The sequence below is a fragment of the Podarcis bocagei genome (genome assembly GCF_964188305.1).
Source record: "Podarcis bocagei genome assembly, chromosome: Z".
Taxonomy (NCBI): domain Eukaryota; kingdom Metazoa; phylum Chordata; class Lepidosauria; order Squamata; family Lacertidae; genus Podarcis; species Podarcis bocagei.
The window spans coordinates 5,780,295-6,068,652 of record NC_138140.1 but is presented as its reverse complement, the minus strand read 5'-3'; the positions used below and the strand labels follow the sequence as shown (position 1 = coordinate 6,068,652).

Genomic DNA, 288,358 nt, shown 5'->3' with positions numbered 1-288,358 from the left:
AGTGGAATCTTTAAGAAATAATCATTTTACACTGTACAGTTCATCAATAAAGGCAATAACATCGGGTTACGTAATAAATTAAATATGATGTGGAGTTGAAAGTAATAGCACTCCCTGGCATCAGCTCCTTGTCACATTAAGGGTTCTGGCAAGGAGATTTAATATTTGCCGAATGGGCTGCATTATTGACAAGCCAAGGAGAGCCCAGGCAGCCAGCAAAATGTCATGTTAATTTTTCAGGAGCTGATATTGCTTTTCTTGCTGATAACGCTGCAAACTTCTGGAGGCCTAGTGTAATGGGTAGGGAGAGAAGAGAGATTGCTCCCATTGTTCTTTCTCCCACTGCTACTACCTTTTTGAGCTTACTTCTGTCAGTGCTCATCATATTACCAGCATGGTGCCTACCAGTACAGTCTGTATTTATTCTCTCTAAAATGGAATGCTTCTATTTGGGTTGAGGGAGGATGGGGCTGTGGTCACCCACATTTTGCAGATGGGATGGGGCAAATTGAGACCCATCCTCAATGAAGTGCCTGAAATCAATCTCTTATTTCCTCCCGTAGAATTAAATGGTTCCCATCCTTCTGTATGCAAGAATGCACTCGGTAGTATATAGTTATATAAAACATAAGAAGAGCAAAGGCCTATCTAGTCCAGCATCCTATTCTCCCAGTGGGAAATGGAATGCCCCAGTGGGAAGCCCCCAAACAGGACCTTAGCCACAACAGCGCTCTCCCTACTTGTGTTTTCCAGTAAGTGGATGGTGGAGGGCAGGAAGGTGGTGCAGGTCATGCACCATGGGTAGCCTTGACAGCTGACCAGTCTCCATGCTGGGTACTATCCTTGATATGGCAGTCCATGGCTGCCCCACGTTTCACCAGCTGTCTGCCAAAGAGAAAGAAGCTTTATTTATTTCTAAAACAGGATTTTCCTTGACACCATTCATGGACCATCCACAATGGTAAAAGAGAGAGAGAGAGAGAGAGAGAGAGAGAGAGAGAGAGAGAGAGAGAGACTGCAACTCCCCATCCCAGTTCCCAAGAGGCTATGCCAAAAATAATACAATGCAATTCATTGCCACTTGTGTGTCTGCATAGCACATGTTTATTTCCCCCCACATGTTCTGAGCAGAGGTTCTCATGGCAACAGGTGGAAATGAGAAAGTCGGATGGGGAGCGACTGATTTGCTTGTTGGGCTGCCCCAGGTGAGTATACACAGCCAACAGATTCATGCAGAACAGTTTCTGCTCTTCAGCAAATAGATTTATTTTGCTGTTCTTCTTCTCCAGCTGCTTCTCTCTCTCTCTCTCTCTCTCTCTCTCTCTCTCTCTCTCTCTCTCTCTCTCTCTCTGCTCACAGGGTTGTTGTGAGGATAAAATGGAAATGATAATCATAATCATTCATATTGCTTCAAGTTAATGGGAAAACAGATATGTATCCCACACAATTGCCACAAAATGGCTCTGGCTCTCATACTTGAGTAAAGGAATTTGACATTCACAAATGTAGGACATTGATCCAGAGCTAGTAAGGTTGGAAGGCACTGGCAGTGGAGACTAGAAAGATTATATCTTTCTCCCATGTACTCTGCAGAGACCAGAGCAGTCTACCAAAGAATCATTTGGCCCAGCACTCACATATATGGGATCTTACTCCAGATTGTGTATGACTGGATGACTTTGCTGATGGAGACTCAAAAATGTTCTCTTTCCCACCATCATGCACACAATAGTCTACTGAAGTATACCAAAGAATCAGTTGCCCTGGGATCTTTATGTACCTAGCATTGTGCAATGTGCTATTGACTATGTAAGGAGCATATATTTCCTGTTTGCCAAGACAGCAGAAGAATGCTTGAAGTCTGTTTCATAATGGCCTTGTGCACTTGCAAGTGTGTGTGGGTGTGTTTGTGTGTGTGCTCACTGATGTCAGGGCTGCCTTGTGGGCAACAGTCTGATGTGAGCAAGGAGCTGAGAATCAGGACAGGCCAGTAGTTTGGGGGACCGAAGGGTGAGTTAGAACCAAAGGACATACAAGATGCCAGGACCAAAAAATAACACATGATTCAAGCACATAACAGAGCTGATAAATGTCTATAGTGAGAGGAACTTCACATTCATAGTTGTGCATCTGAAGGCTTCCCTGGAATCTGCAACAAGTAGGGTTGCAAGATTCTAGGCAAGCCTTCATGCACTAGCATTACTTAACACACATGTAAGTTTAGTAGGAGACCCTGGGTCAGCAATATCAACTTGGAGCTATCCAAGCTACTGAAACCTGTCTCTACCTTTCATAGACAAAAATTATGAGATTACATCTGCAAGCTCCTTTAGTACCCTTGGATGCAGCTCATCAGGCCCTGGAGATTTGAATTCATTTAATGTAGCTAGGTGTTCCCTTACTACCTCTTTTCCTATCTTGGGCTGTAGCTCCCTCCTTACGTCATTTATTCTGTTATCACCAGGTTGGGCATCACTTTCCTTTTGGGTAAAGACAGAGGCAAAGTAGGTGTTGAGTAGTTCTGCCTTTTCCCTGTCACCCAACAACAGACAGTGGATCTACCACTTGCTTGTTCTTCCTCTTGCTTTGGAAATAGCTGAAGAAACATTTTAAAAAATATTTTTAACCTGAGCTTATTCTGAGCCTTGGTTAGCCTGATGTTCCCCCTGCAACTGTTGGCTACTCCTGTATACTCCTCCTTTGTAATTTCTGCTTTCTTCCATTTCTTATACACTCCCTTCTTAACTCTCAGCTCATCTGTAAGCTCCTTATGCAGCCACACTGGTTTCCTTAGATACCTCCCATTTTCCTTTCTTGTTGGAATTGTCTGCATTTGGGCCTTCAATATTTCTCCTTTTGGAAACTCCCATCCATCTTGGACTCCCTGCTCTTTGAGTATTTCTGACCATGGGATCTTACCCAGTAGCTTCCTAAGCCTTTTGAAATTGGCCTTCTTAGTGTCCAGAATACCTGCCCAACTTCACTCAGCTTTTCCTCACCTCTGTATCATGAAACCAGGAGGACATGTCAATCAGTTCCTCCCTGTTGGTGAGGTCCAAGATACATGATCCCCTTGTTGCTTCTTCTGCCATCTGGGAAATGAAAATGTGAGCAAGGCAAAAGAGGAATTTGCCAGACCTTGCATTCTTTTTAAAAGTACATCAATATCTTTTCCATTTTTTTAACCAAACCAAGACTTTTATGAAAACACAAAATGGAGGAAGGAAGGAAGAAAGAAAGAAAAAGAATAAACAGAAAAAGTAGAAAAGAGGTTAAAAGAGAAAGATAGAAAAATAGGATTCAGAAAATAAAGAACTTTGAATTCTTCATCTGCCTGCTATATAAAAACAATATTCACTTCATCCAACGGACCTTGCATTCTTGACAGAGTTTGAGTTCCAATAGATATTGGGGAAATTGAAGTCTCCCATTACTTCTGGATCTCTCCTTTTTGATGTTTGGTAATCTGATCTAGACCTTTCCTCCCGTCCTTCTGTGATACTCTCATCTCCATTGCCTAGGCAGATTTGTGGCATTCTTAAAAACCAGAAATTCTCCATTAAAATATTGAAGAGGGACATTAAATATTTATTTTATTCAGCTCCTTGTTAGGACAGAAGGGAATGAGGCAGCGGGTGGGGGTGGGGAATCTGACAGAATGGAACCTAATACAGTAGTCACATATTTTTTTGAAGAGGCTGTTTATGATTATGGTGCCTGGGGGATTTGCAAGGATACAAACTGAGAGGAGGTGACAAGAGCCTCCACTACTTCACCCCTGTCACTGTTATCTGGGGGCTTACACACATGCTCTCTTGCATACCTTTGCTCATGCATATTCCTTCTCTCTCTCTTAATTCTCAAATTGAACAATGCCAAGGCAGTTGACTGTGCAACCCAACAACATTTCACCAAGGAAAATAGTGCTTTTTTTCTAAGAGGTCTCTGAGGTTTTTTCTCTGAAATCTAAAATGATGAGGACCTTTTCCAGATGTTTTCATGTTTGCCTTCCACTGCTCAACAGACTCCCCCCCCCCCCTCACCAAGCCTGGTTCCTGCTACCTACTCCTTCCCCTAAGCTTCCACCCATTTATACTTTCCACCCACTTATCTTTCAGCAGCAGTGTTGAGGTGGTGGATATGGATTGTTTGGTCTTCCACCATCAGCAGACTCCAAAGCCTTACCAGCAAGAAGTTTGTAGGGCAAAACATATAACTGGGAGTTAAAAGTTTCCATGCTAAGATCTCAGAAACCTTGGCAAATGACAGCTTTGTTCAGATGTTCTGGTAACATTTTGACTAAGCATATGGGGGGAGGGATGTGTGTTCTAGTTCTAGCCTCTCATCTCTGTTTTCTTCATTCTCCATGAGCTGGAGTAAAACAACTGCAAAGTGAGGACTCCTGCTGCTGTAGAAGTTTTCCACACATTTTCACATCCTGGAGAACCAGGGGTTTAAAAAGCTGAAGGTATACACTAGGGATGGGGAAATCACAGGACTGGGAGGCAAATGTGGTCCTCTAGACCTTTCTATCTAGCCTTTGGGGATCTCCCTAGGCTACACCAGTGCTGCTTTGGATTCACTTCGAGTGTTTCTTTTTGGTTAGAATGGGTCCTCACTCTCTGATAATGTCTCTTGCTTGCTGGGATGGAAAACAGAGAGGGAGGGGTGTGTGAGTACGTGTAGAAACTACCCTACTGTACAAAGGTAGAATTCACATCTGTGGCTCTGCCATCTCTTTCACCTGCCCTTGGCCACCCCTGTTATGTAGCCCCTGGGAAGCTGTTCAAAAGGAGATATGGTCCTCAAAATTAAAAATGTTCCTCACCCTGACATACATGTACAGTCGTACCTTGGTTCTCAAACGCCTTGTGACTTGAACGTTTTGGCTCCCGAGCACTGCAAACTCAGAAACAAGTTTGCGGGGGGGGGGGGATTGGAAGCCAGACATCCAACGTGGCTTCTACGGCTTCCGATTGAGTGCAGGAAGCTCCTGCAGCCAATCGGAAGCTATGCCTTGGTTTTCGAACATTTTTGGAAGTCGAACAGACTTCTGGAATGGATTCCATTTGAGAACCAAGGTACAACTGTATAGACCAGACTTGCACTTCACAGAGTCACCCACCAGTTTGTGGAAAGTGACAAAAACAAGGATAGGGGAGAAGCATCTAGGAGGTTCATCCACACAGCTTCCCCTCAGATGTTAAGAAAATCCAGCATTGCAGTGCCTGAATAGGACTTATGACACTTAAATATCTTTCTGCTTGAACTTCCTGTTGGTTAAACTTTGGAGGATTCAAAAACAGCCTTTCCTTTCTGGTCCTCTTTCTTATATTTTGAGGGGAAAGATGGGGGAAGTTCAGGATGTGCCCAAGCTTATCTATGAGCCAATATGGAGCTTGGTTTGGATTTCTGAACTGATGTGGAGGCACTGATCAGTGGTAAGGCTAAACCCACTGATCCCCACCCAACAAATATAGCAGCAGCAACAAAAAACAAAGGATTCCTCATGCACTGATGCCACTTTAGAAACCATAATAGACAATTCAGAACTCCCAAATTGGAAGGAATGATCAGCATTTCAAATGCATCCCCAGCAGCCTATTGAGCATCAATATTATTATTTTTCTAGTGGCGCAAACATCGCAGGGCATTTAGCCTATTCTCAAGATGAGATTGAGCAGATGGAGGAAACGAAACAAAACCAATATTGCCTGCACAGAGAAGCACCTCCCCATTTCTCACCTCTTCAACCCACCCTTCAAGATTCCCCAAAGAGCTGTTAAAATGCTCACACGTGCATGAGCAAATGGCATTTTATAGCCCACTCTGTTTTATCACTAATTACCCAATCTCCTGATACCCCTCCTTATGCTCACAGCAGCTTAAAAATGATATTTCCTGTGAATAACAAGTGATTCTGGGGCTGCACAACCCACACCCACACCTCCCATCATTATGGTTAAGTCAACATTTTCACCTACTTAATGTAAATTTCTGTTATTATTTTAAGGGCTGGCTACCAGTGGCCTTGCGGGGAGGGAGGAGAAAAAGTAGATTAATGCTGTTTCTGCCATGTAGGAGCTGCTAGAGAATTGGCGCACTGCAATGGAATATTTGTGTGAGAGAGAAAGAAGGGGTCAAATTTGTCTTTTATCTTTGGTTTCCCTTTTCCAATGCTCATATATAATTTCCTGTGCTCATATAATCCAAGTGCCAAAAGAGATGGAACACTAGTGATGAGGGACAGGTGTGGAGGAATATTCCCTTCTGGGCAAGCTTTTAAGGGCCATGTGCCAGTGGTGAGTGGAGACAGAAGCAAAGGTACAGTAGGCTGGTTTCTGCACACATTCATGCACCTGTCTTTATTCTCTATCAAGACGAGCATTATAATAATTCATAGGCCCATCCCACCCAGGCAAAAAACACTTGTGGTGAGGAGTGGGAGAGAGAAACAGGGCCAGTGAGGGGTATGACCTGGGGATAAGGGTGGGTAGAAAGTCCAGGGAGCCAGATAGAGAGGCCTGGAGGGCTGCGTTGGGCCCATAAACCTGGGGCTCACCACCCCTAACATTTGGTAAAGGGTCATTGCTCTGTGGGAGAGCACAGGCTCTGCATGCAGAAAATGTCTCATGTTCAAACCTGGCACCTTCATTTTAAACAGACTGATGGGACATATCTTTGCCCCAGACCCTGAAGAGCTACTGTTAATCGCACTAGCTCAGACTGGGATAGAATGTATATGGTGATCAGTTATCCTGCATACTTGATTTTAAGACCAACTGCAGTGATCTCTGGAATTGGAATATAGCAGTAGTGCTATGGGAGCCACAGCTTTGTTTGTTTTTTATTCAAATTTCCCACCTAAAACCTTACTTGCCTTTTCAGAACTGCAGTAGGAGCAGTTTTTAGCAGAGCAACAACATACAAGGGAAAGGGTCAAAGTCATCGCTAGTACTGCTTCCCTAGTCCATCATATGTCATGTCATAGAAGTTAAAATTAAAACATCCAATAATGGATAGCCTGTTTTTCATCCAGTGATGGCTGGTGTGCATTGGGGCTGGTAAGGTAAAGGCAAGGGAGGACAGCAATAGGTGCAGCCAGAGCCACTGACCTGCAGAGCCAACTAATTCATATTTTGACCACATTCTCCTCCCTGCTGTGTTCTACAAGTGGGAAATTCAGAGAACTTACAAAAGGGTGAAAGGACTGTGACTGGAGAATAAAAGAACATAAGAAGAGCCTGCTGGCTCTGGCCAATGTACCATCTAATTCAGCATCCTTTTCTCTCAGTGGCTGACCAGATGTCTGTGGGAAACTAACAAGAAGGATTCAAGCTCTAGAGCCCTTTCCCCTCCTGTGTCTTCGAGCAACTGGTATTCAGAAGTGTTCCTGCATCCAATTGTGGAGGCAGAGCACAGCCATCATGGCTAGTATCCATTGATAGCCTTCACCTCCATGAATTCGTCCAATCCTATTTTAAACCCATCTGAGTTGGTGGCCATCATTGCCTCCTGTGGCAGTGAGTTCTGTAGTTAAACTATGTGCTGTGTGAAGAAGTACTTTCTTTTATTTAATAAAAAAATTCCTTCCAGTAGCACCTTAAAGACCAACTAAGTTAGTTCTTGGTATGAGCTTTCGTGTGCATGCACACTTCTTCAGATACACTGAAACAGAAGTTGCCAGATCCTTCTTTTATTTGTCCTGAATCTTCCAACATTCAGCTTCACTGGGTGTCCACCAGCTCTAGTGTTTTAGCCCTGGACTGGAAATTGGAGCTTCCAGCAAGCAAAGTCCGCTTCCCCTCTGTGCTTGGTTGACTTTACAGGATATTGTTTTGCATTTTTGCAACATTTTGGATACAATCTATCTGGTTTTCTTATACAATATTTTGAGTTCTGTGTCTACCTGGCTGTCAGAATCAATCCAGATCAATCTGATTTGGTTCAGGCTGATTCAGCACTGACTTAATCCAATTCAAATTAGATCCAAATCAGCCTCATTTGGTTGGAAATTCAAAATATGGCTGAATTGGTTGCACAGTCCTATTGCCACACAATGGCTCAGTGTGACCTAAGTTTCTTCTTTGCCATCTCTACCTTTCAGATAGTTTTACTGGACCTACTCAGTCACCCTGAGTCATGGAAGATTATGACAGCCATTAAGCAGAGAGAGAAAAGAGCAGAATGTAAAACTCACCCATCTCTCCCAAAATGAAGAAACCAAAAACTGGATAAGTATCAATGGCCCAGGGCTACTTACTACAAACACCCCTTAAATAAAAGAGGCAAGTGACGCTGACCTGAATTGCATTGTACTGCAGATGAAGAGTGTTCTCATCCAAAGGGCTGCCTTTATATCACCACTTGGCTTCCTTTGTGCCTTTTTGTTCTGGACTTAAAAAGACTGCAAAATGCAGCCAATTTGCAGTTAGGGTGGCGGCAGGATGTTTCAGGCAGGCAACTGAATGACCATTTCTGAAACTGAGACACAGAATTAACAGTCCAAAGTCACTCACAAGCAAATGAGAAAGAAATCTGTCTCCTTCCAGAAACATCCCACCGAAAAGGGTAGGCGCAGAAAGGCTCTGCAGTGACTTCTCAATCAAGCCGCTCTATAGTTTGGACTCATCTTATCTTCAGCCAAGATGTTAGCACAGCCTTTCCTTTCCTTTCCTTTCCTTTCCTTTCCTTTCCTTTCCTTTCCTTTCCTTTCCACCAATAGGTAACAAGTCTATTAATTCGTCATCAGGCAGATTTACAAAACACAAGCACACAGTTACCCTGGCAACCTTTCAAACCCCTGTCTCTGTTCACACCTCAGGGCCAGGGGGAGGGAGTTCTCTTGTATTGCAAATGGCCCTCTATTGTTCTTTGATGTCCCTAGCTCAGCCAGGTTGTTTTGCATAAGCTAGCCCAGGAGTTCCTCTTCAGCTTGCATTCTCCCTTCATATCTCAAATAATCAGAATCCTTGCATTTATTAATTTCTATGGTTTAGGGGGGTTCTCTTCCTTTAAATTTATAACACCATTAAGGAATTAGGTGCTCTGGGAAACTGCATTCCAGGTTACCTTCCATCTGAGATGCTGCCATCACAGCATTCAGTGAACTAAGGAGGGATGGATGAGAGAAGAATGAGAGAGAAGAATCAAGTCAGCCTTCCCCATTACTACTAGAAGACAGCTTTGTCATTGACTCCAGCTCCCCCTACTGTTGGCCTCCTTATCAGTTCCAATGGCCACCAGCCACCACTGAGTTCCATGAATGGCAACATCTCATGTTGTATTGTAAAAAAAGGGATGGCACTCCCCACCCGTCCTTGTGCTTTTTCAATGCCTGTTCTAGTTAATGTTTGGGGGTTGCATTGCCCTTTTGCTGAATTTGTTTCATCTGCCTTTGTCTTCTAGGAAAGTTTTCACAGCACCTGTTTCCTTTTGTTCTCTCCAGTTTTTAATTTGCAAAGCATGTTCTCATATTCTCTTGGCTTCCCTCTCAGCAAGAGGTTTAACACTAGGCAAATGATTTGTCTTGTTTCCCAAACCTCTTTGAAAATATCAATTTATTTGTAGCCTACTTTTTTAGGGAAGACTTCTGGCTTAGTATGCTAGGATGCTGGATCAGCTGTATGGGTCCCTCCTTCCAGCCTTGCCAACTTCCACCATAATCTGCCTGTGGAAAGACACCAATGTCATCCCACCAGTGTGGAGCTCCTCCTTCCACCCACTGAGTGCTCTGTTTCTAAACTGGGGTGTTTGGGAGATGGGCTCAGTGAGTCCAGGATCCACTGGTACATGTGATAGTACCAGGCCTGACCACTGCACCACAAGGCTGGCACAGCAATCTGCCTGTCCCCCACCTTCCAAGCTGGTGTGCTTGGTAGGACTGTGGATGTGGTGGTGGCAGCCCCCCTCCTCTGTTAAACCCACCTGGCAGTCCCTGTAGTTAGAATTTCACCTTTAGGATGATAAACCAGTTGCAACTTTAACTGGAGAAGTCAAATCTTGCTTGTCACATCCTGGCTGGACTACTGCAATGCACTCATCATGGATCTGCCTTTACAGATAGTTCAAAAATATCAGCTAGTACAGAATGGGTCCACCTCAGTCCTAGGAGGTCAGCTCTTGTGACACTATAACAAAACTGGTAAAACAAAAGATGTGTCAGGAAACAGTTCACTTATATACATATTAAATTCAGTGGCGCTTACGGGCTTCTAAACAAGATGATAAATGTGCATCTTTTATTTACTTCAGTTCCTTAAATTAATTGCAGCGAAATTAGTTTAGGTCTTAATATTTGGCTTCTGAGATAAGTTGGTACTTTCTGACAGTTTCCCAACCTTCCATAAATCTCACTCCTGAGGATCCTCTATTAGTATAGCAGACCAGGGGATCACCACACTCCTCCTAACTGATTTGGGGTTATAAATCTCTCCGTAGAAGTTTTGTTCCATTCTTAGAGACCCAAGTAGAGTGTTCCCTCACAACTCCACTTCTCCTGTCTTAGATTCAGCTGCCCAGTTCTCACTTGTCTGTATACTCTCAAAATATACTAATCACTGTCTTTCAGTCTAAGCCCAGAGACTTCTTTCTCTGGGTGTAGATTTTTCCCTCAGGCTGGATTTTATATGCACAGCACAGAGGCTATATTCATATCCAGTTGAATGCCAGGATCCCAGCTCTCAAATGATTTTTCTTTTCCCCTCACAAAGTACTGTCCCCACCCATCCCCTCTGGCTAGCTGTACACGCAGCCAATCAGAGCAGCAGCGTAGTTAGGAGTGTGTGCTGGGGGGGGGGTATCATCCTGGATGGCACTTACCTTTGAGGGTGGCACATGGGAGCCTAAGGTGGCACACAAGCCCAGGTGCCCCAGAGCCTAGCATGCCACTCTCAAAAGCAGCACAAGGTTGGGCTCGCAGCACACCTGAGCTGCTGCGTCCCCCCTGCGTCTGGTGGCCAAGAAGGATACAACAACTCCTCCTCCTCCTCCTCCTCCTCCTCCTCCTCCTCCTCCTCCTCCTCCTCCTTCTTCTTCTTTGGCGGTCACTCATAGCTGAGTAAGATTGTCTTCCATAAACATGGGTTTAACAATGAGCCCGTAAGTGACTGTGGAGGCCAATTCTGGATCCACATGTCCTTCCACAGTGGGGACATTGGTTCCTGGACGGGAGTTGATCACGGTGTGGATTCGCCAAGCATGCTTTCCTCTTAGCACATTTCTCCCTTGCGTCCTGAGTTCGAGTGTCTTCAAAGCCCATGACACCTTTGGTAAAGGCTGTTCTCCAATTGGAGCACTCACAGGCCAGTGTTTCCTAGTTGTCACTGTTTATACTCCTTTTTTTTTAGATTTGCCTTGAGACAGTCTTTAAACCTCTTTTGTTGTCCACCAGCATTACACTTTCCATTTTTAAGTTTGGAATAGAGTAGTTGCTTTGGAAGACGATCATCAGGCATTTGCACGACATGACCAGTCAAACGAAGTTGATGTTGAAGAATCATTGCTTCAACACTAGTGATATTTGCTTCTTCCAGTACACAGATATAAGTTTGCCTGTCTTCCCAAGTGATGAGTAAAATTTTTCGGAGACACTGTTGATGGAATCTTTCGAGGAGTTGGAGATGGCGTTAATAATTGGTCCATGTTTCACAAGCATATAGTAAGATTGGTAGTACAATACTACCAACAGGCATGCACCAGTCCTACGAGCAGTGCTGGGCTTGCAGGGTATCCAAGCTGCTGTGTCCACTCCCCCCCAGCAATGCAGGAATATGCAGCTGTCCCTTACAGGGATCAAACCTGCAACCATGGCATTATCAGCACCCATGAGTGTGAAGGTTCTTGAACTGCTGCCATCTCCAATGACACCAGATGCTTCCTGGATCCTGGTTGAGACTGACTTGGCTAATTCAGGGCTCTGTGGTTTGAGACAGAATCCCAATTATTTCCAATTACAAGCTTGGAGTGACAGCTGCTCCTCGTGGAAACTTTTTGTCTGCTGAGGAATGAGACTTTTCTCTCTTTTTTTTACAAAGCTAGCTTGAGAAATATAGGAGAGGTAGAAACTCACAATGGTTTCCTTCCATGTCCACCTTTTAATTGTAATACATAGGTCTATGTATAGTAGTTATCAGACTCTGCCTTATACTAGGTCAGACCATTGTTCCATCTAGTTCAGTATTGTCTACACTGAGTGGCAGCAGCTCTCCAGGGTTTCAGAGAGAAATACTAGGGATAGAACTTGGGACCTTCTGCATTCAAAGCAGATGTTCTACCACCAAACTGCACCTCCCCCATCCCACAGAGCTACAGCTCTCTACATATTTGTTCAATCAATCATTTCATCAGCCACCCAATAACAAAAGTTCCCTGGGCAACATACACAAATAATAAGAACACTAAAATACAAAGTAGAAGAAAACAAAATCAACATTGCAACAGGACAAATTAAACGGAAGCAAATGAGACAACAGCAAAATCAAAACAAAGATCAAAAGTCCCAAACCATGCAGTGTGAGGGAAAGTGCTTAGTTTTTGAAATAGATTCATACAATGAGAAAGAAGAAAAGTTTTTTTTTAATGCAGTTGAAAATTCTCTCATGCTTCTCAAGGGGGCTGAGGACAGAAATATCTGATAGTGACAATGAAGAATTCAATTGCATGGAATCTCCCTCCCCCCCTTTTTTTAAGCAAAGTGGAGTAGTTTTTAAACAGAAACTAGGTCTTTTCATTGTCAGCTTTAAAGTGAGGGGGCAGAAGTTAAGAGTACTTACTTTAAGAGAAACAACATTTTTAAAAATGTTATCTTGGTTTTTTATGTTTAGCATTCTGAAATGATTTTGAAGCAAAAACAACAGCAATGTTGCATTCTGAAAAGGTCTTGACAATGTTCTAAATCTGCTGCTTTTAGCAAAGTTACCTGCAGTAAATAATAAAGAAAGTTTCAATTGTCTTACTTTTCTTCCCCACTGAACTTTTTTTTTGGAAAAGCTTTCTTACTATACAATAAGATTGCAAGGCTGTTGTCACTGTGGTGTGTGTGACTGCCAATATGCAGCATGATGACAGAACAGCAGGCTGACAGCACAAGGTGGTGGGTGACTATCTGAGTGGGAGGCCCAGCTGAGCTGCAAAAGCACAGGCAGGAAAGAGGGGGACAGCAAATGCTACTTTGGCTTTATCATGTCAAATGCCAAGGAGGAGGGGAGTGGCAGCAAAGCAGGATGGTTACTGGGGAGCTGCCACAAACTGCCCTATATCTTCTCATATGGCTCGCCTATATTGCAGTTTGGTTAAGCTGTAAGGGGAAGGGGTGTGGCTTGGTCAACTGATTAAGTGAGCAGGTGGCCAAGGCCAGCTAGGATGCAAGGAAGAGGTTAAATGGAGGCAGGAAAAATGTGTGCATTCTGGTGGGTAAAAAGGTGAAGGCTTTGCAAGACTTCCTGTGCTCCTCCCTTTTGCTACCTCCAGTAACAGGAGTGTGGAAAGACAAATGAAGTGTGTGGGAGGTATTTCTCCCCTTCATCTCCCTTCCCACCCATTGCTGCATTCCACCCACAGCAGCAGCAGCAGTAGTAGTGGTGGTGGCATCGAGTGGGTCTGAATGAGAGAAAGAAAGCTTTGTGTTTGAAGTGTGGAAAGGGAGGGGATACAGTTTGTTAATCTATAAGGGGAAGGGGACGACAGAGGACGAGATGGTTGGACAGTGTTCTCGAAGCTACCAGCATGAGTTTGGTCAAACTGCGGGAGGCAGTGGAAGACAGGAGTGCCTGGCATGCTCTGGTCCAGGGGGTCACGAAGAGTCGGACATGATTAAGCGACTAAACAACAACAAACAAAGGGGAAGGGGCATGTAGTTTCAACATCTGTCATGGGAAGGAAGCACAGTTTTTGTTACCTGTGAGCCAAGCAAGTCTGAGTGATCTGTACTTTCGACATATGTAAAGGGATGGAAGGTGGTTTTGGTGATCTTTCAGGGGAAGGATTTGGGTGAGGGGTAAGGGGAGGGGTTAGGTGAGGTGAGGTGAGGTGTAAAGGGCAAGGGGCAGGGTTTTGGGTGGAAGTCAGGTAGGCAAGATTAGTGAGCAACATGAGCAGGGGCACAGCCCCTAGTATCAAGTACCGGTACTTTTTCACCTACCAAGGATGACTACTATGGTCAGCTAATTCTGGTCTAGGAAACCTGACTACTGATTTAGTGTTGAAATTTCTATGAACCTTTGAATCTTTTATTACTTTGGAAGTAAGCGCTCAGCTGAACGCCTGTGCCCTTGATTTGGAAAGGTAGGTGGCTAAAAAAGGGAGCAAATTATTCTATCTCTTTGAGTTGGGTCCCTTTTGCAGCCCAAAGGCTATGCTTTGAAATGTGCCCTTTTTTGTTTTATCTTTGAACTGCTTTTAAAGAGGGAGAAAGAGAGAGAGAGCTTATTGTTTTCCCAAGTACCTAAAGGTTTGAGGAACAGAAGCGTCTGATCAGGAATGCCAGCTTGTCTCTGCAACCATGGGTGCCATACAGTGTGCATGTCTCTGACACTGAAATTTGTGGGTGCCCAGCCCCTTATGGGGAATTTTATAAGTGCTTGGGCACCCAGAGCCCCAGGGAGCTGGCACCTATGCATCTGATAATGAAGGTGGAGGATATCAGTGTGTGATGGTATAAAGGTAATGGGAGCCCTGACCATTAGGTCCAGTCGTGGCCGACTCTGGGGTTGCGGTGCTCATCTCGCTTTATTGGACGAGGGAGCTGGTGTAAAGCTTCTAGGTCATGTGGCCAGCATGACTAAGCCGCTTCTGGCGAACCAGAGCAGCACATGGAAATGACGTTTACCTTCCCTCCGGAGTGGTACCTATTTATCTACTTGCACTTGGACGTACTTTCGAACTGCTAGGTTGGCAGGAGCAGGGACCGAGCAACAGGAGCTCACCCCGTCACAGGGATTCGAACCGCCGACCTTCTGATCGGCAAGTCCTAGGCTCTGTGGTTTAATCCACAGCACCATCCGCGTCCTGTGTGATGGTATAACCAGCACTAAATACTTTCAAATATAGGGATGGGCCAAGCAGTTAATTATGTTCCATTTCTATTTTACAATCCCATCCTTTGCATGAAATACATGGATTTTTTTTTGGGTGGTTTGTTCTTGTTGTACTCATGGGAACATAGGAAGTTGCCTTATACTAGTCAGACTATTGGTCTATTCAGTAATGCCTACAATAATTGGCAGGAGCACCCCAGCATTTCAGGTAGGGATACATTCCCAACCCTATCTGGAAATGATGGGGATTGAACTTGCTCCACCATGGAGCTATGTTTGACCTAACATTTTTGCATTCCAAAAATGTATTGCAGAATCCAAATCAGTGAGCAATCTGACTGAGTTTAATATTGGGAAAATGACTCTGTCAGGCTATCTGTTTATTTATTAAGATGGTGATTTCATTGAGATCTGCAAACAAGCTACAAAAGCAGCTAAAAAAAGAGCTTTCAGACAGCACATAGACAAGCAAAGATAGGTGTTCATTTCGTATTGTTTTTAAACTGACAGCGGTGAATTTTTTTATCCAGCTGGAAAAGCTTCTTTGAAGCAGAAACGTTTCCCACTTTTACAGGTCTAAAAGGCTCTGGATGTGTCTTAGAAATGATTCTCAACCTAAAACCACACTGAAATCTACTATAGAAAGAGAAATTATATGGTGTCCATATGGAACTGGGATTATGCCAGAAGAAATTTCTACCTTCACCCCCTGCTCTTTCCTGGCCAGGGTCATGCCAGGCAGAAGCTTCCTCTCTGAGGCAAGGGCTCTCGACCCATGATGTAAAATGTCTTCTATTGGTGGCTATTGGCAGGCAGCTGGTCCCCTGAGGCTGGGGAGTGGGACTAAGCAGCAGCATCTCATTCCAGCAGTGATGAAGGCCAGTCTTCCCTTGGTGGCAGTTGCCAAGCAACAACTTCCACTGAGGTCTTATGGGGCTGCATTCAGACATGGGGTTGTTGCATTAGTTTTATTAGTTATAATGTTAGTGCTTCCTTTCTGATTTCCAACATCCCTTTTACAATTCAGTACCTGTTGTTTTATGAATTTTTGGTTTTCAAAAATCAATATTCCGACATGTCACACTAAATTTTGAATAGCAGAAAACTGTATATTTCATCACCTGAAAATGCAACATAAAATGCCCATGATTTTCCAGGTAAATAGGGTTGCAAGTAGATTCCCCCCCCCATGAAGAATTAACATAGAAATGAGTTCTAAACTTCCACTAGGTTCCACTAGATTTCCAGGTGCGATTTGTACATCATGTGAAAGAGCACATAAAACACAGATATTATCAGAAAATGTCAGAGAAATGGAATCTGGGTTTCACACAGCTCATTGTGAAAGCAGACTTCCACTGGTGGCCATTGTCAGGCAGAAGGTCCTCTAAGGCAATGTGGTAGGGCTGAACAACTAAGCGAGTGTTTCCTTGGTGTCAGTTGCCAAGCAACAACATCCACTGAGATCTTCTGGGTCTCACTTAGCCCACGATGCAAGAAGTATTTCTTTTCTTGCTGTCATCTATCCCAGGAATGTCTATGATGCCTGGAAGTGTGATCAGTCCAGTGGAGACATTTTGGTGGATTGCTCAGAGAGGGGGATGGGGCTTGGGACGAGAATGTGAAACTGGAGGATTTGAATCCTAGGGAGGCGCCCAACTGGTTAGGAGGCACTAAACCAGATCCACAGGCTGGACCAGGTGGATTATCAGGGCACCAGATACCCCAAGCACCATGTCACAACAGACTGATATTGATTCAGTGATTCTTCCTGCTACTGAACAGCCTCTTCCCTCTGGGATGGTGTTTGGGGATAGAGCAGAGGTTGGCAACCTAAGGCCCATGGACCACAAGCGGCCCATGAGCCACCCCCGAACCGTGCCACCTGCTCATTGAGTCCCCATGCACTGCGCTTAAGTGGTGCAGCATGGCACGGGGACTCACTTCTACAGCGCTGGAAATTGCATCTGCACGTGTGCAGATGCTGGAAATCATGGAGGGGGCCCACGGAGGGATCTCTGCTGGAGTGAACCGGCTCAGGCGAGGTAAACCTTGCCGACCCCTGTTAGACACAGAGATCACTGCATTGGCTTGAACAGACTCCGAAAATCCATCCTACCTAGAGGATTGCCTGCTTGTTTATCCAGTCTCATACCTCAGAATGTCAAGTATGCAGTGACCACTTCACTCTTCAAGAGGAATCATAGAATCATAGAAGACCCTTTTAATTAAATATTAAAAAGAGACCCTTTTAATTAAATATTTTTTTCAGGTCATCATATTCCTTCAGCAATATCTGCATGGGAGAAAGCATCTGGCAAATCAAAATAATGCATTCAAGCTCCAAGCATCCATATGCCCCAGAACAGTGGGGTGTTTGTGGCTCTCATGCAGGAAATGGAAGCATATTGGCATAAAATCCAAAGAATGGTGCAAAGTGAGCAATGAGACATTATATTCCAGGTTGTATTCAACTAAATCCAACTTAGTCATGTCCATTAAAATTAATGGGTCTACTCTGACAAGGAGTACCATTTAATACTACCCTACTGTCTCCAGTCACTCATGTTTTATGTTTAAAAGTGATGTGTTTCCCTCCCACTCACCACTATTATACATTTCTTTTTGGAAATGATGTGAGGTAAATAAACTGTTGTTGTTACTTAACAACCTTAGCTTCATTTTGGGTGTGAAGCTGTTTATTCCTGTAATAAGTGTGATGCTTGGAAACCATGGTGATGAGGGTGGCAGACTGTCGGGGCAAGTTAGATAAAGTTGGAAGAGTTGACACCCCCCTCCCCATTAGAAAAGTAGGAAAGCACTCACACCACCAACCTGAGCTGACCTCCTGCATTGCAGGGCAGAATTCAAACTTGTGAGCTCTTCTTCTTCTTCTTCTTCTTCTTCTTCTTCTTCTTCTTCTTCTTCTTCTTCTTCTTCTTCTTCTTCTTCTTCTTCTTCTTCTTCTTCTTCTTCTTCCAACTCATCAGAGCAAGCTGCAAAATGTGTCCCAGGAAGCTAGACAAGCACTTTTAATATGTTGAGGGTGCCTTCCTCAAACTAGGCACTCTCTGTCAACAACACCAGAAATGAATTCACAGAACACTCAAAAATTCTCTCTTGGTGTTCCTTCTATGCTTTCTTCAACACAGAAGAAAATGATAATTTTTGTTGTTTCTCCTGTTATACATTTGGGAGCTAGAAACTGCAAATCACCTATAGATCTTTTAGCAAATCCAGTCTTCCAGTAGATCCTATCTTCTTCCCTGGAGAAAAGGATTTATATTACAGTTTCCAGGATGCTTTGGAGGAAGTCATCACTGTTTAAAGTACAGTGGTACCTCTGGTTACAAACTTAATTTGTTCTGGAGGTCCGTTCTTAACCTGAAACTGTTCTTAACCTGAAGCATCACTTTAGCTAATGGGGCCTCCTGCTGCCGCCATGCCGCCAGAGCACAATTTCTGTTCTCATCCTGAAGCAAAGTTCTTAACCTGAAGCACTATTTCTGGGTTAGCAGAGTCTGTAACCTGAAGCGTATGTAACCTGAAGCATATGTAACCCGAGGTACCACTGTAGTATAATACTGCTTTAACTGTATAGTGCAGCTGAGGCACTTTGTTATGTGGTTTTTGTTGGATAATGAAGATGCACCTCTTTACCCTGACCCTTGACACCTTAGCTATTAGGACCCACCCTATTCTCTTGATTGTAAGCTGTTTTAACTGTTCAGTATTTTATATTTAACGTGTGGTAGCCTGCCCTGAGACCTCATGGTGAAGGACAGGCAGGAAATCTAATAAATGAATAATAGGAGAAAGAAGAATAAAGGAAGAACCCTGATGGATCATGCCAATGGCCCACCTTGTTCAGCGTCCTGTTCTCCTAGTGGCCATCCAAATGCCTCTAGGAAGTCCTCAAGCAAGACTTGAGTGCAAGGGCACTCTCCTGTACCAGAGAGCATGCTTGAGAGCCAGCGGTGGTATAATGGTTAGAGTGTCAGACTAGGAAATGGAAGACCAGGGTTCAAATCCACATTCAGCCATGAAGCTTACTGGGTGACCTTAGGCCAACTTAGTCTGCCTTGGGTTATTGTGAAGATAATGTGGAGAGGAGTAGATACATCTATGTCAGTTTGAACTCTTTGCAGGAAAGATTGGATATCAATTTAATGAGGAAATGTATTTGACCCGCTCACATTTTACTTTTTTAGGTGTATCCTTTTTTAAGTGTATCTCAGGGGCACATCTTTTCGAAAAGTGTGAAGGGGCTCTCTCAGCATCATGGCCTTCAGCCATACAGTTTGAAGTTGTCAATGGCTATGAGTTATAACAGCTATTTGCTACTTCCAGGGTCAGAGGTATCCATCCTGAATTTCCACAGGAATTGTGTGGCAGCTGTGGGGAACTGGATGTTTGATTCCTACATTTCAGGGGTTTGGACTAGATGACACTTTGGACCCTGCCAACTTTACAAAACACAATTTTGTGATCCATCAGGGATTTTTTTTTTTATGATCTTACCCATTACTCTCAGACTGAGCTGTTATTTTCAGCCCTGCTTTTTTTGAGAGTAGATGGAAATTTATGGGAGAGGGCCACAAAATACGTATTTTGTAACATGGGCAAACATGACAAACTGGGCAAGGTAATATTCTGGACAAGGTAATGTATTTCGATGGGATCTCTGCTTTCTCATTAGAGGTGCACTCAATATGAATCTAATTTCTTCTCTTATCCCTACTTTAAATTGGTGGAACCTGCCCTTTAGGCCCCACCTGCAATATATGTTTAAAGCAGTACCACACCATTTTTTAGAGTTATTGTTGTTGTTTAGTCGTTTAGCCATGTCCACTCTTCGTGACCCCATGGAGCAGAGCACACCAGGCACTCCTGTCTTCCACTGCCTCCCGCAGTTTGGTCAAACTCATGCTGGTAGCTTCGAGAACATTGTCCAACCATCTCGTCCTCTGTCGTCCCCTTCTCCTTGTGCCCTCCATCTTTCCCAACATCAGGGTCTTTTCCAGGGAGTCTTCTCTTCTCATGAGGTGGCCAAAGTCTTGGAGCCTCAACTTCACGATCTGTCCTTCCAGTGAGCACTCAGGGCTGATTTCCTTAAGAATGGATGTGTTTGATCTTCTTGCAGTCCATGGGACTCTCAGGAGTCTCCTCCAGCACCATAATTCAAAAGCATCAATTCTTCAGCGATCAGCCTTCTTTATGGTCTAGCTCTCACTTCCATACATCACTACTGGGAAAACCATAGCTTTAACTTTACGGACCTTTGTTGGCCAGGTGATGTCTCTGCTTCTTAAGATGCTGTCTAGGTTTGTCATTGCTTTTCTCCCAAGAAGCAGGTGTCTTTTAATTTTGTGACTGCTGTCACCATCTGCAGTGATCACGGAGCCCAAGAAAGTAAAATCTCTCACTGCCTCCATTTCTTCCCCTTCTATTTGCCAGGAGGTGATGGGACCAGTGGCCATGATCTTCGGGTTTTTTGATGTTGAGCTTCAAACCATATTTTACGCTCTCCTCTTTCACCCTCATTAAAAGGTTCTTTAATTCCTCCTCACTTTCTGCCATCAAGGTTGTGTCATCTGCATATCTGAGGTTGTTGATATTTCTTCCGGCAATCTTAATTCCGGCTAGGGATTCACCCACCCAGCCTTTCGCATGATGAATTCTGCATATAAGTTAAACAAGCAGGGAGACAATATACAGCCTTGCCGTACTCCTTTCCCAATTTTGAACCAATCAATTGTTCCATATCCAGTTCTAACTGTAGCTTCTTGTCCCACATGGAGATTTCTCAGGAGACAGATGAGGTGATCAGGCACTCCCATTTCTTTAAGAACTTGCCATAGTTTGCTGTGGTCGACACAGTCAAAGGCTTTTGCATAGTCAATGAAGCAGAAGTAGATGTCTTTCTGGAACTCTCTAGCTTTCTCCATAATCCAGCGCAGGCTTGCAATTTGGTCTCTGGTTCTTCTAAATCCAGCTTGCACTTCTGGGAGTTCTCGGTCCACATACTGCTTGAGCCTAACTCAAGCAGTATTTTAAGCATAACCTTGCTAGCGTGTGAAATGAGTGCAATTGTGCAGTAGTTGGAGCATTCTTTGGCACTGCCCTTCTTTGGGATTGGGATGTAGACTGATCTTCTCCAATCCTCTGGCCACTGCTGAGTTTTCCAAACTTGCTGGCATATTGAGTGTAGCACCTTAACAGCATCATCTTTTAAAATTTTAAATAGTTCAGCTGGAATACCGTCACTTCCGCTGGCCTTGTTATTTGCAGTGCTTTCTAAGGCCATTTGACTTCACTCTCCAGGATGTCTAGCTCAAGGTCAGCAACCATACTACCTGGGGTGTACGAGCCATCCATATCTTTCTGGTATAATTCCTCTTTGTATTCTTGCCACCTCTTCTTGATGTCTAGCTCTTCCCAAAGAATCCTGGGGTACTGTAGTTAAGGATGCTGAGTGTTATTAAACTATCTATGGCCTCTTAAACTGGGGGGTATTATTTTGTTTGTCATTATGTTACATATATTTGTGTTTTATTTTGTAAGACACCCTATGATCCTCGGATGAAGGGCAGTACATACATTTTAAAAATATAAAATAAATAAAGGTATAGTGCAGATAGGCTCTTGGTCTACCCACTCAACAAACACCAGGCAATCATCTACAGCAGTGGCAATTAGATGTCCACTTAAAACTCATTCAAGGCGAGGTGGGTGATCAAGGTATGTTGATGTATTAAGCTGATTTGTAGTCTATTTTGTGCCTATTTTACAAATGTAATTTTATTGTTGATATTATGCTGCTTACCATATTTCTGCTTCTTATGTTCACTTTATGGAGGTTTTTACAAATTTTGGAAAAGAAATAAAGTTAAAAGATGATATAACATTGTTCCATTTGGGTATATGGATATAAGAATGTTTTCAGAATGCAGCTCTCTCTGCCTCTCTCCCCCCCTCCCCGCCATCCCACATCTCTTATTGCTGCAGCTTCAGATAGGTGTGGGGGGGGGGAATTTCTAGAAATAAATCCATTAAATGTGTTCAATAAACACATTGAGGGCGCTCTGCAGCTCTGTCTTTAGCAACAACAGCAGCTTTTTGCTTAAGAGCAATTTGGTTAGAGGACCTCTCCAGGGGCCTTGGCTGATGCGCATCTTGGAAGAAGGGAGGGAAGGGGACTGGAAGGAGATTGGCAAGTTTTAGTTGTGTCACCAGACAAAGGTTGCATCTCCTGGGAATCCCAATTACAGTGGAAGCTAGGAGGTGTAAATTTAATTCTTCAGATTCTACTCATCTCTACCAACGAACTCACTGGTGCCTGGGAGAAGAGTCCCTACAAGGAAGAGTACAAAACACAAGAGAGGTAAATAATAAACTTTCCTAGCATAGAAAATGTATCTCCTTTCTACTGACCTGCCTCTCCCCAGTTAACAATAACTGGGAATAGTTATGTATTGGACAAATTGGAGAGAGAAAATGGTAGCGTGGGATGAGAGGGTTGCAAATGTTAGCAAGATGCAAAAGTGGGATTGATGACATGTAAAGCAGAGTTCTCAAGCTGTGTTCAGGCGCCAAGTTCATCACTGAATTATTAGGTGTAAGTTAGACTGTGTCACAGGATGCACCCGTGGCACTTCTGCAGAGCAACGTGTGAGATCCATTTGGCAGCCAGCGGAAATTAGCATAACGTTGAGCATAGTATTAAAAATAACCCAAGAATCTGTCTATTTCTGGTCTATATCACTTCTGCATGATGTTTCATCCCATTTCCACCTTCTTTTGAGATGTTTTTAAAGACTGCTATTGAAATATGTATTTTATGTTAAAATATGTATTTTGAAACACATTTTCTCATAAGATATGCATCTTAAAGCAGATTTTGAGGGGCTGCTTTGAACCAAGAATCACACTGGAATAATCTGGAAGTGAAAATTTTGGTGGGTTATATATTCCAGTCCGTATATTAGTTCGTGAGGATCGAGTCAGTTCATATGGGTATTTGTGAATATTAGATTTTTCAAGCATCCCTACTTTGCTATTTTACACATCTGAGTTTACGTGCATAAAGGTCATGACTTAAAGCATGTGTGGCCCTCCAAATGTTGCTAGAATCAACTTTCATCCTCCCCAGCATGTGTGGCCAATGGCCAGGGATAGTGGGAGTTGTAGTTCAGCAAACTCCGGAGGGCCAAAGGTTCTTCACACAAGGCTTAAAGCATTCATTGTCAGCTAAGGTAGTGCATATGCTTGCTGTGGGTAACATTAAAGATTACATGAAAATTTGTTCACATTTGGCATTCAGTTCATATTTCAAAACTCAAACCAGAAATATCAAAACTTTAAGTGCTGGTTTAAATATACATATATATTCTAAGGGTATTTAAAAGGAGCGGAGTAGAGCTGAAATAGAATGGAGAACTTAGTATTTGTAGCAGCTGTAATCCACAAGGAAATGATCCCCAATTTCAGGGAAAGGCTGATAACATTCTCCCATTATGAGTAAGAGAACTTATTGCCGTCACTCTGACTTGGCTTTGTGATACCATCACTTATTTGATTCTATATGAGCGTCATATTGTCATCTCTAGCTATATAAGCCCTTTTTTGCTGGTTGCTGGCTTACATTTATCAGCTAGTGATAGAGAAATGACAAGTGAAGCTGCAATCTTAACCCTACTTATCTGGGAGGAAGCCAGATCTTGTTGGACTCCAGGTCTCATCAAGCCCAGCCAGTAAGGCCAAAAGTCAGTGGTGACTGAAATTGGAGTCGAACAACATCACAGGTGAGTGCAGGTTCCCCATTCCTGGTCTACAATGAGTGACAGCAGCCTGCCAGATTTCAGGCAGGAGTGTTCCCCAGTCATATCTGGAGATACCAGGTATTTAATCAGGTACCTGCTTTAGGCAAAGTATGTGCTCTGCTACTGAGTTCCTTCCCAGCTAACCTGCCACAATTCTCATACAGTATTCTTCTTTCCCTCCATTTCTGCCCTAGCCCTACAAGTGTCACGTTAACAAAACCAGCTAGTGACATCAAAGCATCAGCTGTCCTTGGTTCTCATTTTGTGAACGTTAACCATAAGGACAAGAAACTTAATTAGACTTTCAAATGAACAATTTGATTCTGAAACACAAGACAACCGTCCATGAGAGGGGGTGGGGGGTGGGATGCCCACAAACTCAATGGATTGCCATGAGACTGCTTAATCCAACACATTCAATGGCAGCTTTCCCCCTTCAAGATTAAAATTCCAAGCAACAAGAGGGGTTAATATGTTCCACAATGAATTTTGATTGATCAAACATGATTAGTGGCTTATGAATATGGATGAGGTTGTGAAAAACAAAAGGAAGTTCAGATTGCTCCCCTCCTTCTTTAAAAATTAATTTAAATCCAGGGAGCAGGAGCTGCAGCTGGCCTTATGGTAAGAAGATGCAGAGCTGGATGCAGTTGGTTATGTGAGCAAAGAGAAGGGGAGAGGACTGGAGAAGAAGCTAAGGTTATGTCCTTGGGAGGTCTTGCCTAGAAACTTCCTCAGCTTCGACTTACATGAACCTTACAATTCTTAAAATGTCATTAGGGATGGATGCATCTGTCAATTTCAGTTTCTACCTCCCCAGGCAGTCAGAGGCAGAAGTGCTTCTGAACTAGAAGGTGTTTATTTCCCAACAGAAGAGAAAACGGACATGGAACCAACTCTTTGGCAAGAAAACTATCATTCTGCTGTGAAAATTGTTGGTCATGGGATATCTATTTAATAGAATTGAAAGATATGGCCATCTGAATTAGAAGAGTGAGTAGAAAGGCAGCGGATCCCTGATTCTTTTAGTAGTTCTTGAGAATCCCTCCATCCTGAACCTCAGTGATACATGAAAGTTGCTCCCTTCAGTGACCATGAAAGTAAGCCCTCCTTTATGTATCCTCAGGGGCCAGATACCGGTAGATAAACTGGAGGGCTACATTTGGCCTCTGAGCTGAGGTTTTTCACCCTTGAATTAGCTCAAGGGTGGGAAATTTGTGGCCTTCCAAATGTTGTTGGGTTACATCTCCCATGATTCCCAGCCATTGTAGCCAATGGCAAGGGATGGTGGAAGTTGTAGTGCAGCAATTTATGGAAGTCTGCAGGTTTAAAACACATACCTTGATTGCATAAGATCCTAGGTCCAGAGGCCAATATCTCAAAGAATCTCAGGTAGAGGTCCTGCTGTAAGGTACCTGCTGGTCTTTCAAGTAGTCAGGAATGGTTTCAAAGCTGGATCCACAGCTGTAACTCAGCACAAAGCAGCTCTTTATGACCTGTGTATAATCCCCTCTGCTGTGTTCACAAACATTAGAATCAGATTTAATTTCACAAGAAAATATCACTTCTAATCTTGTTGAGTTAGTCATATTTTCCCTGCACTCGTCTCTCAGTGCTTTAGGTTTTGAACGCTTGGAAAGTCTTAATAGATCAATGACATTTGTAACGTGTTAATATTACAAAATGGCATTGGGACTCTGTTTGTTGAAATGAATACTGATATGAGGGGGAATGTTTTATTATCTTGCCGACTTTTATTATCAATTTGATCATCTCCCTTTTTGCCCCCTTTTCAAATAGGAGAAAGAAGGGAAGAAACCTCTGTCACTTTAGTGAGTTGCACAAAAACAACCTTGAGGTTATTTCATCAATAAAACCACACAGTGTTTTTTAAGTAAAGGAAGATTAGCAGCAGATGGGGTGTGCTCTGGAGGCATCCGCAAACCCTTCAGATTTATGAAGTCTGCTATCATTTTGGGATCTGATTATATGGAACAAAACCAGGTTTGTTTTTGTTTCACAGATTACCTGGGGACATTGGAGCAGCTTAAAGTAGCTTTGGACATGATGAAGTTGCAAAATGAATGAACAGCATTTTATATTCCTTCTTATCTCAGGATGGACTCAAGCTCTCCTGGCTTCACACCACCATCCTCAGGTTCTGTGGGCCTGAAACCATTAGCTTTGGGAGCTTGATCCAGTTCTCTAGCTGGTGGTGCCAGCAGCAGGAGAAGTATTCAGCTTCTCCTTCACCAGCTCTGGGTTTGAGGCCAGGGCTTTGAAACCATGTGAGATGGTCTTTCCAGTGGTGTCACCCTAGGTGTGGAATGCTCTTCCCAGAAAAGTTCACTTGGTGTGTTCTGTCTATGCTCTTTTTGGCACTTGGTGAATATTCTTTCACTAACCCTCACCTTCTACAGGATTGATTTTATTCTCTGCTGCTGGAGTTTTTATACTGCATTAGAGTTTTGATTTATTTTACAGACCTATAAACAGTCTGAAACCAGTGAAGCAATGTACAAGAAGATAAAATGAGACAAAGGAAAAGAAAATCTTTTAAAGAAAGTACAAACTCATTGTCGTTTATAATAGCATTTTAGAGGTTATATCCAATGTAGTGCTAACATAGCAGTGTACTTGCTCTCCTGGAGAAATGCTTTGCACCAGTGGAATGTTGCTGCACAAGAAAATGCAGAAGCAATTTGCAAATTTGTTGTGCAATAGATTACAAATCTGAGAGATACTGAGTTTCAGCTGGCACAGCTGTTGGATTTATTAAAACTAGCCTGCCCACTAGCAGCAGAATCATTGCACTAGTGGAATGAGGACTTTGGATACAACTGTTTTTTATTGTTGTTGCCCACAAAACCTAGTTAAGAAGCAAGCTGTGATAAAATCTTGTTCAACCAAGACCTGAGGATTGGACGAGTAGCATTTCACTGTTTTTAAAACTTTGAAAATTTGTGCTAAAATTTCCATTTCCACCTGAAATGTATCTTGTTAATGTCTGTGTGCATGTTGATACATATTAACTCAAGTTTGTTATTCAGGCTTTTCATTCTTTACAAATTTGACAATATTTTGACTGTTTCATCCTGAGTGAATTGCACACTGAAGGCTCAGTATGTTATACTTCCACGAAAGCTATTGGTGTGCAACCTGAAGTAGCTGGAGGGTGTGTGTGTGTGAAATGCAGTGGCTAAAGAGATGACTAATTCAATGTAGGGAGTGTGAAAAGTTAAAAAAAAATCAAAATGTTAACATTTTAAACTTGGCAACTGGGGTGGGGGCTGGGAGTGGGAGTGAAATCCCAGTTCCAAAATGCTATTGATGTTTCTGAACAATTTCATGTCTTCCAAAATGTCAAAATGCAACCTTTGAACATCTTTCTGTGTGCTTACTAGTAGAGTGGGCTGAGAATATCATTAAGCCTCGTGCCTTGTCACTGCCTCCCTTCCCTGCTTCTCTAATGTCTACTTGCTCTGCTTGTCTTCCTCTTTTCCTTCCCAATGAGTTACTAAAACTAATACATCTCATTCAGCTATTTCAATTTACTTTTGCCATCCAATAGGCCCTTTGATGTCACAATAGTTTTGTCACTTTTGCAAGGTGAGTTATTTACAAGCTAATATTTAATTAGTTGCTCTATGATGGCGTTGACTATGACATCATAAAAGAGGAATGGGTGGAAGGTAGGTAGTGACTCACCTCACTAGCATAATTTCTGATGGACCACCAAGTGCTGGGATTTGTGCAGAGAATGCTGTATTAGATTAGAATTCAGACGCTTATTAGTCATGAAACAAAAGTGTATATCTAGGATTCGCTTGAGTGTGGAACAGTTAGGTCAGAAGTTAAGATACCTTGTCAGAAGAAAGATACCTCTTTCTTTGTAAAAGTTGTCTATGCCATGGAATTCTGGCCAAATGTACATAGAGCAAATAGAAGCATCAGTGAGTGACACAGCGAGACTTGCAACACTTGAGCTGCTTCACCTGACTTTGAAGATTAAGAAGGCAACTGTTTCAGAGGGGATGTCAAGAAGATGGAGCAGAATTGTTTTCTTTGGCTGTAGTGAATGGGGCTAGACCTAGAAATGTATCAGAAGCAGATTCTGGCTAAATGCTAGTTTCTCCTAATGGTAAGAGCTGTCTAACAGTGGAGCAAGACTGCCAGAGGAGGTGGTGGACCATTCTTACTTGGAAATATTTAAATGGGATGGAATGCCCACCTGTCATGGATAGCATAGTTATATTCTGCATTATAGAACCTGCATTGAGAAATGGTTTGAACCTTCAAATTCAACTTCAGCTGAGAACGTAAGAACCCTGCCAGAGGATCAGATCAAAGGCTCATCTAGTCCAGCCAACCAAATGCCCACTGGAAGCCCACAAGTAGAACAGTAGTGGAACAGTGCTCTCCCCACATCTGACTTCCAGCAACCAGTACTCAGAGGCATACAGCCTCTGACATTGTAGGTGTCATGATGAGCAGCTGTTGATAGCTTTATCCTCTGTGAATTTTTCTAACCCTTTTTTAAAGCCAATTCATGTTTCCACTGGGATAAGAATCCTGTCTACTCTCTACTTCACAGCACATCACAGGAGTAGGATATCATCTATATTTTACATAGCATCTGTTTACATGTCCTACTGTTCAGGATCTGCAACAGACCAAGGGAGCAACAGATAAAGCAGGGAATGGTTTTTCAGTGAGGCAAAGGGGGGGCACTATAGTTTTTGTAGAGTGTTGTGCAGAAACAAACCACAAATGGCCCCGAGATCACTAGGGATCCTTGAGGAACCTATTATGAATTCCAGTGTGAAGTGATTTTATTATTGCCTCATAAGAGCCATCTAGTCTAGCACTCTGTTCTCACAGTGGCCAACCAGTTGCCTATGGGAAGCGCAAGCACCTCTTAGACTAATGTGCACATTGGAGCATAATTATCCTTCAGATTTTGCACTTTTCCAAATGTTGCCATTCTGGACCATATTCAGAGGCAGAACCATGTGAAGCACACTGCAGTAATCTTGTTTAATATTCATTGACAGACCTCTCCCTGATGAAGTGTCATGAGTGGGCCACATGAAGGTTGTGCGTAGGATAATGGTGGGTAAAGCATAGGTTCTCTCTCTCTCTCTCTCTCTCTCTCTCTCTCTCTCTATATATATATATATATATATCACACACACACACACACACACACACACACACCTTCGCCACACAATCATATGTACATAAACAGATACAGACACATGGGGCTGCATCTGATGTTCTCTGTTCACTAGTGCAATACTTCTTACACTAATGGACAAGTAAGTTTTAATGTTGCATGATAGAGAAGTCCAGTGAAACAATTGCACTAGCAGAAGCCCATTATGCAATAGATTTGCAATCTATTGTGCAACAAAGTCGTCAGTGGCCTGCTTATGCATTCTCTTGTTACGCTGGCACGAAACAGTGGAACAAGTGTACCATGAAGTGTGTCTGACTATGTTGGATACAGCCCACAGCCTTCACCCACCACAGACACACAGACAGACTTCTCACCAAACAATGGCTGATTATTTCCTTGTCTTGTGGGGGTGAGAAGATCCAACTGCACACCACCACATTCTCCACAAGATTAGCACTGGAGGCACGTCTCATCCATCCTGAGGACTAATCAGTTGACAGTGGGGGCGGGGGAGAACAACTGGGGAATAGGGAGCAGGTCTGTGGGCTTTTTAGTTTAGAGACAAGGCGAGTAAGAGGCAACATGATAGAAATTTATAAAATTATGCATAGCTCTGAGAAAATGGATAGGGGAAACAATTCTCTCTCCCATAATACTAGAACTCATGGACATTCGATGAAGCTGAATGTTTGAAAGATACAAGACAGAAGAAAGTCCTTCACATTGCACAGAATTAAACTATGGTGCTTTGCTCCCACAAGAGGCAGTGATGGCCACCAACCTGAATGGTTTGAATGCTCAGCCACCACAGCTGGAGGCATTAATGTTTCTGAATACTACTTGCTGGAAGCTACATTTCCATAGTCCCTTCCTTCCTTCCTTCCTTCCTTCCTTCCTTCCTTCCTTCCTTCCTTCCTTCCTTCCTTCCTATTATTATTATTAGGGGGATAAGTTCTAGCTTCCCAGCATCATCCTTCAAGACAACCAAGCTTTCTCCCCCCTCATTTCAAACTGCACACAGCTTTGCATTTTCTTTAAATCTCAATGTTGTGCCGTACACCAAACCATCCTCACTTGTATATCTTTAAATCCAAGTTTGCAGAGGGTTGCCAAATCATAAATGTAGGAACTTCCATAGTATAAAATATAGCAGAGAGCCCCCTTCTCCTCCATGCACCTCCAACACAGAATAGAGTCTTCTCTTGATTTCAAACCTCAGTTCTGTGAAGCTGGATAGTCCACAGTTATAATGTGTGCAGTTCCCCTGGCGTGTGCCTGTCGTCAATGCCAGTTAAAACCTAATTATTAGGAGAAGCTCTACGTTCAATAGAGATCTGGGGGAATTGCATCAGGCCCAGTGTTTAGCACCCAGCACCTCCATCCACCCCCAGCACAGGAGAAAGTCAAGGGTCCTCTGGTCCCTCCTGGGAGGTTTTAGGGCAGGCTTCCTCAACCTCGGCCCTCCAGATGTTTTGAGACTACAGTTCCCATCAACCCTGACCACTGGTCCTGCTAGCCAGGGATCATGGTAGTTGTAGGCCAAAACATCTGGAGGGCCAAGGTTGAGGAAGCCTGTTTTAGTGAATGATTAACCCCTTCCATTCCCCTTTCCTACACCTGTGCATCTCTCCAATGTTGAGAGAGCCTCTGCCATGGTGCGGGAACCAGAACCAGAAACCAGGGTGGTGCATATGTAGATCCAACTCTTTCTTTCTTCTCACTGCAACCTGTGCTCAAATACACACTCCATGACTGAGACCATCCTTTCTTATTCCATTCCATGGACTGGAAGCTGAAATTGCATTTTTCTTCAATGGGGATATTTGAGAAAATTGGAAAGTGCTGCAGGGCCACTCGGCTATGTTATTTGTGTTCTTTTAAAATTGATTAAAATTAATGGAAACAAACAGACAGAAAAATCATTAAAACCAAACCATTGTTTGTTATTGTTTTGGGGAAGCGGAGTGGGGGGCAGGATGTTAGGCTGTGCATAAGCTCCAGGAGATTGATGGCTTTCGTGTGTGTTTTTTCCCCCCTCCCTCTCTCTCTTCTCTTTCTCTTAGCAATTAGCTATTTTGTTAATTGTTTCTGTTTCTATTTAAAATATACCAGGCCTGCCTCACAGCAGGGGTAAGTATTATTCTCTGGGAAAAAGGGAAGCAGGAGGTTTCAGCAAAAACACATTTAACATTTGCAAGAGAATAATCAGAGGGTATATGGAATGTTTCATTTATAAAAAGCACCTAGCAGTCATTTCATTGCATGACGCAGGGCTTGTTCTGATGAACATTTAAAAGAGAGGCAATTAACCCTTTGCATGGAACTGCCTCTGCATCCATAATGAGGGCAATGAGGCTTTCAAACTTGGTAGCAATTTTTCAAAGTTCTCCATAAGCTTGCACATGCATAGGAAACTGTCTTCTACCAATTCAGAATACTGTTCAACCTAGTCCAGAAATGTGGGACCTCAGGCCTGAGAGCCAGTGTGTCCTTCCAGCCTCTCTATCTGCCCCTCCTACTCTCCCCAGGCCACACACCTGACCAGTTACACTCCACACACTCATTGTGTGTTTCTGGCTGGATGGAATGTGTTATTAAACTTGAAAGTTGTTTCCTGGTTGCCTGGATGAATAATTGAGGAGGAGGAGGAGGAGGATGTTGATGATTTTATTATTTGTACTCTGCCCATCTGACTGGGTTGCCCCAACCATTTTGGGTGGCTGGAATTGTCCTGGTTCCCATAACAAAAATAGAGAAGGGTGTGTGAGCGTGTGTGGTAACTAGCCTACTGTGCAAAGGTAAATTTGGCAATTGTTGCTCTGCCCACTTTTGCCTCTGCCCGCACACACCAGTGGTATGGGTATGTGGCCTCCCATATGTTTACGCAGAATGTAATCCGGTTCATTCAGCCCTGATTTAGTCCATCATTCCAATACCAGCCTGCCTTTGATTTAACACCTGGGGGGTGTTCATTCTTCTTCATGTCCGTTCTTAGAGGAAGTGCATTATGTGAAGATGTATGGTAGGGCATTCTCTGTTGAGGCACACTATCTGTTGAATGCCCTGCCCTCTGGGGACCAAAGGCTCCCCATGCTTTACCTAGACCATGCTCATTCCCTCTAGTCCCATATTTGGCCCTTATAACTCTCCCCAGCCCACACTCCCTCTGCCCAGGCAACACCCCTTCTCAGCCCTATTTCACACCCTCCTTTGGTGTTCCATTTTTCCTGCTTGGAATATGTCCTTGGACTCTTCCTTGTCTCTTGCTTGTCTGTATGATGGGTAAAGAGAGGTATGTGAGTGTGTGTGTGCAACTAACTCACTATGCAGAGATAAAATTTGCATTTGTTGCTCAACCCACCTTTGCCTCTGGCCCCACCCATGACAGGCATGTGGCCCCTCAGAAGGATGCCCAAAAGGAAATATGGTACTCAAGCTGAAACAAGTTCCCCCACCCCCACCCCTTGTCCTGAGACCGTCCCATCCAATTTCAGCTTCAGGAGTTCGCAACATCTAATACTGGAACCAGAATGTCCTCTTGAATTTCCTATCTGGAGACTGAAAGGCATACACAAGAGCAACCATCATTCAGTTCTGCTCACTGATAATCATCACTAGTTGCCGGCTAGAAGGCAGCCAGGAAACAGGGCCTGTGGAGAGCCCACCTGTTAAACTACTCTCTTTGCACCAGCATGTGGAGAGTGGAGAGGGCAATTACATTGGAAATGTTTGCTCTCTGTATCCTATGGTTTATCCCTTTATGCCTTCTGATGCATGCAGATGCTCCTGCCAATGTGCAGAATATAGAAAACCAAATGACTGTCTCTCAGTTATTTAAACTGCCCCCCTGGAGGTCAATGGAGAACCAGGAACTTTGGGAAATTGCTGACTCCTCCGTGAGTCAGCTGGGTCTCCTGGAACACTAACACGCCAAAGATCTTCCAACATCTCATGATCATTAGCCATCTGGCCCTCCTTTACAAGCATTGATGTGGGGGCGGGAGGGCTGAAATGCCAGTCTAGGGATGTTTCTTTCTTTCTTTCTGCTTCTCTCTCTCTGTCTCTCTCTTTAAAAAATGTATTTTATTGGTTTTCAACAGTAACATAAACATAAGATGAAAACAAAAACAACACATGGAACTAGGAAATTCTCTGGCCATATCTACCCAGACAAACTGGGTTAAAAATTAATTCACTTTCACTTGGGGGATCTTGACAGCTGTAAAGTTGTGAGGGACTGCTAAGAATAAGAACAGAAAGCAATGGTGGGGAACCTGTGGTCCTCCAAATATTGTTGGACCAGCCAGCATGGGCAATGGACCAGGATGATGGGAACTGGGAATCCAGCAACATTTGGAAAGTGACAGGAACATAGTAAGCTGGTTTGTACTGAGTCAAGCCCAAGCCATTGATACAGCTAGCTCAGTATTGTCTACATGGACTTAAAAGGACCCCTGACCATTAGGTCCAGTCATGGCCGACTCTGGGGTTGCGGCGCTCATCTCGCTTTATTGGCTGAGGGAGCCAGCGTACAGCTTCCAGGTCATGTGGCCAACATGACTAAGCCGCTTCTGGCGAACCAGAGCAGCGCACGGAAACACTGTTTACCTTCCCGTCAGAGTAGTACCTATTTATCTACTTGCACTCTGACGTGCTTTTGAACTGCTAGGTTGGCAGGAGCTGGGGCCGAGCAACGAGAGCTCACCCCATCACGGGGATAGGGTTTCAGGCAGGGAAACTCAGAAAGCACATGTTCTGTGATAGCTACATCTCTTCCTTATCCTTGACAAAAAGGGGAACGCTGCTAGATATATTCAAGTGTCCACCTATTCCATCATCCTATTTCATACAGCAATCAACTAGATGCCTTGGGAAGCCTGTCATGTATGACAAGCACACAACACTATCAAACCTATAGTTACGTAAATCCAACTAACAATAACACCCACAATGTAACTGGCTATGTTTAATGATATGAATTCTTTATACATCATATAAACATACCTCTTTTCATATTATCAAATCAAGTAGAAGCAATTAAAGACCAACATTTTGAACAGAAGATACAAATAGAGCAGTTCTTATATGCGCAATGTCCAAATAGAAGGGGTTTTTTTGTTCCACGTATGTCTTTGCGAATACAGGTGTCAGACGTGACAACTGTAAGAAGTAGTACTTGCAGAAAATGAACGTTTTCTTTGTAATGTTCCCCATATGCCTTTGCAAAGTATGTATACAACAACTATATTTTGCAAAGGCATATGTTAAGATCTTTCTTTAAAAAAAAATATTTATTACTTTTAAACCTTACAAAAAGGAGAAAAGAAAAGAAAAAAAAGAAAAAAGAAGAAAAAGAAAAAGAAAAAACAATACAGTACAATATATAAACAATACACAACACAACATTAACACATTAAACAAAATGAAAGCAAAAACAGTTCAAAAAACACACATCATACCATCTCAATATCCTCTCTTTCATTCCCTTGTTTCATCGACCTCCCCTCACCTCCCTTTTTGTATTCCATTTCTATTAATTATTTCAGCAAATCCTTTCCATCTTTCTCTATTTTCTGTCATATAATTATCTTAACATATTTTAACCTTATTTTCCATTAATACTATAATACTTATTTATGCTTAATTCCTTAAAACATTTCTACTAAAGCCGTATAATTCCCTTCCAACATTTTTCTAACACTCATTAATTTTACATTATTTCCATATATAGATTTAAAACTTTTTCCAGTATTCTTCCACCCTCTCTTCTCCCTGGTCTCGGATTCTGCCAGTCATTTCCGTCAATTCCATGTAGTCCATCAACCTGGTGATCTTCTGTCCGAGGCTCTTAACTCTTTTCCAAGTCCCTTCTGCAGGTCTTCTTCATATTTATACATGCACTTTACTTTGTCTTCTCCTGATCTTGTTCTTATTTTCCTTCCTTTGATGCTGAGAAGTAGATCTCGGGGAAATTCCCACCTAGCAATGTTTTTATTTCGTCTCGACAAGTCAGCCAAATCTCCATAGTTAAAACTAAAATTCAAAAGATATTTCCAGTCGTATTTCAAAGTTCCTCCAAGTCTGGCGGTCCCCACAACTCCAGTCTCCTCCTGACCCAAATCCAGGTCCCAAAGGTCAATAAATCCCTGCATGAAGGGATCTATCCAACTTTCCTTCTCCAGTCCAAGCGGGGCTCCAATCCTCAAAGTCTGACTTTCTCTAAATTCAGTCATAAAAGGCATCAACTTATAGTCATCAAATTGCATCTGTGAGGCTGGGGCTCTCTCCCTCTCCACTTGTACTACTTTAGGTTCCACAACAACAACTTTCTCCCCCGCCTTCTCCTCAACTTGCAATGTCAAAGTAGGTCCCTGTATCAATTCCTGAATAGCTTTTGTATTAATATTCACCTTTTGTCCCAAATTAGTCACTTTTTGTTCCAAGTTATCAATTTTTATAATCATCACATCCGTCTTCTTATGGAGCTGTTCCAGTGAGTCATTAATCTTACATAATGCAACCACTAAGGCTTCTTCTGTCAACATTCTTAACGGTCCAAGGTCAATCCCAGATTCTCACAGTCTTATTTTGCAGCTGGAAATTCCCCCAGCTCAGCTCATTTAACAATTTCAAAGGCTTCCTCTAGGGGGAAACAATTTCTATTTGTATCAGTCCTTTTAAGCACAGTTCAAGCAATAAAGTTAGTTTCAATTTTCAATTACTTTTACTCCTTTTTAAATGCAGAAGGAGACAATGGAAACAATGTATTTCTCTTCTTTAACTTACTGTCAACAAACGATCTATTCACAGTCAATGAGCATATCCAAAACTTCAGTCTTACTAGTAGCCCGTTTCCAGGTTCAGAGCGGTGGTAATTTGACTTTCTTCACTCTCTCCTGCAGGCTTACGCGGTCTAAAATTTCCCCCCTCTTCTCCTGCTTCCAAGTGGGGTTTGATGATTTTAGCCGATGGAAGTTTAATCCTTTATCAAAAGCTTTCCAAGACTTTAGCTTACAGCCTCTTTGCTTCAGTCTACTTACAAAAGGGGAAGGCGGACTTCCTGTTTGAAACCTCCCCGTTTCGGTGCCAAATTAAGACGTTTAAAAATCCAATTTTCCGTTCTACTCACGGGTAGTTGTTTTAAGATCAAATTGTCCACAGGAAAAAGTCAGCGCTCTCCGGCAACAGCAATGCGGCTTCACTCCGTGAAAGAAGCAGTCAATTCGAAGCACCGCGCCACTCACCTCATGTCGCTCCGGATCCCCGAAACCGGGTTTCCCCGCGAGTAGGGGAGGCGCAAAAGGTGCGAGCCTTTTCACAGGCTTCTCCCGCCTGTGATTTTTTGTGGGTCCCCGCCTTCGCCGTGGCGGCCAGACCCTAATTTCCACAAGGCAAATTCCTCCCGATCAGAGGAATTCAGCCATTACCATTTTACTGTATATCTGTTTTCTATGGAAGCCGCCCAGAGTGGCTGGGGAGGCCCAGCCAGATGGGCGGGGTATAAATAATAAATTATTATTATTATTATTATTATTATTATTATTATTATTATTATTATTATTATTATTATTACCGGAGGCGCTAACCCGGAAGTCATTCTGTTAAGATCTTTCGTATCTTTCATCTGATACCTGCATACAGCAACTGCATACAACAACTATACTCTGCATATCTGTTTGGGCATTACGTATGCTTTTGAGGCAAAGTTTATTAATTATGGTCCAATCTATATATTGATAGAGGATGTGTGAATTAGGTCAGTTCACTTAAAAACATATCAATGAAATTATCCTCCACCCCTAGAAAAGTAGTATGGAGTGAATCTGTGGAGGAGAGGGGGAGATAACTTGGACACACCTTTCTTGTGACAAAAGGTCGAACATGACAGCCGTGCAGTTCCTTACAATTCTGTGACATGAGGAGACTGAAAACAAAGATGAGTCTAGAAAAGTTGAAAGAGGGGAGAGAGAACAGAATGCAAAAGATGCCTAGAGATTGGGGATGAGGGTGGAGAGAGAATGGTGAAATCCTGGCCATTTGCAGGTGCGACTCAGCAGGTTGTCTCCGAGCCACTTTCTTTGGAGCGCAGTGTGCTACCTGGGCTAATTTATAACGGAAATGAAAAGGAAATGGACTTGGTATAATGAAGACCATTAATTCACCACTTCAAACTTCCCTGTTTGAACAGAGAGTATCAAATGACTCAATTGTCATGTTGCTGTGGCTTCCCTTCCTCTGTCACTTACTTCTCTCCACCCCCCCCCCTCTTGAAAACGGCCAGCAAGCAGATCTGTACTGAATGGCTGCGACACCACTAATTAGCATATATATTGTTTGTCCTGCTCTAAATTTATAGCAAACAGCAATATTTTACACTCCAGTAAAGTTAAAAAATGAAGCTTTGGGCTATAAAAATTTCATGTTCTTTTGTGCAAAGGTCAATTATAAATAGTTAAGCACATATTCATCCAGATGCTTTAGGCTCTGGCAGTGGGAGGATGAAATATATTCTAGTCAATTTACACTTCAACAGGGCAAGATTGTGGTTTATAGCTTTGGTGGCACCCAGTGCTTTTTCTTCTAGAAAAAAAAGATGCCAGTACTCACCATTAAGTTGTTACAGTAAGTGCCACATTTTAAACCAGTGCTTTTCTTCCAGAAAAGGGTACAGAGTACCCATGAGTACCCACAGGAAAAAAGCACTGGTGACACCTTTGCTAACCCATCTGCTAAAGCAGGGGTAGTCAATATGGTGACCTCCAGATGTTGGATCCCAAATCCCACCAGCCCTACCTGCATGGACCAATGGTGGGGAATGATGGGTGTTGGTAGTCCAGAATCATCTAGAGGACACTGCATTGTCTAGAGATTAGGCATGGGTAGGCAAACTAAGGCCCGGGGGCCAAATCCAGCCCAATTGCCTTCTAAATCCAGCTCGCAGACAGTCCAGGGATCAGTGTGTTTTCACATGAGTAGAATGTGTCCTTTTATTTAAAAGGAACCTTTGGGTTATTTGTGGGGCATAGAATTTGTTCATTCCCCCCCCCCAAAAAAATATATAGTCCGGCCCCCCATATGGTCTAAGGGATGGTTTGCTGACTCCTGGATTAGAGAGAAATAATATCAAAGAGGCAAGCTGAATGAATCTTCTCTGAGGGATAGTTTCTGTTAGTAGAATAGCTGACTTGTCCAGTAACCAGTGATCTACAGACTGGAAATAATTAGACCTAGGCCTGTGGACAAACAGTCTCTCAATAGTCTCCACCCTATTCATATTTCCTGCTTGGCAGTGGGTTGGACTCGATGGCCCTTGTGGTCTATTCCAACTCTATGACTCTATGATTCTATATATTTTTTAAATGAATGTATCACATTGATATCTCACCTTTCCTCCAAGGACCTAGAGTCAGAATACATTTCTGCTCAGTGGTGGGTCTGAAACCTGGTCTTCCAGGTCCCAGTCTAGCAGTCTAACTACTGCACTATGTTGGGGTAATTTTACTGAATTTCCTCATGGGGAGGAGAAAGTCTCCACTAGTTTCTTTGGATAAGGCACACCAGTAACAATGATGGTAGCACAGCTACTTCCTTTTTATTTATTTTTAATCCAGTGTCACTGCCTAGCCACCATTTTTGTATCTTACATAGGAACCTAGAAAGCTGCCTTATGCCAAGTCCATCTAGTTCAGTACTGTCTGCACTGGCAGGCAGTGGCTCTCCAGGGTTTCAGACAAGAGAGATTTCCAGCCATACCTGGAGATGCTGGGGTTTGAAACTGGGATGTTCTTCATGAAAAGCAGATGCTCTATATCACTGAGTTATGGTACTAAGTGTGATGGCCTGGGACTTGGGCTCGGAACCAGAGGAGACTCAGTCTGCACTGGATCCTTTGCCTCAGGCATCTCTGAACCAAGTCTGGGGCCTGATCCTGAAGAGTCCCAGTCTGCACAGGTTCCCCTGCAGCAAACACCAGCTGATCTGAGTCAAGTGCCTGAGCCTGCGCTGGCTCCAGATGCGGGGATGACCTTGTTGCCTCCAGCTGGGCCATCACTTACAGCTGCTCCACTACCAGTTTGGTCAGGGGAGGCTGAGGCAGCCCTTGGGTCTAGTAACCCACCGACATCTCCCAAGCTGTGGAGACTAAGGTCTGAGAGAAGGAAAGACCTGAGTACCCGCAGGAGGAGTGCTCTCCTTCTGGCAATACAGGGAACTGAGTTGCCGGGGGATCAGGACCGGTCGCTACCCCGACAAAGATAAAAGGCTGTCGGACCCCGCCCCAGGTTGCGGAAGCAACATTGCTGTATGCTAGATCCTGCCTGAGATCCTGTGCCTGTCCTTGCATGGCTTTCTGCCTTGTGTCCTGCCTTGGCCCTGTCAAACTGACTCCCAGAGGAACCTTCGGATTCTAGACCGGCCCTGGACTGTGTTTCACGGGTTACCCTCTGGCCCAGCACACTAAGGAGTCGTCACCTTGGGACTTTGTGGATTGGGAAAATGGCAGCTATCGCAAAAATAATGGCAGTTGTACAGAGAAAGTGTGGCATGAAAACATTCAAAATATTAGCTAAAGGGTTAATGCTCACAAGGGCTATAGAACTCTCTGCTGTCCTACATGTGAGGCAGTTATGTCCATTGGCACAGCAGTGGCAGTTATTAACAGTCTTTTGTGTGAGAGCAGCAAGTATTTTCTGTTGTGCTGCTGTCTGCCTCAGAGATAGTCAATCTGCAACAGTATTTGTCTTAGAGACAAGCCAATGTAAGATGTACCAGCAACAGAAATAACACCTGCCTTGTATATTTTTAATATAACAAGTGCAAGTACACTGAGTAAAAGTTTTTTTTTTTATTTAAACTTTAAACAGAGAACTTCTTGCGTAATTTTTATAAGAGAAAAGGGGAACTAATTAAAGGGTCTAACTGTGGTTGGCTTACAATGACCCAGGCTCTCTTCTGCATAACTCTGTAAATGGGAACTAAAGTTTAATTCCCAAAGAAAGTCCTGCATAGTGGACTCATTTTTAGGGGGGGGGGCAGGCTTCAACAGCATGACTAATGTCCAGGAGTGACATACATTGTAGTCCTGCTATGTATAGAGGACCACAGGCTGCCCAGAAAAGCAACAGTTTCATTGAGAGTGAATTACTAAAATAAAAGAATTTCTGCCCATGAGTCACCAAAACAGCCTGGTCATCCTGAATGTTTGCTATGCAGTAACAGAATCATTATTTTACTCCCAAAAAGCTAGCTCAAATGTACAAAAATGCATCAGACAAGTGCTGAAGATATAAGGTCAATGAGGGTTCATTCTATCTCATGTGGTGGACCTGCAGAAAGACAAAGGCCTTTGGGGCATGATATATAATGAAATTAAGGGGGGGGGAATAAAGTGATTTTTCCCAAGAGGCCAGAATCCTTCCTACTAGACAACGAATCCCAAAGAAAGCATCAGTGGTATTTATGTATGTGACTACAGTGGCAAAGATTCTCTATGCACAGAAATGGAAGGGGGAGAGAACACCCTCAAAGGCAGAATGGTTGATGAAAATCTTGGAATACACAGAGAGGCAAAATTGATGGCACTGATAAAAGATACAAATTTAGAATCTTTTTAAAAAAACTGGAAACCATTTCTAGTATATATAAAAATGTTATTTCCCATATGTGGAGACCACAGCAGGGTTTGAAGTGTAAGAAAATGGCAGAATATATTAAGAAACATGTTAGAGTGGATGAAATTAGATAAAATGCAATTGTATGTAATCTGGGTTATAAACATCAATGTTGGGTTAGCGGGAAGTCACTAATTTTGTTGAATTGGAATATAATTGTTGAATAACAGATGTAATTCAACAAAGAAAAGAATAAAATATTATATATAAAATGGTTCTTCCTACTGTTTAGTCGAAATCTCCTTTCTTGTAATATGAATCCATTGATTGGGCTCCTCCCCACCCCCACCCACAAGGGGAGCTATAGGGTTCCTGTCCCCCTGGAACCGGAGAAAACAATTTTGATCCATCTTCAATGTGATATCATTTTAGATATTTTAAGATAGCTATCATATCACCACTCGGTCTTCTTTTCTCCAGGCTATGCATACTCAGCTTCCTCTACTGTTCCTCATAAGACGTGGTTTCCAGACCCTTGATCATCTTGGTTATCCTTCTCTTGTCAATATCCTTCTTAAACATGTCAGACTAGAAAAAAATCATTACTCAAATCTGGTATCTATAAACATTCAGAATAACCCTACTTTTCAGCCCATAGTATGTAAATGATAAAGGGTCATGAAGTGTGGGAAAATTAGTACCAAATCTAATCTAGAATGAATGGCACTGTCTTGAACCTGATAGTATAATTTCTGTTAGTATTAAATGGTGTTTGCATAAAGCAAAGTTCGTTGTTTTACCACACCAAGTCATCTGCAGAATGAAATCATTTATTTCACTTAACGAATCCAATTCTATGGCATCGGAATCCAATTCTGTGGCATCAGAATAAATGTAGGACCTTGGGCAAGGAGCACACCATGAGCGCTTTGAACAGCTAAAGGGGCAGGAGGAAGGAAGCCATAGTAGAGGGGGAGAGAAAAACTAGAGGCCAGTGAGGAGGGAAAGGAAAATATAACATTTATGGAGCTTGGCAAAGCAGCTGGCCTGTCATCAAAAGTTTGTCATCCGTGCTAACCTGGTAACCAGGCAATTGAATGATTTGAAAAGATCTCACAGCATCATCTGAGGATGTGCTACAAGGTCATGTGGGGAAAGTAGGATAGTTCTGTGTTTCAGAGGATCTGCACCCCATGACTACGCAAGGGGAGCTATAGGGTTCCTGTCTCTGGAGAGAATGGCAAGCATTACCAGAGCAATCCTGGACATGGTCTAGTACACAAGAGCAAAATTTGAATGGCCTGGAGGGCTACTTTTGTGCAGGGTGTCAAGGAACAGGGTGGGCGGGGGAGGATCTTATCTACTAGTATTTCTTCCTCACACCACTGCTTTGCTTCTGATCCTCAACATAGTGGAGAATGATCCTCCATGCTGATTAGCAGAAGAGGGGAGGATAAATATAGCCCAAAAGAGGTGGAGCTGCTTATCTTAATTTGTCTGACAGTTTAAGATTCATATGCTAGCATTTACCTAATCAAGCAAAATATGTTCAAATACCAACAGAAGCTGGCAAAAGGCACTCCTAGCCACCAAGGATACCTGCACATCTAGCAACAGAGCTGGATGCAGGAGCATCCTGCAAATTATGCTTTTGCTCCATCAGAGAGTAAAGTTCCCAGACTTGAGAACTACTAACCAGTAGTCATGGTCCTTAATAATAAACTAATGATGGAGTCTCTGAGACTGTGCATAGTGCCCTCAACCCAGGCCCTGCATATATTAAAGAGTGCAACCTACAGGCTCACTTTAGTCTTATCATCTCTTCTAGTTTCAAAGATAATCAAACTTGGGCAGCAAATATTTCAGCTGACATCACTTCTTTTCTGCTCTCTACCCATCACCCCAGACACACACACATGTGTAAACCAATTTGTCTCTGGTGGTGCATAATACCAGGCTAGAAGTGTGTACTGTCCCTTTTCATTGCCAGAGGTCATGGAGTCTTGTGGCTCAAAGACATTCTGAGGGGAAACAAATGAGCACAAACATGATAAATTGCTGGGAAGACACTTTGTTGTGACAAGTAGAAAAGAGGAGATAATGAATTCTAGGTGAAGAGGAATCAAAGAGTGGTGCATGCTTTATCTGGTTTAACTTTTTTCAGCCGCATTTTAAGGGAGAGGAACACATTAAATGTTAGGTACATAGGAAGTTATCATATACTGAGTCATACCGTTTCTCCATCAGACTAGAAATTGCCTACACTGACTGGCAGTAGTTCCACAGGATTTCAGTCAGGAGTCTCTCTCAGCCCTGCTTGGAGACCCAGAGACTGAACCTGGAACTTTCTGCATATAAAGCAGATACTCTGCCCCTGAGCTGTAGTCCATCCCAAGTGTTACATGATGTGAGACCCATTATTGCTTTCTGAAATTAACTAACTCCCCAGTGTAAATAGAAATACTCAAGCAGTATCAGATTTGGGGGTGTTTGGTCCCCATTTTAAAAGATGTCAATCACCAAGTTCAAGAAATGAACACATTGATTCTGCAGCACTCATTTTGGAGCAACATCCTTGGATGAGGAAAACAGTGCCCAACCTGTTGATAACAGAATAAATGATGCAAAGAGGGAATTGCAGCCCAAGATAGGAAGAGAGGACATAAGGGAACACTTAGCTACTTTAAATTATTTCAAATCTCCAGGGGCTTTTGAGTTGCACCAAGGGTACTAAAGGAGCTTGTGAATGTAATTTCAGAGTCTCTGTCTATAGTCTTTGGGAATTCTTAGAGAAGGGGTAAAGTCACTGCAGATGAGGGGCAGACAAATGTTGTCCCAATCTTCAAAGGGGGGGGGGGGGAGACCAGGTAATTACCAACCGGTGAGTTTGAAGTTGATACCAGGAAAGATACTAGAATAGATAATTAAACAGTCGGTCTGTGAGCACTTAGAAAAGGGTGCTGTGATTACTAAGACCCAACAAAGGTTTCTCAAAAACAAGTCTGCCACTATCAGATAAGATATGTTTCACTACTGTTGGACCCAAAGTATCAGTTAGAATCTTGGGATGTGTGAAGACAGAAATGTATGTGTCCTTGACCATCTTACTGGGCCAAGCGAGCACCAACAGGATTTCAGTCATTTCCCTAGATGGATGGGTGACACAGCTGAGAAGCCCTGCTGTGGGAGACTGATAAGACCTGGGCAATTTGGGGGTATCACTCATTCTTCAAAGTCAAGAGGTCCCAGGTGTCAACTAACCTTGAAAAATAACTTGACAAGCAGTGCACACCTGTTCAGGACTTGCAAGTCCTACTGAGTTCAGTTGGGCACACTCCTGAGTAAGTTGGTGTGGGGTTTCAGCCTGAGACCCCCATCACAAAAAATAAAACCATGTATGACTCTCATGCACCTTGTTGAAGCTAAACAGGGCTGGGTCTAGTCAGAACCTGGAAGAGAGTCCACTTGGGAAGCCCATTTGTACCATCTTGAGCTCCATGAAGGAAGAAAGGCCAGGTGTACACTTTAAAACGCTGTACTCAATATAAATTATACTTTCAATTTCATTGAAATTGGTGAACTAAAATAGTTATGTTAATTTCTATATGTCTACTCTGAGTAGAACTTAATTGGATGCAACCTATAGATACATGCAGTGATTGTCTGCCTCTCAAAACAAATTCCACTTATGGACTCTCTGAGACTCCTGTGCCTTTAAAAAATAGGAGAATACAATATTGGTTAGGTTGATAGTCCATTAAATGCATAATGCTTCCCATGCCAATCTTCCTCCACTACGTGTCCTGTACACGTTGACAGGTCAGCCTGGGAACTGATAAGCATTCCAGAAATGCATTAAAGAGGTGGTCATGGATAAATGCCTGCTTTTTCACCAATGATTTGAGTTATCTGCATCGTACATACCAGAATCATAGAAATCTTGGTTCTACACACAGACACACACAAGGCACTAGGCCCTTTTGTACCTTAGCAGCCCTAACTTTCAAGGAATTTAACATTGATTCAAACAGAAATGCTCTTCAGTACCAGCAACTCCCTGATCATAGAAGGCTAACATGTCAGCCCTGCCTCTTCCCCAGGATATACCCAACTGACCTGCTATGTGTTCTCCTCAAGTAATTTTGCCTGGCTGAAAAGTGTTGGAGAAATGTGTAGTTGGAATATAGCCTCTTGTACATAGGAAAGAGTCACATCCAGTGTTCCACTCACTTTTTTTCTGTGGCCCTTCTCATCACTGGCACATGGCCCCTAAAAGGTTGCCCATGAGGCAATTCGGCTCTGGAGCTGGACAAGGATCCCCCTCCTGTAACATTGTTACAATGTACCGTTAACTTTTAAAATGCATTGAATGGAATAGCAGTACATAATAACAATAACTATGATGAAACGCTAATCAAAAGTGAAGGAAATCTCCTTCCATTAAGGGACTCTGAAGATGTACTTTGAAACAATGAAAGGAACCAATAAAAATAAGAAATGAAATTGAGGTCAGGGGCTCCTTGTAAATGAAAAGCAAATAAACGTCCTCGTAGATGTTGTCTCCATTCCAGACTTCATAGATTATTTCATTGTCATTGCTACCCCTTTGCAGAAAATGAAACACATTTAAGAGTAAAAGTCAGATGAATGGGATTACATTTGGCCTTGATTAAAGGTTCAGGGATTAATTAGTAATGTTTCAGAGTAGGATAGCAATTTAAAAAATGCTAGGATGAAAAATTAACTATTGGTCTTTGAAGGAAAATGTGCTTTTGTCAGCATGGTTGCTACCCCTGCCATCCCCCTGCCCCCCACCAGTTGGGAGTAGCTGGTTTAGAACCATTTTTCTTTTCTCTCTTCCCAGTTTCTGCTGCTTCTTCAACCCTAGCTGTAAACTGCAACCTTCATCATGTGTCATGCCTCAGGATTCAGATCTCCTGCGAGCAGAAAAAGCATCCAGTTTCATGGAAGATGGCAAAGAGGACAATTTCATGGATGCTGGTTTGGAAACCTTCCCAGGAGAAAGCCCCAAAGACTCCCACAAAAGAGGGGCCCCAGTGACTACTGATGTATCCATCCTCTGTACCTGAGGAATTGTTCTGCCTACCTTCTGTGACTCAGAGACAAAGCCCCTCAGAGCCACAGGCAGCATGGAAATAACAGGCTCCCACTGTTTTGACATGTTTAGGGGCAGCCCCCTATATGTCCAAGCTGTCCAAGCAGTGGAGCTTGAGTTATCTACCTTACTTCAAGAGTCTCTAAATCAGGAGTGAGCAGCCTGTTGCCTTCTAGATGTTGTTGGACTACAACTCCCATCATCCCATAGATCGTGCTAGCTGGGGATAATGGTAATCAGTGTCCAACACAGGTTCCATGCTAAGCCCACAGTTGGCTTCCAACTAATTACTGGAGCAATAATCCAAGCTCCCTTTTCTTTTATTTGGTTCATGCCCAGCCTGAACTTGTAACTAGTTCCACACATGATCTGTAACTAGTTCCACACATAACCACCCATGGTTATGATTGACTTTGACTCCTATTGAGGTTTGCCAGCACACTCTTGGGTGCCCACAACTGGGTCAGAGCATCATGATGCATGTTTCTCTTTCCTGAAATGTTTTATTGTGAAACCTCTGAGTGATATTTTGTCTTACTTGTTGCCTGCCATGAAAGAATGGTCCTTTGCACCGCCCCGCCCCCATAAAGAGAACCCAAAGTTTCATAAGGAAACTGTAATTACCATTATGCTTCTCTTTCACTTTAAAATATTGGATCATTGTGTATTCAGTGGAACTATTACTGCAGTAAAAATACTTGGTATTTTTGTTTTGTTTTAAGGAAAATGAAGTAGAAGTTAAACATAGGAATTTCATTCTCTCTTCCAGACCTCAGACCTAGGGCCAAATGCAGCCCTCTATGCCCTGCTATCTGTTCCTCAAGGCTCTTCCTAACCATGCCTCTCACCCTTACCATTACCACCCTTCATGTAAGGACCACAGAGTGGTTTACGATATAAAAACATAAAAATATGTAACGTTATGAAAAACAAAACAATGATCCCCTTCCCCAGTTTAAAAGGCCATAGATTATTTAATTAGACAAAGGCCTGGGAGAAGTATATTTTTCACCTGGTGCGTAACGAAATTCAATGAAGGTGCCAGGTGAGCTTCCCTGTGGAAAGCATTCCACAAATGGGGAGCCACCACAGAAAGGGCCTGTTTTCATATTGCCAACTTCTGGGCCTTTCATAGAGGAGGCACATGAAGAACAGCTTCAGAGGGTGATCTGCAGGGTCCATGTTCAATCATGTGGGGAGAGGCAGTCATTGAGTTATTGCAGTCCTGAGCTGTTTTAAGTTTTATGGGTCAAAACCAGCCCTTTGAAATGGCAGCCAGTGCAGTCTAGCAAGTATTGGTATTATATGCTCAAACTGTCTTGCTCAGGTGAGCCACCTGGATGCTGAATTCTGCCCCAGCTGGATTCCAAACTGTCTTCAGAGGCAGCACCATGAATAATGTGTTGCAGTAAACTAATTCTCACCAACCCTTCTCTTTTCCTCCTTGAATGTTTTTGCTTGAATGGAATGTGTCCTTGATCTGATGCCTCTTGCTCGTCATTGATGGAGGGGTGTGTGTGTGTGTGTGTGTGTGTGTGTGTGTGTGTGTGTGTATAAACCTTCAATTTATGCAGTACAAAAATAAGAGCCACATCAATTGATCACTTTGGTCTATGTCCCCTGCCATCACTGGCAATCCGGCCATGGGGGAATATGAACCTCAAGCTGAAACAGTTTTCCTGCCACTTACCCAAGAGGGGGGGGAAAATTGGATTAGGCATCACTGGAGACATACTGGACATTTTGTGTGGCATTTACATGGTATCCCATAAAGTCATAATGAGCCAGGGCATTGGACAGTGTTTGGGTCCACACATCATTTGGTGGTTGGTTTTTGCTGGATGTTCAGATTCACACCACATAGGCGGCTTTCCTTTCCTTTCCTTTTTCACCTTCAATTGGGTAATGAAAGCAGAGATCAAAAGCAAGAAAGGCATCTGATAGGTGAGGAACCTGAGTTGGGGGAACAATAACTTTGGAATAAAATAAATCCCAATAGCAATGCTCCCTTTAATGTTCAAATCTGGTCAAATCTGAAAAAAAGAATAATTATACATCCTGGTTGGTCATGACTTACTTAAAATCTATGGAGGTATATAGTTCTTTAGGAATTCTCCATGAGGCTTTGCAATATTCTGATTGGTTTTTTCTCTCTCTCCACCTTCTATTTTATTCTCGGAGTACTTGGTGCAACCTATGGTTCACCTCATTATAGAGTGTTATCAGCATAGCAGTTTCCTTCATCCCCCTCTGCAGCCATGTTCTGACCTCAAAGGCACAATCTCAATGAGGCATATTCAGAAAAGTACAAGTCACGGAGTTCTCTCTCTTTTTCTTCCTTTCCCAAATGTGCAGCTGATTTTTATCATGTGTTATCTTAATTACACAGTTTAAGGGCATGCACAGAAAAAATCATTTCTGGGATTCTCATATTTGCTAATAGAACACTGAGGTAATATCAGAAGTAAAACCTATTTCCAAGGCTTTTTTCGAATGTCACCCCCTCCACCTTCTGGTTCTAACCCATTCTGTGAAAATTAAAGAACAAGAGTGGTAGTGATCCCACCATTTTCTTTTCCCTGTTTACGTGCTAATGTCTTTTAAACCATTACTTAGCAATGGGGATTTCAAATAGAACTGCTATTAGTGAGGATGTAAAATGCATTATTTATGTTAGTGATCATACGCTCTTCACAGAATTCATTTCTTTAATATTCTTTAATATTCATCTAAAGCAGGGATGTTAAAAGTGTGAGATGTTTATGAACTACAGCTCCCATCATCCCTGACCACTGGGCATGTGCCTGAGGCTAATGGTACCTGGAGTTTAGCAATATCTGGTGGGTCCCAAGTTCCTTACGCCTACCTCACATGCTTCATGTGAGGATAAAATATGGAGGGGGAGAACTCTGTATGCCACTTGAACTCCTTGGAAGGAAAGTGGGGTAGAAAAATAATTAATTGAAGCTTACACCATTTTATAAAAGGGGGGAAAAATTAAACAAGTCAATCTCAAAGTACCATCAAACTCCTTTCTTTCCATTTCAAAACAAATATGTAGGTTACAAAAATAAAGTATGAAAAAACATGCCCAGCCTTGGTGTGTTGTTAGGTGGGGGCAAATGCCAGGACCTGAGGGCAACAGAAAGCTTGTAAATAGTCTGTCAGAGATCACGAAGCACCTTTTGCTAGGCAATTCCTTTTGGGATAGAAGCTGGGCTCCTGGGAAGGTGAGAGCAGGGAGTTTTGTAACTCCAAGCATCATACATTACATTTTGGCTTCTGGGAAAACAAAATTCAGTTTCACTCCCCGAATTTGGCAGCAAAGTGTGAATACATTAGAATCATGACTTCCAGACACCCAGAGGCTGGAGTTGCATTGTCTGCTTTTCTATTGTTGCGGCTTATCTCACTGTGTCATATGCCTGAAAATTGGAACCTTGCCTCCCCAGGATAACTTGCAGGAGGCAATGAACGCTTGTACCTCCGTTGCCTTCTTCAGATTTCTTTTAATGGGTGAATAAAACAGTTCTGCCTGGAATAGCAAATGTGTGTGTGTGTGCGTGAGAGAGAGAAAGAGAGAGAGAGAGAGATCCATTATCTAATTCTTAACTAACATGAGGCATTATAAAATGAGGAAACCAAACAAGTGTACAAAGCTATAAAATTCATAACCCTCAACAGTTCCTTCCCCTTTGAGCGCTGAGGCTTGTACCCCTAACCATCTATTCAACCATCAAACTAACTGCTTGGTATTGAATCTCCCTCCCAACACACTCAAAATAAATATTCCCATCTCAAATTCTGCATTCATGTATACATGAGTGTGGGAATGCATATGGAGTGTAGCAGGAAATGCACTTCAATGTCATAAAGAGGGTCCATTTTATTGTGAACCTGGGTTCACTTGTATGCTTTTATTCCAAACCTGATAAATTATTTTCTGTTTGAGATTTTTGCTACAGTGGAGCAGTTGCTGGCCAAACAAAGGTGCTCCTACTTAAAGTTTTGCCCCAATCTTCCTCCAAGGAACACATGGTAGTATACAAGGCATCCACTGGATTTCAACATCATAGCAACAATGCAAGGTGGTTGGGCTGAGAGCTAATGCTTGGTTGACTGTCACCCAGTCAACATTATGCCTGAGTGGTGCCCCCATTCCTGATCTCACTCTATCAACAATAAGGTTGGATAAATGTTTCCAAACTGTGGTCCATGTTTCTTCATGGCCACATGACAGCTAAGGGTGAAGGCAAAGGCAAAGTGAATGTAGCAATTAATATTAATTTTTACTTTGCGACATTAAGAGAGGCCTATTTCTTGACTTAACAGTGATTATAAAAATTTTGCAGCAATATTGGCAAGGAGACTTAAAGCAGTGCTGATAAATTTATTACATAAAGATCAAACAGGGATTTTATGCTTAAAACAACTGAGAGATAATGTAAGAACAGTGTTGAATTGTTATTGAATATTTTGAAAAATGTAGTGACAAACAGCCCTGGTTTTTCTAGATGTTGAAAAAGCATTTGATAATGTTTCTGGAGCATTATGAGGAAGCTTATGAATATAATGGGATTTTGGAATGTGTTTTCAAGAGGGATGAATGAGATATACACAAAGCAATATGCCAATATTATAGTAAATGGGATTTTGTCAGAAAATGTATTATATCAAAAGGAACAAGACAAGGTTGCCCACTGTCACCATTATTGTTCATCTTAGTGTTAGAAGTGTTACATCTCTACATATTCAGGGAAAGTAATGAGATACAAAGTATCGAAGTGGGACAACAAACTTATAAATTAAGGACATTTGCAGATGATGTAGTTTTATTTGTTGAAAACCCACTGGAAAATGTGGTGAATGTATTTGAGACAATAAAGCAGTTTGGCACTTTAGCAGGTTTTTATTTAATGATAAAACTAAAACGGTGGTAAGGGGGTGGGGGACGACAACGTACTGCCTAAGATGTTTTTGTTACAAACTATGCTGATAATATGTAATCCTGGGTATTTCAAATGATGGCAAAAAGAATTGTCAAAGTTTATTTGGTGAGGGAAGAAACCAAGGATTAAATTTAAAATATTAACAAATGCTAAAGAAAGAGGATTCTCACTTCCAAATCTAAAATTATATTATTAAGCAGCCTGCTTGACATGGATAAAGGAATGGATGATATTAAAAAATGCCAGATTGTTGGATCTGGAAGTTTATGGCAAAAGATATGGATGGCATGTGGGGCTTTTTTTGTTGGAACTAACAGTAACTCAGTTCTGGCACTTCTCAGGTGGGCACCATTGCCATAATAAGAAAACAAGGGAGGTGTTCATGGTGAGTTCCACCACCTCTTTTTATAGAAAAAGAGCACTGGGAAAGCTTACCTGTGGCATGAAAAAAGTAAAGGTCCATAAATGTTTTTCAAATCATTGTGTAATGAGAAGTTTGTTCGGAGTATGGGCCAGGTATAAAAACCTACTTGAATGAAAAATGCCATTGTGGTTTTCCCCCATAGAAGCTTGTGCTCAAAAAGAAATAAATATGAAGAAGTACTGGGAGACTTACAGAGATATATTAAGTTATACTGAAAGTGGATATAAACTTAGAAATAAAAATTATATATAAAATTAGAAAAAAACTAGATTGGAGTCAGGTTGGTTTCAGTATCATCAAGTAAATGAACTATTTAAATGGTTTTATGGAACAATGATCTGATTTTGAAATGGGGCTGCTTGAGAGTAATGAAAAATTGATTTCTAAAATGTATAAAATGTAAAGATGAATTGGTTCTGTTGGTTCTTTTTCTTTTCTCTTTTTCTTGTTTTCTCTTTGTATTTTTATTAATCTGTATTGGAAACATTTAGAAAAAGCTTTGGGGGCATGGGGAGGGAGAAGTCCTTTATCTTGGACTGAGGACACACACAGGAAGGGGACAGTTGGAAGAGAGGGGTCCTTGCATGAAAGGCAGGGTAAAAAGGGTCTCCCAGTGTGAGAAACTGGGAGAAGACGTAGGCTCCCAGGTGAGAGATGGGAATGTCTACATGTGGATAAAAGACAGGATAAATACGATATACAGTGGTACCTCGGGTTAAGTACTTAATTTGTTCTGGAGGTCTGTTCTTAACCTGAAACTGTTCTTAACCTGAAGCACCACTTTAGCTAATGCTTTGGCCACACCGCCGGAGCACGATTTCTGTTCTCATCCTGAAGCAAAGTTCTTAACCCGAGGTACTATTTCTGGGTTAGCGGAGTCTGTAACCTGAAGCGTATGTAACCCAAGGTACCACTGTAAATATGGTAAAGGGTCTTACAGGTATTTTCTTTCTCTTTCTTCTCTCTCTCTCTCTCTCTCTCTCTTTTATTATCCTTGTTCTGTAGACTGGTCTGATTCTTATGTCAAAAGAACTTTCTGATGGTAAGAGCTGTTCTACAGTGGAACAGACTCCTTTAGGAGATTGTGGACTCTCCTTCCTTGGAGGTTTTTAAGCAGAGGTTGGATGGTCATCTGTCATGGATACTTTACTCTACGATTCTATGATTCTATTATTCTAGGAGTGTGATGAATGTACTGTCATTCACCTTGTATTCTTCCTTTGGGTGTGGTATGGATTCAATCCAGAATGACAGGAAAAGAATGAGCAATGAAAGGTGATTGTCTTCCTCAAGAATTGAGCTCCCCTCCCTCCAAGGGCAAGTTGTCCAAAGGCTCCTTCAAATCACCAATGAGAATTAGGTTTCTAATATTAAGAATATAAGAAGAGTCCTGCCAGACCATGGCCAAAGGCTCATGCAGTTCAACATTTTATTTTCACGGTGGCCAGCCAGAATCCTATGGGAAGCCCACAAGTGGGACTTGAATGAAACATCACTATTTCCACTTCCGATACTCAGCAACTGGCTGTCAGGGGCATACTGTCTCTGGCTGAAGGGAGAAAAGTGTCATTGTGGCTATTAGCCATTGGTAAGGTAAAGGTAAAGGTACCCCTGCCCGAACGGGCCAGTCTTGACAGACTCTGGGGTTTGTGCGCCCATCTCACTCTATAGGCCGTGGGCCAGCGCTGTCCGGAGACACTTCCGGGTCACGTGGCCAGCGTGACAAAGCTGCATCTGGCGAGCCAGCGCAGCACACGGAACGCCGTTTACCTTCCCGCTGGTAAGCGGTACCTATTTATCTACTTGCACCCAGGGGTGCTTTCGAACTGCTAGGTTGGCAGGCGCTGGGACCGAGCAGTGGGAGCGCACCCCGCCGCGGGGATTCGAACCGCCGACCTTTCGATCGGCAAGCCATTGGTAGCCTTACTGAATTCTTTCATTACTGAAGTCTTATGTACTAAATGTTCTTATCTACACAACACAATTGTCCCTCTTTAGGTGTTTATGTTCACTATTCATCTTGCTTTTTCAGTTCTTTACTAGCTGGGAGTGGGTGACACCCAGTATGATTGACTCTTTTCTCCTTTTGACTTGAGCTTGCTTTCATTTCACCTCCACACAGGACTCACGACACACCTCTCTCTTACATTGCTGGTTCTTCTGGATTTTCTGGATAATGACAGTTCCTCCTCTTTGTACATCTCTCTCTCTCTCCCCGTTTGTCTGTCTGTCTGTCTGTCTGTCTGTCTGTCTGTTTGTTTGTTTGTTTGTTTGTGTGCGCACATGGCAATTGAAGATAACATGTTATGCATCAGGAGGGGAAAACAGGCTCTGACACAGGAAAGCACGTGCTATGCTTTCTGGTCTTTAAGGTTCCATCAGTCCCTTTTTACATTTGTACATCACTGACGTATTTCCACTTGAATACTTTGATCAGCCTTTTTCAAGACTGAGCCATGGACAGCAGTCTAGGGTAAGCCAGACGATGGGAACTCAATGTCATGTGTCATGCTATGACTCCTGAGAGTATCTATTGCATCTTAGTAATGATGATACAGAAGTTGTTGAGGCACCCAGCCGAAACAAGGCAAGGAGGTCTTTAAGCAGAGGCTTGACAACCAAATGTCAGGAGTGCTCTGATGGTGTTTCCTGCTTGGCAGGGGGTTGGACTCGATGGCCCTTGTGGTCTCTTCCAACTCTATGATTCTATGATTCTATGAAGTCTTTTTGTACGGGACAACTTGAAGCAGACAAAATACCCTAAACTGTACATAAGCCCATCTGAAGCTAAAAGTCCAACAAATTCCCCCACTGTGTCACCAACCATTTCATTTCCCAGAAGGCAAAAAAAGCAACCAGTGGATCTTCTATCTTGGACCTGGTCCTCACCAACAGAGAGGAACTGATGGACAAAGTGGAAGTACCCAGAAACAGGAGGAAGTGATCATGTCCTCCTGGGTTTCATGATACACAGGGAAGGGAAAGCTGAGAGTAGTCAGACAGACACTCTGGACTTTAAGAAGACCAGTTTCAAAAAGCTTAAGGAGCTACTGGGTGAGATCCTATGGTCAGAAATACTTAAAAAGAAGTGAGTCCAAGAAGGATGGGAGTTTTTAAAATGAGAAATATGGAAGGCCCAAATGCAGGCATTTCCAACAAGAAAGAAAAGTGGGAGGCATCTAGGGAAACTAGTGTGGCTGCATAAGGAGCTTACAGAAGAGCTGTGATTTTAGATTGCCATGTATAAGAAACTGAAGATTCCTGAATTGCAGGTGGTTGGACTAGATGACCCTTGGTGTGCCTTTCAACTCTACAACTCTATAATTCTATGATTTTCAGAGTATGTCCCTTGAAGGGAACATGCTGGCCAAGCAAACCCTGCTGAGGCTGCCTGCCTCTCCTCTTCCCCCACCCAACACCCATCTGCCCTGCCTTTTGGCAGCCCTTGATTGCTCTGTATGGGCACCTGAGGCAATCCATGGTTATCTCAACTTAATCCTGTAAAATCTTGGGTCGACCCAAACTGACCTAATTTGGTCATATTTTTATGCATGAATGGAAAAGAGTGATGGAAAGATCACAGTGGCATAAAAATTGTGTCGTTGTTGTTCAGAACATTAGTGAGCCAGCTAAGTTATATTCAGAAGAGTTCCATTAGAATTAATGGACCTGAGCTGGTCACGTGTATTAATTTCCATGGGTCTACTCTGAGAATGACTAACATTGAATATAACCTTTGTGTCTCTTTACTGTCTCTCCCCATGAAGTCCTGCATTCATTTAAACCAGTGGCACATGGGACCAGGAGGAGTCAGGGTCAAAAAAGAAATCAGAACCAAAGGGAAACTGAGAAGTAGAATATGATGTAGGAAATCAGATGAAGAGACCAAGTATTCTTCTTCATGACTAAGAACATTTACCACATCCAGGGAAACCCCAGGCTGTTTCAGCAGGTTGCATGTGGCACATTTGCCAGGGTTGGGTACATTTCCTTTGTCAAATTCCCAGATGGTTCTATCAGTTGTCTGTGCCCTGTGTTTCACTCTTTCCAATTTCTGGTTCAATTAGGCAAAAGAAATATGTATCAGTGTATGCCATTATGTCAAAACCTGTTGGGTCCCTTCACTCTATTTGCATCTATTTACCATTTCTTTATCATCATTGAGTTCACACACTTTCATAAAACACTGCAAAAAATAGCAACCTTGATGCCATTGCACACTTTTTTCCCATGATGTTATATTGGGGTGTGTGCCATGACTGTGGAGTCAGATTCCCAATCTTCAGGAAAATGAAGTCAAGGAATTCAAACCAGAAGTGGAATGGCATACAAACATCACCCTTCGGCTGTGTGCCTCAACAACTTCTGCACCATCATTACTAAGATGCAACAGATACTCTCAGGATATTGAAGACATTTCCAAAATGTCAATATGTCCTGACTCACCTATCACAGAGGCTCCAGTGAGACCAGAGTAGTTTCCTCTCTATCTGAGTGGAAGTGTGCTGGTCCCGGGGGGAAAAGGTACTAATACCGTATCCGAAGTTCAGTCCAGAGTCACTAGCAGGGTAGACGATCACTAGATGAGACGCAAGGTCCGAAACAGGGAGCTGGGCGGGGGAGCAGAAACGCTGGTAGGGCAGCAGCAGGAAGCCAGGCGGGAAACAGGAACACTGGTAGAGCAGAAGCAGGGAGCCAGGCGGGGAACAGGAACACTGGTGGGTCAGCAGCGGGCAGCCGGGCGAGGAACAGGAACACCGGAGAGTCAGGAGCAGGAAGCCGGGCGAGGAACAGGAACACCGGAGAGTCAGGAGCAGGAAGCCGGGCGAGGAACAGGCACACCGGGAGTGCAGATCTAGGTCTGGGTAAAGCAGGTACTCCACAACGACGTTGCTCCCGCAACCTGGGACCGGGCTGCCTGACCTTTATCTTCTTCTAAGGCCGGGGGCGGCCCCGGCCCCCAGGAGCCCCGCCTCTCCTGGCCTTAAGGCGAGCACTCCTCCTGGGAGAGACCAGTTCCCTTCGCCTCTCTGCCCTAAGCCTCTGCAGTTCAGGAGAGGCCGAAGGGTAACTGGGCCCCGGGGGAGGCTCACCTGTAGCCACTGAGTCCTCCAGCACCTCTGGGGCCAGAATGGTCTCACCTGGTGCCTGCCCCTGAGGATCTGGCACAGGTGCAGGCTCCTCAGCATCTAGGCCTTGCCCCAGTTCAGCCGGCCCTGGAGGCGGGGACTCCTGTGCCAGCTGGGATTCCTCCGGTTCACTCTCAGACTCTGAATCCCAGGCCATCACAGGAAGACTTATTGAGTAGACTGAGCTACTTTCACTGAAAAGGCACCTCCCTGTTGTGGGCGGGGTGAGCAACTGGGATGCAGCTGCTTGCTGCTTGATCTCAGTTTGATTGCTGCTGAGGCAAAATCAAAGCTCTGTTCTCCTGAGCTGTGCAACAGGCCCAGTCTGGTGTCATTGCTTTCATAATAATCTCTACATGGAGAAAACACCACATAGAATATTGATGCAATTGAATGAACACATCATTTGAGGGTAGCAATCATAGTATGCATGTGTGTGTGTGTGTGTGTGTGTGTGTGTGTGTGTGTGTGAATGTGTGCACGCCGCAGTGTTTATTCAGGTGGGTGGGCACACTGTTAATATAGAGAAGAGGAAAATGAAAAACCCACCAACAGTCTCTGTCCAGACTTCAGAACAGGACTCCTAATGCATTGGTTCCCCATCATAAACCAGAGCATGTAATTCATAACTACAACTTCTCTCCCTCTCTCTCCCCACCCCACCATATAACCTCCTGTCATCTAATGATGCATTTATTCTTGACCTCTTTATTGGACAACATGTTGAGTGCAGGAGAAAACTGGTAGATATTTTTTAATCTGTATGTGTATAAAACTCAAAATGCCAATCAAGTCAGTGAAATATGCAAGTCTCTGCATAACCACCACTTTCACCACCACTCTCCTCCAAAAAATAAGATGAATTAATTTTAGGTTCTGCATTTAAACCTCACTTTGCTAAACTCTTGCACTGATTGTTTTCTTATGCAACTTTCACCATCCCCTTTAGCTTTCCCCTTCTTCCCATCTGGGGACATAAAATAGTAATTACCACATAATTGCAAAAATTAAATTAAATCCCTAGCCTTCCCTTATTTGACCTTCAATGCACTGTGTCCTTCTGCTGATGTTCCAGTAGGCCAGTGATGCCTTCACACAAGCATAGTGGAGTGGGTGTTGTTGCTTTTTAATCAGAAATACCAAAGGCTGGATCTTATGTGGTCTTTGGCAGTGCAAGGGTTGTTTCAAACCTCACCTTTGCATGATACACCTGAAAAGAAAGATGTCTTCCCAAATATTCTACCACTTCTTGCAAAAACAAGAAAACAGGTATCAGTTCCCCCCTATTAGAGTATTGAGTGATGTGGTCACTTGTATAAGCTTCCACACCAAGGCATTTGTGGTGGAGAGGGGGACATCAGGCTTGGGCCCCAAATGTTGCCCTTAGGACTCTCCCTAGGCCACACCATTTTCCCTAGGCTTCACCTCCCACCAGGTCTTCTCTGATCCCTCCTTTTTTGCCTGGATGGAATATGTCAATAAACTGTATGATACCTCTTGCTTGCCTGAACAGAGAATGGAGAGTGTGTGCATAGAAACATCCGATTTTTTAATAGATAGAAAGTAGCAAACTCTACAAAAGTGAGAGTCTCATCAGTTGCTCCATCCGCACTTTGCCTCTGATCCCCACTGCTAATAGCAGGTGGTCCTTGGAAGCTTTTTCACAAAGTAATGTGGCCCTAAGCCTGAAAAATATTCTCCACCCTTGATTCTTGGAATGTTCTGCTGGCTGTTGGCTTTCTGCTCATTGTGTTCGGGTTTTTCTTTTTACTCAATCCACTGATGGAAAATTAAAATGAATTCCTCATGCAATCTTATTAAGGTCATACATATTGGAGAAGGAAAGCTCTTCTGCCTTGTGGCAATACTCATTCATGAGAAAGACTTTGGAAGTACCGTATTTTTTGCTCTATAAGACTCACTTTTTCCCTCCTAAAAAGTAAGGGGAAATGTGTGTGCGTCTTATGGAGCGAATGCTGGATGCACAGCTATCCCAGGAGCCAGAACAGCAAGAGGGATCGCTGCTTTCACTGTGCAGCGATCCCTCTTGCTGTTCTGGCTTCTGAGATTCAGAATATTTTTTTTCTTGTTTTCCTCCTCCAAAAACTAGGTGCGTCTTGTGGTCTGGTGCGTCTTATAGAGTGAAAAATACGGTAGATCCTGAGGGAAAATGCATATCTTCTGCCTTGTGGGACACCTTCAGGAGATGAAAAACCCTACACAAATCCAGGCTGGAGTCCCTAAGATGAATGGGGCCAAAAAGGAGGTTTTGTCTTCTGGGCAGCCCAAGACCTTCATGCCCAGACTTGCCCCTCCTCCCCCTGAAAGGTTACTCTGGCGCTCCTAATGCAGCAAAGACAAAGCAAGAAGCAGCAGTTATGAGTTACTGGTCTCTGCAGACACAGCAGGGGCTGTGATTCTCCAGCGGTTTGACTTCACCCAGGGGACTATGCTCCATTGTCTCTGAAAATGGTCAACAACATACATATATCCTCATACCACAGCTGCATTGACCTGGAAAATGAGGGAAAGGAAATAATCAAAAGGAAATACATTTCAGATTATTTCTTTCCTTCAGCTTCTCCAGTATATACAAGAACCATCTTCTTCACTGAACTTCTGGAGCTCATATTCATACAAGGCTATGAACCATTTTCAGGGAATAATGGAATATCTACTTTCTCCTAGAGAGAGGAGAAAACCAATCAGCACATCTCAAAGTATGAAGGAAATATCTTGGTCACTGGCATCTCCCAGTTAAAAGGAAAAGAAATGGCATAAATCAGGCCTTATTTCTTAGGCAGTGTCTGCTTTGGACAGCTGCAATTATTAACCACCAAAATTTCATTTACACGCAACTTTCATATTCTTACAGCAAGGGTCACTGACTAGCTACCACCCATTAGACACAGATGAAGTCTCTGCCTACTGTGAACTAGACGCAACTTCCTCCTTTTTTTAAAAAAAAAGTACAGAATATTTTAATAGAACATTTGATATTAATATGTATCTGGTTAAAGAAGAGATAAAACTTCAACTGTATTTAAAGATATTTACTATATTTATAGGTGGTTATGGGGGAGACCGTGGAAAGGAAGGTCTGTTGCTGACCTTTTTTTGCCCATTTATGTCAGGGATGAGGAACCTGTGGATCTCTATATATTGTTGTACTACAATTCCCATCAGTTCTAGCTGGCTCTGGTCAGTCATAAGGGATGATGATAGTTGTAATCCAACAGTTTCTGGAGGATCATGGGTTCCCTATTCCCAATACATATGTGGGCATGCATTACCTATAATGGATAGCTCAGTTGGTAAAGTATGAAACTTAATCTCAGGATCATGGGTTCAAGACCAACTGATAATTTTTTTTTAAAAAAAATCCTGGATTGCAGGAGGTTTAGGATCAGAGTTTTCCTTCTCCTAGATGGGCTACCTTCTCAGATACTACCCTTCCCCTAACACTCCATACACTCCTGGATGCTTTCAGTCAGAATTTATGGTAGTGATGTAAGCCAGAGGTCAGCTCCAGTATCACGAGCCCTGTAGCTCTATCAGGTTCAAGCATGGATTGGCGAGCTCAACTAGAAAAGGAGGGAATGGGGGTGGAGATTCTCCGCTATTGACTCCAGTTACAATGGAAGGGCTCAGAGCCAGAGGCTGACAGCACAACACTGGGATGAAGCAGGAAGTGACACCACCAGCTCATTCCAGGAGTGTAAGTATCTGCACTGAGGGGCAGGTATGGGAAGATAGAACAGAAGCATGCTCATTGCAACATTCCATCATAAAAGCATTCTTTGAGAAGGTAACAAAATATTATTGACACATGTAAATGTTTTTGCTCATTTATATATATATATATATATATATATATATATATATATATATATATATATATATATATATATATATATATGCTTTCGTAGATTTTCACGGGTACAGGAATGTAGGTTTTGGTGTCTTCGGGTGTCTTCCCGTGTAAGAGTTGGGGTGTCTAGGCGACGTTTCGACGAGGTCTCACTCGTCATCTTCAGGCTGGTGCTTTCGGCTTCTTGTTACTAGAACAGAGCAGGATCTCAGTGTTTGAGTTCCTATAAATACTGTTGAGGGGGTGTGGTGTATAGCCTCCAACGTTCTGGGCAGAGAGGAAGTTCCTAGGTTAATGTGCCTTTTCTTCTTTTGTTCATTAATTACTTGAGGGATATCTTGAGTGATTACTTGAGTGATATTCTGAGTACCACTTAGGAGGGTCATTAGGTGTGGATTAGTTGCTAAAGCTTTCGTGTCTTGACTTCTTGACCTTGTAAAGAGTTTTTCTGAGAAGATGGCTGTACTGCACTTAGTTGTGCTCTGGCTTGGCTTCGTGTATAGGGGCGAGCTGTGGTTTTGTGCCCTGTGCCAGCCAGATCTGTGTAGGGATTGCAGGGGGGTGCAGCATCCGGAGGTGCCACTATGGTTTGGCTACTGGATGGTGTCTGTAATTTATCTGTGGAGAGGGTCTGGGTTTGGGTCTGGTGTGGTTGATTGGAGATGGCGTTCTGTGTGCCTCTGGTTCTGGTGTCGGTTTTTGTGGGGAGGGCTAATTTCCAGATGTCTGGCAGGCGGGACGTGTCGTCACGCTTGTTCATGTTGTGAGGGTGTTTCTCTATCTCGATGGCTTCCATGATTATTCTCTTGTGGTGATGTTCCATGTTAAAGAGCAATTTGGAATCTGCAAAATTAATTTCGTGTCCTGTTTCTTTCATGTGTTGGTAAAGAGAGGAAGTTTTTTCTTCTTTTTTGACGGCATTCTTGTGTTCTGCGATACGTGCATTTATTCGTCTGTTTGTTTGTCCAATGTACGTGGCTGGGCAGACTTTGCAGGGTATTTCATAGACCCCTTGGTTTTCTAACTGGATTTTATCTTTTGGGTTTCTGAGGATATTGGCTATTTTTTGGTTGGTGCAAAAGGCTGTTTTGATATTGTGTTTATGGAGGATTTTGCTAATTTTATCTGTAGTGCCCTTGATATAAGGAAGGAGGGCCATGCCACAGACACAGAAGAAAACAATGGCATGGCCCTCCTTCCTTATATCAAGGGCACTACAGATAAAATTAGCAAAATCCTCCATAAACACAATATCAAAACAGCCTTTTGCACCAACCAAAAAATAGCCAATATCCTCAGAAACCCAAAAGATAAAATCCAGTTAGAAAACCAAGGGGTCTATGAAATACCCTGCAAAGTCTGCCCAGCCACGTACATTGGACAAACAAACAGACGAATAAATGCACGTATCGCAGAACACAAGAATGCCGTCAAAAAAGAAGAAAAAACTTCCTCTCTTTACCAACACATGAAAGAAACAGGACACGAAATTAATTTTGCAGATTCCAAATTGCTCTTTAACATGGAACATCACCACAAGAGAATAATCATGGAAGCCATCGAGATAGAGAAACACCCTCACAACATGAACAAGCGTGACGACACGTCCCGCCTGCCAGACATCTGGAAATTAGCCCTCCCCACAAAAACCGACACCAGAACCAGAGGCACACAGAACGCCATCTCCAATCAACCACACCAGACCCAAACCCAGACCCTCTCCACAGATAAATTACAGACACCATCCAGTAGCCAAACCATAGTGGCACCTCCGGATGCTGCACCCCCCTGCAATCCCTACACAGATCTGGCTGGCACAGGGCACAAAACCACAGCTCGCCCCTATACACGAAGCCAAGCCAGAGCACAACTAAGTGCAGTACAGCCATCTTCTCAGAAAAACTCTTTACAAGGTCAAGAGGTCAAGACACGAAAGCTTTAGCAACTAATCCACACCTAATGACCCTCCTAAGTGGTACTCAGAATATCACTCAAGTAATCACTCAAGATATCCCTCAAGTAATTAATGAACAAAAGAAGAAAAGGCACATTAACCTAGGAACTTCCTCTCTGCCCAGAACGTTGGAGGCTATACACCACACCCCCTCAACAGTATTTATAGGAACTCAAACACTGAGATCCTGCTCTGTTCTAGTAACAAGAAGCCGAAAGCACCAGCCTGAAGATGACGAGTGAGACCTCGTCGAAACGTCGCCTAGACACCCCAACTCTTACACGGGAAGACACCCGAAGACACCAAAACCTACATATATATATATATATATATATATATATATATATATATATATATATGTGTGTGTGTGTGTGTGTGTGTGTGTGTGTGTGTGTGTGTGTGTGTACCCCTGACAATTAAGTCCCATTGTGAACGCCTCTGGGGTTGCAGCGCTCATCTTGCTTTACTGGGCAAGGGATGACGTTTGTCCGCAGACAGTTTTTCCGGGTCATGTGGCCAGCATGACTAAGCTGCTTTTTACTCGATATAGTATATTTATAATTCTCTCCACTCTCTTTGCAGATTTTATACAGCTTCAAGAGGAAAATGGATTTTTTCTCTTGTTTATGAATGATTTGTTAAATTATATTCCAATTTCTCTGAAACCAGCATGTATGTGTGTAGATATATATGAATAAAGATGCAAAAATTGCTTACTTTTGCACATTTAGCTAATATTCAGTGCACAAAGAAAAGAAAAGGAATCACATTTTATGGGTATATCCCTCTAAACACACATACTTTATGTACCAAATTTGTTACTAAATCCTAGTGTTAATTTTTATTTTGAAGGCATTTCTGTTTGGCTATTACACTGGGATCTGTACAGTGGTATCTCGGGTTAAGTACTTAATTCGTTCCAGAGGTCCGTTCTTAACCTGAAACTGTTCATAACCTGAAGCACCACTTTAGCTAATGGGGCCTCCTGCTGCCACTGCACCGCCAGAGCACAATTTCTGTTCTCATCCTGAAGCAAAATTCTTAACCCGAGGAACTATTTCTGGGTAAGCAGAATCTGTAACCTGAAGTGTATGTAACCTGAAGTGTATGTAACCCGAGGTACCACTGTATCTGTATTGCATTTAACTGTGAAAAGAATCAAATAAACTGGAGTTGGAATGGGTGATATCCAATTAACTCGTACTCAGAGTAGACTCAATGAAATTAATGAAGGCTTATCCACACCTACCATTCCTCTGCTATTTCCAGGAACTGACCACTCTTTAAACCTGAACTGGAACAAACAGCAATTCATGGAAAGCATGAACTGATATTTGTTCTGACTGAACACTAAAGAGTGGGTTTTCACAAGGAAAGCTTGGGGCAAAGCAAACACCAAAACACAAACAAACAAACAAACAAACAAACAAACAACCCATGCTCAAACATGGAACTTTAAAGTGCAGACCTGTGCCTGGAAAAAAGTGAGGCAAATGGTATGTGTGGATAAGCCCTGGGTGTAAGCAAGTCCATACCCTCCAACTGTCCTTATTTTCCAGGGACAGTCCCAGAATGTCCCTCTTTACCCCACCAGTGCTGTCACCACTAAGCTCAGGGAGGAGAATGAGCTGGCGCTTGTCCTGGTGATGGTGGTGGCTGAGAAGGAGCATCCTGTTGTCTCTCCATGGCCACCACTGTGGGCCTCTTTGCTTGGGCAGCTTGTAGTGCCTGTGGGAGAGCAGGTGAGGAGGAAGAGAGGCGGCTGCCACTGAGGCTTGTGGGTGGCACCAGCCCTGACACGCAGGCCCTGGGGTGGAAGAAAAGGAGAGTGGAGCAAGCAAAAGGAATCTAGGTTTTTTGTTTTTAATGCTTTGTGCATCCACGTCTAATCTTGCGCCTTTCTAAAATTTATTTATTGGTGTGTGCTTTGCTTTTTGTAAATATACTATACAATAAAGTAAAATTGAGATTAAGGGGTTTTCTTAGGGCAATGGAGAGAGTGTGCTGTGTCCCATTGCTGTAGTGGTGGTCTGTGGGTGGTCTGTGGGTGGGGAGACCCAAAAATGGGGGAAGAGAGAAGAGTCAGTTGCGGGGAGTGAGGAATGTCCCTATTTTCATTCGTGGAATGTTGGAGGGTATGCAAGTCACACTTTTCCATTGAATTCATCATGTCTGCTCTGTGTATGACTAACACTGGGTAAGTTTAGCACCAGCTGGGCTGCAGGAGTTGCCAGAAGCAGGTGTACATGTTGCCATCCAACCATCTTATGGACTCCACTCTTGTTTTTTGTATGGTTTACTTCTTAGCCTTTTCTTCTCCTGAAAATATCCCACAAGGTAGTGGAAGTTTTGGGTCAGAGTTTTCCTTCTCCTAGATTGGCTACCTTCCAAGCTGATGAGACCAATCTGCTGCTTATATCCCTCTACAGCATGTGAAGAAACCACCTTCTTGACCATTGGACCCACTATTGTTCTCATCTGCCAGAGCCTGTCTAGGCACGCATGGGGAAGCCCCTAACCCACCAATGACCTGAGACCCATCAGCTACCTTCACATGGTTTGGCTGGCCAGTTGAAACTGTTTTTTTGTGGGTGGCCACTGTTGCATGCTGACAGCTCCCAGGAGCCACAGGTGAAAGATGAAGGCAGGGTGGGGACCAAAGGTAGACAAACTGCCCCAGAAGAAGCATTACATGTCCCCCACCAGAGGTACTACCTCTCCCCTAGCACCCCATACACCCCTTAATACAGGGGTCAGCAAACTTTTTCAGCAGGGGGCTGATCCACTTTCCCTCAGACCTTGTGGGGGGCCAGACTATATTTTGGGGGGAGGGGGGGAAATGAACGAATTCCTATGCCCTACAAATAACCCAGAGATGCCTTTTAAATAAAAGGACACATTCTGCTCATGTAAAAACATGCTGATTCCAGGACCATCTGTAGGCCGAACTGAGAAGGCGATTGGGCTGGATCTGGCCTCCAGGCCTTAGTTTGCCTACCCATGCCTTAATACAGGGGTAGGCAACCTAAGGCCTGTGGGCCGGATGCAGCCCAGTCACCTTCTAAATCCAGCCTGTGGATGGTCTGGTAATCCGTGTGTTTTTACATGAGTAGAATGTGTCATTTTATTAAAAATGCATCTCTGGGTTATTTGTGGGGCATAGGAATTCGTTCATTTTATTTTTCAAAATATAGTTGGGTCCACCACATGGTCTAAGGGACAGTGGACCAGCCCAAGGCTGGAAAAGGTTGCTGACCCCTGCCATAATACATCTCACAGTCAAGGCTGGCCAAAAATGGAAAGTGCTGCCTCCTCACACAGACACCCCGATTCCAACTCCAACTCCTCTTCCACCTCCTTCTGCTGCTACAGACCCAGTGGCGTAGCGTGGGGGGTGCGGGGGGGGGGCCGACCGCACCGGGCGCAACATCTGGGGGTTAGGGTTAGGGGGCGCAAATCCACGGGTTAGGGGGCGCAAATTACTTGCCTTGCCCCGGGTGCTGACAACCCACACTACGCCACTGTACAGACCTCCCCTATCCCAGTGACAATTCCCCCTGCCACCTCTGATGGTGAGGAAAGGGGGAGGAAAAGGAGGCCAAAAGTAGATCAACGGGGTGGTGGTGAGGTAAGAGGAGTCGGCATCAGTGAATGAGCTGGTGGGCATCAAGCAGGGACAGAAGAAGAGGCACCTGTCAGGAGGGGAAGTCGGTGATGGTGGAGGCAGGTGGCAAACAGTGTCCTCCTCATGGAGCTGTATCTGCTATCCTTTCCAATAGTCCAAAACCCAGCATGCTGAGGCAATGTTTAGGGATACTCTCATTTTCCTACTCAAATTGAAATACTGCCCCTCACTGAGGCCAAACTTAGATTCACAACTTTCATATTCTTACAGCAAGGGTCACTGACTAGCTACCACCCATTAGACACAGAAGAGGTCTCTGCCCACTGTGAACTAGATGCAACTTCTTCTCTCTCTTTTTTTTTTTTTAAAAAAGAGAAAAGAACAGAATTGTTTTAATAGAACAATTGATATTAATATGTATCTGGTTAAAGAAGAGATAAAACTTCAACTGTATTTAGAGATATTTACTATATTTGTAGGTGGTTATGGGGGCGACTGTGGAAAGGAAGGTCTGTTGCTGATCTTTTTTTGTCAATTTATGTCAGGGATGAGGAACCTGTAGATCTCTATATATTGTTGGACTACAATTCCCATCAGTTCTAGCTCGCTCTGGCCAGTCATAAGGGATGGTGATACAGTGGTACCTCTGGTTACGTACTTAATTCGTTCCGGAGGTCTGTTCTTAACCTGAAACTGTTCTTAACCTGAAGCACCACTTTAGCTAATGGGGCCTCCCACTGCTGCTGCGCCGCCGCCGCCACCACACAATTTCTGTTCTTATCCTGAAGCAAAGTTCTTAACCCGAGGTACTATTTCTGGGTTAGCGGAGTCTGTAACCTGAAGCGTATGTAACCTGAGGTACCACTGTAGTTGTAATCCAACAGTTTCTGGAGGATCATGGGTTCCCTATTCCCAACAAATATATGGGCATGCATTACCTATGACGGATAGTTCAGTTGGTAAAGTATGAGTCTTAATCTCAGGTTCATGGGTTCAATACCAACCAATAAAAAAATAATAATTCCTGCATTGCAGGAGATTGGACTAGATGATTATTGTAGTCTCTTCTAACTCTATAATTCTATGTCAGGCATAGGCAAACTTGGCCCTCCTGATGTTTTGGGACTACAACTCCCATTATTCCTGACCACTGGTCCTGTTAGCTAGGGATGATGGCAGTTGTACAGTACAGTGGTGCCCCGCAAGACGAATGCCTCGGAAGACGGAAAACTCACTAGACGAAAGAGTTTTCCGTTTTGGAGGTGCTTCACAAAACGAATTTCCAATGGGCTTGCTTCGCAAGACGACAATGTCTTGCGAGTTCCTGCTGGTTTTTCCCCTCCCCCCTTTTTCTAAGCCGTTAAGCCGCTTATCAGCTGATCCGATCAGCAGATAAGCCGCTAAAAGCCGCTAAAAGCCGCTAAAAGCCGCTAAAAGCGCTAATAGCGCTAATCCGCTAATCCGTCAATGGGCTTGCTTCGCAAGACGAAAAAACCGCTAGACGAAGAGAATCACAGAACGGATTCTTTTTGTCTTGCGAGGCACCACTGTAGTCTCAAAGCATCTGGAGGGCCAAGTTTGCCTGTGCCTGTTCTATGTGCTCTAGAATGTACATCCATCAGTCTTCTACTCAGAGATCTAAACTACTAAATCAGAGACGAGGAATCTGTGACCCTCTAGAAGTTATTGCAGATACTGCAAGTGTCCCTGTTTTCCATGGACTTGCTGCAGAGGGAAATAAGGGGCAGATTGGGCTCATCAGCTTGGAAGGTAGCCAATCTAGAAGGAAAACTCTGATCCTAAACTTCCGCTGCCTTGTGGGATATTGTACCTAGTGCTTTCCCCCCCCCCCCAAAAAAAAATGTTTAGCGGTACTCTCATTTTCCTACTCATATTGAAATACTGCCCCTCAATGAGGCCAAACTTAGATTCACAAAATGTTTAGGGGTATGCGTACCCCCAGAAAAAAGGCACTGGGTAAGCCAGTACTGGTTCCAGTAGTGATTCTTGAGGTACTCACTCTTATTTTTATTTTTGGCATGCCTTCAACATTCCCCAGGGGTGGACGTGGTCATAATTAGATGAGTGTGTCCCAGGGCTGCTGAGTATTTCCTGGATCCTCAACCTCATTGTCCCCACTCCCCCTGAGTCTGACAAGGTGATTTCCCTCTAATGAGTGTCAGATCCCATCTGTACCATCATTTAAACAGCACATTTCAACAGACTTTAAACAGTCACCATCCTCAGAGAGCTACAGTTCCCAAAGTAGTTTTATATTCAGTATCTCTTCCCAGGGATCTAACAACTCTCAGCATCCTTGACGAACTACAGTTCCAATGGTTGTCATTTGTTTTTGTTTTTTTAGGGAAGGTAGGACTGTTCAAAGTGGAATGCTACGGCTTTAAATGCAGTGGGAAGAATATAGGGGTGTCTCAATAGTGGGGGAGAAAAAAAAGGGAATTTAGAAAGAACAGCCTCCCAATTTCCTATGCAGACTGCAGTTCACTGTGCGACGAATTATTTTTCTTTCCCTCCACTCTCCTATTTCTCTCTTAAACACAGAGTACTCTGCTATTTCTATGCATCTTGAGCCACTTGGAGAACAGATAGGCTCTAAATGCAATACACAAAATGATGTGGTTTTGGCTTGTTTTCCAGCCTTGCATCAAAATATCAAAAGCCTTCTACAAAGTAACTCAGAGCAGGTTTTTGCAGTGTGACTATCCCTGTTATGTGGAACATCATACCTGCTGAGATACGACAGGCATCCAATATTTGAAGTTTCTGCAAACAATTGAAGACATGTTTGTTTCAAAGCTTTTCCAGCTGGATGAAAAGGCATTTGCCTTCGTTGTTTACTCTGTATTGTTTTTTTAAAAAAACTGTATTTAGCTGGGTTTTTTGGGAGGCAGGTACCATTTAAAAAACTGTCTTAGTTGTTTCTATGAACGATTGTGAAAAGTGGTGTATCAATTAATGAAGTGCATTAAAAATGAAAGCAAAAAATGAAAAAAAGAAAAACTTTGCTTGTGAGCCATTCTGGAACTTTTTAGGGCAGTTCATGTTTTCTTGTAAAAAATTAAATGGAAATGTTGAGTAGTAGCCAACTAAGTTCTAATCAGAGTAGACTTGCTCAAATTAATGGGCCAAAGTTAGGTATGTCCATTATTTTCAATACTGCCTCCCACTCATGGTTGTCATCATTAAAAAAAATGCCCAGAACATTTTCAGTTTGAGAACATAATCCTTTAAGTGATTCTTCCAGAATTTAATTTGCAAGTTTCAAAAATCTAGTTTTACCTGCAACAGATATATTCATGCTATTTTCGTCCTGAGATTTGGGAATGATGCTCGTAGTAATTTGACCTTTCTTAAAGAAAAACACTGTTATTTTCTGTGGCACCACATAACATTGCTGACTCATGCTTAGTTTGTTTCTTTCTATTTTGCTCTTTCTACATTGTTTAAGGTTGGAAGGGAGAACATCTTTTTTCAGGGGGGGAAAGCATAATAAATGCCTCCCTGACTCACGAGGTCACATTTACTCTATGTATTTAAAATAAAAATAAGTAAAGGTGTTCCATGTAGAAAAGAGAAGCATAAATTCAAGAAAAGAGGTGGGTACCAGCAAAGAAAACATCTTAACTGTCAGAGTTCAGCCTCTTCTTTCAAAGTATATCCTGGAACATGATGTCAATCACATTATGCCTTGCAAAAATGCACTACAGTGAAGGGAGTGCTCTCATGTTCAGGTCCTGCTGTCAGGCTTCTCACAGGCATCTGGTAGTCCACTGTGAGAGCAGAACACTGAACTAGACAGGCCTTTGATTTCACCCAACAAGGCTCTTCTTACATTCTTATAGAAGTACCTAATGAAAGCCCTTCTGGCTTAGACCAAAGGCCCGTCCTTCTCTGCATCTTGGTTTCAGGAGAGACCAGCAACATAATTCCAGGGAGCCCACAAGGAAGGCAGTAAGCAAAAGAAAACAAGAAGAGTCCATCCGTATCAGACCAAAGGTCTGCCTAGTTGTGCCTCCTGCACCTTACAATAGCCACTCGGATGTTTTTGAGAAGCCCACAAGCAGGCCATGAAAGCAATCGAAGAATCCCAGCCAGACACTCAGTGGGTACATATTTCTTTTTCCTTTTTCCTTGTAAGGAGGAAGAGCAGGAAAAGCACTAGGGGAGTGTGACCCTTGAAAGAACTTGTGGTCTGGAGTGGCAATTTCTGCTGCAAAAATACTGGCAAACAGTATTGTTTGGGGAATGTGGGAATTACTAGAAATTAGGCTAGTATGGAAGACATCAGGGAAATCAGTCAATGTGTGCTCACTTTACATCCTGTTGAAAATAAGTTGCACTCCCTCCCCAACTCTTAAAAAACAAGTCCCAATAAACTAAACCTTAAAAAACCAAAACAAAATCATTTCCTACCTAGTCTCTGCATTGGGAATGGTTCCTATTTATGCTGATAACACTCATCCTGGGTCAGTAATTAGTGGTCTCCCTGGAAAACCAACTTCAGAGTGAATTTTTGAATAAAGTAAAAATACTGTTGGTGTATGGCAATCTTCAGCAAAATCATTAGGTAGAAAGAGTTGGATGTGAGCTAGGTTAGCTGAAATTGGATCCCACTGAAATCAAGTGGAGCAAGTACATGGGGAAAGGCCATAGTTCAGTGGCACAGCCAGCATCTTCAGGTAGGGTTGGCGGTTGGCAATGTCCTTTGCCTGAAACCCTGGAGAGCCCTTCCAGTCAGTGTAAACAATATTGATGGACTTTAGATGGGCCAAAGGCCCGATGTGGTATAAAATAGCTTCCTTTGTTTCTACTGCTCCAATGAGCCATATATCATGCTAGAGTAGTTGTTTTGCATGCAGAACATTCTGAGTTCAGTACCTAGCATCTCCAGGTAGGTTGAAGAATTTCCCCTGCCCAAAACCCAAGCTAAGGGAAGAGCCACAGTGCAGTGACAGAGCACCTGCTTTGCATGCAGAAGGCCTGAAGCTCAACACTTGGGTTCTCCAGATAGGGATGGAAAAGATTACCTGCCTGAAACCCTGGAGAGCTGCTGCCAGCCAGTGTTGATAATATTAAGCTACATAGGCCAGAAGTCTGACTCGGTATAAGGCAACTGACCATCTTCCTATGTTAACTGGCACCTACTAAAGACATTCCTTTATCAACAGGCCTTTTAATATCTTTATCCTAGTCTGCGTCTGCATTGGTTTTGATTTTTTTAAAATAAATTTTAATTGTTGATGTTTTTATTAGGAGCCTAGGAAGCTGCCTTATAGCTCAGTATTGTCTGCACTGATGGACAGTGGCTCTCCAGGATTTCTGATGCAGGTCCCTCATAGCCTGGAGAAGCCATTTGGGATTGAACTGGGACCTTCTGCTTGTAAGCCAGATGCTCAGCCCTTCTCTTGCTTTATTGTTAATCATTCAGGGGCTTTCATGGGAAGCAGCTCAGAGAAAATGAAATGAATACATTTGTGGGTTCAGGTCTTCATATTTTTGGCCTTGTTATTTGGCAACGCTATAGTTGCTTTAGTCCCCTTTGCCCCTGCATGGGGCAGCGATGCCAAGAGAGCCTCTTCCCAATGATATTGTATGAGGGCTAATTAATGGCCTATCGTTTCCACAGCAACCTCATGCTTTGCTCTTAGGCTTCCTCCAAGTGGCAATTCAATTGCTTCCACTACCCTAGCATCCATGTATTTCTTAATAAAGCAAACTGATGAAACTTGCTTGCTCCCACATCAGACTGGCAAAGATAGTAATTGAATTAAGAAAATATTGATTGGAGGGTGGAGAGGAGGTTTAAGCAGGCTTGAAGCATGTCCTGTTTCCTCTTGGCTTAATGTGAGCCTTGCGTTCCCCTCCCCATCTCCTCCTTCCCACTGCCTGAAGCAGGAAAGAAGCAGGACATTTCATCTTCTGTTCCTCTGAAGAGTTTATTTTCCTCTGATTTTATCCCACTAGGGATATTTATGGTAATTATTCATTAAACAAGAAAAGACAGCACCAGAGAGCAATGTAAGGAGTGGTCTTGCCCAGGATATCAATGATGGGCTTAAAAGAAATATTGATAAGTTCTCTGGGACTGCAGAACAACTTTTTCAGAATGAAGGCCACATTCCCTTCTGAGCAACCTTCTAGGGGCCAGATGTCAGTGATGGTTGGGGACAGAGGCAAAACTAGTTGGGGCAACAAATGTAAATGTTACCTTTGTGTTAGGTTAGTTTGTACACATGTTCCTCAGGCAAGCAAGAAGCATTATGAGAGTTCAAGGGCACATTCCAGTCAGACAAAAACACCCAAGGCTTGAACAAAGCAGGGCCCGTAAGGGATGTGGCCAACAAGGGTATGTGGCCTCGGGAAGAGTTCCAAATGTTGCATTCGATGCTCAGGCCTGAGGTACCCCATCCTTGCTCTAAGGTGTGCTGACCAGACAAAATATGATTGGGCCAACTTCTTTAAAAACAACAACCAGCTACAGTGGTACCTTGGGTTAAGAACTTAATTCATTCTGGAGGTCCGTTCTTAACCTGAAACTGTTCTTAACCTGAGGAGGTACCACTTTAGCTATTGGGGCCTCCCGCTGCCACCGCACGATTTCTGTTCTCATCCTGAAGCAAAGTTCTTAACCTGACGTACTGTTTCTGAGTTAGCGGAGTCTGTAACCTGAAGCATTTGTAACCCAAGGTACCACTGTATATCCGTTCACCTCCCTCTATCATGTTAGTTGAAAATAGTTAGTTGAAAACTTGGCCACCCAGAGACCCCCTCAACCCAGCAGCACCAGGGATGCAGCACACGTTCGCTATCTGAAAGACTGTATTCCCTCATATGAACCTGCCTGGGTTTTGAGATCTTCAGGGAAGGCCCTTCTCTCAGTCCTTGTACCCTCACAGGCACACTTGGCGGGGAAGTGGGAGAGGGCCTTCTTGGTGGCTGCTCCTAGACTTTGTCACTCCCTACCTAAAGAAAACAGACTGGCTCCCTCCTTGCTGACCTTCTACCAGGAGGTGAAGACTAAGTCACATTGAGTCCTGTCAGGGAAAAAGGCAAGGTATAAATATATAAAAACAACAACAACAACAATCCCTTAGAGAGCTTTGCCAGCTACAAATTTGACAAGATCTTTGGCCTCCCATGCTCCCCTTTCTATATCAGTGGGCAGCTGTGAGCAGTCATTTAGAATTAAATGCCCTGGAACACTCATTGTAGCATTGATCTAGGGTAGCCTCCACCCTCCTTGTGTACTTCAGATGTTTTGGCTCCAACTCCCAGGACTATAATGGATGGGACTGAAATGAGTTTTTGTCCAAGAAACATGGAGGTCACCATGTTGGTGAAAGCTGAGATAGTGAAGAATATAAGGTGGCAGCTTGCAACTGCAAGGCATCTGGGCCAAGAATCCACATTAGATGGTGGACATTAGATAGGCCAGAGATGAGGAGCCTTCCTCAGTTCAAGGGCCACAAACCAAATGCACACCACTCTCCATTCAGGCAAGCAAGAGGTATTATCACAGTTCAAGGATACAGTCCAGCCAGGTAAGATTGCTATAGGGTGCAGATCAGGGACACTGAAGGGCATGGCTTGTACAGGGGATTGAGGGGTGCATTTGGTACCCAGGTCTAAGGTTTCCTGCCACTGAAGTATGTAGTGGGAATTTGCAGAGGCTGCTTCTGCAATTTTCACCTGTCCTTCAGCTGCCAGTTGTGTGGGATCTCTTATGATCCTCAGGCAGGAGTGGTCCTACTGCTGGGCATAGTGAAACTGCTGGGCAACAGCCAATCTGTTACTCTTGATTCCCCTAGTCACTCTCACTGTTGCCACATGATCTGCCTGATGTTGGTGCTATCCTACATCCTAGGCTCCCAAATTTGGCCTGATTCTTTGGGTCTGCTGCCATTTCTTAGACTGGTCCCATCTCAAGAGTTATGGGTGTGAATTATGTATGTGGGGAGGCTGAATAAAGACACAGATGGAATGACTTAAGGACCTTTCTCCTTTCCGAGTTGAAGCACAATGCCAACACCCCACCCCAAAGTCTTATCAAGGACCTACAAAGCCTTGTGTTGCTCTTCTGTTTCTGTACTTCAAAGTGTGGTCATTCTGCTGCACAGGGACTGTGCTAAGATGGCACCACTGACCCCCTAGAAGAATAATATAATCTCCCTCACTTGATAAGGGTACCAAAGTTTTGCATGCTCCCACACTCCCCAGCAGCCACACATTCAGTGTTAATGAGAAAATCTGTGTGGGTGTCCATGAATTCACTTTTCACGAGAAAGGGCTATGTGTACATACAACTGAATATGATACAGCTCTTTGAGAACATAGGAGACTTCCTTGTATAGCCGCAGACCATTGGTCCATCTAACTCAGTAATTACTTCCCGCACGGGCAGTGGCTCCTGAGTGTTTCAGAGACTGTTTTCTTCTAGATCTTCCTGGAGATTTCTGGGATTGAACCTGGGATGTTATGCAGGGTATATATATATTCCACTACTGAGTCATGTGGTTCTCATGAGCATAAACAATGGTCCATGATATACACAATCCCTCCGTCTCTCTCTCTCTCTCTCTCTCTCTCTCTCTCTCTCTCTCTCTCTCTCTCTCTCACACACACACACACACACACACACACACACACACACACTATGGGCATGTATATAATGATTTGTATATAGGATTCTTTTCCATTAAAGTGGTGAACATGCTCTCCTCAGTACACAGCTGGTATGTGTGTTGACGTGGAGGTTTTTTTTGGGGGGGGGACTAGCAGGAGAGATCCTGACCACCCCCCATAAATGTTAAGTGACTTTATTTGAACACCACTCCAGTCACTACTGTTCCTGCTAGCCAAAATTCTTCCAACCTCAAACTTGGTAAGTCCCCATTGCCACCACACATAAACACCTTACAACAGTATCTTTTGCGTAAGCTGGACCAAACTGATCTTCCTCTGGCAAATCATGAAGAGGGGAAAAAGTTCACATGAAGGGATTCTCTACAGATTAATCCTAGTGATGAACCAGTCCCCTCACCTCCACCAGCTCTGGCATGGTTCGGAATAGAGTCAGCAATTACAAGCGGTCACTGGGGAAACGTGAAAAAGAAAAGAAAGACAAAAACTTCATTTCCTCCCCTCTCCCAACAGTTTTAAATTAGTTTCCACACCTAGACAGAAGGAAAAAAGGTGGAAGAGAAAGAATCATAGAATTGCAGAATTGGAAGAGGTCCCTGGTGTCATCTAGGAAGGAAGGAAGGATTTAGGGCAGGATCACCACCTTTTGGGCACTTGAGGACATATGCAAACATGAAAAACTGTCACACACCCCATAACCTATTTTATTGGTCAGAACATTATGCTTCTTTCAAGCCTGCTTTCAGTGAGGGAGAGGTGGTGGCAGAAGCCATGTGGGCTCTACAGAAGGTCTTTGAGGGCACACGTGCAGCTGCTGGTGCCATGTCGCCAACCCATCATTACTGCTTGCTTACACCATCCCACTGACTTCAAATAAATCCCTCTAAACTCAATAGCCTTAATTCTAAGTAGATGTGCATATAACTGCACTACATGGTTGCCATCCTCCATGTACTTACATGGAAATAAATGTGCCAAGCACCATGAAACATCCATAGGATTTCTTCTTTTCTGGAACTGCCTTCCTCCGCCTATTTACTTCGGATAAAGTCCCCCCACCCACCCCCTGAAGATAGGGAGATTCACCTTAGAGTAAATATGCAGAGGACTCAGATGTTGAAGAAAAATGCATTCACGTTGAATTCCAGGCTGTAGAACAGTGGCAGGGAATGTGTGGCCTTCTCGATGAGGAAACTCTGGCCCGGCGATGGTGAAGACAGCCCCCCAAGCCCCTCTATCTGGCCCTTGGGACCCACCCCAGACCACACACCCTCTCTAGATTCATCCCTTACGATCTCTGCTTTGCACCCTATTTGGGTGTTTTTGTCTTACTGGGATGCTCTGTTGATGCCTGGCTTTCTTGAGGAGAGAGAGAGAGAGAAAAAGAGAGGGAGGGAGAGGGAGTGTGTATGTACTGTACACATACTAGCTTGCGGTACGAAGGCAAAAACTTCATTCTCATTGCTTTGCCTGCTTTTGTCTCTGGGCTCATCCACCACTATCATGTGGCTCTCAGAAGGTTGCCCCAAAGGCAGAGGAAGAGCTAGAAGCTCTGGCACCTGGAGCCACCCACATGATGTGCACCCAGGGACAGGGCTAGAGTCCCGGGGGGGGGGGGTGCCACCCGCAGTGAGTGGCAAGTGTCCTGGGGAGGGTGCCACCTGTGGCAAGTGGCGAGTGTCCCAGGGGGATGGCACGGCGATGTCACCCCCCTCAGGGATGAAACCCAGGGCGGACCGCACCCACTGCCACTGCCACTGCCACAAAGGGAATGTGACTCTTGGGGTGAAAAGGATTCTTCACCTCAGGACTACAACTCCTGTCATCCCTGATCACTGGCCATACTGGCTGGGACTGACAATAGTTGGAGTCTGACAACATCTGGAAGGCCAGAGGTCTCCCAATCCCTGATGCAAAATAACTTCTGAAAGATATTATCACTGTGGTTTGTAGCACATCTAGGCATTACTGGCTGGGTAAACCCTTAATTCCAAACCATAAAAATATACCCTTTGGCAATGCAAATCAAAGTAGTAGTCATGGTCGTCGTCAAACTCATCCTAGAGTAGTGGGGGAAATGACTGAGAATAAAGCTTCCGTAACACTTCACAAAAGAAATTTCTTTTATCTTTGGCCATTAGCTCCCATTAGGAGAAATGGCAACTCTTGGTACATTTACACAGAATTCTCTCTTTCTCACTCTGGTTTTCTTTCTTTTTGGCACCTGCATAGCTGAAATCTTTACAATTAAGTACAGGGAATCTCAAAAAAGCCGTTTCTGCATGTTCTGTAATTCCCTCCCCCATCCCATATTGTTTACTCCCAATCCCACCGAGCAACACCTCAGCAGATTTTCACGTTCTGACCCTTTTTAATGATTACAGGAATAACTAAACATGCCCGGCAGTTTTACATATTTGCTTGAATGGTTTTCTTTCAGTATTCCAATAAACAAAGACCTTTCCATCACTCTCTCTCTCTCTCTCTCTCTCGTATATTAATTACATTTTACATTTTTTTTTATTTGTTTAAATCTCTTTCTTTTAACTTCTTTTTTAATGTTGGGTCGGGGGTTTTGTGTTTGTTTTTTACAGCAAAAAGGTGAGTCTGGTAGTACCTAAGTACATAAAGTCTTGGTTAGCAGAGCTTGGCAGTCATCTGGTCAGATTGCTTGAGGATTTCGGTGTTGTACAGATCCAGTGCGTGATTCACACGGATGATCTCACTGTTGGTCAGTTTCAGACGGTGCTTGAGCATACAGGAGAACAGATCCAGCTGGGGCTTCCCTGGTGCTACAGGAGGTGCCAGTCTGTTGATTCGGTCCCGTATATCCAAAAGCAAGAGCATGACGGAGGAGGAGGAGTAGAACTGCCCGCCTTGTGTGTAAGACTGGTTGACCTGTTGCACTGCACTGCGCAAGAGGTCAGCATTGAAGCGCAAGCTGTATCCAAACACCTGAATGTCTGAGATCTTGATGTAGAACTGACGCTTGTTGGGATCAGAGAGGTCCACGGGCCCTTGGCCAGTCTCATTGCGCATCAGGGAGGGCAGCCGAGTCCGGCTGCGTAGGTAGATGTGGACAGTCTCAAAAAAGGTTTTCCACCTGTTCCCAAGCAGCAGGGTCCAGTTATAGCACTGGCTGTTTTGCAAGCGGATTTTCTCCCAGCGTGGGTAGCCAAATTCTCCAAAGGGCATGTTCCAGCCTTCGGAATGGCTTCCACTAAACGGGTTAACGTAGACAAAGAACATGGGGTCCAGGCTGCTGTTGCGCATTTGGCAGATGCGCATGGAGATCCCAATCACCATGTGAATGAAGTCCATCCTGTTCTTGTTGCTCTTCAAGGTGAGGGACATGCGCTTGCGCCACCTCGGGTCAAAGAAGGTGTCCAGGCGGATCTCATTGCTGATGAAGGTGGTGTGCACATACAGGCGAGAGTCCATCTTCTGCAGGAGGTACTTCAGCTCCAGGTCCTGGAAGTCCAAGTCCGTCTCAAAGCTGATGAACTGCTCACTGCGCTCTGAGTCCACATTCTGAGGCTCACATCGACCCCGTGAGAGACGGTAGCCCTTGTTGCATGAGCCACAGAGGGATATGTTGGCCAGGCTGCACATGGCACAGCTGTTGTTGCCTCCAATGATGCACGGGATCGGTCGCTGGCACAGGCTGGTGCTTCCATGGCAGACACAGCTCCTCTGACTTTCCAGGAAGGTTCCCCAGAACCCGTTCTCATTGCAGTAGAGCAGGGACTGAACCCGGGACAGCCATTGCTGTATTGTCCTATAAGGGAGAAAGACAGGGGCATGAACTCCAAATTTCTAATGACAGCTGTCTAGGGTATCATTTTAACTCAATGCCACAAAGTAGAGGTGAGGGAAATGAAGTAGATAAGTGGAAGTTGTTGATAGGCAAGGAGTTCCAAAGTGTAGATCCTGCCACATTAAAATGCTGATTTCTTAGAAGTGCAGAGTAACAACAACAACAATAATAATTTATTACTTATACCCCACCCATCTGGATGGGTTTCCCAAGCCACTCTGGGCAGCTTCCAACATGAGATTAAAAACATCAATTTTTTTTAAAAAAATGCCTAAACAGCACTGAGTATTATGTGACTGTTCTGCACTAGGTTTTGTTTAATCCGTCAAAGCTCTACTCAGAGTAGACCCATCAGAGTAAGTCATGCCATCAGTTTCAATGGCTATACCTTAAATAGGTATAATACTGGCAACCAACCCATTCACATTCTCTGTGCCCTGCATAATTTCACAAATATTAACACACACACACGCCATTCCCCTTTAAACCAGATAACCCATGAAAATGGATTATTGGGGAATGATTCTGCAACCACCACCACTACCCATAGTTTCCCTTGCTACAGTTAGAAGCAAGACACTGAGTGCAACCAACCTGTGCGCCAATAAAATCTATCAAGAACAATCATACATAAATGTGTGCATTTAGTCTACCACCCACCTCACAGATAAGTATATCTTATGCTGCCTATCTGACTGCCAGCCAGTGTGGTATAGTGTTCAGCATGACCATTGGGGAGACCCTCATTCATAGAATCACAGAACTGTAGAGCTGGCAGGGAGCTCTAGGGTCATTTAGTCCAGCCCTCTGCAATGCAAGAATAACAACTGAAGAACCCCTGACAGATGGCCATTCAACCTCTGTTTAAAAACCTCCAATGAAGGACACCATTTGGACATCATACTCATTGGCCTACATCTGGAGGGCCATGTCAAGTTTGCCACCCCCGCTTCTGAACTTCAACCTCCTGTCGTTGAATCCCAACCAGATTACAGCCAGCTAGCCCTCTTCTGATGGGACTAACTAGTGGACCACCGTGAACAGAGCAGTCACAGTTTTCCAGGACTTCTTAATTCTACCATCATTTCCTCCTGTCCAAAGAACTCTTTCCAACTCCCCCCCTTCCCTGGCTGTGCTAATGAATGCCTCATTGTTTCCCCAAAGGCTGAGAGTTCTCAGCAGCTCAGCAGCGACAAGACACTTACTAATGAGAAATTAGGATGCCATCCCTGCAGATTGGGAGGAGTGATTACAGACGGAGGTTCTGAGAGTCGGATTAGTAGGATTCACGGCACCTGCCTAGCTTGACCCCAGAATAATCATTAGGTTGTGTGCAGTATCAAAGGCAGATTTAAAAATGACACAATAGTGCAGAAGAGCAAGGCAAATTAAGGGAGGGAGATGGGAAGGGGGAGGAATCGGGGTGGTGAGACATGGAGTTGGCGTGGGAGGATGGGAAATGGATGGGCATGTATAATTTAAAGAAGACTGGAAACAAAAGGCGGAAAAATGCAGAGACACCAGAACCCCTCAAGATGATGAGGGAGAATGAGGGCTTGGAATGATAAGACTAGATATGTAATTAAAAGATCATTCAGCCCCACCTTCAATGCAGGAATCAGAGAATTGTAGAGTTTGAAGGGGTCCAATGGGTAATGTAGTCCAACCCCCTGAAATGTTTCCTCTCTCCCTCCTCTGCCTCTCATATCATCAGAAGCATAACAAGACTTGGATGTGGGTGTGAAGGGTGGTGTCTTGAAACCCCCACATGGGACCCTTCTTCTGGCTGACCCAGTGGAGAAGTAAGATAGGACTTATTTATTCATTTGCTGAAATTTATATGCCACCTTTCCACCACAAGGTGTTCAAGGCAGCTAGCAACCATTATACTCTATCTATCTATCTATCTATCTATCTATCTATCTATCTATCTATTATATACCAAGGAAAGTAAAAGTATCCCAGCACAATCTCCTCCTCACCTCCCAGCTTGCTAAATTATAGATTGCATTTAAATCCCACCTTTTTCTTCAAGGAGCTCAAGGTGGCATGCAGTGCCCCCCCCCATTTAATCCCCACAACGGCCCTGTGAGATAGGCTAGGCAGAGAGGCAGTGACAGGCCGAAGGGCACCAAGTGGGGAATGGCTGAGTGGGGAATTTGAACCCTGATCTTCCAGGTTCTAGTCTGACACTCTAACCACTGCACCACATTGGTTCTCAAGCTTGCTCTGGATATGTTGCTACTGCTGCCTGACTTCTCTCTTCATCTTCATATTCTCCCTTCATCTTCATATACATCTTACAAGCTCTTCCCCTGCCCTGCTTCCTCCAACACCTGCCCTATTTGCAAGGAAAGCTTTCGCTCATGAGGTGGGGAATCCCTCTTTTCTACTGGGGGCTGCATTGCTTAAGGCAAGAATGGGGACGTTTTCTGGGCTAGTGGGTCAGATTTTTATCTTCTTTCCACACCTTTGGCCAACTTTGATGGGTGAGCAGGTCCCTATGGGGAAAGCACTGGTGAAAATTTATTTATTGGTGTGTGCTTTGCTTTTTGTAAATATACCAAAAAATAAAGTAAAATTGAGATTAAGGGGTTTTCTGAGGGCAATGGAGAGTGTGTGCTGTGTCCCATTGCGGTAGTGGTGGTGGAAATGCTCTGCTGGTGGGGAGGACAAAAAATGGGGGAAGAGAGAAGAGTCAGTTGTGGGGGAGTGAGGAATGTCCCTATTTTCATTTGAGGAATGTTAATTACATTTTTTGGCAAAAAGATGTGTAATATAAATTATTATATAATAATGACATAATTTTAAGGTAGGATTGCACAGTAATGAATATTGGAAGAGAATGTATTGTTCTGAATATGGGGAAAAGGCTAGTCTTCATGATGCCCTGAGTCCTTTCCAGCTCTTTGGTCTCGGTATCTGTGGGGGGTAGAAGGTATGTTCTCCTGGAGACACCTAGTTCAGTTGTCCTAGGGGATTTAAACATCCATGCCAACACAACCTGTTGAGGAACTGCTTGGGATCTTGTGGAAAGTATGGTGCCCATGGGGCTGTCCCTGAATGAGTGAGCCTGACTCATAGCCATGGACATGCCTTCAGTCTGGTGTTTACTTCCATAGACGTGGGTGATCTGACACTAAGTTCCAGTGGAACAAAAGAAGTGCCATGGTCAGATCACCTCCTGATGCAGCTAGCCTTCTCCGCGACCCTTCCCCTACACAGGGAGGTGGGACCAATTTGAATGGTCCACCCCTGCCACTTAATGTATCCAAATGGCTTCCAGAGAGTAGCAGGGGATGTCTTATCCCATGTTGATGGCCTTTCATCTGATTTCCTGGTGGCCCACTGGAATGTGGAGTTAACCAGGGGTATTGATTGTCTGGCTACAAAGCACCCTCTGGAGTCTGGAAGGTCCTGTGGTTTACCCTGGAACTGAGGACAATGAAACAATTGCTGAGATGGCTAGAGCGCTGGTGGTGGAAAACTCATTCTGACTCAGACCGAACACAGGTTAGAACTAAACATTGAGTCTACCAAGTGGTGATAGCGATGGTGAAGAGGACCTTTGCACTGCCTCTATTGCATCTGTAGAAAACAGTATCAGGATACTCTTTCAAGTGGTTCAGAGTCTAACAGAACCACCTTCGCTATCGGGGTCTGGTAAGGACTCCAAGATCCCCTGTAATGACTTTGCAAAGTTTTTCACAGATAAAAGCGTTCAGATTTGGAAGGAGGTAGCCTCCACCATGCAGGTAGGGCTGGGGTGGACGAGTGCCAGAGCTCCATCTAGTCAAGTTGTATAGGATCAGTTCCAACCTGTTACCTCACAGCTGTCCATGGAGGTGCAGGTTAATTCTGTGTCTGGCTGTCTAACAGCTCCATCTGGTGTGATGGCTGAGACCATGCCTGTCTGCACACTGTCTTGCCCAGATTATCTCCTGCTTGGACTACTGCAGTGTGCTCTAATTGGAGCTACCTTTGAAGATCACTCAGGATCTACAACAAATCCAGAATATGGCAGCTAGACTGGTGACTGGGATCAGCTGCTGGGACCATGTAACTCCAGTCTTGAAAGACCTACATTGGATCCCAGTACATTTCCAAGCATAATTCAAAATGTTGGTGCTGATCTTTAAAGCCCTAAATGGCCTCAGCCATTCCACCCCCATCATCTAGCCTAGACACTGAGATTCAGCACCAAGGGCCTTCTGGCGGTTCTCTCACCATGAGAAGCAAGTTTACAAGGAACAAGCAGAGGGCCTTCTCGGTAGTGGTGCCCACCCTGTGGAACCCCTCCCATCAGTTGTCAAGGAGATAAGTAACTATACAACCTTTAGAAGACATCTGAAGGCAGCACTGTATAGGGAAGTTTTTAATGTTTAATGTTTTATTATGTTTTTGTATATGCTGGAAGTTGTCCAGAGTGGCTGGGGCAAGCCAGTTAGATGGGCAGGGTACAAATAATATTAATATTAATAGAGCAAACTTGCCAGAGTAGTCCCTTTGTCTAGGCAATAGCTGTGACAGGCTAATTAAGCACCTTGATTAGCATAACCAAAGAAGTTGATCTGTGCCATAGAATGAATGTGTTGGCCTTCCCCATCCCCACAATCACCAAGCTGCTTGGTGGAAGAACAATAGCTAGAGAGATAGTGTGTCTATGAGAGAGAGCTGGGCAGAAATCAGTATGGAAGCTGGAGGCTTCCATGCTTGATTTGTGTTGGATCCAAACCTGTGATGAATGAAGAAGCAAGATCTGTTTGGGTGTTAATGCACTAAGCCCCTCCATCTAACGCTCAGCTTCTGCATCTGTGTAAATAAAACCATATATTCCAAAGACACCACAGTCTGACTTTCATTCCAGGGAACCCAAACCTGGGAAGTTTCTGTAACCCTTGAATTCTCTCACCACTTGGGGATTTGGATAGTATAATGTGCTTTGTATAAACTGTGTTTGCTCACTTGTATGTATGGAAGTGAGAGCTGGACCATAAAGAAGGCTGATCGCCAAAGAATTGATGCTTTTGAATTATGGTGCTGGAGGAGACTCTGGAGAGTCCCATGGACTGCAAGAAGATCAAACCTATCCATTCTGAAGGAAATCAGCACTGAGTGCGCACTGGAAGGACAGATCCTAAAGCTGAGGCTCCAATACTTTGGCCACCTCATGAGAAGAGAAGACTCCCTGGAAAAGACCCTGATGTTGGGAAAGATGGAGGGCACAAGGAGAAGGGGACAACAGAGGACAAGATGGTGGGACAGTGTTCTCGAAGCTACAAACATGAGTCTGACCAAACTGCGGGAGGCAATGGAAGATAGGAGTGCCTGGCATGTTCTGGTCCATGGGGTCATGAAGAGTCGGACACAACTAAACGACTAAACAACAACATGTATGTATGTATGTATGTATGTATGTATGTATGTATGTATGTTATAATATGTTTTATTTATTTATTTGTGTATGTGTTTTTAAAAGAAATTAGACCACAAGCCAGATGTAGTCTTAGGGCTGAAGGTGGCCACCCTCTGCTCCTAGATAGGGGGAGTATTGCAAAGTCTAGTGGCTGTAGCCTGACACAGTCACTCACGGCCTCAACAGTCAGACTGTTGTTGCCTCAGCAGCTGACAAATGAGTCAGTTCTGCACCCACTAGCCTGGACCTAATTTTCTTTTTCCCATAGCTTCCTGCACAGTGGGCTACCCACTGGCATTTGCTCTTCCAGGCAGAACCAATTTGCACATTTCATCCTGTGCAGACATAATACATATTCAGCAACATGGGGGTGCACAGGGAATGTGAGCCACTTCCGTTCACTGCCCCTCCTGCCAGTGATACAGCCCAAAGCTGCCTGAAAAGGAAGACCAGAAGGAAGGAGAAAATGGAGAGAAAGAGAGTGGGGAGTAAGGAGAAAATGAATCAGCAGTTATGTGCTTCCAGAGGGTTTTGGAAGTGTGAAAGGACTTTTATCACATGTCTTGCTTGTGCTGAAGCTGCTAGAGTCTATCACCCCCTCTCCCTCTCTTGCGAGGTAGAAGGAAGCCAATGCACTGGATGGGGGGGGGGGGAGAGACACTGAAATCTATAAATATTGTTCTCACAGAACAAGCCCAGCAACAAAGCCACATCAACAATGGCTAACACTGCAGAACTCACCTTCTTAGTCTCTGCCAAGGACAGTTCCACATTTTTGCTGAAGGCAAGGATGCATTTCAGAAAACACAGAATCTTTTGGCATTTAAAAAGCTAACCTGACATAATGCATTCTGAGAATGCACCTCCGAAGATGGAAGATAGGGAATGGGATCCAATTTATACAGAGCCCCTTTATGGAATCAGAGAAGCTCAGCAAATGACAGGCAAAGCACAGGGGCTACACAATCTGTTAGCCTTTAAGGCGCTGAAATACTCCACCTCCCTGTATTTGATACAGTAGACCAAAGGTTTTTAGCCTTTTTGAGCTCACGGCTCCCTTGACCAACTGCATTCTTTCTGCAGCACCCTTGTGGGGCTCAGGAGCCCAGTTATGTCCCCCCTTGCCTGCAGAGCTGGCAGCCCCTCACTCTTTTTTGAACACCCTCCCTTTTGGAGTGCTCCCTCAGCCTCCTCTCCTCTTCCCTCTCTGAGCTGGTCTCTGAGCTGCCCTCACCCATCCTGCCCCAAAGAGAGGTGCCCCCTCACACTGCCCCACAGGGGCCTGGGACTTGTCTGTCCATTCCCAACAGCAAGAGCTGGTGGACTGGCTGGCTGGGCTCCCTTACCCACTTACTTGCTTGCTTTCTTGCTTACTCTGAGGCCGCCTCAGCTCCTGGCAACCAGCACCCCCTGGCCAGCCCCAGAGGCACCATTCAGCTGTAGAAGTCTTTGGGAGGCAGAGATGCGAGAAGGCATCAGAGGAAGGAGGGAAGGAAAGAGGAACAGATGCCAGTGCTGCCCACAGCACCCATGACCATCATTCAAGGTACCCCATGGTGCCATGACACACTGGTTGAAAACCAGTGCAACAGACCAACAGAATTACCCTCTGAGGATATTTCATGGAGGAGGAAGGGATTATCTCAGAGATTTTGATTGCTTTATATTTCTATGTCAAAATCAGCACAACTACACCCCAATCAGAAGAAGAAAGGCCACATACCACTGGAATGGCCAAAGGGAATATAATTGAGAGTTGTGTAGCAACACTGACAAAAAGGGGAGGGAGACTCACAGCTGTCTCCCTTAAAACAAAAACTTTCTTTCGCCAGTTAGGTGCACATTCATAGAGGTGCTTTCTGAATATATTCCACGAAGGCAGACTGGCAGATGAAACTACGGGACTACGCAAAGATGGCTAGATTGACTGGGAAAATTAGAAATCAGGAGGATCAAAACTTCAATAGAGAATGGGACAAATTTAGATTGTATTTAAAAGAGCCACGAGGCTCTTTTACTACAAATGTGAATAACCATTTTCAGCATGAGGGCCAAACGTAAGGGTGATCAGCTCTCTAATGACTACTTCCTAGCAATGGGTTGGGCCAAGGTGTCCAACACACACTCACTCATGTGTGTTAGAAGATACACACACACACACCACACACAGAGTGCAAATACACAGGCACACACACATTCAGATAGGCACGTACAGATGTACACATATTCAGGCACCCCATTCATCACCTACAAATCACCAGAGGTGTATGCATTTGGTGCAGGGGAGGGGGGAGGGAAGTCTTCCCCATCACAGCAATGGGCTAGGAGGAGAGGATGCTCCCCTCCGTCCCCCCCCCTCCCCTCCCCACATCACAGCATAGCCCACCACAGTGATGGGGTGAAAGAAAGCCCTGTGCTTTGTTTTCTGAGCCTCTATGGTTTTCTACTAATGGTTGTGTGCCAGGGTGAGAGGTACTTTTCCAATGTAATAAATGTGTGAGTTTAGCAGAGGGTTGGCAGGTCACTAGAAGGGGTTTCATGGGCTGGATAGATAACCCAAGAGGCCGATACAGTGGGTATTGATGTACCAGGTTCAGAACCAGCAGGGACCTACTTCTCTCAAGGTTATGAAGCAAAATGTACTCAGCTAAGCAATTTCTGTGAGATGAGCCAGCCTGGCTGTTCCAGTCTTTTAGCGTTTTTAGCCAGTAAGTGAAGCCAGAACTGTGATTGATGAATGAGCTGCTTTGACACTGGGCAAAAGGAATCCCTGGGGTCCTAAACAGCTGCTGTTTCCCCCTCCCCTTTTAGGTGCTTCTGTCTCATTTTCTACTCCTTGGAAATCGTTTCTTCTTTTCCCCATCTAGCAACCAGGACACATCCTTCCTGTGGTGTGTTTCCCTGAGATCACGTACTCCCTAGAAATTATTTTCTGCAAATACTACTGCATGATAAGTATGGGTGGATGTTAAAGAACACCCCCCAAAAAAGTAGCACATGGACTTTCATACTTTGCAAGTAGGTTGGAGGGCTCAATGCACATACAGTGTACTCGGCCAATAAAACCATTTTTGTACCCCTGGGGCTAGATCTGGACCTCAGACCACTGATTCACCACCCCTGTGCTACAGGCAGCATTCTCCAGAAATAGCTGTGTTAAAATTCGAAGTGTTCCAATATCTAGAACACTTACAACAGTGATCTCCACTTGGTCTGAAAAAAACCTAAGAAGAGTCCTGCTGGATCTGACCAAAGGTCCATGTAGACCAGCATCTTCGTTTCTCACAGCGGCAAACCAGATGCCTCTGGGAATCTCACTGCCCTGGCTCCCACCCAAAATGTGCAGACAGAAGCTCTTACTTGTATTTATTCAGCCAAGTAACAGTACAGACTTGGCAGCAGACACAGCACCCATGAGTCATGATTCAGGAGCAATGCAAGAAGTTCAGAAATGGATGGGAATGCCAAAGGTACCCCAACCATATTCCCTTCTGTACTCATCAAGCTTTCAATGACTGCTCACTTGCAAGACTCTTGAAGGAAAGCTGAGATTGCAAGTGCACACTCCGCTCAAGCAGAAGTTCTGCTCCCATCTGTGAAAGTGTTGCCTGGTGCATCTAAGCCACATTTTCACAGCACTTTGCTTTTTTTAAAAAATGAAAATTCATCAGAATTTTAGTGTAAATTTCTCCTGTAGTGCAAATTTTTCTGTATGTAAATTTTGATGGATTTACACATTTTTGCATGCAGTGAGCTTGAATATTGCACTCACTTTACTTATGCAATCACAACCTTTCATGGTGTGTGTGTGTGTGTGTGTGTGTGTGTGTGTGTGTGGGTAAAATAAAAAAATGGGGATGTGGGGAAACCCACCACCCACTTCTCTCAATTTATTTATTTTTTCCTCACCCATGCACCCAGCAGTTTCCCTCACTTAGTAGGCTTTAGGTGGTAGAGGAAGAAAAAGATGTAGGAAAGTGGTGCTTTGGTGGGGTGCCCAAATGCAGAGTCCCCCTGCCCAGCGCACCTAACTGCTGAGGGGTAAAATGAATGGACACAACTGTCTGGTATTTGTAATGGCCACAACTTTACTGATTTCAGATATAGGAAGCCTTGGCATATGCATTGGGTGTGTATTACCCCCAGCCCCTCCCCTGCTGGAGGACTGACACACAACAGGGTCTATGTAGGGGTGGATCCATCACAAAACGCAAGTTTATGTGGATGGCCCCCAAACGCTCAGGTAAGCTCTATGGCCCGCTAGCCCTAACAACTGGCTTTTTGGACAGAGACTTCCCTCCAGACCCCTCTAACGGGGCACCCCGTTAACGTCACCATTAAAAGGGGGTGGGTGAGTTACCACTTCACCACACCCCAATTGGATGAAAGACTATAGGATTCTGCCCAAGGCCTAAATCGCCAAAGTTGTGACTAATGCTATGGAGAAGGCAAAACCTGCAGAGCAGGGGAAATTCCTTCCTGGCTCTGAATACAGCACCCATCAAAAGACCACAGCAAAGTCTGGCTAGCTGAAAAGAAATGGTTAGAGCAGTAATCAACTATTAATGAAGGGAGGGGAAAGGTGGGTGACTCTCCCAGCCAACTGAATGCTGTGCTGAGTGGTTGGCCGAGCTAAGTAAATGGCCATGCCCCACCCCCGGACCACCACGGATTGGCTCATTTGAAGGACGGGTTTGACAGGAACCCATGAACCTCTGCGGTGGCCAGAGGGGATGGGGAAACATTCAAAAATCGCACTGTGCGTCATGCGATAGAGGAGGCATCACACTGGGCTGCAACCGACAAGATGGTAAACAGCCATTCTACATGCGATCCTAGCTGAATCCCACAAATATTTCAATATATCGTTTTGAATATCTGATCTGACTTTGCAGAAGCTCCTCTTCATCATCATATTGCCATTTGCCGTATTTCATCCGCCTGCATCAGCTACTCTCGCATTCTCACAAAACGAAAAAAGCAAAGCAAAACAAAACCCAAAGCACAACAGGCCCATAAATCTTCAGTCAAGCTCAGAGCTCTTAAATCTATTACTCCCCTCTACCCTGCAAAGTTAGCAGCCTTCCCTGAGGCAAACTATGCATCAGCCTGCCCATTCAGAAATCACACAAACAGGTCAGCAAAATAAAAAAATAAAAAATGAAGGAAATGAATTCAGCATTTGATTCAATTTCCATTTGAGTCACTTTTAATTTTATTTTTTTAATTAACTTCATTTGCTCTGCTTGTTTGGTAAACAAAATCTATAGATAAAAAAACAAAAAGTGAAACTGGGAGGGAGTATAGATTTTTAAAAATCTGGATTCACACCTTCCTGCACCATTAAAATTGGCTGAACACAACTTTCCCTTTCAGCATTCAGCTCTATTCTGCTTCATTTCCGGAAGGGCAGTTGAGTGTCAGCACGTTCCTTTAGGCTATAATTGAATATAGAACATGCTATTTCTATTAGACCTTTGTGAATGGGACAGAGAGTGTCACGCTGTTAATATAACCACTCCATCTTTTCAAAGTCAGCGGCACATATTAAATGCTGCTGTCTCGGTCGGGGCATTCACACAGTCAAAATTGCCCCAGTATGGGGCCATATTGGGTCTAATTTTGTGCAAGGTATATTCTAGTAAACTCATGTCAGATGTGTGTCAAAGACAGAGGCTGAACAGTGGACCGTGAAGCTGAGTCGGGATATCTGTTGAAGAAAACACACTAACTTTTTCCCCTAAGTTGCTGTCATAATCTGAAACCTATGCCACTTGAAAAACTGCCTCCTGTTCTAACTGGACTCAGCTTGCCTGCTTCCTAAAGATAGGGGAGAAAATTGGTTCACATTTTAATGTGAACCAAACTAATCATCACTCCCTGAAATCAATGTGTCAAGTGTTGTCAACTTTCTAGGCTTGTGGGCATATTTGGATTTCTGACGGAGTGCAATGGAACCACCATACTCTGGTCACTTGAAGGAAAACAAAGAGAGAGAAAGAGGGTCATGACACTTCCACTCACTTTCAACTTAGTTAACTTCGAACAACTTCCAAAATGAATAATAATGAAAATCCTATTAGATACACTAAGGAAGCACTGAGAGTTTGATAATCACGCTATTTTGTTGTGTTTCCTTTATTGCAGGGAGTTGGACTAGATGACCCTTTGGGTACAATTCTATGATTCTACAATTTTACGAGCAAGAGCCAGGTGGGAACCAGGACAGTGAGATTCCCAGAGGCCTCTGGTTGGGTACTCTGAAACATGGAAATGCTGGGCTAAATGGACCTTTGGTCTGATCCAGCAGGGCTCTTCTTAGGTTCTTATCACATCAAGCGGAGATGATTGCTGCTGTAAGTGCCCCAGATATTGCTGGCTTTGAATACAGTGGTACCTCGGGTTAAGTACTTAATTCATTCCGGAGGTCCGTTCTTAACCTGAAACTGTTCTCAACCTGAAGCACCACTTTAGCTAATGGGGCCTCCTGCTGCCCCTGTGCCGCCACTGCACGATTTCTGTTCTCATCCTGAAGCAAAGTTCTTAACCCGAGGTAATATTTCTGGGTTAGTGGAGTCTGTAACCTGAAGCGTATGTAACCCGAGATACCACTGTACAGCTATTTCTGGAGAACAGATTCTTCAGCTATGGCGTTCAGTTTTTTAAATACCAGTTACTGGGGATTTCTGGTGGGTTCATGCCCAGCTTACAGGCCACTGTGAGAATAGAACACTGGACTGGATGGGTCATTGGCCTGATCCAGAAGGTTCTTCTTATGTTTCTGCTTCCTGGACCAGATGCCTCCCTACCCCTGGCACAGAAAGATAAAGGACACACACACACACACACACACACACACACACACACACACACACACATGCACCACACACTTTGCTTTATCAAATGGTGTGGATAAAATTAAGAGCAAGTAGAATACCTCTGAGCACATAGAGCTAAAAGAGGAAGTGGGAAAGGGGCCATTTTTCTGTCTTCCTTTCCCAACTCTATTTACTTCTCCAGAGAGAAAGAGAAAGGAGGCACATGGGCACCAAGGGCAATCCAGGATTGATGACCTTTGTATGTGTCAAAATTTGCACATCTCCAAATTTGCAGTACAGTCCTCCTACCAACAAAATGGGACAAGGAGAAGCCACTCGTCTATAATGCTGACCAAATACCTAGGAGTCTCCTCCTGCATTCATGTACACAAGTAGAGGGTGGACAAAGCTGTCATTTATCCCCTATCCATTTTTAATTTTTCAAATCTTTTGTACTATTTGCCCCATTTATGAATCAGTTTGCAATTTTTCTTTAAAAATGCATTAAAATTCATAGGCACTTGCATACACATTGCTCCTGTTCCACACATTGTTGCAAACAATTCCCCCTAACATAATGCATTTTTGCAGTATTATTTCCAGTAATGTATACATATTGTGTGCAATTATCTCTAATCTGTGCAGTTTTGTACAGACTGATTTCTTGCCCTGTGGACAAGGATTCACAAATATCATTTTGGATTACTAGACAAACCACAATTTTCTCCTCAAAGGAAGATTAGGCAAATCTTACAATTTCAGTTTCTCTCCATTTCTCATTTTTAAGTTCATTTTACCACAAATCCACATCACTTTCTGAGTTGTTTTTTTTTTAAAGTCCTCATGAAAATGTATAATTTTGGTGTGAATTTCTCGTAATACATACATTTTTATACAATTTTGCATAATCTAAGCATTTTTGCAAAGCATTTTCCTTACATAAATCTTCTTTCTTTCTTTCTTATGTTAGTTTCACTAACAGATGCACACTTTAACCCAGTGTATGCATTTCTGTGTACAGGTAACTCTCATCTTACTCAAGCATTTGGTTCTGGGGGTCCAAACATACAAGAAAAAACACATAAAGCCAGGAGCCCAGGGAAGGCAGATCAAGAGCTCTGGCAGTTTCTCAGGGCCCTTCTGCCATAACCCCAAATCCCAGTAAGCACTTGCCCAACTTTGGGAAGGAGACAGGAGAGCTCTAGGACCCTGACAGAACCCTTGAGCCTCATTTCCAAAGCAGTGGGCATTGCTTATCAAGTTTTGGGAATGTGGCAAGAGGGCTCTGAGATGCTGCCAGAGTCCCAGCTTTGTGCAGGTGTATGGTGGAAATAAATGGAGAGTGGGTTACCACCGTTCTCCATCCATCCATCCATCCATCCATCCATCCATCCATCCATCCATCCACCCACCCATTTACTTACTTACTTACTTACTTACTTACTTACTTACTTACTTACTTTCCCTCCCACACTCCCTGCCTCCACATACCTGCACAAAGCTGTGGTCATGTAAGTAAAGTAAGTGTAAAATGAGAGTTACCCGTTCATTACTTGGCTGGAGAACAGTACTGCAAAATTTTGAGAACTGTGAATTTAAAAGCATGGCATTGTTTCAGTTCATGTACTGTTTTGCAAAGTGAGTATTACGTAGGTTCATGCTTAAATGGGAAGTGAATTGAATTTGTCTCCCTTATGCTCAAGTAAGCATAGAGGGCTATAGAGAGAGCTGGAGTCTTGCCAAATTTGCACCAATGCTCAGATGAGGAAAGAAAGAGCAGTTGCCTCTCCTGCTACTTTTGTTTACTGAAATCTCTGAGCAAATAAAAAAAAGATGTGCACCCTTCTTACACAGAAAGTGATATACAATAAGCATGTTGAACTCTTAATGCATGGATCAAGCATTCTCTAAATACAGTATATCAGCCCTTACATAAATAAGGATGACCAGTACCTTTCTCGCGGCAGCTGGTGGTTAGGGTTGTGCCGGCAACGGATACTGAGGCCAAAAAGCTTGCGGGCAGTGCGCTGGATCTTCTGGCGTTGGGTCTCCATGGAACTCTGCAGGAGTTTGTACTGGTTCTGAAGGTCCCAGTCATTCCCCCAGTGTTGGTGGATACTTCCAATGGTCAGGAAATGGTTGTTAGGTAGCCTCTTCATGAAAGATTTAAATTCGTCTGTGAAATACACAAAGACACATATAAAGCCAAGAACAGAGAAAGGGCGGAGTTGTTGTTGTTCTTGTTTTTTGGGGGGGCAGCATTATGCCCCCTTTAATTTTCTATTATTTTTTATAGTTTGGCAAACTTTGGGGAGAATATGAAATTATTGGTAGAGCCCATATATTGCATGCGTGAGGTCCCAGGTTCAGTTCCTGGCATTTCCAGTTAAAACAGGGGTGGGAAATCTACCACTTGGGACATTCCCCAGGCTACATCCCCTACTATCCTCACTTCATACTCTCCTTTAGTATTTTGACCTGCTAACTGCCCAAGAACTCTGATAATGCTTCTTGCTTGCCTGGATGGATAGATGGTGTGTGTGTGTGGGGGGGGGGGTATACGAAGGTAAACCTCACATTTTCCCCCAAGCCTGGATTTGCCAGTGGTGCTGCCTATCACTAGTAGTAGGTTTGCCCAGAATAGAATGTGGCCCTCAAGTTGAAAGCAAGGTCCCCCATCCATGAGTTAAAATGACCAGGAACCAGGTGATGGAAGATATCTCTGCCTGAAACCATAGAGAATGGGAAGCCAACATGACACCCTCCAGATGCCATTAGACTACAAATCCCATTACCCACATCCAATATTGCCAGTGGCCATGGCTGATGGGATTTGTCATCTAACAGCATCTGGAAGGCCATAGGTTCCTCATCTTTTCTTTAGTATGTGCAGAATACATTTCCTAGACCAGGATTGGGGACACTGTGACCATCCAGAAGTTGTTTGATTTCAACTCCTATCAACCCCTTACAGCATTGCAGGTCAGGGATGATAGGAGTTGTAGTTCAACAGCATTTGGAGGGCACCACGGTGGATACTCATAGTCTTGTTGACTATATCTGCCCTAGATAAGCTGCTGTCAGTTGGAGCAGATGATACACAGCCAGCTGGGCAAATATCTGGGCCTGGTATAGGGTAGTTTTAATATGAAATGCCTTTGAAAACCACCTTCTCCTTTCCTCTTCATTACCTGAATTCTCCAGGTCTTTGTAGGCTTCTGTCCAAGATTTTGCCATGTTGGCCAAGGTGTATTCCATGATCTGAATGTCGGTGATGGGACAGTTGCACTGTGGGAATTCTTCTGCACACTGACATCCACACTGGCTGTCTCGGCATATATATTCTCCCTCTCCGTTGCACATTATGTAGCTCAATGCTGACTGCACAAATTTCTCTTGTAAATACTGAGGAAAGATTAGCTGGAGGCCTATTGAAAATAATTGAGCGTAAGAAAAGAGACAGTAAAAATTCAAGGTCCAACTCAACCCTCAACATTCTGAATATCCTGGAAGCTGACAGGTCTTTGTCTTGTTTTATTCATTTGTTTCCTTTTTAATTGCAAACATGCATACTTCATTGTACCTATGGACACTCCTGCATATGTAGAACCTGCTACCTTCTTTTTAGGTGCTCCCACATTCTGCTTCCAAAATGATAGGCACTCAAGTCACTTGAGTTTGCTATTAGAAGGAGTGGCGTATGGGTTCTATTTGTGTTTTTATTTATTTATTTATTTTAATTTATTAGCAGTTCAGGGATTGTGGCTAGTGGCAGCAAAACCTTACTGTGAGATTACAGTATAAGCAAGGAATTTAGGGCACGGAAAACTGAGGGTAGTTCAGCTTGGATTCTGCTGAGTTGAAAATCTTATCACATCAGCCAGCTACTATAAGGTTATACTGTGACATATGAAGCTCTAGAAGGCACCATTTAGAATATCAAACACAAATGGATATAAAAGGAGAGTGTCCAGTTCAAATGCCTTTCTGTCCACTCTGTATAGCAATGCTAGCAATGGAAGACGTTAGGCTGCAAGGCCTGGCTCAAGGTCAAAAATCAAGGCATTTCCTAAGGCTGCTATACATTCGCCACATATTGTTTTGGAAAGTGTGAATTAGGAAGGTTCACTTCTGAATGGATCAGACTACAGTAAGCCCGCAATTGGCACTTGCTTTACTTACACGTTTGCGGCCTTATGTGGTTGGGGTAAAAAATAAGTAAATGCTCTTCATTTATTTCTCACCTGTACACCCAGCTGGTTTTCCTCCCTTACCAGGCTTTGGGAAGAGAGAAAGAGGGTCACACAGCATCCAAGAACCACCACACGACCTCCCCGGACCCCAGTAAGCAGCCCTCTGCCTTGCAGGCGTGTGTGAGTTTCAGGGGCTCCTGACTTTCCACATTTTCCCATGTGTGTGGAGCCCTAGAACAGAACCTTTGCAAAAATGCCTTGAGTTCCTTGGCAGAAGGGCAGGATGAAAAATGTTAAGAGGGGTAGGAACACCTCTTGCTTGGGGGGTGAATGTGGTATGCCTGCCCTCTCCCTCTGGCCCTCAGGAGTCTCCCCAGGCCACAACCCTCACTGGCCCCTTTTCACACTTCCTCAAGTATTTTGTTTTCCTGGCTGGAATATGCCCTCAGACCAGCTCAGACCACGCCCCTTGCTTGTCTGGATGGAGGACATAGAGTTGGGTGTGAGTGTGTGTAAAAAGTAGCTTACTGTACAAAGGCAACACTTAACATTTGTTGCTCCAGCCACTTTTCCCTCTGATGCCCTGGGATCCTAGCATGCTCCACAAAAGGGAATGTGGCCCTCAGGCTGAAAATGGTTCCCCGCTGCTGATGCAGAGGATGAAATACTAGCCTGCGACTATGAAGGGAAAATGCCACCTGCACTCATGGACTTTGCTTTCAACATTCACTGACATATGAATGAATGGAGAAGTGAAAGAAAATGCCCTGGTTTTGTCAGCATTGTTTCCATAGACTCACAGAATCATGGGCATGGGGCTGGGGCTAGGAGGGGACTAGCCCCAGGTGCACATTGAAAGGACACAAACAAGGCGCTCCCACACAGGGATCCCTGTTCCGCCCCACCTGGCCGGCATGTCCCCAGCCCCCACGTTGGCTGGCTGGGCTCCCTCCTACATGGGCAGGCAGGTGGTGCAGCACGACTCTGCTTAGCTCCGGTGGCGAGAAATGGGCTGGCGTGGCAGGCCCTGTGAACCCTACACACTCCACCCAGTGCATACCTGCTTGGTAGTGTCAGCGTTAAGGGGTGAACTGGCACAGCGGGTTCGATTTGCCCTTTGTGCCCTGCCCAGCACACACCCCAGGTGCCAGGAAATGCTGCAATGCCACTGCACATAATTGTAGAAGTGGAAGGGACCCCAAGAGTCATCTAGTCCAACCCCCTGAAATGCAGGAACCTCAACCAAAGCATCCATGACAAATGCCCATCCAACCTCTGCTTTAAAACTTTGAAGGAAGGAGAGTTCACCACCTCTTGTGGGTGTCTGTTCTACTCCCTAACAGCTCTTGCTGTTCTTCCTGATGTTCCACCGACATCTCCTTTTTTGTAACTTGAATCCATGGGTTCAAATACTACCCTCCAGGGCAGAAGAAAACAGGCATTCTCCCATGTGAGTCAAGGAATAAGAATACAAGGTGGTGCTTCCAAGGTCTCTGTGTGGAGCCAAAATCCCCCTGTCTGGCCCAAGGCTTGTGCAGGCCTACACACACAATACATATATTTCCATTAGCTCTCTTTAGATCATATTCTGCAGCTTTCTGTTTGTGAGCCAGATGCTCCAGGAGGATTCCCAGCTGTTTCCTCACACCTGATCAGTTCTGCTTGTCAGACTCACGTCAGTTTCTGGCAGCATGGGAAGCAGTACAGAAAGTGAATCCTTTATGATAATTCCCTTACCCAGTTTTGTCTGGCCTCATCGTCAAAGTCTGGGGTTTTCAGGCTGGCAGATTAAAAATGAGTCTGAGACACCAATAAGCCCCAGTGAACTACAGGCATACAGAAGGTGGGCTGGTCAGTCCCCCATCCTGTTTGTGCCATTGCGGTTCTGCATGGCACTTTTCTAAAGCTGCCAGCCCACCAGAGGCGAGGGGGAAAGAAGTCAGGATTCACATGGTGGAGCTGGTCAAAAAGGAGAGGACAGTTGTGGGTGTTGGTTTCTGCTTTCCTTCACTGTGCAGCGAAAGGTACAAGACTCTGCTTTAATCAACAGTGGGTGCATCCTAGAGTTTGAGTCCTGTCCCTGGGAGGCATTACTTTAGTGACCTAGAGAGGTTGGCAAAAACCTTAACTGGAAAAGGCTCAGCTGAAATCCACCCCACCCCTGGCCAGGCAAAATTCACAACCATGTTTGCTGTCTGTGAACAGCCCACTTCCCCTTTTGTTAATTTTCATGAGGGCAGGCAGGCTGTGAATGGGACTTATGTGTCTATCCCACTTACTGATTAATGTGCTGGACTGGGAAACCAGTATCAAATCCCCACTTGGCCAGAAAACTAACTGAGTGGCCTTGGGACAGTCGCCATCTCACCATCTCACCTGCTTTCACAGGGTCATTGCAATGATAAAATAGAGAGAGGGAGAACTGGGTAGTTTGAGTTTTCTAGAGGAAAGGTGGGATTTTAACTTAGTAAATAAATGTCCAACTCCTGCTCGGCACCCCATTATCTTACCCAGATGAAGAGCAGGCATGTTTGCCTTCAGTCTGATTTGGCTCCATTATGATTCTGTGTAGCTGCTAGTCATTATTTCTCAGTCTTGCAGAGTTGCTGCGAGGACAAAGTGGAGCAACTCGCTCCTCTGCATGCCAGCAATAATTTGGCCTCCATGCTGCCTGAAGCCAAATCAGAGTGAGGGCAATAGTTCATCCCCTCAATCTAGCATCTTGGGTGGGGGTGGGTGGGGAAAAGAAGAAGAAGACGAAAGTAGGCAAAAACTGAACAGAAAGGGCACCCAACAAGAATAGGGACCATGGCTATCGTAAGTGCAGCCAGGACACAAATAGCCAGTGAAGAAGAGGGTTAAAATGGATGAAAGGAGCACAATTTTAAAATAAATACATAAATAAAATGCCTTATATAGTACTCATTCCAATACAAAAAGAATTCTGGACTAAGTCTTACTAGCTGCTACAGAATCTGACAGATGCTCAGCAGTGTATGAGGTACGTAGAATTGAACAGAAATGCTACGTAGTGAGGATAAGAAAGGCTGAGGTTCAAATCCTGACTGCAAGGCAGTAGAGGCTGGGCCACATGGCAAATGGGGCACTGCTCTCTCAATCTCAGTCTGCCCTCAGCCAGCACTTCCCTCTCGCCTGCCTGCCTTCCTACCTAACAACCTGTGTAGGAGTGTCGCTCTGACTGACAGCCTCTTCTCCCTTAGTCTCATTGTTGTCCCCTATAGAATTCAGCAGGTAGGAATTCCAACCCTAGCGGTTCCAACCAACACCAGCCACCACTGCACCAGGGGTGATACTTTCTCACACAAACCTACCTTACAGGGTTGTTATGAGGATAAAAATGGGATGGCTCTATGAGCTCTTCAGACGGAGAGCCAGATGCAGATAATTATGATCTCTCCAATAGCAAGTTCTGGTGATGAGTGCCACCAGGAATGTGGGCACCAAAGAACAGGAGGGAGGTATCAGCACAGTTGGTTTAACTGTAGTGTTTGAAGAAGTTATAGACAACAACAAGATCTTCAGACTGGAGAATCTGTGGCTAGCTGGTTGGAACCCTGAACAGAAGCACTCTGATAAGGAGGTGAGAAAATGCTGCAACATTTTGTTGCATGACCTGCTTGTTCATATTGGTCATAATGATTCATAGAAAACAGGCCACTCTCTTCTGGGCTGCCTGTCCAGATTAGAACTCCTTGCCCAATGGCAGTGAATCACCCAGTTTTGTCTGACCCAATTTTCAAGCAAGAGGGGAGCAGTGGCAGCTGTCAGAGAGGATAAACATAGCACTGCAGTCAATAGGAATGATATATGGGACACAGCAGGAAAGGGGAGGGCCGTGGCAGCAGATTCAGGTCACGATCTTTTTCCTTTTTTCCTCACAAGAAAAGGACATGTCTAGCACCTGCAGATCATACTGAATTGAGCTGGGAGTTATAATCCTTAAGTAGCTTCCATCTCTTCTCTCCCCCCCCCATCTCCCTCCTTCCCTACTCCCCCCTAAACATTTTGAGGACTTATAGATTCAGCATCAGCAAAACAGCACTAGGCAAGTTAGCTTAGAAAGGCACCTCAAGGAAGCAGCATAACAGGGTGAGCCAGCATGCTATCCACCCAATGTCTCTGGACTCTAACTGACCATTTGCCATTCTGGCTGGGGCTGATGGGAGTTAGGGCTGATGGAAGACACTGGTACAATGGTTAGAGTGCTGGACTAAGACCTGGAAGAGCAGGGTTCAAATCTGCACTTAGCCATGAAGCTCCCTGGGTAACCTCAAACCAGTCACCATCTCTCAGCCTAACTTACCTCACAGGATTGTTACAAAGAATAAAATGGGGAGTGGGAGAACCATGTGTACAACCCTGATTTCCTTGGAGGAATGGCGGGATATAAATGTAATAATACTAATGCTTATTGTACAAGAACAATACCACTGCCTTTAAAACATGGACAAAATCTCTTCTTTGTAGCCAAGTTCAAGTTCAAGTTTTCAAGTTTTATTGCGGCCAAAGCCAGTGACACCAAACACCACAAGATCAGACAACAAGAAATCAGCAACAACCTCAGAAAAGAAAAAAGGTTACACAAGGGAACTTCGCAGTGTGCCATTCAACAGAAGAGATTTACACTTCCTAATTACTAAAGTGCAAAATTTAGCCACCTCATATGATATTGAGCTTGAGGAATCTTCCAGGAGGTATTTTCGAAGAATTTCAGGGGAGGATTCCAAATAATATTGAAGGGGTATAAATTTTGATAGAAGCGGTAAAATAAGTTGAACCTGTTCTTCACTATAAAATTTGCAAAATAGAAGAATGTGTGTGACAGATTCTACCTTATTAGACATACAAGAGCAGAGACGCGCATGCATTGGAACCCGCGTGAATTTGCCGTACAGCACTGCTGAGGGCATTGTCTCAAAGCGGGCTCTAGAGAAAGCCCATCTATAGGCTTCGTTAGTGATGTTAGTTAAGTAAGGGGCAGCTGCAAAATTAGGCCAAGCTTTTAAACATCTATACGTCTCCGGGAGTAGGGTGCCTTCTTGTTGTAATTCGATATCATAAAGTCTCCGAATGATAATAGCTTTTTGCCTTGTTCAGAGTTCCAATAAAAGGCTTCTCGGCCTTTTGGCTAAGATCAAGTGTAGTATCTTCTTTGTAGCATTTGGCATTATGCAACAGGAGCATAAAGGAAGAGGCAGTCCTCAAGCTGGTTAATGAAACCTGTAATATACTATAGAATGCCCAAAGAGTTTCTGTTATTCCAAATGTTCCCACAGATTCAGCTGAGACTTTGAGTCATGGGGGCAGGGTCTGGGACGTAGTAGATTAGGGTACATTAGGATCTTGGTTGTGTCAGGAAGGATTTCAGCAGCACCTAATAGGGGGAATTAAATAACCTTTTAACGTGGGTGAAAGAGGAGAGTGCAAAATATGGTCTGAAGCTCAACATAAAAAAATCCCTAAGATCATGGCCACTGGTCCCATCACCTCCTGCTAAATAGAAGGGGAAGAAATGGAGGCAGTGAGAGATTTTACTTTCTTGGGCTCCATAATCACTGCAGATGGTGACAGCAGTCACGAAATTAAAAGACACCTGCTTCTTGGGAGAAAAGCAATGACAAACCTAGACAACATCTTAAAAAGCAGAGACATCACCTTGCCGACAAAGGTCCATATAGTTAAAGCTATGGTTTCCCCAGTAGTGATGTATGGAAGTGAGAGCTGTACCATAAAGAAGGCTGATCGCTGAAGGATTGATGCTTTTGAATTATGGTGCTGGAGGAGACTCTTGAGAGTCCCATGGACTGCAAGAAGATCATACCTATACATTCTGAAGGAAATCAGCCCTGAGTGCTCACTGGAAGGACAGATCCTGAAGCTGAGGCTTCAATACTTTGGCCACCTCATGAGAAGAGAAGACTCCCTGAAAAAGACCCTGGTGTTAGGAAAGATGGAGGGCACAAGGAGAAGGGGATGACAGAGGATGAGATGGTTGGACAGTGTTTCCGAAGCTACCAACATGAGTTTGACCAAACTGCGGGAGGCAGTGGAAGACAGGAGTGCCTGGCATGCTCTGGTCCACGGGGTCACAAAGAGTCAGACACGACTAAATGACTAAACAACAACAATAGTGGCACCTGGGTGCCATGCACTCTAGTTTCAACCCCCCCCCCCCCAGGCTCAAAGAAGACTCAGAAGGAAAGGATGAATCATGTGGGGAGCTATTGTCTGCCCCCCCCCACTCCAGGAGCTTCCAGGCTAGAGGGCAAAACTTTGCCAAAATCCTACAATCCAGAAAGCATTTTAACAATCCAGACCTCAGCTATCAGAGGCAGCTGCTACAGAATCAGGCAATGACCCTTTGAGAAACAACAAGGGCAGGGTTAACATCAGGTCAAGACCAGCTAACCTTTATAAGGCCTAACTGTCCTTCGGCGAGTTCCTAGCCAGCATGTGCCAGTGATTTGTTCAGGATCCTGAAAGGCCAGGGTTTGGGGCCTTTTGTAATCCTGCCTAATCTATCTTGACTTTACCCTAAAAGAGGTGACTCTGCTCCTCAGGACAGAACATTGCCCTTCTAGCAAGTGCCATTGCTTCAACCCAATTTTGCTAGAATTTAAGCTGTGAGTTCCCCTTCATGGATCACTGCCTTGCCGTGGCGAAGGGGCTTGAATAACTCAGAGAAGCTATGAGCTATGCCGTGCAGGGCCACCCAAGATAGACAGGTCATAGTGGAGAGTTTTGACCAAACGTGCTCCACCTGGAGCAGGAACCGGCAATCCACTCTAGTATCCCTGCCAAGAAAACTCCATGGACAAAGACAACAGGCATATAAAAGTTATGACGCTGGAAGATGGGCCCCTCAGGTCAGAAGGCATCCAACATGCTACTGAGGAAGAGCGGAGGACAAGTACAAGTAGATTCAGAGCTGATGAAGCGGCTGGGCCAAAGCCGAAAGGACGCTCAGTTGCGGATATGCCTGGAAGCAAAAGGAAAGTCCAATGCTGTAAAGAAAAATACTGCATAGGAACCTGGAATGTAAGAACCATGAACCTTGGTAAGTTGGATGTGGTCAAAAATGAGATGGCAAGAATAAATATTGACATCCTGGGCATCAGTGAACTAAAATGGACGGGAATGGGCAAATTCAGTTCGGATGACCATCACATCTACTATTGTGGGCAAGAATCCCGTAAAAGAAATGGAGTGGCCTTCATAGTCAACAAAAGAGTGGCAAAAGCTGTACTGGGATACAATCTCAAAAATGATAGAATGATCTCGATACGAATCCAAGGCAGACCTTTTAACATCACAGTAATCCAAGTTTATGCACCAACCACTGGTGCTGAAGAAACGGAAATTGACCAATTCTATGAAGACTTACAACACCTTATAGAAATGACACCAAAGAAGGATGTTCTTCTCATTATAGGGGAATGGAATGCTGAAGTAGGGAGTCAAGAGGTAAAAGGAACAACTGGCAAGTTTGGCCTTGGAGTTCAAAACGAAGCAGGGCAAAGGCTAATAGAGTTCTGCCAAGAGAACAAGCTGGTCATCACAAACACTCTTTTCCAACAACACAAGAGACGACTCTACACATGGACATCACCAGATGGGCAGCATCGAAATCAGATTGATTATATTCTCTGCAGCCAAAGATGGAGAAGCTCTATACAGTCAGCAAAAACAAGAGCTGGAGCTGACTGTGGCTCACATCATCAGCTTCTTATAGCAAAATTCAAGCTTAAACTGAAGGAAGTAGGAAAAACCACTGGGCCGGTAAGATACAATCTAAGTCAAATCCCTTATGAATACACAGTGGAAGTGAGGAACAGGTTTAAGGATTTAGATTTGGTGGACAGAGTGCCTGAAGAACTATGGATGCTCATAACATTATACAAGAGGCAGCAACTAAAACCATCCCAATGAAAAGGAAATGCAAGAAAGCAAAGTGGCTGTCCAACGAGGCCTTACAAATAGCGGGAGAGAGAAGGCAAGCAAAATGTGAGGGAGATAGTGAAAGATACAGGAAATTGAATGCAGATTTCCAAAAAATAGCAAGGAAAGACAAGAAGGCCTTCTTAAACAAGCAATGCAAAGAAATAGAGGAAAACAATAGAATGGGAAAAACCAGAGATCTGTTCAAGAAAATTGGAGATATGAAAGGAACATTTCGTACAAAGATTACCATAATAAAAGACAAAAGTGGAAAGGACCTAACAGAAGCAGAAGACATCAAGAAGAGGTGGCAAGAATACACAGAGGAACTATACCAGAAAGAAATAGATGTCTCGTATACCCAAGGTAGTGTGGTTGCTGACCTTGAGCCAGACATCCTGGAGAGTGAAGTCAAATGGGCCTTAGAAAGCACTGCTAATAACAAGGCCAGTGGAAGTGATGATATTCCAGCTGAACTATTTAAAATTTTAAAAGATGATGCTGTTAAGGTGCTACACTGAATATGCCAGCAAATTTTGAAAACTCAGCAGTGGCCAGAGGATTGGAGAAGATCAGTCTACATCCCAATCCCAAAGAAGGGAAGTGCCAAAGAATGCTCCAACTACCGCATAATTGCACTCATTTCACACACTAGCAAGGTTATGCTTAAAATTCTACAAGGCAGGCTTAAGCAGTATGTGGACCGAGAACTCCCAGAAGTGCAAGCTGGATTTAGAAGAGGCAGAGGAACCAGAGATCAAATTGCAAACATGCGCTGGATTATGGAGAAAGCTAGAGAGTTCCAGAAAGACATCTACTTCTGCTTCATTGACTATGCAAAAGCCTTTGTCTGTGTCAACCACAGCAAACTATGGTAAATTCTTAAAGAAATGGGAGTGCCTGATCACCTCATCTGTCTCCTGAGAAATCTCTATGTGGGACAAGAAGCTACAGTTAGAAGTGGATATGGAACAACTGATTGGTTCAAAATTGGGAAAGAAGTATGACAAGGCTGTATATTGTCTCCCTGCTTATTTAACTTATATGCAGAATTCATTATGCGAAAGGCTGGGCTGGATGAATCCCAAGACGGAATTAAGATTGCCGGAAGAAATATCAACAACCTCAGATATGCAGATGACATAACCTTGATGGCAGAAAGTGAGGAGGAATTAAATAACCTTTTAATGAAGGTGAAAGAGGAGAGCGCAAAATATGGTCTGAAACTTAACATCAAAAAAACAAAGATCATGGCCACTGGGCCCATCACCTCCTGGCAAATAGAAGGGGAAGAAATGGAGGCAGTGAGAGATTTTACTTTCTTGGGCTCCATGATCACTGCAGATGGTGACACCAGTCACAAAATTAAAAGACACCTGCTCCTTGGGACAAGGCGATGGCAAACCTAGACAGGATCATTAAAAGCAGAGACATCACCTTACCAACAAAGGTCCGTGTAGTTAAAGCCATGGTTTTCCCAGTAGTGATGTATGGAAGTGAGAGCTGGACCATAAAGAAGGCTGATCGCCGAAGAATTGATGCTTTTGAATTATGGTGCTGGAGGAGACTCTTGAGAGTCCCATGGACTGCAAGAAGAACAAACGTATCCATTCTTAAGGAAATCAGCCCTGAGTGCTCACTGGAAGGACAGATCGTGAAGCTGAGGCTCCAATACTTTGGCCACCTCATGAGAAGAGAAGACTCCCTGGAAAAGACCCTGATGCTGGGAAATATGGAGGGCACAAGGAGAAGGGGACGACAGAGGACGAGATGGTTGGACAGTGTTCTTGAAGCTGCAAACATGAGTCTGACCAAACTGTGGGAGGTAGTGGAAGATAGGAGTGCCTGGCGTGCTCTGGTCCATGGGGTCATGAAGAGTCGGACACGACTAAACGACTAAACAACAACAACAACAAGCTGTGAGTTTGGTGTCTCTGGATGGACTGGAGGGTGTGAAGAATGGCAAATACTCCGAAGCCCAACAAAAACTGTCCCATTTGATTCAAACACATCATCACCATGAAATCTAACTGTTCCCCACTGAGACCCAGAGAAGGTCAAGCCTTCAGATCTAACCCTGAAACCTGACAACCCAATTGATGGTATCATACGACCACATTGCTCTTTAGTAGTAACAAAAGGAATCCAAACTGGCAGTCTTGATTCACAGTGTAATCCAAACAAGGGCTGAGTGGGTTGCTGCTGTAGTCATTCATACTATCATTCATCCTCTCTTTACTCTTAACATACTTGCTATGGCTAACTGCCATGATTGCAACCACTACAGTTATGATTTCAGATGCTAGTGGACAGCAACTCCAGCCAGACCAAGCTAATGGCTGGGATGAGTGAAAGTGTAGTCTAACAACATCTGGGGATACACAGTTTCTTCCTACTTGAAATTGGTCTGATTCCACAGGACTCTTTTTAACTTTTTCATCTTCATTTAAATTTTCCCTCAGTTTATAACCTACCTGCACATAGAAAACTAAGATATCACAAAGATGACTAAGCTACAATCCTTTCCCTTGATGAGCAAGATGGGAAGTTTTTGAGTTAAGAGAATTGCCCAAGAGTCTAATCTCCCTCCCTACATTCAAAAGTGGGAGGGCTAGCATCTCCAGCTAAGGATCTCAGGAGCAGAGATGGGTTGGGAAAGGCCATTGCCAAAGATCACCAAGGAGCCACTGCAACACAGAACAGAAAGGGAGCATAAGAAGACCTCTACAGGGTCAGAACAAAGGCCCATCTACTCCAACATTCTTTTATGATAACGGCCAAACAGATTCCTCCCGGAAGCATACAAACAGAACCCAAATGCAACAACCCCCCTCCCTCATTTGTGTTTCTCAGGAACTGTTACTCAGAGGCATGCTGCCTCCAACAGTGGAGGCAGAACATAAACCACCATGGCTAGTAGAAACTGATAGCCTTATCCTACATGAATTTGTTGAATCCTATTGGAGATTACTATGATTAAGTAGTATATAAATTGTTGAAATCATCATCAACAACAACATTGGTAGCCATCACTACGTCTTGAAGAAGTGAACTACACAGTTTAATTCAATGCTGTGCAAAGACACTAGCAGACAATGTTGGGAGTGAGGGGGGAAGAGTGTGCTTAACATGACAAAGATCCCATGTCAAACTCCAGGTTAAGGCATCAGGACTGAAAAAGGTTTCAGAATGTCATTGTTAGCAGCACTAGTCAAGACGGGCCAGTGGTGTAACTCAGTTATCAGATAGCGTCGTATGAGCAAGACTAGCAGAGGTTACTTAGCCAGGAGAATAGGATGGGTGCCTTACAATATATCTGTGACCTTTAAAACTACGCTTTAGCCTTACCCTCCTCTTCCCTCTCTCTCCCCCACTACAATCAAGGAGGTGGCTCTCAGAATAATTAGCTAAGATCTTTGACTTTCTTCTCCAGCTGCTTTGCAAGAGCTCATTAAGCATTATTTACAGGGCCACAGGTAATGTGTCTCCTCTGATCTGATTAGCAGCCAAGCACAAACCACTGTCACGAATCAGTAATCTGTTGTGGCTTGAAGGACAGTTTAAGGGAAAGAGCAACGTCTCCAAGATACCACTTACTGTCCTGAGTTGCAAGAGTCTGTAAGGAGGAGGCAAAGAAGAGAAAGGACCATCACAACCAGAATGACACCCCGTTGGTCAATCTAGCACAGCTGTAGGGACATAGGAAATTGCTAGCAAGGGTAGGATCTATCTAGACCAGTCCACACTTAGGGTAGCCCACATAGTATCCTCTATATGTTGTTGGGCTCCAGCTCCCATCATCCCCAGTCAACATAATAACAATAATAACAGTAATTTATTATTTGTATCTCACCCATCTAGCTGGGTTTCCCCAGCCACTCTGGGCGGCTTCCAACAAAGATTAAAAATACATTAAAATGTCACACATTAAAAACTTCCCTGAACAGGGCTGCCTTCAGATGTCTTCTAAATGTCAGGTAGTTGTTTATCTCTTTGACAACTGATGGCAGCGCGTTCCACAGGGCAGGCACCACTACCGAGAAGGCTCTCTGCCTGGTTCCCTGTAGCTTTGCTTCTCACAATGAGGGAACCGCCAGAAGGCCCTTGGTGCTGGTCCTCAGTGTCTGGGCAGAATGATGCGGGTGGAGACGCTCCTTCGGGTATACTGGGAGTTTAATGGCCAGAGATGATGGGAGTTGCCATGCAGTAGTACTACGGGGAGTCAGTCTTGTTTAGACTGACTGACAGTAGCTCTTCAGGACTGCAGGCAGGGATCTCTTCAAGCCCTACCTGTTCTTTCACCTGAAACATTCTGCATGTAAACCACTGAGCTGCATCCCTTTCTCCTGCTACTCTGAGGAGCAATAGTCTCCCAGGATCTCAAACAGAATGCCTTCTCAGCTCTAACATATGTGGAGGGGTGGCAACCATTGGCAAGGGATCTTTTATAGTAGATTCATTCAGGCTTTAGCCAATCTGTGCTTCAGTGTATCTGTGGTCACAATTGGAAGATGACATCAGAGTTGGGCTACAGTCCCCATAATCCTGAGCTTTTAGCTATGCTTGCTGGGGTTGAAAGGAGATGGAACCCAACAACAGCTGGAAGTCCACAGGAGCCCCACTCCTGACTTTAAATCACCACCATCCTCACTGAATGCTTCAGTGTTGTTTTTTCACACACCCTCCCCTTAATCTCATTGACTGAGTCAACCAGGCTCAGTTAATTTATTTTGCAGAGAGTACCCTCGGATATAAAACCCCACACTGGATATCACCAAACTTCAGATGCTTCTGGCTGGAACCTTTGGCTGGGAATGTTGTCATTATTATAGTCCAGGACAGAGAACCTGTACCCTCCAGGTTGTTGGATGCAAAATCCCATCATCCCTGACCATTGGCAATGCTGGCTTTGACTCCAGGGCAAAGCAGGGCAGGCAGATCACTGCACATAAAGGCCACCATCTTATGTCAATGGGGTTAGCTCAGAATCTAGTGGATCTTGAGTTTGTTCAACCCCTTGCCAGAATGCTCTGTTTCAAGAGTTTCCATGGACTCTTGCTGCTGGGGAACCAGCCAGTGGCCCTTCCATCGGCCTACATGTTAGGCAGGTGGAAGGAGGAGCTCCACATTAGTGAAGTGATGGTGGCATCATTTCAAAGACAGAGGTCAGCAGAAATGGATGGAAGGGCACCTTGGCCCAATCCACCACCACCAACCAAGCCCAGCACAAAGATAGTTTGGATTGCACCCTAAACCGAACATTTCAAACTAAGATCATGTTAGGTGTCAGTTGTCCCACTGCCTTTGCATTCATTGACCACCGAGGAGAGTGATTCCATCCATAACTTTCCTTATATTATCACAAGGACCAGAAACACGCATCAGCAAAAAAAAGAGAGAAGAAAAAACAGAATATGGCTGGGCTTAAAGGTTCCTAGTTCAGATTATTTGGGTTCACAGAATGCGTGGGCCACAATTCCCAGCACCCTTGGCAAATTACAGTTCTGGTGAACTTTTTTTTAAAGGGGTGCCTTAAATGTATAGGGTATATGCAGTCAAAGTTTTAAAAAAGAAACAAACAAACAAAATCACAGCTTTTCCACCTGAGGCCCCCCTGAAAAATGTGGTGAATACCTGCAAAAATATCACTGAAATTGCCCTTTTACTCCATGTGAACAGGGCAGTGAATTCAGGGTGGGGAATTTTCAATCAATGCTACAAAACTTCAGGAAAAGGTCATGGAACATCCCAGAGAGAGAATGGAATGGAGGTCAGAGGAACTGACGCCAGTAAGTCCAACTCCTTTCTTCCCTTACCTTGTAAGTGGAGTTTGCTCTCAGCGCTTTGCAGAAGGACAGAACTCACAGAGTCCAGATTGTCGTAACTGTTACAGCCCAATGGGCCTGTCCGTGTTTCGGTTACCTAAAGCAGCAGAGATTTTAAAAAGAAAGCAAGCAAAATCATTTCCTTTGCCAACAGTATGTAAAGACTAGGGAATGCTATGTAAGTAGAGCCTGTTGGATCAAAACAGAAGGCCCATACGGTCTACCACTCTGTTCTCATGATGGCCAAATGCATACCTAATGGAAGTCCTCATGCATTACTTGAGGGCAAGTGTTGTCTCCGCATTTGTGATTCTAAGAAACTGGCATTCAGAGGCATTTAGTGCCTCCAGTTGTGAAGGGAGAGCCTTGCCATGGTGGCTTGTACCCATCAATAATTTTTTTTTACTCAAATAATTTGCCTTATCTTCTTTTAAAGCCTTCCAAGTTGGTGGCTATCACTGCCACGTGTAGGAGAGGATGCCACAGTTTAACTCTGCCCTCTGTGAAGTTCTTTCATTTAAGAGTCCTAAATTTCACAAAATTCATTCAGCTCATGTTATATGGGAGGGAGGAAAACTTTTTTCCTGTCCACTTTCTACACACCATGAATTTCTCTATGAGGGGGTCATGTTTCCAGAATCCCCTGGGGAATTCCTCTTCCCCATTGCTTCCACACTTGAGGAGGAGCTTAAAGTGATGAGACTAGTCAGAACAGCTGTTGAGGAGGAACCCTCAAAGTGTGCCCTGGCAGCTAGCTAGCGGAGAATGTTGTATAGCACTTGCATGTTGGGAGCCAATGTAACTGAGTGCTTTGCCAGCAAAGAATTAAAACCCAGTCACTTGTCCTTGTTGGTCCAGGTCTGGGTTGGTCTGGGTGTGGGTTGGGATGCTCACAGGGTTGTTGTGGGGAATAAATGAGAAGGCAGAGAACCATGTGCACCACCTTGAACTTCTCAGAGAAAAGGTAGGATATAAATGCAATAAAATTGCAAAGTAACTTCCAGTGGTGGGGGTTTTTTTTGGGGGGAGGGGAGAATTGCAGCCTGTAATAGCTTAATTAGACCTTTGCTTGGGGAATGTGACTTATTTTCTCCCCGCCCCCCTGCTCCATTCATCCAGTATCAGTAGATTGCTTTCACAGATTGAAAAGGTCTTTGCCTGAAGGCCCATTTCTGCTTCTTTTGTCAGTGCCCCTCCGCTGCTACTCTCCCGTGCCTTGTTCTGCATCCCTGACCACCTGTATCTGGAAAAGTATTGTCCAGTCCTATTGTCAGCTCTTGTTGCTGATACACCTGAGAGCCTGTGAAAAGACTTCCAAGCTAAATTGTGCAGCATAAAAGACTGGACAGAAACAAGAGTTACCATTGTGTGAGCTCCTCTCTCTCTCTGTCTGTGTGTGTGTGCAAAGACGCTCCTCTCCACCTCCTATCGCTTCAGCAGCTTCTGTGGTGATTTGCCTGGTTGGGTTTTGTGAGGTGTTGACTAGAGCTGAACTTGACATGCTCAGAAGCTGCCGGGGCTGGTTCGTTAGGGCAGATAGGGCACTTCCAACTAGTCCACGCCTGCCTGTCTGCTTACAACCAAACCGGGGGGGGGGAAATAGGGTGGCACCTCCTTGTCCCCCTAAATCCCTTGTGGAACTGAGCAAGAACGAGGATGGGGACAAAAGGTGAATTATTTGGCTCTGCCTATCAGTGACTCTGGTTCCACCAACTGTTGGCCTTCCTGCCTTCTGCTCTTCCATACCCTATGGGCAACAGCCAGTGGGTTTTTTTCTGGGGGTACTCAAGGGTATGCATTACCAGCACATTTTTAAAAAAGGCTAAAAGTGTGACAGGGATCCCCAAGTGACATCTAGTCCAACCCCCTGAAATGCAGTCATCACATCTGAATTCCTGGCAGATGGCCGTCCAACCTCTGTTTCAAAACCTCCAATAAATAAGAGCCCATCATTTTCTGAGGTAGTCCATTCCACTGCCGAGCAGCTCTTACTGTCAGCCAGTTCTTCCTAATGTATAGTTAGAATTTCCTTTCTCATCATTTGAATCCATTGGTCTGAGTTGTACCCTCTGGAGCAAGAGAAGACAAGCCTACTCCATCTTCAACATGACAGCCCTTTAGGTATTTGAAGATGACTATCATATCCCCTCTCAATCTCCTCTCCTCCAGGCTATACATACCCAACTCCTCAACCATTCTTCATAAGGCTTTGTTTCCTTCTGAGAAGAAAACTGATGGCTTAACTTTTGTGGGTTTGGGCACCTGTGTCTGCAGGGGCTGATTTTTAGGAGGAAGCAAAGTGCTTTAAAAAGAGAAAGAAAAGAAAATGGGTGTTGTGCTCTAATTGGCGATGATAGTGGCAACAGTTCCTTTTTTCCTTATTCTTATTTTTGCCTTGCCTGTGGTGGTGGTGGAGCTTCTCAAGACTCCTACCTACTCCTTCCAAATGTTTTGAACTGGTGCTGCACAGCAACACTTTGGAAGAACAGCATTTGGAACAAACACATCATCACCACCAGCAGCAGCAACACCTTATGTCCAAAGGAGTGGGCATCTTCCACCCTCCTCCTCCTAACACTTTCATTGGTCAACTCTGCTTTTTTGTTTATTATGCACAATAAAGCCTTTTCCTCAATTTCTCATTTTTCCAATCTCAAGTTCAGCTATTTACATTTCTGCACCAGTTCTCAATTCTTTATATATGAAAAGTCCTCATGACATTTCATCAGCAACATAACATGTACTAACCTGGACCCTGAACATTATCTAAAGCCCTTCTTCTTAATGCCTCCTCCACGAGAGGGTGACAACATGAGAACAAGCCTTTTCTGTGGTGGCTTCCTCTTTGTGGAATGCTGTCTCTAGGGGGGGCTCACCTGGCATCTAAAGTTATGTAATATTCCACTTCTCCCAAGCCTTTGGCTAATTAAATAATCTATGGCTTTAAAAATGTTTTTTTTTTGGGAGGGGGATTTTGTTTTGTTGCTGCTGCGGCGGTTGTTTTATATATTTTGTGTTTCTATACAGTGAACCGCCCTGTGATCTTTGGATAAAGGGTGGTGTATAAATTTAATTAATAAAAATCATGCACATTTCTCCTTGCATTCAAATTATAATGTATATGCACACTTTCTAATAGCTAATACATTTTTTTGCACACATTATTTAGTTAGGGAAGTGCATCACAAATTTAAGAGAAGAAAGAATCTCAAAGGATATGTGTGTTTAAAATCATTTATCGTTTGAGGAAGAGAAAGTCAAGTAGTTTCAGCTTTAAAGACAAACTGAATCAAAATTCTCCCCAATCCTTACCTGCAACAAAATGCCTCCTAAATGCTGTGATGCTGTTCCTTTCCATCACAACATCAGTACCCTCACTCTCTTTAAATCCAGTTTCCTCAGGCTCAGTGAACACATGCAACCAAAGGCATACCTTGATTGCTCCGGTAGAGATCTGGATCTCATGAAGGCGCCTCATAGTTCCATCCCGGTCCAAGAAATAGGAGGAGGCGAGCTGGTGAAGGGACTCGACACTTTGAGACGCATTGCCCGACTTTCGATCGAGTCGGCTTTTATCCATGTACATGGTCAAAGCCTCCTCTCCTAGCAGGGAAAAGAAGAAAGCATGAATGCGAGGGAGAGGAGGGGGAGGAAGGAGGAGGAATAAGAAAGGAGGAGGAAGGAGAAAGAAGAGGTTGGTGAGAAGGAGAAGAATCACGGTGATGAGAAGGAGAAGGTATAAAAGTGTTACCACATCACCGACACCCAAAGTATGAAAAAGAACCATAAGGAAGGCTTCACATCTCAGTGCAAATCTGCCATTTTACATTCTCTTCATCGATGCTGTTTTAAACCATAAGCAACGAAAGCATCATTTCGGACACTAGGAAGAATCTAGGGTGATGTGGAAAGTGCATGGGATTTTGTGAAACCTGACGAAGGACACATGGAGGATCTCTGCTTCTCTTTAAAAAGTAAAGGCTTCTAGTATTTATATGTGCTTGACAACATTGACACAGCGTCTGCAGAACAATAGCACAATTAGGGCTAGGAGTGTTGTCTTGGCAACACACACACACACACACACACACACACACACACACACACACACAGATTTTTTCCAAACTTAAGTTATACATATGCACGCCTATTTCCTCATATAGTTCTGATGCCAAGTGTACCCCAAACCATCCCAGGTCAGATCAGGGCTGCTCTGAAGCACCAAATCAGGTCCTAAATCAAATGGGGGGAGGCAACATGCGCAGAGCTACTATGGAGTAGCAGTCACTGGGATGAAAGAAGTGGTGTCACAATTGTGAGCATGCCCATTTTCACCTGCAAAAAGCATGGGTGGATATGTTCAAGGAAGGGAGGAAAAGAGCAACACATCACCTCCCTGGAAAGAGCCAGCAACAGTAATCAAGAAGGGTTAATAGATTTTTTCTGCATTATTAAGTCCTAATTTCTCATTTATTAAGCAGACGCAGTGTTCAAAGTCATCTTCCCTTCAGGGCATTCCCTGAAAATTAGCTTTCAGCTCTGCCCACTCCATCCTCAAGCAGATGCATTCCAAGGAACTACCTAGCACATTCTCTCTTTACTTCTACTTCTTTTATAGAAACAAAAAGAGGACAGGGCCTTTTACTGGCACTGGGACAAAGGGATTGGCACTGGGACAGATCAGAATTAGGCTGGGAGGGCCAGACATGCTGCAGCAAATGAGACCTCCCTAATCTTGTTGCACACTTTTGCTTCTGGGAAGCCTTTGTTGCTGCCAATAAAGAGGTTTCCTTGATATGCAAGTAGCAGCCTCAGAGAGGTGATATTTGCCATGACCATGGAACTTAAAGAACAATTCGAAGACTTCTGCAATTAAGAGCTAGTGTTTTAAGATGCTTCCAGGTGTCCTGTTTATTGAACTTTCATCCATTCAAGGAGATTAGATGGTGTTGGCGATTTAATTACTTTTCTTTCTTATCTGTATACAGGGAGGTTGGATGATGTTGCATGAAAATGCACACTTCTCAGTGCATTTTCCAGAGGCTCTCCTTATCCCCAGAAGTCTAATCTTTTGGAAAAGTATGGTTGTTGCACAAGACCTCCCAATCACCTATAATTGTGCAACTTGGATTTGTGATTAAATCCCATTTTGTGATTAAATACCACTTGAAAATAGCAACAGGCTGGAAGAGACCTTAGTGTGGTTGTTTTTCCTTCTCCCTCCCAATCTCCCCTTCCTTTTCTGTCATGTCTTTTAGAGCATGAGCCTAAATGCTGCGACCATATTATTACTGATTCTTCTAAGCTACTAAGGGAGTCTTATTTTGGCTGAAAAATGACCCTCTACACACACACATCCATGGTCCCGTGGTTGCTCAGGCTTCCCTTCAGCCACTATCTGCACAAGGAAAGAAAAAAGCACATTAATTGCATCCACACAATTAACACAAGCTCTAATTTAGTCCATTGGTCTACATCAGGGACTGGACTCAGGGTGTTTCCAGAACTCAGGTGTGAAGCAGGTGGCAACAGAGGATAAGACCATGGCTGCGCACATTTCTACATTCCTTGATTTTCTGATTAGGTTTGAGCCCCACCAGAAGACCAGGAGAACCAGGCTTACCATCAAGTTATGACATGCATACACAAAGATGCTGCCGCAGATCAAACACTGGAGGGTTATCTCAGCTCATATCAGCCCAAACAGAAGATGTCCAGTGTTGGCACTCCATACATTCTCTTGAGAACTGACATCATCATCAGCATAAATATTATTATTATTTATTAAATTTCTATAAAGCCCTTCACCTGAAAATCATAGGGCAGTTTACAATACCCCCCCCAAATACCATACCATAGTAACAAACAATAACAATATACCCCCTCCTGCCACTGCCCATAGTTTAAAGGTCCTAGATTATTTAGTTAGCCAAAGGTCTGGGGGAAGAAGAATATTACATAACTTTAGATGCCAGGTGAGGCTCCCTTGGGAGAACATTCCACAAACAGGAAACCACCACAGAAAAGGCCTGTTCTAATGTCGTGCTCTCCAGACCTTATGCAGAGGAAGCACACGAAGAATGGCCTCTGATGATGATTGGAGGGTCCAGGTTGGGGAGAAGGAGAGTCCTTGAGGTATTGTGGTCCTGAGCTGTTTAAGGTTTTATAGGTCAAAACCAGCACTTTGAATTGGGCCTGGAACCTAATTAAGCAGACAGTGCTGTCAGGCCAGGGTTGGATTTGTATGCTCTTTATTGTCCTGGTGAGCAACCAGGCTGCTGAATTCTGCACCATCTCTAGTTTCTGGACAGTCTTCAGAGGCAGTCCTACATGCAACATGTTGCAGTAATCTAACCTAGAGCTGTTAGACTTGCATAGGCATCTGGTCTACTCATGTAACAGAATGAGGTGCTGGAGTCCTGATATGGAGAATGTGAACATATAAGACAGAGAAGGGGAAGAGGGAAAGCTGTGCTATTCTTTAACTACAACTCCTATCATCCTATTCTGCCTTAGTCAGACCACACCTGGAATACTGTGTTCAATTCTGGGCACCACAATTTAAGAAGGATGTTGACAAGTTGGAATGGGTGCAGAGGAGGGCAACCAAGATGATCAAGGGTTTGTTAACTAAGCCTTATGAGAAGTGCTTGAAGGAGCTGGGTATGCTTAACCTGGAAAAGAGGAGACTGAGAGGAGATATGATAGCCACCTTCAACTATATTAAGGGCTGTCACATGGAGGAGGGAGCTTGTTTTCTCCTGCTCTGGAGGGCAGGACTCGAACCAATGGCTTCAAGTGTCAAGAAATGGGATTCTGACTAAATATTCAGAAAAACTTTCTGAAAGTAAGAGCTGTTCAGCAGTGGCGCAGACTCCTATGAGAGATGGTGGATTCTCCTTCCTTGGAGGTTTCTAAACAGAGGATGGATGGCCATCTGCCATGGACTCTTTAGCTGAAATTCTTGCATTGCAGGGGGTTGGACTAGATGTCCCTTGGGGTCCCTTCCAACTCTAAGATTCTATTATCCCTGACCGTTGACCATGCTTCCTGTGGCTGCTTAGCGTTAGAGTCCAACAATATCTGAAGCATATTAGAATGGGCAAAAGTGCTCTCGAAAGTGTATCACTTTTGCATTCTGCCTTCCCACCCCAATTTTATCTGGTTATCAAGATAGACAGATGACTCCCTGCTTCAGAAACCCGTTTAGGGCAAGCTATTTCACTGATGAGTTTCAGAGAGATGAGATGTCAGTCATAGGTAATGGTGTGTTGATCTGCAGGTCCTCAGTGATCCTCAGTGTGATAAATTAGATCTGAGCTAAAACTCACCCCCAGGTTGAGCTCAGTGGTAGAGCCTCAGCATCTCTAGGAAGGGCTGTCCTGAAATCTTTGAGAGCCTCTGTCAGTCAGTGTAGACAATACCAAGCTAGAAGGACCAATGGTATGACTCATAAGGTTACTTCTTATGTTCCTACATTTGTACTTTTGCAAATCTTGGTATTTCCACTAGTCGGAGGATACCACCCTCTTCCATCTGAATGTTACTGTTTTGGTCACAACTGTGGACACCATTTTGATGCAAAGGCAGCAAAACATTGAGAGATTGCTCACTGTAGAGCTTAGAGACTTAGTTCTTATCTCTGAGGGGACTGTCTTTTTGGTAGCACTTAAGAACACTGAAAGATCTCTGTTGGATCAGACCTAAGGTCTGTCTCAGGTGTGGTGACCGTTTTCAGCCCAAGGCCCACATTTCCTCCAGGGCAAGCTTCCTGACATTGGTGGGTGGGACCATAGACAAAAAGTAGGTGGAACAAATAATGCACCTACATTTGGCTAGTTCTCTCTCTCCTCCCCCCACCCCCACCCCACCCTGACAAGCAAGAACACATCCCAGGCAGGGGGAAATGTTCAAGAAGGCTACAAAGCAGGGCTGGCAGCCAGTGTGGCCTAGGAAAACGGTGTGTGGACTGGGGAAGACCCAAAGGACAGGCAGAAAGGCTTAGAGGGCTGTATTTGGCTCCTGTTCCTCACCACATCCTATCTAGCCCAGCACTCTGTTCCCACAGTGGACAGCCAGATGCCTTTGGGAAGCCCCCCAAGCAGGACACAAGTATAATGGTTGTTTCTCTCTTGTAATTCTCGGCAGCCAGTACTCAGAAACATGGAGACACTGTATAGTCATCATTGCTAGTAGCCACTGAATTTGTGAATTTGTTTAATCCCCTTTTAAAACTGTGCTATGGGATTTGCTTTAAGGTGTGTGAAGAAGTACCGTATTTTCCCCTCTATAACAGGCAGATTTTTTCTCCTAAAAAGGAAGGGGAAATGTCTGTGCATGTTATTGAGCGAATGTGTGGTCCCTGGAGCCGAAAAATCAGGCAAAAATCAAATCGCGCTTCACGGAGAAGGGAAACCTGAAAAGAGGAAGCGGCTGCTTTCCTGCATTCTGCCTCAGGGTCTTACTGCCCACCCTTCTCTGTTTTGTTGCTGTGTTTGCTGAAACGGAACAAAGAGCAGGGAAAGCCCCTCCCCTCCAGGCAAGCAGAGGGGAAAGCAGAGTGTCGTTCCTTATTCCTCTCTGTGCTCCGGTGCTGCTGGGGGAGAGGGAGAGAGAGGGGGGGAGGGAGAGAGAGAGAGGGGGTGGGAGGGAGAGAGAGAGAGAGAGAGGGGCGGGAGAGAGAGAGAGAGAGAGAGAGAGAGAGATGGCTGGCTTGGGTGGGGAGAAACTTTTGCCTTTCTTTCCTCCCTCCCATTAAATCCCTCTCCTGCATTCTTAGCCAGCTGCTTCTCTGCACACCCCTCTCATGTCCCTTCTTTGTTTTTCCTTCGCTCCCCACTTAAAATGTGGTTACAAAGCATAGATCCATATGGATCCTCAGGATCTTTGCATTGGGTCACCCCAAATTCACCATCAGATCACATAGCATGTCCATGGCTACAGCCTGCACCAAAAAAAACACACACCCACTGTTGCCTGGGGCTGCAATGGTGCAAAAGCGTGGTTACAAAGCATGGATCCACAGGAATTCTCAGGATTTTTGCATTGGGTCACCCCAAATTCACCATCAGATCACATGTCTGTGGCCACAGCATGAAGCACAAAAATGATACATCCACTGTTTCATTCAGAATGTTTTTTCCCTTGTTTTCCTCCTCTAAAAACGATGTGCGTGTTATGGTCAGGTGCGTGTTATAGAGCGAAAAATACGGTACTTCCTTTTACCTGTCTTGTTCTCTTACTGTTCCACTTCATTGCATGACTTTGTTTCTAGCATTATGTGAAAGGGAGAAAATCCTCTACACCTATCCCCTTGCTCCACCCCATGCAAATTTTATACACCAGTTCCCCTCCCTTCGTCTTTATACATGTCTCCCCACCTTAATCACCTTTCTTCTGAGCTAAAATGCCCCAAATGTCATAACATTTATTCATAAGAGAGTTTCTCCAATCATTTGATCAGTTGTACTATTGTACTCCAGTGGTGAACAAAAGTGTTTTCAGTTTTCCAAGTGTGGTTGCATCATACAACATGTGGTTGCATGCAGGTGATGATTTCTATGATGCTATGCTCTTCCAAATCCACCCCCCTCACCCCTCCACACACACACACAAAAAAGAATCAACACAGAAAAGTTTCATGTTGGGTAAAAGTGTTCAAAGTCTGCACTTCTCTTTGACATGATGAACAGTAATAATATGTTGGACCTATATAGTGTTTACAAAAAATAATTACTCACTGAGTATATTCCAACATCCTAAACAACATCCCACACCCCCACCACCAAAAAACCCCACTCTGTACATAGAAAGCCAATAGGTCAGGGAACATGCTAGGTGTGAACCTTTATAATGGGCAAATGGTTTTCAATTTTCAATAGTTTCTTTATTCATCACATTATATCCAACCTTTCATCCAAGATGGCATACATGGCTCAACCCCCATTTTATCCTCAGAACGACCCGATGAAGTAGGTTAGGCTGAGTGGTTCAAGGTCAACCAGTGAGCTCCCCAGCCAAGCGGTGACTTGAACCTGGATCTTCCTGGACAGCACCAGCATAGCACAATGGTCCGTATACCAATGAGGGCAATGAGACACAGAGGAGCACTCAACCACCCAACTCCCCATGTTACACCCTAACAAAGGATGGCACAAGACTTACGACTTGAGAAAGAAAGAATAATGTGCACACTTAGGGCTTCATTAGTACCCATCAGCACTAAGAAGCTGGCACTGAAATGCCTTCCAGTGTTGTGGTTTTCAAGCTCTTTGGGGGTAAGTATGTTGTCTGCATTATCCCAATGAGAAAGAGGAGCTATCAAATGTCAAGAGATGATAGGTTGTATGAATATTCTGGTTGAATCGGGGAAGAGTGTGTGTGTGCACGCGCGTGAACCTGAAGTCTCCAAATAGGAAAATACTTCTGCTCATAAACAATGCATGCTCCCCAGAGGGTCCCTTTGCCTCATCCTCCTCTTTACTGCCATCAAGACGAATCTTTCATTCCTCTTGCGCCTTTCCCTGGCGGCTCTCCCTCCCCATGCGCTCTGTGCTGGGGGCTGATGGAACGCTTAGCTCCGCTGTCCATCGCCAGCTCTCGTTACAAGCCTGTGCATATTTTAAAGTGTTGTGTCATAAAATCAGGAGCACGAACAAGCCAAGGTGAATAATTCACCATCGCGCCTGAACAAAATTAAAAATATATTTCACCGTCAAAAGGTCTGTGTTATTTGGAATTTCCAGGGAGATAAAAAGAAAGGGGGAAAAAAGGAAAAGGAAAGAAAATTGGCTGGTTGTAGGAGGTGAAATGAAGAAGCAAACCCTAGTCCCTCCCTCATGTAAATTCAAGGCACGCAGTCAGATCATCTGCTTGTTTGTTCAGAAAAGTGCCACTGTGTTCAGTGCAGTTTAATCTCAGGCAAGTGTGAACTGAATTGAAGCCTGAAGCAACAATCTAAACAATAGGGATAGGGAACTTCAGGCTTCTCTGTTTACCCCTCAGGACTCTCCAAAGGCCACACCTGCTTCCCACAGGCCACACCCTTGAGTGCTTTTGCATGGCTGGAATGTGCCCTTGTGCTGCAATAGTGCCTCTTGCTTGCATGAATGGAGAGGGGTGTTTCTATGTGTGAAGAAACCTCTGGGTTGTGCATGGCTGGAATATAACTTCATGTTCAAAGTTAAGAGTCAGATTCATTGTTCTGCTTGTTTTTGCATCAGGCCCTTGCCAACAGCAGCATGAGGGCTCCTCAAAAGGCTGCACATATGTGAATATGGCCCTCAGTCTAAGCAAGGTTCCCCAGCCTTGTTATACATGTTTACCTGGAAGTAAGTCCCATTGAACTCAACAGAGATTACTTCTGAGTAGATGTGCACAGGATGAGCTGGCTGGAGTGAGACAAACCACTTAAGAACATAAGAACAACCTGCTTGATAAGGTCACCTAGTGAAGCATATTGTTCCCACAATGACCACACAGACGCCTGTGGGAAGTCAATAAGCAAGACTTGAACACAAGGGCCCATTCCTCTTCTGTGGTTTGCAGCAACTGGTATTCAGAAGTATCAATATCTCTCAGCAAAGCGGCACATCAATCAACAGCCTTCTCTTCAATGAATCCATCTAATCTCTTTTAAAGCCATTTGAGTTGGTGGCTACCACTATCTCCTGCAGGAGTGAGTTCCATCGTTTAACTATGCTCTGAGTGATGAAGTACTTTCTTTCTGCCTGCCCTGAATCTTCCAGAATCCAGTGTTATAAGAGAAGCAGAAAAACTTTTTTCTCCCTACTTTCTCCATGCCATGCATAATTTTTAAAAAAACTTCTAGCATGTCACTTCTAACTCACATTTTCTCTAAATGAAAAGCCTTGTAGGACACTGCAGAATTCCCATGGTGCTGAGCAGTAGCCTCCTATAACTGCTTGCTGCAAATGGCCCTGGGAGTGGAAGAAGAAGCACACTGACGCCAACACACACCTCCCTGAGATGCTCCAGAAGGATACTGTGGTCAACAACATCAAAAGCCATTGAGAAATTGAGAATGAGCAGGGTTATACTCTCACCTCTCTCTCTCTCAATAAATGTCACTAACAAGGGTGACAAAGACAGCTAACTGGGGATGCAATGGAGATAGAGAAGTAGGCTTGCTTTGCTGCCAACACTGCCACGTGGCAGACACGGTGAAGCAGCTTCACTCATGTGTGTCAGATTTAGACAGGGTCCTATACCACCTGCGCTCTACTACCAACCCTCCTGCTTCATGGCATGCTGGTCACAGGAATATCAAGGAGACCTATGTGCTCCACAGCAATGATGAGTGCACTCAGGGGCAATTGTGTCAATGACTCCACACATTTCACCATTCCACAGTGAGACAAGAGACTCAACAAGAGTGTCAGCCATGTCAGCTGAAAAATCCCCCAGAGCATTCAGGATTCCACCAGTCTTCTAGGGCAGACCAACTCAGTGGGTCCCCCACCCTTGAATATGTGTTTTTTTAAAAAACAAACAACCAACCAACCAACCAACCAACCAACAGTATTCACATAAAAATTAATCATGAGTGCAGTTTTCCCTGCTTATGGACACATTTGTGTATAAAGTTTTGACTACTATATACATTTTTATTTTTTTTGCTAGTAATGTTCCTTTCTGTTTGTTATTTTCACTAATTATACACACTTTCCTTTAATAGACACATCATTTGGTTGGAAAACTGAGCTGCAAAGCCTGGAGCAGTGTGAATTTCATAGGATACCTGTGTTTTGTTTTGTGCATATGTTGAGGAAATGCAAAATCAGCTAAGTTCACTTTGGAATGAAAACATAACCAATATCCTCCCCCATCCTTACTCACCAACCTCCTACCCCAAACCCTTGTGGGAAAGGTACAAACCTCACTGCCACCTACCTCCCAAAGTAGCAGAGATGAGTATGTGTGTGCCGTACTTTTTGATGATGGTATCAATGAACTGCTGTGTTGTGGGCCTCCTGCCCAGCAGGCGGATGCTCCTCTGGAACTCAGGCATCAGGGGGACGGGATTGCGGAGCAGGTCTCTCCGCTCGATGGCTGTGTTCCTCACCTTCCAACGGGCAAATTCCCTAAGCGACAACACAGGAACACAACAAAGGTGAGGTTCCAAGTCCAGGCAGGAAAGGCAGACCACTGGGGAAATGGCTTGTGGAGGAACACAAAGGGGAAATATTGTGCAACTTCACCGCATCTTATGCCACTGGAGAGATACACAGGCACATTTCCAGGGCTAGAGCTAAAAGGTTTGAGGGCTGGAGAAAGGGGAGGCAAAAGAAGGAGAGGAGGAGAGGAGAAGGAAAGATATTATTTTGATATGTATTGATTCATCCCATAGTAAGAACCAGACATCCCCTAGATGTGGAGGAAACCATTCACTTGACAGAATGAAACCGAACATTGCGCAAGGGGTGAGAGGTTGAATCTAGGATTTTTCAACCAAGGAATGTGAGTTTTCTGAGCAGTGCTCTGTGCCTGCATTTCAGGGACTACACTTGATCCGAGGAACCTGCAGTTCTCCAAATGTTGTTGGATTCCAACACTCATCAGCCACTAGCCAGCATAGCCAATGGTTATGGATGATGGGGGTTGGAGTCGAGACATACTGAAAATTATGGACATGATTAACTTAGGCCCTGTAGTTTCAATGGGTCTACTTGGAGTAGAATAAAGTTGGCTACAACCTCCTCCCCCCAAAAAAATCTGGAGGACCACAGGTTCCCTATCCATGGACTATACCATTTCACAGTCTTTGAGAAACAGTTTTCAGGTTTGTTTGTACAGCTCTGTCTGAGTATTGATTAGTGTTCCATGGGTGAACTGACTGGTCACAGATGAACAAAATCTCATTCCAGACTATAGGTTGGATAAGAACTTTCCAAGGAAACAACATTAGATTTGTGATACCCCAAAACATTTTGTTTCCTGAACCAGACCCATACGGATTTTGATAACTTAACCACTGGCAATAGGCAGGCGTCACAAGGGAATTCGCATAAAGTCCATGATAGTGATATGAATCCCAGTGCCCTCATTCTGCAGCAGCGAATCCCAAGTTTTGCAAGAAGGTCACACCTTCCTGAGTCCTCTGAATGAAGACGGACAAGTGAACTAATCTATAGATGGTATCCCAAGGCACAGAGTGGGCAACATCACTTTTTCATTTGTCTTTCTCCTAATGACAACCCTGTCAAGCAGGTCTTAGTTATTCTCTTGCCCAAAGCCCTTCAGTGACACAATGGCTTGTTGCCCATCTAGACTGAGTTCCATATTCTATCCTCTCTGCCTATTATCTAAACTGGCAGATTTATTTTTAGAGAAGTTAAAATATTTGGGAAGATTAATGCTGAATCAACCATTACAAACTGTATATAAAAATAATCAGTGTTGCTTGAAATGCCTATTGAAATCACAGTTCACTGCCATCTCCCTGCTCCCAGTACTTCAGCTATGTGCTTTGGTGTCAATAATAATTCAAAAAGATACAAGGCTAGATTTTATATATGTGTGTGTTCTGCCCCTAACAAAGGAATAATAGCATCCATTCATACATGTGCTGCAGACAGGTGTGTTAAGTACTGTGGGTTGTATCCGTTAGTCCTACTGGGAAAATACCCTTTGAAATCAATATACATGATCAATTTACTTCTATTAATTTCATTGGGTCCACTTTCAGAAGCACTAACAATGAACACAAACTTATATATTTTCCTAAAAGGAAGTGAGCGAGCCCCTACCCAATACCCCAAAAACCAGTTCAGTCCCTCTTTCCTCTGATTAGACCACTCCAGTGAAGTAAAGTCAATTCCACATACAAATTTTAAACAAAACGAACACTGGAAATCTAAACAAGGCTGCACACTTCTGACTATGCATGCTAATTTGAATGATGATTCATGAAAGTCAATCTGTTTGACTTCACAGAAAATTGGAGGGGGTGTTCCCTGCAAGAAAATATTTTAATTTTCTCTTTCAAAACTTCAACATGTGAGATAAAGCTTTCCACTTCCCAAAAATGCACACTGGACCTTCTCTGCCCTTCCCTAGTTGTTTTCATTTCCCAGTACCACTCCTCCTCCTCTGCTCCCCCTCCACTCCCTCAAAAAGGAAAAAAAATAACCCACCTAAATTCATGTGGTTCTTCCTTTGGGTGCTGGGAAAAAAGTAGCCACTTTAATTCACCCTGGAGGCATAAAACAGCACACTTTTTCTTTCTGTTACATATAAACATAGGGAGAAACCTTTTACTGAGCCATACCTTCAGTTCATCTAGAGCAGAAGCTTTCAACCTTTTTGAGTCCACAGCTCCCTTGACCAACTACATTCTTTCTGCAGCTCCCCTGTGGGGCTCAGGAGCCCAGTTATGTCACCCCTTGCCTGCAGAGCTGGCAGCCCCCTTTTTGAACACCCACTCAGCCTCCTCTCCTTGGGAGTCCTCCGGGTAGCTGCTGCTGCTACCCCTGGACTTGTCTGTCCATTCCCAGCAGCAAGGGCTGGGGGATTGGCAGGCTGGGCTCCCTTGCCCGCTTGCTTGCTTACTCCGAGGCTGCCTCAGCTCCTGGCAACCAGCACCCCCTGGCCAGCTGCAGAGGTACCATTTGCCTGTGGAGCTTGTAGCCAGGGCTGCTGCAACAAACAGCTGTATGAGCTTTTGGGAGGCAGAGACATGAGAGGGCATCAGAAGAAGGAGGGAAGGAAAGAGGGACAGGCCAGTGTTTCCCACAGCACCCATGACCATCTTTCAAGGTACCCCATGGTGCCACGGCACACTGGTTGAATCCTGCTCTGAAGGATTGAACCTGGGACCTTCTGCATGCAAAACAGGTTGCCCAACACATGAGCTACAGCCCTTTCCCTAAGGTTGGGCATTTGCTGTGGGTGGCAAGGAAAATCCGACTACAAATAAAAAATATGCTGCCACAGCAAGTACAGTAAATGCAAATTGATTGTGACATGGCAAATATTTCACTGTTTTACTTTGTCAGCATGCCCAGAAATAAGTGCAACAATAAGAAAGCAGGAGTTTGGGGAAGCAATTAGGTTTTGTGGGGAGTTTCCAGAAACTATCCCACCTTAGCATTGATTCATACTCCAGCAAGGTGGTCAAGAACACCTGGCCATTCTGAAGCCAATCAAAAAAGGAACTAAACAGCCACAAGGATCCAAGTTAAAACTGGATAGCTGCTGATTTCTTATATTATTACATGGGAGGTGGAAAAGGGTAATGAATGGAAGCAAAGCCTTATGAGGAATGGTTGAGGGAATTGGGTATATTTAACCTGGAAAAGAGGAGACTGAGAGGAGATATGATAGTCATCTTCAGATATCTTAAGGGCTGTCCCATGAAATATGGAGCAAGCTTGTTTTCTCTTGCTCTGGAGGGTGGGACTCAAACCAAAGGATTCAAGGGTGGGACTCAAACCAAAGGATTCAAGTACCTGGAGTACTGTGTCCAGTTCTGGGCACCACAGTTCAAGAAGGACACTGACAAACTGGAACGTGTCCAGAGGAGGGCAACCAAAATGGTCAAAGGCCTGGAAACGATGCCTTATGAGGAACGGTTAAGGGAGCTGGGCATGTTTAGCCTGGAGAAGAGGAGGTTAAGGGGTGATATGATAGCCATGTTCAAATATATAAAAGGATGTCACATAGAGGAGGGAGAAAGGTTGTTTTCTGCTGCTCCAGAGAAGCGGACACGGAGCAATGGATCCAAACTACAAGAAAGAAGATTCCACCTAAACATTAGGAAGAACTTCCTGACAGTAAGAGCTGTTCGACAGTGGAATTTGCTGCCAAGGAGTGTGGTGGAGTCTCCTACTTTGGAGGTCTTTAAGCAGAGGCTTGACAACCATATGTCAGGAGTGCTCTGATGGTGTTTCCTGCTGGGCAGGGGGTTGGACTCGATGGCCCTTGTGGTCTCTTCCAACTCTATGATTCTATGATTCTAAGTTACAAGAAAGCAGATTCTAACTAAACTTCAGGAAGAACATTCTGATGGTAATAGCTCTTTGAAAGGGTAATGGGTCTCCCATGAGAGCTGATGGACTCTCCTTCCTTGGAGAGTTTTAAGCAGAGGTTGGATGGCCATCTGTCGTGTATGAGCTCCCCACTACGTCCTCCCCACTACAGCTCAGTTAGATGAGTAAGGTGCTGATAAAACCAAGGTCACAGGTTTGATCCCCATATGGGACAGCTGCATATTGCCGCATTGCAGGGGGCTGAACTAGATGACCCTCTGGCGCCTTCCAACTCTACAATGTTGCAGTTCTATGAATGTTTATAATGCATCATGGCTGGGTTGCCCATTTCCACTGATACTGGAACTGTGTGGCTTGGATTTAGTTCTAGGTTCAGGGTAGGGAAGATTTTCCAGCCTGAGGGCCACATTCCCTACTTGGCAAGCTTCCAGCAGAGACATGCAAGGGATGTGGGGGGGGGGCAGAGGCAAAAGAATGGGAAGCCAAATAATGCAGCTTTACCTTTTTCACAGGAAGCTAGCTTCTACACTCACACATCCCTATCTGTCCGTATGAAGCAGGGTTGGTGAGGTGCTTCACATGGAGGAAGCCCCAGGGGCCAGACAGTGAGTCCCAGAGGGTGGATCTGTTCCACTCCATCAGGTATGAGATTTCCCTTCCTTGCTCTAGGGAAAGGTTGCTGAGTCAAGAAAATGGTAATCCAGCCAGGTTACAAAACATAGACAAGGGGTGGCCCAAGAAGGGGTTTCCCCAGCAACACCCAGAAAAGCTAAGAATTTGATAACTGCCATGCTGCTCAGGCCCACCCTGGTGCACTCACAAGGTACATCCTGGTCACCCTTAAGTGAGAGGACTTTCTCAGACAGCAGTGCTAGCAACAGGCTTAGTTAGGCATGATTCTACCCAGTCAGGCTCAAGGTTCAAAAATGGGGCATTCCTTTAGGCTGCTAAGTAGCAGCTCCACAAAAGCATCTCCCCCTATGCAAGGGCCAAGGGTACACTGGGATCCATACCAAGGTGCAAGGAATCTGGTAACTCAGTCACATCCTCTGAGAACGTCACTCTTGGGACTTGATGGGGTGTCACAATTAGGTGGGGGAGAGGAACGGATGCTTCCTCTGCTTCTGCTACCTCACTTGGCAGGACCTGAGTGTACAACACTCTGTCCCACTTGTGATTCCCAGCAACTGGTATTCAGAGGGGTGCTGCCTCCAATAGTGGAGATAGAACATCGCTATCATGGCTAGTAGCACCCTATAGCCTTATCTTCATGACTTTGTCCACTCCTCCTTTTAAGCTATCCAGGATGACGGCCATCACAACACCTGGAGCCAGGTTTAGTCCTGCCACTGTAAGGTCTACTGGCACTGGAATAGATAAGAGTAGATGGAAACTCAAGAACTGCCTTTGCATTCCTCTTCCCATGCTCAGTATATCCTACAATCACACTGTGTGCACGGACTCAGCAGACTCTCCAGTTCAAAGAATACAACAGCAGGTTATGTGGGATGATCTCTTTCTACTTTCGACTGCACAGAGCTATTGCCAGAGTGGAGGAAGAAGACAGGTACCCCTGACCTCTAGACATTGTTGGACTCCAATTCCCATTAGGCCCAGTCAGCAGGCTCAACACTCAGAGACAATGGGAGTTGGAGTTGAGCAACTCCTGGGAGGCTACAGGTTCTGTACCCCGATTCAATTTACCATATTTTTCCATCCATAAGATGCCCCCTATTTGGGGGGACTCAGATTTAAGAAAATGGGGGGAGATGGCCCAGAGTATAAGACACCCCCTAATTTTTGACATTATTTTTTTTAGGGGGGAAACCTAGTCTTATACACAGAAAAATACGGTGTCTAGGAAGATGGTTCTGGGAGTGGAGGGTTAAATTGGCCATTGGTACCAACCATTCTGATGGACAGGTCCTTGTTGTTCATCCTCACCCTTTGAATCAGAGGTGTGAAACCTGCGACCCTCCAAACGTTGCTCAACTCCAACTCCCATCAGCCCCAAATGTGCATGGATGATGGGAGTTGGAGCTGAATAATTTCTGGTGGGCCACAGGCTCCCCATTACTGGAGTACTGGGCAATATGAATAACCAGGGTAATACTGCTGCTCTGTTAAGTAATACTGCCACTCTATTCTGCCTTAGTCAAACCCCACCAGGAATACTGTGTTCAGTTCTGGGCACCATGGTTTAAGAAGGGTATTGACAAGTGAACATGTGCAGGGGAGGGCGACCAAAATGATTAAGAGTCTGGCAGCCAAGCCTTATGAGGAAAGGGAGTTCAGTGTGTTTAGCCTGGAGACTGAGAGGGGTTTGGCTAGATGACTCTTGGGGTTCCTTTCAACTCAACAATTCTATGGCAGCCCTAGCTAGAAATGCCAGGAATTTAACTGGGGTCTTCTTCATGCAAAACATATGCTCTAAAGCACTAAGCTATGGCTCCTCAGCACTGACAATCCTTCAGTGCTAAATTGGAGGGAGTAGAGTTATGGGTCTCTCAGCTTTAATATCTGGGGTGGGGGAAGCATCTACACATTGGTTTCTGGAGCCACCTGGGACTGCTTGCCTGCCTGAGGAGAAGAGAAGTTTCAAGAATTTGACCTTGTTTCTTGTCACAGCAAAAGGCAATGTATACTTTGCCCCAAGGCACTGCCACACTAATGAGCACACAATAAAGCCTGCACAGGTTTTTAAGAAGAACAGGGGGGAATGGTGGGTGCCACCAGGGACTGTTGGGATGCTCATTAGCAATATGCTCCCTCAAGGGGACAGAAAACTGGAGGGAAATGCTGCAGAGGAAGGATAAAGTTCAAAGCCTGGGGGGCATGGAGTTTGCCCTCTGGGGAACAGGAGACTCCAAGGGCACGGGAGCATCTAACATAAGTGACGAGCCCACGAAGGAGAGGCCGTCAGAGAAAATTAAATACTCCATCTTCCAACCACCGCACAGGCCAGAGGGCATGAAGGGGGAAAGAAATTAGATCAGCATGAAACCTTGGGGGTTGTTGCTTGATACCACGAAATATAAAGGAATTAAACACAACAATTAAAGAAAAATCTGAAATGTGTTGAAAGAAAAATTCAGAACCGGAATATGCAAACCCCAGGAAGACTAGGCAGAAGCCAGATCTTTGACTACAAGCTCTTCTGGTGGGGGGGCTGGGCTCTCTTTTGCTACTGAGTTGAGTTAGGTGGGTTAAAAAGAATGGCATCGTGGCCCCCATTGCTACCCCTCCCTGCTTATTATTCAGCTTCCCCAGCATCACCCAAGAGGTACCATCTGCTCTGTGCCACCCACAGCCTGATCTGTCAGCCGGTGGCTTTTTCGACACATGCTCACGTCAATGTTTTTCTATTCCTAGCATTGCCTCCTTTGCTGCTGGGTCAGCCTCCTACTTGCGTGATTTACTGCATTTAACACTGCAGTGGCTGGATTTCTTTCTTTCAGCTTCCGAAGCAACCAGGGGAAGTCAGGCTGACAATGAGGAAGCCTGAAGGGTTGCAGGGAGTCCTTTGCACAGGACAAAATGCCCTACCCGAAAAGCCACTTCCGTGTAGAACAGCATTGTGGAAATTGGGCATGTAGCCCATACAAAGGAATGCCAGTGTGGTGCCTGTGGAAAGAACGGTGTCTTTGAGAACTTCTCCAAGCATATATGAAGTCTCTGAGCCTGCCTACGAACACAACACACTCAACTCACTCACTGCCCCACTTGTCATTGTTTCTTTTTTCTCCCTTAAGAAGTACATAGAGCTGGAGGAGGAAGATGGAAGAGCAACACCCTTTTCAGGGCCCAGATTAATTTGGCTGGATCCAACTTTTACCCAGATCCCATGGGAAAATAAGTTGAAGGGTGGTGTGTGTGTGTGTGCTTTCTCTCTTTCTGTCTGTGCTACTGATCTGGCGTGGAGAATGGGGACTCAAATGGAGAAGTGACCCAAGAGACTTATTCAAAAATCTAAATGGGACCAAGGACTTAGAAAGGGCAGGGATTTGCTGACCACGTTTCCTGGATGAGTGTCTGTTAGGCATGAAGTGTGGCTTGAATTTAAACAATTTAGCTATCAGTAGACTCACCAAGTTGGAAATTAACTCAAAGGCCATCTAGCCCAACCTCCTGCTTATGCAGGAAATCCTGTAGGAAATTTGCTACACGGCATGCCATTCTAGGCAGGCTTATCACTCAGGGACATAAGAAGACCTCTCCTGAATAAGACCCAGATGTTAATCTAGCCCAGCACTCTGCCTCCCACATTGCCAGTCCAGTTGCTTCTGGCGTGCCTATGAACATCAAGGGGACAGTCCTGCCCTGCAAAATGTAGCAAGCCAGCCCTTCTCTGTTTGGGGCATCTTCTGCTCATGCTGCTGAATGGGGCCCTGGTCTTCTGCCACAGACTCCTGCCCTAACAGCATCACTGAGCAGCAGCTGGAGCAGGGAAGAAGATGGAGCAGCTCCTAACTTCTAGTGGTCTGATCCCATTCTGGCTCTGGGCCATCTTCCTGACAGGTGATTTCTCTTGCCTTACTTTACTTGCACAATAAAATCATCTCAGCAGCAAATAATTAGGTCTGACTCATAAAAGGAGGCCAGGCTGTCTGAGCAGACAACACTAGAGTCAATGTCACGCTTGTTTGGTTGTTTTTTCGTCGTCGTCCTCTCTCTCTCTCCCCCCCCCCCCATTTCTTTCTTTCTTTTTTAATACAGAGCTGGAATAATCCACTTAGTAAGAGCTGGCTGAAGGTCACACCAAACCCATCTCCTCTTAGAAGCAATTTACTACCTGATCAGCATTTCCAAAACTTTCATCTCATCCCCTTGTTCTCTCCTCCTTCTCTCCACAAAAAACAACCATCACCACCACCTCCTCCTGCTGCATTTTTGGCATCTGATGTAAAATTGTTCCACAACATTCTTAAGTGAATCAGAGATAGGTATGGCGAAGTGAGTCCTTTCAGGAGTACCATAGCAGGTACTAGTGGGTGCACTGGTCCTTGTGGGAACCATGTTGGTGATCCCTAATACGCCAGATACATTCTGACACTGCACTTGGTGTTGTACCTTAAAACAAAGCTTATGTGTGGTCTCTGCATTCAACTTACTTATTCTTTTAAATCATTTATATCCCCCCCCCGTGCCAGTACCCACAAGGGGTCTACAAGGTGGCTATCATTGATATAAAACAATTTTAAAGCACAATCAATTGGCAATACGACAACTCGTATAAAAAATAAATAAACAGAAACCAATAAGGCCACAAATAATGAGAAAACTGCCGCAGTGGCAGCAACAGAAACAGCAGCAGAGACCTCTAAAACAGAAATAAATCACTAAGGCTGCAAGCCTAGGCACATTTACTGGGGAGTAAGTCTCATTGAACTCAGTGGGGCTTAATTCCATGGTAATCAGAAGGTGCTTTTACATAGCAGCATATTTACCCTAATTAAAAGGGAGCAGAGCAATACTGGCCGCATTTAGCTACAGTTTTCATTTATTATTATTTTACCATTTTTACACCCCTCTTTAGTAAAAAGGGTCTCAATGTAGCTTACAAAATCTAGTGCTGGAGATGATCTCTGCCTTCAGGCTCACAATCAAAAAAGACATGACACACAAGGAAGAAAGAGGAGGACAGAAGAGGGAGAGCAAGCTCAGCACAAGTTCTTAAAGTTACGATTTCTAACACTGCAGCTGATGTCAGCAGTTGCTCTGGCTGCCTTGTATTTGATAAAGAACAACCCTTGTTCACTCAGATCAAAGCAGGCGACAATGTCCAAGTCAGAATTACATTCTTACCACACATTCTCCCCTGCAGACTATGAAGATCACGATTTGGCTAAAATAGGGGTCAATGGGTGGATTTTGTGGGTCCTTTCCCTTCATGATTTGTGTATTGGTATTTACTTCCTCAAGGGACGTGGGTGGCACTGTGGTCTAAACCACAGAGCCTAGGGCTTGCCAATCAGAAGGTCGGCGGTTCGAATCCCCGTGACGGGGTGAGCTCCCATTGTTCGGTCCCTGTTCCTGCCAACCTAGCAGTTCAAAAGCACGTCAAAGTAGATAAATAGGTAGCACTCCGGCGGGAAGGTAAACAGTGTTTCCATGTGCTGCTCTGGTTTCACCAGGAGCAGCTTAGTCATGCTGGCCACATGACCCAGAAAAAACTGTCTGAGGACAAACGTCGGCTCCCTCGGCCAGTAAAGCGAGATAAGTGCCGCAACCCCAGAGTCATCCACGACTGGACCTAACAGTCAGGGGTACATTTACCTTTTTATTTACTTCCTCACCCAATTCTAATTATGTGGGAGTCTAGGAAACAGCTCAATAGGAGTGAGTTTCACAATCTCATGGCTGTTATGAAGGATTGTGCTATGTCAAGTGACCTACCTCACCTGACTATTTCAGAATGTAGGATTTGTTCCTTGCAAGGGAGGTGGTGGAAATGCTTCAATGCTCTCCGGCTCCCACTTGCCTCATTTGCATGCAACACTAAGCCAAGCCCAGGAATATCTTCGTTCCCCTGGTTATTAGTTTTACTAATAAAGCTAGCACTTCTGCCCCAGTTTCTAATGTTGTTGTTTTTAATGCTGCAGTACCTGTTGCATTATGAAACTGGCTTTTTAAATCAATATACTACCATGTCACACTAAATTTTGAATGGCGGGAAAGAACTGTATGCCAGGATACCAGTCCATATTTCATCACATGAAGTTACATTACAAAACTCCTATTATTTTCTGGGTTGCAAATGCATATTTCCCCCTCTGGAAACAACATGGAAATGAGCACTTCCACTAGACAGTGGCTTTTACGTTGTGTGAAAGATCACATAAAACGTGGAAATGTCAGGAAAACAGAATAATGCAATCTTGGAATGCAGCCTTAAGTCGGGATCCAATCCTTGATACTTTAGTAGGGACATCTGATTCTGAACAAAGAAGTATGACAGGGTAAATAAGAATTTTAATCCTCATCATCCAGAGTTGTCAGCGACCTCCAGGGTGGCCAACTGAGAGTTCTGAATTGACATAATGTGTTTTGCTTTGCTTATTTGCTTGTGCATATTTCCCTTTGGAGGAAGACAGGGAGAAGCCACAGCACAGAATTAAAACGTAAAATAAAAATAAAATACAGGAAATCTAAATAAGGTCCCCTTGTTAGCCTAACCCTGCAAAGCTATAACGAGGAACCCAGTTTATTATAAACAAAAGACTTTCAATCAGCTATATATTTTAACTGACTGTACTGGCAACCACCGTTTTTATAATCTACTACCCTCCATAGCTGATACTTTAACACAGTAATTTAGAACATAAAGCCTTGCCCTTGAAGAGCCTAAGGATCCTCTTCATTGCTCAGTGCCCAATCACACAACCTCCCCAACTCTATCTGTGGCTGCCTGCCCCTCCAGCTCATTGATTATATGAAGAACGATGCACTGAACAACATGCTCCTTCACAAAACCACAGACACGCATACTTGGTCACATGGAAAGCTAACACTCTCCTCCCCAATATGCTAGGTTTCTGTGTGCAAAGCTGTGTGCATGTTAAGGAACGTCAATCATGTGGGCTTGTTCTTCAAGAGTGGATCCTTGTTAAACTTCCTGATACCACCACCACTGTCATGGGTGGTGCCATTTTGGTTACATAAATAACATCACTCACAGCCTGAAGAGTGGAAAATAGAATGATTCCTCCTGTGGGTTTCGCATGACCCTCCTTGAAGTGGTGATACTGCAGTGGTGCCATAATGCTTTCACCAGATCCAAGGCCTCATAAACCCACACAGCAGATCACAGGATTCTGCTATTTTGTTCTACACTGGTTTCATGTCTCAGTGCCATCATTCTCCTCCCACCATGGAAGGGCAGCTGCTTCCTGTATTTAAAGCCTATGGGTTTGCTGAACAACGAGACATGTGCAGTTGCTCGCTCATCTACTATGCCAAAGCCCTCTGACTAACTTATCTTCTTATGCCGTTTAGTGTTTCATCCCCACCTGCACCTTGAACTTATTAGAACCCCTCTTTTCACTTTCTACCGTAAGATTAAAGGAAGCAGCACCAAGTATCCCCTGGATCAGGGTTGCAAACATTTTGGGGGTCGTTGGCACATTTGTACTGGACAAGAGCCAATAACTGCAGCTTGATCCAGACAAGGCTGAGGCCAGATGGATGGGGTGTGGTCTACTCTCAATGGGGTTACATCCAAGGGTTCTAAAGGAGTTTACGGATGTAATCTCAGAGCCTTCAACTGGTTACCCATAATGCCATCAGCCAGGCTCAGGGTTTTTGTGTTGAGAAACAAAGCCCTGAACAACTTGGGTCCAGGTACATTAAAGGGCACCAGCACAATGTCAGAAATCATCCAGAAGAGTGCTGTTAGTTGTCTCCCATGTTACAGAAGCCTGGCTGGTCTCAGCTAGTAGTTGAGCATTTTGAGTCACCAGTTACATGCTTTGGGAAAACTCTCACAGCAGAGAGATTCAGCAGACACCTTTGCTTTTGCATTCCAGAGTCTCTTGAAGGCTTTTTTATGCTGACAAGCCTTTGTTTAACTTTAACTTTTAAAATTAATCAGTCACAATTATGATTATCTGCATGTTATTTTAATGATTTCTTATGTTTTAACACTGTATACCACCCTGATTTTTTAATGATATGGCCATATAGAAATACTTTTATAAATAAAGTCGGGGGCACAAACTCAGAAATCCCTGCTACTTGGAGTTACCTGCACCCCTTTCTCTCACTTAAACCTCCAGAATAAAACTCAGAGTGATAGCTGTAGATTGTCCATACACACACTATTGGCATGGCACAATGACTCTGCAGAGGCAGCATGGCTCTGAATAGCAGTTGCTGGGAATTGCAGAAGTGCTTTCGTGCTTTTCTGCTTGCAGGCTTCTCATTTGGCCATCTGGTTGGCCACTGTGAGGACAGCATGCTGGACTAGAAGGGTCTATGGCCTGAACTTTGTTGTTGTTGTTTAGTCGTTTAGTTGTGTCCGACTCTTCGTGACCCCAGGGACCAGAGCACTCCAGGCACTCCTGTCTTCCACCGCCTCCCGCAGTTTGGTCAAACTCATGCTGGTAGCTTCGAGAACACTGTCCAACCATCTCGTCCTCTGTCGTCCCCTTCTCCTTGTGCCCTGCGTCTTCCCCAACATCAGGGTCTTTTCCAGGGAGTCTTCTCTTCTCATGAGGTGGCCAAAGTATTGGAGCCTCAGTAGCAGGGCTCTATTACAGTGGAACCTCTACTCAAGACCACAATCCGTTCTGGAGGCCCATCCTTATGGCAAAACGGGTCACTGGGAGAGGTGCCATTGTGACCAGGTGTGGGTGGCAATTGCCCACTTCTGCGCATGCGCGAACGGCAATCGCTGTTTCTGCGCAGGCGCGAACGGCAATTGCTGCTCCTGCGCATGCGTTAGCGGTGGCAAACCCACTGGTTACTTCTAGGTTTGCCATGGTCGCAACTTGGAACGTCCACGAGTGGAGGCGGTTGTAAATAGATGTTCTACTGTATATATCACCCATGGGACACACCTCTTTTTCTGTGCTCGCTTCATCTCCAGTCATCTATATTAAATATTTATCTGATGAAACAAACTCAGTATTGCTGGCACATTTTCCCATTACGAGCCTTTATCAAGATACTTCCAAAAGATATCCCCCCTTGAGCCAACTTGACCTGTAAGTATCAGAGCCAGAAACTTCCAACAGAATTACACCTCCTCCCTCCCTCCCCTTTGCCGCTCCCCCCCCCATGACCTTTTCCTCTCTACATAATAAGCTTCTGATATGCTGGAATTTACAGGGTCATAAACATATTTTATTGAGTGGGGAAGAAGCCGAGTAATTTGGCAGTGCTTTTTCTAATAATAATAAAAAACTTTGGGGTGGGGGATGAGATGATGTTTGACACCAATAAAGAACTAGAAGAAGCCAACATGTTCATAAGCAGATGATGGTTTCAGATTATAGCGGACGGCTGTTGCTGGTGAGAAATGGAGGCTGGTCCAGTAGAGACAACAGGGAACTGCCCACTGACTGCAGCTGCCCTCACTTGCCTGCCTTCTTAACTTACAACCTGGCTTTGGCCTACAATGCCTGCATACTTAGCACAACCAGTTCAGGAGCTGTTCCTGGTGGCCAGCTTCCTTCTCCTTAGCCTCAGTGTTCCCTTTGTAGAACTCAGCAGAGAGGTAAAGGTAAAGGGACCCCTGACCATTAGGTCCAGTCGTGTCCAACTCTGGGGTTGCGGCGCTCATCTCGCTTTATTGGCCGAGGGAGCCGGCGTACAGCTTCCGGGTCATGTGGCCAGCATGACTAAGCCGCTTTTGGCGAACCAGAGCAGCGCACGGAAATGCCGTTTACCTTCCCACCGGAGCGGTAACTATTTATCTACTTGCACTTTGACGTGCTTTCGAACTGCTAGGTTGGCAGGAGCAGGGACCGAGCAACGGGAGCTCACCCCATCATGGGGATTCAAACCGCCAACCTTCTGATCGGCAAGCCCTAGGCTCTGTGGTTTAACCCACAGCGCCACCCACGAGGAGAGGGCAAAACTGGAATGAGTTGGTGCTGCCTTTGTCTCTGGTTCTGCCCATCTATGGCTTCCCTGCTTTCTGTCCTACAAGTCCCAATGGGCCCCAACTATCTGGTAGGTAGGTAGGTAGGTATGTAGATATTGCTGTGTTGAGATGAATAGCATAATGTTCACATCCCAGATAACGGGGTTGTATTCAACCAAGTTTTACTGAGAGTAGATCCAATAGGATTAATAATGCTGTGTTAGGCATGTTCATTAATTTCACTGGGCCTCAGTAGGCCTAGCATTAGATATAACTTGATGCAGGCCTACTATTATGCTTTAAATATATCTCTGTCCCATTCATAAATGAACCTGCATCTGCAAATCTTTGAAGAAGAAAACAGTTCATGAAAGCCAGAGATATTCTCTCTCTCTCTCTCTCTCTCTCTCTCTCTCTCTCTCCCTCTCCCTCTTCCTCTCTCTCTGTGTGTGTGTCTGTGCGCACACGCATTTAAAAAATAAATCACCCTTTTCTTTCTTTCCTTTTTTAAAATGGCAAATGCAGACTGACGGATTGCAGCTCAGAAGTGGCTCCAACATTCCTTCCTAGCTGAAAAATGTAGAGCTCTTTTAAAATCAAATAAAAGATGTCATGCACAGAGAAGAATATCCACGTGGGCACCTGGGGGGCCAGCAGTAGTGGAATGACAGACGTGCTGTGTAATCCTTTATCCCTCCATACTTCTCTGTCTCTTGAGAAACATCGAAGGCATATGAAGTCCTAAAGCCAAAGGAAAAGGAGGAGCTGGTAGATGTAGAAACAAATATTGTTTACTCCTGTTGTTTAATGTGTGGTCAGTTTGGTGCTCTTCAGTCAATTACCTGTCCTGTGACACTTCCTTCATCCACCCTGTCCCTTAGCCAGTTTCTCAGACATATGTCTCCACTCTCATCCACAGTATATAACCCTCTTTGCACACTTCTAGCTTTAGTGCTTATTTTCAGTTGCAAACTGCCTTCTCTCTCATCACTGAAGTTAGCTTTTCTCGGAGCATTGTCTTCACCTTCACTTGCCTTCTCTCTTTCCAATGTTTTTAGTTTCCCTTCTCTCCCTGGTCTTTTCAGTCTGCCCCACAAAGTCACCCCCTGCCCTTACTCCCTGCGTGAGAGAGGTTTTAATCCCTGACAACTGACAAGGTTCCCTTCCCTCACATACTTAGAACTCCAAGCATCTCATCTGCTTCTTTCCCTGAGCAGCTGAAATGTTTGTGGACATACCATGCCTTCACACCAGTGTATTCAGTTGGTATCGGAGGCAACCCCACCACACTATAAGAAGCATACAATAACAGGGCAGACTCCAGTAATGTAAATATGTTTTGATTTCTTGGTTTTCAGAGTCTCTCCCCACTACTCCATTTCTGATCCTGAAGGGATTTATCCAAGCAGCAAGAATGACTCCTTTGTGGAGTTGGCCTTGCTGCAGCTTTCTGTCAATATTTTATTGCAAATGACTATGTCAGCGCAAAGTTCTGTGAAGCGAGATGTATGTGAAATAGTCTCCGAGCACCACAGAAACTGACTCATGGCTTAGAAGTCGAAACATGCTTCTGAGTAAACTAAAAAGGAGCACCAAATACTGCCTGCTGTAAGTTGTGGAAACATTAGTGTTATATTTAAAATAGTTAGTAACTTTCCCACCTCTTGAACACAAAGATGCTCAAAATGTCCATCAATAGGATTAAGATGCAAAACTAGGAGATAAAGGACCTAGTTACAGCTAGCATGCACCAAACGCAAAAAAAAATAATAATAATAATAATAATAATAAATTTTATTTATATCCCGCCCTCCCCAGCCAAAGCCGGGCTCAGGGCGGCTAACAACAATAAAATAATCAATCAAATAATCACACAATCTAAAAATATTTCATTATAAAAATTAATTAAATCAAATTGATGGCAACCAATTAAGTAGAATTATGTGCAGGTTGCCAGAGGAGGGAGTCAGGCTGCGCCCTGACCAAAGGCCTGGCGGAACAACTCTGTCTTGCAGGCCCTGCGGAAAGATGTCAGGTCCCGCAGGGCCCTAGTCTCTTTTGACAGAGCATTCCACCAGTTTGGAGCTGCAGCCGAGAAGGCCCTGGCTCTAGTTGAGGCCAGCCTAACCTCTCTGAGGCCTGGGACCTTGAGGATGTTATTATTTGCAGACCGTAGGTTTCTCTGTGGGGCATACCAGGAGAGGCGGTCCCGTAGGTACGAGGGTCCTAGGCCGTATAGGGCTTTAAAGGTTAAAACCAGTACCTTAAACCTGATCCTGTACTCCACCGGGAGCCAGTGCAGCTGGTATAATACCGGATGAATGTGCTCTCGCAGCGAAGACCCCATAAGGAGTCTCACCGCGGCATTCTGCACCCGCTGGAGTTTCTGGGTCAGTCTCAAGGGCAGCCCCACGTAGAGCGAGTTACAATAATCCAGTCTGGAGGTGACCGTCGCATGGATCACAGTGGCTAGGTCAGGATGAGAGAGATAAGGGGCCAACTGCTTAGCTTGGCGGAGATGAAAAAATGCCGCCTTTGTTATAGCTGTAATCTGCGACTCCATAGAGAGGGAGGTATCGAAGATTACACCCAAACTCTTAACGGACGGTGCTGGCACTAATTGCACCCCCGCAAGAGATGGGAGTTGCCCCCTCGATCCCATATCGTCCCGCCCCAGCCAGAGGACCTCTGTCTTCGAAGGATTTAACTTCAACCGGCTCCCACGTAACCATCCAGCCACAGCTTCCAGACATCTGGTCAGTGTGTCTGGGGCCGAGTCAGGATGGCCATCCATCAACAGATAGAGTTGGGTGTCATCAGCATACTGATGGCAACCCAGCCCAAAACTCCGGACAAGCTGGGCGAGGGGGCGCATAAAGATGTTAAAAAGCATCGGGGAGAGAATTGCACCCTGAGGCACTCCACACACCAAGGAGTGGCGTGATGACAATTCCCCCCCAAGCGCCACCCTCTGTCCCCGACCAGAGAGAAACGAGCGCAGCCATTGAAGGACTGTGCCCTGGATCCCCACGTCGGCAAGGCGGTGGTCCAGGAGTTCGTGATCGACCATGTCAAAGGCTGCTGACAGATCTAGAAGAATCAGCAGCCCCAACCCGCCTCGATCCAGCTGTCTGCGGAGATCATCTGTTAGGGCGACCAGAGCCGTCTCGGTCCCATGACCAGCGCGGAAGCCGGACTGGAATGGGTCCAGAGCAGATGTTTCATCCAGAATTTTTGGTCTAAAGCCTGCATTCCATCATAGGCAATCATTCAGGGAGCAGAGGCAAAATGTGAGTGGACCACGAACAAAAGTAGGCAGAATGGATGTGACTGTTATCTTTGTACACTAGGTACTCCAGCCATGGTACTCCATGCTACTCCATGGTACTCCAGTCAGAGGTTCCTACTCTCTTCTTCTTTCTCTATCTCCTCTCTATCATCCATCCAAGCAAGAGGCACCATCAAGAATTCAAGGATGCATTACAGGCAAGATCACTCCAAGTCATTTGCAAGATGGACTCTTGAAATCACCATTCTGAAGGTGCAAATGGATTCCCAACACCAGAGCAACTGTTGGGTTTTGCAAGGCACTGCAGTGGTAGATCCCAGACACAAAGCCCCTCCACCATGAAGGAAGGAAGGGAGGGAGGGAGGGAGGGAGGGATCTGCTGAAAATGGAGGCGTCTCTACCTCCATCATCAAGCCCAGACACTGAGGTCCAGCTCTGATGGCCTTCTGGTGGTTCCCTCGCTGGGAGAAATGAAGTTACAGAGAAATGGGAAGAGGGCCTGGTAGTGGTACTCACCCTGTGGAATGCCCTCCCATCAGACGCCAAATAGATAAACAACTATATGACTTTTAGTAGACATCTGTATAGGAATTTCTTTTATGTTTGATGTTTCATTGTGTTTTTCTATTTTGCTGGAAGTCGCACAGAGTGGCTGGGGCAACGTAAGAGCAATTACAGAAGGGAAGCAAATGATTTACTGGTTACCTGATCCCTTGTGCAAAGTCTAGCCTACCTGAAATCCAGTTGTTAACTACACTTCAATCCATTTACATGGCTGACAACCTAGGAAGCTGTATTATACCAATTCAGACCGATGGCTCCATCCGGCATAGCACAGACTACACTGACTGGTAGTGGCTCTCCAGAATTTCAGAAAAGGTTCACTCCCAGCTCTTCCTGGAGATGCCAGAGATTTATTTATTCATTTGATTTCTTATGGTCTCTGTAAGGTCCCTGGGCAGCTTGCAACAATAACAGAAAACCCAGAACCTTCTGCATGCAAGACATTTGTTCTACCACTGAGCGATGGCCCCTTACCCTAACTGTGAATTAGGGAAGCTTTCTTTAAAATGTGGACAGGGCAAGAGTCTCCTCCATCTCTAAATGTGTGGCCACATGGTTCTTACAGCATCGTTCTCACGTCACATCAAGGTCTGACCCACGCCAGTCTCTTGAGGGTGAGCTCTTCTTATAGAGGCATGTGGGTGGTTCTCTATAGAGGCACGTGGGTGGCTTCCTGTCTTCAGAAACAGTGAGTGAAGAAGGGGAGGATAGCAGAGCTTCCAGAAATAGCAAACACTTTAATAGGTAGAGCCAGAACTCCTTGTGCTTGAGAAAAAAAGTTAATTCCTAGCTTCAAACACAATGACTCCTATTCTTTACATAACTGCTCCAGCAGGAGGCTGCAAGCCGCCCATTTGGAGAAAGAAAAAGCCGAATTAAAATTAAAATTGAGTAATGGCTTCTGCTTGGCTTGTTAGAACCTTAAATTATGCTCTATGGAGCCTCCCGGCTTCCAGGAGTGAGCTAGCAGATTTACAACATGGAGATCTTTAAAAATGTTTCCCAGGGACAAAGCTGTTCCAGCATCGAGCACTGAGGAGACCCACCTGAGACCCCCTGGAGAGGCCTGACAGGGTGAAAAAGATTAGGAAATATCGGAATGGAAACAAGACATGTACAATTTCTGCCCTTCCCCCCTTCCAGTAGCTGCTGTATCGAGGGAGAACGCAGTAGGTAGAATTTCCCTGCAGTGATACAAAAAGTTTCTGTTCTTAGAAGTTTGGAATTACAGGTGCCACCCAACATGCGCATGATCAGCAAGTGTATGACCACTGACATGAGTGCTGTTTTGGCACAGAAAGGGGGCAGGGTAGGGGCAGAACAGGGCAGATTTGTGTGTCCCGTGCATGCATGTGGCTGCAGGGAATGGAACCCCTGCGTAATCAGGGATTCCCCTGCATGCCCAAACTGTGCTTACAGTACCAAACAAGACTAAGATTTCCTGAAGGGCAGGATTGGGGAACCTTCTTCAGCCATGGCAGAAGCAAAGGGCCACGTTCTCTTCTGGGTGACCTTCCAAGGCCACATGCCAGTGGTAGGCAGGGCCACAGGCAAAATGTGTGGGTAAGAAATGCAAATGTTCCTTTTGTACAGGAAGCTGATTTCTACACACACTCACCCTTCTCTATCCTCTATCCTGACATACAAGAAGCATTGATTGGATTTCATGGACATGTTCCAGACAGACAGAAGCATTTTGTGTGTGTGTAACAGGGCCAGTGAGGAGTGTGGCTTGAGGAGAAGGAATGTGGCTGGGGAAGAGTTCAGAAGCCCTGGAGGGTTGCATTCACCCCACTGCCCTAGGTTGGTCTGATAACATGCAGATACAGTGGTGCCCCGCAAGACGAATGCCTCGCAAGACGGAAAACTCGCGAGACGAAAGAGTTTTCCGTTTTGGAGGTGCTTCGCAAAACGAATTTCCTATGGGCTTGCTTCGCAAGACGACAATGTCTTGCGAGTTCCTGCTGGTTTTCTTCCTCCCCCCCTTTTTTCTAAGCCGCTAAGCCGCTTATCAGCTGATCCGATCAGCAGATAAGACGCTAAAGGCCGCTAATAGCGCTAATCCGCTAATCCGTCAATGGGCTTGCTTCGCAAGATGAAAAAACCGCTAGACGAAGAGAATCACAGAACGGATTCTTTCCGTCTTGCGAGGCACCACTGTACATGGAACCATTAGTACTCATGTATCAACATAATTAGTTACTGTATATGAAAACTTGCAGAATGTATGCCTTTTATGCTCACTGAGAAAGCTCATAAATACAGACTCAGGTCCAGAAATTGATGTCTGAGATTTGATTTTGATTTTCCCCTTCCCTCCTTGCCCCTTGTGTGTTGACGTTGATTTCAGACTGTAAACTTGTGGGGAGGGAGTGTCTTGTGCTGATTTTACATAAGCCACTCTGGGAGCCTGCTTGGCTGTGTGTGTGTGTGTGTGTGTGTGTGTGTGTGCAATTTCTTTTTGTGAATGGGTGGGGTTTTTGTTTTTTTTTTGCAATGTTACCACCATTTTGCATCTTTCTCAATGCCTCGGACCTACTATAACACTGTTAGGTGGAAACGGCAGTCATGTCCAAGTGGACTTCTTTTTTTCTTAGGGTAGGGGTGAGACCAACAATGTAAGGAGAGTCTCCCAAATCTGACCAATGGCTCATCAAGTCCATCATCCTGTTCTCACAGTCACCAACCAGCTGCCCCGGCGGGAAGCCCACAATCATGACCAGAGCACAGCAATGCTCTAACCAGTTGTGATTCACAACAACTGGTATTCAGGAGCATACTGCTTCTCATAGTGGATACAGGAAACAGGCACCAGGGCAAATAGCCCTTGTTCACCTTGGCCTCTATGAATCTCCCTAAGCCTCTTTTAAAGCCATCCAAATTTTGGGGTTTGTGATTTCAATAGTTTAACTATGAAGTATGAAGAAGTACTTCATTTTGTCTGTCCTGACACTTTGTACATTCAAATTCATTGGGTGGCCCCAAGTTCTAGTAATTTCAGATTCTCTCTCTCTCTCTCTCTCTCTCTCTCTCTCTCAAAAACCACCATAGAAAATATGTGTACAGTGGTACCTTGGGATGCGAATGGGATCCGTTCCGGAGCCCTGTTCGTGTCCTGAACAGAATGTAAGATGTGACAGTGTCTGCGCGTGCACAGGTCATGTTTCACTGCTTCCATGCATGCGCGTAACATCATTTTGACCATCTGCGCATGCGCAAACGGCAAAACCCCAAAGTAACACACTCTGTTACTTCCGGGTTGCCGCGGAGCGCAACCCGAAAGCGCTCAACCTGAAGCGTATTTATCCCGAGGTATGACTGTAATCTCTTGAAACACACTAACATATTTGAGTGACTTATGGGATGTCTTTTTGAAGTGACTGCTGTGATGTTGTGTAGAAAAGTGCTTTTGTTGACAGCTATAAACGTATCCATTCTTAAGGAAATCAGCCCTGAGTGCTCACTGGAAGGACAGATCCTGAAGCTGAGGCTCCAATACTTTGGCCACCTCATGAGAAGAGAAGACTCCCTGGAAAAGACCCTGATGTTGGGAAAGATTGAGGGCACAAGGAGAAGGGGACGACAGAGGACGAGATGGATGGACAGTGTTCTCGAAGCTACAAACATGAGTTTGACCAAACTGCGGGAGGCAGTGGAAGACAGGAGTGCCTGGCGTGCTCTGGTCCATGGGGTCATGAAGAGTCGGACACGACTAAACGACTAAACAACAACAACATAAATTGTTGTGCTGATGCCCTGATTTAATAATAAATTCATATATACTTTCTTTGTTTCTTTCATTGCTTCTTTTTCTTATTTCTTATTTAATTCTTTGATCTCCAGCATGCAGAATATTTTCATTATTTGTGTTTGCAAATGTGATTTGCTATATAGTTTTGAACCCTTTTAAATTTTGGCATTGACCTTTACCCATTACCAGTAATGGCTTGAACTATGCTGACTTGTAAGAGGCAGTTCTCTGTGTTTTGAAGAAGAAGAATTCATAGACCATATGCTTTGCATGAAGAAGTTTCTGGTTTCAATCCCCAGCATTTCTAGTTAGGGCTGGGAATGTCCCTTCCCTGAAACCCTGGAGAGCCGCTGCCAGTCAGGGTGGACAATACTGGGTCAATCAATGGTCAGTATCAGGAAGCTTCCTTTGATCCCTTTAATTCTGGTAGGCAGCCCACACTCCCAGTCTCCACTTTAAAGAGTCTAACTTGGATCATCCTTTCCCACCTGTTGCCCCCCTTTGTTCTCATGATGCAGATACATGAAAGGACATCCCCTATGCCCACTGATGTATTATGCAAGGCATCCAGCAAGGATGTTCTCTCAACATCAGAAGGAATAGCAGTTGCAGCTGCATGATGCAACTCACTGGCTTGCATTCAGTCCTAGGATGCGAGTTCTCTGCCAAAGCACAAGGCAAAAAGAGTAAGCGGAACAATATCTTAAAATGTTTCACAAAAGCCTGTGAACAACAGACTTTAAGGAATCCATGCAGCAAGCTTCTGCAAGGTCTCCTTCCTTACACACTGTACATAAATTGATTTCAGAATCCTACACTCAGGCTGCCTCCCAGTACAGTGGTACCTTGGTTTAAGAACAGCCCTGTTTCTGAACTATTCAGTTTACGAACTCCGCAAAACCAGAAGTACAGTGGACATTCGGGTTGCGAACATGATCTGTGCAGGATGCATGTTTGCAACCTGTAGCATTTGCAACCCGCAACGGCACATCTGCACATGCGCAGGTTGCGATTCGGCGCTTCTGCGCATGCGCAACCACCGAAACCTGGAAGTAACCCATTCTGGTACTTCCAGGTTTTGGCGGTCCGTAACCTGAAAAATGCAACCTGAAGCATCTGTAACCCAAGGTATGACAGTAGTGTCCCGGTTTGTGAACTTTACTTCAGTCTACAAATGGAAGCCAAATGGTGGAAGGGCACCGGGAGAGGGAGGCCTCATTAAGGAAAGCACGCCTCAAAGAGCAGCTTTGGTTTAAGAACGGACTTCCAGAACGGATTAAGTTTGTAAACCAAGGTACCACTGTACACGCTTGGTTGGCATGTATAATACAGACTATGGAAATGTTGCTATTTCCATGCCCTGCTGAGCTTATTTGCCGTCATTTTGCCAACAAGCACCTCCTTTCATCTTCCACTCTTTCATCTGCCCGATCAATGTTAGCAAAAACTCTCATCTTTTAGAAACTGTGTGCACAAACACACACACACACACACACAGAGAGAGAGAGAGAGAGAGAGAGAGAGAGAGAGAGAGTGTCACCACCTTGTGTTGATCCACTGAAGGTGTAAATCAGGCATAGACAAACTGGGCTCTCCGGATGTTTTGGGACTACAACTCCCATGATCCCTAGCTAAAAGGACCAGTGGTCAGGGATGATGGGAATTGTAGTCCCAGAACATCTGGAGGGCCGAGTTTGCCTATGCTTGGTGTAAATGAAACAATGCACTGAAAAGCTGTTAGTTTCCACTAGTCATGGAAAGAAAAAAAGTCAGCCAACATCAAGGGTAGTGGCACTGTGGCAAAATTGCTCCTAAAATTGAATGTTGGTTCTCACCAGATGGTTCTTCAGACTTTTCTGTATTTTAGGTGTGCAATCTGCAATAATTGTATCTGCAGCCTAAGTACTACAAAACCCATGTTGCTGAATACATCTTGAAATATGTCTTGAGAGGCCTTCTGACATCACTAGCAACTGGACTCTGTGACTCTAACAATTTGGACTAGGTGGGGTGGTCCTTCAGAGGCCTCCAGTACCTGCTACGGCAGACTGGTAGTTCTGAGGTTTGTGTCTGGTGAAACCTCTTTCATGCTAACCCAGATGGGGAGCCCATGTGGCGCCTTCCAGGTGTAGCTGAACTATAACTCCCATTATCCCTGATCACTGTCCCTTTAATTTAATATATATGTGTGTGCGGGCGTGTGTGTGTGATGGTGTGCATAATTTATAGATATATAATTTTGTAGAAGACAAGGCTACAAATAAAATATAACAAACACATGAGATAAACCCCCCAGGATTTCAGAGCTAAGTAAAAACATAAAACAAAAGCCACTGATCAGTCTGATTATTGCTGCAGCAATAAAACTGCTAACACATTTACAAAGCTAAGCAGGGTCCAATATGGTTTCAGGGGGTTGAACTAGGTGGCCTTCAGACACCTTCCAATTCTACGAGTCTATGATTCTGTTCTTTCTCTTTTCACAAAGTCCACAGTGTGTAGCACAGAGTTCGCAAGATACTGGTGACTGAGCTCTGATGCCAAGTCTTTTAGCTATTAAGAGCTCCATAAACTCGCATACCTTGTTTGTGTCTTTGGAGATGCTGTTCCCTCGTTTGTTTATTTAATAAAGTCAAACCAGACTGCATAAAAGGTTCTTTTATTGATATCCTCCTGTGTTAAACAGCTTTTGCTTTAGCTTTTCTGACATGGCCAGAAACTAGACTTTCTCGTGGCAAATTTCCACCATGGCTTTATGCATGCATTTCCAAAGACACGAGAATGTCAGCGTAGCTACAATTAGCAAGTGGCCGATTAATTATTTGTCTTTGCAATCCAAAATTTTGCCATTGTCTGTGGTGGCCAGGACAGGTGGTATGAGATCATATTGGCTGATCTAGACCAGTGTTCCCCAACCTTGGGCCTCCAGCTGTTTTTGGACTACAACTCCCATCATCCCTCGCTAGCAAGATCAGTGGTCAAGGATGATGGGAATTGTAGTCCAAAAACAGCTGGAGGCCCAAGGTTGGGGAACACTGATCTAGACAATTCATATTGGGATAAGGCTGCAGGTTCAAATGGGCAAGCTGTTTATGAATCTGCATTGACTAGTTCAACCTGAGTCGCACCACTCTGTACCAGGGAGCAGGCTCAGTATTTCTTCTCCTCCCTGTAGTCCATGTCTGGCTAGCTGACTGGGGTCATGACAAGGCTGACAAAAGATCCAAAGAAACTACAGCAGTGGTAGCTCAAAGGGGCAAGATACAAAAAGCAATAGCTACTGGTCTCCTGACCTGCCCTCCTTCACTCTGGTTCAAAATAGCCTGTGTAAGTGAACGAAAGTAGCATGTGTTCCAAAATAGCTTTGCGGCATTGATGCTTCTGGGGCCCTGAATTAATTCCCCTGCAGGGGTGCAATCCATAGTGCTGGCAGGCTGCATGGCCCTCACTACTTTGTAAAGCTGATAAAGTTCTTCTAAGGGTCACAGAAATGGCACCAGAGCATGCAGGTTCTCAAATGGAGGTCCTGCAAAATGCATGCATATTCATAAGGTCATAAGAAGAGCCCTGTTGGATCCCATGAAATGCCAACCTAGCCTAGAATCCTGTTTCCCGTAATATTCAACCATAAGCTTATCGGAAGCCCATAAGCAGGACATGAGTGCAATAGCCCTCTAAATTTGGGATTCCACAGTGACTGGGATTTAGATATATTCTGCCTCTCATTAGATACTAGGGGTGTTCACAGCCCCCATGACTTGACTCATATCTGTGTGGGGTTCAAAACACACACAATCTTATCTGTCTCTCTGTGCTGTGTTTCAGCTTCTGAGCTCTTTGTAAAGTGAATGCCTGAGATTTCCCAGTCATTGTAATGGAGAATATAAAAATGGCTTTGACTTTCCTGCCTTTTTCACCAAAGAGGATGAAATCTATGGGTATATGAGCCCTTGCAGAGTGAATTGAGCCCTGCCAAATTGCAGACAAATAGCTTCAAGGGCTTTTTGTGGTAAAAATAAAAGGAATACACTTTCTTCCATAATAAAGGGGAGAATAGGTGTGTCTTTATTACCTTAAAATAATTAAATGGTTGAATGAAGTTTATTATCACATTATATATATATATATATATATATATATATATATATATATATATATACACACCAACAACTTGGCAACTTCGCACTGGCTTTACTTTCTAATGTCTTTGCATCCTCCAGTAGGGATTTACAGGCCTCTGATAGCTTTGTAGTATGAGGCTGTCTAGAATGCTGCCTGCAGAATTCTGAAGAGTTCTGGGCTTTGTTTTGGCAAACCAACATGCCATGTTTGGTTTTTTTTATTATCTAGAACTCTTCAGGGCTCTGCAAGCAACTTTTTGCACAGCTTCACTCTTTGCAAAGCTCAGAGAGAGAAATAGAGATAAATGGTAAGCCTACAACTTACGTGCATTTAAATTGGGGAGTGGAAGGGGGTGGGCATCTGGGAAAAAAGACTTTGGCAATCCTACCCACTATTGAACCCAATGTGTTTTGACCATATGTGATATTGGCTTTAGGCCTGATCCCAGGAACATAATCCCCACATAAATTGTGGGCTTACTGTATTGGAAAACCAGAGCTGACACAAAACTTTGTGGGGGCTCGATCCAATTTGCAATGGGTGGGTACTGACACTGTGCTTCAGTGTGGGATTGTGGGAGACTCTGAATCACCCCATCAACTTGTTATTCAGCCCACACATGAGACAAATGGGGCAGAGTAGTAGACCCACTTCCTAAAGCCATGTATTTAAGATTGTTATATCCTGTCTTAAAATCATCCAAGACAGTGTTCATGACCATGACCACATTCTTTGGATTCGGAACCGAAAGGTTCTGAATGATAAGCAGTGAGTTTTAATGAGGTACATGCTTTATCCATATGTTGGGGGGGAGGTTAAATGGTGTGGGTTTTTTCCAAGACAGGTAGTCCACATGGAAATGGGAATCAACGGACATGCAGGCACAGGAAAAGGGGCATAAAGTACATCAAGACTGAGCCATCTAACCCCATGGATCAGTTACACCTTTAGAACAAGTAATCCAAGTGTGAAGGGATTCAGAAGTATCCCTGGTCTGAGAAACTTACCTGCAAATCCAGTTTGGGCAGAAATGCCAATTAGAAAGCATTCCCCCCCCCCACTTGCTTTGAGCCTCCTCACTCTAGCAAAGCTGGTGGCTTGTATATGTGCGTCACGTAATGCCAACAACACCATTTTATCTCTGAGGGCTTCCAGTGTAAATGACATGATTTTAACACACTGTGTCCATGTTCCCTCACAACAAGGCACTCCAGGGAAATCACAACTAAACAAGGTACACTGTGGCAATTAGTGACTGGATGTGGCAGTTGGGAGGGGGTGAAACAGCTTCTTCATTTCAAACCTACTGAGAACAGCTTAGAGGAAAGAGTGACTCACAAAATGGAAAGTAAAATTTAAAAAAAGAAACACAACCAATGAGCTTAAACTGATTAGAAGTGAGGTGTATTTATGAGAAAATGCATCATATGTGTGAGACAATGAATGCATTTGGGCAATTATATACTGGCTTCTCAAGCTGAGATAGGAGGAACATGGGTTTTTTTGTCCATGCATACAGCCCCCTTTCCTCCTCTCCTTTGCAGCATGAACATGCAGACCACAAACCTCTGATTCATCTTTGTTTCCCATTTTATCAGAACAAGGAAACTATAGCCAGCAACTTCAGCATAAGGCACTATGGCTTGGTGATGGCTATAGCAAGGCAGAACCATGGCTTGAAGATGTTTGAAGATCCTGCCTTGTTCCAAATATGGTAGCTATAGTTTCCCTTTTTGGAAACTGCGGTTAACTAGAGGCTTCCATTCAGAGTCATGGTGATGTCCACTGCCAAAGAAAGGTGAAGGCCCAGGCAGGATGAAAATAGCAGGCCCTGGATTACAGAAAAGAGGGGATGAAACGCAAGGAGATTTTAGGATCTTGTACAAGGACTGAGGCAGCCTTGCAAGGGATGTCAGAAGCCATGCAGTTGACATATTAATTTAAAATGGGCCTGGAGTCATAGAATTGTAGAGCAGCACAGGACCTGAAAGGTAATCTAGCCCAACTCCCTGCAATGCAGGGATCAAATCAATGTCTAAGCAGTGTCATAGAGCAACTGACAGAGCTTTGTGGTTTGGTCTAGGCTCTAGGGAATCAAGGTGGAAGCTGCACTCCCATCTGCCCAGTTAAAGGGTCATTTTCTAGCAGTAGAGACTTGGTCTGTGGGGAATGCCATGAGGAACATTACTCAGGACTGTCCTGATCCTCCAAGGAGTCTGTGGACTGGTCATCAAAATGCTGAAAGAAGATGCATCTCCTCGGGGTTCATATTACTCTGGTGCCACAGCATTTAATGAGAAGACTAAGGAGTGGATCCATTTCATCTTTGCCTGAGGGTTCCTGGGTTGGGACCACGACAGCTTCCTGGTTTTATTATACATCAAGACCCTGGAGTCTAGAAAGGGCTGGGATACTGTTGAAGGCTACAATGCCACCTTCAGATCAGTTGGATTGGGTTCCTGGCTCTGAGCCTGATGAGCTCAACAACCCACTAAAGCTGATGCTGGCTGCCAAGCAGGCATCCACTGAACCAGATCTGAGAGTCCCAAGCCATGACCTTCACAGGTATCTTCCTCTGGTTCCAAGGAACTGAGTGTCTCCCACACCTCACTATTCCAATGGTAAAGGGAGAACACCATGTGTGGGAGACCTTGGAACATGGGTGTAGCCAGGGTTTTTGTTAGGGAGAGCAGGGTTTTTTGGGGGGGGGCAGAACCTGCAATTTTTATTGATTTTGACTGATGGGGGGGAGCTACCCCCTGCCCCCCTTCGTTATGCCCATGCCTTGGATCAAAGGATTAAACAACCATCTTCAGGCCGGAGCAATGGCTGTTAAAGATCCTGCAGTTCTCCAACAAAGGAGGTAGACCCTAAGGAACTGGTCTGGAAGCAGGGGCTCAAAAAGGGTCCATTCAGCCCCAGTCCTTATGGGAGAAAGTTTTTCACCAGAATATAATAATAATAATTTATTATTTATACCCCCACCCATCTGGCTGGGCTTCTCCAGCCGCTCTGGGCGGCTTCCAACAAAATATTAAAATACAGTAATTCATCAAACATGAAAAGCTTCCATAAACAGGGCTGCCTTCAGATGTCTTCTAAAAGTCTGTTAGTTGTTGTTCTCTTTGACATCTAGTGGGAAAGCATTCCACAGGGCGGGTGCCACTAGCAAGAAGGCCCTCTGACTGGTTCCCTGTAACTTGGCTTCTCACAGTGAGGGAACTGCCAGAAGGCCCTTGGCACTGGACCTCAGTGTCCAGGTAGAACAATGGGGGTGGAGATGCTCCTTTAGATATATTGGACTGAGGCCATTTAGGGCTTTAAAGGTCATCACCAACACTTTGAATTGTGCTTGGAAATGGACTGGAAGCCAATGTAGGTCTTTCAAGACCGGTGTTACGTGGTCTCGGCGGCCACTCCCAGTCACCAGTCTAGCTGCCGCATTCTGGATTAGTTGTAGTTTCCGGGTCACCTTCAAAAGTAACCCCACATAGAGCGCATTGCAGTAGTCCAAGCAAGAGATAACCAGAGCATGCACCACTCTGGCAAGGCAGTCCGCAAGCAGATAGGGTCTCAGTCTGTGTACCAGATGAAGATGGTAAACAGCTGCCCTGGACACAAAATTGACCTGAGCCTCTATGGACAGCTACGAGTCCAAAATGACTCCCAGGCTGCTCACCTGGTCCTTCAGGGGCACAGTTACCCCACTCAGGACCAGGGAGTCCTCCATAGCTGCCCACCTCCTGTCTCCCCAAAACAGTACTTCTGTCTTGTCAGAATTCAACCTCAATCTGTTAGCCACCATCCATCCTCCAACCGCCTCCAGACACTCACACAGGACCTTCACTGCCTTCACTGGTTCTGATATGAAAGAGAGGTAGAGCTGGGTATCATCCACATATTGATGAACACCCAGCCCAAACCCCCTGATGATCTCTCCCAGCGGCTGCATGTAGATGTTGAAAAGCATAGGGGAGAGGACAGAACCCTGAGGCACCCCACAAGTGAGAGCCCAGGGGTCTGAACACTCATCCCCCACCACCAATTTCTGAACACGGTCCAGGAGGAAGGAGCGGAACCACTGTATAACAGTGCCCCCAGCTCCCTGTCCCTCTAGATGGTCTAGAAGGATGTTATGGTCAAGGGTATCAAAAGCTGCTGAGTGATCCAACAGAACTAGGAAACAGATCTCACCTTTGTCCCTAGCCCGCCAGAGATCATCAACCAGTGCGACCAAGGCAGTTTCATTCCCATGATGAGGCCTGAATCCTGACTGGAAGGGATCCAAATGGTCTGCTTCTTCCAGGCGTGCCTGGAGTTGTTCAACAACCACTCACTCAATCAATCACCTTGCCCAAGAATGGAAGATTTGAGACTGGGTGATAGCTGGCCATATTGGCCGCATCTAAAGATGGCTTTTTAAGAAGCGGTTTAATAACCACCTCTTTCAGCGGGTCTGGGAAGGCTCCCTCACAGAGGGAAGCATTCACCACCCCACAAAACCCATCGCCCAGCCCTTCCTGGCTAGCTTTTATAAGCCAGGATGGGCAAGGATCAGGTGGTTGGTTTCATTCGTCCTAGCAGCCTGTCCACATCCTGTCCAAAGTTCCCTTTGGTGCTGCAACATCCATTCTTTCTGAAAGAAGTGTATCTCAATGGTACATAGCATGCCTTATATGTGAAAGGTCTCAGATTAAAATCCCTCAGAATGACATGCTTGCCTTTCAGTAGTTTTGCAAACATCGCATGGGTTGTCCATGAAAACAGACAGTTTCCATGTTCTCATGTTCTCACAGTGGCCAACCAGAAGCCTATGGGGAGACCCAGGGGCATAGCGTGAGTGGTGCCAGCAGGGCCGTGGGCCGGGGCATGGATTTTTGAGGGGACGTGAAGCAGGCAGCCTAGCAGGGGCTCCCACCGTGCCCGGCCCGGTGCTCCTCTCCTGGCCTCAGAGGAAGCGGGACGGGGTAGGGTCACGTCGGAAGCAAGGGCTAGGTAGCTAATGCTCCATGGCTGGGTAGCCACAATACTATCATTGCTGTATTAATTACCTGCCCTTCACCCTAAGAACCCCGGGGAAGTTACATACAACATTAAAACACATATCACATTTGTGTACAACACACACACACACACACACACACACACACACACACACACCAAAAAACACATTAAAAAAATTACCTGTAAAACATTTTTTTAAAAAAAATTAATAAATCCCCAAATGGCACTACTTTCAATATTTGCAGATGAAGCACAAGAATTTAGGAACAGAGACTTAACTCTGCATCTTGTAACTGCAGCACGTTTTGCTGTTGCTAGGCACTGGAGGACACTGAACATATATGAAGTCTGATACACTTATGTTTGGGATTTAATCTTGATGGAAAAGTTGACAGAAAAGTACAAGAAAAGAAGACAACACAATAATCTGCGAAGATTCATCTACAAACTACACAAAACACAAGGAAACCTGTGAAACAACACTTTTTAAGTCATCAGCTATTGAAGTAAGGTTATATGTTATTAATACTAATACAACTGGATGTAGTTGGGGTTGTTATGGTGGGGACAGGGGGAACTTTAATTGAATGTATGCTTTTTCCTGTATTCAATATATATAACATAGAATAAAAATTAATAAAATTATTTAAAGTGAAGTGCCTGCTGAATTTCTGATGGAAAGCCAGGAAACCCACCACTCCCTGCTCTCCATTTATTACTTTATACCCCACCTGCCCTGTGAGAGTGAGAAAGTTCTGACAGTGTCCCAGAGCCATTGAGTCAACTTCCCAAGGCCAAGTAAGCATGGCAGCACCTTCTTTAACAGACTTTTGGAAGGAGGCGTGACAGCACTAGAATCCTCCTAGAGGCCAGTAAGGAAGGCACCTCCTGGGAAGAGTCCCCCTTGCAACAGGCAGTGGTGGTTTCAGGGGCTCCTGACTTTGAAAGGTTTTGCCTCTGCATGTGGACCTCACATAAGTGGCAGGTACACTGTGACTGATTTGGCAAAATGCCCAGAGAACCTATCTTATGCAGTGTCCAGCAAATGTGGTGGTGGTAACAATAGGTCTTTGTTCTGATCCAGCTGGGTTGTTTCTAACGTCTTGTGGCAAGCATTCATTTTCCACCCATAAAAATCATTTACTCCTCTTTCCAGTCATATTTGTAACTCGAAAAACATGTCAATTTAGTGCATGAACATCCGTCATAAATATGGGAAAGTATGACAGAACTGTTTTCTGATATTAATAAATGTATTCCATTTACCCACAAAAATGTCTTTCTTATTTTCCTTTTTTTTTCCTTCCTTTTTCTGATCAATGTACCATGAAATGGCACATTTTTACTGTGAAATAAGCAATTTTTTACCATGGAGGGGGAAACCTTTAAAGAAATAATTATAACTAAACCAACCCTAACAGTTATTTAGTCAGCCAATTATAAGAGGAAATAATCTTTCCAGATGGAGCCCACAAATGTTTGCTTCATCTATATTTAGAGTTATGTAGCCTCTGTGCATGTTGTTGATTTTTTAATTTTTTCCATTTATTTATAATAAAAATTCCTACTCTGCAATTTCCTCTCCAAATGAAGATGTCCATTACTATCTTTGTACGTGACCGGCAAGGGGAATATTCACGTTCACTTCCACAATGCAGTCAACTGCAGAGCTTGCTATCACTAAGATTCCACAACTTCCACCCTCTAGAACATTGTGTCCAGTTCTGGGTGACTCCTTTTAAGAAAAATCCATGGACAAACTAGGGCATGTTCAGAGGTGGACAACCAGGATGAGGAGAGCCTAGAAACCAAGTCCTAGGAGGTTTGGGTTAAAAAAACTGGGTGTGTTAAAACAAAAGGAAAGATTAAGAGGAGACATAGCAATCCTGCCATTTCAGCGTAATTTTCTGGAGGGCAACCCCAGAGTCGGTCACAACTGGACCTAATGGTCAGGGGTCCCTTTACCCTTTACCTTTTACCCAGATGCTAAGAAACTGAGGTGATTTAAATCAGTTTTACTATTTGTAACTTTCACATTTTTGAAAGTACATTTGCAATTTTTTCCTTTATTTTACCGTTTTATCTTTTGTAAACCTTTTTTTTTAAAAAAAATGATCAAGCAGTGTATAAATTTTATGAAATAAATAAAATAAACAAGCAAACTCTTCTGAGGGCCATTCTGCCTCCATCAGTGGAGGGAGAATGTAGGCAACAACTGATAACTTTATATTCTATGAATTTGTTGAATCCTCTTTTAAATCCCTTCAATTTGAGGGTTGTTACTACATTCTGGGATCAAATTCTACAATTCACTTATATGCTTTGTCAAAATTGTGGGAGAATCTGAAGCCAAAATTGCAAATGCACGGTTGCTAGAGAATTACAGACAGGGGAGTGTCTGATGTTATATCCTCTAAACCTTTATAGCAGAAGAAGGAAAAATAGAAAACTTAATCATCTTCCTGTCACAGCAAGGCCTGGGAAATATATCAACATATCACCCAGGACCAGTACGAGGGGCAGACTGTGATGACAGTTTCACTCAGTGGTATATCATGGGGGAAACTTCCTTCTGAGTCCCTCTTCTACCAGCGCCAAGGGAGAAACAAGCTGTAGCCGAGTGCTGGAGGCAAGCGGACTCAGAAGGCAGCTGTTTCGCCAGCGATATACCACTGAGTGAAGCCACCATCTTCTGTCCTCATATTGGCAGAAGGAGAAACAAGCTACATCGGTGAGGTGCTGATATAGTTTGTTCCTCCCTCTGCCTCTTTAATCTTCTTGGCTGAGGGGCGCACCATTGCCCTCACCTCAGCCAAGCAGTTTTACAGAGCCCTCAGCCTGCCACCAGCTGCACAAGCCAGCGCTGGGGTGGGGGCTCCGTTGAGGTGCTCCTCCTCTCTGGTTGAGAGAGCCCTGGCTGCTCAGCTCGGGAGGCGTGGGCTCTGTCACACTTCTCCCTTGAGGGGGGACAGCTGCGGGTGCAAGCTCCATTAGATTCCCCAACGCCAGCAAGGCAGCTGCGGCTGAGGCAGGTGTTCAGCCTTGCCACGGGGGTCAGGCTTAGCGTCAGACCGCCCTGCCTTGTGGACTTCACCCCGGGAGAGTGGGCTGCGTCTTTCTACCCAGGGTGAACGACCAACCCAGGAGCCAGCGCACCTGCATGGACAAAGGCAATGCTTGGCCTGTCTTCGGGGAGTGGGGTGGGGTGAGCGAGCGAGATTGCTCATGACGACGCCCCCCCCCCACCAGCCAGCAAAAGCAGAAGGAGCCTCAGGAAGGAGCCCTGCCATCCCTGCCACTTGTGTATTTTCAGCTGATGAAAACTATCACAAAACAGTAGTATCATTCTGGAAACACTGTCCTTGAGACTTCTGGGACGTCTTCCATTGAAACGTTTGAAAAACTATTGAGAAAACTTTACTTTTGAGACTTTCTGTTGAAACCTTTGCATAACCATGGTGAGACTGACCTTTAACGCCTATCTTGAACACATGGCTTAACGTTCTGCGCCACTAATCTGTTACATTGTATATATGAATTCTAATAGATTTATTTCTACCTTTTGAATGATATCATTATTTTATTACATGTGCTTTAGCAGTTATTAGCCTACGTGTTGTGTCTATATTTCTGTGATTGGTTCTCATTGCAACACAGGGTTTTGTTTTTGGCACTCGTGTGTGAGTGGCAAGGACACCAGGGCTCACTCAGCTGGGGACAGGAGCTTTTCCACACACACACACACACCCCAGCTGAGCCTCAGCCCCAGATGCACTGGCCCCAGCCCACAAGGCACTGGGGTGAAAGTGCCTCAGCTCCAGCAGTGAGAGATGAGGCACTTTCACCCCAGTGCCTTGCTGGCAAGGGCTGATGCAGTTTCTTTCAACATCATGGTTTATCGCCAAACTGCGATGTTTGGTTGATGATAAATCACGATGTTGCAAACCCAACATCGCCCAGCCCTAGTCACAGCACACTCTTCTTACCTTTAATGGGATAGATTGCCTGTAGAGTCTTCTCCACAGAGTTACACACCATTTTGAACTGGACAATGGTCTTTTGTAACTATAAGAACTATTGCCTCACTGATTTGCATCCTTAATCCTGTCAAGACTTATATGTGAGTAAACTTTACTTTTTTCTTGTTTACAAGTGATTTCTTTGTTAAAAGGGAAACAGAGAAGGGAGATGATCCACATCTTTGAATATCATAGCATCTTTGAATATCATAGTTTTTCTAGGTTATACAACCTTGTCTCTAAAAGCTTCTAAAGGTAAGCTATGCACAGGTGGTGATTTTTAAAAAACTGTTGAAATAGGTATTTGCATTCTTACACAAGTAAGAATCTCTTGTATTATGAGAGGGGAAGGGGGGACTTTTTCCTATACACTGTCTCCACACAATGAATAATTTTATACACTTCTTTCATGCCCCTCTTACCTGCCTTTTCTCTAAACTAAAAAGCTTCAAATTCCTTCCATTATGAAGGAATTCAATGCACAGAGAAAGAATTGCAGGGAGGGGCATCGTAATTCAGACCCCACATCACTGGCATAAAAAATATTTCATATCACCCAAAACAGCATGGAACTAACACCAACTTCCGTGAATGTACCATGCCTTCTGAAAGCAATCCTCTTCCATTCTCCGTGTCTGACAAAAGGCTCAAGACCCCAAGTTCTCCATAAAATATCACATTATAAAGCAATGCATAGAAACTGATTCTATAGCCGCATTTGCCTTGCCCATTGACATATTTTGACCTCGGGTTGCTTGGTTATTTATTTACTTGCTTAGATGGCTTACATATTTACTTATTTGACCACTTACACCTAGCAAAGTTTGAGGTGGGTTCCAATTTATATCTCAACAAAATTATAATCAACCCTAACAATAAAAGTAAACAATGAGCAGTGCATGGGGTGGGAAGAGTATCATAAAGCAAAATCATAAAAGAGTTTAATAAAAAACCAAAACAGCAATAGCAGACTAAAACCAAAGGCTCTGGTTTATCTCACACCTACCCACCCCAGGAGCCTTTATTAAAGTAAGATTTTTTTTTGGGGGGGGTCTCTTTGCACAAAAGACCTCTCTCCTGTCCTTGCCAACCACTTCTATGGCCAAGCAGATTTTCCAGCTGATCCAAGAGAAATCTGCCATCCTGAATTTGATCTAATTCTCTCCTTTAGGGCAGCAGAGCACATAGAACCACAGAATTGTGGGGTTATAATGAACCCCAAGGTTCATCTATTCCAACCCCCTGTGGTGCAGATGTCTTTGCCCTCTTCTACAGAGGTGTTCAGATGCTACAAGTGTACAGTCCATGTATCCATGTACACAGATAGTCGAGATATACGCTTCTACCATAATCCACATGTATTGTTCAATGAATATACAGTTTATGGATCTGTACACAATAGCTGAGCTGTGCAAATCTACAAGTGTCCACTCTTTCACATGTGTAGAGAATAGCTGTAAACGTTTCCCTTTTCCTTTATTTCAAATAGGATTCCTCACAAGAAAAGGGAAAAATTGGCAGCTATGGTGTAGAGACAGCTTGTTCCTGTGTTCAGTGCAACACACAAACAAGCCTCATGTGACAGTTCTTCAAGAACAGTGAGCGCGGCGGGGGATGGAACTCTCACTTCTCACAACTGGGAAACTATAGCCCTATCAATGCCGCTAAAGTCTGCATTAGCCATTTTTACAGCTGCCATGCTGCCAGTCATATTCAGCAATTCTGAGCTCCTTTTCACAAGTCAGGCATCACCCATCCTCTAGTTTGCAGCTGCCTATCATCCATGTACCACTCAAAAGACATCAAAGGGAAGCTATTGGTTTAATGGAAAGCACCCCCAAACAAAAGATTCCTCCTTACCTGTATATTTTATACCGGGTTGTAAATCCCTGACGATGTCTTTCCACAAAGGATAAGTAGCTCCGCGAGTGGTGGAAGGGCCCTCTGTCTGAAATAAGCCAATCAAATTCCTTGGAGACATGTTGGTTGGTCGCAGCGGGTTGCTGGTGGGAGGGCTGTACTGTTATATGGTCCCATATAAAGAGGAAGTAGAGGAACTCAGCAAGCCTCCAGTTCATGCTTTTCTGTCTGCCTTTTTCCTCTCATTCTTGCTCCATTCTGTGGAGTCCTGTGTAGGGAGGGGAAAGGGGGAGTAGAGGAAAGGTAGGGAGGGAAGAAAGGAAAGAGAAAAACAGGGGCAAAGAAGAGCGGTTTCAGTGCTTGTTTTTAAATTTCCAATAGGATATTTGCCTACAGTTTCCACTTGCGTTCATCCAAAAGTATTCAGGAACTCACACCCAAACACTTTCCATTGCTGAAGGCTGTCATTCTGCCTTCTGTATATGCTAGCCTGATTGTGCTCATTGGAAAACAAAGAGAAAGTTTGTGCTTTCAGCTAAAGGTGTTTCATAAAGATAGACAGATTGAGAGTTTAATAAAAATGCATAATTGTCCTTATATCAGCACATCAGTAGTGGGGAAACAAACCTCAAAAGCTACAGCAAATGGAATGGCAGACTGTGTGTGACATGAGGCCTTGATGTTCATGCATGTGCACTGATGTACATCTGATCTTCAAGGCACAATGTCTCTGTCTCTTCCTTGGAGACTGCATTCTTGTGCATAATAACTCAGTATGTTCAAGGGGTTATTCTCCAGCAAAGTGTTCCCCAAAGTGTTCTCTACAAGACTGCCTTACCCCACGTGACTGGATCAACCAGTGAAATTGGTACTACTACAGGTGCCACATAATGCCAGTTCCACATTGGTGAGAACCTGATTGTTTACTGCGGCAGTGACTACAACTTTGGAACTTATTGCCTATTGAGATCAAGAAGCCACCTTCAGTGTTCTCTTTTTGGTGCCTACTAAAAGCATTCTTGTTTAAACAAGCCTACCCAGATGCTTAGAAGGTTGAGGTGATTTTAATCCTTTTCAGTAATTTAACTTCCATATGTTTTAAAGCAGGGTTGTGAACTTTTTGTCTTACTTTTTTCTTTTCTTTTTTATAATCAAACAGTATATCATTTTTATGAAATAAATAAACAAACTCTGGGTCCCAGGATGTAGTTGGACTACGCATCCCATCACCCCAGGCAGCTTAGCCAATGGTCAGGGATGATGGGAGTTGTAGTACAACAAAATATGCAGTGGCTAGGCTACCTAAATGCCAGGTGTTCTCTCTGTTGTCCAGTAAGAGCATTAAGATCAACAAATAGGCCCTAGTTAGCCTTACAAAGGCATGATGCTTATCAGCTTCTTCACTGGCAATGCGGGTGTTGCAGAATATGCTCCTTGCTGAAATGTGAGAGGCCCCCATCCTCACTGCCATTCGTCTTGCCCTGTTTATACACAAGCAGTTTCTTGACCTCTTAACACAAGAATTTTGTTTTAATTGCACAGCAGCTTTAATGAGATCGTTTTGTTGCTCATTTCAACACTGGTGGTTTGCATTTTAATGTTTTAATCATAGAATTGTAGAGTTGGAAGGGACACTGAGGATCATCTAATCCAGGAGTCACCAACCTAAGGCCCATGGGCCGGAAGCGGCCCGCAGAGGTCATTTGACCGGCCCACAAGCCACCCCCGAACCAAGCGACCTGCTCGCGGGCTGCACTACACCGGCACAGCACAATGCGGGGACTCGCTTTCGCAGTGCCGAAAATCACGTCTGCGCATGTGTGATGGAGGGATCTCCATGGGACTGATCCGGTCTAGGCAAGATGAATCTTGCCGACCCCTGATCTAATCCAGTCCTCCTGCAATGCTGCACTGATAACTTAAGCAACTAAAACTTAAGCATCTGCTTTAAAAACCTCCAATGACAGAGAGCCTCCACCACCTTCCTAGGGACTCCGTGCCACAGTCAAACAGCTCTTACTGTCAGAAAGATCTTCCTGAGAGTTCAAAGAATAGAATCGTAGAGTTGTTAGGGTACACCAAGGGTCATCTAGTCCAACCCCCTGCAATGGGGAATCTCAGCTAAAGCATCCATGACTGATGGCCATCCAACCTCTGCTTTGAAATCTCCAAAGAAGGAGAGTCCATAACCTCTCATGGGAGTCTCTTCCACTGCCAAACAGCTCTTACTGTCAGAAAGTTTTTCCGTACATTTAGCCGGAATCTCCTTTCATGTAATTTGAAGCCATTGGTTTGAGTCCTACCCTCCAGATCATGAGAAATCAAGCTCGTTCCCTCTTCCATGTGACAGCCCTTCAGGTTTCTGAAACTGGTTATCATATATCCTTTCAGTCTCCTCTTTTCCAGGCTAAACATACCCAGCTCCTTCAACTGCTTGTCATAAGGCTTAGTTTCCAGTTAGATCAGTTCATTTTAAAATGCAGACTGAACATAATTCTGCTCCATCCTGATATTGAATTGGAATTTCATTTCTTGTTACTTGAAGCCATTGGTTCGGGTCCAACCATCCGGAGGAGAAAACCAGCTTGCTCCATCTTCCATGTGACAGCCCTTTAGACATTTAAAGATTATCATTCTCCTCACAGTCTCCTCTTCTCTAGCCTAAACATACCCAACTTCCTCAACTGTTCCTCAAAATATTTGGTTTCGAGACCCTTGATCATCTTGGTCACCCTCCCTTGCACATGTTCCAGCTTCTCGATATCCTTCCTAAATTGTGGCACCCAGATCTGGACACAGTACTCCAGGTGTGGTTTGACCAAGGGAGAATACAGTGGTACTAAGATCTGGACATTATAATCTGATGCAGCCTAGAATCGTTAGCTATTGACTTACATTAAACTTCTTTTTACAAGCCAGATGTCCCCCATCTTCTGGGATTGTTTTATTTCTTGCATTTTAATTATGTTGTATCTGTGTTTTAACAACGTTGTTCAACTGTTGCTTTTTTCTGTTTAGAAAGTACGTATTAAGCAATATATTCATTACTTCTACTATCACCAGTGCTTTTATTCAAGAAAATAGGTGCCAGAACTCACCATGAAGTTGTTACAGTTAGTCAGCAGGTGACTCGGGCCAGATTCTAATGCCCCTGATTATTTTACCCTGCAAGTAAAACAAATGCGCCCCCACCTCCCTCATTTTCTTAGATTCATGCGGATGGCTAGGGCAGCTTGGAAGGGCCCTTGCACAATCGTGTGTGTGAATGCAACAGTAGATGCCTAGCTGGAAAGCTTAAAGCCCACCGCTACTACACAGGAGACAGACTGAAGAAAAGGAAACACAAATTAGCCCCACCCCAGTGATAGCTAGGAGTGGCTAGCTGCTAGGTGGAGTCACAGACCTTTAAAGAATTGTAGACTTGCACATGCTGCCCAGCTTCTGTTATGACTTCAAATGTTCCGATTTGGGCTTCTGAGAAGTACATAAAGGCAAGAAGCAGGCAGGGGGAGCAGCAGCCTACAATGGCACCCACCTGAAAGGTGCTCAAACTGCGCTCTGGTGTGCTTTGACTGAAAAAAGCACCGACTACCACTATGAATAATATTAGTAATAATGGCAATTCTTTTACAAAAAATATCTGAGGGCACAGGTTGGGGGAGCCTGTACTACAGCAGTATTATTTAACTTTGGGTTGAGGCACAACTATTCCACTCTCTCTGTAGTTTTAGATGGTTAGTTAAAATGCATCTTCTTTTGCGATGTTTAGAGGAGAGACTTGATTGAGGCTACTAGTAATTTTCCTTTACTGCTTTGTTATGTGTTCTTTATAGGATTCTGTTATGAATTTTATGTGTTCACTTTAAGAGACCACTACATGAAGAATCAAAGTGGTGACATCCAAAGTTGACAAGAAATGCTATCAGAAAGTATATAGAAACTGTCAGAGGCACATGAATCTAATGAAATGTCCAAGGTTTTATGATTGGAATGAGCGTAGAACTCAGAATCATTCTGAAGGGAGTGGGCATGCTAACTGTAAGCTAGCCCTGCACCGAGCAATTAAGAAACAAAATGCAATTAAGCATCGTCAGAAGTAATTAAGTAAATAAGTTGAGTAATTAAGCTTGTGATTTGTGGGCTATATCACCTGCACAAATGGATTTTTGTCATAAAAGGACTATAATAGAGAATGGGACTTGGAGGGAGGGAGGGAGAGGGAGAGGATGAGGTTACTCCTCATCTTCAAAAGAGGGGGGAGAGAAGACCCAGGTAACTACCAACTGGTAAGCTTGACATCAATACCAGGAAAGGTCCTAGAACAGATAATTCAACAGTTGGTCTGTGAGGATTTAGAAAAGGATTCTGTGATTACTAAGAGCCAGAATGGGTTTCTCAAAAATAAGTCATGCCAGAAGAATCTCATTTCTTTTTTTGATGAAGTTACAAGCTTGGTGGATCAGAGGAATGCTGTGTATCTTGATCAGTAAGGCTTTTGACAAAGTCCCCCATGATATTCTTGTAAGGAAGCTGGTAAAATGTGGGTTGGACGAGGTAACTGTTAGGTGGATTTGTAGCCGGTTGACTGACTGAACCCAAAGAGTACTCGTGAATGGTTCCTCGTCATCCTGGAAAAAAGTGACAAGTGGGGTTCTGCAGGGTTCTGTCCAGAGCCTGTTGTTCAACACCTTTAGAAATGACTTGGATGAAAGAATTGAGGGGATGCTCATCGAATTTGCAGATGACACCAAACTGGGAGGGATGGCTAATGCTGCAGAAGACAGAATCAGAATTCAAAATGACCTTAACAGATTGGAGAACTGGGCCCAAGCTAACAATATTAATTTCAGTAGGGACAAATGTAAGGTCTGCACTTAGGTAGGAAGAACCAGATGCACAAATATAAGATGGGGGACACCTGGCTTACTAGTAGGACATGTGAAAAAGATCTAGGTGTCTTGGTGGACCACAGGCTTAACATTAGTCAACAGTGTGATCTAGCAGCAAAAAATGCTAATGCTATCCTAGGCTGCATCTTAAGTATAGTGTCTAGATCAAGGGAAGTAATAGTACCACTCTATTCTGCCTTGAACAGACCACACCTGGAATACTGTGTCCAATTCTGGGTGCCACAGTCTAAGAAGGATGTTGACAAGCTGGAATATGTGCAGGAGGAGGGCAACCAAGATGATCAAGGGTCTGGAAACCAAGACTTATATGGAGTGCTTGAAGGAGCTGGGTGTGTAGCCTAGAAAAGAGGAGACTGAGAGGCGATATGATAGCCATCTTCAAATACCTGAAGGGCTGTCACATGGAAGAGGGAATAAACTTGTTTTATCCTGCTCTGGAGGGTAGGACTTGAACCAGTGGCTTCAAGTTACAAGAAAGGAGATTCTGATTAAACATACAGAAAACCTTTCTGACAGAAAGAGCTGTTTGGCAGTGCAGCGGTCTCCACCAGGAGGTTGTGGACACTTCTTCCTTGGAGATGTTTAAGCAGAGGTTGGACGGCTGTCTGTCATGGATACTTTAGCTTCGCAGGATACCCAGAACCAACAAGGTCCCTATCTCAGAGGTCTCAATTCTACTGCAGTTTTTGAAAACAGGTAAGAAACAGCAGCAGTTATTTCCAAGCTGTTGTTTCTTATCTTCTCCATTCCCTTGTGCAAACGAATGAACACCCTGCCCCCAGCTCTCCGTGCATGCATGCCAAAGAATGGAGGAGTTGGGTGTGTGTGAAGATGACCACAATAAATGGCTGGTTTGCAAGTCAAGTCAGTATTGGTGGACTCCTGATCATGGCTTGAGGTCATCTGCATACACAAGGACACAAAATGCCAGCACATGACTTTCTACCTATCTAGATACTGGGGGGGGGGGGTATTACTCCTCAGAAGACTGGCCTCATTACCGGCAAAACTTCATGTGCTTGAGAGGCATACAGTGGTACCTCAGGTTAAGAACTTAATTTGTTCTGGAGGTCTGTTCTTAACCTGAAACTGTTCTTAGCCTGAAGCACCACTTTAGCTAATGGGGCCTCCCGCTGCTGCAGCAGCACAATTTCTGTTCTTATCCTGAAGCAAAGTTCTTAACCCGAGGTAGTATTTCTGGGTTAGCAGAGTCTGTAACCTGAAGCGTATGTAACCTGAAGCGAATGTAACCCGAGGTACCACTGTAATCAAATTGTTGCCATTGCATCTGGTTTAGCCCTGAGTAGGTGAATGACTGTCAGTCAGTGTAGTCCACTCGTGTTCTACAGGTAAAGAGGGAAATACCGTATTTTTTGCACCATAACACTCACTTTTTTCCTCCTAGAAAGTAAGGGGAAATGTCTGTGCGTGTTATGGAGGGAATGCCTACGGGTGGCATGCCTACGGATTTTCCTCCTCTAAAAACTACGTGCGTGTTATGGTCGGGTGCGTGTTATAGAGTGAAAAATATGGTAAGTTGATAGTAAACAGAATTCAGGGGAACTCAGGCCTGGGGGACAAATGTATATAAGGGCATTGGAACTCTCCATAGGCCATGCCACTCACTTCCCATGCCCCTCCCCCACCCCTGTTGGTTTATCCAAACAAGGTAGGATCAGAAACCATGGATGGATCTTCAGTTCTTCAGGTGAACTAAAGCTTAAATTAACCCTGTTCAGATGAACAATGCAGTGTGTTTCATTTCAAATGGAAGTGAATGCTTCTGATTCCCTTGCAACTATACCAGAGGAGATGATTTGAGGGAGGGGGTGCACAAGCTTGAGACTTGTGCATGTAACACTAAACTATGGTTTAGCATTATATCCAAGCCCTTCCATAGTGAGTTACTGAAATGGCTATTGATCCAGGCCTGAGATTCCCACCTTTTCATTAAGTCTTGAAACACCAGGTCAGTGCTCCTCCACATAAAATGCCCCCTTTTAGAGGGTCATTACAAAGCTCTTGTTTCATATTCCAGGCTGCCCTTGGCTCCTAACATCAGACTTAGATGTCTATTCCCCTTCAAACAAGATGTTCTCTCACTTTCCCAGCCTCACATAACCTGTTCTTGCTAGATATGGGGGAATCAGAGATTATAAAACTCGATAATGAAACAAGCTGCCTCTCACTTCACGTTCACACACAATTAGTCTATGTACGCTTGTCCTTATTTTCATGTCCCACATTTCATAAGACACCCCCACCCCCGCAATGCACAAAAGAAGAAGGTCGCAGCTTCCTGTGGCTTTCACTGGAGAGAAACAGCTAACGAATTGCTCTTGGTAGACCACTTTGCTGCGGCTCTACTACCTGCCTTCAGGGCTACATAACATTCTGAAAGGTAAAGAATTGAACAATGAGTCAGCTGAAGAGCTGGCATTGAGGGAAGAATATAAGGTGGTCTGAAAGAAGGCTCTAACATCAGCCGAACCTCTCACTCTGAGACTTACATCCAGTTCAGCAGGTCCTATGGGCTGACCCAGCTTGGATGTTATGCTTAAACCAGTGTGGTGCCTGCCAGAGGTTGTTGAACTCCAACTCCCTTCAGCCCCACTTAGCATGGCCAATGGTCAGCGATGATCGGAATTGGAGTTTGACAATATCTAAAGAGCACCACATTGGCCAACATGCTAAACCATTGTTAAAAATGTTGAGCATATTTCCCCCCTCCAATATAATTGTGTGGAGGAAATCAGAATTTTTTGCTTCCATTTTTGCATAATCACAGTTTCTTCAACCATCTGAACTCAGCAAACTGTGGTTAATGTAAATATAGTTTTATTCAAAACAAGCAAACTTCGAAGCTGGCTGTGAAGCTGGCTTGTTTAAACACAAAGGTACCATTGACCACAATTCAGGATAGGTATGGAGAACCTGTGGCACTCCAGATGTTGCTAGATTCCAAGTCGCATCGGCCCTAGCCAACATAGTCAATGGTCAAAGATTATGGGAATAGAACTGCCACAGCATCCAGAGGGCCACAGCTTCCCCAACTTGTAAGGGAAGCTGAAGGTCACCCAATGAGCTTTATGGCTGAACAGAAAGCTTTGCAGCCAAACAGAGATTTGAGCCTGCACTTCCTCAGCAAAGTTTAACACTTCCAAACCATTGCATCAACTGGTTACTTATACATGTACACACATGCACACATACCACCACCACCACCACAGCTCTTTATGTGCTACAAGCAGTGTAAATTATTCAACCAGCAAGAACCTATTACATCAAAAATCACTTTTAACATGAGGAAAAGCTATCTGGCTTGGAGAACAGATGTGTTCCTTCTCAGGTACTTTCGAACTTCAGAGGGGTATCCTAACCTTGAATTCTGCTCTGACATATATCAGACACAAATATTAAGTGTGGAATGTGTTTTGGAGTTTCTCTCATCAATCAAGCTTGCTTTCTGTTGTTTTTTCTGTGTTAATCCAGATATCAGAATGTTCTTTCTCTCTCTGTGACAAGAAGAAATTGCAGTCTCTACCAGTTGCCTTTGCAAAATGTGTAACAGGATACAGGGTTGAGGAGGAGCAAGGTGCAAGGCAGAAGTGGAAAAGATGGAGTTTGTATTGATTTTTGGCCCATGCAGAGAAATATGCCCTCCAAGAGCCAGGACAGGTGTATTGTACTTCTGTGAAACACTGAAGGTGTTAGGGGCAATTCAGCTGCAATCAATGTCCCCCAAATGCTGGAGTCTGCAAGCAAGTTTGAAAATAACAGAAGACAGGAGAGCCATTGCCACTTTAAATTAAAGTGTGCCATTTAATGTGTGCATGTGTGTGCATGCACACAGGAGTTAATGAAGCACAGGGGGCTAAATAATGGTGGCATTGTGTCAGCAGGAGGGAATGAGTCCAATTTTTCAAAGGCAACTGGTGACCAAAAATGATTGCTTTGAACACCCATAGTAAACATGACTTTTATTATGTAGTTTTGTTATATTGCTGGGTTTTGCGTAACAAATAAATAGGGTATGTGGGGGGGGCGGGGCGAGATGGATTGAAACCATGGTGTGGAGCAGGGGGCTCTTAATACTTTGCTCCATAGGTCTGGAATAATAGCAATAATAACATTGTTATTGTTATTTTATTTATACCCCGCCCATCTGGCTGGGTTTGCCCAGCCACTCCAGGCAGCTCACAGCATATATCAAAACATACTAAAACATCAAACATTAAAAACCTCCGAATACAGGGCTGCCTTCAGATGTCTTCTAAAAGTTGTGTAGTTCTTTATCCCCTTGACATCTGAAGAAGGGATGGTGCCACTACCGAGAAGACCCTCTGCCTGGTTCCTTGTAACTTTGCCTCTCACAGTGAGGGAACCGCCAGAAGGCCCTCGGCGCTGGACCTCAGTGTCTGGGTTGAATGATGGGGGTGGAGATGCTCCTTCAGGTATACTGGGCCAAGGCTGTTTAGGACTTTCAAGATCAACACCAACACTTTGAATTGTGCTCGGAAACACACTGGGAACAAATTAAGATTCTTTAGGACTGGTGTTATATGATCTCGGCAGCCACTCCCAGTCACCAGTCCAGCTGCTGCATTCTGGATTAGTTGTAGTCTCTGGGTCACCTTCAAAGGTAGCCCCACACAGAGCGCACTGCAGTAGCCCAAGTGGGAGATAACCAGAGCATGTACCACTCTAATGAGACAGTCTGTTGGCAGGTAGGGTCTCAGCCTACGTATCAGATGGAAATGGTAGACAGCTGCCCTGGACACAAAATTGACCTGCGCCTCCATGGCAAAATTACTCCCAGGTTGCACACCTGGTCCTTCAGGGGCACAGTTACCCCATTCAGGACCAGGGAGTCCCCCACACCCACCTGCCCCCTGTTCCACCAAAACAGTACTTCTGTCTTGTCAGGATTCAGCCTCAATCTGATAGCCGCCATCTATGCTCCAACTACCTCCAGACACTCACACAGAACCTTCACTGGTTCTGATTTGAAGGAGAGGTAGAGCTAGGTATCATCTGCATACTGGTGAACATCCAGCCCAAACCCCCTGATGATCTCTCCCAGCAGCTTCATGTAGATGTTAAAAAGCATGGGGGAGAGGACGGAGCCCTGAGGCACCCCACAAGTGAGTGTCCAGGGGTCTGAGCATTCATCCCCCAACATCACTTTTTGGACATGGCCCAGGAGGAAGGAGTACAACCACTGCATAACACTGCCCCAGCTCCCTGCCCCTCTAGCCGTTTCAGAAGGATGTCATGGTCAGTGGTGCCAAAGGACACAGAGATCCAGCAGAACTAGGAAACAGCTTTTACCTTTATCCCTAGCCTGCTGGAGATCATCGACCAGCACAGCCAAGGCAGTTTCAGTCCCATGATGAGGCCTGAATCCTGACTGGAAGGGATCCAAATGGTCCGCATCCTCCAGGCGTGCCTGGAGTTGTTCAGCGACCACCTGCTCAATCATTTTGCCCAAGAATAGAATATTTGAAACTGGGCGATTGTTCCCATATCGGCTGGGTCCAAAGATGGTATTTTAAGAAACAGTTTAATAACCACTTCCTTAAACAGGTCCAGGAAGACCCCCTTCACAGAGGGAGGCATTCACCACCCCGTGGAGCCCATTGCCCAGCCCTTCCCAGTTCGCTTTTATTAGCCAGGATGGGCAAGGATCAAGGAGACAGGTGGCTAGTTTCATTTGTCCAAGCAGCTTGTCCACATCCTTGGAGTTAACAGATTGAAATTGATTCCATGCAACTTGACCAGACAGGACTCTAGCACTCTCCCAGCCCGGCCCCACCACCATGGTGAAATCTACCTCTTTCCAAATCTGAGTGACTTTATCTGCAAGAAATCATTGCAGGAGATCTTGGGGTGCTCATCAGGCCCCGATGATGAAGCTGGTTCTGTTAGATTGCAAACCACTGAAAGAGTCTCCTGTTGCTGTTTTCTGCAGATGCAATTAGGCGGTGAAGAAGGTCCTCTTCGTCATCCCTATCACCACTTGGTAGGCTCAACGTTGAGCTCTAACCTGTGTCCGATCTGATTCAGAATGAGTTTTCCTCCACCGATGCTCTAGCCGTCTCAGCGATTGTTTCATCACTCTCAACTCCCAGGAAAACCATGGGGCTGTGTGGGCTCCATGCAACTGGAGTGGGCACTTCGAAGTCAGATAGTCAATAGCCCTGGTTAACTCCGCATTCCAGTGCGCCACCAGGGAATCAGCTGAAAGGCCATCAACATGGGATAAACATCCCCTACCACTCTCTGAAAACCATTTGGATCCATTGTAGCAGGACGGACCATCCGAATTGGTCCCACCTCCCTGTGAAGGGGAAGGGTCACAGAGAAGTCTAGTTGCACCAGGAAGTGATCCAACCATGGCACTTCTTTTGTTTCACTTTTACTTAGTGTCAGATCACCCACATCCATAGAGGTGAACACCAGATCAAAGGCATGTCTGCGGCTATGAGTTGGGCCAAACTTATTCAGAGACAGCCCCATGGAGGCCATGCTTTCCATGAAGTCCCGAGAGGCCCCTTGTAAGGTTGTGACAGCATGGATGTTAAAATCTAGGGTTTCAGAGGACATATTCTCACCCCTACCTGGAGATGCTAGGGACTGAACATGAGATCTTCTGCATACTAAGCAAATGCTATACCACTGAGCTATGGCCCTTCCATGCAGCTGATAATGGCTGAAAACACCAGTGCACTGGTGTTAAAGATTGCACTGGAGAGAGTTTGATCACACACCCCTTCCTACTTTCTTGCAGAAAACATTTGCCCTTAAATTCACTCCTAGGAACTCCTAGTGAACACAGGTCTTTGTCTAAATATTGGATTGAGGCAACGTTGAACAGCCATAAAGTTATACAGATTGGGAATACACCTGGGAGAAACATTGCTTTTATACAGGTGATCCATAATGCTGGCATGAAATCAAAGAATGCATATTTCAGCACCATCCATTCTTGATAAGGAAGATCATTCATCACCATCAAAAGTGGAAGGAAGAGCATAGCAGCAAGATGAGACTCCGAGGTCTTCATTAGCTTAGGGATGGGAAACCTTCCTCAGCCCAAGGGGCCACATTTCCTCATTGGCAAACTTCAGGGCGTGGCATATGGTGGATGTGGCAGAAGGTAGAAAGCGGGTAGGGTTCTCCCCTTCACACAATAAGCTACATTACAGAAAATCAGAGCTTTACACACACGCAAGCTTCCATCCAGGCAAATAAAAGGCATTATCGCAGTTCAGTAATACATCCTGCCATGGCTGAAGTACTCAAGGAAGGTGTGGAGCAGGGCCAGAGGGGGTGTGGCTTGGGAAGGGGGCATGACCTTAGGGGAGGGTCACAAGGGACAGACAAAAATGCCCGGGGGGGGCTGAATGTACCCTCCTCACTCTTCATTTATCTTTTCCTGCGTCTTTTTCCTGCTTATCAATTCTCTGCCCAAGCAACATTTTTTCCTGTCGAAAGTGAGCAGGTAACTCATCATCATCATCATCAACCTTTTATTCGACCGTTAGTCAGAAAAGTACAATTGTCAATACACAGTTAAAACATCCAAGAAGATTTTTGAGCTGAGCCAACACTAAAATGGGCTAAACAGATAGCCCCATATCAATACAATCAATTAAAGTCTTGCAACGCTTAAAAGCTAAAAAAAGAAATTTGGCCACCAAGGAAGGTATAGCTCTAGTGACGTTATTCAGCAAGTGTAAAACCTGGTTTTCTCTGGGTAGGGAGCTAAATTGACATAGAAGTGGGTCTATAAAATTTTGTCTAAGCTCTGCATAAGAAGGGCAAGTCAAGAGAATGTGTTCGGTGGACTCAACCACACCCATGGCACAATGACAGGTTCTCTGGGCGTATGGTACTCCCCTGTACCTTCCCCACAATATCGCAGAGTCAAGGACATTTAATCTAGCCGCTGTAAGAAGTCTGCGGTATTCCACATAGTGGATTTCTGCAAGGTAGGGGGCTGGTATGGTCCGATAGATCTGGTCCCCTAGGAACATCCCTGGTTTTACCTGGGCTATGTCCTCTTGTCTAGCAATGTCACTCAGTCTCCGGGAGATCACAGCTCTAGCTTGATTGTACGACATAGACTCAAAGAGCAGGTAACTCAAGCCGCATCTTGGACCTAGGTGTTAATTCATCAGCAAGCACTGCACAACAAGCCAGATGGCAGAGTATTCCCTGCCAGCATGCAAGGCCTGCTCTGCCGTGGGCATCTGCAACCCGTCTCATTGAATATGCACAGTTGCCTCTGATTTTGCTGGAGATGCCCTAACATAGAAGACCCATCCAGATGAATTAAACTCTCTGGAGAATCGGGCATGTCCACATTCGAGACATCTGACAAGGAGCTGTCAAGAAATACCCATTCTTTTGTCTTACATTTAACTGAAAATGAGGTGCAATTCCCTCAAAGCTCTGGGACAACTCCCACAGTACCATGGGAAGTATATTCCTTTTCAAACTCCCACTGACAACATAAAGCTCATGTGTTTCCCATGTTGCAATGAACATGGGGGAGGGGAAGAATTCAGCAGTATACAGGGCTTGATTGGTTGGTCTTGTAGGATAGTTCTCTTCTCTCTCTCCGTCCCCAATAATGCCTCCACCTCACACATATATCTAAGAAAAAAGATAGTTACCATCTTGGCTTTTTCAGTGGAGGGCAGGTTGTTGTGTTCTGCGGGAAATTGTAGGTGTGGGTTTACTATAGTAGTGACCCTTGGTAGTAGAATTGGGATGTTCCAAACACACTCTACTTCCATTTGTGAAATATTACACTGAGATGGACATACATCAGACCGTTGATTGCTCTTCCTCACTTTCAGTGGCCAAAATAACAGTTATACCACGGCCCCTGAACCAGCTCTTAGTAAGGTGTAAACTGGTGTGTGAAACCAAAGTAAACTATGTGACTGCTCCTCAGGTTCCCTTCCTCTTCTCTCCACAATCAGAAGAAAATCACACCAAAGGGTACACTGCATAATGCTCTCTCTCTCTCTCTCTCTCTCTCTCTCTCTCTCTCTCTCTCTCTCTCTCTCTCTCTCTCTGTGTGTGTGTGTGTGTGTGTCCTTTCCTTATCTGTTTCTCTCTACAAATGAATTAGAGATGTGGAAAGGGATCCTTATTTCACACTTGCATTCCAGCACCCCCCTCCTCTGTATAATTCTAGCAATTCACACATGTACTGCCCCTTATCGCAGATTCCCACATGCCTACCACATTTCCTTCCCTGGTCCTATACCCTATAAGCATTGGTGTCACTCATTCTTATCTCTGTATTTATGTCTGTCTTGTCAACGGAGGTGGTGTTCATACCTGACAGTGCCTCTTCCCCCACCCCAGGCCCAGGCACACATCCTCTCTTCCTTCCCTCCCCTTTCTTGCTTCTCTAAGTGTCTGATTATTCCATCTCTGAAGCTCCCACCTTCTCTACAGCTGTTTCCCCTTTTATCCTCTTCCATCTGTTCAGAGCTGAAACTCCATGTTCGCTTAGCCTTTATAGTTCTCAACCCTTAACTATCTGTTTGACTGGTTTTTGTTTGTTGGGTTTTGTTTTGTTTTTTGCTAACCATTGCAGACACGGTCTTTATCTGGATCTAAAAGCATGGCTGTGCCAAAATGATGCAAAATGACTAGGAACTCATTTGCACTCCCCTCCTGCAAACCTCAGTGGTTCTGCCTTGTTTTTGTTAATCTTTTGGCTTCATTAGAAAGTGGGGGGGGATCTTACTGGTGTTTTGCCATCTGGAGGGAAAGGCAGGTAGAACTGAGGGAGTTGGCAGCAGATTTAGGACAGACCAAGAGAAAAGAAAAGAAAAGAGAGAACTTCTTCAAACGACACAGAACTTACGGAAGGGGTTGCAATGCGGCACCTATGGGGCACTTGAGGTCTTTTCCGCAATGCCTGCCCGTCTTCTGAGACACCTCCACTCACTGCCCTCCTGGGTCATGAAGTGGTGAGGACTGTTACATTTTCCCCCGCCCTTGAGTAGGGCTGGAGGAGAAAGTTTGAAGAATGACACTCTTTCCCTCTTCATCTCTACGTGTTTTTCAAGGCTCTGCTGGATCTGAAATTTATTCAGATGGCTTGGAAGAGTGAAGCATGTGAATACACACTTTCTCCTTCCATGACTCTGGTGGTGGAGGCAGAGGGGTGACCAGATGGGGTGGGCTCAGCCGAAAAATCCAAATGTGAACCCTTTAAAAGATTGGTGAACCCTGACTTGTGGAATGCACTGCCACAAGACATGGCAATGAGCACTAAGTAAGGTGGCTTTAAAATACAAATTCTTGTCTAAATGGAGCATCCATATTCAGGGACAGTGTACCCCTGAATGCATGCTACTGGTAAAGCACAGAAGGAAGGGAGGGAAGGTTACTGCCTGCTTGTGGGCAAACTTTGGGAAGACCTTTGCAATTAGAGACACAACACTTACAATTTGCATTTGAGAGTTAGAACAGTGGTGGGCGTGGGGTGCCTCTATGGCCACACTTGAATCATTCGCCCATGATGCCAAGTTGCCCTCCCATCTCATTTCTGCACACCATAGACAAGCAGAATATAGAATGCATTGTCAGAAGATGTTGTGTTGGCCACTGAGTAAGATGGCTTTAAGTTATGTCAAGGTTATGAGGGATGGGATAGGATCTATCTGCTGATGCTACTCACGAAAGTGAAATGGACACTTCTGATTCTGAATACAAGTTACTGATGAAGAACAGACAAAAAACCTTTTCGTTTAGGCAGGTTTTTTTGTTTCATTTGACGCTCCTATTTTATCTGCTATGCCTATCTCTGTTTTTATTATATTGTATATATTTGGGATGTTACTGTACTTTATGGTTCAGAAGGGGTGTAACTTGGGGCTTATCCACAGTTCCTCTTCTCCTACTGCTTTCCCCCAGGGAAAACTGTCAGTCTAATCAAACATCAATTCAGGTTTTTCCCAGATTGACATTTGCCCTAACTTAGAGCTTAAGAGCAGGTTTTTCCTGGGGGGGGGGGGAGACAGGGCAAGGGAAAAACTGGTTGGGCTAGTGCTTTCTAGGCATAAGACAAGCAGAAGTGTGGACGAGCCTTTTGTGGCAATAATCTACTTTGCATGCAAAAGGTCACAGGTCCGACATTTTCACGCAGGGCAAGGGCTGCCCTCTGCCTCTAAACCTGGAGAGCTGCTGTCAGTCAGCATAGACTGTACTGAACTAAACCACCCAATAATATTTAAAAAGTCACTTATCCTCACAGCTAATAATTCCAAAGTTGCCGGGAACAGAAAAAAATAGCTATCCAGTGCCTGGGGAACCAGGAATGTTTTAAAATTAATCCAGCAAGTTAATAAAGAGAGGGTCAGACACACCTCACCAAGGAGAGGATTCCATAAACAGGGAGCCACCACCAAGAAGGCCAGGTAGCACCCAGTGGCAACATCACCAACAGAGAACCTAGCTAGTTTAGAAACCTGATGTTCAACTAGTTTAGAAACCCGCTGATACAATAGGGCCTGATACAATTGGTAGTTTCCCATCAGAAACCCGCTTTTGATAAACCTGGCATTTAGAGACCCGATGAAACTTGTCAATTTTAGGGCCTGAGATGGTTGATACTGTAGAAAGTGTTCTTTTATGTATGTAGGTTCCAAGTCATTTTAGGCTTTGTATACTGGCACGCCTAGCGCTACAGTTGGCATTAATTCACCCAAGTGTCCATAAGCACTAGAAGGGCAGGGTTTGTTTTTTTAAAAAAATAACAACTTTATACAAACCAACCAACCCTGTGAAACAGAGGTCTTGCAATGGTTAACTAATGAAGAGCCAGAGATGGGAAATCCCAGAAAATGCCCTGAAACAACCTGATCCCGTTTACTGAAAGGCTACAGTAAGGGGAAGGGTCATGGCTCAGGGTCAATGCACCTGCCTCACACGAAGAACGGGCCATGCTCAATCTCAGCATCTCCAGGTAAGGCTAGAAGTATCCCCTGCCTGAAACCCAGGAGAACCACTGTCAATCAGTGTGTAGACAATACTGAACTAGATAAACTGATGGTCTTTCGTTGCTTTTATTTATTTATTAAATTTGTTAGTCGCTTTGTCTTGTCCAAAGCAATTCTGTGTTCCACCCACACTGTAGTGCTACTACCAAGTTTCCCCACACTGTATTATACTTTTGGGGGACCCCTCTGATTGTGCTTTTAGCATCAGGGTTTTTGAACAGATTCCTAGAGTTGGAAGGCACCAAAGGCAGTGCAGTTTTGATGTAAATTAAGACAATTCGTTCATCAGCATCCATCAGCCCATGCAATCTTTACTTCACTGTTCCTGCATGTGGGTAGCTGGGGTGCCTTCGGTATGAATAGCTCCAGAGAAGATATACAAGTGAACTGAGACCAAGCAGATACACAATGCAGGTAAGATGTCTGTATATAGAGTACTGTATGTGCAGTAGAGGGAAGAACAGCAGCAGCCACCAAAAAGCCATCCATAGCAAATATGAGACATTAGCTAATATATTTATTTTGAGGTATTGGAATCTCTCAGTAGAAGGCAGCTTCCTATGTTCTATGTACAAAGAAATAGCAAAAGAAACCCCAAAACCCCACACTGCTTGGTTTAAGAGATGTGAATGAAATTCTGTGGAAGAACACTGATCAAGTGGTAGACATTATAGGTTTTTATACAGAGGTTGGATTAGATTTTTAACTATGATTTCTGCTCTGTGGGGGGTTGGATAAGATGACCTCTGGGCTGCCTCCCAGCTCTACAGTTCTATGATTCTAAAAAGACTCAAGCATGTGTCTAGGTATTGAGTAAAAGCCCATACTTGATAACCTTGTGAAAGGCAGATGCATTGATACTTGAAAGGAGAATGCCCTTTCTTGCTGTGCATTGCTTGCTGAAGCCACAGCAATAAGAACTTGATTTGAGAACAATGGTAAGAATATAGTGCAGAGGGTGGTCGGAAATGTAAAAAGAATGTGCCAGCCAGATAAAATACCTTTCTTCACATTCAGAGGAGCTTCGAAGGAATGTGAAGGAAACAATCTGGAGCAACAAAGGATTGTGCAAGGACAATGACTGTCTGTAGTTGGGCTGAATTTGATCACATTTCCAATATCCTGGAAGTGAGCTAGGCTGGGCAAAATTGAACATGGGGGGGGGGGCAAGCTGGGAGTTGGGCTACATTGTGCCATTGTCCAAATAATCTACAGAGGGCAGAGCTAGCACCCTACTTCCCTCTGTTGAGGTTGTGGGGTGTGGTCATACTAAGCTGGCATAGGTGTCCTTCTGCCACCGGGGGACGCAGGTGATGTGGTGGTCTAAACCACTGAACCCCTTGGCTTTGCCGATCGGAAGCTCGTTGGTTTGAATCTGCTTGACGGTGGTGAGCTCCCATTGTTCAGTCCCAGCTTCTGCCAACCTAGCAGTTTGAAAGCACACTAGTGCAAGTATATAAATAGGTACCACTGCTGTGGGAAGGTAAATGGCCTTTCCATGTGCTCCGGCACTTGTCACAGTGTCCCATTGCGCCAGAAGCAGTTTAGTCATGCTGGCCACGCTAAGTCATGCTGGCGCCGCTCAAGCAAAAACGTTCTTTTCCCCGCATGAGGGAAGACAAGGCGGTGGCTATTTACCTTTCCATGGCTCGCACCATGTAGCTAACAAGCGGCCTCCCCAGCAGAGCGCAGAACTGCTTCAGAGTGCAGCCACCCAGGTGCTCCCCACTTCCTCTGGTGGGGAGCATCGCTGCCACAGACACCGGCGGGCGTCACTCCCAAGGTGTCTCCAAGCCCCTGCCGCCGCAACTGCCCTTCCTGAGGTCAGTCGCCGGCAGCTCCATGGTGGAAATCCGAACTGTGGCTCCTTTTCCCTCTTCCCCACACCAGAAGAAAAGATTGCTGCACATGCGACGGACGGAGAAGGGGGCTTGTCTCGAGCATCTGCCTGCCTCACTTTTGACCCCCAAGCCTGTCTGTCGCAAAAACCATCACTCTCATGCACTATGCCTGCTGCCTGGATTCCCGGACCATCCCCGGGCTGGATTTAGAAGGCAATTGGGCCTGATCCAGCCCATGGGCCTTAGTTTGCCAACCCATGTCTAAGATGCTATTCAGTACATTAGGAGAGAGAGAGAGAGAGGACTTCCATCAGCGACTGGGTCCCAGGAGCTCCCAGAAGGGGATCCTCTTACATTCTGCAGTTGAACACATAGCAACCATTCCCCTTAATTAGAGAATGCAAAGTGGAATTAACTGACATGGAATCACTGAAGCCTTTATGGTCTTTACTTTCGTGGTGCTTTTATGACCTCCCACTGCTCAGAATCCTGCGGGACACCAGCTCCTTCTTAGTGGCTTCTTTTTGAAAAGGCTTTTTTGTGTTCTCATTTGCAAAGTGCTTGGCTCCCTTCCATCCTGCCCTCAAAGAATTCTGCCTCTCTCATTGCAATCCCCCACCCCTATCTATATTCCTCCCTCCAGGCTAAACAACACATATTTTTCCTCCTATCTTTTTTTTTTTTTACTTATTTAATTTGTGTTTGTAGAGCGACTCAATGGTATATTAGTATAATGTAATTACAACTTCTCTCTCTATTCTTTTTTCTTTTTAATGCTTTCAGTAACCAATAAGTGCCACATTTCTTGCTGCTCAGTCATCCTAAACAGTGACAGTATGAGAGCAGGGAGAGGCTGGCCAAGGGTCTTCCTTTGCCAAACATAGCCATCTCTTTCAGGGTAGGGTACTGGATCCAAGATGGTTATTTCTCTTACTACTTGCAAGCCAATTTGGGTGGAATTCTACCTTGCTGTAAACCACACATGAGCTGTAAACCAGAGGACAAACATTGGATGGGATTAGCATAACATGTGAACTAGGAAATGATACAGAAGCCACGACCAAGCTAGCTTCTAAACTTTCTTCTCTTGAACTTTGGATGGGATTTTATAAATGGCTAAACAAGCTACACACGCGCACACAGAGAATGAATGAACAAAACACAGATATGTAGGAAGAGAATTGTTAAGATCATGGAACGCCCAGCAAGGCAATCAAGACAAGTAAGAAACCAATCAAGGCAAGCGGGAAAAGAACAATGAAAGGGATCATCTCAAGGGGGCTGAAGAACAAAGTGGAAAGTTTATCACAAGAGATGGAGATGCAATTATTGTGTGCAAGATAGTGGTGCCATTTTACCTTGACATTTCTCTCTCTCCTTGTCTAAAGAAAATATCACAAGTAAAGATTTGCTTATTCTCTACATAGGAAGCTGTCTTGCATGATGTCAGACTATTTGACCATCCAGCTCACTTTATCCAGCAGCACCTATTACCAGATAATTTTGGCAGCAGATGCCAGAGATTTGCATGCAAAGAAAATACCCTGCCACTGAGGTGTAGTCCCTCCCTAGTGATCCTGGATTGGGCAGGACCACCCATGTGACCAATACAGGAAGCGCTATCAACATTCTAAATGGGCTTCATTTGCCAACATCAAAAACAAGAATAAAACCTGATCGGCTACATAGCCCTGTCATATAGCATCCCATCCTGTATGTGATCCCTGATTGTCTGGGATCACTTGAAAAGGAACAAAACAGGCAAAAGTAATATTAACCCTGGATATTTAGAGGTAGACATCATTCCCCACCTTTTGCCCCAACATTCATTCATGAATAATATTGAAGCCACACCTGTGTCCAGAATAACATTCCTCCCTGTAGAAGTGCTTAATGAAGTTTGCATTAATCTTGGAAGGTTGTCTGCTATTCTGAATGAGAAGGAAGAGAGAGACATTTGCAAAGAAAAGCGGGGGGGGGGGGGTTGGAGGTAGAGATATGTTAAGATTTTGACCTACTGATTTGTACATTTGTACATTCATCTTCCATGTTATAACAATGAGGTAATAATACCCCACCTGAAATTATTCAATGCTTCTTTCCCTAAAGTTACTATTTTTCTCTGGGATTTTTGTTTAAAGAACCTCACAAGTAGGATTCAGTTCTTATGAGAAGCAGGTCGCCTTCCAAACTATATGTTAAAAGCATATTTATACCACTTTAACATTCATGCATTCCCACTAAGAATCCTGGGAACCACAGTTTACGTCTCAAGGAGCTGCAAGTCCCAGCATCCTTAACAAGCATTTATCAAGCTTGTGGGGGGCATGTTGTTAAAATAGTATGAGTGCTTTAAATGTATGGCGTGGGTATGACCTCAGGCCACAAAATGCATGGTGTGTAACCTGTTGGAAGAGAAGGCAGAGTTTAATGGTTTTATACTGGTTTGCCAGCAAATTTCCACCTGTGTGAAAAAGGAAAAAAAAGTTAGTCATTTTGACAGGGATGTCCCCTGTGACCATTATTGTTTATTTTAGTGTGAGAGACCCTGGCTAGAAGTTTAAAATCTGATGAAGAAATAAAGGGAATAACATTAGGGTACAAAGCATATACACTTAAGGCATTTGCAGACATTTGTGGTAACTACTGATTTCTAAATTTGGATACTCTGAAGGCTTTAAAATAAATAAAAGCAAAACAAAAGTGCTGGTGAATTATGCGACTGACCAATATAAAAAAAATAATTACAATTATTAACAGGATTCATTATTGAGAGAGAGAAAAATAAATATTTAGGAGTGTGGATAACAGCTAAGAATATAAATATTTTAAAAGATAACTATGACAGGTTGGAGAGAAATAAAGAAAAATCTGGAGGTGTGAGGAAGGATGAACTTATCATTATTGGGAAGGATATCGGTAATTAAAATGAATGTGTTGCCAATAATGTTATTTTTATTTCAAGCAATACCTTTGGTCAGCAAGGTAGGACACTTTGGAGAATGGCAAAAAGACATTACAGTGGTACCTTGGGTTAAGTACTTAATTCGTTCTGGAGGTCCGTTCTTAACCTGAAACTGTTCTTAATCTGAGGTACCACTTTAGCTAATGGGGCCTCCAGCTGCCACTGCACCACCAGAGCATGATTTCTGTTCTCATCCTGAATCAAAGTTCTTAACCCGAGGTACTATTTCTGGGTTAGCGGAGTCTGTAACCTGAAGCATCTGTAACCTGAAGCGTCTGTAACCCGAGGCACCACTGTACCAGATTTGTCTGTCAGGGGAAGAAGCCAAGAATAAAATATAAATTGCTGATACTCTAAAGAAAGAGGTGGGTTCTCCCTGCCGGATTTAAGTATATATTATGAGGTGTCCTGCCTATACTGGCTAAAGGAATGGATATCATAAAAAAAATACTGTTGTTTTAGATCTTGAAGGCCATAATAATGGCTGGCATGCATGTTTGTGGTACGATAAAGTTAAAGTACATAGACCTTTCCTAAACCATGTAGTAAGGAAAGTGGTTTCTGAAGTATGGGGAAAATATAAAAAATTATTAGAACAAAAAACACCATGGTGGCTTTCCCAATATCTTTAAAAAATTAAACATGAGAAATGATTGGGCAACTTATAAAGAATTATGAATGGAAGTAGAACAAAAATTAAAATTAAAGAGGTTTGAAGATATAAGAGGACTATTAACTGATTGGTTACAATATCATCAGCTTAATGACATATTTAAGATGGACAAAAAGAAAGGCTTTTCTAATTAAACCTCTAATTTTGAAAAAGTGTTGTTAGAAAATAGGACTTAATTGCTTTCTAAAATGTATAAATTAATATTAGAATGGCATACAAAAGATGAACACGTCAAATCAGTTATAATGCACTGGACCAGGAACTTTGGATATACAGTGGTACCTCGGGTTACATACGCTTCAGGTTACATACGCCTCAGGTTACAGACTCCCCTAACCCAGAAATAGTGCTTCAAGTTAAGAACTTTGCTTCAGGATGAGAACAGAAATCTTGCTCTGGCGGCGCAGCAGCAGCGGGAGACCCCATTAGCTAAAGTGGTGATTCAGGTTAAGAACAGTTTCAGGTTTAGAACAGACCTGTGGAACGAATTAAGTACTTAACCCGAGGTACCACTGTAATATACAACTTGCAGCATGGGAGAGGCTATAAAACTGGGATTTAAAGTTCACAGCATGTTATACTTTGAAAGAAAACTGTATGAAAATGATGTATTAGTGGTATTTAACTCTTAGTAAGTTAGCTAAAATGTACAAAACAAAGTCAAATACATGCTAGAAATGTAAGGAAAAAGAAGGCACCTTTTATCACATGTGGTGGACTTGTAAAGTAGTAAAAGAATTCTGGGAAATGAAATATAATGAACTGGAAAAAAATGTTTAAAATAACCTTTTCTTTTTTTAAAAAAAACATGAAGCTTTCATTTAAGGATTTTAGGAGCCGAAATACCAATGGACCAAATGAGACTATTTATATATGGGACCGCTGCTGCCCGGATGTTACTTGCCCAGTGATGAAAAGAGGACATAGTACCTGCCAGAGAAGAATAGCAGATTAAATTGATGAATTATCCTGAGATGGCAAAAATGACCGGAAGAATTAGAAACCAGGAAGACCAAAAATTTAATAAGGAATGGAGAAAATATATAACTTGCCTTAAAAATCATTATAAACAATTAAAATTATTCCTGATTGTTCAAGTTACTTCCCAAAAACTTGATCCATGTTGCCTTTACAACAGCCGTATAACAGTATATTAGTTACAAAAATAAAAGCCAGTCCCATTATTCCAACTGCTTTTGCATTTGACCCTGATTTCCACTGGTATGTGGCACCCAAAGGCCTCCCCCCCCCAATAAACACAGCCCTTGAGCTGAAAAAAGAGAAAAAGTTCCCTGCCCCGGCTTATTGTTAAAAGCCACCCAGAGAACTTAATTGGCTGGAAGATGAAAACTACAAAACAAAGAAAAGATCCCATCATTTCCAACTGAATTGCTTCTTTGTTCCAATGTTAAGACTTCTATGTGCCATTTGGAGATTGACTGACTTATTTGTGCGATGGAAATAAGCCGTTCCCCCTTAAAGAAGAAGAAAAGTCTGAATTTTGTTTCTGTTTTCAGCCATGGAGGCTGCTTTCCCATAATCGGGAAAGGTTCTGATGGAGGGGGGTTGCCGCTGTGGCTGAGATGCCCCCTGAAGCTCCCTGAGACAATTTGGATTACCATGGATCTGGATCCTGCTGTTGCTGAAGCAAGAAGGCTCCAAAACAGGCTGGAAAAGAATGGCACTGGGTCTTCAAGCTCTCTGCCCGTGAGCCAGCCTCCATATCTGCCATGGCAGGTGCAGATTCCCTTCTCAGTTTGGCTAATTGGAACTAAGTTAAAGATGTGGAGAAGATGTGGAGAACAAGCTGCTGACAAATTTGGCTGCTGTAACCAAGGTTGGTGATGAAGTTGAGAATTGGAAGAGGAGAAGCGTAGCTCTCTATGTTTTTAAGGTTCCTTGTTTTTGTGGTTACCCTCCAGCCTTACTGGAATAAATGCTTACAAAAGAGGACCCTAGAGTTTAAACTAACCTTAGCTTGATATACCTGGCTGTATTTAAGTAAAAGAGAATAAATATAGAATGAGTTATGAGGAAATTGCGTGTGCAAAGCTTGTGAAGTGAAGGAAGAGGGGAAGAGATTTATATTTTTTCTTCTTTGTGTCAAGGGATGATTACACACACCCCTCCAGAATGAAGATATAATTTAGTTTGGAATATTGGAACTGACTGCAATAAATTTGGAATTGTGTTGGAAAGGGGTATGTGAAAAGAACACTGTGTGTGTGTTGTGTTGTGTTGTGTTGTGCGGGTGGCACACACACTCACTATCAAGAGATATTACCCACCCTCACCCTGACTGAGGAGAAAAAAAGGAAAAGGAGAAATTGGAAATAAAGACCACAGGTTTGAGTTGTTGGAGATAATTGCTTTTTCAAAACCAAGAGAGACTTAGAACTACGTTTGGAAATATAGCTGATTGTGAAACTGGGGAAGCAATGGTGGAGGGGAGGGGATCTTGCTAGTATTTTAAAGTTTTCAGGGAATAATGGTCTTCCTCCCCAATGGTCTTTGTGGGCCAGTTTCTGCGATGATGTGTGTAGGGCTGTATAAAGAGAACCCTTCTTGCTTAGAGTTAATACCAGATGGCTGTCCTTGAGAAATAATCTTACAACGGATAATAGAATGCAAACGCTGTGGAGACAACATGAATTGCAAAATATGGAACTGGATAGGAAATGGACACTGGCTGTGAGGAGTGTAGATTGGAAAAGTGAAGATGGGCAACTACCGAAAGGTGAAGGACGGAGGAGAAGATAGACACAGATGGCAGCACACACAAGAAGAAAAGAAAGAAAAATTAATATAAAATTATAAGTAATGATTTAAAGTGGATAGGCAAAGGATGTATAATCTCTTTTGTTCTTTAAGGGGATATGTTATTGTTATGTAAATATATGAGCAGGAATTGATAAATCAACAGATGATGGATAATGGGGAAGGAAAAAAATAAAAAATTAAATATAAGGAATGAAATGTGAATTTGAAATAAATATGTAAAATTAAGCAGCTATAGGTGTTGAGAAAGAAAAGGGAATCACAGCGACATAAGATTAAGTTGAAGGAAAGGTTAAGAGGACATAGATTTGACAAAACTACTTAGAAGCTGCTGAAAAAATCTTGGAAATTGGGATGCAGAAAGGGGAGGTATGGGGGAGTCCGAGAAATGAGGGTCATGAAAAAAGGTTATGAAATTATACATGTTTGTATGTCTTTTTATTTGTTTGTATTGTTTAAAAAATGTTGTAAAACCAATAAAAAATTTATATATATAAAAAAAAATTTAAGCAGCTATGGGGAAAAGTTGGGAAGCATCTAGGATGAAGAGCAGGAAGTCAATTTTTGGAAAAAATGTATTAAATATAATGTAATTTGGTACTGATTTGTTAAAAATTTGCAAAACTAATAAATATTATTTGACAAAAGAAAGAATAAAAGTCCCAGGGCAATATAAAAAGTAAAGAAAAATACGATAAAATGGCATAATTCAAAATAAATTTATCAGCCCTTTAAAAGATAATTGGTGCTACTTAAATACCTGGGAAAGTAAAAAGAATCTCTTAGCCTGGTGCCAAAATGATGGTAAGGTTGCTGCCAAGTGGGCCTCTCTGGCAAAAGCATCTGATCAGGACCAGCTTAGGGTGGTAGGGTAGTTCTCTCACACAGGGCACCAAGCCGAGGAAGTACAAAACTGAGAAGTTCCATGATTGAGAAGGTTCATTTGGGGGGAACGAAATTTTGGGCTCACTCAGGGAGCCATGCTATCAAGGATTACCAAACTTTGCCCTGATCTGATAAATGGAAAAATGATATAGAGAAGACCCATTCTCTCCTCATCACGCTCCAGACCTCCACCAGTGTGGTAGTACGTGGGGAAGGGTTTCAGGGTTCATGCAGGGTTCCTGGAGGAAATAGTCCCTAGATGTATAAGGCTTTAAAAGTCAAAAACAGCCCAGAAAGAAATGGGTAGTCAGTGAACCTTATAAAGTAAGTTCCCTTAGGCAAAGGCTTTGGGACATTTCACATAGCGACCTGCGTTCTTGATCCCATGTAATTTGTGGCCCGGTAGCAGCAGGAATCCAATATGGGTACGATTTTCAGATACCCTCATATCTTAGGAACCTGTCTGTACCAACCTATCGGCGTTTGTTTACCAAAGCCAGACTAAATGTATTTCCATCAGAAGTGCTAAATGGTAGACTGAGAGGCATCCCTCATCAGAATAGGCTTTGTCTATGTTCTCAGGACGTCGGTTACATGAAGCATATTTTACTGCATTGTGGGCAGTACGAGCAAGCAAGGGGCCAACTGATCAAATCCTTACTGGCAAATCTGCTGGGAAAATTTGAAGCCTCCCATATTAAATATCTTTTGGATGACAGGCCTAATGATATTACAGTGGCCGTGGCAAAGTTCCTCTTGGAAGTTGAAAGAAACAAGGATCCTCATGCCTGAGACAAAACAAAACGACCGCCTTGGTTCCTCCCTCGTTTGTGGTTGGCTGTCTTAACTGTATTTTGTTCTGAAATTGTTTGATGGGTCTTTGGACTGCAATAAAGATTTTATTTATTATTTATTGTAAAGTAAGTTGAGTTCATTACAGAAATAGTGGGATATAATATTATTATATTATACTAATTATTGCACTACATTATAAACATATCACTGGATAGTTTAAAAACAAACAAAAAAACCTCAAAGCAGTTTACAAAAAATAAAACAGTAAAATCAATAAGAATGTACAATCCTACTTTAAAACATACAAAAATTAAAATACTAAAACAGATTAAAATTATTTCGACTTTCTGCCCCCATCATTGCATTTAACAGCTTGCCAGTTGGCCACGGGTGGGAAGGAATTCAATACAGTGGTGCCCCGCAAGACGAATGCCTCGCAAGACGAAAAACTCGCTAGACGAAAGGGTTTTTCGGTTTTGCGTTGCTTCGCTAGACGAATTTCCCTATGGGCTTGCTTCGCAAGATGAAAACGTCTTGCGCTTTTTTCTTAAAGCCGCTTGAAGAGGTGCAGTTGCGACAGACCGTGCTTCGCAAGACGAAAAACATCGCAAGAAGAAAAGACTCGCGGAACGAATTATTTTTGTCTTGCGAGGCACCACTGTACAGGCAGATGAGGTTTGGAAGAAGGATAGATTGTTCAACCCCTTCCCTAACAGCCTATTTCACTTTCATGTTGGCTACTTTCCTTCCTCCATGGCCGCACTGGATCATATTGGACTGCTTGATCCTTTGACTTCCTAGCCTGCTAAGAAGAGGATAGCTTGTGTTTTCTACGCAAATGCAGCAAGGTAGTGCTGAGGCCACACTCTTTGTGGGGGGCAGTCAAGCACCATGGTGCTTAAAAGTAGTGTTGCCATATTTTGAAGAGCAAAAAGGAGGTTGCAGAGCCCCCTTGCCTTCCACAGCACATGTGCATTGGGGGGAAACACCCCATACCCTCAAACAACAACAATAATTATTTTATTATTTATACCCCACCCATCTGACTGGGTTGCCCCAGCCACTCTGGGCAGCTTCCAACATTTATAAAAACATAATAAAACATTAAACATTAAAAACTTCCCTATACAAGGCTGCCTCCAGATGTCTTCTAAAGGCATAATGGCAAAAATAAATACAATACGATGGTCCAAGCCGTATGGTGATCAAAGGAAAGGAGCTAAGTTTTTAGGGGGGGAATGGGGCACCAGGTGCTTCAGCCATTTCCTCTACTCTTGTGCTCAACAAGTAAAAACATATTCTAGTACTAACACCTTGAACTTGGCCTGGTAGCAAATTGGCAAACACTGCAGACCTCAGAGCACAGGTGCAGGCAAGACCTCACTCCCATCAGCATTCATGCTGCAGCATTCTGCACAAATTGCAGCTTCCAGATCAAGTGCATGGGAAGCCATGAATAGCTTGCCATGAAATACTATCCTCTTAGCAGGCAAGTAAATGGTTTCCCCAGCCAGCCACATTTTGTAGTTCAATTTGCACGGCTTGCAATATGGAATACAACATGAACGCAGAAATCCAAAACAATTTTCTGAAAAGGCAATACAAAAGCTAACTCTCACAATTAAGACAGGCAGCGACAGGCAACCAACAGGAGCAAGAAAACATCCATTAAATGCACAACAGGGGCAGGAAAACATCCATTAAAACAGTTTTAAGCTGGCACTGAAAAGGCAAATGAAGCTGTGCCAAACCAACATTTGTGGGGGAGGGTGCTGAGGGCTGGTCTAAGATATTTCGCTGCCTGAGACGAAACAGGAAATTATATTTCCCTCCCCACTCAATCTTCGCAGTCCCCACCCAAAGGTTCATGGTAGGAATGGGCAAACCTTTAAATCTCTCATTTTCCCAATCTTAAATTCTGTTGCCCCCTTTCCCACATTGGTTTGCAGTAAATGAATAATAATAAAAAGCCTCATAAAAGCTGATGAGCATTTTAGTGAAATTCTCCTAATAATACACTGCTTAACGAAGCAGCTTTTCCTAATATAATGCATTTTTGCATATTATTTTCACAAATATAGGCATCTTTCTTCATTCACACTTTTACCCTCAAATATGCATTCTTGTACACATTAATTGGCTGGAGCACAATTTGGGAAAGTGCAAGTTTCAACAGATTTGCTGCATTTCAGTCTGCATATTGCTTTGGAAAGTGCAGATTCCAGGGGGTTGCTTGAAACACAAACTGAATCAAATTTCCCATCCCTAGCGCACAGTATCTGAGACAAGTGCCCTCCCTGGGAGTAAACCACAGCAACAATCAATTAAACAGCTGTCAGTTTGCTGTTGTTGCACACAGGGCCGGCCCTATTGTTAGAGTAAGATGACTGCCAGTGTGGAGAAGTGGTTAAGTCGTTGGAGCCTGGGCGACAGGGGTTCAAATCTCCAGTCAGCCATTAAGCTCTCTGGGTGAGCTTGGGGGCCTAGACACCATCTCTCACCCTGAATTACTTCATGGCATGGAGAGGGGGAGAGCCATGTATGCTCCCTTGAGCACCTGGGAGCAAAGGTGGAATATAAAAACAAAGATGTAAAAGCAAATAAATACAGATGTTTTGGGGGTAGCAGTGCACGCTGTGCTTTCCACCCTCAGGACACTGCCCCAAGACCAGTGTTGAAGGAAGATTCAATTGCCCAGCTTCTGTACATAGGATTGTGAGAGTGGCGCCATCTTGTCTTTTTCCTCAGGCAACAAAATGTCTGGAGCAATTCCTGTTTTCAGGCAATGCCTGAATTCAGCTGCCTGAGGCAACTACTTCATTCTGCCTAATGTGGTAGTAGCCACCAGCTCACATGATTTTAAAAGAGGGTTAGAAACATTCCAGGAGAACAAGGGTATTGATGACTACTGCCCATGGCAGCTATGCTACACTTTCACTGTCTGCAGCAACATTAGTTGCTAGGAATTGCAGGTGAAGAAACTGCTCGTGTGCTCAAGTCGTGTTTGTGGGCTTCCCATGAACATCCTGTTTGTCACTGTGATCACAGAGTGCTCCTCACTGTCAGCACTTATGGTATGCCAAAGGTGAGGTAAAATAGGACACTTCTCTCCAGTCTGGTATACCCACCTAAGATACATGATGCATGCTGAGCACATTGCATTATGGAAACCAAGTGAGAAGATGCTCATAGCCTCCATCCAAACATGTAAAAGGCATTATCAGAGTTCAAAGCCACATTTCAACAGGGTCCAGTGATGGGTGTGGCCAGGGAGAGTTCTGAGGGCCAGAAAGAAAGGCCTGGAGGGCCGTATTGCATCCCCTTCCAGGGCCGGAATTTTCTCACCCCTCTTTTAGCATGCCCCCCAGCTGCTATTTTTAGAAGAGTACAGGGAGAAGATAATTTAACCCAATTTAGTGGAAATAACAGGAGGGGGTGGGGGTTTCATCAGCACCCTCAACCCTAACTCTTCCTCATCCTGATTTGAACATTGCATTTAATAGTGACAAAGAGGATTTGCTTTTTTCAATTAAAAAGAGAGAGAGAGATTAGAGGCAGGCGATTGTGACCTTATGTGAGAGGGGAAATAAATAAATAAACAGAGATCCAGTACAGTTCTCCACTCTCAATTTATTTACTTTCCTCCACTTGTGCACCCAGAGGGTTTGCCTCACTTACCAGGCTTTGGGGAGGGAGTGGAAGGGCTCTGATAGTACCCCAAAACCCTCACACCACACCACTTTCAGGAGCCGTCTTCCCAAAGCCCAGTAAGCAAGGTGCCAGGCTTTGAGAAGGAGGCACAAGGGCTCTTGGCCACAGCCATATCAGTGCCTTCCCAAAGCTGGGTAATTAAGGTGATAGGCTTGGAGAAGCATGTGTAAGAGCTCTGGGATGCAACTGAGGTGCCAGGCTTTGGGAAGAAGGCACAGGGCTCTGAGGCAGTGGGCTTTGGGAAGGAAGAGTGCTTCGCTGCCAGCAGTGCCATCTTTAGGGTGGTGAAAGGAGTTATTGTGAAAATAAGAAATATTTTGGGGGTAAGGAGGTGCCAGGCTGAGGCAGTGGGCTTTGGGAAGGAGACTCCAGGGTTTTGAGGTGCCAGGTTTCATTGCACAGTGCAGTATATAGGGTGGTGAATTTTTTTGTCCTTGATTACGGTGCCGTATTACCGAAGTCCACCCCTGCTGCCAGAGCCATCTCATTACTTTCCCTCAGCCCAGTAACTGAGATGCTGGGATTTGTGAAAAAGGTGCAAGGGCTGGGTAACTGAGGCACCACATTTTGGCATGGAGGTGTGTGAGCTTTGAGGTGCCAGGCTCGCTGTGGACTTTGTGGTGATGCAAGGAATTATTGTGAAAACAAGAAACATTTAGGGAGGGCACCAGATATTATCTTGAGGTGCTGGGCTTTGAGCAGGAGCTGCAAGGGCTGCTTCGGGAAGGAGGGTTCTGGGGCAGCAGGCTTGGGGAAGGAGGCAAGAGGGCTTTGGGACACTGCCAGAGCCATTTCACTCTCTTCCCAGAGCAGGGTAATAGAGGCATGGGGCTTTGGGAAGGAGGTTCAGGGGTTCTGGGATGGAAATGAAACTCTGAGTTTTGGGAAGGAGGTGGTGGGGCTTAGGGGTGCCAGGCTTTGCAGCTGACAGCATGTCTTTAGGGCAGAGCAAGGAATTATTGTGAAAATAAGAAATACTGGGAGGGAGGCACAAGAGCCAGATAACTGAGGTGCTAGGCTTCAGAAATGCGGCACAGCAGCTTTGAGGTGCTGGACATCATTGCCAAAAGCCTAACCTTTAGGAGATTATTTTTGTCCTCGGCCAGGGTACCATATTGCCAAAGTCTGTATCTGCTGCTGGAGCCACCTCACTGACTTCCTAAAGCCTAGTAACTGAGGCACTGTCCTTTGGGAAGGAGACACAAGGGCTCTAGGACATGCCACACTTTGGGAAGGAAGGGGGAGGGTTCCAAGGTGCAGGGTTTGGGGAAGGAGGTGGAAAGATTCTGGGATGTGGCTAGAGCCCTATTACTGCCTTCCCATAACTTGATGCCTGAGGTGCTAGGCTTTGGGGAGTAATTGAGAGTGCTTTGGGACACTTTCAGGGCCATCTTGGCTGTGGAACAGTATAGACAGCACTGTATTTATGGTGGAGGGTGGGCACAAGGGCCGGGTAAATGTGACAGGCATTGTGAACAAGGCACAAGAGCTCTCTCACTGCCTTCCCAAACCCTTTGGGAAGGAGGGCCTGACATATGGGAAGAAGGCGCAAGGGCTATGGGACACTGCTGGAACCTCCATACCTTCCCAAGCCTGGCACCTCAGTTAGGCAGCTTTGGGGAGGAACAAGCTTCACACAGACCATCACTAAGTCTATACTACCACACAAATGAAGCTTCCTCTTCTGTTCTTTTTTTTTTTTTTAAGTCCTTGTTCACACAATGTCTAGTTTGCTTATGGAATTCACTGCTACAAGATGTGGTTTCAGCTGCAAACTTAGACTTCATTAAAAGGGGGAGTCTTGGGCAAATCCATGGGGGATAAGGTCTACTGAAGGCTATCCCATGAAGGCTAAGTGGAACCTTCAGCTTCAGAGGCAGTCTACCTCAAAACATCTGGTACTGCAGGAAAAACAGTTGGAGGAAGTGGTTTCCCCCACATGCCCTGCCTGTTAGTTTTTAATTCTTCCTGAAGGCATCTAATTGGCTGGTATGGGGAACAGGGTGCTGGACTAGTCGGACCATTGATTTGATACAACGGGGTTATGGTTGGTAAAAGTGGTTTAGGTAAGGTTGCCAAAGTGAAAATCTGGGCATAAAAGTTATTGAGCTTTTTTGGGGAGACAAAATTGTTGGGCTTTTCTTTGAGAAGCCTAAAGAAAATATATGGCAACCCTAGATTATGCAAGAGTGCTTTAGCCATTACCAGTCTCTCTGTCTGTCTGTCTGTCTGTCTGTCTGTCTACCTGTCTCCCTCTCTCCCTCCCTCTCTCTCTCTCTATGTTCGGCAGATCTAAACCAAATAGGAATTTAAATTGCTCTGGTATACAGCTGGCATCCGCAAATCTATAGGCAGGCCCCAGAAATGGTGTCAGAGCTCCCCCTTCTGGGAGACACAGTGTCTTCCTGGGATGAGTTTTTCTAGAGACAAGGAGAACAGACAAGGGTGATTTGGTTGTGTTGCCTGAAAGGTGCTTAAATATACCTGCATTTCATCAAAGCTTCCCATGTATAAAACCACATGTTTGAAACATGTTCATGCCCTTCCCCTGACAACCTTAACATATCAAGATTCAAATGTTCTTTTATTTGTCATTTCTGCATCCTCTCTCTTTTTCCAATTTACCCCCTTCCTTCATCCTTGTCCCCACTTTACCAAGACATTTTAAGATTATTCTGTCATCCCCTGAGATTTCCCTCCCACTACACAAACAACCCTTCTTGCTTTGCATCGTGACATACCTAAACAACCCACACTGAGTCTGACAGCAGAACAGATTTTGAGATGCATGTTAAAAAGCGACATTCAGACGTGAGTCTCCCCCACACACTCACTCTCTCTCTCTCTCACACACACACACACATAACACACTATTTCACAGGCAGAGATGGTTCCCTAATTCAGCTTAATTATTATGACAGTTTTCCCACCTTCCCAGCTCACCCCCTAATGTTAATCCTAAACACCTGCAAATGTGCTTATCAAAAAAAAAGAGAACCTGACTTTGTATAGCTGATGCCACAAATATTTCCAAGTTCTTAAATATGAAATTGTTGGGGAAGGAAGGGGGTAGGATATACAGTGGGACCCCAGGGGCAGGGGAGTCAAAGCAAAGGCCATTCTCAGCTGTCCTCTCTTGGGGGACCAGCTTTTTCTCCCTGCAGCAATCACTGCAAAATAAGACATTTCCTCAGGGCAGTTGTCTGGCCCTATTAAATGCTGCCTTAAGGGGATTATACAGTCTCTTAACTAGGCCCTGGAAAGAGAAGTGGGATAAACTTGGGAGCATTTTAATTTAGTACAATTGTCTTGCTGCCAGTGAGGGTTGAGCTATGCAAGAAAGGAAGTGTTGGTTCTGATATCACTAGGGAAACTCGGGCATTTTCCGGGGAATGTGCATCATCCATATTGCAAACCCATCCATGGTGCCACTCGTACACACCAACCCCTTATATCCCCCACTGGTTCCCTTCTATAAGCAGTGGTATCAACACCCACAAATGCACATGCTCAATGTTCACCCACCATTGTTGCCTTTGCTCCCAGATGCTGCCCTAGAAAAAAAGCTTTGCCTTTTTTCATACCCCAAACACATGAACATGAATGCATTAGAACTGATCTTCTCGCACAACCTCCATCACCCTCACAGATGCACTCACATTGCAGCCTCTTACTCACACACATGTTCTCACAGCAATAGCCCTTCTTCAACCCCCCCCCCTCCATGCAGATGCCTCAGTACCTCTGGACATGCACCCTACCCTATTTCTGGAACCAGTTAAAATGAAGGTATGATCCCATGTGTCTCGTGAGCATGGAGCACACTGGCAAACAGCCATGCTCTGTTGCACACATTTTCAAAAGTGCAAACACAGCTGTCTCACAGGCTTCCTCACACACTCCAACACTCACTTGCTAGGCTCACAGGACCATACACACGATCCTTTCTCGTCCACCACCCTTACAACACTCCAAGGTTACATATCCCAATCCTGTGTATCCCAGCTTACCCAAGAGATAAGCACCCTCCCCTCTTTTGCAGGATCCTGTTTTCTTGCCTTTTTTTTCAAAATGAAGGAACTGCAGAGTCCTGAGGACATGAAAAGTGCAGTAAAAGGAAGATGAGGGAAAATGTGTGCAAAGCATTTTCTGCTGAGTGATTAAGGAGCTCTAGTGATGGATAACCCCCCAGCCCACCCCCATCAATGGCTGGAGGAAAACACGGACAGTGCATCCTGCTAGTAGTAAGGGATGCGAGAGGTGAAAGCATATCTATTCACTTCTTAAGATTTGATCTGTACAGACAAGAGGGGCAGAGCTTACCACAAAGTCCCTGGCAATGATGTCTGTGTATGTGGATGAATGACTGTGCATATCAGTTCAGGGCTGAGAGTAAGGGATACCCAATCAGGAGAGGGAGAATGTCACACCCTCCCAAAGAATTGTGTGTATGTGTCTGCTGCATGTGTTCTTGTTTGCATGCGTGGTGTGGGGGGAATCGAAGACAGATCTCTCTTGTTTGGCTATTGTTATTTGTATGTGCAACCACACAGTGTGGAAGTTTTGGGTGTGCAAGAGATGAGAAGGGGAACCTGCGTGCGACTGAGTGCAGGATGAAGCCTAAGGGTGCATGCAAGTTGTGTGCAACTGGGGCTGTCTGTGCATGGAAGGAAACCGGGTGGGGATACATGCCGTCCTTTTTTCTTCTTCTTTAAAAAAACACATGTTTAGGGATACTCTCGTTTTCACTCAAGAAAATCACCATTTTATAGTTCAAATTGGGGAAAATAAATACAGTAAATGGACAAAAGTACAAAGATTCAAAAAATGTTTAGGGGTATGTGTACCCCTGCGTCCCCACAGGAAAGAAGCACTGGATACATGTGCATCAGTATAAAACAGGTATTTTATGGGAGAGGAGAGCAGAGGAGAGGAGAGCAGAGCAGAGCAGAGCTTCCTTTGGACAGTTTATGGAAATGGAAGGGGGACATGGTGAAACTTTGTGTGCAAGCAACCATAACGCAAAGCAATAAAGTCTGTGTGGCTCTGTGTGTGTGTGTGTGTGTGTGTGTGTGCACGCGCGCGCGCGCGCACGCACATTTGAAATACAGAGAGAAGCTGTCTGCAATACCTTAGCATGCTTGTGAGTAGCAGGCAAAATCTACGTGACCAAGTGGCATGTGTATCTGTGTGCATATAAAAGAAAAGGTGTTGATGGCAAAGTGTGTGTGCGTAATACAAATGTGTGTGTGCGTGTGTCCATGCATGCCAGAGTAGGCCACCAGTGGTGTGTGCCTGTGCAAGTCAGAGAGAGACACCAGCTATGTGTTATGAAAGGGAGACAAGCACCAATTCATGTGTTGTGTGAGACCAAAAGAAGACGACCTCTGTGAATAAATGTACTGCCTGTGTGTGTGTGTGTGTGTGTGTGCGCGCGCGCACACACACACACACACACACACTCATTAGTATCAGTCCATGCATGTGTGCATGTGTATAAAAGATAGTCCTGTGAGAGAGAGGGAAGCAGGCACGGTAAATTGGTGTATAGGACCATCAACAGTGGGAAGGATGCTTGAATCTACCCAGAAATAGCACTCCCTGCAACCCTCCAGAGTTCTTGCTAATCTCTTCTTCCTTTGCACCATCAGCTTACCTCTCTGTAACTCTTCTCAGACCAGCTTAACTCCTATTAAGAAAAGATTTCTCTCCTCTGGGTGGGACACGCTCCATCCCCCATCCTTTCCCCTACAGCTGTGATTTGGGGGTAGCGAATCTTTATACTGGAGTGGTTTGTCAATAGCCTTCTCATTATACCATGGCTTATGCATCAGAAGTAGCACTGAGCCTCTCTCTACAGAGAGCGAGAGTGAGGTGTGTGTGTGTGTGTGTGTGTGTGTGTGTACATACTTCACCGCACCACCACTACCATGACGGACCACCTTCCCATTAAACCCCTGAATATATATTCTATGACCCTCCAGAGAATGGAGGAATGGCACAGTCTCCATCCATGCTGCATAAATTATTTAAAAGGCTGGCAAAGCTGAAGTTTAGCTTTCAGCTTGCTTCCACTTCCTAAGGTGCCCCCTCCCATCCTGGAGCGCTCCCCTTAGAGACTCCTTCCCCATGCTTGCATGGCACCCTGCTGTTCCAGTGCATAAATAAATAGATAAGAAGAGACCCACTGAATCAGACCCCAACATCCAGCTAGTCCAGCATTCTGCTTCCCACCGTGAACAGCCACACAGACAGACCATCCTCCCCACATCTAATTTTAACACAATTCCTACCTAGTCTCCCCACATACCAGTGGGGCAGGGTGAGGAAGTACCCCCCCCCCATAGCCTGGAATTCAAAGCTTGGATTGTCACGCTGCAAACCAAACACAGCAGTCTATTAAGCAAAGAGGACATTGTCTCCTTGGGGACTCCCCCCCCCCTCCAGGACTCTATTAGACTCTGTCCTGATCAATATATCTTGGCATAGACATCACGGGGGGGATGGCGGCTGGGCTGCGGTGGGGGCGCAGAGATTTTGCAAGCCCTCTCTTTCCATGCATTTTGGTGAGATGCTACTTCAGCCTGAGCGTAATGTGTGATTGCACTGCATGAAACAGCTGTACGTGTACAAACACACACACACGTCCACCAAACACGCACACTAGCCTTTCCCTCCTTGCCGGGAAGTTTCCTTCAAAAATTATGACCCGAGATCATGACAAATCATGACAGCCCAGCAGAAATAATTCTACAAGGGTGTGTGTAGAGGCTGAAAGAGTTTTACACTTATACACACGGACACACGACAGATCTCGTCTGGGAATTGCACTACATACAGCGTGTGAGCGATTAGGCACCTGAACACACACGTACAGGTCTTGTCTGTGTTGTGTTGCGGTCCGGCACACGCAAGCCCAGAGTTTCTGCGCGATTTTGTACATCCACCATTTAACCCTTTGCTTACTAAGTAGGGGGATACGAAACTGCAAAGCGACGTGTATGGGAACTGAATCCCTCAGATTTTGGCTGAGTGAATGAGGCAAGATGAAATCCGGGGAAAGATTGGAGCGATAGGAGGATTTATTTATTTTTTGCGGGGTGGGGGGGGGGAGGCAGCGCTGTTAAGGAGTGTGAGAGAGAATTCGGAAGAGAAGTCTGCCAGCCATAGAAGAAGAGCGCTGCTGCTGGATCAGACCATTTTAGTCCGGTTTCCCACAGTGACTACCAAGATAGAGAGGCTAGATAACGAGTAATGCCTACGGGAGTTCTAGAGGGCGGCCCCACAAGAACGAGCTGACCGATGTTGCGGCTGTCTGTGTGGCTGTTTGGCTGAGCAGAGTCAAAATAATAATAGTAAAATGTCTTTTCCCCTTACCGGATGTTAGTGCCCCTCTCTGGCGGAGATCTGGTTTCTCATTCGGCTCGGCAGGAACTTGTGGTGCGAGCCCTTCTGGATCCAGAGCGCATAGTGGGCGATTCTCCGCTGATGCTGCAGGCGTAGGAAGACTGGGGCTTTAGCAGTCCTTTTCATGCTCAGACAGAGAATCCCTCTCCTCGCCCCGGATCCCAGGCATTAAAAGGCAGAGATGCAAAAAGGAAGAGGTGTGGGGAATAGATGAAAAAGAAAATCCGGATGTTATTCCTTCCCTCTCTCCCCCACCTTCTTTTACCTATCCTTCTCCAGTCCTCTTTCCTTGTGTTCTTTCTGTATGATTATTATTATCCTTAATCCCCTCCCTGCCTTCCTCTGATGGATCAGTTTGCAGCCACCGGGGGCGAAACGAAGGCGCAAAAAGCAGCACAGAGAGAGAAGGTGGGAGGGAGGGAGAGAGGGAGGGAGGCGACCAAAATGAGCAAAGGCTGGAGGAAAAGGCGGGGCCTCGTTGCCGTCAGGGGCGGAGCTCTCGGCCCGGCTGAAGAAAATGAATGGGTAGAGGGAGGGAGGAGGGCGGGGCCGAGAGCCTGGAAGGGGGTTGGTCCTAAGAAGTCTCTCACTCCCTCTATCATTGGGACGTGGGAGCGGGGGCTGCGTTTTGAAACAGGGATGTGGGGGAGGGCATAAAAAGAAGACGGGGTGCTGGCCTGTGAGATATAGGGGGACCCACCCTTTGAGATGTGGCATGGGGTGGGGGGGGAGGAGAGAGGTGTGCGCTTTTGAGGAGGAAGGGGAGGTTTAGAGCCTATTGAGGAGTGGGCTTCAAGAGTCGCTGGTGTGTCCGTGGACACGAATCGTTGGATTAGATTTGGGCGGGCGAAGGCGAAGCGACTAATTAGAGATACCTGCTGGATATAGTAAGCACCACAAGAAATTTGAGTGGGGGGGGGTCATCTGTTTCTCTCTCTTCGTTTTCCGATGTGTTTCTATAGTTCCCATTTCTATGCAGTTTGGCTTTCTGTTCTATTCCTTCTCTCTCGCTCCTCTCATCTTGTCCGCCTCTTGCCCCTGTTCCATTCCCTATCTTTGTCTTACTAGATCCTCTTTCTCCCTCCCTTTGTGTACAGTCTTTGTCTCCCTCCCCTAAAGTCCAACCACCCTGTTCTCTGCTCATAAATTCCCTCCAACAAGCCATCCATCCGGATCTCTCTCTCTCTCTCTCTCTCTCTCTCTCTCTCACACACACACACACACACACACACACACACACGTCCTAGCTATCTCTAAGCAGGCTGACCATCCACTGTGGTTCTCTTCCTATCAGCCTCTGTGAGGATTCTTCTACCTTCCTTGTTGCAGCCTTCTTTAAGGAGAAGGGCCATAGCTCAGTGGGATGGCATCTGCTTTGCATGCAGAAGGTCCCAAGTTAACTCCCTGGCATCTGCAGTTAGGGCTGGGAAAGACTGTGCCTGAAACCCCCCAGAGAGAACATAAGAAAAGCCTGCTGGATTGAGCCAATGGCCCCTCTAGTCCAGCACCCTGTTCTCACCATGGCCAACCAGATGACCATAAGAAGCCCATGAGCAGAAGCTGAGCACAACAGCACTCTTTCCTCCTGTGGTTTCATAGCCATCAGGTTTAGTAGCCACTGAAAGCTGCTGCCAGTCACTGTTGGCTAGGTGGTTCAATTAGACAACTAGGTATAAGTCAGCTTTCTGTGTTCCTTTGTTCCTTCAGAGATGACACTTTCCTCACTGAGGCTCCGTTTGACTCAGGAAGGGAGGTGCAAAGTGTTATGTTTTCTGCATGATCTTCCCCAGCTATGGTGGGGGAGGTTAGTTAAAGGCATATACAATGGCAGAAAAGGAAATGTGAGTGACTGATTGAGAATAAAAAGAATAGAATAATTGAGCTGGAGCTGGCCCTGTAAGGCTATCAACCTTCTGCACAATGAAGGAATCCCAGGGCAAGAGCTTCACCATACAAGTGGCTGCCTAGCTCCAGTGACAGAGAGCCCACAATTTCTCTAGGTGCTTGGTTCCCATGTTGAAATGCCTCAACCACCAAGAAGCATTTATTTATTTTACTGCCAAGTAACCCTATAAATAGGGTTATCTGGTTGAAACAAAAGTGGGGGTTGGAAAACATAAAACTAGACAAGACAAGCACATATAATTATAGTACAGCAGTAAAAGGTATCAAAGTAACAGAAACACAACCAAATCTGCCTACTTACAATTTAAGTTCATTCGCAGGATTTCTGCCATAGACTCACTAGGTGGCTTTAAGCCAGCCACTCTTTTTCAGTCTCAGTTTTCCCATCTGCAATATGGAGGGCTAATAATACTGACTTGCCTTAGAGATTCATAAGGATTACAACTAGACAAATGAACGTGAAGCACTGTCATTACCCAGAACACGTCCTCCTTCTCCTCCTGGAATCAGGATGTTCCATTTCTGGAAGCAGACAAAATGCTAGGGAAGGGTAGAGCAGAGGTGTGGTGGGGTTTATTTATATATCATTTTTTAGTCCAACGACCCCTGAAAGGGCCATGTAGGAGTTGTGATTAAGAATATAAAACAGGCCCTGCTGGATTGAACCAAAGTCCTATGCAGAATTCTGTTCCCTACAGGGGCTAGCAAGATGCCTGTTGAAACAGAACATGAGTGCAACAGTACCCTCCCACTGTCGTTCCTCATCAACTAGTATTCAGAAGCATTCTGCCCATGATTTTGCAAGATTGATATCATGAGTGTGCAATCAACTTGTTGAAGCTAAGAAGATCTGGGTCTGATCATTGGTTGGATGGGTGACTTCTGGGAACTGGATGATCATTGCCTTGGGTTCCATGATGGAACAATGGTGCATGATACATGTAAGCTCTTTTTGTTTCAGAAAGAAGCCCCATGTTTCCAGGAATTGAGGCATAACTCAAATAGTTTTTGCACAAAAGAGGTCACCTAGCCCAGCCTCCTACTTAAGTGCTAGATCTGCAGCTCAGAATGACATATAGCTATCTAGCCTCTGCTTAAACACTTCCAGTAAAAGAGCGTATGTTGTACCTTGAGGCAGACTGTTCCACATCCATTACCATTAGGAAGTTTCTCTAAATATTGTTTCCAAAATTTTATTCATCTGAACTTCTCATTGAAATTTGGAGTTCCAAACAACTCAGTAGCACTTTCAATGTGGAACGGAAGCATTGGAATTCCTCAGGAATTACTTTTATATAGAACATATTTTATATGGATCAATGTACACATTGTGACACCTTCTGTTCATTAATGTCACCACCACCCTCCACATGCAGCATGAACACACTAGCTATGCAAATATGCTGATTGATAAAACACTGCAGAAAACGAATCTTCAAATGTCTTGCTGATGTATGGGTACACTTGTGTGCAAAGTTGTGGTTAGGGTTTTGTGCAGTTAAAACATTCCATAAAGAAGAATCCCAATACAATCAGGAGCAGTTATTTATTTATATATGTATGCATTTATTTATTTAACCATTTTTATACCACCCAATCAGTTGTGTCCTCAGGGCGGTTCACATATTAAAATCAATTGTGTAAAATCAATCATATGTAGCATTCTATTAGCATTGCTTTTTTCACAGTGCTTCATAAATAATGTCAGGATTTGTGGGAAATTCAACTGTATTGACAGAACTGAATGCCACAGCAAACTCCACAGCTTGACTCTGAGCTCTGGTTGTGTATGCTCCAATTCTGCAATGAATGTTAGAAATTATTCTACTTAAACCTGAAATCAGGAGGAGTGAACACAGATGCAGAGGGAATGAGAGGAAGAAATGATTGGAAGGGGTGGAATTCTCTAGTCCCAATTTGGATGCTTCTGCCGCCTGTTTTGCTGCCTCTTGTGGTTTTGTTATGTTATTTGTGGCTTTTATTGTTTATTGCTTATTGTCTTAATGAATGTTTTGCTGTTGTTTTATTCTGTTTTGATTACTCGCCATATGCTTTCATTAGCTGCTTTGCAGATCCCTGCAGGATGGAAAGGCGGGATATAAATGTTTCAAATAATGCATGAACTGCGCACATCAGTTATTTTTAATTCACTATCCCGTCTCTTGCATTTTCCTCATTTTAGATCCTAAGAAGGTTTTCTCCAGGTTTGAGCTTTTTTAAGAGTAGGATGGTGAGAACACTTAAAAACATATCAGTACTGTAAACCAGCTCTGAAGGCTGAAGCAGGGTGAACTATAACCCAGGTAAGTCACTCAATGGGCATATGATGTACCTCTGTGCAACTCAAGAGCTTGTTCCCTGCTTTACCAAAACAATGTAATAGAAGCCATTGTGGCTGAAAGCTTTGCACAGATGCATTGCAGCACCACGGACAGCTCCAGAAGGCTCATGTCATTCTAGCCTTTCCAGCGCATTGGAAAAGTCCCCGTCAAATTAATGCTTTGGGGCAGGGAGTGCACACGAGAATCTACTTTGCAGTTTCCTTCCCCAGCTAGTAAGTGGAGGATTCCTGCAGAGCACCACTTCCCAAGCACCTTCCCCCATCCCCTTGGGGCCATATTTTTACACATCCAATATGTTTAATTTAATTGGCCCTCATATCGATTCAGGGCTGAATTGGGTGTTTGTGTGTTCCAGCTCATAGGAGGAGCAGTGCACAGCCCTTATTAGAACCTGACATTGTCAAATGAAGCTGAAAATGAAGAAGGACTTATTTGCCCAGCACATGGTTAAACTAGGGGATTTGCTGTTGCAAGATGTGACGATGGTTGCCAACCCGGCTTTAAAAGTGAACTAAACAAATTTGTGGAGGATATTTACATATATAAGTCTTCTCCAACCTAATGCCCTTCTTGTTTTTCAGAGTACAGCTCCTTCCAACATGGCCAATGACTCCAGGTGAGGGCTCCAGGTGAGGAGGCCTGTTGTATATTACCTCCAGTATCCGACACAGTATACATCTGAATACTAGTTGCTGAGTATCAGGAATGGGAGAGTGTTGGTGCCCTCATGTATTTTTCATGAGCTTCTTATTGGGACACCTATTTATCCACTGAAAGATACAAGATGCTGGACTACATAGCCATTTGGTCTGATCCAGCAGGAATCTTCTGATGTTCTTGTTTGAGAGCCCTACTCTAAATTATAATGTTGGTGGTGTAACACTAAGGATGGATGCATGTATCAATTTTCATTTCTCTCCATTTCTCATTTTTTCTAAGCTCAAACTCAATTATCCACTTTTCCATATGGGTTTGTATTTTAAGAAAGAGTAAAAAGTTCTCATGAAAAATCACCAACATTTTAGTATGAATTTAGTATACACATTTTTGCACATGTTACCCTAGCATATACATTTTGGCCCACGTTACTCATCTGGAGAACTGCATTCCAAAATTCAGAGCAATGTGGATTTTGAAATATTGCTGTGTTTTGGAAAGTACAAATTAGGGTGGTTTACTTTTAAATGTGAACTGATCCAAATTTCTCTCCCATCTTGATTACACACAAGCAATCAGCTTGTGTTCCTGGTTCTAGCCTGGCTACAGCTTGATGTCATGAGAATGTAATTCTACTTTTGGGAATTTTAAGGACAGAACTACCTACTCTGTATAGAAACTTATTCATGTATGCTACTATAGTGGCAAGAATGTTACTCGCCCCTAAATGGAAAGAAGCAGAAGTCCCAGCAAAGGAAGAATGGATACAAATACTTATGGAATATGCAGAAATGGCAAAATTTACCAGAAGAATAAGAAATCAAGGTAACAAACTTTTTATAAAAGAATGGAAATGGTTTATTGAATATTTACAGATAAATTGTAAACAGATAAAAACAATAGCTGGATTATTGTAATGAGCTGCAGTTCTATAAGAGTATATATTTACAGTAGATAATTAATTGAGCAAATTAAGTTAATTTGGATATGCAGAAGAGATTAAAAATAAATTTAAGGAATCACAGAAAGAGGGGGAAGAAAGTCAAGTTTTGAAATGTTAAAATGATTGTAAAATTAGTGAAATGTATGAATCTGAAAAGAACAAATATTTTTTAAAATAAAATAAAATAAAAAAGAGAATGTATTTCTACTTGTTGCTTTTACTTCTGCTTTGAAGCTTAAAGTTCAAGCTGTTCCTGCTGCCCTTACAATCTCCCTAATTTTTACCATGTTTTCAAAATTCACACTCAGCTACAAAACCCACACACCTTTGTTTAAATGCTGGTGCTCTGTGCCTGTTATTTATTGCTTTTTCTGGACCATGGTGATATCGTCAACCACCCAATCAAAAGGCTGTTTGTCAGGATTCTAAAGCGATTCCTACAGGATTATGCAGATCCTATCTTGACATACAAACCTGGCATACAGAGTGGAATGGTGGTTTTAAAACACACACGCACACACACAACTGTCATAGAGGTCTGCAGTTTGGACAATTTGGTTTTTTGTTTATTTTAAGCCCCATTGCCTTTTTGTAAACTGGCACACTCCCAATGGAGAGTCAGCTGAGAAAATTGAACTGAAAAACATGAACGCACAGTGCAGAGAGTGTGTATAAGTGTCCCTTATTCATAAATAGGGAAAGGAAAGAGGTGAATGCAATGCTAAAAGAAAGCAAGGAGAGAGCAAAAATTGTCCCTGAAATTTCTCTATGCTATTTGTGGGCAGCAAAAAATTGGTTGCGGGAGCTGAAATTCTGCAATAGTCTTTCTCAGAAAACCTCCTGAGAAATTTAACTTCATTTATTGTGGCTATGAAATTCTCTGGTAAATTTATGTTATATTACATAGGGATGGAGGAATTTTGGGTTCTCTCAGTTTCTCGTTCTTCCACTGAAAAGTTCAGTTTGCCTTATTTCTCCATCAGTTTTTATTTTATTTATGAAAGTCCTTATGGGAATTTGCCTGCATGTTAATACATTTGTAAAAATGCTATGTGCACCAATGCATGCATTCTTATGTGCACTATTCCCCAGTATATGTGTACATTTGTGTTCAATTTGTTGGCAGGGAAACTGCATTGCAAAGGGAATGTGACTTGTTAAGCTCAGCTGTGTTTTGGTTCACATATTAAAAGCATAAGAAAAACCTTTTTAGATCAGGCCAATGGCCCATCTAGTCTAGCATCTTGTTCTTACAGTGGCCAACAAGATGCCTCTGGGAAGTCCACAAGCAGAACCAGAGTCCAATAGAACAAGTAGAACCAGAATCCAACAAAACTTTCCCCACCTGCGATTCCCAGTGACAGCCATTCAGAGGCAGGCTGTCTCCCAACAGTGAAGACTCTGCATTCCCTTCTAGAGATTTTGCTAGACTGGAATGTGGCCCCCCAGAAGGTCACCCACAAGGGAATGTGGACCTCAAGTTGTTATACATTTACCCTACACTTTTTAGTGCATTTCCCTGCCACTTTCCTAACCACAAAAATCTGTTTTGTGTTGTTGTTTTGAATAGCTGTGCCAAAGAACTTCAATTCACTTTGCTTGTGCAAAGCTAATTTTTTAGTATGCAGCTCAATCACTCTTGCTAAATACTAAACTGTCTAGAAGTGACCTGTGTATTATTCTTGTGTGCGCTCCATCATATTCCCTCCCACACACCATTATTTTAGCAAGCAATACCATAGGGGGACTAAATTTGGCCTCAATACAGGGTTTATTGTGCTGGAATCAGCCTCTTAGGCAGAGGCAACATTTTTGGTTGGATGTGAGCCAACCAAACATGAGTGGGGGATACAGCTATAGCCACAGCCATTTGCAAATTAAAAGGGGGTGGTCCAGAGATTTATGCAAGAATAAATTAATATTCAAAATCTATCTGAATGCTCTCTTAGGCACTTCAGAAAGACTACTCAATGCCTCACCATGACAAGAAGCAGATCCAGGAGCATTTATCCAGGTTGGGATAAGAAGATTTCCTATATTTCATTGCTTTTTTATATTATTTATTTGCAGTATTTATAAGAAGTCCTTCACTATGCAGTTCCAGAGTGGGCATACATGCAGCATTAAAATAAGAGCTGAAAACAATTTTAAAATATCATATAAATAAAACAAGTAAAACTAAAAACCATCAATAAACACTCTTAATGAAAACAGGCAAAGAGATAATTCGGTTAACAGAGTTTCAGACGATTAGGCCACTTAGGAAGCCCAATGAATTAAATAGGATGCACTTTGGAGTATACACGGTTTGAAGCGTGTTGTATACATGACCCCCTCTCAAATACCTTAGTGAAATACTAGCAATGTTGGTACATGATGCACCTCAGTGGTGAGATAGAGGACAGAGAGGGGTGTGTGACTGTGTATAGAAACTAATTTCCTATACAAAGGTAAAAATTGCATCTGTTGCGCCACCCAGTTTTGTCTTTGGCCCCACTCACCACTGGCATTTATCCCTCAGAAGGTTGCCCAGAAGGAACTGTAGCCCTCAGTCTGAAAAATGTTCCCTATCCCTGTACTAAAGTCATCTTGTGCATCAGGCACCACCATAGCTTCAATCATCACCTTCAGCAACTTCAGTTTATTTCTTCTGTCTTCCATGTTTCCATTGCACACAGATAGATTTAAAAAAACAACAACAACAAGGGAAAAGGGAAAATTGCAACCATCCAGTTTCCAGACAATAAAGGCATGGGCCATAAACTGTTATTTAAGGTATTGCATTCATTCATTCATTCATTCATTCATTCATTCATTTTCATTCATTCATTTAAAAAGATATGAAACCTAGATCCTCCAGATCTTGTTGCAACTTCCATCATCCCTGGCTATTAGCCATTCTGTCTGGTGCTGATGGGAGTTGGAGTCTGACATCACTTGCAGTGCTACAGGTTCCCTATCCCTGATTTATAAATTTGGTTATAGCCCCCTTTTTGGTTTTATCCCCTTCAGACTTAAGAACAACAGAAGAGGCATATATCCTTTCCGCAATTGCAGAGATAACTTCAGCAAATGTGTAATACCTGCAGAAATGTAGAAATATAGATGAACAGAGGAAAGGTATTAGATAGAAAGGAGGAGGAGGATTCATTAGGGTGAATGAAGCACCAACCTCAGTCTGCTTTCAGCCAGAATCCACCTATCTACCTTTGTACTTACTCCAGTGTAGTCTGGAGGATGTCACTGCCTGTCAACTTTCTGCTCCTTAGATTCAGTGCTGCACTTGCACATTGCAGTAGGAAGGAGGACTTAGTTGGCTCTGTTTGTCATCAGCTCTGACTCCACCTATAGCTGATCTTCCAGTCTTCTGTATTCCCAATCCCAAGAGCACCAGCCAGCACTGTGTAAGGGGGGGGGGAGATGGAGGGAGAGAGAGAGAGAGACTTTCATTGGATAGTTGCGAATTTATTTATTCAGTCATTCTTATATCCTTCCCTTTCTCCAGTCTGGTGTTCAGGGCAGCCAACAACCGAAAGACAAGCAATAACCCAAAACAACACATCATATAAACCACAAAGTCATAACAGCAACAATTTGGCGACGAAACATATCAGTAAAACTGAACCTAAAATTAGCTTGCCCATTACACAAATGCCTAAATTATAACTAAACAAATTGCATGCCACAAAATCATTTTGTCATCCAGACCCTAAATTGCCTGTTGACTGCAGGGTTTCTCAGTGTAGCATTTCCACTAAAACTAAGAGGCAGCCTTACCCAACCCCAGTGCCTTCCAGATGTCCACCTCCCATCAGCCTAGCCAGCACAGCCAATGGTCAGGAATGATGGGGGTGACAGTCTCACAACATATGCAGGGCATCAGGCTGGGGTTGGCTGAAACAGACTCTTTGTAGCTTCAAATGGCCATCGCCTGGCCAGGTTTGTCAGAAAGAAATGGTGTGATGATGACTTCTTTTAAAGACCTGGCTTATTGTGTACACTTAGTGCTCTGCCTTTAACAGGCTTATGCCACCATTAAAGCTTCCTGGGTGGATAAGCATGCATTGTGCTGCTATAACGCTGACCTAATTATCTTTACTGTGGATTTATTTAACAGGTTTATTTGAAAAGGGTTATTCTTTAAATGTCTGATAACTGATTTGTTATAACTCCTTTTAATGAGCCTCTGTCTTTCTCAAGGAGGCTTAAATCCCTTTCTCGGCTGCGGGGAGAGGCATCCGTCGCACTGGTGAAAACTTGATTGCACTGTGTTTAGTCTTTTGAAAAAGGTTTAGTCTTACACTGGATATTCATTTCACCAGGCAGCTGCAGAGGTAGGGATCTGTACACCGAAGGATCTCTATTCATCTTTATCTTTCACTGAATAGAAATGGAGGGATAAAAGAACTATCATACTAATTTAAAAAGCAAGAGTGTGTGTATTAGAAATGTGAATCCTGATGAGATTTGGAGAATGAAAAGTCAAGCTTTGCAACAAAAGGTAGGCAAAATCTCTATGCTTTTTTTGTTTTGTTTCAGATCCTACCAGGTCTCAGTCTGAATCCGTCACCACCACCCCCCAACACTAAAAGGCTTGCTTATATGTGACACTGAACACAGATATAAGCTGTCTCTGAACATGCAAAAGTGTTTGTGGGAAAGAGTGTACCCTTGCTGATATGTACAGCTCAACTGTTGTGTAAATAGGTACACAGAACATACACAGGTTGAATGTTCCAGGTGATTAACTATGGCAGCTCAACTATTTGTGTAGGGTACTTAGATTATGTATGTAATCTGTCATAGTCACCAGCTCCTAGGAGCCCACCTCCCTTCACACACACACACACACACACACACACACACACACACACACACACACAAATGCTTGAGGGGGCTGTCTCCCAAAAGTTGATGGGTATTGCTGCCTTTCTTTCTTTTCTACATTCAGACTTTCCCAGCAAGCTCTGTAAACAAACTATAAAAGTTTGCTGGGTGGCAAGAGTGCTGGGATTGGGCAAGAGCCTCTGATATCTTTTTTTTTTTTACAGCACTTTTAATTGGAGGGGGGAGAGAAAGAGATAGAGAATGCAAGCTAGAAGCAGGAGCAGGGTTTACCTGCCCCCCCATATTTTATTCAAGTTGGTGCCTCTGTAATCTGTGAACACCTCTAATGATAGCTCTAACTAGATAAATTGTATTTATATGTTGGACTTGCTCTTCCCGGTTTGACTTGTGTGGGAGGCAAAGGCGATTTTGCCTCCAACCCCTTATAAGAGATGGAAAACTGGAAAGAGCCTGTTTAGTTAGTTGCCATGCATAGCCAATTCTTCCAATTAGAGGTAAGGATCAGGGCTGGATAGTGAGCAGTACAACACAACTCAGGAAAAAAATCTATGAAATAAAACCAGAAGGGAGGACCAAGTAACAACAAAGGATAATAAGCTTTCAGCTGTATCTGATGTTCTCTATCTGCTAGCACAAGGGTTCCTGTGCAAGAGGCTGGGTAAGTTTTAAGGTTGCACTTATGGAAACTCATTGCAGAACAGATTACACAATGTATTGGGCAACAAAGTTACCAGCCACTTGCATATGCTTTCATAAAATCATAGAAACGTAGGGTCATAAGGGGACCCCAGGGGTGATTTAGTCCACCCCTTGCAATGCAGGAATCATCGCTTTCCCTTGCACAACAATCTTCCAAGTGCAGCAAACATTCCTCCAGAGAAACAAGCATATTGCAAAATAACTTTAGCTTGGTGCTACGTTGCCTACAGCCCTTGGACTGTAAACAAAATTATGCATCAGCAGCAATAGTTGTCCTAAATAATAACCTACTAATGAAAATGAGACTCACCTAGATGTTTAGTGGAGATCAGCCTGGAAAAGCCCAGAGCTCAATGGAAGAGTGTATGCATTGCACATACACAAAACTTCTTGGTAATGTGTCTCACATGCCTAGAGGAAAAGTAGAAAGTTGCATGTGTGTTAATGTGTATAGAAACTAGTCTACTGTAAAGGTAAAGGTAAAGGTAAAGGTAAAGGTAAAGGGACCCCTGACCATTAGGTCCAGTAGTGACCAATTCTGGGGTTGCGGCGCTCATCTCGCTTTATTGGCCAAGGGAGCCGGCGTACAGATTCGGGTCATGTGGCCAGCATGACTAAGCCACTTCTGGCGAACCAGAGCAGCGCACGGAAACGCCGTTTACCTTCCCGCCGGAGCGGTACCTATTTATCTACTTGCACTTTGATGTGCTTTCGAACTGCTAGGTTGGCAGGAGCTGGGACCGAGCAACGGGAGCTCACCCCGTCGCAGGGATTCGAACCACCGACCTTCTGATCGGCAAGTCCTAGGCTCTGTGGTTTAACCCACAGCGCCACCTTCTGCACCTATTATTTTGCCCACTTTTGGCTCTGGTTGTGTCCACAACTAACATGTGGCCCTTGGAAGATTGCCCAGAAGGGAAAGTGGACCCTAGGCTGAAAAAGGTCTCCCACCTCTGATATACAGTACTTGGTTCCATAGACCAATGGTTCGGACTCACACTATATAACAAAGCTTCCATGCTGTTGTTAAATTTTCACATAAGGTTGGAGTTAGATTTTATAATCTCCCTCATGAGGACTCTCCCCTCTCTGAAATGCCAAAAACTGTTGAAGAATATACACTGTAGAGACAAACTTTGCAGAATTATTGTGTTGCAGGATCCTTAGTAAAGAAACCAAGCTAGATTTGTGATCAGGAATGCAGCAGAATTTTGTTTAGTCTGTATTTTAAAGTGAACTGATCTAATTCTCAGGAAGAACTTTCTGATGGTAAGAGCAATTCAACAGTGGAATGGACTCCTTTGGAAGGTGGCGGACTCTCCTTTATTGGAGATTTTTAAGCAGAGGTTGGATAGTCCTCTGTCTTGGATGCTTTACTTGAGATTCCTGCATTACAAGGGGTTGGATTAGACCCTTCGGGTATCTTCTAACTCTACAATTCTATGATTCTTATAAGTTCCTGGGACTTATGAGAAGGTAGGAATGCAGTTAAGAAATAGATTGCACACTTTAGAATAATAGAATCCAAAATGTTTGTCCAGCTCAGCATCAATGGAGAGGTTGCTGGCTATGGTGGAACCCAGGTAGACAAAATGGACTGCCACCTCAAGTGTGTGGTGATCAAGGCTGATGTGTGAAGTCTTGGCAACATACAAAAATGCATATTTTAGGAAGAATTGTGCACAAAATGAATATTTTACATCAACCTTTGTACAATTTAAATGTGAAGCTTTTGTGCACTTGAATGCAGTGAAATTGACACAGAATGGAAATAAGCTGATGTGTCCACCCCGATTGTGTGTGTATTCAACAGGGAAATGTTTTATCAGATTGCTGATATGCCATACATAGAGAACAAAATTTAGCTCAGGTGAAATTCTTGGAGGCCCAACTTGGTACATGCTCTGTGTGCTATTTGGGAGCAGAGTTAAGAGAAGGCAGACTCATGGTGCTGCAGGGCGATAGTCTTGTTAGATCTTGCCTGCAAGTGGGAGGGCTGGGCCATTTGATAAATGGCTCCATAGTGTAGTCTTCATGGCTGTGGATAAACATCTCCCCAGCAGCTCTTTGAACTACTGACAAAAGCATTCCTTGCATCTCCTTGAGTCTTCATTCTTATGATGTCAGCTCTTCCAGTATTACTTACCTCTTCGGGGAATGTATGAATGCATAGCCATCTATCTTCTAAAGGAACGTTAACCTTTCTTAACAGGCTTGCGGCAGGACTGAAGGTGTTGGAGGTGACTGGAGAACACTGCTTAATTTCTAAAACCGCTGTTGGCATGATCTGATCCTGCCTAGACTAGAAACACCTAGCTCCCCAGTACCATACCTTTAAGGACTGTTCATGGGTCACTTGTTAGGGTGAACTCTCAGCCCATGCTCTAAGTTGCTCTTTTCATAATTTACTTCAGGGGTTTGGGAATCAACCACACTGTTAAAAAGCAGATCTCAGTTTTATTTGCCCTATGAGCAGGTAATGGTGTAATGCTTTCACGAACAAAGACAAACACCTAAAGCCTAAAGAGCTTGACATTAGGATATCTTAAAGGCTGTTTATTCCCAGATGACACTTCCTTCTCACTCAGATTGTCAGGGAGACCCTGCACAATGTCCTACAGTTGATAGGGCTGTGGTTGGTGGGTATACAGTAAGGGCATGCCCTGAATAATGAAGTGGATCGGGTGCTTCAGTGCGCACCCACACATTACAATGTCAGGATTTATTTCCTCAGAAGGGGAAACCATGCCTACAATGTGAGGATTTTTTTCTTTTGCAAAAAATAAAAGTTAAAGATTCCCTGGACAAAGATTCCCAGATTACTAAAATGCAGTAATCTAATCCAGAGGAGCACCTTTTTCCTTAGTGGTAGTAGTAGTAGTAATTAGGATACTAGTAATATTAGTGGTAGTGGCAGTTGTACTTGAGATAAAGATACTATGGATTGCATCCAACTAAGACTCATTGAAATTGATTAATCTAAGATAGTCATGTTTTTCTGTTTCAATAGAGCCACTCTGAGTACAACTACCATTGGATACAAGCCTGTGATTTTTATCCTTCCCTTCCTCTGGTAGGAGTCCAGAATGAGCATAAACCATGCTAAATGGCACAACATAATGGAAAACATTTGGTCATCATGAAGTTCTGTACAAAATGACACCTCTAAAGTAATGTACTGATAGGATCTTATATATCTTTTGCATTTCCTGTATTTGCTGATTCAGTTCTTTTTAAAATGCATATTTTGAGAGAAAATGCACATTTAAATACTACTTAAATGTGAATTTTTGTATGAAACTTTTAAAAAGTTACACCACAGACAAATGCAGAAATGGGACAGAACAGAGCAAGTGCGTGCAAAAGTGGCTAGAAATTGACAATTTCTCCATCTTTTGATATAACTGATTTGGTTGTGCTTTGGAGTCTTACACTGCAGGAAATAAAAGTGGGATTTGAATGTGTTAATCAATATATATAAAACGTCAGTCATATGGAGGAAATTAAAGGCCGTGTGAAAGCATGAGTAAATAAAGAACTGTTATAGTGAAGAACCAGAAACTTTCCCCCACTTCTCCTAATGGTGGCTGAGTTCTTGAAGCTGTAATACATTTAGGGAAGAAGGGTTTTTGGCAAACAACAGGTAAATTTCTATATGGGATGAACTTGACATTCACAAGGTTTTGGGGTTTTTTGTTTCTGTTTTTTTGCCAATGATTTGGGGTAAAGGGAGAAATACATCTCTCTTCCAAGTGTTTGCTCTTAGCTCATCATGCTGCCATTCGCATGAAGACACCACCTTTTGCATATACATCCTGGTTTCATAGTTCAATTTTACCTGCCTGACACTCACCCATAGCACCATCCATGGCAGAGAACTGTCTAGGAATTTGACAGCATCATCCTCAGACAGACACATTTGGGAACCAGAGAGCCTTTGAAATCTTAATGTGGGACCATAACCATACAAAATGTTTCTGAGGGCTATGAAGTGCAGAGGCCGGCGATCTTTTTCAATTTGAGGGCCACATTACCTTCTGGGCAGACTTTGATGGGCAGATGCCAGTGAGATGTAGGGCGAATTTGATTAATTTTGCATTTAAATCTAAATCTACCAAATTCTGAAACAATATGCAAAATGAAGCACAGCCCTTTTAAATTTGCTGTTATTTGAATTTCGCAGTGCTGTTCACTAGCTAAACAGTGTTTACAGAAAATGCACATACTACATTTGCATGAAAATGAAGATATTAGTGGAAAGAATGTAAAACGAATTGTATTAAGGAAACCTGATTTCAAGAATGCATCCTTTAGTCAAAACTGCATATTAAAATGTATCTATTAGAAGAGATTTGTTTTGCATTAAAATGCTGAATGGTTTTAATAAGGATTTTGCAAGTTGCTGAATTTCAGTTTGGAAAAATGAGAAACTGGTCCAGGAACCAAGAGACTGCTGTTTGTGGCAAGAAGGTGAACAGGGGGTGGTGGGGAGGGTAATAAGAGAGACTTCAATCCTCTCACCATCTACAGCTATCTTCTCTTTCCTGCTAGCTGAGTCTATGACCATCAGACAAGCTATCCCCAGCAGCTGAGAGCAGCAGTAGTCTTGTGACCTATGCACCTACAGCCAATCTTCATCTCCTGGCTGCAGTACCAGCTACAAAGCAGAGATAGAGCCAGCACTTCTTCAATTGTTTTAATTGTTTGTGGTTTGTTTTTATTGGTGGAGGGGAAATGTGTACAGGAGGAGAGGAGTTGAAGGAACTCCAATATCAGTGATTCAGGGTAGAAGGAAGCATGTTGTGGGAGCTGAGGCAGACCAGATAAGGGGTACAAGGCACAGGCAATTTGTGATTGTACCATGTGCCAGCCCCTCCTCACATCTGGGAAATTGTGGTTGTCCTATCAGCCACCCCTACACTTCAGAGCTTAGGGTGAGGAAACAAGCTGGGAGATGCAAGTGGAGGAAGACTTCAGTTAAATGCAATCAAATGGTGGTGAGGGCTGATTGTCAAGCCTACCAGGTGGCAATGAAGACCCAAGGAAAGCATATACTGCTACCACCATTGTATCTTCATCGTGTCATTCTGGGTAGTATGGGACCTTTCACAATCTGGCCTGAAGGAGGTGACGGAACCAACTGTAACTCACTGTGACGTTTGCAAAGCATTTTGAGGATAAAATCACTAGGATTCACAGGGTAATTGCCTCCACTGTTGCAGCAGATGAATATCAAGGGGTGTCCAGAGCACAGTCTAGTCCTCTTGTGTTGTATGAGTTTGAGTTAGTAACGCCTGAGCATGTGAACAAGGTGCTTGGATCAGTCAGGGTGACCACTTGTGCCCTGAACCCTTGCCCCTCTTGGTTGCTGGCTTTGACCTATAAAGCCCTGAATGGCTCAAGACTGCAATACCTCAAGGACTGCCTCTCCCCATATGAACCAACTCAGACCCAGTGATCATCATCTGAGACCCTCCTTCATGTGCCTCTCCATGAGAAGCCCAGAGAAGAGGCCTTTTCTGTGGTGGCTGCCCATTTGTGGAATGTTCTCCCCAGGGAGGTTCACCTGGTGCCCTTGTTACAGTTCTTTAGGCACCAGGCAAAAGCATTCCCTTTCTCTCTGGCCTTTGGCTAATTTAAACAATCTTTGGCATTTTAATGTGTTTGGGGTTTTTTGTTGTTATCACTAAAGCATGCATTTTCGTGTTTTTATAGTGTAAAGCAGCCCTGTGATCATTGGGTGAAGGGCAGTATAGAAATGTAATCAATAAACATATAAAACTGCAATTGACAGATCTTTCTATTCACGGTGGAGGGTGGCACAGACACAACTGTGTGCAGAGCAATGGATGTAAATCTTACCACTGTGGTCTGCTTTCTACAGATACTCACCCACTCCATCCTTCTTCTAGGCAAGCAAGGGGCTGAGTTCACAGTTCAAGGATACAATACAGCTAGGCAAGAAGACTAAAGACATTCGTGAAGCAAGGCAGTGAGGGGTGTATCTTGTGGTGGGTGCTTATTCTGGAGACCACAGATGAGGAGGAAAGGCAAACTCTTATCTTTCCAGCTGCACTCCTTGGGAAGATGCTACCCTCAATTTGGCTCAAACGTGCTGGGGTGGGGAGTGTGTGTGTGGTTGTGGGCCAACAATGGTTTCTCCAGTTTGCATATGAGCCCATGGGTCCCAAAAAGTTAGCAGTCCCTGATCAGAAAGCTGACTGAGCCTCTCCCCCAGTACCCACACTCAAAAGAAGAGTGGTGGTGAGGCTGGGACCATGTTCATGACTCTAGCAAGCTAGTCCATTAGGGTGGAGGGGGCACTGCCCCACCAACCTCAGCCAGTCCTCAACCAGCCCTCAAATGCCTACCTTCTTTCTTCTAACCAGTGCAGGGGTTGGCCTGCTTGAATTCAGTAGGGAGGAGGACGGGGCAAGACCAGTTTGTTGGTTGGTTGGTTGGTTGGTTGGTTGGTTACATTTATATACCACCTTTTCCTCCAAGGAGTAGGTGAATGGCCCAAGGCCAACCAATGAGCTTCATGGCTAAAAGGGGATTTGAACCCTGTATCTCCCAGTTCATAGTACACCACTCTAACCATTATACCACACTGGCTCTCATTAACACTGAGTAAGTTGACTCTGTTGTTTTTGTACATGGAGTTTTCTTGGCAGGGATACTGGAGTGGCTTGCTGGTTCCTGCTCCAGATGGATCACATTTAGTCAAAATTCTCCACTATGACCTGTTCTTCTTCGGTGGCCCTGCGTAGCATAGCTCATAGCTTCTCTGAGTTATTCAAGCCCCTTCGCCATGACAAGGCGAAGTAGTATCCATAGTAGGGCTGTGCTCTGGTCCATGGGGTCACAAATAGTTGGACACAACTAAACAACAAAACAACAAAGTTGACTCTGTCATTTGTCTCCCTGTCTTCTGCCCTACTTGCCACAATGGGCACCAGCAACCGATGCTGGATTGGCAGTGGATTGGCATTGGCACAGCCCTGACCTCACCCGCACTGCCCCACCACAACTAGGTAAGCAGCAGTGACACCACTATCCAGAGAGCAACCCTCCATGCACATTACTGCTGAAGTCCTGTGCTCCTTTGCATCTGGTAATCTTAGCACATACACCCCTGCTTTCAGACAGGGAGTTGTTTTCCCATAAGTTCTGTTCAGAGTAGATCCATTGACATTAATTGTTGAATTGCATCTGTAAGCCATACTGCAATGCAATGCTGAAATTAATGAAACTAAGTTAATTATGCCCATTAACTTCAGTGGGTCTACTTGGAGTAGGACAAGCATTGGATGCCATCTAAGGGAACTGCAGCAGATGACCCTCTCTTTATTTTCACTACTATGACAGGTCTATCACAGAAAGCCCATTGAAAATGGTTCTGTTCTTCCCACAGAGGAATTAATTGCTTCTCAGAAGACCTTGTTCCTCTTCTGCAAGAGTATTCTCGGGCTGCCTGATTTTCTGCGTCGTTTATTTTCAGAGCATTGATTGGAGTCTGCAATTGCAGATCAATTGACGATTTCATAAAATGAAATGAATGGCTGTCAACATTTTAATCAGTACAATGTGATGCGTCTTCACTGACCTTCACCCTTTTTCTTTTCAAGCATGAGTCAAATGCCTCTTCTTTCAGATGACATGTCTTCCTCACTACCACAACCCTTTCCTCTCTTCAAGCATGGCTATTTACAGATGAATTTGACTTATGCTTAATTGGCTACACTAGATAGGGAAATAAATAATATGGATGTTTATCATTTCTTTACCGCAAGCTATAATCCCACAGAGAGGAAGGAATCCATAAGACGTTAGGGAATTGATCAGAGATCACAATTAGGAGGAACTCAGAATCATTGGGGGATGGGGTGAACAGGATTCAGGTCTCATGGATTCCTTGGTAAATACATAAGGAAAGAGTTTTCTTGGCAAGTATATTCACCCCTCAGCAGTGTTGAATGAATTGTCGCTTTTTGAAGCTTCACAGACTGGGGCAACGTGTAACACTTGTGACAAACAGTCACAGTGCAGAACACTTCTTTTTATGGTTTCAGACAGACAAACAAACAAACAGCCATGCCCTCCACCACAATGCTCTATTCCAGTTTGTGTACACAGTTCAGAGCTAGGTGGACCAATGGTATTCCATGTCCACTGAGCATATTCAGCCATAACCACTGAGCTGCCCCCTGCTCTGTCATCCTATCTTTCCTAAAGATTTTGTCATTTCCTCAACATTGATCAAAATATCAAGAAAGCCAACAGGTTTATTTTTATTTTTATTTATTTTTGCTACTTTTAAAACATTGACTCCCTCAACGTTTCAAACAGGACCCACCATTTTTTTTGAGATTATATTTTTGTGATTGTAGGTTTTTAAAACTGTTTTTAATGGTGCATTTTAAATTGTTGCAACCTACCCTGGGATCTTTGGGTGAAGTGAGTGCAATAAATTAAAATAATGATGATAGCTTTAACATACAAGAAGAGTAAATATAAATCAATTCATAAAGCAGTTCAGCGAGAGTAGAAAACACACTACTTCTTAATAAATCAACCGAACCCAGGAAAAGAAATCAACCAAATTCCTGGGCAAATACAAATTGTTTTCCAAAGACCCACCAGTGTTGGCACCATCTGAATCAGGGAGGGGAGGGCACCCCCTCTGAAAACAGCCTATTCCATGTTTGCAAAACCAAAGAGGCATTATCTGTTAGGGCATGAACTTTCAGCCAGGTCAAGGGGGTCAAAAGGGCGAGAGGGACATTTTTTTGCACCCAACATTACCCAGTTCAAGACATTCTGGGAGATGATTATGCTTTTCCAAGCCAGCTGGGAAGAACCCCACCCTGCTCCCGTTGCTGTAGGTGTAAATCCAAATGCAATGAATCAGAGTTCTGCCTTGCACCACTGGTCTATTTTCTCATTTTATGTTCTTCCACAGAGAGCAAGGATCTTTCTCTTTTTGCTTCTTCCAAGGGATTCAGCAAGACACATTGGCTGCATCAGAAGACCCTTGAGGCTGATGTGATATATTAAGCGGAGGTGATTTGGGGGTCAAGTGAGCACCTGTTCAACAGCAGCCTCTGGCTGTCTTAGTAACATGGGAAGAATTTATTTGAATAGCTAGGAACTGGGAGGAGAAGATCTTTGCAGGAGTTTGTTTCCCCCCATCATGTTAATATGGTTAGGAATAGGCCCCTTCTCCCTCCTTTGAATTCTTCAGACTAAAGAATATGGGAGAAAAAGAAGAGCTCCGCTGGATGAAACAAGGCCCCCCCGTAGGTTCAATCCTTTGGGGTTCTGTTCTTTTGTTAGGGCTTCCCCGCAGAAAGTGAAGCTGGTCATGAAGGAATAGAGTAGCACCATGCAGGATTGAATCCTCCCACTTATCAGCTTCAATGGGAAGAAATAAGGAGAAGGCTAGTAGGAAGAAGGGGAGGTCAGATGCACAAGGCACCCACACACTTCAAGTGCTACTTTTGTGAATACACAGCCACTAGGTTGGTAGCTCCAGGTCAACCTAACCTGCAGTGATCTCGACCCAACTCAGCCAATGGTCAGAATCCCCCAAGTCAGCCCAATTCAGTTCAGAATTTGGGTCTCAGCTGAATCTGGTGCTCTGCCATATTTGTGCCAATGACATGCTGCAAAATACACCTGCAAAAAAACCACACACACTGTCAAAGGCACTGAGACATTTTATTGGGCCAGTGAACATGCTTAGTCTTCATTGAGAAGGTTTTTTTTTTTAGAAGTGTTCCTCACTTATGGATCCCAACCTCCCACCCCCAAAATGTGTTATGTATTTCTGCAAGTCTTGAGGTTCCTCCTGTGTGAGAGCAGTGCTATGTTGGCTGTTTAGGTAATAGCACTGCCCCCCACCCCCCGGATAGCAGAAATAGCAGGAATGCACTGGTCCATTTCAAAGACATGATCCAGTAACGCAGAACTCCAAAAATCCAGTTGAGAATTTTGGACATGTGCGTACAGAAGCAAACAAACACACGCGAAGAACTGCCTTAATCCATTTTGTAACCTTTGGGGATGTATTTCCCAGCTCCAGGAATCAAAGGGATCTCCTCTCAACCATTACACATTTCAAGAATCCAGGAAACCAAGAGATCTCACAGCATCTCCATTTCTCTCTTTGTATTTCCTTAGCAGAGAATCAGAGAGCCATAAAGGGTAGCTGGACCCATCCATATGAATGGGAAACCAGTCAATGCAATTTGGTCTGCTGCTGACCTAAAAGCAATTAAATCCCCTTTCTACCCACCCAAGTATACGGTCATAAAGCTTTTGGAGGCTGATCAATGGTGACCTCGAAAAGAAGGAAGCATTTAAAAGGGGTAGCATATATTAATCAGCCAAAGGCCTGGTTAAAGAGAAGCATTTTCACCTGGCACCTAAAGGTGTATAATGAAGGCACCAGCCAAACCTCCCAGGGGAGAGCCTACTGGACAACAGATCCCATCATCCCTGATCACTGGTCATGCTGGCTAGGGCTTATGGAAATTGCAGTCCAACATCACTGGATCTTCCTTATACTGTATTTCACTGTGTAATGGTCACATTTTTTGTGCTGATTTTTCCTTTGCAAAAGGGGGGGGGGGTGCGACTATTACACAGGGAAATATGAAAGTGGGACCATTATGCAAGGAAACAAGTTTTTTTTTCAATTAACGAATGTATTTATGTTTATTTTGCTTATTATTTGCCATTAGTATCTGTTTTAAGTACAAGATTAGGATGCACGGAATAAGGCGCTGTACTCATGAACAGGTAAAGATAAAAGGTGAAAAGTCTAATTCAATGCAAATCTTTTCTTTTTGAGAGTTTAGTGAACATTTTTGCTGTCCGAAAAATAAAGTTAACACATTAGTTGTTATTGATTTGTTGAAATAAAAAAAGCACTGGAGAAAATTTACTGCAGTGTTGCAAAGTACAGACTTACAAAATTTAATCTTATGTGTCTGAAGATTCTATGCTGCTATCTTTGGTTTTATTACCAGTATCTGATGTGCTGAACTCAGGTCTACTCATGTCAGATGTGTTGCCTTCAACGCTGCTCTGCCACAGTGTGTCATCTTCAGTATATTAGAAATTCCCATCTTTTTGAAGCTTTTGATGACTGTTTCTAATGGTATAAGGTCCCAATTCTTAATTACCCATGTGCATATCAGATCCAAGGAAGGATGCTTAATATTTCCAGTGGGTGTCAATTAGTGATCACTGCATACCACCCACTCATTGTAGAAATGACACAAGTGCCCTTTAAAGGGTTTGTTGACACATGCATCCAGCAGCTGCAGGATAGATGTTAGGTCACTGGGAATGACCACCTGCTGCATCCCATATTTCCGGAAAAGTTGCTTCACTTTGGTCATGATGTGATTTCGGAAATTATCTAAAACAAGTAGAGCCAGGTGCTTCAGTAAAGCACCCAATCTTTTCTTCTACACAGTTTCAGTCCAGTCAACCATTAATTCTAAGTCCATCCACCCCTTTGCTTGCATTTGCACATGAATTCCATGGGGAAATTGTATTCCCTTAGGCATTGTTTTCCTCTTGAAAATTATGTAAGGTGGTAACTTCCGTCCACCAGCAACCATTACCATGCATCACAATTTCTCATTACCACTGGTTCTCATAGATATACTTGAGGATCCTTTCAGTGCAACAGTCTTTTCTGTTGCAAGGCATATCAAAAAACACTGCAGTCTGATCAGCATTACCAATTTGAGATAGTGGGTATGAAGTTTCCTGTTGCATGCACAAGACAAATCTATGAATGCTTTAAAGCTTGTCAATGAAAACAGGTGGCAACCTTTGACACATTGTGGTTCTCCTTCGCACAGACAAATTGTGTCTTTGCATAAACCTCATAACCCAGCCCCTACTTGCAAGACTGAGTTGTGGGAATGTTTTGTATGTGCTCTACCTCCTGTGCCTTCGTTTGCAACATCTCATATGATACACTGCACCCATTGTTTCTCATTTCATTCACATAATGAAACACTGCTTCATCAGTTTGTGGAAACTTGCCAGTTTTAGGACCACTAAGCACACGTCAGGAAAGGTTTGTGGTTTTTAGCTTGTCTTTTGCTTTCCACAAGTTTTGCACCAATTTTTGACTCACTGGAAACTGCTTCTCCGCATTCTGCCGCATTCCGCCAGAAAAAAAGCACTTGGTAGCACTGTGTGTCAGATTCTTTCTTCTAAGTCTAAGGGCTTATCCACACTTCCTCTTGTCCCTCTGCTTTCCCCCAGGGAAAACTATTCTTTAGTGCTCAGTCAGAGCAAACAACTATCAGGTTTTCTGTGGATTGCTGCTTGTTCTGATTTAGAGCTAAAGAACAGTTTTTCCCTGGAAAAGGAGTAAGGCATGGGGAAAACAATTCAGTGCCATGGGGAAAACAATTCAGTGCCATGCCTAGAAAGTGAAAGTCAAGTGGAAAACTGCTTGGGCCCATGCTTTCTAGGCATGGGACAAGCAGAAGTGTCAAACTCAATGGGGAGGAAGGTGGGGCAAAATCAGTTGGCTCTGCTGTCATTGGCTACGGCTCCACCTATAGTTGTCCTCCCTGCCTTCTGTCCTACTGGTCCCAGTGGACACCAGATACTGCTGGGCTGGAGCTAATAGCAAAATTATCAGAAATATTATAGCAAATAATAGCAAAATAGCTCATCAAACAAAGAACAACAAAAATCACCACCACCTCGTATCCTAAACATTTGACTATGTACACATTAGCAGTTTGAAACATGGTGAACTCATTTCCTTCTGCTATTTTTCAAGTAATATTCTTGAATTGCTGTACAGACCAGAGAAGGAGTGGGTATGTCTTCACCCAGTGCCCATGGCCCAATTTGCTTCCCACCATCAAAGCTCAATTCACTGAAGTTATTGTGTGCATGTGTTGTCATGCGTGCATCTGCAACAGCTGTCTGGAATGGGCACACCTCAGCTTAACCACTGCTTCTGCTTTGAAATCGGGTGGAAGCTGGTTTGATGGAAAGCACATAAAACAGCAGTGTGTATTTTAAAACTATAGGATACCCATGGATTGTGACTGACATCATGTGTACTTAGCTTCAAACACCAGCAATCGGAGCCAGCTGGAGCCAGAGTAGACTCGGGTCCTCTCCTTAGAGACTAAGAAGGAGGCTGAAACCTTGAACTGTCACTTTATACACTTAGATCAGGCAATCCTAGTGGTTAGGAAAAAGTGTGTTTTTATATATAAGCTTTTGTAACAACAAGAACAACACTTATTGTGCCTATCAGACTAAGTCTTAGCAACGAGTAACAAATGAATACGTGTGTGTGTGTGTAAGCCTCAGCAGGATCTTAAAATAAAGAAGCTTTTGCAAAGGATGTGTGCCCCTGTCTCTGGTAAATGCAATTTCACTGCCTTAATGAAATGCTAATTGGTAGGAAAATTCAGAAACCTCTTCAGTACCATTCTAATTAAATTTTCCCCTTCTCCCCCGTCCATGACCCTGAAAGGAAGATGAAGAAGAAGAAGAAGAAGAGGAGGAGGAGGAGGAGGAGGAGGTGGTGGAGGAGGAGGAAGTGTTCTGGAACAAGCATGCTATAGGTATGCCCTCTTTTGAGGACAGGAGAAGGGGGAATTGGGCACAGTATGCGTTTTCTTCTCCAGGGGTCCCTGGAAATAGTGTTGTGGTTGGAAGGATTTCCCTTCCCGCTATGTAAATAAATATCTGTAATAACATGTAAAAGAAAAATCAACTCAGTGATGGGCCCAGAGCCATCCAGTAGCAATTAAGACACAGGGATGTTAACAGCCATACATAAACAACTATCATTAGAATATCATCATAATCATAAAGAGCGATATTAAAAGAGGGAACAAAGGATCAGCCAAGCACAGACATTTTGAGGTGCTCAGAATATCTTAGCTAAAGCACAGAGAATGTTATGGAGGAATAACATCCAAATAAGAGTTTTCTTTCTGTGTTTTTTTTTTAACCACTAACCTGAAAAACATTGGAAGCAGACTGCTTTGTTGCAGACCACCTTGAATCCCTGTTGGTGGACAATGGTCTATTACAGCAAGTGGGGAACTGTCGCACCAAGCACAGATGCCCCATGAACCCCAGTTTTCCCCATTTACCTGCCTTCTTTTTTCCAACCGTTCAAAGGGGAGGTGTTTCAGTGTAGCCTTTGTAGAATTCATCAGGGAAGAGGATGAATTAACATACCCTCCAACATTTCTCTGATGAAAATAGGAGCACCCCACTCCATAATGATAAATTTATACCCCACACTTCTGGTTGTGTTGCCCCAGCCACTTTGGGCAGCTTCCAACATATATAAAAAACATCATTAAACATTAAGAAAACTTCCCTATACAAAATTGCCTTCAGACGCCTTGGAAGTCGAATAATTCCATACCCTCCAGCATTTCTCCAATGAAAATAAGGACGTCTTAGGAAAAAGCAGGACATTCCAGGATCAAATCAGAAACTGAGATGGCTGCTCTAAATCAGGGACGTCCCTGGAAAATAGAGACACTTGGAGGGTCTGCGAATACACAACTGGAGTGAATTGGCTGTGTCTGTCATTGGCTGTGGTGCCCCTCTGCTTCCTGCCCTACCAGCCCCAAGTAGCACCAGCCACCACAGCACTGTGGATTCTGAGGCAGTCTGAAAATCTCCAAGACCTCAAATGAGGATTGAATCTTCGTTGAATGCACAGCCTAAATGCAGAAGGAAGGACATTCAAGTGGCAAGGACTATTAGTATTATAAGTATCACTCAGAAGTGTCAGGTACACTATACAAGTGTTTAGTACAGTTGAAGGTTACTTGTTATATTCTTTTTTGAAATAAATAATTTGCAATTGTTTTGATTTGGACCATGGAGCCCTTTGTAATTATAGATCACACGTCCTTTTCCTCTTGATATGTTTTATTATTTGCACAGTAGATCACATATGTAGCTTCATACTATTTTTCTTTTTACTGGCAATTGTGACAATCATATTTAAGAAAACAACAGTTTTTGCTTTTCTTTTTTCTGTATCCACTAGTTCTTATAAAAACTCAATAACAAATATTGGGGGTGGGGTGGAACACAGACCTTGCATTCCTATTTCGCCTATATATCTATATCTTTATGAAAGTGTTGCCCCCTCCCCCCAAAAAAAATTCCTGTGCATTTCAAGAAACAAGAATTAAAAAACTATAGATGATTCCAAAATGTTCCTTATCAAAAATGGTTTATGGATATTAGAGTTCTTAATAAAGCAGTCCTGTTTCTGAAAGCTCAACAACTTTGGGGGTTCGCTAAAAGAAAGCTCAATAACTTTGGGTGTCCTGGATTTTACTTTTTGAAATATGGCAACTCTACCTAGAGTAGGCCCATTGAAATGAATGGGCATGTCTAACTCAAATCCACTAATTACAAGGGGTGTGCTCTGAGTAGAATTTAGTTGGAGTCTGCCTAGAGTGTAAAGAAATGGTCTGGCTACTGAGACGGCTCACAGATCCTGGGTGTCTCTGGAAACCAGCACTGTGAGAATCACCTTTTGTAAAAGGTAGCATGTCAGCATTGAGTCATTAAATGTCTCTGCAAATTGCCTTTCCTGCTGAGCATAATTACCTTAATTAAAACCCCACCTCAGTCTCTTGGATTCAAAAATGGCTTACATAATTGCCATGTTTGTTTTTAATGATCTGGTTAGTGGCAGGATCTGAGAGAGTCCTCTGGCCCTTTGTATGTAGATACTCTAAAGTTCCAGGTTAATCAGAATGAGGATGGAGGGGAAAACCACTCTTCAAAAGTGCATTCTCTGGAAACCATTTGCTGGGGCTTCCAGTGAAGATATAAAGAGAGAGTCATGATCAGCAGGAGGCAGTAGAAAAGCATGGATGTACAGCCCATAGGACAAATCCACCTGCCCAAGGACATTTTGCTGCTTTGTGGTTAAGCATCTGCTCTGCATGCAGATGGTCCCAGGTTTAGTCCCCACCGTCTCCAGTTAGGGCTGGGAGAAACCACTTCCTGAAATTCTGGGGAGCCACTGCGAGTCAGAGTAGACAATGCTGAGCTAGATGGGCCAGTGTGGTCTGACTCAGTGGCGTAGCGTGGGGGGTGCAGGGGGGGGGCGGCCGCACCGGGCGCAACATCTGGGGGTTAGGGTTAGGGGGCGCAAATCCACAGGTTAGGGGGCGCAAATCCACGGGTTAGGGGGCGCAAATTACTTGCCTTGCCCCGGGTGCTGACAACCCACGCTACGCCACTGGTCTGACTTTCAGTGGTGGTTGGTGCCCATTGGGACTGGTAGTGCAAGAAGCCCCAGCACTGGATGGTGCGAGAGCCAATGACAAGCAAAGCCAATTAACTCTGGTTTTGTTCCATTCCACCTCCTTGCAGAGTTTTTCAATGGTAATGTTGAGACTAAGAAGGAGAAAGCTGACAGTGAGACCCAGCCTCTGGACTGATTTTAAGTAATAAATAAGGCTGGTGAGGGGGTAGTTAAGGGGAACCTGAGGTTGGTGGGTTTGTGCACCATTCACCCTATACCAGTGTCCATTCTGAAGTACAAAAACCACCATCCCTGACTATTGACTATGCTGTCTTGAGCTGATGGGAACTGAAGTCCAACAACAGTGTTTGCTATAATGAGCACCCCTGGGGGAGGGGTGCTGGAATGATACAAGGGGGCGGCAATAGCCTCAGGTGCAATTTCGGGGCGTTGAATAAGGGGGCAGTGGAACCACAAAGAAAGAAGAGAAGATTTTTTTGAAAAACTCTTCATACGTGTTTCATCTGTCTGTCTCTCTTTACAAGAGAAGCCCCTAACCCACTAAGGATTTGAGACCCATTGGCTACCCCCATCTGGTTTAGCTGGCCTGTCAAAGCCATTTCCTGGGTGTGACCATTGTTGCATACCGACAGCTTCTAGGAGCCACAGTTTAGAGTTAAGTGGAAGTTGGGGGCCAAAGGTGGACAAACTATTTCAGAAGGAGATACTCCAGAAGCCCCCAGAAGGTACTACCCCTCCCCTAACTTATGAATGAATGAATGGGAAACTGGCATGGACCAGAAATAAACTGATTGATCCATCACTACTATGGTTGTAGCAGTCAAAGAACTATTCAATAGCAAGATTGCTGTCCTAGGCAGCTGCTTGTGGGGTTGTGGACTGCCAAAACTGGCACTTTTTATAGATCCCAGATGCTGACAGAAGACTTGACCTAGTTTCTCTCTATCTCCGCGTCTCCCCATGCCCCCAACGCCTCCATCTGGGCAGTTCAGATATCAAAGCCTCAGCTTGTTCCTGAGACCTTAACAATGACCTTATTAGATATTTAAATAAATTGGTGGTGAGCAACAGAGAGTTGCCTGATTTTTTATTTTTATTTTTATTTTTAAAAAACAGGATCTGTCTTGGCAGGACTGTTGGGCTGGATGACTATGTGTGTGTTTTTATTTTAAATTAAATCTGCTGGTCTCTGGATAATTGAAAATGGCTTCACATTTCTAATCAATGCTCATGTTCCATATTTGAAATGCAGTTTATAAACTGGTGAGTGGACAGGATTTGATCCCAGTGGTAATAATGAGGCATTTTGTAGTTTCTCAAGCACAAATTGCTACTAGGACCATTTTGCTGTGGGTGGTGGTGTATGTGTATGGTGTAGGGGGGGGCAGGGTTGGAGAGACAATCCAAATACTCTTGTTATAATCACTGTATTTGTGCCTTGCATCTCTTCTGACTTCTTTTTGCCCTCTTCCTCCTCCTCTGCCTCTTCCATTATGCAACAGTTTGACCCTGGAATATATGTTGCTCCTCACAAGCATACAGTCCATTTGGGGGAGGAGGAATAAAAGAAAGAAGATTTAAACCTAAGTTGAAAGCTGTCTCCGAGCCTAGAGGCAAACTGCCCACCCCAGGCCACCGACCAGCTGAGTCAAGGAATTAATAATGAAATGTTTCACCATTAAATACCGGCGAGGGAGTGTTGGAGGCCACCAAACAAGGAACAAACAGCATGAACTTTGCTCCCGGCCAGCCTTCCCAAATGACTGAACAGGATATTCTGATTAGCTAGAGGCCAACAGGGGAGACCCTCCTGATGAAGATGTAATGGCTGCACAACGAGACAGCACATGCCTCTTAGTTTTTGGACAACACACAAAGAAATGCCTTTGTGTGCAGCCCATAATGTGTCAGGTCAAGGATGTGAGTGAAAAGTAGATATTGATGAGACTGGAGCCAGTTAGATGAGGGTAGAACATGGGCAAGAGAGGAAGCCTGACAGTTTGGAATGAAAACTTGGAAAGATGGTGAAGTCAGCAAATGTGTTACTGTTTTTTTTAAACTAAAAATAAAAATGGGGGGAAGGGGACCAGAAAAACCAAATTTGTGTTTACTTAGGTTGCTTCCAGACAAACTTGATCGCAACCACCCTGTTTTGAGAAGGAAACCAGCACTGCACTTGCCTGGGAACCAAAAGAGTGCAGAACCGAAAGAACCCCTTTTTGGGTGCCATGCTCTCACATTCCTCCAGTGCCACTTCTGGTAGTACATATGTGTGTGGCATGTCCATGTGCATGTGTGGTGGTGGGCAATGGTGGTATGTAAGGGCAGGCAGTGGCAGGATGCTGCAGGGGGAGGGCAGCTGGCAGTGGCAGGGTGGTATGTGGGAGTGGAGGTTGTTTCCCGATTTTCTCTCCCAGTATGTTGGAGGGTAGGTAGCTTTACCACATGTGTGCTAATACAGTGACTTTGATCTGCAGAGCTCTTAGTTCTGCAAGAGCCACTCAATGTCCATACTGCATTTGTAAGGAGTCATCTGTGGCATGTATTTTGGAACTCTCTGCTTTATGATATTAAAAGGTAAAGGGACCCCTGACCATTAGGTCCAGTCGTGACTGACTCTGGGGTTGCGGTGCTCATCTTGCTTTATTGGCCGAGGATGTGGCCAGCATGACTAAACCGCTTCTGGCGAACCAGAGCAGGGCATGGAAACACCGTTTACCTTCCCGCCGGAGCGGTACCTATTTATCTACTTGCACTTTGACGTGCTTTCGAACTGCTAGGTTGGCAGGAGCAGGGACCAAGGAATGGAAGCTCACGCTGTCACGACGACCTTCCGATCAGCAAGTCCTAGGCTCTGTGGTTTAACCCACAGTGCCACCCGTGTCCCTTTTATGATATTAGGCAGGCTCTATTACTATATGTTTTTAGATAACTGCTGAAAGCTTTTCAGACACATGATCTGATCACATATGTTTTAGAACTTTCATTATATTTTCTTAGATATTTTTAACAGTTTTTACATCTTACGTTATTATTTTATTTTTAACTCTAAGCAGAAAAACATTTACCATCCTGGGCTCCTTTGAGGTGGGATATATATATCAAATAAATAAATGCTCGGGCAAGCCTGTTCATTTTCACATTTGTTTGCAAGATGATTGTGATGAGCACAGCTGGATGAGACCAACTCTACCATGATGATGATGATGATGGTGAAAACATAAAAGTACAAAATGAGTGCAGCCACTTCAGCAGCCTCTACCATACTCACCCACCCAGGTCTCAGTGATACAGACTAGATTGGCCTCCTCATCCACAATCAGATCATGGATGAGGATGGTCATACTCCAAGCCAACCTGGCATTCAGCAACAGCAACTGCGGAAGCTACCCTCCTAGGCCAGGTGGGAAAAGGCCTGCATGGTAGAGAGTGGGTCTTCCAGGACTCACAGCCAAGATGGTCTCTTGTCAAATAAGTGTTAGCCTACACTTTCCAGTGCATTCTCATTGCATTTTCCTTATCACAACAGTTCGTATATTTTCTCTCTCTGCAGGAAGGCAATGGGTTTGTTGTGGAAGAGCACCAACCAACCAACCAACCCTTTAATTGTGCTACTTGGATTTAAGGGTACATGGTTGATTCCCACCCCCAAACAGATCTGCAACATGGGAAGGAATAAAAAGGAGGGAACCACTGAGCACACAGAGAGTGCATTTTATCTTTTTAAATCTTATTCAATGATTTTTTCTCCCCTTGGTCTTCCTCACAATTTTCACTTCACGAGAAACCCCCAACTTTATATCAAAATTTCATGTTCAGCTGGTATTCTCAAGTGCTGTGGAAAACCTGTCTACGGAATTCTCACTACTTTTGAAAAAATTCTATAAGCGTCCCTTGAAATACATCTTGTTTGAGCAGGAACCCCCTTATTTGCTTCAGAATGATGCTTTAAGCTGAAATCATTTGCAGCTCTGGTGCTGACCCACAGCCAGAAAATGAAATAAAGTATCTGAAAATTTGATCATTTATCCCTCTTGGGGAGATTTTTCTAGTGACTGTTTCATGCCTTTCTCTGCGCATGCAAGAGCATTAGGCAGGGCAGGCGACTCTCTTGCTTTGGGTTACATGCAGGGAACACCATTAATAAATGTTCTTGCACGTAAACAACAACTCCCCGCAGGTTAAAAAAAATAAATTAGCACATCAAGGACTAGCCCAGGCTGTGCTAGTTTTCTACTTGCACAGAGTTTCTGTTTAGTTGCTGAATTGATAAACTATCATTTAGGGCACAATCCTATGATCCCCGGGAAGATGATACCATGGCCAGAGGATAGTGCTGTCCTTTTGTGTGGAGGATGTCTTATCTATTTCTGGTTCTGGACTGGGCCTGACAGGGACATGTTGGGCCATAATAATGTGGCTCGATGTAGGTTGCAGATCATATCAGGGTTATTTCAATTAACATTGGGGGGATCAATGTCAGGATTCTGCAACGAAACTTGGTGATAAGCCTCCACTACACAAGTCACATTGGTTATAAAGAGAACAGGACTGAAGGATATAAATACGCTGGAAGTTTATGTGTGGTTTGTGCTGGTTGCTGAGTTAGTGATAAATGAATTGATAGCACAGAAGAGAAGAAATAGGGTAAGGGATTATAATGAAATACGGCCTGCATTTATGGATTTTATCACAAATGAAACAGCAACTAGAATGTTATGTATTTAATATTAAATGTGCATGGGATAAGTTATTACTTGTATTGATACCATTATGATGCTTCAGGTCAGACTTTATGGAATTATTTTATTGATACCTCTGAGATTTATAGTATAAGAGATATAGAAGGGGGAGAAGGGTGGGAAGGATCCTCTTCTTGTTTTTTGCTGTGCTTCAGGCTGAATGTATATTTTTAACCTGTATAAAGGGGAAAGAAGGAGCTTCTTAATATCTTAATATTAATGTTAAACTGAAATAGAGAGAAGGCTAATGTGTAGATTGGAATTTAACTACCCATCAGGTTGCACATTTATATTCAGGGGCAGATCTACTATGAAATTAATGAAGGTTAAGCTTCAGGACCCCCAAACATGGACATGCCCCAGAAGCGACTTTAGTCCACATTGCTTAAAATTTTAGTACAGTGGTAGCTGGGGTTGGGACGCAGGTGGCGCTGTGGGTTAAACCACAGAGCCTAGGACTTGCCAATCAGAAGGTCAGCGGTTTGAATCCCCGCGATGGGGTGAGCTCCCGTTGCTCGGTCCCTGCTCCTGCCAACCTAGCAGTTCAAAAGCACGTCAAAGTGCAAGTAGATAAATAGGTACCACTCCAACAGGAAGTTAAGCGGCGTTTCCATGCGCTGCTCTGGTTTGCCAGAAGCGGCATAGTCATGCTGGCCACATGACCCGGAAGCTGTACGCTGGCTTCCTCGGACAATAAAGCGAGATGAGCACTGCAACCCCAGAGTCGGCCGCGACTGGACCTAATGGTCAGGGGTCCCTTTACCTTTACTTTTACCTTGGGTTACTTACGCTTCAGGTTATAGACTCCACTAACCCAGAAATAGTACCTCAGGTTAAGAACTTTGCTTCAGGATGAGAACAGAAATCGTGCGGCGGAGTGGGAGGCCCCATTAGCTAAGGTGGTGCTTCAGGTTAAGAACAGTTTCAGGTTAAGAACGAACCTCCGGAACGAATTAAGTTCTTAACCCAAGGTACCACTGTAGACCCAATATGAGTTGCATGACTTAAATTGATTATTTTATTTGTATATACCTCAACAATCCCAAAGTTTGAGAGCCAGAAGCACAGATCGGCGGTGATCTGTTGTAGAACAACCCTGTTGAAGAAGATAACAGTGGTTATTCAGACATCTTTGCGAATTGCAAAGCCGCCCCCCACCCCCATAACAGTTAAGCTTCAAGGCCCCCAAAATCTAGGTCTGCTGCTGTTTCTATGAACTGTTGTGATATCATTCTTGGGAGTCCAAACAAATCAAAACATCAATTTAATGAAAAATTGCCATGGCCCTGGACCTGAAGACCTCAGAGTGGAGGACTCAGATGATGATGAGGCTCAGACAGCTTCCCTGAGGGGGAGAACCATCAGTACCTTATTTGGGGCATTCCAAACTGGAGGACACCCCCCTTGTTGCCATCCTCTGACTCAGATGCTCTACCCAGCTCACAGAAGCCAAAGAATGCATCATCATCATCATCATCATCATCATCATCATCATCATCATCATCGTCATCATTGTATATGCTTGCAGCATATATAAAAACATAGTAAAACACCAGGCATTAAAAACTTCCTGATTCAGGGCTGCCTTCAGGTGTCATCTAACATTTGTGTAGTTCTTTATCTCCTTGACATCTGATAGGAGGGTGTTTTATTTTGTTTTAATATTTTGCTGGAAGCCACCTAGAGTGGGTGGGGTATAAATAAAATCATCATCATCAGCAGCAGCAGCATACCAAGGGGAAGAGATATTCTTCTGAAAGACAACTTCTGCAACCAAAACGAAGTATGCCTTTAAAGTGTTCATTGTATGTATATGTTTACCCAGTGCTTTTTTCTGGGGGGACGCAGGGGGAAGCATACCCCTAAACATTTTGTGAATCTAAGTTTGGCCTCATTGAGGGGCAGTCTTTCAATATGAGTAGGAAAATGAGAGTACCCCTAAGCATTTCTTTAGGGGGGGGCACTGTGTTTACCTATTCTGAATGCAGGGAATTAAAAAATCATAGAGTTGGGGTCTTTATAAGGCCATCTAATCTGCCCCTCTGCTCCATGTAGGAAACCCATAGATCATAGAGCATCTCAAATGGATGACAAGCCTCTGTCTGAATACCTTCAGCAAGGTATAGCCCACCACCACTCCAGGTAACTGGTTTTATTACCCAACTTCTCTTGCCATCAAGCAATTTCCCCTAATGTCCAACCTAAATCTACCCTGTGTAACTTAAATTCATTAGAGCTAGCCTTTCGCTCTGGGGCAACAGAGAACAAAGAAGGAACAGCTGGGAAGAGACTGCTTAACTCTTTATTGATTTAATGAATAAAATAAAATTACAAAGTCTATAAGGTCCTAGGGCAGGCTCCAGCAACATAATATACAGGTGTGTGAGTGTATATAATGCAATATTAATTATAAAAAGAGACATATCTAAAAGGCATAAAACTATTGCAAATATAGCAGAACAGTATCAATTCAGCAAAAGAGATGTGGCCCACAAAATGAAATGCCTTTGTTGTCAAAGGCCAGGTCAATGAGATGCATCTTCCGCATGTAGTGAAAACTGTTCAACAAAGATGCTAGAGACATCTGTGCAGAGGGAGTTCCGCACTTCAGGTGCTGCCACAGAAAATGCCCTCTCTCTTGGGCAACCCCCAGCACTTCTTTTGGTGGTGAAACTACTGAGCAGGCCCCCTTTGCCAACAACTGAGAGGGCTTCTAGGGATGGAGGTGGTCTTTCAGATATTTCGGGCCTAAAGTGTACAGGGCTTAAACACTAATCTGAGCATCTTGATTTGGGTCCCGATAAAAAACTGGCAAACTATTCAGCTGCTTTAAAACAGGGATAATACAAGATTGCAATGAAACCCCAAATGGTCATGTGACCACTGCATTTAGGAGCAGCTGAAGTTTCCAAATTGTCTTCAAGCAGTGGCGACCACTCCATGAAGGCAAATGGGGCACCAAGCGTACTGTGCCCTTAGTCAAACCCTACCTGCCTGCCTTCTTACATACAGTCACTCCAGAAGGGGGTTCTCTTGCTTCTTCCTCCTCAGTTTCATTGTGGTGCCTGTAAAATTCAGGGAGGACAAAACTAGAATTATTTAGTTCTGCCTCTCATTGGCTGTGGCCCCACAACTGGTTAGTCTCTCTGCCTTTCACCCTGCCAGTCCCAGTGAGCTAGGGTCGCCATATTTCAAAAAGTAAAAACCAGGAAAACCCAAACGTGTTTTACAAAAACACTCCCCCCCCCCGCCCACAAGGAGTAATTTTTTGATTGACTTGTCTAAGATCCAGGACAACGTGCTGCCTTCCGGAAATCCCCCCACGACATCAGTTCCACCTTTGATATCCTGGTAATGTCTGGGAAAATCTGTACATATGGCTGCCCTACAATGAGCACCAGCCATGGATGTCTTCAAGGGAAGCTCCATAGAGAGCACATTGCAATATGCCATTTGCATGCTCAGAGGTCACCCACCTCAACCTATTCTTTCTCTCCTTGTATCTTTTCCTATGCACATAGGAAAGTGTGTGTGTGTGCATGCACATTGACAGTGAAAGGAAAAATGGCAGGAAATGAAATGGTTAAGCAGCCCTTCCCTTCAGCTTCTAAGGCCACTTTTCATTTTAAACCAAACACACAGGAGATTGATGGATGTGCCATCCATGCAGTGTCTCATTTGGCCCTTAAATCTCCAATTCTCCCTTTCCATTTCCAGATGGCATCAGGCTATCAGCGGTACCAGTGAAAATGTGGTGCCAGGAGCTCACACAGTGGAAATAATAAGAGCCCTTTAATGAAGGTTGAGTCAACAAAAACATGCTTTCCTTCCAATGAATAAACACTGTAATTTTCTCCCAGCGATTTCTCCTGTCCCCATAGAATCCTGTTCTGCTGGAATGTGCTAGATTAACATCCCTGGAGACAAAAGACTTCTGTACATCGGGAAATTATCTGGCTTTGCTCCACCAGACAATCAAATGATAGCTGCAGTCATTCATGTGGAAAAGTGGAAAGGCCACAGCCAGCCACATTCTACCACCACCTTTACTAATTTTGCCAACTTCCCCGGGTGCCATTGTTCATTAAACACAGGTGGGCCTGCAACAAAATGGTCTCAACCAGCCGGCCATGCCTTTTTTCAGAATACTCCATTCCACCCCCCCTTCCCCATCAATTTCTCACCTTCTCTTCTTCTATCTGCTAGTTAGTATTCCATAAGCTCTGATAAAGTTCATTCACCATTGGGGGAAGTGTTTCCTAACTTTTCTCCCTAAATGTTTTTTTTAAGATACTTCTGCCAGCTTTGGGGTTTCTTCAAAGCCTACTAATACCTCCCCCCTTCAGTGCATGGGTGCTGCTATTGTGTGAACAGAATGATCTGGGCTGCTGCTATTGTGTGAACAGAATGATCTGGGCTTATTTGCAGCATAGCACTGATGTATCAGTTATATGTTCATCTTCCTCAGGGGCAGCCCAAGGCATTTCAGCACCTGAGGTGAAATGCCCTGCTGCCGGCCCCATAATGGGGGCACAAATTCCACAAAGAGTCTCCCCCACCAGGTGGGGAAAATCATTTCCAGACCCCCCACCCCCCATTCGTACCAGGGCAAAGCTCCATAACACCACAGGGAGGGGGGGAGACCTCAGGAAGCATTTCGCAGAGTTTTGCCACCAGTCCCTCTCTGCCCCTGGATGTCAGGGACCCCAGGAGCAAAGCTGGGTAGCAGAACAAGGGTAACAACCCTTGACTGCCTCACTTAGCATCATGGATATGCCGGCTCTGATCTCCCTGCTCCTCCTCCACATTATCATCTCTGCACATCTCTCTAGGGTTTCCAAACACATGGAAAGCTTATGCTCACACAGCTGCATGCATGATGTACCCCTACCCCTTTGGACTAGATGTGTCAGCATCAGAGGTACCTCCTCACGCAGAGACATGGAGGAGATTGGGGAAACAAGGTTATTGGAGAAATTATAATATCAAGATAATGTGTGCACCCACCAAGGGGGTAGAGCAGTAAAACCGCACACCATGACTAAGCATATCCAGCTGCTGCCATGTGAAGTACTGAATCAAGTGATTCAGCTGTGATCAGTAACAATAATTCCTATTATTATTATTATTCTTTGTAATTAATAATAATATTATTACTTAATAAATATTTTTTTATTAAATACTAAATATTTATTAAATATTTAGATACTGACTTTCACCCAAGGATCACAGGGCAGTTTACAACATAAAAGCACAAAATTACATAATATAGTAACAAACAACACACACATACACACACCAATTTAAAATTTAATTAGCCAAAGGAGGAAAAGAATGTTTTTGCCTGGGGCCCTAAAGCCACATAATGAAGGTGCTAGCTGAATCTCCCAGAAGAGGGCGTTCCACAAAAGGGGAGCCAATACAGAAAAGCCCCATTCTCATGTTGCCACCCTATGCTCCTGTTATCCTGTTTTCTTAATATTTTGTACAACCTAACAGCTTTGGAACTGGCACATATGTCATTTGCTGTGCAAACTTTTCCAAACAGGTAACTTGTTCCTGCCTACTGGCACACATGCAGATTGAATCAATCTTTGAAAGGATATCTTGGGCTCATGCACAATGATGAAATTACAGTTTCAGTGGACTCTCAGTTCAATTGTGCGGTCACATCCAGGCAATTTTGAAGAGCAAAGGTTACAATATCATGGGCTTTTCTGTTTAGGAAAAATAAAGGTAAGTAAGAAGAGACACAACAGAGGTGCATAAAATTGTGCATTGTGTGTCAAAGGTGGGCAAGGAGGCATTTTTCTCCCTATCTCAGAATAGTTGAACCCAGGACATCCAATGAATCTGAATTTTGAAAAATTCAGGAAAGACAAAAGAAAATACTTATTTACATAGTGCATAGTTAAAACTGTGGAACTTACCCTTCCAGAAGGCAGTGACATCCCCCCAACTTGCAGGGCTTTAAAATAAGTTTGAAGAAATTCATGGAGGGGAAATTAGCTATTAGCCACAATGGTTATGCCCTGTCTCCCTGGGGATGGAAGCATGTCACTGAATGCTACTTATTGGAAATCACTAGTGGGACATGCACTTTTCCACTCAGGTTCTGCTTGTGGGCTTGCCATAGGCATGAGGCTGGCTGCTATGGGAACAGATTGCTGGACTAGATGGACCTTTGGCCTGATGCAGCAGGGCTATTACGTTCTTTCTTTCTTCTCTTGCACTGTCATTTCATCAGTTCCCACATGCACTTGTATATCTCAGTAACATGCAACACAGCGAGTGAAGTGGAAGCTGCAGCAAAGCTGTATATATATGCAGCAGTCTGATCAAGAGCAGACATTTTAGAGTAAAACACACACAGAAGAACTGCGCATTGCTAGCATATCAGTGCTGCTCTGAGAACTGGCCCAGATTACGCTGAACCTTCAAAACTAGGGAACAATTTAGATGGGAAGAAAATAAATATCCTGAGCAGTGCTTTTTCTTCTTTTTTAAGGAAAAAAAAGTGCTGGTACCAACCCATGAAGTTGTTACAGTAAGTGCCAAACATGGGGGCGGGGGCGGTACAGTGTATTCTTGAGTACCCCCAGTAAAAAAGCACTGATCTTGAGTATGTATATATTCACCAAGTATTAATAAAAGGGTCTTGGAAAAGTTCTTCCTTCCAGGTAGCAGATGATTATACAAGGATTACACACTTAGGTTGGGGGCAGATTAATGCTGTTGCTAATCCTAGTCAAACCTACTGTGGCAAATATTCACAAGGAAGTTTTAAAAACACTGAAACCAAAGCTTCTCAGAATCTGTTCCCATTCTCTCAAATGCATTTCCGTTTCCACAAAACGCCTGCATTTGTTTCCCGCTGTCTTTTCACTACACTTGCATTTCTAAGATAATTAACTAGGGTTGCCATATTTTGAAGAGCAAAAAAGAGGACACGTTTGCCGACTTCTAGGTCAGTATTGTCTACACTGACTGGCAGCAGCTCTCCAGGGTTGCAGGCAGGGACTCTTCAGGCCCACCTGGAGATGCCGAGGATTGAATCTGGGGCCTTCTGCATTCAAAGCAGATGTTCTTCCACTGAGCTATGGCTCTAAAGCAGACAGAAGATTGCACGAGCAGGGAGAGGTTTAAAGGGGAGAGAATGGAAGAGGGATCGCAGCAGAAGAAGAGAGAGGGAAGGAAAGGAAGGGGATCCGGAGGAGGAGAGGGGAGTGCTGGGGGAGGGCAGGAAGCAGGAGGCAAAGGACTGAAAAATCCACGCAATGGCGAGAGGCTGGGGTGGGGGCAAGGGAATGAAGAAGAAGAAACGGAGAGCGAGCGAGGGAGGAGCGATCAGAAATCGCAGCAGGAGGAAAACCCGTTTGGAAAAAAAAGGGAGCACAGCAGAGATGCGGGCAAAGGAGGGGAGGGAGAATTAAATCAATAAATCCCAGCTGGGGAAAAAGGAGGGCCTCCCTGAGCTTTGTCTGGAGGGCGCCCCCTAAAAGTGGGGGGAGAAGGATAGTTCTGCAGGGGGTGGATCGTTGGATGGAAAAAGAGAGCAGGAGAGGGAGGCTGCGAAGGAGGCGCACGGGGGAGGGAGGGAGCCAGAGAGAGAGAGAGAGAGAGAGAGAGAGGCTGCTACTGATTTTGTTCTGGGGGGCTTCGATCGGGAAGTGCTGCTGCAGTCAGGTGCCTTCTCTTGGTTCCGCTGCCTCCTGCTGTTTCCCTCTCTCCCTCTCACACACTTGCACACTCACACGCACGCACACAGCTTTCCAAGGGCTTGGAGGATGTTGATGGGCAGGCGAGCGCTCACACGCTGCTCAACCAAAGAAACCCGGACATTTTGCCACATTTTAAAATTCCCACCAGACATAAATTTTAAGCCTGAAAAAGAGGGGGTGTCCGGGAAAATCCGCACGTAAGGCAACCCTAGATTAACGACATCACCACCACTACCAACAACAATCCCCTTAAGCACCCACTGAAAGTCTTAACACCACAAAAATATTATATTGGCCACAAGCGAAAGGCTATGCTTAAGACATGCAATAAATGCAGAAGCTGAAATTCTTATAATGAATAACCTCTTTAGCCAGTGAGGATTCTCAGCAGCTGGGATCAAATGTGCTGGCATGGGTGAAGAAGAAGAAGAAGAAGAAGAAGAAGAGGAGGAGGAGGAGGAGGAGTTTGGATTTGATACCCCGCTTTATCACTACCCAAAGGAGTCTCAGAGCAGCTAACATTCTCCTTTCCCTTCGTCCTGCACAACCAACACTCTGTGGGGTGAGTGAGGCTGAGAGACTTCAGAGAAGTGTGACTGGCCCAAGGTCACCCAGCAGCTGCATGGGGAGGAGCAGGGAAGCAAACCCGGTTCACCAGATTATGAGTCTACCGCTCTTAACCACTACACCACACTGGCTCAGATACCAATGAGAACTTCCCCATTGCAAATATGTGGCATGGAATGGTTGATTCAGATTAGGGCCATAGGGTTATATTCAGTTATGTAAATCCTTCTTAGAGTAGAGCCACTGAAATGAATGAATGTAAGTTCATCACATCCATCAATCTCAATGGTTCTTATCTCTGGTGGAACTACCACTGAATACAATGCAAAGTGAGGGAAAGGGCTTAGAGATCCCCTCCCCTCCATGCAACAGGCCCAAGATTTCTTCTCCCTCCATGTAGTGGCAGGAATTTTAAAATACCAAACACCCAATACAGTGGTACCTCGGGTTAAGTACTTAATTCGTTCCGGAGGTCCATTCTTAACCTGAAACTGTTCTTAAGCTGAAGCACCACTTTAGCTAATGGGGCCTCCTGCTCAGCCCTAGGATTAGATTCATTCTAAACTCATACCTTCCAACATGACACAGCCCTAATCTGGGGTGCCATCTTCTGTATCCTCACTCCCACATGAGTCACGTGACCCATGTGAAATCATGCCCCCCCAAAAGTCATTTTTTTCAAGCACAGTGCCCCCACAGTGCATTTTGAGGCACCATGCCTGAAAAAGTGCAGCCTGAGATTGCTGTAGCCATAAGAAAAAAAATGGGATGTCATTTTTTCCCAGGGCAGCTCATAGGCATGGAAGCTTTGCATACAAAGCAAGCAATCAAAACAAATGCCATGGGGTATTTTACTAGTTTCTTAGAAGACACCCCTCTGCTTTTCCCAACCTAACATTCCCATTGTTTCCCTTGCTTGTGATATCTTGTATATACATCTCCAACCCATTCCCCACCCCTAAGCCCAGAACCTGAGGTTTGCTTTGGGCTTGCAATTCTATCCAATTCTCCTCCAGTACCAGCCATGGGGAATTGGATGACTTTATCAGGGAGTAAAATCTTGTAATTATCTGTTCTAACTCTGAGCATTTTAAGCCTGTATTGAAGGGCCTTTGGTGAGGGCAATGGGGAATCCAAAAAGCGTCTGTTATGTCTGGAAGACAGAGATTCCCCCTTAGGCACTGTTGAAAGGACTGATCTGAAGCTGGGATGACAGCAAACTCAAATTCCCTTGAAACTAAATATTTCATCTTCATAAAATAAACATAGAGCTTCCACCCATGTAATAGACATAAAAAATGTTTAAACGTGTTAATTATTAAGCCAATATTGATTCATATTGGATGAAGCTCTAAAGAGGGATGAGGGAAAGGGGTGGATTTAAAATTGTCTAATGTATTTAATATCATCTCCACAGTTGCTTTGTATCAATATTCATAAAATCCAAACCAACAATAATCATTAAAAAAAATGACAAGATGTATTTATGGTCTTCAGTGAATGAATGCAGAGTCAGTGTGAAGGAATCAGTGAGGAAGTATGGAGCTATAAAGGGAAGAAACCTAAGATTCATAATATATGTGAACTAACATGAAGCCATCCTTTGAAATGTTCTCTGAATTTTGCAGAGCTGTCCTCCAATCAAAAAGGTGAATATAGAGGGAAAGTGTGCACAAACTTCCCCACGTGAACCAACCCAGACCCCGTGATCATCCTCTTAAGCCCTTTTTCATGTGCCCTTTCCACAGGAGGTTCAAAGTGCAGCAATACTAGATTGGGCCTTTTCAGTTGTGGCCCCTCACTTGTGGAATGCTGTCTCCATGGAAACATGCCTGGCACCACCTATATTCATTTTTAGGCTCCAGGCAAAAGCTTTTCTCTTTATCCAGGCTTTTGGCCCTTAATTTTGGCCTCTATTAGTGGGGTGAGATCTGCAAGTCCTCCATCTTATCTGTACAGCTGTGTTTTTAGATTGCTATTGAATGTTCTTAATTGGTTTTAAGGTTGCTTGAGTCACTATGTGAAAAAGCAACTAAAATTGTTGTTGTTGTTGGAAATACTTTCAAAAATATACATATTATGGCAAAAATGCACGAAATTTTACATGTGAAACTTGGGACTGTCTATATGCAAAGCATGGTCTCTCTCTGAGCTTTTTCATTTCCCAGGTGGATCCCTTTCCTAAACAGGATAAAGAAAGGGCACAAAGAAAGAGGAATTTCCCAGTACAATTATCCAGTGTAAGGATGGAGAAGCTATGGAGCCCCAGTTGTAGTTCAGTTTTCATCAGCCCCAGGTGACATAGTTACCGGTAATGGCCAAGAATTATGGGAGCCATGTTCAGCATCTTCTGGAGAGTCCAGGTTGCCCATCCCTGATCTAATGGAACTGTAGGTCAGCCAGGCCTCCAACAACTTCTGAAGAATAGCTGCATTGTCAAGAGTCCCATTATAAAGAGACAACAAATTCTTTTTAGAGCTTGTGCCTTGCAATGATACACTAAGCCACGTATGTAATTTCTCCTTAATGTGAGATTGAGCAGTGTACATTAAATGGGATTTGATCATTAAAAACGTATTTGTAGGACTTTTCAGTGTCTCTGTCAGTGATACATAACCCATCAATGGTCATTAAATCTCAGCAAACAAATTGGAAATAATAATCAGCATTTGGTTGTTGGTTAATTTGATTCTGATGTTTGTTAAAATGAAATAATGTTGTTCTCTCTTTCTCTCTTAGAGCTGGAAGGCTCTCTTCACCGCTTGAACTCCCTGCTTGCATGTTCTTAATACCCTTTAAAGCATATTTTAGTTGTTTTACATAACAACACATGAACAATAAATGGTTAGTCACACATACAGAAGGAAATTTGAATTTACACCAAGAGACCTGCTGCCCTGGGTGTGGAGAATGTAGAAGAGAAGAAGAGTTTGGATTTGATATCCCGCTTTATCAGAACCCTAGGGAGTCTCCAAGTGGCTAACCATCTCCTTTCCCTTCCTCCCCCACAACAAACACTCTGTGAGGTGAGTGAGGCTGAGAGACTTCAGAGAAGTGTGACTGGCCCAAGGTCACCCAGCAGCTGCAGGTGGAGGAGCGGAGACGCTGAATGTAGCTGAATAGGACACAGCTGTGAGCAGCCTGAAGAAGTACCACCCGCCTTGGACCTGCCCATAAAAAGCAAGTCTAGAGTGTGAGTCTAGAGTGAAGTCCACTGTTTCCAGGAACTTCTTTTGTTGTGAGACAATTGTGGGTGAACTGAGAGTTTGATTGGACCCTGGGTGAGAAACTAGAGGCTGAGAGGGAGGGTGTGTCAGAAGGAAAATGAATTGATACTTATTTTTATATGTTAGTATCTTTGTATTAAGGGACGCGGGTGGCGCTGTGGTCTAAACCACAGAGCCCAGAGCTTGCCAATCAGAAGGTCGCGGTTCGAATCCCCGTGACAGGGTGAGCTCCCATTGTTGGGTCCCAACTCCTGCCCACCTAGCAGTTTGAAAGCACATCAAAGTGCAAGTAGATAAATAGGTACTGCTCCGGCGGGAAGGTAAATGGCATTTCCGTTTGCTGCCCTGGTTTGCCAGAAACGGCTTAGTCATGCTGGCCACATGACCTGGAAGCTGTCTGCGGACAAACACCAGCTCCCTCGGCCTATAGAGCGAGATGAGCACGCAACCCCAGAGTCGTCTGCGACTGGACCTAACGGTCAGGTGTACCTTTACCTTTTATCTTTGTAGTAATGTGACATTTCTATATGCAACTTGGTGTTTTTGTAATATGTTGTTTAAGTTGTGTGTTGTTGCCTCAGTTTTCCATACACCACTTAGATATATATTTAAATATATTAAAGGGTATAGAAATTAAATAATCAAATTGAATCTGCAACACATTTTAGTTGGACAGGGACTGGCATGAGAAGGGTATCTCCCAGACCAAACTGGAGATTCTCGGGACTGAACTTTGGTATGCAAAGAAAGGTGCTCTACCGCCATGCTACTGCCCTGGAGCCTAGGTTCAGAGGAAACAGCCTTACACCAGCTTAGGCTGCGATGGAGGGGTTGCCAGCGTTTTACTCCTAGAGTATTGCTTCTTACATAGGCACAGTCCTGGGTTCAAGCAGACATCAGACATCTTGCGTGTTGCCCTGCAGCTTGACTTGCTCTCCCATGCACATAACTCCTAACATTGAACTAGGCAGCTGCCTACATTGCTTATCTGTTGCATTGCTGCTTACCGACTGAGAAACCTTTTCCCCTAGAGCACAGGAGAACAAACTGCAAGCCTGAAACTCTACTCCTGGCCTTTGTTCTTCTACCCAACTCAGGGAGGGGCTTCACACATTTTCTGACCCGCACAGAATCTCTGCTTTGTTAATCACTCATCTCCCTGCCCCCTTTGTTTGCTTAATGACTCAGCCATTATCAGGTTGGCCTATTAAGGTCTGGCCTCCACTTTAACTCTCCAAGCATTTATTAAACTCTAGCATTTACTAAATCCAGGCAACCCCAAACTCTGGCACCCCAAACCCCATAACATTTCCCATCTAGCCTAGCACTGCCTACTCCAGGAGTGGCAAATTTGTGTCCTTCCAGATACTGTTGGATTCCCATCATTCCTAACTTATGGTCATGATGCCTGCTGGTGCTGCTGGGAATTGTCATAGATATAGAGTACAAGTATTTTGCCTTATGCTGAGTTGCTCCACTGGTCCATCAAGCTAATTATGGTCCACAGTGACTGGCAACAGCTCTCCAAGTTTTCAGATAGGAGTCAATCCAAGTCCAACCTGGAGATGCCAGGGATTGAACCAGGGACCTTCAGCATCCAAGGTATATGCTCTACCTACTGAACTACAGCCCTTCCCCTAAGAAGAAAGTGCTGATTTAAATAAGAACATAGAAAGCTGCCATCTACTGAGCTACCAGTGTTTCAGCTGGATCTTTTTTACATGCAAAGCAGATACTCTACCACTGAGCTAGAGCCTTTCCAACAATGCTTGCTGCCCCTGCTTTCCCAACTTTGCTCTCTGAACATGCAAACAAGAAGATAGAGCAGCTGGTTGGGGTTTTTTGAGGGTGTGTGTGCTGATATTGCTTTTCCCAAAAGAGGAGTGAGATGCAGGCAGATGTTGCCATGACAACCTGCCAGGGTCAGGACCTGCAGGCAAAATGAGGTCCATCAAGTCTCTCCATCTAGCCCTTGAAGTTCTTCCCATGCTCATGGGCCTTGGATGTTTTTGCCTAGCCGGCAGGACCGTCTTAAGCATATCTGGCGCAGTGGTGCAAAGCTCCCTCTGGCGTGCCCCCCCCATTTCCCAGAGTTGTCTACCTTTTTTTAAGGAGGACAGCGCTACCGGCGGGGCTAGAGGAGGCTGGCAGCAGCTGGAGGGTGGCTCCTTTGGTGGGGAAGAGGCAGAGGCTGGACACGGCACCTCCCGGCTCAGCTGGATGCTTTGTCCCACGGTGGCCATGGCAGATGGAGGCTCCAGGCATGGCGCTGCTTTGGCGCAGCATGGCAGAGGCGAGAGAGGGTGGTGAGCTGATGCTGGGAGGTGCTGCGTCCAGCCTCCTCTTCTTCCCTGGCACCCTTCAGAACTTGGCACCCTGGCATCCCGTGCCACTAGCGTCTATGGGTAAGACACCCCTGCTAGCTGGAATGTGTCCTTGAACTCTGACAATGCCTTTCACTTGTGATGGAGGATACAGGGGCGTGTGTGTGTGTGTGTGTGTGTGTCTACAGACTAGCCTACTGCACAAATATAAGATTGACACTCCTTACTCCACCCAGTTTTGCTTCTGCCTCCACCCACCTTTGGAACATGGCCCTTGGAAGATTTCCCAAAAGGGAATGCAGCCCCCAGGCTGAGAACCCCCCACTATGTAGTACACTTGTGCACTTAGCCCTTGCTCCCATTTTTATTCTCTCTCCCATCTGCTGACCTATGATGTCAACTCATTGCTTGAAGGTGCAAACACTTTGCTGAATCCCCTGAAGTCTTTCTAAGCTGCCTTTAGAAATGGTTGTAAAGCCTCACTTAGAGTGTGTGTTTCATGAGCACTCTCTTTGGCAATCAAACGGAGAAAGAGTGTGGTTGCTTTTGAGCCCTTCCGCATTGCTCTAGCTAATGGTGCCCTGATGCTGAAGCATTGCACCCCAAATCACACACTTCTGCTTTTTAAACACAGCCTGATAGTACCACTTCCCTTAGCAACATTTCATTTTAAGGAAGCACTTTGGAATTTGAATAAGGGAATTATAGTCTCCCCCAGCAGGTCTTCAATCTCTTGATGTTTATCCCATCAGCTGAGTTTCAAGCCAACCTTCATCCTGGGATGTTTGTCTATTAAATTAAGAGCATTTCAGATCAGGAGAAGCCATTTGAACACAGTAAATCACATGGCAACAGGAATCTCTTAACTTTCTTACTGTTACATCATTCACTCTATTATACGCTGACACAGTCACTCAGTTAGAAGCCTTTGCCACTTATCTTCTCCCCCAGTCAGATTAAGGTTAGACAGCACTTAACTTTAATTTTATCTTTTAAAAATGATTATCCATTTACACACAAAAGAGTCTATCTGCCTGTGTTATCATGATGCATTACTCATTACTAATGACATCGGTGAAAGCCAGTATGGTGGAGTGGTCAGAGCGAATGTGGTGCCCTCCACTGAGTTAAAATTCCAGTCATCTCTGACCATTGGCCCTCCAACTGTCCCTGTTTTCCAGGGACAGTCCCATATTTACAGAAGCCGTCCAGGTTTCTGATTTGATCCCAAAACGTCCCACTTTTCCTTAGAATGTCTCTATTTTCATTGGAGAGATGTTGGAGGGTATGGAGTTATGCAACCCCTGAGCCAAGGAGATAAGTAACTGTACAACCTTTAGAACACAGGCAGCCCTGTACAGTGATACCTTGGGTTACAGACGCTTCAAGTTACAGACGCTTCAGGTTACAGACTCCGCTGACCCAGAAATAGTACCTCGGGTTAAGAACTTTGCTTCAGAATGAGAACAGAAATCGTGTGGCGGCAGAGGGAGGCCCCATTAGCTAAAGTGGTGCCTCAGGTTAAGAACAGTTTCAGGTTAAGAACGGACCTCCAGAACAAATTAAGTTCTTAACCCGAGGTACCACTGTATAGGGAGGGTTTTTAAAAAATGTTTAATGTTTTATTATGTTTTTATATATGTTGGAAGCTGCCCAGAGTGGCTGGGGCAACCCAGTCAGAAGGACCGGGCATCATCATCATCATCATCATCATCATCATTATTATTATTATTATTATTATTGAATGGGACATCCAGGGGTGTAGCTAGCTGCTTCAGCACCCAGAGCTGCGGGGGCATGGCGAGCTGCGCAGGGGGGCGGCACAGTGATCTGCGCAGGGGCGGCGGCATGGCAAGCTGCCCACAGAGTCCGCCTGGTGGGTGCAAGCCCCATGCTGCCATTTTGGGCAGTGCAGAGCCCTGAGTCACCATATCACTCCCAGGAGAAACACATGGCTCGGGCGTGATGCAGGCCAAGCCCGGTGGTAAGGGCCACCCCCCACAGTGTGCCATTTTGTCACCCCCTCAGGGATGACCCCAGGGGTGGACTGCACCCCACTTCCTACACCCCTGGGGACACCCCTCTTTTCATCAGAGAAATGTTGAAGGGTATGCAATATCAGCTCACTTACTGTTGAATGAAAAATTCTTCTTAATTCATATTGGTGAATGAAGGCAATGGGCTAAGCAGTAATGGCCCCTGCTCTTAGGGTGCTACAGAGCTCTGGTGAAGACTTGGATGAGTATGAGGTACTTGCCACTTTGCCCTGGATGGTGGTGGTGAGTGCCTTCTACTCTGCTTTCTATTTTGTGGCCCTACCACACTTTCCAGTGGACAACTCCCTAGCCACCCTTCCATCTCGTACAACTTGCAGAAGCTGAATGGTCCATAATGAGACAAGGGCTGTTTAAGGAACAGCCTCAAAGGATTTTAGTCCTCAACTCACCCTTTGCATTCGCATCTTTACAGAGCTCAGCCAGCAGGACTCACTGGGAGCTGCCCAATGTACCAATTTCTCCTTAGACTTGACCTGCTCAGAAGAAACTCAGACAGCTTGCACTCACTGTGAACCTCAAGTCCCAGCAGAACATGATATCAGGGAGGAGAACTAGACTAAGGGCTATTACTTTTCTTCCTCCAACAATATTACCATTATTAAACAGCATTAAAATAGAATATACAGTTGCATCCAAACATTCACATGGCAAAAACCAGAAGGCCAACTTGCTGAATGTTCCTTGATGAGAACTGAAGTTCTCCAACCTTGCAGAAGGACTGTAACCAAGAATAAAAAATCAATTTAAAATATTATTTTCTTTGTAGTTTTTGTTGAGCCCTAGGCCTGAGCCAAGGAAATTGGCCTGAAAGATTTGAGATGTAAGGAAATGCCCTAACGCTTCATATTAGTAGGAACTTGCACGGCACTGGTGGGAAGAGGTTTTAGGAGCTAGCATTTTGACGTATTGCAGATCCTCTAGGATTATAATTAACAAAGTCATTTCCCATTTTAAATCCCAAGCTGGTGTTGCATTCTTTTATTGCTGATGCCTGGATCAAAAAGTGAAATGACATGACTGACTATAGAGATTTAAAAAGAGATAAAAAAAAACAAAGGAACTGAAAGGAGCACAAAAAACTGTCTTATACTGAGTAACAACATTGGTCTACCTAGTTCAGTACCCTACACTTACTGGAAGTGGCTCTCCAGGGTTTACTGAGCCTAACCTTAGGGCTGCCATATGTACGGAATTTCACAGACATTGCTAGGATTTGCCCATCAAAAATGGCGTCCTGGCAAAATTTCCCAAAAAAATAGCTGGGGAAAAAGCTCAACAACTTTGTCCCCACCCCACCCCCCAGGCAACCCTACCTAACTGGAGATGCTGTGGATCAAACCTAGGACCTTTTGCTTGCAAATCAGATATTCTGTCATTGAGCTATATGTTTCTACCCTCAACTCGCCTGAGTCATAGGATTCTATGCACTTAGGAACATAGAAAGCTGCCTTATACTGAGTCACACTGCTGGCCCACCTATCTTAGCACTGCCAACAGTGACTGGCGGTGACTCTCCAGGTTGATAGAGAAGAGTCTCTTTGAGCTCTACCCTGAGATGCTAGAGGTTGGACCTGGCGCCTTCTGAATGCAAGGAATATGCTCTACCACTGAGCCACTGCTCTTCCTAGAACTGACACAAACTACACATTTTCTACTAACTAGATTAATCTGAGAAATCCTTAATCAGCCTTTGCAAACCTGATGCTGTCTGCATATTGTTGAAATCTAATTCTCTTCAGACCCCATGATTGGCTATTGCTGGTTGGATATAAAAACATAAGGAACTTCTGCTGAATCAGGCCAAAGGCTCATCTAGTCCAGACATCCTATTCTTGCAGTGGCTGAAGAGTTGCTTGAGGGAAACCAGCAAGCAGGATTTGACCACAAGAGCACTCTTGCTTCCCGTGGTTTCCAGAAGCTGGTATTCAGAAAGCTGGAATCCACCAACAAGCTGAGGTCCAACAACATCTAAAGACCCAAAGGTCCCCATCCCTGGAACATAGAATCTATGGCACAACCAAGCTCCAAGAAGAGAGCAGCCTACTAATCACCAGTAGAAATCAATATCTGAAAAGCAAATAAGGGGAAACCTGACAATTATGCGAAAATGTATTTATTTTAAGGAGGATTCATTTGAAGCAGCTAGAAAAAGCAAAAGGGGGGAGGGCACACAGCCAAAGGAAATATCTGTGTATTCTCTGGAGAGCCACAGAAGTGACTCCATTTTGGAGTATGGAGAATGATTTTGTTAGCAAGGCCTGCTGCATCCTGATAGAGATAAGTAGCCCCATCTATTGTAATACCATTGGGCTTACAAGTTGGATGTGGGTGGATGACCGCTCTGTCTCAAAGCAAAACAAATATTGTGTGTTGGGTCTTTCTCTTAATAAACTCAGGTGACATCCATGTCTGGCGGCAGCGACACAGTGTAGGTGTCATTGGGGTTTTGATTATCAAATCCATCTGTCACTGGTATCTGCAAAGATTGTACTCTTTTGCTCCTCATGGGAACAAGTCCACAGCTGAAAGTGATATTCCCTCTCTCTCTCTCTCTCTCTCTCTCTCTCTCCCTCCCTCCCTCCCTCCCTCCCTCCCCCCCCTTTCTCTCTGTAGGTATGCATGTACACGCACCCCTTCTAGAACAGTGTTAACTGAGCAATGGTAGAACAGTGCCTGGGTTCAACAAAGGTTTGTGCAGCGATCTTTTCCAAAGAAAGCCCCCATTTTTCAACAACAACTCTTCGCAGGCAGATGTCTTCAGAGCTGACAGTTTTATTGCTTCTTATTTTTTTCCCAAAGACCAAGGCTCTGCTGTTTGTGATTTGAAAATATGACAAGGTAGCACATGCCAGGGCTGAGTTATTAGAGGGAAGTTCAAACCCTCTGAAGAACAGAAAGGAATGTACTCAGCTGATGGAAAAAAACAGGGTCTAGTACTCTCTTAGGTAGCCAACCTGTGTCATGAATAACTGCGCTGCTTTCAGATCATACATGGGCAGTAAAGGCTGTTCCATTATGGTGGAACATCCTCATTCAATCTTCAGCCAGCCCCAGCCTGCCTGTCTTCCTACTTATGCCTAGTCCTAGGGACTGCACTTCTGGACAGATTAATAGGATCAAATAATTGTAGAGTTGGAAGGGACCCCAAGTCTCAGGGTTACCATATGGCCTCTTTTTCCAGGACACAGCCTATTTTCATGGGTAGAGTCATCATAGCAATCCATAGTTAAAAGCAGAAGTCAGCAAATGTGTTTTGGGTTTTTTTGCTCTTCAAAATATGCCAACCCTAACTAATCCAACCCCCTGCAATGCAGGAATTTCAGCTAAAACATACATCACAAATGGCCATCCAACCTCTGCTTAAAAACCTCCAAGGAGTGAGAGGCCACAACCTCCCAAGGGAGACTTTCCACTGTCAAACAGCTCTTGCTGTCAGAAGCCATTGGTTCGAGTCCTACCCTCCAGAGCTGGAGAAAGCAAGCTTGCTCCATCTTCCATGTGACAGCCCTTAAGATATTTGAAGATGGCTATCATATATCCTCTCAGCCTTCCAGGCTAAACATACCCAGCTCCTCCAACCATTCCTCACAAAGCTTGGCTACTAGATCCTTGATGATCTTGTTTGCCCTCCTCCGCACATTCCAGCTTGTCAACATCCTTCTTAAGTTGTGGCACCCTGAACTGGACACAGTATTCCAGGCGTGGTCTGACCAAGGCAGAATAAAGTGGTACTGTTAGTTCCCTTGATCTGGACACTATACTTCTGTTGTTGCAGCCAAAAATAGCATTCAGTTTTTTTGCTGCTGCATCATACTGTTGACTCATGTTAAGCTTGTGTTCCACCAAGACCCTTAGATCCTTTTCACATGTACAGATGTTAAGCCAGGTGTCCCCCATCCTATATTTGTGCATCTGGTTCTTCCTGCCTAAGTGCAGCACCTTACATTTGCCCTACTGAAATTCATTTTGTTAGCTTGGGCTCAGTTCTCTAATCTGTTAAGGTCATTTTGAACTTTGATTCTATCTTCTGTGGCATTAGCTACACCCCCCCCCCAGTTTGGTGTCATCTGCAGATTTGATGAGCATCCCCTCAATTCCTTCATCCAAGTTGTTTATAAAGATGTTGAAGAACAACGGGCCCAGGACATGAGCCCTGCAGCACCCGATTCCTCACTTTTCCCCCAGGATGATGGGGAACAATTACTGAGTACTCTTTGGATTCTGTCAGTCAACCATCTACAAATCCACCTAACAGTTACTACATTCAGCCCATATTTTACCATTTTCCTTTCAAGATGAAGAAAGAAATAAAAGAAAAGAAAAAACGCAAACAACCCCCACTGTTGCCTAAAAGTAGGACTGCCATTGTTTGGATTCGCCTGTTGAAAATGGCCTTCGGTTAAAATCGGTTAAAATGTCTGGGAAAACTCTGGCATATGGCTGCACATATTGGAAATGTTGACCTTTTTTGTGAACTTCTTAAAAAATAAAAAAGGGGTCCAGATTTTCACTTTTTGAAATATGGCAACCCTACCAAAAGTCCATAGCATGGTTGCTAAGTGAGCCTCTCTGGGGTGTGCATTCCCTAAGTGAGGCACCACCACTGTAAAGCCTTTGCTTGACTAACATCCCACTTCCCACCGCCCCCTTTCTAGCATATCTGAAAGTTCCCTGCTTCACTGATCAGAATCATTCCTTTCCTTTCCTTTCTTTCTTTTTTTTTGTTTTTTGTTCTTCTTCTAATGTTCCATTGCTTGCTGGGGTGATAGGACTTGTATTTCAGCAACATCTGGAGGGCCAAAGATTCCCCATACTTGTCCTACTTCTGGTCTCACTGCATCATCTGCAATGGAGGCCTTTGATGATGACAGTGCCACCTTCTTGGGCTGCAGAGCCTCTAGCCACACAGGATCACCCAGCAACAGTACTTCTAGGATTGGTCCTGAGTGCCTTTCCCCTTCTCATTTGGAGACCTTGACTCCACCACCTGCAAAAGAGGAATCTGACTTCTGGCTTGAACGTGGGTGGTTTTGTTTTGGGTATATAATCAATGGCGCTCAGCACCTGAACAAAATTAAAGGGAATTATGGGCTCCCCAGAGAAGTTGGGAGTGTTGTTGCTGATGTAGTTTTGTAGACATTATCTTTTTAATATTTATATCAGCATCATGGAACCTATTATGTGCACAGAATGGATAATAGCCACTGCCTCACTTGGCCTAGTGGGGATTTTGTTACCTAATATTTGCAACATAATGGACCCATTGGAACCATTCTCACATTTATCTGCTGTCAAACTGGCCTGCATAATAGCTGCTTTGATACCCGAGATTCCTCTCTTTCTAGAATTCCTAGCAAAGAAATGCTTTATTTGGAAAGTATTTTGGGCTCACTGATTGAAGCATTAATGATGACCCTTTGAAATACTGTGCATGTCATTTTCTCATGAAAGAGAGGATAGTCCACCTGCCTCAGATGCTTTGGGTCATCTTCTCTAGCCCAGAGAATTCCATGTTGGTTAAAAGAATCTGCCCATTTGTCCTCTCCTCTACAAATATGACTGACTCACAGAGCTCTGTTTAGAGCAGTCTACTGCAGGTGTGGGGAGCCTTTGGCTCTCCAGATGTTACTGAACCACAACTCCCAACCGCAAGCCCCAGCAAGCATGGCCATTGATCATGTAGTTAAGAAAAACTGGCAGGCCAAAAGCTCCCCACAGCTCCCCACAGCTGTTCTAGTGGAAGTATCTTCCATAAACATTTCTGAATTTTGGAATATTCCTTATTCCAGATCGTGCAATTAGTCCCTCTATCCCAATGTTCTCTGCATCAGCTTTTCTCAGCCTCAAGCCCTCTGGGTGTTGCTGGACTACAGTTCCCATCATCCTTGACTACTATGCTGACTTAAGTTAATGGGAGTTGGAGTCCAACAACATTAGGATCTCATCAGGATGAGGAGATATACTGTTTTCTTCCAAGTAGTAGCAACTCTTCAGGAATGCTGGACGTGCTAAGTGAGAGCCTACCACTTAAGCATCTGTCATAGTCTAGTCTGATGCCAGAGCCCACAGAAAATGCAGCTCAGAGGTTTCAGGGCTACTGGCAGCTCTGAATCAGCAACCTGTGTTACTAGACAGGAGATGTACATGGTGAGGCTTTGGGTTCTTCAGGGGAAGGTGCCTTTTGAAGGTCCTGGCTATGGCCCTGCAAATAGGGGAGGTTCTTTGCGAAGCTTTTTGTGGTTCACAGCATAAAAATAAAAACAGAAAATAAATCATAAAGACAATAACAGGAACAAAACAGAACAGAACAATAATCCCCCATCTCTCAGACAAACACATTTAAAAGGATTTAGGATGTTTGTTAGCCAAAGGCCTAGTTGAAGACAAATGTTTTCACCTGGTGCCTAAAGGTGTATAATAAAGGTAGCGATAGGTGAACCTCTCTTGGGAGAGCATTCCACAAATAAGCAGCCACCATAGAAAAGGTCCATTCTTGTGTTGCCACCCTCAGAACCTCTCGGGGAGAAGGCACACAGAAAAGGGCCTCACATGATGATCACAGGGTCTGAGTCAGTTCATATGGGGAGAGACATCCCTTGAGGTATTGTGGTCCTGAGCCATTTAAGGCTTTATAGGTCAAAACCAGAACTTTGAATTGGGTCCAGAAACTGATTGGCAGCCAGTGCCGTAGGGCCAGGACCGGTGTTACATGTTCAAACCTGGCATCCGAATTCTGCACTAGCTGAGGTTTCCAAGCTTCCTTCAGAGGTAGCAGCATGTATAATGCATTGCAGGGTTCTAACCTAGTGGTTACCAGAGCATAGACAACAGAAGTTAGGCTATCCCTGACCAGATAGGGGCACAGCTGGGCCACCAGCATTCTGCACCACCGAGGCAATGCTTCACCAAGCTTCCAGGGTGTCACTCACTTGCCATAACATTCTGCACTTGGTTTTAGCCTCTGAACTTTTTTCAAGGCTGGCCCCATGTAGAGAGCATCACAATAGTCAAGTTTCAAGCCTCTGAAGGCACAAGTGACAGAAAGACAGGAAGGTTGAGAATGATTGCTAAATGAGCCAAGACTGTTGAAGCTCACCCAGCAGGAACATTTCAAGTTTCTTTTGGAGTTCAGTGGTTGGCTTCGTAAGTCTGTCTTGCTGAGAGGATTTCTGAGTTGGGGATGGGGGGAGTTTCTTGTTATTCAGGTAGAAACTCCTTGGCCCTTTGAAAAGTCTTAGCAAGATTTCCACCTGGCATAGCTACATCCCAGGCTATGCAATATTAACCAAATGTCACCATTTTATGCTGGCTGAGATTATATCCTGTTGAGTGCCAATGGTCTCAGCCCTGGTGGGAGTTTTTAAGTCTAATCAGTTCAGACAACATACAGTCTGAGCAGGATACATTTCAGAGTGCTCCCCTGTTCACCTTCACTCTGAAAAGGAGGCAGCCCCTTGAGCAAAAATGAATTGGGAAGAAAGTACAGTGGTACCTCAGGTTAAGAACTTAATTCGTTCCGGAGCTCCGTTCTTAACCTGAAACTGTTCTTAACCTGAGCCACCACTTTAGCTAATGGGGCCTCCAGCAGCCACAACACAATTTCTGTTCTCATCCTGAAGCAAAGTTCTTAATCCGAGGTATTATTTCTGGGTTAGCGGAGTCTGTAACCTGAAGCGTCTGTAACCCGAGGTATCACTGTGTCTATTCTAAAAGTTTGAACTCTTACAGAAAAAAGCATCAGAGCTGTGGCTATGTAGGTCAGGGGTGGGGAACCTCTTTTGGCTTAAGAATTCCCTGGTGGACAAACTTCCTGGGGGCCACATACCACTGGTGGGTAGGGCCAGAGGCTAAAACGGGTGAGACAGTGCATCTGACTCTTACCTTTTTATAGTTGGCTACATTCCAGCCATGCTAAAATCACACACGTGTGCACATACAGACACACACACACATCTCCATCCAAGCATGAGAGAAGCATTATGAGAGTTCAAGGACACATTTCAGCCAGACAAAATCATTCAAGAAGGGTGCAGGGCCCGACCAGCAAACAGTGACTTAGACATAGAAAGGAGTGTGGCCAGGACAGAGTCACAAGGCCCATATGGAGAAGCCTGGAAGGCCACATTTAATTCCCTGTCCTGAAGTTCACCACTCCTGCTATAGAAGGCATTGATTGCTTTCAAGAGATAGATTTTGTGTCTTTTTGTAAGTTCAGAGGGTGACCTCTCCATCCTTTGGTGGATGGTGGCAAGACAGCACTTGCAGCTCAGAGCGATGCTGCTGTCAAAAGGAGCTAAATCCCCTGGCTTGAAAGATGTGGTGATCCTGGCCATAAGGAGAAAGAGATTCTCTGGAGGGCAGATTTATTCTTCTGAGATGTGATGAGACTCCTTAACAACAGCCATCAAATCTTCATAATCACCAGGAGGAGGCAGGCAGGCAGAGACAATCTCTGATTAGTTACTATTGGAAAGTGAAGAAGCTTTTCTCCGTGTGTTTTGCTTCAGCTCCCTCCCTCATTATTTTGTTGAGTAGCATCCACAGAGTTCATCCATTGTAGCATCCAGAGAGAAAGAGAGAAAGCATCCCCTACTATTCGTGCATACTTGCCAAAGATTTTGGGGGTGCAGATAACCTGATCCCAGTGCTTTTTTCTGGGGGTGCGCAGGGGTACACATACCCCTAAACATTTTGTGAATCTAAATTTGGCCTCATTGAGGGGCAGTATAAGTAGGAAAATGAGAGTACCCCTAAACATTTTTTAAAGAAAAAAAAAGCACTGCCTGATCCCATTTCTAAAGTGGAAATTTGACTGATGTATTAGCAATGCTGCTCCACCAGGCAATCGGATGTAGGTGGGGTTGAATCCATTGTCAAGTTGCAAGAAGGATAATAAGGCTGGAGTACAGAAGAGAATGGCAGGTAAACTGGCCTTGCTTCTCCTCCATGGTCTATCATGAAGGGACACAGGAAGCTGCTTTTGGTCCACCTAGCTCAATATTGCCTACACTGACTGGTTGCAGCTCTCCAAGGTTTCAGGTAAGATCCTTTTGCAGCCCTACCAGGAAATGCCAGAGACCAAAACCGGGACCTACTGCACACAAGGCAGATGTTCTACCACTGTGCTAAGGCTCTTCCACAAGAGATCTGTTAGTTTAGCTGTTCTCTTACTTGCCACAGGCACATAGGAAGTTTCCTTATACTGAGTCAGTTCATTGGTCCATCAGCTCTGTACCTTCTGCATGCAAAGCAGATGCAAAGCAGATTCCTTACCACTGAGCTAGAGTTCATCACCCTGAATCCTGCAATACAGGTTGAAGCAGCTGTCTATTTGGGCCAAGTAGCTGCTGGTAATTTCTGCAAATCAAGATGCAGGGGAACTGTTTGGTGTGTGTGTGTGTGTGTGTGTATGTGTGTTTCAAAGTGGAGGGACAGCCCATATGGGCTGATTGGAATATTCAACTAAGTTTCACACAGAGATCCTCACTTAAATTAGTTGTGTCAATTTCAATAAGTCTGCTCTGAGCAGGACTAATGTTGGATTAGTATTAGAGTAGCATTTGCTGGATGCATAAGGAGGGGACTAAGTAGAGGCTATGCTGGTGAGACCATTAGGCACCATTATCATGGCTAAAGGCACATCAATATCCTGTTTGAATGGAGTCTTACCATTGCACAAGAGTGCATCTACACATCACGAATATATTGGTGGAGCACATGGGAGACATGCAAATGATCTGAAAGTCAAATTGAAAAACAACAGAGAATTCAAACCAGGGTCTTTGGCAGCAGGATCTAGGTATCATGCTTGGACAACTAAAGTCTGAACAAGTTCCTTAATTGAAATTTGTTCCACCAGCTCAGCATTGTCTACACTAACTCACAGCAGCTCTCCAGGATTTCAGGCAGGGAATCGTTCTCAATCCTACCTGAAGATATCAGGGATTGAAACTAGGACCTTCTGTATGCAAAGCAGACGCTCTGCCACTGAGCTACAGCCCTCACCTTATCACTGCAGCCAGTGGTTTTTTTCTGGGGGGACGCAGGGTTACGCATACCCCTAAACATTTTGTGAATCTAAGTTTGGCCTCATTGAGGGGCAGTCTTTCAATATGAGCAGGAAAATGAGAGTACCCCCCTAAACATTTTTTTTTTTAGGGGGGAAGCACTGACTGCAGCCTAGCATGCTGTCTAATGGTAGGACTAACTTTGTGTACAGTCACAATAAGATGCTGTTGCTGTTTTATTAGTGTGCATGGCACACCAGTAGTAATAGGCGAAAAGTCCTTCTGGGCTGGTTTGTCCACCTTTGGTTCCTGCCCTGCACTCAGCTCTCATCTGTGGCTCCTAGACACAGCAGCCACACCCCAGGAACAGCTTAGACTAGTTGGCTAAACTAGGTGAGGAGGATCTCATATCTTCTGTGAGTTAATGGCTTTCCCTGCCTGTGAAGACAGGCTCCAGCAGATTGAGCGGACAAGACGAATAGTATCAAGAAGGCAATTTCTGCATGTGCTGAAGAGGGAAAGTGACAGATGATGGGGCTTGTCAACCTAGGAAGGTATCCCATCTAGGAGAAGGAAAACTATGATCCTAAACCTCCATTGCCTTTCAGTATATTTTCTGGAAGAATCAAAGGCAAAGGAGCAAATCCTACACAAATCCAGAGTGGACTCTGGATATTTACAATGCAGTCAAACTAACAATGCACGTTTGCTAGATAGGCACATGATAGGAGCTGAAGCTCAGAGTTTTACTGTAAGTTTGCTAGAGCGAACTCTGAGAGTTGCCCCCCCAACGTGCCCTGACAGGGGGAGGGTGCAGCCACGTATATCCTTCTCACCTGCCTTGGCACTTCCTCTTTGCTCTTTCACCTCATTCCAGTGATGCAGAACATCTGCATGTCTGAACTTCCATTGCTCATACACCATTTTAAAAAGCATGTAACTGGAATACAATTTTAAGCCTGCCTGAACAAAGCTGCTGTATCTGTTACTCTTCAACAAGTATTCTGAGAGAGTAAATGTTATTTTTACCTTTTAAAAGACCGTTTGTGTGATTATCATTTTAAGGGAGAGAATAGGGGGAAATACCAGGAGAATCCAGTCTGAGAGGATAAATATATCCTCTCCTAGCATCTATACACATCCCTACAGTAAGTTGGTTGGATGGCGCCTCCTTCCAGCAATTCCTGCAGCTAGCCTGGTGCCAGACATATTGCTCTGCTTTTCTGTTGACCACGTCAGCAAAACCAAGTGGGGTCTTGTTGTCTGTGCAGCCCAGGACCTCCATACACCCTGCCCAGGCTTGTGACCTGGAGAAGTCACTTAGGTGCTGCTAATGCAGATGTTTGACATTCATACCCAGAGGCGCACTCCATTTTATCCCAAGACAAAAGCTGCATTAAAGTGTACATGAATAATGCTCTCTGTGGGCCCCTCCAGATATCCTTTTAAATTTTAGATTCAATATGATTTCTGCTCATAATGCTTTGGGGAAGATCACATGTGATCCTACCTTCTATACTGTTTGCACCTGCTAATGTTTTTGGGCTGTTGCACTGCTTCATTTCCAACCAGTGTATATCTCATAACTTCCTGCTGAAGTCCTGTAACTTCTCATACCTCAAATACGCTGGCTTATTTTTGTCCACTTTTGTTGTGCTTTAGCCCCTGTGAATCGCAATAACATGGTCACTTTGGGATAGCACTGCAGAACAAACTAAAGCAGAATAAATTAACAACTAATGCAGCATTATTGCCATGTTAAAGGATACATCCCCAATAAAATACCAGCCTGAAAACCTGGAAATCTACTGCCTGTCAGTGAGACAATACTGAGCTGGATGGACGAATGGTCTCACTTGAGCCTAAGGCAGCTTTCTATGTTCCTAAAACAAAACAAAATCACCCTAAAGCTGGTGCCACGAAAAAAGTCTGTAGGGGCCTTGTATACACTTAGAAAGGAGCAGAGACAGTGTCATGAAGTAGTGATCCTGTGAGCAAGTACCACTGGGTGGGGGCTCTCAAGCATGTGCTAACAATTAGTCCCCAAAATGGGAGCATGTGATGGGGTTGGCTGGTTGCCAGCATTTCTGCACCCCTATAAATCTTCGGGTTAACCTGGTGGGAGAGGGAGAGAGACAGAGAATATGTCGTGTGTTAGACTTGCTGCTTGATGTTCTGTAGCTGGTGCCAGAGAAGAAGCCCATCAAGCCTGATAACCCATTCGGTGCCTGTGTGTGATTGATTAGCATCTTGGAGGGAGGACTCGGGAAAGCGACTCCCTCCTTAACAGACAGTACACGGAGCAATTGCCAGTTCTACTTTGTAAGCAAGAGTGGGTAATTTGGAGCTCCAGAAGTTTGGGGAGAGATGCAAAGGGAAAGAATTACAGTAGCATAATGACCTAAAATTATGATGCAAAGTGTGCTAATCTTTCTCAGAATCTAGACATAATTGATAGGAAGGAATAAGAGGGATCTTTCTTTGTTTTGCCATCTCATTTGATGTTGTGTACAATGCAGCAGCTTGACTCTTTAGCTCCTTCCACCCCCTAAACTCTTGTTTTGAAACCACATAGAGCAACAGAGGACCCGTTCAGCACGTAAAGTGGCATTGGGGAAAGAATTCAAAAATATCACGTTCCCAGACACACAGATTACAGCCTGATAAGGCTATTTGCACTGGGAAGATTTAATCAGATTGCTAAGAGCCCTTGTTCAGCACCCACTATTTCCCACTGCCACCTTGTTTCAAGGGCAGTGCAACTAATGAAGGCAGATTGAAGCTTTTGCTCTCAGAATGAATTGAGAAGGGATGGCTGGAAGTACAATGCTCTGGCATGATTCAATTTCTTGGGAGACAGGTTCATTTCCTGAGATATTTTTGAGCCATGCATCCATGATGGACTCAGGAGAGCTGGATAAGAGGTAAGGGTTACCACTGGCATGTCAACAGCATGATCTTGGCATGCTGAAAGTTCGGGAAGAAAGAAGGTCTGCCCCCCCCCCATGAATAAAAGAATGCTGAAAAAGGGGAGGAACAGTTTTTGGAATAATAATAGGCATGTAGGTAACTTACATGTAGGTAACTTGCAAAATATCATTGCTGCTGCTGCTGCTGCTACTAATGTTTAATGTATTTCTATTCCCCTTTGTATTCCAGTGGGTTAAAAATATAGGAAAAATGTATTTGAGAATTCTGGAGAGCAGGTGCGCCCCATCTTAAAATGGCAGCAGGGGAAAAGACCCAGGAAACTACTGGCTGGTCAGCTTGATGACAACACAAGGAAAGCTCCTAGAACAGGCTTCCTCAACCTCGGCCCTCCAGATGTTTTGAGACTGCAATTCCCATCACCCCTGACCACTGGTCCTGCTAGCTAGGGATCATGGGAGGCCCAAAACATCTGGAGGGCCGAGGTTGAGGAAGTCTGTCCTAGAACATATAAGTAAACAGTTGTTCTGTGAGCACTTAGAAAAGGAGCCAGCATAGGTTTCTCTTCTGCATTTTTTTTTTATGTAGTCACAAGCTTGGTAGATCAGGGAGATGCTGTGGATGTAATATATCTTGATTTCTGTAAGGCTTTCAACAAAGTCCCCTACGATATTCTTGGACAAGATAACTATTAGGCAGATTTACAGCTGGTTGATTGACCAAACCCAAAGAGTGTTCACTAATGGTTCCTCATCATTATGGACAAGTGACAAGTGGAGTGCCACAGGGTTCTGTCCTGGGCCCATTGTTGCTCAACATCTTTATAAATGACTTGGATGAAGGAATGGAGAGGATTCTCTTCCAATTTGCAGATTATACCTAACTGGGAGTAGTAGTTAATACTTCAGAAAATAGAGTCAGGATTCAAGATGACTTTAACAGATTAGAGAGCCAGGCCCAAACTAACAAAATGAATTTCAGTAGGGACAAATGAAAGGTTATACATTTAGCAGGAATAAAATGATGATGATAAATTACTTGCGCCCCACCCATTTGACTGGGATCTCCCAGCCACTCTGGGTGGCTTCCAACAGAATGTAAAAAACACAATGAAACATCACACATTAAAAACTTGGGCTGCCTTCAAATGTCTATGGAAAGACATATGGTGGGAGGACGTTCCACAGGGTAGGTGCCACTAAAGGCCCTTTGCCTGGTTCCCTGTAACTTCACATCTCACAATGAGGGAACTGCCAGAAGGTACTTGGAGCTGGACCTCAATGTCTAGGCTGAATGATGAGGACACAGACTCTCATTCATGCAAACAGAGCCAAGGCCATTTAGGGTTTTAAAGATCAACACCAACACTTTGAATTGTGCTCAGAAATGTACTGTACGAGAGGCAGAGCTGGCTATCATCTGCATCTTGGTGAACTCCCAGCCCAAAACCTTGACTATCTCTCCCAGCATGGGAGAGAGGACAAAGTTCTGAGGCCCCCACAACTGAGTGCCCAGGAGTCCGAACAATCATCCCCCAAGAGCACTTTCTGCACACGGTCCAGGTAGGAGTGGAACGACTGCATAACAGTACCCCCAACTCCCAACCCTCCTAGGTGGTCCAGGAGGATACATGGTGAACAGGATCAAAAGCCACTGACAGATCTAGCAGAACCAGGAAACAACTTTCACCTCTCTCCCTAGCCTGCTGGAGATCATTGACCAGCATGACCAGGGCAGTTTCAGTCCCATGGTGGGACCTGAAACCCAACTGGAAGAGGACTAAACTTACAGATCCTCCAGACATGCTTGGAGTTCCTCAACCACCTGCTCAATCACCTTGCCCAGGAATGGAATATTTGAGACTGAGTGATAATTTTTATTTTTATTTTTGGAAAATAATATTTATTACTTTTCCAACAATTTAAACACAGAGACTGAGTGATAATTGACCATAGTGGCTGGTTCCAGAGATGGTTTTTTAAGCAGTTCTGGGAAGACTCCCACATAGAGGAAAGCATTTATCACCCCATGAAGCCCACTGCTCAGCCCTGTCTGGCTTGCTTTTATAAGCACCAGGAAGTGATCCAACCATGGCACTTCTTTTGTTGTTTTTTTTAAAAGATATTTATTGAATTTTTTTTTTTTAATTACAGGGAAAAAACACAGCAGAAAAAGAGAAAAAAAGAGAACAAAGGAAAACAAACCACATCACACAATGTAGGTTCAAAAAAAAATACACCACAAACAGATAAAAACAAATCCATCATTCTTGAATCTTCAACTTTCATTACCTTCATTCTTTGACCTCCTCCTCCTCCCTTTTTTTGTATCCTAGTTATTAATTATCGCAGCAAATCCTTTCCATATTTCATAATATTCTATCATTACATTGCCTTAATCTGTTTTCATCTTATCTTATAGAAAACCTTAAAACTTAAAACTTAAATCTTATTTTTACCAACTTCTCATAACCATACTATTCTTGCCTAATTCATTAAACATTTAATATTCTATCATTACATTGCCTTAATCTGTTTTCATCTTATCTTATAGAAAACCTTAAAACTTAAAACTTAAATCTTATTTTTACCAACTTCTCATAACCATAATATTCTTGCCTAATTCATTAGACATTTTTGCTAGAGCCAAGTAATTACGTTCCAACATTTTTCTAACATTCATCAATTTTATAAACCAATCCTAGTAAAAAAAAGAAAGAGATAAAAACAATCCAATCTTCATCCAGCGTCCCTTCCTCCTGGTCCCGGGTTTTGTCAGTCCTTTTTATCCATTGATCTAGCGCATTAACCCGGGTAACCTTATATCTGAGGCCCTTAAGTCTGTTCCATGTCCCTTCCGCGGCTCTTCTTCATATTCTCCTTTCACTCGTGGGAACTCCAGCTTAGTAATGTTTTTGACCCTTTTCAACAAATCAGCCCCTTTTCCAAAGTCCAGACTAAACTCCATGTAGTATTTAAAAACATGTTTCAGAATCCCTCCAAGATTAAGAGCCTCCACAGCCCCGAACATCTCACGGCCCATTGCCAGACTTGGAAAGTCCAAACATCCCTGCATAGGGGGGTCTATCCAACCCCTCATTTCAAAACCAGTCCAAACTTTATCTTTCCAAATATGGCTTTTTCCAAGTTCATTCGTCAAATCCAAAAGTTCATGTTCCTGCAGGGCCACAGCTCCCTCCATCTCTGGCACCCAAGATTCAGCAACATTCTCTTCTCTCATCTGTTCTGTCAGGGCACACTCCTGATCCAATTCCTGGGTGGGCTCCACATAGTTTCCCACTGTCTGTTCAAAAATTCTGACTGCATTAGTCATAAAATCCATCTTCTCACTTAACTGTTCCAGTAGGGCACTTGTTTTACAGAGAGCACACAACAGAGCCTCTGAATACATTGTCCTACAAGGTCACAAGTCTATTCCACGATTGTAATCTGTAACAGCTGCAAGCTCCCTGAAATTAGTTACAGTTTCACAGTCTCCCTCTAGGGGGAAAACTTCTATTTGTTCTTTCTTTTAAGGACAAATCTAGCAACAAAGTTTCCTTTTTGAGATATTATGTCAATATTTGTTCCTTTAAAATGCGAAAGGGAACAGTGGAGTCACTATGTTTCTCTTCTTAACTATCTGTCAAAAGCGTTTGTCTCTGGTCAATGAGCTTCAAACGTCAGTCCTGACACCCCGCTCCAGGATCAGGACGGTGGAAAGTTACTTTACTTTAAACTCACTTCTGCAGGTTTAAACAGTCCAAAAAAAGAGATCCCCCTTCTTCTCCTGCTTCCGAAGGGGGGGGGGTTCAACAATTTTAAATGATGAAAGTTAATCTTTTAGAGGCGATTTTCTGAGCTCTAGTTTACGTTGTCTTTGCTTTATTCTGTCTACAAAGAAACGGAAGGCTGACTTCCTGTTTAGACCTTCCCGTTTCAGTGCCAAATTGAAGTAAATTTTTAAGTCCAATTCCTTTCTGCTCGCAAATCCTTATTTAAAGTCCAATTGTCCGAAATTTAAGTACTCACAGGTGATTATTTTAGAAGCCAAATTGTCCCAGGAAAAAGGCAACGCTCTCCGGCAACAGCTATGCGGCTTCGCTCCACAGAAAAAGCAGTTGACTCTCAGCACCGCACCACTTCCCCCTCTTCGCTTCGGAGCCCGTTAGTGGGTTCCTTTGCGGGTTGGGGGGTGCTAAGGGTTCCCGCCGAGTCCCATGGTCACAGGCTTCATCTGCCTGTGATTTTTCAAAGGGGCCCCGCTTCGCCGTAGCGGAAAAGACCCATTTCGTGTGGAGCTAGACCCTCCGGATCAGAGGGAGTCCGCCATTGCCGATGGTGCCACCCCGGAAGTCTCCATGGCACTTTTTTTGTTCCACTGGAATTTAGTATCAGATCACCCACATCCACAGAGGTAAACACCAGATCTAAGGCATGCCCATGGCTATGAGTAGGGCCAGATTTATTCAGAGACAGCACCATGGATGCCATGCTTTTCATCAAGTCCCGAGTGGCTCCTTGTAAGGTAACGTTGGCATGGATGTTAAAATGCTCTAGGACGAAGCTCTAATAGAAAGTAAAATAACTTGGTTTAACTGTATACAACTGGAGCAATGGACAAAGAAGTGGTTAAGGGAAAACAAGAACTGCAAAGAATATACAAAATTTGGAAAAAAGAGTATATATAGGGGAGATAAAGAAGAAAATACAGTTATAAAAGCGGAAACCAGTGAAATTTATAAAATATTACTAGAAATGGAGGATCAAGAAGATCAATTATAAGAGGTATGGGAAAAGGAGACAACAGGGCAATTAGATAGTCAAAGCTGGGGGAAATAGGGGAGAAACATATTTTGAAAATGTTGACTATAAGAATAAAAGAAAAATATTAAAATTTATTTGGAGATGGTATTTAACACCAGTCAGATTAAATCAAATAAGCAACGAATATTCGGTGTTATGTTGGAAGGGATGCCAGGAAACAGGGAATTATGTTCACATGTGGTGGGGGTGTAAATATGTACATTTCTGGGGGGCAAAGGGTGTTTAAGGAGATAATAGAAATCACTGGGTTAAAGCTGACCTTAAGTCCAGAAGTAACATTATTATCAATTTACGATGGGGTAGAAGGTTCACAGGCTATGAAGGACTTCCTCACAAATCTATTGGCAGCTGCACTAATTATTATAGCCAAGAAGTGGAAGAGGCAAGCAGAATATAAAATGGAAGCTATTAACGATAATTTAACATGTGCCATTAAGGTAAGACAAGGAATATGCAGGAGAAATGATTTCAAGTCGATATGGAGGGTGTTTGTAGAATTTGTTCTATTAAAACGGAAAGGGGTCAAACCATGACAAGAGGTGTTGAAATTTTGGGAGGTTGAATAGATACAATGGAATGGTCTCGGTGGTGGGGTACACATGTTTATTCTTATTTAATTATGATTATTACTTTGTTAAAACAAAATAAACAAATAATTGGGGGGGGGGGAATGCTCGAGGACCACCAGACTAGGTGTCTCCAGGAGAACATTTGACCTGACCTGAAGCAACTTAAGCAGTGAATCCTTGGTGCAGCAGATAGGTTGGTACACCAATAGGAATCCTGTACTGCCCCTGTTGCCCAGTTTCCAGAACTTGCACTCAGAGAGCTGGATCTCCCTAACAGGACATCTGGTGAAAACAAAGGACTTCTTAAAAACCACTGCAACCCCTTCCCCATCCACATGACCTGTGCTGCTCTGTGTAAGAGAAAGTTGGTGGACAAGCAGTGGCAAGAACAGGCCCAGCTGCTGTCTCCAACCACATCTCTGTTACACATGCCAGATCAATTCCTCGATCCATAGATGGCATTGGTCTTGTTGGTCATTGACCTGGCATTGCACAGCATCACTTTAAGGTCACGTGGGACACCCTTGTTGATACCTGTATCTTTCTGGCTAGGATCAGACTCGGAGGCAGGACTGAATGTACAAACGTAAGATGGAGGACACCTGATTTACTAGCAGTACATGTTAAAAGGATATAGGGGTCTTAGTAGACCACAAACAAGGTAGAAGGCTCAAAAGCTATTCCCACGCCAAGTCCACTTGGATTACCCAGCACTGAAAGCATTTTTAAGATCTCCACCTTGCTTACTGGGCAAGGTCCATTTAACATGCTGGATTTGGGAGTGCTAAGGATCTCTGGAGCTGAACCCCCACCTAAGATGTGGGATTACTGTATACATATTGTTCTGAGTTTGCAGCGGTGTGGGGGATGGGAAGGCTGTATGCCTGGACCCCCTTCCAATCCCTGGATCATCAATGGTTAAAATCTAGGCAAGGATTCAAATTACTGGACTAGCCAGGCTATCTTCCTAGTGAGGTAATGGCCCTCTAAGTATGGGCCATTAAGGTAACAAAAGAAGTGGCTCTGTGCCAGATAGGAAATGGGTAGGGCACCCACCCTCAACTCACTGGTAGGTAGATTCAGGTAGGTAGCCATGTTGGTCTGACGCAGTCGAAATACATATATATATAAAATTGTCCGGTAGCACCTTAGAGACCAACTAAGTTCATGGAACTTTGAAGTGTCAGGCATAGCTCTAATGGCTTTAGCCCAAACGTAGCAGAGTTTTCCTGCACAGCGAAGAAGCTAGTCGAGGTGGAAATGACTAGTCAGCTAGACTCAGAATAACTATTTACAGGATTTATTAAAAGGAAAAATAAAACCAGCAGAGTTTCTGCATACAAAACAAAGCAAAATAAATCCTTTCTTTCTCTCTCTCTCTCATAACCATACACAACACTTCTACTCCTACTCCTAACACACCTAACACCAAACTGTGCTAGCATTCCTAGATAACAGAGTTGAGTGCTGGTCGTTAACCAATCAGAGTAAGTAGTTTCTAGGTCAAGCAGGCCTTGGCTTTCTGCCAAGAGTAAATTGACACTGCCTTGAGTTAATTGTGTGAAGCCAGAATCTGTAAGTTCCCATGAGAATCAATTAACAGAAACTGAACATAAGTTTGTTCTTGGTATAAGCTTCCGTGTGCATGCACACTTCTTCAGATATGAGTAGAGAGTTCAGTCATATGAACTGGAAGCTGGAAAAGAAGCTTCAGGCTGGAAAGACAGAGTGAGAGAACCACACCTGATTTCTGTTTGAATCGAAGGCTGTGGCTATGGAGGAAGCAAGACCCTCTTGAGGTGTTTACACTGTGAGCCTCTCCAACATAGGCTCAAGTTGTACAGTATATGTGTAAAATAACCATAAATCATAAAGACACCACAGTAACTGCTGTACTCCATTCCAATGAAGCACAAACCCTGGGGAAGCACCTGGAATCCCTGGAAACTCTTAGGGAAAAGTCTGCATAAATAGCTTATGCTATAATAAATTATTTTATAATAGTTATATTGTGAAAATGTTGAAATGAATGATTTTTTATTGCCATATTATGTTTCCAAATGATGTGTTAATTTGCATTTTTATTGAACTTTGAACTGCTTTGGGTTTATTTATATGAAAAAGCAGCATACAAATTGAAATACATACCTAAATAATATGTGTATATGTATGAAAATAACACAAAAATGCATTATATTTGGGGAACTTGAAAAAATATGAAAGTTAGTCAAAACTGCATATAAAAATGTGTTTATTGGCAAACTCTCCAACTTTTTCTAAGAAAAATCTGGGATGAACATGTTGCTGCCTGTCTGCCACCCCCAGCCCCCTTTGGCCACCAAAAACATTTTGGTATGCCATTTTGCCTGATATATATTTTTTGCAATTCAATTCCCCCCATGCATTTGTGTATATTGTTTCCACCAATACCTGCACACTTTAACCTGGTGTATGTATTTTTGTTACATATTACTTGGCTGAAAAATTCAGAGGCATGTGAATTTTGAAGGCGGATTGTGTTTCTGTCTACGTATTGTTTTGGAATGTGTGAACTGGGTAGTTTTGCCTATAAATGCAAACTGATTCAAATTTCTCTCCCATCCCTGAACTGAATCAAGACTGGAAAATGTGAAAGTGAAATTGATAGATCTGTCCTTTCCTGTTTGCTCCACTGCAATGTCTGATTTTTGAAGTGCAGCATCATTGGATGAGACAGCTAGTGTTACTCAAAGTTGACCCACTGAAAATAATGAACTTTGATCCAAAGGGTAGTATTCAAGTAAGTTTTGCTCAGAGTAGACCTGTTGAAGTTAATGATCAGGTTAGGTTTCGTAATTTCAGTAGCTCTACCCTGAGCAAAATGTGCTGGAATGCCTCTAATTAATTTCAGTGAGTTTACCCTGAACAGAACTAAGCTGGGCACAGCCCTTTGTAAGAATCCCATAGGAGCCCCTGTGAAGAAGAACATGATAGACCTTGGCCAGCTTGTGGGGTGAACTCCAAAGTGAGAAGGATGCTGCCAGCCAGAGGCTGAAGGGGGGAAAAACACACCAAACAACAAAGGCTTCCAACATGAAAAGGACCAAAGCGATTTTCTAGTGAGTGAAGCAAATCTTTGAAAAGGCAGCTAGGAGCCAGTGAGAAAAGGAAGAAAAGCTCCAATGTTTCACAGCTGAATCACCAAACTCCTCAAGACACTGCAGGAGCATTTCCTGCAAAATCCACTGCCCTCTTTGCTTTCAGCACATATGCGCCCCACCACACCGATGCTGGCTGAGTCGCATGATCCTGGGACCACCATCTTGAGAAAGAAGAAAGCCGATGCTCTTCCTTATTAGACTTTCAAACGGCAAACGGAGGATCTAACACTGACAAGGCCCTTGGATTTCATTTCATTTTATTCTGCAAAAACAGTAAGGGAGCAGCATTCAAAGCAACGCTTTGAAAAGGACTCACTCTCTTTTCAATTTTTAAAAGAAGATATTTTATTATTATGTGCCAGCACAACCACCAAGGGAACCCCCCAAGCAACTCAGAACTGCAGATGAAAACAGTGGACTTTTTAAAAGGCTTTATTTACATTATCAAACGAAGGGAGACACACTCACACATTTAAGGGACAAATAGGTTCTCCATCCCCTGCTTACAGTTGGCCGACACCTGTGGACTGCCTGCCTAGGTTGGTGGTGCCGACAAGCTGAAGGTCAGTTTCTCTTTGGGAGACTGGCAACATACATGGATGGTTTGACAGATCCATAAATAGCGAGCTGTCAGATTTCGCGAAAATGATCCGTATGGTGCTCACCATCAGAATACGGCAGTTCTCTCAACCCTTATACACGAAGTCAATGCAAATGGACTCTTCCAAGCAATGTTGCCATAGTCAAAACAGACCCCTTTCCAGCTATCACCTAATGAAAGTTCCCTAATTAAAGTGACAGTTCCCTTAGGAGCACAGGAAGCTGGCTTAAATGAAGCTGGGTCGCTAGTCCATCTAGAGGCCCATTGCCTACGCTGGCTAGCAGTGGGTCTCCAGGATTCCAGGCAGGCCCCAAGTCCTACCTGAAGATGCTGAGATTGAACCATGGACTTTCTGCATGCAAAGCAGGTGTTCTATCAATGAGCTACAGCCCTTCCCCAATCCTAGCCATGTAATTATATATTCAGCTTTTAATCAATCTACTCCATCTGCATAATCTGCATGACTAAAATGCTATTTCTAAAGGGAAGAAGAACCGCACCCTCTCCTTGTTGTTAGACAATGTGTACACATTTTGCTGTAGGCCTATTAACTACATTATTAATTGTTGTTGTTTAGTTGTTTAGTCATGTCCGACTCTTCGTGACCCCCTGGACCAGAGCACGCCAGGCACTCCTGTCTTCCACTGCCTCCCGCAGTTTGGTCAAACTCATGCTGGTAGCTTCGAGAACACTCACTATCCAACCATCTCGTCCTCTGTCGTCCCCTTCTCCTTGTGCCCTCAATCTTTCCCAACATCAGGATCTTTTCCAGGGAGTCTTCTCTTCTCATGAGGGGGCCAAAGTATTGGAGCCTCAGCTACAGGATCTGTCTTTCCAGTGAGCACTCAGGGCTGATTTCCTTCAGAATGGATAGATTTGATCTTCTTGCAGTCCATGGGAGTCTCAAGAGTCTCCTCCAGTACCATAATTCAAAAGCATCAATTCTTTGGCGATCAGCATTCTTTATGGTTTAGCTCTCACTTCCATACATCACTACTGGGAAAACCATAGCTTTAACCATACAGACCTTTGTTGGCAAGGTAATTTCTCTGCTTTTTAAGATGCTGTCTAGGTTTGTCATTGCTTTTTCCCCAAGAAGCAGGTGTCTTTTAATTTCTTGACTGCTGTCACTATCTGCAGTGATCATGGAGCCCAAGAAAGTAAAATCTCTCACTGCCTCCATTTCTTCCCTTTCTATTTGCTAGGAGGTGATGGGACCAGTGGCAATTATCTTAGTTTTATTAGTAGTAATATATAAACCCTTTAGCAGCTTGGAACCAGGTTACTTGTGGGATTGCCTTACCACATGTATGCCCATACATATATGGGCTTGCTGATCAGAAGTTTGGCAGTTCAAATCTGCGTGACAGGGTGAGCTCCCATTGCTTCCGTCAACCTAGCAGTTCAAAAGCAAACCAGTGCAAGTAGATAAATAGGTACCACTGTGGCAGGAATGTAAATGGTGTTTCTTTGTGCTCTGGCTTCTGTCACAGTGTTTCCGTGCACCGGAAGTGGTTTAGTCATGCTGGCCACATGACCGGAAAGCTGTATGTGGACAAACATCAGCTCCCTCAGCGTGAAAGCGAGATGAGCGCCATACCCCATAGTTCTTTACCTTACCTTTACCTACCTTACCATATAAATGCCCATACAGATTTAGAAGGCCATGATTTAAAATTTTGAGGCATGCATGTCTTTGGTATAGAAAGGCTTAAATTTACAAGAGCTTTATGAGCCACATTCTTAGGAAGAATCTGTATAGAGTCTGGGAGAAGTATAAAAATCTGCTGGAAAGGTGTTGTGGCTATCTCCCATCGAAGCAATTACAATTAAAAGAGTCAAAATGAATAGACAATGGGTGACTTACAGGGAACTGCTGGATTTTACAGGGGAGGGAACCGAAACGGAAACTAATGGGAAACTTAAGGAGCCAAGTTACGGATTGCTTTCAATATCACCAGATACAGAATATGTTTAAATTAGATAAATATAATGGATTTTTAGACCAAAGCTCGTATTTTGAAAAAGAACTTTTACAAAATAAGGATAAACTTCTGTCAAAAATGTATTTTAAAAATTTAGAAAGGGAAACAAAAGACGAGCTTGTTAAAGCTTTAGTGACACACTGGGCAATAGATATAGGACACAGTATGTATAGATTGCAACCTCTGGGAGAAACTTTGGAAAAGTGACCTGAAATTTACTGTATGTTATTCACTGAAAGAGAATTATTTCAAAATGATCCATAAATGGTATTTAACTTAGGTTGCCTAAGATCTATAAAACAGAATTAGATACGTGTTGGAAGTGTAAAGAAGCAGAGGGAACCTTTTTTATATGTGGTGGACATGTAAAAAGATAAAAGTATATTGGAAAATGATTTATGATGAGTTGAAAAAATGTTTCATCAACATCATCATTTTATTTGTATGCTGCCTTTCCATAATTAAAACAATGCTCAAGGCAGCTTACATGACAAGATTTGCATAATTAACCAACATAACAAAGGTCATAAACAATAAATAAAACACATCAAAAAGTACACAACCAAATAGAAAACAATTTCCACATAAATCATAAAATCAAAAGCTAAGAATAAAACATTAATATCAATCACAATTTAAAATGACATAGATAAAAAATAAAAGTGATGTTTAAAAGTGCTTTCCCCAAAAACCCAGAGTCCATTTTATTGGGAATAACCCAGGCAGAAATTCCCAGGTGTCAGAAAAGGTTTTTTACGTATATGAACTGTGGCCCGTGTTTGATTATCCCCCAAAAGGAAAGTGAGAGAGGTCCCAACTGAAGAGGATTAGCAACTTATGTTGACAGAATATGCAGAACTTGTAGATTTAACACATAGAATAAGAGAGCAAGAAGAACATATATTTACAGAAGAGTGGAAAACATTTATTGAATCTATGGAAAATAACTGTATACAGCTGAAAACGCTGGCAGCATTAAGATAAACTCAACAGTGTAAATAATATTTGATTGATGTAAAAGTAGAAAACTGATTTGAATGGTTATAGTAGAATATGCAGGAATGTATGATATGCAAAATGAACCATGGAAGGAGAAGAAGGGGAGTCATTGGATATTTTAAAGTTTGTAAAATGTTTTTGGTGTTTCTTTTGAAATGTAAAATTGGAAACTTAATAAAAATTATTATGGAAAAAACACATATATGCCCATACAGAAATGCTTTCCGGTTGTAACAGTTGTTTGACAATGGAACAGTTTCCCTTGGGAGGTGGTGGACTCTCCTTCCTTGGAGGTTTTTAAGCAGAGGTTGGGTGGCCATCTGTCATGGATGCTTTAGCTGAGATTCCTGCATAGCAGGGGGTTGGACTAGATGACCCTTGGGTCCCTTCCAACTTTACAGTTCTATGATTTGACCATATCAATCTGCAGAACCGTCTTTCTGAAAGCTCCTAGGGCTGGTGGGTGGGAAAAATCCATTGCCTGATGGTCAGCACAAAGTCCCATTCCCCCTCACAGTTCTGCCTCTTGAAACAGCTCCCTTTCCTTTGGACCACATCAGTGAGGCTGAGAATGGGGTCTTGACTGGGCAGTGTAGAACCTCCATACATACTGTCCCCACTTGCACCCTGAAGAGGTCACTTTGCTGCTGCTTAATGCAGCAAAAGCAATGCAGGAGGCAGCAGTTACAAGTTAATGGTCTCTGCAGCCACATCAGACGCTGTCATTCTCCAGAGGTTCGACTCCCTCCCCCAGGCAATTTCCATTGTCTCTTGAGACAGACAGATGCCAACAACAATGCTAATATGCACATTTCAGCAAGCAATTTATTAAAATATAATGCAATTTTGCATGTTATTTTCAGCAACATACTGATTTTCAAGTACACTTTTACCAAATATGTGGGGTTTTTGTAAACTTTGGTTGGAGAACTGCAAATTCAAATTGTGATAAATGTGAATGTTTGCGCTTTGGTTCTTCTGTTGTTTTGGAAAGGGTGTGAACCTGCTAGATTCAGCTCTAAAGCAGGGCAGGGGGAATTCTCCTGAAACCGTAGCAGAGAATTCTGCCTCTATAGTCTAGGGCAGCATATTTCTGGTGATAAAATATCTGGGAGGTGAAGAGGTGAAGGCAACCTCAATCATGCCTGTTGTGCCTGGAGCATCTTTCTGGCCACTGACAGCTACAACACCTTGAATTAGAAGTCTTGGACTGGACTCTTCTGTGAACGCAACCGTTTCTCCCTTCTTTCTTCCACACAGTAGCAAAAACAAAGAATTCAAAAATAGTGTGATTCACTCTGACTTTTCATGGACTTCAGCTCAGTGACAGAGCATCTGTTTTGCAAGTGGAAGGTCCCAACTTCTACCACAGCATATCCAAGCAGGGCTAGAAATGTCCTCAGTCTGAAATCCTAGAGATCTATTGCCAGTTAGTGTAGAAAAAATGGAGCTACGCAGACTAATGGTCTGACTTGGTATAAAGGCAGCTGCATATGGCAGCAGGTGCCTAGCAGTTACCTTGATTTGAAGACAGAAGGAATCTGAAGCTTCGGAGACATAGGCAGTCTTTCAACCATGGCTTATTAGGAATAGCTAGAGCCCCAACAGTGACAGCTCTCTCACTTCAGTGCCCTAACAGTGCCAACCAAGCAACCTTCCAGCTGTGCCATTTCTTTGCTTCAATGCCCTGTCAATACCAGCAAGGACCTCAACATGGGGGAGGGAATGTTCATTTGTTGTCACTCGCCATCATCGAAAGTTACCGACCCAGTCATCTGAATAGCCAATGTGCATAGTTCATTCTGGGCAGTGGGAAAAGCTGAGAAGCATGAAGGATGCCCAGTGAAGTTTATTTTGAGCTGGACCACCTGTCGGCTCAGTGTGGTTAAAGCTCAGTGAAGAGGGCAGGCTTGTTTAAATGGCTCTATAGATTTGGCTGCTGTTTTCACATTCTCTGCAGCTCATGGGGGGAAGCCCTGCTGAACTCAATGGGGCTAACTTCTGAATAGACATGTACAGCATTGCACTGTAGATTAATAACATTGAATACATATAGTAGTTTTGAACACTCCAGTATGAATTAACTCAATAATCCTTCAACCAACCTATAAGGTATTTGTGTGTGTCACTAGACTTCCTTAAGTCAATTTAGCAAGCTCATTGCCGAAGTAAAGTAGAGGCAGATTTGAACCAAGGATCTCCAGATGATGTGTTTGTTTGGCTATCATGTCATGGGCATAGCCAGGATTTTTGTTAGAGGGGGCAGAACTTTTGTTTGTGTGAGGGGGAGAACTGACATGATGGGTCACTTAGTGAAGTATTTCTATTGTTGATCTAAGGGGGGCAGCTGCCCCCTTGCCCGCTCTTGGCTGCGCCCATGATCAAGCATTCTTTCTAATTCTGATGTTCAGTTTATGTATTTTTTACATTTATATCCTTCCAAAGGAGCCCAGAACACACAATCAATAAAACAAGAAAAACATCTTAAAAACCTTTAAAGTTTTCTTTTCTGTCTATCGGACTAGGCAAAACAGCAGCCACCCTGCTGCTGAACAGAGTTTTGATCTGGTGTAGTTTTACTTCTGCCGAACTTACATCAGTTTCTTGTGCATAAGATTGCTCCCCTAATAATTATTAATTTTTTAAGGAGGAAAATACAACAGTCCTTAAAAAAAAGAAGTTTAAATGTGAGTGGTGCCACTGTAGTGTTACATTGCTCACAAGAAATGTTGCCTGTGAAGCACATTTCTGTTAATATCTCATGACATTTTCTTAATGCTAAGAACTTCAAAGAAGAGAATGCATGAATCAAATGAGAAAGCAAAAATATCAAGACAATAAATGCTCATTAACCTTCATTAATTCATTAATCTCTGGGACGCGGGTGTCGCTGTGGTCTAAACCACAGAGCCTAGGGCTTGCTGATTAGAAGGTCGGCGGTTTGAATCCCCGCAACGGGGTGAGCTCCCGTTGCTCGGTCCCAGCTCCTGCCCACCTAGCAGTTCAAAAGCATGTCAAAGTGCAAGTAGATAAATAGGTATCACTCCAGCAGGAAGGTAAATGGTGTTTCCGTGCACTACTCTGGTTCGCCAGAAGTGGCTTAGTCATGCTGTCCACATGACCCGGAAGCTGTCTGTGGACAAACACCGGCTCCCTTGGCCTATAGAGCGAGATGAGCGCACAACCCCAGAGTCGTCCGCGACTGGAACTAACGGTAAGGGGTCCCTTTACCTCTAACCTATTCTCTATTTTCTTGGAGAAGTCTTTAAATGAACTTTAGAAAAAAGAGGAATTCTGACTCATCTTGCATGTCACACTTCTAATTGCTTTATTCAAATGTAAAATGCCATTTTGAAAAACTGTTGCCAGATAACAAAACATTGCAAAATTATACTTAAAAGGATACAGAACATATTAACTATACATAGAAATGAAAAACAAGTCTCTAGGTTGACATTTTCATGGAATTACCCATTTCTAAAAATCCCCCATTCTATGCCTTTTGGCTCAGCTCTGAAAATGATATGCTTAGACAAGAGCCAGGTAGATAAACCCTTATTTTCTCAGGTGCCTCCCCAAATCTAGAAAGTAAGCAAGTCAGCTTGTGCAAGCACAATTCAGAATCCTCCCTTGCTGCCCCAACCCCCTCCCAGAAGGAGTCTCACATTATCAACATGAGTCTAGATACTCTGAGATTGTTAATGAACACGTTTCCTGTAGATAATTATAGGTAGCGGAATATTGAAAGCACTTAAAGCATCTCATTCTTCTAATTCATTAATTATATTGCAATTATACCCTTTCCCAATGCTCTCCAACTCACAGGAAATCAGATGTTTTGGGGAAACAGCAGGAACTGGGTTGGAGAGGAAGGGTCATATGAGAGCGGGGGTGGGGGTGGGGAGATGCCTGCAGAAGGTTATCTGAGCAAGAGAGAAACACTTATTTGGGAGGCAGGGAAAATTGGCTTCTGAAACCTTGGGAAGAATGAGCTATTATTTATCTTGTAAAATTCAAGATGACTCACAGCAACTTCACAGTGTTTTCCACTATGGGCTTCTTGGCAGCCTTACAGGTGAAGAAATCCCGATCGCTGATGATTTCAAGACAAGCAAAGGGAGATGTTTAGAAAAACGACATGTGTGCATGTGTGAAACACAGCTATATACATGCATAGCCTTTGAAATGCACAGGGGTTGTTAATAGACTGGTTAGCATCTGTGTGTCTCAGGAAACAAGCGCCTGCTGTGGCTGTAGAGACTGACAGAGGAGAGACATGTTTTGTTGCAGCTGAGGCAGATGAAGGTGTCCAGTTGTGCTGCTGCAAATGCACCATGGCACTTCTTCTCTCTGCTCCCCTCCCAGCAGTCATTCATCCTCTGGTTGCTGCTATGAGTAAATGCCTACAGGCACTGCAGTTGTCTGCAGGGCCCACATGGCAGGGTTGATGTTGCCAGCCTTTATTGATGTGGTTAGCAGTACTGATGCATAGAGTGCTGGCAAAGTCCTGGCCAAAGGTGGTAGTCTTTGTCAGGCTGATGGTAAGGCTGAACTCCATGCAGGCTTGGGCAAAACGGTTGATGAGACTCTGTAGAACTTCACTGGGGCACACTGCCAAGGCTGCATCATCGGCAAACAACACTTCTCAGATAAGAACCCACCACACTTTTGTCTTGATGTAGAGATGTGCCAGGTTGAATAGACCCCTGCTGATCCTTAAATGGATATACACACTGTCTTCAGTTGAGCTGAAGGCAGTTTGAGAGCTCCAGGGAGAAGAATATGCTAAAGAGAGCTGAGGTGAGAATACCACTCTATTTCACACCACTCTTTATAGGGAAGGCATCTAAGGATGAGCTGTCATACTGGATGGTGCCACACATGTTCTCTTGGAAGGACATGGGCATCCTGTGGAGCTGAGGTGGGCATCTATCTTACTGAGCAGTGTGAAGAGTCCCTTTCAGATATACCACATGCCTGAGAGTGGGTGTCATTCTTCAGCTCATCAAGGGAGGAGGGACACACAGCTCCTCCAAGACAGGCAGAGTCTGGACACTGTCAACCACTATGTCAGCTACCATGTTTTCCTGTGAATACAATTCTTGATAGTGTTCTGCCCAATGCTTGCTGAATTCTGTGATGATCTCTCCTGACAAGGTTTTCAGCGATGCAGTTTTCCTGTTGATCCAAAGGCTTTCTTCATGCCTCCGTATATTTTGCAAGTGTTGCCAATGCCAGCAGTGAGTTGAATGCCCTGACATAGCTTTAGCCAGTAGTTATTGGCACATCATCTGGCAAATCTGCTGGGCATCACTCCTTGCCTCTCCCAGCACAACAAGCATCTTCTCACAGAACACACACTTTTAGTTCGCAAGAACCTTGTGCTTTGCAGCAATAACAGGCTCTACCTTAACATGTCCTTAATGTGAGCCTTCAACCAGTTGGGGATCTGCTGCTCTCTTTTGCCAAAGGAGGACATAGCTGTTTGTTAGGTTGCCTCTTTGATCCAGTTTCACATTGCTTTGATACTGTCTCTGGGGCAATTCAGAAGAGCTTGTTCAATGGAGAAATGTTCACCAAGTATGTTCACAACGTATGGCTGCTCTGGCAGTGTTGATTTGTGATTGCACTTTCTGCTTTGTGCTATGGGCCCTCCTTGGCTGGAGATAGATCTTGCTAGCTATCAGGGCATGATCTACATCGCAGTCAGCACTGTGGTAGCTCCGTGTGACATGAACACAGTTCACTGCCAATTGCTTCCTGACAGTCAGGTCCAGCTGCTGCCAGTGGCCTGACCTTGGATATCTCCAGGACATTTGGTGTTTTGGCTTGGTAGAGAAGAATGTATTCATGGTGCTTAGGCTGTGGTATGAGCACAGCTCAAACACCCTATGTCTGTTCTCGTTCATGCTGCCAATAACAAAGTGGCCTTTGCAGCTGTCCCATGTGTGATGATCACACTGGGTTCAGCCTTTCCCAACCTGGAAGCCTCCCTTCAGATTTGTTGGACTGCTGGAGTTGCTGGGAGTTGAAATCCAGAACATATGGAGGGAGGTTACCAGGCCAGCAAATATTGTTCAAAGAAACATCCAACTAGCATCCTTTCGGTTCTTTTTTCCTCTTTCTCCTAAGAAGCTTGTCTGTTGCCTACCTAAAATAGGGATGAATGGATTGCCTTCTTACCAGTGCTTTTTTTCCTGGGGGTACGCAGGACCATCTGAATTCAAAGTAAGTGCTGCACCACTTAGTTATAGCCTTTTCCACAAAATAAAGTCCCTTGATCGCCCCACGTGGCTGGTCCAGACATCCCCTTTTTATGTCCAGTCTAGGGATGTTGTACTTGACTGCTCTGTGTTTCACATCCCACACATACCCACTCCAACACATATTGCTGCCTGAAGCAAGGGACAAGGTGGAGATGGAGTCTGCTCTATGATCCACACAAGGAGTCAAGTAGACTGGCAGTGCCTCCTACTTCAGCACTGGTGATAGGACAACATCCTTTACTGGACCTGATGGCAGCAGTCTAATTTAGAGGGTTCAGGACAGACTGTGTAGCATATATAGCTCTGTTCACCAACAGGGTGACTATTGATCTGCAGGGCTTGGGAGAAACAATCAAGGTGCTGCTGTCATTGCTCCCAACATTTGCTATCTGAGATTATCACCACCCTTTAAATAATGGTAAGGCCAGCCCACATGCAAGCAGCACAAAGGAGAAAATCAGCTGCATTTGTAGATGTGGTTATATCAAGATGCATTCTGCACAGTGATTTACTGATATGTCAGGAAATGCCATAGCTCACTGGTAGAACATCTGATTTGCATTCAGCTGGCTCCAGGTTTGATACCCAGCATCTCCAGGTATGGGTGGGAGCATTCCCTCCCACGAACCCCAGTGAGATGCTGCCAGTCATTGTAGGCAATACTGAACTCAATGGACTGATGATCTAACTCTGGATAAGGAAGTTTCCTTTAGTCCTATTCACATGTACAGCGGAACCTCGGTTTTCGAACATAATCTGTTCCAGAAGTCCATTCAACTTCCAAAACGTTTGAAACCCGAGGATCAAAGGGCTGTCAGCAAGTTAAATGGGGGAAATTGAGAAACGCCTCGCAGAAGCCATTCGATTACCAAGGCACGTTCGAAAATGGAAGCATTCACTTCTGGATTTTCGGCATTCAACTTATGAAACGTTTGGCAGCCGAGACGTTTGAAAATTGAAGTTTGACTGTACTATTATGCATTGGTAAGAGAGCAGACAAATAAATATCTTGGATTTTGGGTGGCCCAGTGTCAGTCTGACAAACAACCAGACTCATCTCATACTTTTATTTAAAAATTAATGACCCACATGATTTTATTTAGCATAAAAAGAAGCCATTCTGTACCCTTCTAGTAGGGAAAAATGAAGGATATATGTGTATATTATTTCTCCAGTCAACACATGTTCCTAGGAAAGTTCTGACACTGCAAAAAGTTTTCAAGACGTCCCGATGGCTGGTTCATTAAATCAGGCCTTTGCTTCTGCGTTTGCCCACATGTAGGGGTGTTCAAGCCTGGGACAAATAGGGTTGGAAGGGATGGGCAAGATGAAAAAGCGCCGCTTGCGGGGCTGCTCCAGGACTTGATGGAGGGAGATTCCACAGCCAGAGGCAATGTTGCGACTGTCAGAAAGTTGCATGGCAGCTGAAAAGGGACTCAGCTCATTTCCGCAGCTTTGCTTCAGCCTCCTGCTCGACCCCACCCCCCACACCACTGCAACCCATGCTGTGAATTCACAACCTCTCTGGATTTATTTCTCCTCTTTCTGATGCTGTTTATCCCAGTTCTCTTTTGTTTGATTCATCTCTTTTAAAGTGTGCACCCCCTCCCTCCTGCATGGCTGGGTACATCATCATCATCATCATTATTATTATTATTATTATTATTATTATTATTATGCTTATTCTTCCAATCATTGCAACAGAAATCATGTGCTTACATAAAAGAGTCAAGACCGAAAATTTATCACCTTGCTGCCTCTTTCCTTGTGGTTTTTGTTCCCTTACCTGTCAGGTGGGCAGAGCCAGTGTGGTGTAGTGGTTAAGAGCGGTGGACTCGTAATCTGGTGAACCGGGTTCGCGTCTCCGCTCCTCCACCTGCAGCTGCTGGGTGACCTTGGGCCAGTCACACTTCTCTGAAGTCTCTCAGCCCCACTCACCTCACAGAGTGTTTGTTGTGGGGGAGGAAGGAAAAGGAGAATGTTAGCCGCTTTGAGACTCCTTAAAGGGAGTGAAAGGCGGGATATCAAATCCAAACTCTTCTTCTTCTTCTTCTTCTGTCAGGATTGTCAGTGGAAACTCCACAACGGTTCTCACTGAGCCAATGGCTAGGAATGGGCAAGTCCTTTATGCATTGAAAAGAATATGTGTGAGCATAAAGTATGTAAAAGTAAGTGGGCAGACCCTACCTTCAGTGTCCCCCAAACTAGGGATGGGGCAGAAATTTGATTCAGTTTGCATTTCAAGGCAGACCTCCCCAATTCACACTTTCCAAAACATCATGTGAGCCACGGCATACCCATCCATCAAAATGTGTTTCTCTGAACTTTGTAGCACAGGGCTTCAGTACAAAAATTTATACACTAGGGTAAAGTTTGCATAAAAATGCAAATATTGGTGAAAATAACATACAAAATGCATTATATTGGGGCAAATTGCTTCACAAAAAGACAGTGGTACCTTGGTTTCCGAACTTAATCCATTCTAGGAGTCTGTTCGACTCCCAAAACTGTTCAAAAACGAAGGCGCAGCTTGTGATTGGCTGCAGGAGCTTCCTGCACTCAAACAGAAGCTACGTCAGATGTCAGTTTCCAAAAAACATTCGCAAACCGGAACACTTACTTCCAGGTTTGTGGCATTCGGGAGCCAATTTGTTCAACAACTAAGACTTTCAGGAACCAAGGGACCACTGTATTAGGATAAATTGCATAGAAACAATTCAAAGGAAACCAAACTAAAATGCTGGTGAATTTTCATGAGAGTTTTTTTTTAAAGAAATATGTATCACAAAATTATGTTGCTGCTATTTATTGAAGTGTAGGTGGGTTCAGGCACGATCCAGCTCAAAAAGGATTTATTGGAACATCAGGAACAAGAATGACAGACAGAGGCACTTGGCCCAGTATATTTACCTCAAGCCAGCCAAGGTAAAACACACACACCATCTGTGATAGGTTGTCTTAATGCTGCAATTAGTGAATCACAACACCGGACCTATCTCAGCAGGGATTGGCTGCCTGCCAGCTATTAACAATGTCATTGGAGGATTTCAGAATCCTCTCTGTCTTTTGTATTACAGATGAAGCTCCTGAGTTACAGGAGGTCTGAAGGCCTAGGCCTGCACTGTGTGTATACAGCCTGGCTTTGGCCTTCAGTGCCTGCATACATAACTCTTCACTAAGAGCAAAAGTAGTCCTGGAGGTGGCGGGAGCAAGCCCGTGTCCACTGTGAGCGCCACGGTCCAATGCTTGGGGTCGTTGGAGTTCTGCCAGTCACTGGTGACAGTGCAGAAGATGATGCTGGTGCCCGAATGTCTTTCTCAATGTCAGCAGCTGCTGGTCCACTTCCGCCAGAGCCATGGGACCAGTGGAACCAGTCTATGGTGCAGGGTCTTCCAGGGGACCCCTGGCAGGGTCACCCAGCTGATTGCTAGCTGGTGTGGTTGACTCCACAACACGACGCCATATTCATATTTTTTTTTTTAAAAAAAAATTTATTGGTTTTTCCACTTTTATAAAGACACAACACACAAAAAAAAGACACAAGACAAGAACATGTATAATTTCCGAAAATCCTAGTTTCCTAACCCTATTCCCAGACTTCCCCCACCCCCCCCTCGTGCATCCCAATTGCCAAGATTGTGTCAGCAATTTGGTATTTCTCCTCTTAACCATCTTATTACCTTTTTTATAAAGAAATATTGATTTTTCCTAAGTTGGACTCAAATTCTCTTCCGTCGATTTCTCATTTTGTCTTAATTAAAAGTCATATTAACTAAACCTAAAGGTCTTGAGTGTTTTTAAAATTCTCTTCTTCCCTCCCTCCCATCCCCGGTTTTTGTCCCTTCCCAGTACATATCCAAAATAGCAGTTCTTAGCCTGGGTTCCTCACGTCCGAGGCTTTCAAGTCTCTTTCAGTCCCTCTCCGCCGATCTTGTTGGTAGTCCTTTATGTCGGTCATCAAGTCTGGAAAAAGCTCTTTCACCCTCAAATCATATTCTCTTCCCACAAGGACATTTGAAAGCCACTGCTGAAAGGTTTCCACAAATCCTGCATCCTCAAAGTCAAAGTCAGAATGGAGGCCCCAATCATATTTCTTTGTTTTAAGTTCCTGTGTTCCATAAACTCCCGGGGCCTCCTCCTTCATCTTCTTCATCTTTCGCAGACTTGTGGTAGATGTAATCCAAAAATCTCCTTGCTTGTGTTCCACAGATGTCGGCTTTTGGTTATTACTTCCCAGCTTTACTTTCTCTTTTTCTTGTTTAGTCTCTTCTACCTCTTCAGATATCAGTTCCCATTCAGCTGTGGATTCTTTCTCATTCAGGTCCTCAATACATACAGCAGAGCTGCCTGTTCCAGAAGTCAAGGTCATAAGTAGTTTATTCATAGCTAAGCTCTGCTCTTGTAGAGTTCCCACCAATTGAAACATCCTTTCGATTTCCACTAGTATCTTTCCATCCACAGCCATTGTATCCATTGTAGTTTCACAGAATTCCCCCTAGGGGGGATCTGGTTACTTATTAGTCTTTTCTCCAACAATCCTTTAACTTATTTTTATTACTTTGTTTCCAACAATCTTGGTTCAATTGTAGCTCATCTTAGTCCAGAGGGATCTTAAATAGCAATTTTTCCACTCTAAACTGCCCGCTTGACAGCTTTGACAGCTGTCAAACTCCGCAGCTCTTGCACAGGCACAGAGACAGGACGCTCCCGGGCCCGGGAGGGGGGGTTGTTTAAAGCAAAAAGAAGGCTTCCCAGTCTCCACTCTCCAGCTCAAAATTTCTTTTAACTAAATCTTGGAAGTTAGTGTCCTTTTTAACTCACCCCTCCAAGAGTAGGCTCTCCAGCTTAGCACTTTGTCGTTGCTTAGATCGTCTGCAAGGGGGGGGGTGCGGACTTCCTTTTAGCACACCCCCCGGTCGTCTCCGATTCAGGGCAATATTTTAAGATCCAATTCCGTCTTACTCACGGGTTCTTTCTTTTCAGTCCAAATTTCAAGGAAGGAAGTCAGCGCTCTCTGGTCCTGGCTCGCGGCTTCACTCCACCGAGGTAGCGATCGACTCTCAGTGCCACGCCGCCCTCCGTATCCTCTCCGCAGCCTTTAAAAAGGCTCTTCGTGGATCGGGGGGGGCGCTTAAGGCACCCGCCGAGTCTTCAGTCCGCAGGCTTCCGCGCCTGCGGTTTTTAAGGGTCCCCGCGTCGCCGGCGCGGCAAAGACCCGTCCTCGGTTGAGCCGATTCCCTCCGCAGCTCGGAGGGAATCCGCCATTTCCAAATCGCGCCAACCCGGAAGTCCAACACGACGCCAAATTCAGTCCACGTGGCAGTGGAGGGTCCGGCCATCTGGCATGGCTACTTTGTAGGAGGCAGGTCCAGTTACCTTGGTGAATGCAGCTGGGTCCCAGACAGGACCATCCCCAGAATTCCTAACATACATGGGGTCGTCTGTTGTGAAGGCTCTCGGTGCATTGTGGTGCTTCCGGCGATCAGGACATCATCAAAATCTGGGATGACCCCAGGGAGGCCCTTCAGGGTGCTCTCCATCAAGCTCTGGAATGTGCTCTGGGCAATGCTGATGCCAAACTGGAGGTGCTTGTTCCAGAAAGCCCCTTGATGGGTCATAATTGTCTGTGCATCATCCATAGGTAGCTGCTGGTATGCTTCTGCCAGCTCATGCTTAGGCTTCGTGAAGACCTTTCTGCCGGCCAGGGATGCCAGGAACAGGGTATGCATGTTGCTGCAGTGCCTTGCTCAGCATGCACTTGTAGTCTATGCAGATTTGTGCATCCCCGTTGGCCTTGAGGGGGGTGACATTCAGAGTTTCCCAGCAGACATGGGAGACTGGCTCGAGGACCCCTTATCCAATGAAGTGGCCCAGCTCTGCATCAATCTTTGCCTTTCACGTGAAGGGAACCCACAGGGCCTTCATGCAGATGGGGGTGACGGCAGGATCCAGGTGAAATGAGACTGGCAGGTCTGTGTAGCAACCAAGGCATCCATCGAAGACCGAGGCAAACTCCTCACAAATCTTTATTATTTGTTAATAATAATAAAGTTTGTATGAGTTAATTATGGTGCTGGAGGAGACTCTTGAGAGTCCCATGGACTGCAAGAAGATCAAACCTATCCATTCTCAAGGTAATCAACCCTGAGCGCTCACTGGAAGGACAGATCCTGAAGCTGAGGCTCCAATACTTTGACCACCTGATGAGAAGAGAAGACTCCCTGGAAAAGACCATGTTGTTGGGAAAGATTGAGGGCACAAGGAGAAGGGGATGACAGAGGACCAGATGGTAGGACAGTGTTCTCGAAGCTAGCAGCATGATTTTGACCAAACTGTGGGAGGCAGTAGAAGACAGGAGTGCCTGGCGTGCTCTGGTCCATGGGGTCATGAAGAGTCAGACGCGACTAAACAACAACAACAACATGAGTTAATACTTTATTATCCCTTTGGAGCAATGCTGTATCTTTGTCCTTCCAGGCTGTGTCACTTGTTTAAATTTTTTATTCTTTGTTTTCGTTCTTTTTATCATGTATGTACGTTTTTGTTTATTTGTTAACAAATTCAGAATTAAAAAGAAATAATAAGAAAAAATCCAGTTTGAAGTTTGCAAGAGCATTTTGTTTCAGCAAACTCTGTCCTTGGTTGAGGAATGCAGCAGCTGGACTGATCTTGTCAAGAAACACACAGAAAACTCCCAGTATAGCCTAATAATAATAATAATAATAATAATAATAATAATAATAATAATTTATTATTTATACCCCGCCCATCTGGCTGGGCCTCCCCAGCCACTCTGGGCGGCTTCCATAAAAACCGAAAATACAGTAAAATATCACACGTTAAAAACTTCCCTGAACAGGGCTGCCTTAAGATGTCTTCTGAATGTCAGGTAGTTGTTTATCGCTTTGACATCTGCTGGAAGGGCATTCCACAGGGCGGGCGCCACTACCGAGAAGGCCCTCTGCCTGGTTCCCTGTAGCTTTGCTTCTCGCAATGAGGGAACCGCCAGAAGGCCCTCGGCGCTGGACCTCAGCGTCCGGGCAGAACAATGGGGGTGGAGACGCTCCTTCAGGTATACTGGACCGAGGCCGTTTAGGGCTTTAAAGGTCAGCACCAACACTTTGAATTGTGCTCGGAAACGTACTGGGAGCCAATGTAGGTCTTTCAAGACCGGTGTTATATGGTCCCGGCGGCCGCCCCCAGTCACCAGTCTAGCTGCCGCATTCTGGATTAGTTGTAGTTTCCGAGTCACCTTCAAAGGTAGCCCCACGTAGAGCACATTGCAGTAGTCCAAGCGGGAGATAACCAGAGCATGCACCACCCTGGCGAGACAGTCCGCAGGCAGATAGGGTCTCAGCCTACGTACCAGATGGAGCTGGAAAACAGCTGCCCTGGACACAGATTTGACCTGTGCCTCCATGGACAGCTGTGAGTCCAAAATGACTCCCAGGCTGCGCACCTGGTCCTTCAGGGGCACAGTTACCCCATTAAGGACCAGGGAATCCTCCACACCTGCCCGCCTCCTGTCCCCCCAAAACAATACTTCTGTCTTGTCAGGATTCAACCTCAACCGGTATAAAATTTACGGCATGTAATGCCTTAAAGGAAAATATTATGAAAATGATCTACAGGTGGTACATGACCCCAGTCAAGCTAGCAAAAATATACCATATGCCTGACAATAAGTGTTGGAAATGTAAAGAAACTGAAGGTACCTTTTATCACCTTTGGTGGACGTGCCCGAAGATTAAGGCTTTCTGGGAAATGATATATAATGAAATGAAAAAGGTACTTAAATGTACTTTCCCTAAGAAACCAGAGGCCTTTCTCTTGGGCATTGTCGGCCAATTGGTGTCAAAGAAAGATAGAATTTTCTTCATGTATGCTACGGCAGCAGCAAGAATACTCATCGCAAAGTATTGGAAGACACAAGATCTACCCACCGTGGAAGAGTGGCAGATGAAAGTGATGGACTATATGACATTGGCCGAGATGACTGGCAGAATCCGGGACCAGAGGAAAGAGACGACGGAAGAGGACTGGAAGAAATTTAAAATTTACCTTAATGACTATTATAAACTTGATGAATGCTAAAATGCCGAGGTGTAGAGAGAAAAAGCGACACAGCGATATATGATTAAGTTAAAGAAAAGATTAAGAGAACATATATTTGACAAAAATTATTTAGAAGCTGCTGAAATAATTTAGTAAATTGGGATGCAGAAAGGGGAGGTATGGGGAAGTCCGAGAAATGAGGGTTATGAAAAAAAAGGTCATGAAATTATATTTGTTTGTTTGTCTTTTTATTTGTTTGTATTGTTTAAAAAATGTTGTAAAACCAATAAAAAATTTATTAAAAAAAAAAGGATTCAACCTCAATCTGTTAGCCGCCATCCATCTTCCAACCGCCTCCAGACACTCACGCAGGACCTTCACCGCCTTCACTGGTTCTGATTTAAAAGAGAGGTAGAGCTGGGTATCATCCGCATACTGATGAACACCCAGTCCAAACCCCCTGATGATATCTCCCAACGGCTTCATATTCTTATGAAGTGGTATAATCCATAGAGGCCTGTATCATGTGAGTTAGAGCACGTACATTAGCCTAAAAGTGCTCTTTTGCTTTCTAATGCAACACTGCTACTACAGAAAACCTCCAGTAATTGTGGATTTTGTTCAACTTAATTCCCATCTCCCCTCCCCCTTAATACACTGTCTTTTAACACTGACAACATTTGTTTGAGTGATATACTTATCCTTGATAGTGAATAGGGAAAAGACCCCAACATGTAGGCTAAAGAAGTGCATTAATGTATTCTAACTTTGATGATTCCCCTTCGATAGTCATATTCCCTGGTGGGAAATTAACCTCCTTCTGAATTAATGTCTATGAAGTCTTGTTGTTGCTTCTTTTCCCCCCTAAGAAGCTACTTACAAATATTATCAAGAGATAATGAATTGTTAAGAAGAAGGAGCTGTTGTTCTCATTTGCATGCCATGTTTTTTTTAAAGAGAGTATTTCATTTGAACGTCTGTGAAAATGAATGAGAAATGATCAAAATATGCTAATGAAAAATCATTTCCAACCTTCTGTCTTGTTCTCATGTCTGAGAAAAGTGTTGGTGTTTTAAGTTTGTTCAACTGTTTATTTAAATTAGAGGTCTCACGTGAGTCAGATGGGCCCCCAAAGCTGTTTTATCTAGCCTAAGGTGGCACTACCAAGTTTTAACCAAGGTTTAGTCCAAAGCAAGCAGTCACACTCTCCTCATTTGCTCACTTTGTTAGACAGTGTTAATAAAAATCATTTGTAACCTCCTCATCAGCCAGAAAGGCTCTCAGAGAAGCTTAATTACAATCTATTAAAACAAGGCAGTCCCTGCCTAAATGTTTACAATATACAAAGACATGGCACAAAAGTGAAAAGAAAGGGAAAGGGAAGAGAAGAGGAAAAACACAAACTCATATACACATTCTTGAAGTTACTGTAAATGGTGTTTATAATGACCAGCTGGTATGAAAATAGCTCTAAGACAAGAGGAGCCTGAAAGAGCTTATGGAATTAGTTCTCTCTCTCATCTTTTCCTGTGCTATATCCTGCTAAAATGGCTGATGCCAGGTGGCAGTTGAGGGGGATATATATATATACTGTCATTCCACTGGAATGTTAAAGGTGGTAAACAGAATAACCATTGCACCAAGCAGTTTGGCTATTTAGCAATTCCTAAAGTTAAAATTTCTGGTTTGTTACTTACAGATAATAGATATAGATACAGTGGTACCTCGCAAGACGAATGCCTCGCAAGACAAAAAACTCGCTAGACGAAAGGTTTTTTCGTCCGCGATTTGCCTCGCAAGACGAATTTCCCTATGGGCTTGCTTCGCAAGACGAAAACGTCTTGCAACTTTGTTAAACCGTTTAAACCGTGCTTCGCAAGACGAAAAATTCGCTAGACGGCAAAACTTGCGGAATGAATTAATTTCGTCTTGCGAGGCACCACTGTATAGACGATATAGATATATACAGAGAGGGTGATCAACACACAGGGACATGGTGAAATTTCGCCATCGCTCTCGGAGCTTGCGCGGCTGGGGGCGGGGGGAGCCGGAGCTTCCCCCGGCCCCAGCCCCGTGAACAGGTCAGAGAGCGATGGCGATGGTGCGCGCACGTTCGCCATCACTCTCGGAGCTTGCGCGGCTGGGGGTGGGGGGAGCCGGAGCTTCCCCCCGACCCCAGCCCCGCGAACGGGTCGCAGAGCGCTGCCGAAGGTGCGCGCACCTTCGCCATTGCTCTGGGACCTTGCGCGGCTGGGGCCGGGGGGAGCCGGAGCTTCCCCCGACCCCAGCCCCCCGAACGGGTCGGAGAGCGGTGGCGAAGGTGCGCGCACCTTCGGCATCGCTCTGGGACCTTTCGCGGCTGGGGGGATAGCTTCCTGAAGCCTGGAGAGCAAGAGGGGTCGGTGCGCACCGACCCCTCTCGCTCTCCAGGCTTCAGCGAAAGCCTGCATTCGCCCTATAAGACGCACACACATTTCCCTTTCATTTTTGGAGGGGAAAAAGTGCGTCTTATAGGGCGAAAAATACGGTATCATCGCCTTCATAGATAACATCGCTCTTTCCATCATTAATTACAGATCTGTCGCTCTTAAATCCCTCTGAGGAGTTTCACCCACGATATAAAAGAAGCTCTATTTCTCTGTTTCTCCTCTCAGACTTAAGTCCTCCGACAGAGCTTCCCAAAATGGCGACGGCATTTTTAACTGCATCATTTCAGAGCTCTTATGCATTCCACGCTCTTCTTAAAACATGCTCTGGTTCAAAAGTTTATCTCCACACAGTCTTAAATCCACAGCTTAAGTCCTTAAAATGACTTTTCTGACTCGTGAGGGGAGGGGATTCTTATTTAATCACATAAGGAAAGAAAAAAGTTTTTTTCCCCTCCCCCATCAGTCATTTGCCATACCGTAACTTAGCGTATCTTCTCAAGATTTATTCTTGTCTTGTTTTATCAGAGATCTCTTCTGTTAGCAGTCTTTACTCCCCCTTCTTCCTTGAAAAATGTGCAATTAGTTTCATCCAAATTGTTTCTTTTGAAGTCCTTGCAGCTAGTGGCGCGAATCAGAGACGGCGTCCAGGAGTGCCGGAATCCCACAGGAGGGCTTTGTGCCTAGTGCCCCCACCCCCACAAATTCGGGGGTGGTGTAGGGCACAGCAGGCAAGGGCAGTCCCCCCCACCTTCCTAGGGGGGTAGGGAGGCTAATTACTCCCATCATAGCCTCCAAATTACCTCGTGTGGGTCGGAGAGATATTATTGTCAGCCATCTTCCGATGCGCCCCCTAGTGGCCCCCTTTATTGGGATTTTCAAGATTTCATTATTTTTGGTTTGGAGTGAAATGAATATATATTGGCAACAGAGCTTTGGAGCCTGCTCTCTGCTCTTATAAAAGTCATGGAACTGGGGGTCCTATACTGGATTACTTTGGCTTTATTTATTTAGTAAAATAAATACACTGCTTTATTGTAAAAAGCAGTTTACAAAAAAAGATGTTTCCTGCTTGTCAGGGGGTTGGACTCGATGGCCCTTGTGGTCTCTTCCAACTCTATGATTCTATGATTCTATGATTCTAATAAAATTATCAATAGAGAAGAATTAACAACAAAATTTTAAAACAGAAAAACAACAATAAACTAAAAACAGATAAAAACACCCACCAACATTTTACATATTACAGTAGGCTTGGCTATACAAAACTGTTTTTATCAGGTGCTATAAGAGTACGGAGAAGGTGCCTGCCTGATATCACTAGGCAGGGAGTTCCAAACTACAGGTGAGGCTGCACTGAAATATTGAGTTATTACAAATGCAGAACAGGTGGCATGAGGCGTCTTTAACACAGCCAATTCTGTTCATCAATGTGGTTGAGTGGATGTATATGGAATAAAGTGATCTCATTAGGTAAACTATTCCCAAGTTGTAAAGGGCTTCATATACTGTACTAATAGTGCTCCGCACTTGTACACCTGTACTTACATTATTATTATTTTGTGTAGTGGTTAAGAACGGTAGTCTTGTAATCTGGGGAACCGGGT

The 288,358-nt window shown here is 44.1% G+C and overlaps 1 protein-coding gene across 2 annotated transcripts; it reads right to left on the bottom strand.

Annotated features, from left to right (window-relative positions):
- Window positions 1-75,057: 75,057 nt before the first annotated feature.
- Window positions 75,058-197,038, bottom strand: BRINP1 (BMP/retinoic acid inducible neural specific 1). 2 transcript variants are annotated; one of them, XM_081179717.1, is made up of 8 exons: window positions 196,573-197,038; window positions 158,606-158,873; window positions 121,315-121,505; window positions 111,836-112,005; window positions 108,394-108,499; window positions 93,617-93,853; window positions 92,379-92,601; window positions 75,058-78,152 (listed from the first exon to the last, which is right to left on the bottom strand). In XM_081179717.1, the coding sequence occupies exons 2-8, from the start codon at window positions 158,821-158,823 to the stop codon at window positions 77,012-77,014; spliced, it is 2,286 nt and encodes a 761-aa protein (XP_081035843.1). In that variant the 5' UTR covers window positions 158,824-158,873; window positions 196,573-197,038; the 3' UTR covers window positions 75,058-77,011. The 2 variants fall into 2 exon arrangements, with proteins under 2 accessions (XP_081035843.1, XP_081035844.1); XM_081179718.1 differs by lacking the exon at window positions 196,573-197,038 and adding an exon at window positions 193,206-193,277.
- Between the last annotated feature and the right edge of the window lie 91,320 nt (window positions 197,039-288,358).

What these genes read in the sequence shown, in the direction of transcription:
- BRINP1 (XM_081179717.1), bottom strand. Translation starts at nt 158,823, where the DNA reads ATGAACTGGAGGCTTGCTGAGTTCCTCTACTTCCTCTTTATATGGGAC. An exon ending in CATCTCTGCTACTTTGGGAG is followed by an intron (nt 112,006 to 121,314) that starts GTAGGTGGCAGT and finishes TTTCCCTGCTAG; the next exon opens with GAGAGGAGGCTTTGACCATG. An exon ending in GAGCAAACTCCACTTACAAG is followed by an intron (nt 93,854 to 108,393) that starts GTAAGGGAAGAA and finishes TATTTTCAATAG; the next exon opens with GCCTCCAGCTAATCTTTCCT.